General features: G+C 39.5%; 1 protein-coding gene, 1 long non-coding RNA gene and 2 pseudogenes across 6 annotated transcripts, besides 5 other annotated features; 2 read left to right on the forward strand and 2 right to left on the reverse strand.

The window, feature by feature from the left end:
* Window positions 1-7,113: 7,113 nt before the first annotated feature.
* On the forward strand, window positions 7,114-229,463 carry CDH20 (cadherin 20). Of its 4 annotated transcripts, none has more exons than XR_001753187.2 (12): window positions 7,114-7,511; window positions 164,086-164,483; window positions 172,870-173,164; window positions 174,067-174,186; window positions 176,637-176,804; window positions 181,057-181,244; window positions 201,651-201,904; window positions 210,177-210,313; window positions 212,708-212,829; window positions 217,652-217,722; window positions 218,504-218,609; window positions 218,711-218,788. XR_001753187.2 is itself a non-coding variant. In NM_031891.4 (12 exons), exons 2-12 carry the CDS (start codon window positions 164,238-164,240, stop codon window positions 228,377-228,379), a joined length of 2,406 nt encoding a protein of 801 aa, NP_114097.2. In that variant the 5' UTR covers window positions 7,114-7,511; window positions 164,086-164,237; the 3' UTR covers window positions 228,380-229,463. The 4 variants fall into 4 exon arrangements, 2 of the variants coding, with proteins under 2 accessions (NP_114097.2, XP_024306933.1); NM_031891.4 differs by lacking the exons at window positions 217,652-217,722; window positions 218,504-218,609 and adding exons at window positions 223,662-223,913; window positions 227,874-229,463 and having other exon boundaries at window positions 218,711-218,828; XM_024451165.2 differs by lacking the exons at window positions 7,114-7,511; window positions 217,652-217,722; window positions 218,504-218,609 and adding exons at window positions 145,868-146,242; window positions 223,662-223,913; window positions 227,874-229,463 and having other exon boundaries at window positions 218,711-218,828.
* On the forward strand, window positions 65,279-65,386 carry RNU6-116P (RNA, U6 small nuclear 116, pseudogene; annotated as a pseudogene).
* On the reverse strand, window positions 78,510-78,959 carry RPL30P14 (ribosomal protein L30 pseudogene 14; annotated as a pseudogene).
* Window positions 227,770-228,277: an enhancer, noted in NCBI's record as "H3K27ac-H3K4me1 hESC enhancer chr18:59221319-59221826 (GRCh37/hg19 assembly coordinates)". NCBI's record gives its function as "activates a minimal SCP1, AML or CMV promoter by ChIP-STARR-seq in primed H9 embryonic stem cells {active_cell/tissue: H9 hESC(primed)}" and the evidence as "EXISTENCE:reporter gene assay evidence [ECO:0000049][PMID:30033119]".
* A 19,402-nt stretch (window positions 229,464-248,865) lies between the features above and the next one.
* On the reverse strand, window positions 248,866-280,629 carry LOC124904314 (uncharacterized). 2 transcript variants are annotated; one of them, XR_007066395.1, is made up of 7 exons: window positions 280,535-280,629; window positions 280,150-280,338; window positions 278,620-278,795; window positions 266,178-266,307; window positions 259,430-259,534; window positions 253,091-253,140; window positions 248,866-250,895 (listed from the first exon to the last, which is right to left on the reverse strand). It is a non-coding gene; the product is annotated as an uncharacterized LOC124904314 (long non-coding RNA). The 2 variants fall into 2 exon arrangements; XR_007066394.1 differs by having other exon boundaries at window positions 278,620-280,338.
* Window positions 279,638-280,274: an enhancer, noted in NCBI's record as "H3K27ac-H3K4me1 hESC enhancer chr18:59273187-59273823 (GRCh37/hg19 assembly coordinates)". NCBI's record gives its function as "activates a minimal SCP1, AML or CMV promoter by ChIP-STARR-seq in naive H9 embryonic stem cells {active_cell/tissue: H9 hESC(naive)}" and the evidence as "EXISTENCE:reporter gene assay evidence [ECO:0000049][PMID:30033119]".
* Window positions 279,638-281,162: a biological region, named in NCBI's record as "P300/CBP strongly-dependent group 1 enhancer GRCh37_chr18:59273512-59274711".
* Window positions 279,963-281,162: an enhancer, noted in NCBI's record as "P300/CBP strongly-dependent group 1 enhancer chr18:59273512-59274711 (GRCh37/hg19 assembly coordinates)". NCBI's record gives its function as "activates an origin of replication core promoter dependent on BRD2, BRD4, P300/CBP, MED14 and CDK7 cofactors, with strong dependence on P300/CBP, by STARR-seq in HCT116 cells {active_cell/tissue: HCT116}" and the evidence as "EXISTENCE:reporter gene assay evidence [ECO:0000049][PMID:35650434]".
* Window positions 280,275-280,910: an enhancer, noted in NCBI's record as "NANOG-H3K27ac-H3K4me1 hESC enhancer chr18:59273824-59274459 (GRCh37/hg19 assembly coordinates)". NCBI's record gives its function as "activates a minimal SCP1, AML or CMV promoter by ChIP-STARR-seq in primed H9 embryonic stem cells {active_cell/tissue: H9 hESC(primed)}" and the evidence as "EXISTENCE:reporter gene assay evidence [ECO:0000049][PMID:30033119]".

A 288,358-nucleotide genomic window follows, 5' to 3' on the forward strand; every position in this document is an offset into this window, starting at 1 on the left:
CCTTTCTGTATTAGTTTTCCATTGCTGCTATAAAAAATTACACAACCTTAGTGGCTTAAAATAGCACAAATGTAATATCTTACACTTCTGGAGGTCAGAAGACATTGATCTTAATGTGACTTATTAGAAATAAAATCAAGGTGTTAGCAGAGCTGTGATCCTTTCTGAAAGCTCTTGGAGAGATTGCTTCTGTCTTTCAAACTCCCAGAGGCCACCTCCATTCTTTGGCTCATAGCTCTTTCCTTCATTTTCAAAGCCAGCAATGGCAGCAGGGTCCTCACCTGGTATCAGTCTGACTCAGCATCTTTTGTCTCCTTTTTCCACTTTGCAGGACCTTTGGGATTACAATGGACCTACTCACATGCTCCATGATAATTCCCCTATTTGAATGTCAGCTGATTAACAACCTTAATTCCCTTTTGCCATGTAACATAAAGATACAGGTTCTGGGAATTAGGACATAGACATCTTTATAAAACCATCATTCTGCCTACCATATCTTTTAAATGATTAAAAGAAAACCCTGATAAAATGTTTGCCAGATCACAGGAGAAGTTTTTTTCAGACGTCAGAGAGGAACTATGTTCTAGCCACGTGGTTTTCCAGCTATGCTCACCATCAGATCTGCCAGATGTTTTCATCTTCTCCGACATTTCCATAATCAAAAGTCATCTTCAACCCCAGGCCTGCTCTTTTTTCCAACACCAATTAATAAAGGACATAGGAGAATATTTGTAGCTGGCCTACCAAAATCCATCACTAGCCAGGATTGATATTTTACAATTTCTCATTTTTCTTGATGCCCCACATCAGTCGCTTTTAATTCCATTCAGCCAGCAATTATCTAGTGCCAACAAAATGCCTGGCACTGCACTTGGTGCTGAGGCACAAAGAGAAACACTCAAGCCATACTCTTGAAGAGCTTGCTATGTGTGTGCGTATTGCATGCATGCCTGTGTGTGCAAGTGTGAGATACACGGGTCTACGTATATATGCATGCATGTACGTATGAGTGTGTGCCAGAGCGTTGTTGAGAGTGGGGCATCCAGGACAGGTAGGTAGAAATGTTATTTCAGTGTAGTGTTCACACACACATACTGTGATTCTTTTCTATCTCCACTCCCCTTTCTCGTCCTGCTTCCAAGTCCCTGGTTCAGGCCATTATCACATCTTGCTTCAGTGACTACAAGTCTCCCACCTGCACCCCATCCCTTCAGTCTCCCACCTGTGAAATGTCCCACTCTCGAATATAAAAACAGCTGTAGTCGTGTCACTCACCAGCTCAAAAGCAGCACCATCTTCATTGCCTTTAGAATAACATATCCATTTCTCCACAAAGTGTCTAAGGCCCTCTGGGCTCCACCTACCTTTCAAGTCTTATCTCCTTTTAATGTCATGTGTTCCAGGACTCAATGCAATCATAGCCATCCCTGAAATCCCTGCTGTGTTTTCCCAGCTCCGTACCTCTACCACTGACAGTCACTCCACCCTTTTCCCCTTATCCAAATGATGTCCATTCTTCAGAAACCAGACCAACAATCACTCCTTCCATGGAACATTCTTCTGTCCCTCCCCTACTGAAAAGAATCTTTCTCTACTTACGGGGCCCCCACGACCCTTCATTTTAGATCCTTTACTAGGAAATCTCCATTTCTGCCTTAGATCTTTTGTTTTGCTAAATATCAAGGCCCCTCTCCCAGATTATAAGCTCCTTGAGAGCAGTCATTGGTTTTATTCCTCTTTGAAACATTTACAATCACTTGCACAGCACCTTGCCCATGGCAAGGACATCGTGTTCGTTTGTCAGATTCAACTGAATGGATCAGTAGTGTCAACTTAAGAAGGTTGTCACAAACACTGTTTCTACAGCTAGTTCTTCTTGGAGGTGATGGTGGTGAGATACATTTTTTCTCTATTTTATTCACGAACACAGTGAGACATAGACAGGAATCGACAGACATCTACAGTGAGGGAACCAATTTCTTCTTCTGAAAATGACTGAAAGTCACTGATTAACCCATAAATTTAAAGGACAAAATAAGTATATGTTACACAAAAACAAAAGTAAGATAACACAAAACTGCAAATGTCCTTAATAAAATCAGTCCAGAAACATCATCTGAATTACATACAACTGCTACAGAAAATAAAGAACCTGTAGATTAGTAGGAATTCCTAACTTTGTGAATGTTGTCTGTGTGTATTTTTTTAATCAACTGTTCATTAATGAATATGTATGGAAAAGACAGGCTATGAAGGCATAAAAGTGTTTTTGGTGTGTCATTGTCATCAGTTCTACTAAATAATTATCATTACACATCCAAAAATATCTTGAATGGATAATACTGAATAATCTAGATTGCCAAATTGCATTAGAAGGGTATTAGCTGACTCAGGAGACTAATTATAATGAGATATTGAACTGCTTATCTCTCATCTCAATCTTAAAACCATAAACCACACTGTATGGGCAATGGCTGCCAATCAAGGCCAGTGTGGGGTAGTGAAAATAGCCTTGAACGAGGGGTCAGGAGCCTCAGCTCTGTCATTAACTCTGTAACCTTGGGAGCGCTTCATAAAGATCATCCTATATGAGAAAAGCAGGGCCCTTCTTTAGAGAAATACAGCTGTACTAGTGGCTGAGACTGCTTATTCACGAAAAAATACTCTTAAAATGCAGAAAGACTGCACACACACACACATGCACACACACATACACACACACACACACACACACACACACACACTGACTCACCTCTCCCAGACGAATACCTTCTTGCCTAATGGGCCAGTTTAGTGCTACTATTAACCAGATGATTATAATTTGAGCAAGTGTTATCCATCCATGTCCCCAAAACAGAAGCTGACATAAAAGTTATCAAATGCTTTTCTCACCCATAGAATTTATCAGCCAGAGGTCAAGGCTGAAATTATTATATTTGTTTCGGAATCTACTTTTGAATAACAATAATATCGTTATATGGTGTTTTTAAATTTCCAGACACCTACCAACTATTTCATTTATTCCTGATAGCCCAGTAGAGTCAATGGAACACATTTTCAGAAGTGTGCTAGGACTGGTGTTGGTGCTGAGTGCTTCCCATTCAGCTAAATTTGGGGACACAAAAATTATTAAGACAAAGTTACTGACTTCAGTTTGCTTTTGATTACTGGTAGAAACAACACATTGCGTTGTAACAATTTATTTACACATCTTGGATGTCCTAAGGGAGCACGAAGGAGGGAATTGTTATTTCCACTGGAAAAAGAAGTGTGTGTGTGCATGGCAGGGCTGAGGGAGGGAAGGCAGAGGGAGATGTCAAACACAGTTTCACTGAGAAGGTGACTTTGTTCCTGGATTAAAGTCCCTGTTCTATCCCTTCCTAGGAGAAGCTCTGAATGCTACCGAATCTCTGTGAGCTTGAGATTCCTCATCAATTAAATATAGATAATAATACTGAATTCATAGGGTTGTCAGAAGGATGGAATGAGAAAGCATATGGGAGAGCAATTTGCAAGTAGCAAAGCACTCAATAAAGAGTGTATTATTCTTTCCACTTTGCACACTCACTAACTTGGTTCACTCCAAAGGAGAATGGCTTATCCAAGAGGGCCCACACCTGCAACAAGGAGCCAGTGTCCCCGCTCAGACTCCAGTGGTCTTCCCCTGACTCTGCCCACTGAGACTCTTGAGGAAATATAGAAAGCACTCATCCTGATAACATTTTATGAGCTCTAAAATCATGTTAACATATTCATATAAATACATATTCTAACATCTAAAGACATTTCTGTGAAATGCTGCTTCTAAATCCTAAGTGGATTCTCTCTGTAAAAGGAAGAACTAACAGAGCATTGTAAGGGAGGAATCATGATTGGGAAAATCATCAGTATTTAATATGAGAATAAAACAGTCATACACTTTTTTAACATAAAAAGTTTTAAACTACCCAAAGTTTCAGAGAATAAAATATGGCAGATCCTCAACGTTTAAAAGGGATTTAACTGTGGATTTGAACAGAAAACATTTGAATAGACATGTGCCTTGCATTTAGTGGGTACTCAACAACTGTTGAATTCAAAGATTTAACCTGATCATTCTTATCCCTAAAATTATAATACTCAAATTTCTCCCTTTATATAATATCTATAAATTTTGCTTTAATCTAATATATTATAGTCCATTTTCAGTACTTGAAAGATAAAATGTTATTTAAATCTGGTAGTCTCACCCATGTTTAAAAAAACAGGAAAAATAAAATTGCTCTTACCTTATTAATAATAGGCCTGGAAAATCTTAAGTAAAAAAACTGCACACTGCGTACCAATGTATTGGGAGATGGAGACATTTGATATCCATGGGAGATTCACAAATAGTTGTGTTTACTGAATATATCAATTTGTATTAGTTGAAGTTCTCCAAAGAAACAGAACCAACTAAAGGTAGGTAGGTAGGCAGGTAGGTAGGTAGATGGGTAGATATAGTATAAGGAATTGACTCATGCAATTAGGGAGGCTGGCAAATCCATAATCTGCAGAGATGATGTCTGAGTTTGAAGGCCATCAGGCCAGAAAATTCTTCCCATCAGGCCAGAAAATTTTACCATCGTAGAAGATAAGACATTTCTCATCCCAAAGGCTTTTCATAAGACCTATAAAAATATGCAAATATCTAGTCCTAAAAACTAGACACAAGCTCTGTGCAGAGAAACAGCACTTTATAATGTGCTGTTTCCTTTCAGTAAATGGAATATAATTTTGGTAAAAAAAAGTTTTCAAACACACGTTTGTAGAAGGTAAAAGAAGACATCTTTCATCCCAAAGACTTCTCATAAGAACCTATAAAAACATGAGAAAAGCCAGCCCTTATCTGAGGGTAGATCAACCTTTTGGTCTATTCAGGCCTTCAACTGATTGGATGAGGCCCACCCACATTACGGAAGGCAATCTCTCTCCCTCATCCAGTCTGCCAATTTAGATGCTAATCTTATCCAAAAAACACTCTCACAAAAACTTCCACGATAATGTTCCACCAGATATCTGAGTACCTTATGGCTCAGTTAAGTTGACCCATAAAATTAACCATCACACTATCCAAAAAAAAAAAAAAAGACTCATGATTTTCTCTAAATTTTGTGTAAGAAATTGATCACCAAAAACAAGTCACTTCAACAAAACACCAAGAAACTGATTTTCTTTTTAGACAAGAAGACAGTTTAAGCTGCTAGAGACCGGAAGGCCCTGGACCACTAATCAGAGTCCTTTGGGTCAAAGTTGATCTCCCCACTTATGAGCTATATGACCTGGACACACTACAGTTGATCCTTGAACAACAAAAGTTTGAACTCTATGAGTCCACTTAGACATGGATTTTCTCCCATCTGTCATCCCTGACAGGGCAAGACCAAGCCTCCCTCTTCCTCCTTCTCCTTCACCTGCTCAACATGAAGCCAACAAGGATGAAGACCTTTATGATGATCCACTTCCACTTAATGAATAGTAAATACATTTCATTTTCCTTATTATTTCCTTAGTATCATTTTCTTTCCTCCAGACTATTGTTAAGAATACAGCATATAAAATGTATAGCATATAAAATATGTGTTAGTCGACTGCTTATGTTATCCATAAAGTTTCCAGACAACAGTAGGCTATTAGTAGTTAAGTTTTTGGAGTGAAAAGTTATATGCGGATTTTTGACTACACGAGGGTCAGTGCTCCTAACCCCCATGTTGTTCAAGGGTCAACTGCCCTTACTTTATTGAGCCACATCTGCATCATCTATTAAAATAGAGAAATAATAGTCTAGACTGAATAGAGTTGTTGGAAAAATGAAATGAAATAACATGTGTAACACATGTCTGTCACATAACAAGTTCTCCATAAACATTAGCTATTCTGCTATTAATAATCATTGTTATAACTATGAGTTCTAATTCTAGGCCTGCTGAAAGCTATTAAAATATGGCATGACTGCCTTAACTGGGATACTATTTCTATTGTCACACACTTGGGAATCTTATTGGATGTTTATATATATCATTTTATCAGTTCTTTACACACATTGATCATTTGGCCACAGAGCAGTTGTACAAATAGATTATTTAGTAACCTATCAATTCAATCAAAATAACTTGCTCTATTACAATCAGTGATGGGGGAGGAAATCCTCCAAGCACCTTGCTTGAAGAGAAATGTAGAAACCACATCGGGCAAAAAGTCCCCCTCCAGCCACTGTGAAACCCAAGTTGTCGTCAGTAACTTGACATTCTAGGGTAGGAATCAGGACAGGAGAGAGGTGATCTCTCCTTTTGACCTTGTGTATTCTGACCTCAGAAATAAGAGCTGGAATTGCCTTCTGGAATGGGCCTGTCACAGTATTGTGTGATTTGGGGGACCCCCTTCATCTGGGAGAGAAGGGTGGTCTCAGCTTCCACCTCAGAAATTTCTGACCCTTAATATACCTCCACCCCATCTCTAGTTAAAGGCTTAAAACTCTAAGATTTTCCTATGAGGACAAAAAGAAAAGGAAATCTGAGCATTTGAAGAAATTCTTAAAAGTCGATGAGTGAGGTTTCCCTCACACATGCCATCTTCCCCTACCTCTCCTCTTGAAAACAATGTCTTTTGCACCCTCAAGGTCAAGGTTAAACCCGAGTTGGTACTCATTTCCTTTCTGATTTTATTTGCCTTATCCTGTTCTACTCCTCAATTGCCTCTTCCAGAATCTGTGCAAAATAATTACCTCAACTTCAGGGGAAAGTTTAGATGTAAATACCCCCGCCCCCCTCCCCACGTCCACACATCCCCTTTCTTCTCTCTCCCTCTTAACATTTCCTTACGCTCTCAGCCAATAGAGGAGTTGAAACATTTAAATGCGGTATCTAAACTGCATTTAAAGAATTAACCCATTTTGCCCCTCACTGGTCTAAACCACAGGGTGCCAACCGGACGTTAATTGCTTTCATCTGGTGGGGTTCCAGACAGCTCCTCAGAAGGAAGGAGCGCACATTCCTGGCACCAATTGGCTAATTCAATTTACTTCAGCGGCATTAGCCTCTGTCAGAATATTCATGAGCAGGGGAATGAGGACCCGCGGTACAGGCAGGCAGCAGCCACTCCTGCTAGGGAAGGCGCGAGGGAGGGGAAGCGGACCGCGCGCCACGCTCGGGGGACGGTGACCGCGACCAGGGGGCTCTTCTCACTGGACAGGCCGAACGCGGTGGCCGCGGGAGGGCAGGGCAGGGCATCGGCGGGGTTGGTGCACTTGGCAGTACCCCCCAACTCCTGGCAACCGCACGGAGACTTTGCGAAACATCCGAAGGCAGAAAAGCTGTGACACTTCTGACAGAGGGGGTAGGGGGGTGGGGGGCGGGGACAGCGCCGCGAGCAGGGGTGAAGAGACCCAGCGGGGCACCAGCCGCCCAGTGGGGGAGGCAGCTACGTGAGCAGAACGCCCGCCCTGGAGCAGTTAGGACCGAAGGTCTCCGGAGAGTCGCCGGCGGTGCCAGGTAACGCAGAGGGCTCGGGTCGGGCCCCGCTTCTGGGGCTTGGGACTCCGGGCGCGCGGAGCCAGCCCTCTGGGGCGAAATCCCCGGGCGGCGTGCGCGGTCCCTCTCCGCGCTGTGCTCTCCCAGCAACTCCCTGCCACCTCGACGAGCCTACCGGCCGCTCCGAGTTCGACTTCCTCGGACTTAGTGGGAGAAGGGGTTGGAAATGGGCTGCCGGGACTGGGGGAGCTGCTCTCTGGAAGCAGGGAAGCTGGGGCGCACCGGGGCAGGTGGAGGACGTGGCGCGCTGGGAGCGGGGACTGCGCGCGCCTGGGGATGGTGACTGGGGATCCAGGAGCGCGGCTTGTGGGGGCGCTTGGCACGGCTTCACCCTCGCTGGCCCCGCAGGCGGTGGCGCCTCCCTCCGCCTGCAGAGGGGACAGGGTGGCCGCGTCCCTCGCACAGAGATGTGCGCCGGGAAGGGGACCAGAGAGCCAGGCTCCGGGGAGGCGCAGGCACCTACGGGGCCGATCCCTGGTCCGTGCCTCGCGCCGCGCCCCCGCCGGAGCTCGGCTGTGGGAGGAGAATGTGGTGGGTACTCGAGTCCCCGCCACCTGCCGGACTTCGCCAACTCCCCGGATTTCCTGTCCTCGGGCCCTGACACTCCCAAGGAAAGCTCTGAATTGCGCTCGCTGTTTGGTTTTTGCTTGTTGTAGTTACTCTGGGGGAAGAGCCGGGGGCAAGGGGGTCAAATGGGGCTAAAGTTTCAGATTTGCAAAGAGAACGTTACCGAGGACTCTCAACGTGTCCTTAGCAATCGGAGAGACTGCAGCAGCCTTTGCCTAGCTATCCGCCTCTGGGGCAGCAGTGGGGGCTGAAATCTGGAAGGCAGCCCGGAGGCAGCGTCAGAGCCTTGTTTTGTTTTGTTTGTTTCTGCCGAGACCAGGCTGGAAGTGAGAGGGGATAGTACCAGACAATCGGGGAGTTGGTCGCCTGGTAGATTCAGAGTTTACTATGTTGTTGCTATTATTATTAATGCTCTTGTTATTGGCACGAGCACCAGGAACAATTTTTTTTCTGATTGTTATAAATCGCCTGCAAATTGAACCTGCAGCCGCCTCCCCTCAAATGAAATGTCCCCGGACCTCCTCCAGTCTCTGATGTGTGTCTTTCCACCAAAGGAAATTACCCACTCAGAGCTGTGGTGCTGTCAGGGACTCAGCTAAGGAATTGGATCTACCTAAGAACAACAAAAAGTTGAAACTAGGATGAGTTTGAACCCACGCTTATAGATGAGTATTATGTTCCTATCTGCTCACCTTCCTCAGCCGCCTCTGGCTGGGGAACCCTGAAGGCATAGCCATCTTGAGAGTTGACCCAGCGTTTCCCTTTCATTTATTTATATAACCTGGGAAAATCTTTTCCCTTTAGTGTCACCCTTGCAGTCTCGTTGGACATGCTGAAAGGATTCAGGTCCTGACACTGGAGGAATCCGTAAGGGCACCTGTGGTTGCCAACTCTTGGCTTGACCCTGTTCAGATGTTGCCCAGGGTGCAGGCTTGGGCAGCTGATGCAGCAGAAAGCTGGGCGAGGGTGTGGGAGAACAGTATGGCAGAGTTAAGCTGAGTGCAGGAGATGAGGTCAAGCCTCCACGCTGGCCACATCCCTTCCTGCCAGAGAAAAAAGAGACAAATGAAGAGCAGGAGGGAAGTGTTATAAATTGGAACCGAGCTCTTAGAGTCTACTTAGGCTGTGAACCAAGCTCTCAGCATCTACTGAGGCTCTGGCCATTGACTTTGGCGTGACCTTTCTTTTCAGTGCTTCTGATTTTCGCTCTCTGCAGATACTCAAGTAACTGTGCCTTTCTAACAGGACAGTTGTCGTGAGATGATCTAATTTTGTATCCAAAAAAATACTTTGAGCATCCTGGGAAAGGACAGTCTATAAAATATGCCATTTTAATGTTTTGTGAAAAGTTTGCTACACTGCAGGTTAAGGAGATACATTTTTAGCATGTGTGCCATGTGGCAGTATAAAATTAAAATGGAAAAGGAAAGTACAAACATAAAAATGACTTAGCATTCTTGACATTCTTGTGCATACTTGTAGAAAAATTATCTTTCGTTTGGGGAGAGTTGCCGGGAAATTTAATCAGTGTTTATACTACTGAAACGCCCCCTTCTACCTTTCTGCCCTGTAAAATTTTATGACCCAGTTCTCACCGGAAAGGCGTTGTGACTGTAGTAAGTGCTGAGGGTTGAGAGGAGAGATTGAGAGTTGTTAGGGGAACTGTTACACAGGGTTCAGAGACTGGAATCGGAAGGAAGACGCCACTATCCTGAAAGAGCAGAGCAATGTTCGTCTGGAGAAAGCAGTTGAGCAGCATAGGATAACAGATCTAGCATTGCTTGTCCTCTGCTCTCAGATTCAGGAAGAGGACTCCCTGAGATAGCCCAGAGGGCTAACCAAGGTATTTTTCCCTCCTCCATTGGGTAAAAGCACTGCCTCCTTCTAGACTTTGGATTGGTATTAACTTCTCTCTTCCTGTCAGTCATAGCGCAGTAGTCTTCTCTTACCATCTCCAAGAGACTCAGATGTACCCTCTACCCTCTCAGACCCTTATACATTTGTAAATATCCCCCAAGTTCTGAAGCTTCTCAAAGACCTGCAGCTGTTGGTGGATTTAAGTAAATAGTTGGAAGTCATCAAGAGAGCCACTGAAAAGTGGACATGTTTTTCCCCTGGTGGAGAAGTTATTGAATGCCTTTTGAGCTAGAAAATTAGCAGTTCAGAAAAGCAGGAGGGAGTCCCTTGACTTCCCTCTACCCATAAACCAGTAGTTGTATTTTTCTTTCCCTCATAGTAGTGAGCACTGTTTGGCCAAGCATTTTTTTTCAATTTTGGACTTAAAATGGGGTTTTGCTGATGGTGTTCTATGGAGAAAGGAAAAACGTAAAGAGACACGGAAGGAAGAGCTGCAGTGGCGAGAACATAAATCAGCCAGAATATATGGGGGGGGGTGATGAGAATAGGTCTTTTCACCCTAAAAAAAAAATGTCCACTTTGGAAGAAAAAGAAGTCTGATTATTGGCATCCAGGGCTGAAACCAAGGCAGCTGATGCCGAGAGGAGCCAAAGGGCAGTTCTTCTTAGTTTAGAAACAGCAAGACAGCCTCTGCCAAAGATTGCTGTAAACACGGAATAAAGATTTCATTGTGGGTTGGTGTGACTCGAATAATTAGACAGTTAATTGTTCATTCTGATCTGGTGGTGCTGCCATCAGTAGTGCAGGGTGGCGAAAATAAGAGCAAGAGAGAAATAGAAAAGTAGCATTTATCACTTTTACATTCATTTGTTTTACTTTGATGGTACTTTGGGAAATCCTCGTTATTTCCCCTTTCCCCCAAAGGCATACCCCCAGAATACCAGAGAGCTAAGACTCAGGGCTGCCACTTTTTATTCCCTCCACATTCTACTTCGGATATGGGGAAAATTTCTTGCCCTCTAAAAACAGCATGTGAAGTTATAATAAAAATAAACGCATTACCTAATTCTAGTATTAAATATATTTTATTTATATGTAAACTCCATGTCAACTCAATCAACATATATGCAAATAGCACCAGATTGTTATGCTTCTCCAATACTTTTTTCTCGGACATATAAGACTTAAAAAGTAAATATTTCATTTTTGACATTTGTTTTCTATTATGAAACAAATTGCTACAGTGATTAATCTTTCACATTTAATTGAAGAAACAACCTCCTCTGTATTTTCATACTAATTTAGTGACCAAGAAAACATATTTTATGTAATAAAGGTGGTTTTAAGCAACTGAGCATCTACAGGTTTTATATTCGGTAGACTGTGACTTATTGTTATTTACTAAAAGAAGGCACTGTCATCAACTCCTTCTGAAATGACTACTGCAAATGAAGACATAAGTAAGGGACTATACACAGCATTAAGCACATGGTATCTGGGGAGGGGTAAATGAAGAACCATGCGTTCATTAGGTTCAGCCCTCCCTGAATCCTGATATTGACACGGAATATAGAGCAAAGTTGTCATTAGTTGAATATAAAAAAGGAACATCTTTAAGTGTCAATGTTAAGTATAATTGTTCTGGGAATAAAAGCATTGTTATAAAAGCATTATACATTAGCATAAATATAACATAACTGTATAACATAAGGTCATACAGTCTCATAAAGAGAAATACTTAGTTTCTCCAAAATATTGTCTGTTTGCTTAAGAGGTGCAACACTATCTTTACTAACCTTTAGTTTATTTTATCCATCACAAATCAAAAGGGATTGCAAAAGCAGAAGACTTACTGAAGTGCTAAATAGCATAAGTAGTACAAAATTATGAAACTAGCTCTCAGAAGACAAAATTTTGCTTTAAAAAATGCACTGTCTACAGCAATTAAAAATAGAAAATCATATTACCACATTAAGTTATTGCAACAACCTATTTTAAAGAGAATTTTATTCTTTTTTTTTTATTTAATTGCTATCCATGGTTTGCTAACTAGTGTTTCAGAATAATCTGCCAATCTCTTGCTAACCAGGACTCTCTAGTTAAGAATGTTCCTAATTACATATGGATTAACTTAATTTTAGAACCCTGAGAAGATTCAACTCAAAACATTACTCAAGTGCAATGCAAAATAGAAATGATCCAATTCACCTCAAGGTATATGTAATTTTTCTTTTGTTTTTAGCTTAAGAGATCATAAAAGAGAGGTTATCTGGCCTACAAATATGTCATTGAATAACCACTATAAAAGAGTAAAGGAAGCTATAAACTATTACCTCCTTAAAACATAAAATTTTAACAATACCACTCATCTCTTCTTCCTAAGCAATAAGGGCCAGCATGTAAAATACCATGCAAAAGTGCACATGTCAGAAACATGCACAGCATAGCCTGAAATGGGGGTATCCTCGCTATTTATAAGAATGTTTAACAATCAAATCACAAGTTTAGAGTGTATTCTGACTAATGCCATTACCTCCAAAGAGTAAAGAGGTATCTTGCATGGGAGCCCTTTCTTCTTCTTTATAGTTCTACAACTCCTGACTAGAATCTTGCTCATAATAGATTCTTTAAAAATATGTGTTGATTTGGTTTTTAATAAGGAATATAAAATTGAATCAATTGAATTTTCAAGTTAAATAAATTTGTAATATTTAATCAAATATTTAGTTAAATATTTGAATGGTTCTTGTTACTTTGAATTATTTCTTTCAATTGACAAGACTTGCCTGTGACCGTTAGTAATAATTATTGGTGATATTCTGGTGTGGACGTGAGGGGGGTGAGAAAGTAGGAAATCTTTAAGTTAATGGGTTTTTTTCTTAAGTTTTACCTAACTCTTAAATGTGCGTATGCATATATGTTGTTAAAATGTACAATATCTCTTTATAAAAAAAGTGGTATTATCTCTGAATTACTATTTACCAGTAGTAACATAATCAGATTCTACTCTTTAAGTACTGAGTCTTTTTTATTTTATTTTAGATTCAAGGGGTACATGTGCAAGTTTATTACACACACACACACACACACACACACACACATATATATTGCATAAGGAGAGATTGGACTTCTAGTGTATGCATCACCCAAATAATGACCATTGTACCCCATAGATAATAATTTTTCAACCACCAACTTCCTTCCAGCCTTCCCACTTTTGAAGCCCCCAGTGTCTACTCTTTCCATCTTTACGTTCATGTATTAAGTGCTGAGTCTTAGACCAATCATGACTAAATAACTGCATGTCCTCTGTTATATCAACTAATTAAAGGGTAACTAATAAAGTGATAATTTGATTCCATGCAATGGATACATCTGATGGTCATAGAAATTTTTTTTTTTTTTTTTTTTTTTTGAGATGGAGTCTCGCTCTGTCGCCTAGGCTGGAGTGCAGTGGCATGATCTTGGCTCACTGCAAGCTCCGCCTCCTGGGTTCATGCCATTCTCCTGCCTCAGCCTCCCAAGTAGCTGGGACTACAGGTGCCCGCCACCATGCCCAGCTAATTTTTTTTTGCATTTTTAGTAGAGACAGGGTTTCACCGTGTTAGCCAGGATGGTCTCGATCTGCTGACCTCGTAATCCGCCCGCCTCGGCCTCGCAAAGTGCTGGGATTACAGGCGTGAGCCACTGAGCCCGGCCAGGTCATAGAAATTTCTTTGACATGTAGCCCCCAACACCCCAACACTCCAACCATACAACCACAACTCTGTGTTCAACATCTGGCAGGATAACAAAAACTTAACTCTTAATACACTCCTACTTATCTGTTCCTGCACCTGGTTTATAACTAAAATAAGCAATGTTAACCTTCCACCCAAAATGAAAAACAGATGCTTGTTAGGAACTAAATTGTCTTTAGCTAAATCTTCAGCCTTCTTTTTTTTTTAAAGGTCTGACCTTAGCTGAATGAACAAGGTAGTCTTAGCATTTTCCCAGAGAACAGTACATAGTGTAATATGTTGGCATAATTGGGAGCTAGCAGTCAAAAGAAAGCCAGGATAGAATTAGCATGAAGATTCAATTACCACTTGTTCCCAGAGAGGGTTGTTTACTAGGATTAGAGTTAAGGTTGTGGGCAAAATAGCATGGAAAGAGGTACAGGAAAGTTTTTTTGTTGGTGTTCTTTAGCTGGTATCTTTGGACAGAACCAAATTTTGATTTCCGCTTTCCCCCAGTAATTTAAAAATACAGCTTACTAAATAGCAGCTTATATAAATTGAGCACTAAGTGTACTCATAAGTATTATACATATATTTATACAAATCTTTGGTCAAAGCTATTAATACAAAATATTTTCTGAAGGACTAGCATACACCCTTTATCATATTCACGATTGTTTCACTTGGTAAACTCAGCGTCTTTGAACCCCTCACCAATCCTAATAAGGGATTAAATTGTACATATTATAAATAATTGATGAACTTAACCATAATTTGTTTTTAAGCCAACAGACGTAATTTCCTTTAGCAATTTAATTAAAAATTGGATAAAGAAATTTCATTTAGAAGTAATCTTATCTATATTTGAAAGGGCTACCAAATATATGTTTCTTTTTAATTTGAAAGGTGTTGAGCACTAAAATAAGAGTAACAAAATAGATAGAAATGAACATTTAATCTTTGCATCAAAGGATATCTTTTCCTATGCAAATGGCTTGAATAAACATGTAGAGTAGGCAGTATCACCTACCTACCACTGTTGAAGGTCAGAGAAGGACTGGGAGAAACTAACTGGGTGATACAGCCATCTCCGTACCCACCTCCCACACGGGTGCCAATGTTCTCTTATGTTTTACTCTGTCCAGGCTGAAATGACAAAATCCCATAGACTTGGCAACTAATAACAGAAATTTATTTTTCATGGTCCTGGAGGCTGAAGTCCAAGATCAAGGTGCCAGCATGGTCCGTTTCTGGTGAGGGCCTTCTTCTGAGCTGCAGACTGCTATCATCTCATTGTATTCTCACATGACAGAAAGAGGACAAGAGAGCTGCCTGGGGTCCCCCTTTTTTTAAGGGCAAGAATTTCATTCATAAGGGCTGTATCTACCCTGATTACACAATGACTGCCTTGAGCCCCCCCCCCGCCTAATGCCGTTCCATTGTGGGTTAGGATTTCAGTATATGAAATTGGGGGAGACACAAACACTCACAGGTCATTGCATCTCATCTTCATTTTCTAATGCAAGAAACAATACAGTTTCCAATATTTCTTTTTCAAATCCCTTGATTCCCTGCATCAAAGACTTCACATCAATTTGCAGAGGCACCAACCATCATTACCTCATTGAAAGCAAGCACCACACTTGAGAGCATGTGTCTTGTAGGCTTTTTTGGAATATTAAGTAAGAATCTAAATGTATGCCTATACTTTGCACAAACTGGCAAGATCTCCCAAGGATGTTCGTCTTATAAATAAAGATTAAATAACACTTTTGTGCTACCATTAATATCAAATTGCATTTAAAGCAAATAATAGCTGGCAACCAGGGTACATCTTCATTAACATCACAGTTTTGAAGTGTTATAGTTGCGTCTACCTTTATGCTTAGCTGATACCCTCATCTCCATAATATTGGGAGCATTTATTTCAGTCTAAAAATATGAGGCATACTCATATTTGAAAATAAACTCTTTGAGCAGTCATTAAAATATTAATCCATTTGGCAGTTAGCATCTCAGTGGAATACTTCAGGCAGCTCAGCACAGAGGATATTATTTGACTCATGGAGCTGGCTAACATTTGAAGATCAAATTGTTTCGAGTTGTTTCTTTAAACACAGGAAAACAACAGATTTCTTCATGAAATACCAAGTATTATACATTTCTCTGGCTACATCTATCTATTTCACTCATGTCAAAACATGTAGTATTCAGAGGAAAAATTGACAGAGCAAAAAAATAAATAAATAAATAACCGCCATTTATTTAGCCATACCTCTCTGCCAGACACTGTGAGTGCTTCATGTGCATTACCTCTCTAACCCTCTCTTTGAATTCAGTATTGTTACCATCTTCACTTTGTAGATGCAGAAACTGAGGCAGGATGAAGTGGTCACCACAAGAGGTTTCAAACACAGGACTCTCTGGCTCCCACGCCTGTGGTCTTCACCACTCAGTTCTACTGCTTCCTCTTCCCAAGCAGGGTTTCTCACCCTGGCTATCACTACTGACATTTTGCCTGGCAAATTCTTTGGAACAGGAAGTCCCCTATGCATTGTAGGATACTTAACAGCATCTCTGTCTTCTACTCACTAGATACCAATAATATCTTCCCACTTGGGACAACACAAAATGTCTCCAGACATTGCCAAATGTCAAATCCAGAAGCAAAAGTACCCCTAGTTGAGAACCACTGCCATAGTAAAGTTCAATTTTCATGTATTCCTTATTATAGTATACATTTTCAATTTAAGAGTAGGGCATCTATTTTCCAGATCATAATGTAGATAGTTCCCATGGTTACATCAGCCACATTATATATGATTTGTAAAAAAGATATATATCAGACAAAACTTTAGGAGAAAAAAATCATTAAGTCAACATGCCTTCATTAAGATCAGGTTTTTCCCTACTAAACTGGTTTCCTTTGGGACCATACTGGGTGATCAGGGGATTGCCATGTTTATATCTTTGTACCAACAAAAGCTGGAACAATGGTTGTAAGGGCATTGTCCACAGTGCCCCCAAAAGCCCATTAATAGATGGTCTATTAGACTCCAAGCTCCTTGAGGGTAAGGACAGGAACTCTCTTGTTCATCTTTATATGCCCTGAACCCAGTATCTTACCTGGCACATAATCAGTGCACAACAACTACTTCTTTAATAAACCACTGAAGCCCTGGTTACCCTACTGCAGGTTCCCAATGCTCTGCTCTGGGCTTCTAGCTGGATTTGCAATGTATTACATTTTGCTTTAATTTGTGGCATGGACATGCACATTATGGTATGCCAGTCATACAAATTTAATGAAACCTGAATGAATAGTTTATATTAGATGAAGAAATGGGGTCAAAAAGGCTGATATGATCCACTATATATGACTAGATAAAATTTAACACCAACATGTGCCAGTGAGAAAAGCAAACAATGTAGAGGTTGAGTGCCTCTACCCAAGACCGCTCTGCTGGAGAAAGGCAGACCCAGGATGCAAATTCAGGCCTTTAGATACCCAGTGTTTCCAGGGATGGCTCCAACCTGCTTTACTTTCTCTTGGTCAGGGTGCACTGTGATGTCCTGTTCTGTTCCACTCATCACACTGTACCTGAGCTGTGTAGAAAGTAGCCACTGGCCAGGAAAGGGCTCAACAACATGCCTTCCACATGAGAAATGTTTGAAAGTCTTCAAAATAGCCGACCTGACACAGAAAAGACTTAGAGGGAGCACAATAATCCTCTTCAAGTATCTGAAATATCTTCATGTGAAATAGAAAATATATTTATTCTGCATTGCTGTGGAGGCCTGGACCAGGGTCAATGAGTGGGAAGCATATTTTATCCCAAGGAAGCATATTTTATCCCAGCAAAATGATGAGCTTCCTAATGATGAACTGCCCTACAGTGAAGTGAGCTTTCCTGGAGAGCAGTGAGTTCCCAGCAGCCAGAGGGGAACGTGCAGATGACTGGCCTGTAGGAGTCTGAGCACAGACATCAGATCAGGGAAGGTATCAGAGGTCCTCCAAGGTGCTTCCTAGCCTGTGGTGCATGTGAACTCTTTCTTAGAGGCTATTGGTTGACCTTGTAAACTACTCTGTGTAATTTTGTTAAGAAAAGCAAGATGTACTATTTTCTCTAACCCGCAAAGTCACTCAGAGGGGTAAATTAGAGAGAATACACAGGAAAGAGGATCCTACCACATGCCATATAAAATAAGAATCACTTGCCATAGGCCAAGCCCTGTCAAAAGCACTTCATCAGTATTATCCCATCTATTCCTGATAATGCCATGAGGTACAAATATCATCACCATTTAGTAGCTGAAGAAATGAAGTCACAGAGAAGATAAATATGTTGCCCAAGATCACATAACTAGTTATTCTAGCCTTACTGCTTGAACCTGAGTCTGTCCAAAATTATGAAGCCTGTTTTGTAACTATAATACTACAGTATACCACCTCATCCTTTCAGCAGGGATGCACTATTTAATTTGAAATGTTGCCAGTTTCTAGAGTTTGAGACATATGGCTATTTAAATGCAGATACCTAAAATATCTTCCGAAGAATAAAATACGTCATTTTAAAAATTATTTGCTGCTTTCTGTTAACCATGATATCACTTCCTTCAAATAGTGCAAATTACCATGAGTTAACTTTAAGTAAATGAGCAAAATAAGGTTTTTAGGGCTTAAAAAAATGTCTATGGAAGAAAGATTGGTAATGGCATTTCAGATGCTGTTCTATAAATTAGGGAATTAGAACCTAGGTCTCCAGACTGGAAGGTACTAGTGCAAAACAAGATCATGACTTTCATTTCCACAAGTTCAGAAAATTCCAATGGTCAAGGGTTTTTTTTAAAGATAATTTTATCATTGGAGATCATGCTCTCTTCTGATTATGATTATCTCCTTTGGTTATCTTCTGTCTTATGATTATTTTGGTGAACATTTCATAAAACCAAACTGACTTTGAAAACTACTTTCTCTGCCTTTATCATTTCAATGCCAGAAAGACACTGAAAACCTCTAAACCATTCTGCCAGTGAACTCTGATTTAGTTGAGGTTAACGTTAACTTTGCAAATTAAATCGGGTGACTTCCTGTTCTTAGGAAGGACTGCTTCATGCCCACCAATCCGGACAATATTGAGCAAAAGATTTAAAACACTGTTCAGCATTTGCTTTCTAAAGTTATTGCTGCCCTGGCGCTCACATGCACTTAAACGTTTATGGAAGTCCCTAAGTCTATGTTTACCATTCTTGCAAAGTATCAAGATGGTTGTAGGAGGGAGCCCAAGCACTTGTCATAGGACTTAAAAAGCATCTTATGCAGCTCTTGGTGGGATGGTTATTTTGCCAAGAGGCAGGAGGCTTTGCTGGGCCTTGTGGCTTGCAGAGTTGAGGAAAGGCCTGTTTCTTCACCTGTCAGTGACCAGGGTCATCTGCTGTTAATGAAACAGTTTTAGACTGAAGGTTCACAACCCGCCCAGGTACATGTCTAAAATAACTGCCTCGATGAACCCCTTACCATAACATTTGCTCATTAGGGTACCATTCCTTCATGTCAAATTGGGGCTTGAAGAACATTTATATGAATTTGTGAAGTGGAATGGAGATTAGCACATCGATGTTTCTCCCCCTAGGTTTTTACATTATTTCTTAGGGGAAAACCTATATAAAAGAATGCTCTCAGGATACTTCATGATGGGAAATGTTCTGAATCAAGAACCCAGATGTCTTAATGAATCATGGGAAACATCTCTGAGAAGTATGCAGGATAGAGTGCGAACTAGGAGAGCAGCACTTCCATCCTCCACGAGCCACCCAGAATGTAAGATCTGAGAGGTTGTTTGGGAATTTGGACAAAACAGACTAGGATTGACATGGGAAGGAAACAGGGGTGCCACCCTTTCTGGATTCACCAAACTTAAGACCAGACGGATCCTATGAGCACTGAAGAATATTCCAGGCAAGTGCTGCCAGTACCTGGGCCCTGGGCTTTCCAAGTTCCTTGAGCCAATGTGTGACAGAAGTCATTATGGCATCCATCTCTACCCTTATGTCTAATTCTGGAAAGCGTAGCTGACCTCAGGTGGTGGCACCTTTAGAAGTCATTGGCTAGGTATTTGAATAACTAGGACAGGAGTAAGTGAGAAATAGAAAAGAAAAAGAATGACCACTAAGCCATGGTCTTGTTTATCAGAAGGGAAGAGAGGAATTGCATCGTTATGAGTTATTTCTATTACAATATGCAGTCATTAAGTTAGAGGGATCCGCTAACTTCCTTCCGCACCTTGACCCCACCATTATTAATTTCCCATAGAAGATAACAAAATAACTTGCATCCTTGAGATGAAAGGAAACCTTTTATGCATTTGATTCTGGGCAAAAGAAATATTTATACCAAATTGAAGGCATGAAAAATAAGTAACTGCATTGAAAAGTCACAGCCACATTGAACAATAAACAATTTATGGAAGGAGCTTAGAAAAAAAATTGTTTTTTAAAAAATTGAAAAGCATAGCTCTGACAAGTATTCTTTATTTATGAGAGTAAGTAGAATTTTCAAGGAACACGAAAATATTAAAATAAAATACAAGTTTGACACACGTTTCTCTTTGAGGTTTTGCAAAAAAAGAAAAATCTAGGTAGATATGAGGTTAATTACATAGTTTAGTTCAATTATCATTATCTACACTAATTGAGAGAACAGAAGAGGTCGGGATTGTGTGAAATTGTAAATGATCTGAAATAATTTACAGTTGAGTAGGTGAGTGATTTTTTATATTTCAGCTGAACACAGGTAAGCCCTGGATCTAGCAATTTAATTTTTCAAAAGAAAAGTCAAATAAGTGAAGTCCAGGCGCCCAAGCTTGGAAGTTGCTCTTATTCCCCTTCCTATCTCATTTCAGCTCCTCCCAGCATGTCCGTCTGGGGTGCTGGCATGCTGTACCCACCTGGCCAGTGCTGGGCTTATCTTCTGCTGGGTGTACCAGATAACCCAATGGTCCATCGGTTCTATTTTTGCTCTTGCTTTCTGTTCCTTTATAGTTGCTGTGATTTTATAAATTTGATAGTCTGAGAGCAAGGAATGGGAGAATATGTGGAAAGGGTTAACCGAGGAAGTTTTTTGCCAACAAATGTTAACTATCAAACACACAAAAACAGGCCAGGCTCAGTGGTTCATGCCTGTGATCCTAGCACTTAGGGAGGGCAGGGTGGGTAGATCACTTGAGACCAGGAGTTTGAGACCAGCCTGGCCAACATGGTGAAACCTTGTCTCTGCTAATATATATATATATATATATATATATATATATACACACACACACACACACACACACACACACACATATATATATACACAAAAATTAGCCGGGTGTGGTAGCACACACCTGTCATCACAGCTACATGGGAGGCTGAGGCATGAGAATCACTTGAACTTGGGAGGTGGAGGTTGCAGTGAGCCAAGATCGTGCCACTGTACTCCAGCCGGGTTGATGGAGTGACACCCTGCCTCAGGGAAAAAAACAAACAAACAAAAAAAAAACCACACACACACACAAAAACACAAAAACACAAAAACACATGCTTTGTTAAACGTTTCTCTGGTTCCAAGGCAAATTGGAATATGCATTGTTTCAAATTCTATGCACACAAAGTGACTAGCTGTCAACAAAGATATAATTAAGGATGTGTTGTCAATAAATTTGAAATAATAATTTACCTTGGAACAGCCTCTCCTCAGAGGGCCTCCTCTAGGATAATCTAGAGTTTCCTCAATAAAACTAGGAGGGGAAATGCCATATGTAAGTTTTTAGAGACTTTGAGAAATTCATAAACAATACTTTTTTTTCAGATGGACATGTGGCTAACATTTTCTTAAAACTCACGATGTATTTTTGGCCAAATATTATCAACTGACCCCTCCCACACACATAAAGAACTCAAACATAGTTTTATTAGTTGATAATTATAGCAATAAAGATAATTCCTGAGCCTATAGAACCTTACCTTTGCAAAGTTTGGCTTCACGTGTATTATTTCATGTTTTCAGAGCTACCTGCCATCAACCTTTCTCCTGGTTATAATTGATTTCATTTTTTTGGGGGGGTGGTCCACTGGAACATTTTAGGTCTCAATTAATGTTTTTAAGTCAAAGTGTGTTTGTGCCAAATGTGTTACTTTCCTTATTCTTAGGAACTGTTTCTGCCACAGGCTTGCTCCTATCATTCCCACACCTTGAGGAAACTGTATTTCTTTTGAACTATCTCTGATCCTTTTCCCAAAAGATGGTTCAAAATCACTCTGTCTGAATGAGACCTTAATTAGTCATAGATTACTCTGCCCCACCCCAAGACTCTGATGTTCTCCCCTATATTAAATTACACTTGTGCACCATGTTTTATGGTATCCTCACCAGTTGTTATCTTGGGTGTTGAATTTCTCTCCCACCAGCTGAGTCATAACCTGCTTCAAAGCAGACTGGGTTTCTGATTTCTGATGGCAGAGTTCTCCATTCTGAATGGTGGGGCACATGGATACCAATGGCCCAGGGCTTTACAACACCCCTGAAACATACCACTGTGTCAGTTCAGTGCTGGGAAGGTTCTAAGTCCACATTCCTGTCAGTCAGCCGATTATCCAATCCACATAGCCGTAAAAACATGAGAAATCTAGATTGTCACCCCATCTAAAGAAAGGAGGGATTGCAAAGGTAGAAAGTGGGGGTAAGAGAGCACAACTAGCATGGAGAGAAGAAAAGGAACATTCGGAGGGGAATTGGGAGGGAGCAGTAAGGCAAGATTGTGTGAAAAAGGAACAAACTTCAGCTTGGTAAAACTATGAATAACTACATTTTATTTTTATTCCTTGGAATCTAGGTGTAGCTTTGTGGGGCAGTAAAGCAGGATTGTGTGGAAAGGGGGAAATTTTTCAGCACGAATAGCTAGATTTTGTTTTTACTTAGAATCTAGGCGTTGCTTTGTAATGTGTTGGAGGAAGTATATTTATTTTTAAACTGCATGTAGGCTGTGCTTTTAAGACTGTGGGGGTTGAAATGTGTATTCTTTTTAAATGATCACTTTAGAGTGGCTGTTAGAAACATTGGAATTACCAGAACAACTAACCATGGTCTCCATCTCTGAATTCTAGACAATAAATGGCATTTTGGCAAAACTGTTCTGTGTGCCCTAACAGCTAAAAAATCTCCTGTTTGATTTTCACCATCTGCTTCCTCCTAGCAGATCCAACCCAAATCCAAAAATGAACAGGTGAATTTAAGCCCTAGAGATTGGTGCTTTCCCAGGGAAAACAGAAGACTTTCATGAACTGTTAGCAGTTTGAAATTCTAATTTACAGGCTGAACCCAGAGGACTCCTTCTCTGAATATGTCTTCCCAGGTTGAGATGTATGAATATGAGACATCCAGGAAATAGGCTAATTTAGAAGGAATTTAAGTTCTTAATGAATGTTTCCTACAGATTCTATAATGACTCCATTCTGTTTTTGCCATGCAAAGAAGTATGCCCTTTTCACTGTTGTTGGCATGAACTTTTTAAAGATTCACTCCTACACAGCACAGTGACAATTATTTTTCCATGGATATCTACGGATTCAGCACCTAGGAGTTCTGCAATGAGTATTAGAACTGCTTCATTCAAGCCATATCTCTCCTAAGACTAAAAATCCAAATGCAGCAACATCCTAAATTAGGCCAGAGAGTATATAAACTTCTAAATTGTCACATGCAAGTGACAGATGAAAAAAAAAAAAAGAGAGAAGGGCAAACAATATCAAAATTAGGTGTTTTAATCTATCTCACGCTGCAGGTTGTCACATGTAATTCGGCTTATATTTCCACAAACTACATGAGCTGAAGATTTAAATGGATGACTAAAAAATCAAGGCAAAGGTGCCATTTCCACCAACAAAGCTTATTAGCTAATGTATTTGTTACATTTACATTGACTCAAGCACGAAGAAATCACTGCATGTTGTTTGGAATCCACTGAGTTTAAGTGACTTTCCTAGCAGTCACACAGTAGTTGACTAATCTGAAACTAGATTCCAGGAACTCCATGCCGTTGCTCCTGCTTGTACAGTATATTATCCTCCCACTAGGTCCCCTCTCTCCCTGCTAAACTGCCTGTATACTACTTTGGTGGACACTGCATTTCACATTGCTTAGCAGTGTTTATTGCTGTCTTCTTCAGACATACCCAAAGAATCTATGTTATTCTCTCTATTCTACCACTTTATGTTCTGGCCCTCATCATTTTTATTTAAATTTCTATAAAAAATTATTGCTGATCTCCAAGCCTTCATTCTCTTCCTTTTTTCAGGACATTTAACTTCCTAATGGGACTGCACTCCCTTTAATAATCACCTTGGTTGTAGGACAGGACTTCCAGCGGTCTTGAGTTAATATATCATGGTAATTATGTAGATGGAGGGCGATTCCATGCACGATTCCACCCTTAATCCAAAGGAACCATAAGTGAATCACTAGAACTTATTATTATCTTCTTGGGAAGAGGAAAGTGTGCTATCTGAGGGTTCAAACCATTACTGCAAACAGAGTTGAAGTGTGAACTGCCCGCTAAATAGGGTAATATATGCTAGTTACTCTAAGAAAAACACCAAGTCTCAGTGGCTTCACACCATAGTCGTCTATTTCTTGCTCACCTCATAGTTCAGCTTTATGTCAGGTGATCCTTCTGAGTACTTTTCCTCTAAGCAATGACTCAGAAATTTGGGCTGCTTCCATCTGGTGGCTCTGCCTCCTCTAGGTAGAAGGCAGAAATCTTTCCTCAAAGTCACCAGGGGAGCAAAGACAGAAAGTGCAGAGGATCTTTCAGTGTTTCACAGTTAGTAATAAAGATGCCTTTCATTGGCCAGAACCCTGCCTCAACCTAACAGCAAGGGAGGCAGGCAAATGTTCTCTTCCTGTGTGCCCAGGAAGAGGAAATGTGACACATTAGCGTCTTCCAGTCTCTGATACAGCTCACAACCTTTTCTTCATCAGCAAGCAGCATCTTGGTGCCTAAGTGAATTCTTGTAGTTTGATGGCACTGATGGTGGGTGAAGGAAGTATACCAACTAATTGTCAATAAGTCCACATTAGCTATAACATGAGATGCAAACTCCCTAACAAATCTTGGAAGACACAATGTAGCAGTACTGTGTAATGGTTAAGTGCACTGTCTACCGAGTAAGACCATCTGGATATAGATGCTGCTGGTCCCAGGGTTACTTATTGAGAGCCACTGCCATAAGCCTTCCCATTTCACTCCCCCCATCCTCTGGTAAGCTCCTGTAGTCTCAGGTGGGGGTTCAGCCATGGATGTTGCAGTCTGGTTGACTTTAAATCATGCTCTTGCCTCTCCCTGAGCAAGTTACTTAAATTTCCAGACAAGTTACTTAATCTCTTTGATCAGGTTCACTCATTTGAAAAGTGGGAGTAATAATGCTGATCTCAAAAGAATTACATTTGATTATCAATATAAAACATTTTGTACCTTGCCTAGTGCATAGGAAACACACAATAAATGGTAGCTGCAAATATTATCAGGAGAGAAGAACTTGTTTAGTTTGCCTCTATGTTACTTTTGGACAGCAAAAATAACTGCAAAGTCTAATTAAAAAAAAAAAACAATTTTCAGGTGATATGGGGATAGTTTTAAAAAGCAGCACCTTTGGGATGCCTAAATCTGTGTACAAGCTCTGTGATATTAGCCAGGTAACTTGATGTCTTTCTTTAAAATATATTCCTACTACCTGTGTCATGAGATTGATGTCATGAATACCTGTGTCATAAGAAAACTTGTAGATACATCTAGTATATTCCTGTCACATGGTAGATTCTCAATACATGTTGAGTTACAATTATCAACCTCCCCTCAAAATGCTTCTGCAATGAAAAATGATTTTCAAACTATGAGAGCGAGATAAAGCCATGCATAAAGACTTATTTTGAGAAAATAAATGATTATCATTTAAAAGTGCTTATTAAGATGTTTTTGATCTTTGACCTTCATCACTGCCCACTCCCTCCTTGGAGAACAGCTTCTCGATGCCTCTATTTAAATGATAATCACTGTGCAAAACTCAAAGTCTCTTCATTCAGGAACTTACAGTACACATCTTAATAAACCATAATGAACTGGAAACATGAAGAATAACTGGATAAACAGGCCTCTGTCTCCAGCTGTCATGTCTGTTTGTGACAGCAACTGGTATTTCATTGTAAAAGATGCTAATTTCAATCTGAGCTGTAGCAGCATTGAGAGGAGCATAAAAGGAATTCTTGATTATCTATATCAGTAACTGTGGTCCCTGGGGATGCACTCAGAACTTCAGATCACATATGGCAAGAGTGCTGTGATAAAATATGCATCAATGGAGCTTTGTGATTTATGATAATAAAGAAATGGAAAGTTTTGCCCTCTATGATAACTATTTGTGGCTGGTATTTCTCTTTTTACTATTTCTGGAGTTGTAAATGACATTTGTTGTACTAATTATTACAGCATTCAGTACCTGGATCACCGTATCATGTCTATAACTTCTGTCAAGTTCCTGAGGGCCTGCCATGATACTGTTTTACTGATGATGATTCTCCCAATCTAAATGTAATAAATAATAATTACCTTAGTTGCTGGACCACATTGGCAAATAAGACCACAATATTCTTACTTGACAAAATTAAATGTTAGTAACTCTGACTCCTCCCTTTGGCTGTTTTGACCAATTCTTGAAATTTCAAAATCTAGAAACTACTTGGACTCTTTCCTGTAACTGCCCAACACAAAATCCTTGGGTGGCCAAGGGCTTACTCACTATTTCACAAGGTATCTGTTTCATTCATAGAAGTTCTCATTGTTAGGGACTTACTTGTTTTATTGATCAAAATTGGCCTGCATAAAAACACTACCTTGGCCCCTTATAGTGCTGCATAGAATAATTCTCATTCCTTTTGATATAATAGCTCTTCAAACATATAAACAAAGCCAACATGGTCTCCCAGTCAGCCTCTTCTCTAGCAACCTTCACATGCTGTCCATAGCTTCTATTTTATGGCTACCCTGGTCACCTCCCCTGCAATCACCTCCATGATGTGTGCCCCAACAAAGGCGCGGGTCTGATACATCAGTTTCTAACTTAGAAACATTCATTTAATTGTCTACATAACAAAGCTCAGAGTTTTTAGCGTGGCATTAGTTTCTCCACCATCTACATCCAGATAACTCTCTTGCATGATACACACCAATACACATTCTTTCCTTTGTTCTTATACTTCTCTGGCCCTGGGCTTTTCTCATCTACATGCTGTTCTCAATCTCTCTACATCTGACTACTCATCAAGGCTCACCTCTCCACAAAAGCCTTCTCAATTTTATGGGTCAATAGTTACTTCTTCTTCCCCTAGATTCTCATAAAATGGACTTCATATTGCAATACCAGTACTAATCATTTGTCTACTTGTGGTCCTCTTGTTTTTTCTAGAAGATGATCTGTAATTGTATAGACACAGCTTTACTTGCTTTTGAATATCCGACAGTGTGTATCACAGTGCTTTGCACATATTTTAGTGTTTGTTAAGATTTTGTTCAGTTAAATTTAATGGACCCTCAAATGTAACGGACCACCACCTATCAAATGCCCTTCGACCAACTCCAAACCCACTGAGATCACTCTTGATCTTGGCCTGCACTAGCCAATACAGCAGCTACTAACTACACAAGGACGTTCAGCTTTAAACTTATGTTAATAAAAGTTAAAAAAAATCTTTCAGTTCCAGCCAGTCATGGTGGCTCATGCCTGTAATCCCAGCATTTTAGGAGGCCGGGGCGGTTGGATTGCCTGAACTCTGTAGTTCATAACCAGCCTGGGCAACATAGCAAAACCCCATCTCTACCAAAAATACAAAATATTAGTTGGGCATGGTGGCGTGCACCTGTGGTCCCAGCTACTTGGGAGGTTGCAAGTGAGCCAAGATTGGGCCACACACTCAGCCTGGGTGACAGACAGAGACCCTGTCAAAAAAAAAAAAAGAAAAAGAAAAAGAAAAGAAAAAGAAGGCTTTCAGTTTCTCCATCTCATGAGCCACATTTCCAGGGCACAGCAGCCATTCAGGGCTGTTAACTCCCACACTGGATGACACTGATCTGGAACATTTCCACCTGTGCAGATGGTTCTCTTAGTGAGTGCTGGTCTCGACACCATTCTACTTTTCCAACAGTGAAAACACTGCCTTCTTTCCTGTGGAATTATACACTATTGGCAAAAGTCACGCAAGCCTCTGGCAAATTAAAACCCCTAGGTCTCCCGGTGTGGTGGCTCACGCCTGTGGTCCCAGAACTTTGGGAGGCCAAGGAGGGCAGATCACCTGAGGTCGGACATTTGAGACCAGCCTGGCCAACAGAGTGAAACCCCATCTCTACAAGAAATACAAAAAATTAGCCGGGCGTGGTAATAGGCACCTGCAAGCCCAACTACTTGGGAGGTTGAGGCAGGAGAATTGCTTGAACCTGGGAGGCAGAGGTTGTAGTGAGCCGAAATAGCACCACTGCACTCCAGACTGGGCGACAGAGTGAAACTTCATCTCAAAATAAATAAATAAATAAAACCCCTAGGTTTTTTTTCAAATGAGTAGCTAAACTTCCCTCATGCTGTACTGAGACAATTACTTTTGGGGATCTAAAAGTAACCCCCTGTGCATGAAACCCTAACATATATTGATATTATTTTTTCTATTTTATTTCATCCGCTCAGCTTATCCAGATCTTTATTTTTAATTCTGTCATATTTTGGGCTATTCTATTCTAGGTTTGAGCTACCTACACATTTGTAAGTACTTCTGACATCATATCAGTTGTTAATAAACATGTTGTCCATAAATAGGGTGACTATATAATTTGTCATTCAAATGGGTACACTTCTCAGAGTGAAAGGCAATGCCGTAAAAAACTGTGCTTAGGCGCTGGCCTTAACTGGTACTGTCCGAGGCTGACCAGGAGAGATTGCACTCCACCCTTAGAAGGCCACATCTAGAACCACTGCTGCATCACTGGAGCCCTTCCTCCAGATGAGGACTAATGTAACATTCAATAATCTGTTAATATGTTGATGAAAGTTTACCTTATTTCAGATCATACTGCTGTTTGTATTTATATGATTATCATGAGAAATAAAATATTTTGCTTAAGTTCAAATTATTCTACTGTTTTTAGCATTCAATAGAAGAACCAATGTAGCTTTTTTTTCTTTTTTCAGAAGAAGAAAACACACTAGGAAATAAAATTATTTATACATTAGGACAATTTGAGCAGAATAAATGAATTTGTAAAGTTTGATATAGTATCATTCTTACTGGGACTAAAGGACTCCAAAGGTTTGCAGAATATCTGCCTGTACATGAGAGGCTAACAATGACCAGTAGCTACGTTTTAGTATTTACACACAAGGAAAGAACACATGTAGCCAAGTATACTTGAGAAAGTTGTTCAACATGTATCACTTTATTTGTGAAAGTGTCTATATGGAGGCAAACCACAGCTGATAGTGGTCATTAACTATTACTTGCCATTCATCTATGGCTAGTGGACCAAAAAAGTCCTTGTAAAACTCTAAACCATAAAACACGGGCTCTGATTAAAATAAACAAGTAAATATAAACAAAAACAAGTACAGATGCTGAAAGAATGAAGAAAATGGAGTAGCACTGTCAAGCCCTCAATAAAATAAAATTAAAAGATTTATGTGGAATTCTGTTTTCATGGATTTTATACACAGAAACATTAATAAATTTGGGCAAAAATTGGGCAAAAAATCCATAGACTAATGTAGTAAAAAGTCAGATAAAAGTCTTAGCATAAGATTGAAGGAAAGAGATAAAAGTATACTATTAAACTGAAACCAGAGGAGAGGGACCAACTTTGAGCTCCACTTCTAATTTGCTCTGTAAACTTAGTCAAGTCTCTCTTAATCTCTGCACTTCATTCTTCATCATTCAAGAAACAATTCTTGGCCCTCAGGGTGGGCTGGGGAAGAGTAAAGAGTGATTCCACCCCTCAAAATCTACACTCATGGACTTGAACCCAAGGGTTCTCCAGCTTTAAAATTCTGTAATGCTAGACATGAGTTTAGAAGGAAATACTTAAGCTTCTCATATCCATTGAAAATACAGTTCTAAATTATAACTGCAATAAACTCTTTTCAGAGTTGTGATTTATTTCATGGATCTTTGCAATGTGCAGCAAATGTATGCATTCTACCTTTTGTACTTTTAAGACATTTTTAAAGCACTATACAGTATGACTCCACTTATTTCTTCTGCTTTTTAAAATATATTTTTCTCACACAGTATTTTTCTTAATTTTTAAATCAGGCATTTGTAATTAAGTACTTATAAGTGAAATATTATTTCAACAAAATCTTACACCTTTAATAATACTAAAATGAAGGTTATATTATCTCTTAAGAAAATACTTATTTTCCTCTACCGCCTAGATATACAAAGGAAAACAATTTACCAACCCATAATTTGTGGAATGAGTATAAGTTATTATTTTACTTTGGTTCTTATTTTAATTCCCAAGCTAATAGCAATTCACAGGCAGTTAAGTAACTCAATTTGGTCAGTTTTCTAACTTCCTTGTTTTTCATTAGGATGATCCTTAAGGCAGGTGGCTTTCAATTAGTTTGGCTGACAGCTCTGGCTAATGTTTTAATGATCCCTAGCAAAGGAAACAAAAAAGAGGGGAAAAAATAAGGTAGAGGGAGATTTACAATGATGAGGATAATCTAGATCAGGCAGGGAGACAGAGTACATAAACCACTAATTAACGTTCATCATCGTCATTTAAACATCTGCAAGCTAAAAGGAGATACCCAAGTATCCCTATACTGCTGACAAAGTTCTTGAAGTATTTAAAGAGTGTCTCCTAATTCCATATTCTCAGACATGTAGAAACTAGTTCAATAGCCTGCCTGATAGTACTATTACAACATCTAATTCTTGAAGGCTTAACTATACCAAGATACTTTTAGTAAAACAAATGGAAGGGACAACAACTGTCTCTTGCCTTCTAATTGTTCTCTCTGCTTCCAACTTGCCTCCCTGCTGTCTCATTTACACCAAGCAGCCAGAATACTCTCCAAGAAAAAACTAGATTTTACCCGTCTTTTGCTTAAACTCCTCTGAAGGCTTCCTGTTGCAATTAGAATAAAGTGCAAAAATCTTTACCATGGCAAATATAAACCCTACAGAATCTGGCCCTAACCATTTGTACTTTTAGCTGCATGAATCAGAAACCCATCTATAATGGCTTAAATATTCTAACCCCTAAACAAGCAAGAGATTTAAACTCATCACCATTAAACAACTAAGAGGGTTTTTTCCCCCCTCCTATAACAAGTCTAGAGGTTGACAGTACAGGGCAGATACAGCTGCTCAACAAAATCATTAAGGGGCCAAATTCTATCTGGATTTTTGCTCTGCTCTACTTAGCATGTGGTTTTTGTCCTCGTGGTTGCAAAATGGCTGCGTTGTCTCCAGGACTGTGTCTATATTCCAGGCAGGAAGAGAGAAACAGCAAAAGGTGAAAGTATTGCATGCCAGCCAAGTGTGTCTTTTAATCAGGAAAACAATTGTTTTCCTAGAATAACCAATAGTCTTCATCTCATCAGCCAGAACAATGTTGCAAGGCTGTTGAAACCCAACAAAATCAACTGTTTGTTTTTTTTTAAGTGGGTACATGACCCCCAAACACAAATTTTGGGTAAGGAGAGGAGACTGAAGAGGGTAAGCAACTGGCACAGCTGCCGCCCAATCTTTCTGACTTCATCTCGTGATCTCTTCACTCCCTTTTCAAGTGTAGCCTCTCTGGCCCTCAGATACCCCTTCTTCATTCCTGCCTCTTGATTCTAGCAGTTGCTGTTCCCTCTGCCTAGACTTCTCTTCCCCGAACTGCTGCATGGTTCATGTCTATGCACCATTCAGATTTCTGCACAAATCGTCAATTCCTACAGGAGGCCTTATCCAATCCCTTCAGTGAACATAGTCTCATCCCACCTCCAATCACTTTCTTTTATTTTGCTTCTGTTATTGTTCCTTTTTTTTTTTTTTTCGAGATGGAGTCTTGCTGTGACGCCCAGGCTGGAGTGCAGTGGCATGATGTCTGCTCACTGCAAGCTCTGCCTCCTGGGTTCACGCCATTCTCCTGCCTCAGCCTCCCGAGTAGCTGGGACTACAGGCGCCCGCCACCACACCCAGCTAATTTTTGTATTTTTTTTTTTTAGTAGAGACGGTGTTTCACCGTGTTAGCCAGGATGGTCTCGATCTCCTGACCTCGTGATCCTCCCACCTCGGCCTCCCAGAGTGCTGGGATTACAGGCGTGAGCCACAGCACCCAGGCTGTTCCTTTATTTTCTTTATAGCATTTCTTGATATTTGAAATATTTTATTGTTTTTCTTTATGTGCTTCTCTTCTACCCCTTGTATTTATATACGTAATGGTGTGGGCTCCCTGTATTTTGTCTGCTACATACAGTGCCTGGAAGAGAGCCAAGCATAGGGTAGGTGCTGAGTTAATAGTTTGATTCTGACTTAATGAATGGATCAGTGGTTTTCCTGACCTGTCCTGAACTGTTGACCCTTCTCTTCACTACACTCTTACCCATTTTTGACTCTGAAATGAATAATACCATAATGCTGCTTAATTCTATTTGAATTTTTAATTATATTTCATGTTTTCTTGAATTTCCATATTGCTTAGTTGGCTTATATAAGCATGATTTTTTTGGTCATAAAATATATTTGAGGAAATGATTTCAAGTTGTTTGATATATTCACTGGACTTTTGGTTTCCCTGTTTTATAAGCCTCTGATTTTAATTATTCTATAATAAATACTGGTGCAATGGACTTTTTTTTCTGAGTGACTATATTCTGGGGTTTATTATTCACAATTGGTCTCACAACCTTCTGTTTTTAAAATCTAAGTGCACACATTAAGTAGTTCCTCACAAACATCTCTAGAAACCTTTCTGAAATAAATAATTAAGACATTCAATTTTCACATTCTACTATCAGACAAATCTCTAAATCTTTGAATACTAATATTTTTAGCTATCTGAGTTTTGTTTCTGATTCCAACTTGGTAAATATAATAAGTGACCATAATGTGATGTTCCTTATTCCATCTACATTTTGCATTCCCTATAATACATTTTGCAGAGCATTTTATAGGGACTCAATTTTCCTTATCCCAAAGATTTAACATTTATTATGCTTAAATCTTCTAAAGATTTTTTTGGCATAGACTTTTCCTTTATATTCATTTGTTCTGCTGCAGGGACAAAAAGCTAGGTGAGCAGCAGAAAAAAAAAATAAAATAAAAAAGAAAGAAAGAAAAAAAAAGAAACCCGCAAAGCTTAGAAATCTTTTTCCCTTTCCCTCATGGGTATAAATGAGAACCTTTTCATGACCAATCTTCTAAGAATTCACTTTTCTTTTCACTCTCACTTCACTGAACAAGGGTGGGGAGCATGGATTATGTGGTAAAGTAGAAATAAAAATAGTGCTAAACTAAGATATGTGCTTCTTGAGAAGCTTGAGGCACGGTTTATTTAAAAAAAGAAAGTTATCAAGTTGTCTCCCATCCCTGGGGATAATTTCTAAAGAGTCAAGAGCATTTGGATATACTGACGTGAGTTTAACATGTTTGGAAACAATAGATGTTCCTTATAGGTGACCCAAAATTGATCTTTCTGGCCTTAGGTTCTAGTCACTGGTGATCATGAGTCATCCATAATTACAGCTATTTCTTCTGCAGCCTATACTGTGTGGTAGGTGCTGGGCTGGCGTTCTGATTTCCAAACTCCATCTATGTGCACCAAGTGACAAGAGATACAGGCAGCCATTCCTTGAGCAAAGTCAACTCTTCCAGTCAATTACAGAAAATTGTTAGCAACATCCTAAAGGAAAAGTTGCCGTCAAATTTAAGTGTGTATGAGAATCACCAGAGGGCTTGTCAAAAATGCACCCATTTCCCTTTTCACTTTAATTTCAGTGAATAAGAGTGGGGAGCATGGAGTGTCTGAGCAAACAGGCAGGAAAAATAGTGCTGAACTAAGATCTGATATTCAATGGGTTACTGTGGAGCCTGGAAACCCACATTTAACAAGCTCTTCAGACAATTTTGCTGCTAGATGATCTGTAGGTTACCCTTTGAGAAAAAGTCCCCAAAACTACTTAAGTGGGCATAAGGGAATAGCATGGCTCATGCCTCGACAAGTCAGCTTGTTCTCAAAAGTTGGCAATAGTAGATATTAGATTGATGAATGGATGGGGGAAAAATGCATTAATGAACAAATGAATGGTTTTCTTCATTAACACTTAATGGAGGGAATACAAAATGAAAGACCCAATTCCTGCCCTAGAAGTGCTCAGGGTCTCTTGAATGAGGCATTTGCAACCACCACACCCCATGTTAAGTGTGTAAAGGAAGAGCCCAGGCAGGAGGCGAGGGGAGGGGAGGGTAGGGGAGAGCTGAGATTTATGGAGCAGTTAGACTGTGCAAAGCACTGAGGAGGCAGAAACTGTGAAGGCTCTGCCTTGTGGCACTGAGTCAGACCTCACAGGGGAGATGACATTTGAAGAATAGACAATAATTTACCTGGTAACTAAGGTAGGAATAGTCCAGGGAGAAGGAACAGTGCATGACAGGTTAAGTGAATACCAAAGCCCAGCCAGGCAAAAGGACCCAACACATTTCTAACACCACTTGCCCCAAGGCTGGCCGCAGACAAAGAAGTGGGGAACAGCATTTGCTAAAGTGGCCATCAAAACCGTAAATGTCTTCCCACATTCAATACTTCCTCTTTCTGTTTTAGTTTCAGTTCGCAGACATCATGTTATATTTCTCATACTGATGTTAGCAATAAGCAAATGACTGTGATTTATGCCTCAGTATTTTGAAGCAAGTGTGCATGTTAAATCTCAGTCGGGGTTCTTGGTACTATATCATTAAGGTGGACAATTAATTTGATTATCATTCAGACAGATTATTTTTCTGAACATATGTAACAAACCCTGTATGGTGACTACAAGTATTTCAATTAGTTTGCAGAAGCAAATACCACTCCCTTCTCCCCTTTGCTTTGTGGGTACCTTCCTCTTCTGCTGTAGGTTCGCTGCGTGGTGGTAACAGAGCTAGGGGGAAGGAGGTAAACAGATGAACTCAAGGACATCCATTATACCCATACTTAACAGATACCTTTGCTGTATGTGCTGTACACCTGAAAGAAACTTTAACATGAGGTGACAAATTATCTTTCTAGAAAATGTACAGCACTGTACCTTGTTTTCAATTATTAGTTGTTCAATTTGCTAGATTTTGTTTATAAATTTTATCATCTGGGCAAACTGGCAGTAAAAATAGTGCTGAACTAAGATCATCTAAGTCAATCAGCCTTTTGAAATACATGTATAAGGGAAAATTACAACTGTTGAGCTAAGAACAGATGAATATTTTTTAAAAATGCATCTCTTTGCTCAGTCACTCACTGGATAGTAATAGGACCAGAAGAATCATAAGAGGTCACCTAAGTGCCAACCAGTGCCTGCCCATGACCAGTTAAGTATAGAAATTGAGAGTAAGCTTAGCAATATTTATAGCAATTTGACAGAAATACTTTGTCTGTTAAGTCTAAAAATAAATTTAAAACTGTGGCTTATTTAAAATTTTTTTTCATTTTGTTTTTCTAGCAAGTCATTTTATTGTATTTTATAAAAGCATGAGAACATAATAGATTAGAAAATAAAACCAGCCGTTCCATAAGAACCAATGATACAAGATGCCCTCATCTAAGATGATCTCTGGCATTCTACAGACCTATAATGATTATAATTACAGTATTAGTTACAGTTGTGCAGTGCTTTATGTTTTTCAAGCATTCTCTTGGTCTTATAGCAGCTCTGTTAGTTATTAATCTCCATTTTACAGGAGAAGAAATTCATCTCCAGGGAGGGTGAGTGAATCACCCAGGGTCACACAGCAAGTCTGAGGCAGATGGAGGATCAGAGCCCATAAACCCACTTACTCCAAGAAACGATTTTCCTATCTTCCCATAACCCAAAACCATCACTTAAAAAGCGAAATTACAGAAAATTTAAGAAAATCTAACAACATAGGAACACATGATTTTACATTTTTTTAGGGTAGGGTTCAATGTAGTGTTTAAAAATTCTTTTTTCTTTATATGTGAGTAACCCACATACCCCCTTTTCTGCATTATACATATGGAAACATAGAGACCTAAAAACAGAAATGCTGTTTAGCAGCAGAGTCAATGCTGTACAGATGCTAAGTCTCCTGGCCCAATGTCCTTTCCACTTGTCAGCACTTTCATGAATTTATTCAACACATATTTATTGAAGATCCGTGATGCACCAAGGGCTCTCCTCAGAATTGAGGATACAAACAAACAAAAATCCCAGCCCTCCTGCAGCTTGCATTTTAGTGGGGACAGATAATAAATATAAAAAATAACTAAATTAGACATTATGTTAGACAGTAATAAGTACTACGGAGATGAAAGTATGAGGAAGAGGAGCATGAGAGCAAGAAAGCAACAATTCTAAGTAATCACAGTAGACTTAGTATGACTAAGTACTATGTAGTATGTACTTAGTACTATGACTACATAGACTTACTACTATGACTAAGTACTACATAGTAGACTTAGTATGACTAACTACTATGACATAGTAGACTTAGTATGACATAGTAGACTTAGTATACAAAATTACCCATATGCTTGAATATACATATTTATATTACATATATACATGTTTAATTTACTTATCCAAAATTTCTCAAAAATGTCATCACTTTTGGCCAATGATGAAATGCATTAGGAGCAAAATCATAGTTAACTAACCTCCACAGAAGATAAAGCCTGTGAGTCAAGAGACTGAATATTTAAATGTCCTGGAGAAGTTGTCTTCTTGCCATCATCGTGACTTAAGGGGCAGAAATTAAGGAGAGCAGATGCACCTTTTATGATTAATTAATGAGTGTTTATCTTGGGCCCTTAATATGCCCAGATCTGTGCTTGATTTGTGAGGAAAAGAAAAAGAAGATATTTGATCTTCTCTTTGGAAAGTTTACCGTCTAGCTTGGATGATAAAAAATAACATACTTAAAGCATCTCAGGAGCCACTTGGGATTCAGGTAAGCAGTATTGGCAGCTACACAGCATGGTATATTGTGCAGGTTGTTTACAGAAGCCCTCGGTGCAGATCTCTTTATTGAGCTGTGTACTTTTTATGGTACCCAAGAATTTTCCTGCTTAGGAATTCTACTCTCCATCAAGTAATAATGTAACATGGCATAATATCATCCTTTCTATTATAGCTAACTTATAGTGGGGGAAAAAGTATCTCTCATGGATAAGAACTAAGACTAAACATAGATGAATAAGAGACGTCAAGAAAATTAAAATATAGCATTCCTTTAATGTATTTGGTATTATTTCAATTAACAAATAAAAAGGTGTGTTTTTAGTAAATTTGAAGCATTTTTTGTTCTTCTGGCTGAGAGAGTGTCAACCTTGAATATTCGTGTTGTTTAAAGTGATGCTTGTGTTCTGGACTTGTGCTACATGCCAAAAGAGAATAGTGACTTACTTATTGCAGATTTATGAAGAAGGTCTATAAAATTTTATTTCGTCTTACTTAAAACAAGAGTCAGGGAATTCATCCCACCGGATGGTAGTAACAGCCTTTTATTACATCAAAGTTGGTGGTAGCTTACAGAGGAAAAATTGGCCTTCCATGGTGTGTAACTTTATGACCTAAATGAAATGAGATAGATGATCCTCCCCCGGGTGAATTTTTATATTGTTTTACAAAAGAATAGAGAGAATGAAAAGAAGAAAGAAAGGGAAGCACTAGTCAAGCTCATCTGACTGCACAGGTGCATCTGTGCTGCTGAGTGAGGTGGTACCAGATACACTTGGAACTGCACCTTGAGTCCAGCTCACAAAATGGCCATCTCTATCTTGACGTTAAATTTATTATAACTCCCTGGATTATATGTGTAAAAAGTCAACTGCTGGTGGGGGGGAACATGATGAAGCTATGGTGCTATAGTTTGGATGTCTGTTCCCTCAAACCTCACATTTAAGTTTGGTTCTCAGCATTGGGGGTGGGGCCTAATGGGAGGTGTTTGGGTCACCAGGGCAGATACTCCCTGAATAGATTAGCGTCCTCCATAGGTGGAGAAGTGAATGAGGTGTGTTTGTTTGTTTGTTTGTTTGTTTTAGACCGAGTTTCGTTCTTGTTGCCCAGGCTGGAGTGCAATGGCGTGATCTTGGCTCACCACAACCTCCACCTCCCCCATTCAAGCGATTCTCCTGCCTTAGCCTCCCTAGTAGCTGGAATTACAGGCATGCGCCACCACACCCAGCTAACTTTGTATTTTTAGTAGAGATGTGGTTTCTCCATGTTGGTCAGGCTGGTCTCGAACTCCCAACCTCAGGTGATCTGCCTGCCTCAGCCTCCCAAAGTGCTGGGATTACAGGCGTGAGCCACTGTGCCCAGCTGTGAGTTCTTACTCTATTTCCTGAGAGAGGTGGTTATTACCAAGTGCCTGGCACCCCTTCCCCACCACCTGCTCTCCTGCCATGTGATCTCTGCGCATGTCAGCTCTCCTTCCCCTTCCACAATGAATGGAAGCAGCCTGAGGCTTGGCCCAGATGCCAGTCTTCCAGCCAGCAGCACTGTGAGCCAAATAACCCTTTTTCTTTCAAAATTACCCAGTCTCAGGTGTTCCCTCAGAGCAACACCAGTGGACTAAGACACGGCTACAGCTAATGTTTGAGAAATGAGTCATTCTAAATAGCTACACTAAAGTTGAGGTATAAAACCTCAATTTTAAGCATCTAAAACTATTTTTATTATTTTAATGTTGACAGAATCTCATTTCCTTAATCAGGGAAAGCCTGTGCTTTCCTACTATTATGTCTCTACTTCCAAGGCATTTAACTCACTATCTAGAAATTACTTATTTTCACATCTGTCTGCCACCCCAATAGATCTTACATACACTGTCTAGGAGCAGACACTGTCCTTCATTCTACTTTGCTTCACACAGAGGAGGTGATCAATACCCTTCATAGAATAAATCAACAGTGGCTTTGCCATTACTACTGCAGCATCTTGGAAAGGATTCCCTCCATGAGGAATGAAAGACATCATTATGAACATTCATTATTGGGTTAGACTACAACACAGTAATTCCATCTTCTGTCGGGTCCCACTGAGGATTCTGAAAACTGTCTGCCTCTATATTAAATGGTCCCAGATGCTATGGGTTTCTAAATTCCTATTCTAAATTTTGGAGTTTTAGCTATTTCTAATCTGCTGGGTAAAGCAGATAATCACACTTTTTTTTTCCAGATGCCTTGGCATAGAAATGGGTTTCCAGTGAGAGTACCAGGAATAAAAAAGGTCCACTGAGTAAAAATAGGAGTTTTAATCAAAGGTTTTTTAAACTCACTTCTGGCAACTCAAAACAACCCCCTTCCGCTTTTTTTTAACCTTATATTTTAGTTGTCAGTTATGTATCAGAAAGATAAGGTTGCTGACTGTATAGCTGAAATGTTATATTTTCCAATCCTAAAAACTCCTGTAGTTCTAGTAGGTTTACAGGTTCCTGGTAATTGAATCCCTAAGCAGGCAAATGTTTTCTGGAATTCATGGATTCTACAAACTTGTAAGCTACTGAAGTACTAAAAGTTCTTTGCAGTGTGATACAACATTTGGCCATACCCTAGCTATCACAAGTCTTAAGTCTCTTCACAAAATAAAAATTGACCTTTGAGGGTGTAGGTGTTTAATATTTCTAAAATATTTAAAACTCCTTAGGTAAAACTTTTTTGGTTGAAATATTGGGGGGTTTTGTTACATTTATCACATTAAAAAAGAACACGACTTGCAACATTGCACGTTTTAAGCCTCTTACAGTTTTCATATGCATTATCTAATTTGATTTTCATAATAATTCATAAATATAGGCTTTTGTGAGATCTTTATCAATTAATCTGTAATGCTGAACTCTCAAATTTCATTTGGTTCTAAAACTGACCTCCTAAATTCTCTTATCCTACATATTATTCATTTCTTGTGTAAATGTCAGGGGCCAGAGAAAAATAAACTCACATTCTGCCGCTTGGTATAAAGTAAGGAATCTAAACCAACATCATTAGTGTGGACAGTATTTGTGGTAAGCACTGCAAATACTGAGAATGTTTTTTAAAGTTAGAAGGAAAGGGCTTTTACTTCCCTTATGGCCTTCCTCTGACCATTTTAAATTTCCTTAGACTTTATTAAAGTACATCAGTTACATAGTTAAGAAAATTTAAATTAATGTTTGTAATATGAATATGGTATTATATCTCCAAGATATACACTAAAGAACTGGACATTACATAAATCCTTATTCTTTTTTATAACAAGTGTTTGATTTTTTAAAAGATTAGCAGGTGGTATGAGTTAAAGTAGGATTTGTATTTCTTAATTTTTGATGTGAAATTAATCTGAGTAGCTAGCATATCTGATTTTAGACATGCCTTAATTATAATTTAAAATAATTTGTTATACAAATTAGTCTAGAAAAATTTGAATGCTACTTGAAGATTTATAATGTTGCCCCTTCCCTCTTCCCTCACACACATCAATTTTTCATAATTCCCTTTTCCAATTTCATTTCCAACAGTGAAACAAAGCAGAGACGTTGTAAAAAAATCTCTTCCTGCATAGTTATATTTTTACCTAAAGATTATCTATTAATTTTTCCTTTATACAATGCTAAATTACCTTGAAAAACTGTGGGATTATAGATGAGGCTTATGAGAATATACGATGAATATATTAGGGCGCAAACAGGTAAAATCAATTCCTAATTCTTATGTCCATCTGTGGTATGACTTAGAGGTGCATCTGGGATTATAAAGTAATTTCAGACAGGAAGAGAGAAATAAGAAAATGAGTCTATTGTATGCCTTAGTATAAAGGGCTTCTCTAGCCTTTTTACAAAAGGTGCACACTTTTAAAACATTTCCTCTCATGTAAAGGGAACATCCTAAAAGAGTTTGCCAATTCTTAAGAAAGTAAGAAGAGAAGCACGGCAAGTTCCTTTAAAAATGTTTTACGTGTTCTCTACAATAGCTGACACGGGAAAATGAGTAAGAGCCCAAATGCTTTGAACCCAAAAGAGATGAAACCAGCACGAAAGGAAGTCAAGTAAGATCCTAAGGAAGTCAGATTTCATACTAAGAGAAATTAAACTCACTCACTGTATATGTTTTCTATGGTGGCTGTAACAAATTATTATTTCGTGGCTTGAGATAACACAGATTTATTATCTCACAGACCTGTACTTCACAAGTCTAAAATGGTTCTCACTGGTCTAAAATCAAGGGGTCAGCAGAGCTTCGTTTATTTCTGGAGGTCCTGTGGGAGAATCTGTTTCCTTGACTTTCCCAATCTCTAGATGCTGCTGGTATTCCTTGGCTCATGGTCCCTTCTGCCTTCAAAGTCTACAATGGCCAGTCAAGTCTTTCTCACCTTGAATCATTCTATGACTCTTCTGCCCTCCTCTTCTACATTTAAAGAACCTGCATTAGTTTCCTGGGGCTGCCTAACAAAGTACCACAAACTGGGTGGCTTAAACAACAGAAATATATTGTCTTACAATTTTGGAGGTTAGAAGTCCAACCTCCAGACTTCTGGGTGTAGGCAGAGCTGGTTCTTCCTGAGGGCTGTGAGAGAAGGATCTGTTCCAGGTCTCTCTCTTTGGCTTGTAGATGGCCGTCTTCTCTTTGTGTTTTGTATCATTTCCCCTCTTGTCTTGTACTTGTCTGTGTCCAAATGTCCTCTTCTTATAAGGACACCAGTCATATTTGATTAGGACTTACTCTGATGACCTCATTTTAACCTGATCACCTGTGCCAAGAACCTATCTTCAAATAAGGTCACACTCTGAAGTACTGGGGGTTGGGACTTCAACATATGAATTTTTTGGAAGACACAATCTAACCCATAACAGGACCCTTGTGATTACATTGGGCCTGCTTGGATAATCCAGGATAATCTTATTTTAAGGTCGGCTGATTAACAACCTTGACTCCATCTGCTGCTTTAATCGCCCCTTTGCCATATGACATAACATATTCACAGGTTCTGGGAATAAGGATGTGGACACCTAGGGGGAGGGGGAATTATTTTACTGATCATACTCACTGTCTCCTTTTCTTTTCTTCTTTTTATTTAATTTCAAGTGTTTATTAGGAAATCTACAGTATGATGGTGCCTTAGATATTTTAGATAATTGATAAAAGGAGACTGTTGGAAGGACTGCTGGGTCGGGGGTGGGGGGCAACAACTACTAAATGTAACAGACTGACAACATATGTTTGGGGGTAAATAGATATTTTTACAAATCACAAAAACAGATGTAATATACATAATATTTTAAGAGATTAAAAACAAAAATTTTTGGACATTAGAAGACTGTTTTACACTGATACTATTATGTCTAAATATCATATAATGTTGAAAAAAACTGTATGGTGCTAACATTACATACCTTATCTCCCATTAAACACAATTAGTAACCAATTGCATCAAAGTAAAAGTACACTATTTAATAAAAAATCACTTTCAAAGACATGCTTGTGAAGAAGAAGACAGACATTTTCTCAAATGTCAAAAACAAAACAAAATCTATAAGCTGTAGAGGTCATATAAAGCCAGGCTGGAATAAAGTAAAATAGAAACTAGTTCTTTTTCAAAAAAAAAAAAAAAAAGTTCCAAATAAGTTGGGGAGTTCTATAAATCATGCTTTCCCATTCTACTAGTCACATGAAAAAGCTGTGCCTTGCATGTAGTAATTTAAAAACCTAGTTTCTGATAAATGATATTTTACCGAAAATAAGTCATAAGATACAGATAACTTGTAGGACCTGGAAATGTTCTATAGAAACTGGGATTTGGGATTTGGGTTCAAACAAACCACCAAGAGGAAAAAGAGAAGCAGCACCACTTATTATGTAGGTCTACTCTGCATCCGGTGGATATGTATATTTCAAATAAGGCTACAAAGTAGAGAAGGAAGACTTACAAATGTGAAACTGAGGTTCAGAAAACTTGCGTGATTTATCCGAGGTCAAATACTTGTAGGGGTGGAATTGGAATATAAAGTCAGGTTTGTCTGACTGCAAGGCCCATATTCACTCCATGCAGCTTCCCTGGATCAGAACAAAATATCCAGGATAGGTTTTTAATCCCTTTAATTGTATGACAGACTTTTAATGGGAGTCTATAACTCGAAGCATAATATATATTCAAACTAAATAATCTAAAAATACCCAGCTTGAATGTTGATTACTATATACTGAGCATCATAGTTTTAGGCAATGTATTTTAAAAGAGGTGTATATTCCATGTTTATATTGTCATTTCCTATCATTTGACCCAGGAGTCTTGTTACTGGGTATATATCCAAAGGAATATAAATCATTCTGTGGTAAAAACACATGCACACGTATGTTCATTGGAGCACTATTCACAATAGGAAAGACATGGAATCAACCTAAATGTTCATCAGTCATAGACTGGATATGGAAGATGTGGAACATATACACCATGAAATACTATGCCATAAAAAAGAATGAGATCATTGTCCTTTGTAGGAACATGGATGGAGCTGGAGGCCATTATCCTTAGCAAACGAATGCAGGAACAGAAAACCAAATACCACATGTCCTCACTTGTAAGTGGGAGCTAACTGACAAGAACACATGGACACACAGACGGGAACAACACACACTGGGGTCTAACGGAGGGTGGAAGGTGGGAGGAGGGAGAGGATCACGAAAAATAACTAATGGGTACCAGGCTTAATACTTGGATGATGAAACAATCTGTACAACAAAGCCCCATGACACAAGTTTACCTATGTAACAAACCTGCACATGTGCCTCTCAACTTAAAAATAAAAGTTAGATAAAAATAAAGTAAAATAAATTTCCAAGAGTTGTCCTTTAATTGTGACTAAAAATTGCTGCTCTCACGAAGAGAGTTAAAACTTCATGGGGTGCTTTTTCTGTTGTTTTGTCCATGTGATTTTCTTAGTAAGTCCTTTGTGCTAAGGAAATGAAACAATATCAAGTTTCCCATCTTGGGGCATAGGGTATGGTGCTTACAAAGACACTATCCTAAGTTCATAGGATGCTTGCTGCCTGACATGTCCTTTTCCAAAAGGCATTTCAGGTGTAATTTAATAACTTAGATAGCTTAAAAGTGAATATATCTATGCTTTAGGTCCAGGTAAGTCTAAAAGCTACTGGATATAGAATAGTTTTCATAATTGATATTTTAAATGATCACCATATTACTTCTCCTATATTAACATTTTTTTCTTTTCAACAAATAAAAATTGTATGTATTTAAGGTGTACAATGTGATGTTTGGTAAACACATACATTGTGAATAATCACCACAAACTGATTAAAACAACTCATCACCTCACAAAGTTATTATTTTCATGTTTTTTTCTCTTTTGTTTTGTGGTGATAGCACTTAAAATGTACCCTCCGCAAATTTCAAGTATACAACACAGGATTATTAACTGTAGTCTGATTGCTGTAAACTGGATCTCCAGAATTTATTCATTTTGCATAACTGAGACTTGGTGAAAGAGTACAAAGTCTCAGTATTAATATTTTCTTTGCAATATTGGCTCTTTCAATAATAGATCAACATCAAAACTATCTTTTTTGAAAAGTATTCAGTGACAAATCAATTTTTAAGTCAAAAACCACAATCAGGACATTCTTTTTAAATAGTGATGGCATTTTCTCCAACTATAAAAAAGTTAGACTAGGCATGTAGCCCCTGAAATAGTTATTGATGGTAATAAAATCTATGTTACTGAACAACAAAGGAACATTTTTAATACAACTCTTTGTTGATGGGGCCATGATCTCAGATCAGAGCTTCTGGATTAAGAATGAATTTTACCAACAAGAAATATTCTTTTAAAAGAGAGATTATCTTCCCTTGCATTTGTGTTTTCTAGGTTTTAAAAGGGGCAGAGAGGATTAGTAACCTGTAATTAACCTGCTGTATTTTCAAACTTCTCATTCATCAGAGCGCTTTCACTTGTACCTGATGAGACAGAGCAGCAGGGTAATATTTTTTCATTAGTGCTGGTTGACTTGTTTTTGGTTTCTGTTTCCTACTGAACAAAAAATTAACTGGTGATGATGAAATGGTATCTGTCTTGAATTGTCCCTTGTTATAGGTGCTGTATAGTGAATCACTACAATCTTCTTTGAGGTTGTTATCCATGTATTGAAACATGATATTGAGTGAATTAAAGAGGCCGGACTCCAGAAAATGAGGTCACACATATTTTGGAATCCATCTATATGCATGGATATAAAATATGCATTGTCTTAGATATAAGGAGAAAAATCTTTTAAATAAAACTAAAGAGAAAAATGAGGTATTTTCTTTCCAAAAATATTCATGCCCTCTGTGTCACTACACAATAATGACTGACAGCTGCCCAGAGGGTTTGGTCTCAAGAAAGGCTAATAAATGGCCAAAAGAAAAGTAGCTCATTAGGAGTTAGAGAACAATGATTTTTCATATCCTACAGCTAAATTTGTGACAAATATGATTATTGGCCTTATATTTTCCAAATGGTCTTCCTTCTTTCATTCATTACGGTATAGGAAAATACATGCCGCACTGCAAGTCAGCATCTCTTATAGATGACTCCAGTAGAGGACTGCTAGGTAGCAGGTAAATACCTTGATTACTCAGAAATGTACTAACTTCGAAAACAATATTTTAAATGCAGTCATTTCTCCCTCATACTTTAAGGTTATGTTCTTAAATATCCCTGTGAGAGTTAAATTGCAAGTTGAAGAAACTATCACTGTAGTAAAAACATGAGATTGGAGTTTATAGTCAGGAAAGAACCTATAGGAACCCTTCTACTTTTCACTCACACAATATGTGTGTATGTAAATAGTGCACACTAAATAAAAGTTATTTTTAAAGTTTTATGCATTTTCAAATTTGAAATAATGGGTACTATACTATTAATTTATATTTGTCTTTCCTAGCTCTCTAGAAGTTTTTCAGGATTTCTTCTCCCCACAATTTTACTAAATTCATTTCATTTTGTCCTAAATTTCATTTTGTTCTGTTGCACAGAATACCCATGCTAAAATATCTTCTGTGTCTATTGATCCTTTCAAATGCTCAACTCATTTTTAAGTTTGATAATGCCTTATCAATAAAAGAAAAATATTTATTATAAAGTAACGGGTATTTCAGCATGTAAATACTCAGGAAATACTTTATCAGAAGACAAAAAATATTCCTAGAAATTATTTAAATTCTCCCTAGGGAGCAATATCTACCCCAGTAAGAACCTCTAATTCTGACCAGAGGTCAGTCAACTGTGGCCCACTGGTGGTTTAACTAGAACCCACAAGCTTAAGAATGGATTTTCATCTTTAAATGGTTGGGAAAAAAATCAAAAGAAGAGTATTCTGTGACATTAAAAATTCTATAAAATTCAATTTCAGGTTCTGTAAATAAAGCTTTATTGGAAAACAGCTACGCTTGTTGATTTATGGATTGTCTATGTCTGCTTTTGTTCTGTAACTGCAGAGTTGAGTAGGTGTGACAGAGACTGAATGGTGCACAAAGCCTAAGGTATTTCCTCTCTGGCCCCTTATAGAAAATGTTTGCAGACCCCTAATTTAGACTAAAACTTCCCCCAGTATATCATCAAGTTGTATATTCTCTGTCCATGATAATCGTATGACAAAGCCTATGCTATGAACGACCTCTCACTGATAGAACGTAATTCTTCCAGTACACTCTAGGGACCAAAAGGAGGCTGAATGGACAAGTACAAGAATGTTTGGACCATCTCTAGACTCTGTGGGCTCATGGTTAACTGATGGTGAGATTATTTCCTTGCTAGTAATGCTGGCCTCAGTTTTGCCTTTCGTTTTTCTTATGCAAAGTTGTCTTACACAGATGGCATGTGAATGCATGATTTAGAATAAATGACAGATGAAAAAAAAAAAGAATGTAATTCTAAGGCAGGATTTTACTTTGTCTTCTTATATTTTCCCCCTACCCCACCCCCATCTCAATGTATCTAACTTTTCTACTTTGGGGTTTTGTTTTGTTGTCTTGTTTTAATTCTCTCCAATAAGAGTGACTTTTATTGTGCATAAAACCCACAGATTGCTGACCCTATTCAATAATAGATTATATGTATTTTATATCCCCTAATGACTATTACCCGAGACTACTTCACCTAACTGCCAGAAATGCATCTTCAGCAGATTTCAAACTATTGTTCAGGCCACTGCCCTCCATCTTCCCTCATGGCACTGCCCCAACACCCACTCTGATTTTGAGTTGTTGACTATCTTCTCCAGCGCTCCTTCCAAAGCATGGGACACACCTTAATTCCCCACCATATGTGTGTATGGGACCAAGTCTTTAATGAAGGCTCAGGGATGACAGAAGAAAGTATAACACAAAACATAACTAACAACTACTGCTAGAATGGCTACTTTAAAACCTGCCCAAAACCACTCATTTCCAGGAAATCACCACCTGCCTCCTTCTTGCCTTGGCATCTGGGACCAACTGAGACCCCACCAGATGTGGAGGAAGTTGTCCTTTCCAATACAGCACCCACTTCACATTTTATGTCATGTCTGGGAAGATCAACTTTCTCCCCAGATATTTATCTTCTCAAGGGAAACAAGTTCCTCAAAGACAAGGGACTGAGTTGGCACCATGGCTCAGATAACAAAAGCCCAAGTCTTTCAATACAGTTTTCCCAAAGTCTGAATTGTCTTCGACGCTTTGTCAGTCTTTTCTGTAAGATTGAGTGACAAGGAAATCAGGTATGCTCTTCTCTCTGAGTCTCTCATGATCGTATCTAAATCAATTCACAATTTTCAGGCATACAACAGTCTGTATTCAAATTCAGAGTGTGTGTATATTGGGGCAGGAAGGGAAGGGGAAAGATTTTTCACCCTTGGTAGCCATATACCCAGTCTCCATCATTAAACATAACTCTTAACACCTCCGTATGAAACGCCTTAATTGAGTTGTCTTGTCAACACTTTCTGAGAGTAGTGAGTAGGTGCATAACTAACTACACCTACCATCATAGGGGCTTCTCCAAAATTTAAAGAAACAATCTTCCCCAAATGAGGGGAAATTTCTGTAACTCTTTAAAAGGTCATTTTTCCATCTAAAAACAAAAAACAAAGTACAACTCCAGGTCCAGTCTTTTGAATGGAAACTGTAACCAAAATTATTACCATTTACAAAAGAGTATATAGAAACAAATTTGTGCACATTACTTTCCCCAAAAATGAAAATTATTCTATTAGAGAGAAATATTTTTGTATTCTGCCCATGTTTGTTTTTCAAAACATTAGGATGAGATCGACTAGCATTTTGCACAGAATTATCTACTCATCTTTTTCAAAACTTATATGAAATTTTTATGTTTAAAATGCTTAAACCATTTTTAAACACTTTCAGAGTTTTTAGATTCTTATGGACTTGAATACCTTGGCTTCCAGTTGTGTGTTAAAGAGCTAATTTTGTCCTTGCAGTTTCAGATACAGGTCACTAGATGCACCTGTCTACACAAAGCAAGCACAACCAGAAGACACAGTCTTAGAGCATTTTGTAAAGGGTGTTTCTTTCCTGGCTATCTACCCTGGGCACAACCTCTTATTTTATCATTTGTCAGTTTCCTCACCCAATTTACATGTCTTTAGCAATCTCTAAAGAGGTTATTTTATTGTGGGTGTTTATAAGGACAGCAAAAAGATTAGATTAGTTGAAAGTTACTGAACTCATAGTGCAGGGTAAATCTTACAGAATTTACTAAAAAGTATTTAGAAATGTACATCAATCAAGTAATATATAATGTGAATCTGGTTTTAATTCCCATCCCTATTCATCAGAGAGGCTAAGGGACATGTCTCATTGAGCGCCGCTCTTCATCTGGGGTTCCGTCCAGGCCAGTCCACACTGGACCAGTCACTTCCTAGCATTAGAACTGATATAGCGGTAGCAGATAATCTCCAGGATTTATCTATGGTTACTGATAGTTCATAATTGAAGTATTCACAGAAGTGTTTAAAAGCTCTAACTTTGTTCTTACAACTACTGAAGCATTTCATGCAGCGCTGAATTCTGCAGGGTTCATCCTTCCACAGACCCTACAAATTTCTGCTCTAGTTGGAAATGCCTGGGAGTGGCTTTTTTCTCTCTCTTGGCTTATACAGACGATCTTAGATTTTAGTGAAAAGAAAGTTGCCATGCTGAATGCAGTGAAAAACAATCCTTCGTGCTACTTCGTGCTACTTCCACCCTCCCTTCGTCCATCTCACAGACTTCCTGTAGGTCACTGAACAAGGAAGCCGTTTCATTCTTCAGTATTTTGTATGTGCTATTCTCCACCTGGAATGCTTCCTTATCTTCCCCTTCCATCCATCTAGTCAACTCCTTCTTCATCCTTTAAAGACCAACTCAAGTGTCACCCATTACCCCGTTCCCTCCCTAGGAGGTACTATTCATTCATTTAATAACAAACTTTAATTAACAGGATACCATATGCCAGACACTGCCCTTAAATTTTTTTTCTCACTTTTAATAATATCAGGAACCAGAACAACCATTTCACTACTACTGTCTTTAATCTCTTACATTTTCCAGGGCTTATCTTGTGTAAAAGAAAAAAGTTAAGTATCCAACTGCATTATCCTTCCACCACCATCTTTCTTTGTATAGACTTAATTATTTAAGTTTTATTTAAGATTCAATGATTAAAATTTAATTATCAACATTTAAAATAACACCTAATAGTAACCTAATAGTACATTGACTGCTTAAAATATATGAATTATTGCATTTATTAACAAAATAACTTCATCTATAATTCTCAGAAAGGTTATTTATTCATTTTTGCAGAGAATATTATAGAATTTGAGCCCCCTAGTAGTCTAGTGACTAGGATTTTGTTCCTTATCCTGATTTTCATATCAAATGTATGAAAGATACAAAGCAGCACTACTAAAATCACTTAAGGCAGCATTTCTACAAACCAACAAATCCCTTAATTTAAAAAAAGGAATTAGGGTTATATATTTTTGTTGAATTTTTACATGTACATTTTTAGGAATTTTGGTTCACATTTTGATACAAAATTTACCTATCTTGCTATTTTTTAGAGAGTTACTTTTCTCCAAACTACTAGTAGTACTGTTCACATTATCTAAGAGAGATTTCTAGCATTAAATATGGAACATAAATGGAGAGCTTCTTAGATGCTGATTCTTTTGAAAACTGAAGTTTTCCAATTTGATATTTCCTTCAAAAAAGTTGCCTTTTATTGGACTTATCATTAGTTATTCTAAATTATTATTAAAAACACATACAATGTATATGTGAGACACACAAAGAGAAAATAAAAAGAGAAAATAAAAATAAACATATTAAAAACCTTAAGCCCTAAACTTTGATGGGATTATTGATGAGAAAAGGTACTCTGAAGACAGTTTCTTTATGAGTAAAATAAGTTTAGCATGTGTGTGTATTTGGAGGTATAACTTTAAGTTATTCACAAGATTCTTCTTATAACTTGTGAGCTATCTGAGGGTGTAACAGCTTTCACAAGGTCAGGAATCAGGGAGATAATGGCTAGGAATAGGTGCGTATGCAGGCAGAGTTGGTTATGTGTGGAGGGGAGGTATCAGAGGAGACAATGAGGTAAACTGAAGGATTCTTCTGCTGTTTCATTAAGAAGGATAAGTAGCTGTATTAGCTAGGCTCAATAAAGGCTTAGCTGATACGACCAGAAAAGTAGAGAATAATTTATTCTTCTTTCATGACAGAAAGTGAGGCAGCTCTGCTCCATGAGGTCATTCAGGGACATGAGTCCCACCCAGCTTGGAGCCCTTAGAATTTACACGGTCAAAACTGATTCATCCCCATTGCCTTTTCCTCACCAGAAAAGTGAGAAAAGTAAGTCTGAACCAGGTAATTTCCTTCTGGGCAATTTGTTGTAGAGGTTGTACTTAGTACACCCATTCACATTTCACTGGAGAAACAGAATTTCATGACCATATTTAGCCACAAAGGAGTCTGGGAATTTGGCCTCTAGCTGGGCAGTCAAACCCCCAGATAAACCCTATTACAATGGAACAGGGGAGAACAACAGGGAGAAAACCAGGAGGCAGCCTCAGTAGAACTGAAACATTAGACCTGGCCACATAAGTTTCCATTACTTGTATCTTGTTCAGGTTTCATCAGACACGCGAAGCCTCATAAGTGGCCAGCCTCTTAGCCTTCCTTCAGATTGTCCACCGAGAGCCCAATCCACTTTGAGTTTTTACTTGGCCGCATTGTTAAGTCTTTGGTGACCACTTCAGAAATATATTTTATTTCTTAAATTAAAATGAACTAAAATTAATATTTTTAAATATTTTACAACCAGCGCACACATCCCTTTTTTTAGTAAATGGAGTTTATTTGGCTGTCACCAAATCAAGATTAGGGATTCCTACCTCAGCAGCTCATTTGCACATTCTATCATGGGTTTCTTAATATTACGATATATCTGTTTTTTACATTGTGGGCCTACATCTTGAGGGAAGAAATTATGTATTGGATCTATGTTACGGTTCACTCCACAGACCTGCACATATTGGGCCACTTACTAACTCTTATACTAATTAGACTGGTTCACATTCTGACAACTAATGACTTATTTACTTCACATTTTTGAAATGTCAGGACTTTAAGGAAGGGTCCACCCAAGCAGGAGAAATCTATACCTTTCTTAAGCTGAGAAAGTCTGTGGGGGACCCAGGAGTTCCTTTGATGTCCCCGTTTTCCTAGTAGATTCCCAAGGGTCAACAGGGCTCTGTTCACATCAGAAATGGCTAAAATACTGAAGAACAGATTGCTCACTATTGGCTCATTCTACCCCAGGAGCAGATTAAATACTTGTATGGGCATTCTAAATTAAATTTTAATATAATAGGTGTATGAAACACCTTCATTTTCAAAATTCTGTGGACTTTCATCAGCTGATGTATTTGCCATGGTACTCTAGTGAAACAGAACCAATGGTAGACGTGTATCTGAGCCTGAGAAGTCTCAAGATCTGCAGGTAGCAAACTAGAGACCCAGAAGACTAATGGTGAAAGTTCCAGTCCAAGTTCAGGTCCAAAGGTGGGAGAAGACTGATGTCCCAGCTCAAAGACAGGCAGAATGAGCAAACTTCCCCCTTACACAGCCTTTTTATTCTATTCAGGCATCCAACGGATTAGATGATGCCTGCTCGCGTTGGACAGAGCAAGCTGCTGTACTCAGTCTACGGGCTCAGATTTTAATCTCATCCAGAAACATCCTCTTTACTCAGTCTACTGGCTCATATTTTAATCTCATCCAGAAACACCCTCATGAAGACATCCAGAATAATGTTTGGCCAAATGTTTGGCATGCCACAGCCCAGTCAAGTTGACGTAAAATTAACCATTACGACTGGTGACTATTCTTTTTGTCTTAGTAAAAGCTCTGATTTAGATCAAATGTAACAAAACTTTCAGGTAGATAATAAGGGAAATAGTTCTGCTTTTTTCAAAATTAATTTCTAAAGAACTGGCATTTGGTGCTTCAGCTTAGATGTGACTTGGGGTGTATTTTAAGGAAACAACCACACTCTAAGCACAATTAATATGAGACACTCAGGGTTGTTTGCCAGGAATAGAATATATACTGCAAGTGATTTAAGAAAATATTATAATAAATTAAATGGTGGCCTTTTTCTCCCCTCTCGGTAGTTTTCGTATAGTATTAAAGACTTCCTGAGATTACTTAGATAAATATGATATAAAAATAAAATTTAAGAAGAAAATCTACAATTAGGTTTTTCCCCTTATAATTTTCAGGCTTTTAGGCTGTATCTCTTGAAATGATATATAAAAATGATAATGACTCAGATATGGTTAACACAGATAATCAGCTTAGATAATTACCGCAGAAGAGTGGCTCTCTTTATTTCAACTGGCTATTTTAATAGATCAGCTAAGCCTAATAATAATCAAGCAATTTCTCCTTAATTTGTGCTGGGCACATAAAATTTCAACAGCTGTGAAGCATTATTATGCTCCCTTCAAATTTTTCTTAGGGCTCTTTGAGAAACTTGTAATGTTGAAATATTAATCGCTTTATTGAGGATGCCAAACCTTAGAACATTAATAGAAAAGTCCCTTCCCAGGATTGCATTGACTTCTCTGGCTTTAAGATACAGAATATACAAACTTAGAGTCTTTTCTCTTTCTAGGCTCCACAATATAAAGCTTACTAGAGAAAAGGAAAGTCTATGGAATATTCTTTAGGGCCACATAGACAGAGTATCTATTATTAACTGATAATTTTTGGTATCGTGAGATAGTTCCCAGTATGAATCCCAAAGATAAAGTTTTAGTGGGCATTATGTAGCTAAGAAAACATCAGAAAGGGGCCTTGCCTGCAAAACTATGGGCTTGATATTTACATTTATTTCCTCATCTAGTGTCTTTGTATACAAAATAGTATTGTTGGAGTGTCCTGATGTAATTTGCTGACTGATCCAAGAGTTTCACATACATGAGATAACTATTACAATTGAGAAACCTGTCAAGAGGAGGAAAAGCAGAGAGGTAGGTCTTTGATGGTTTCATTTGGATTTTAACATCCTTAACCATTCAAAATTAGACTTCAGGCCTTATAGCTACTCTCCCTCAGCCACTGAACCAAGGCAATAAGCAAAGTGTTTCTAAGGACTGTCAGCTTGTAGTTGATACAGGCAAAGCATCCTTGTCAGGATTCTTAATGCAGGCAGACACGCGGATGTTTATTTTAGATCATTTGCTCTGACAAGACTGTCGATTTAGAGTTGCTGCGACTGTGGGTTAGGGAAGTACTGAAAGTGGCTGCAGGCAGATAAAACCCCCTGAAGGGGGCTTCAGGGGAGGAAGGCCAATATCCTGATGAAAAGTCTTCTTGAATTTATCCACAGTTAGCTTTGAGCTTGCAAAAACTAAAGTGAAATCAGTGTATTTTCAGGAGTTAATGCAACAAAGAAATAACCATGGCAATTTCCTGCATTTCATGAGACCGTGGAAAGAAAAGGGGAGGAGGTGAATTCAAACCGCACATATATATTATAAATACCATAGTAAAATTAAGTAAGAAACACTGGAAAGAGTGAAGTATATGAAAAACAGAGGACAAAGTATGGGTTGCTTTTGTGTTGTTGTTCACCCAAGTAGAAATTAAAGCCAGTCCATATTTTCATGTTTTAATTTCTGCAACTTTTGTTGTAAAAATTATCAAGACAACCGGGCACAGTGGCTCATGCCAGTAATCCCAGTAGTTTGGGAGGCTGAGGTGGGTGGATCACCTGAGGTTAGGAGTTCTATACCAGCCTGACCAACATGTTGAAATCCCGTCTCTACTAAAACTACAAAATTAGCCCAGCGTGGTGGCACATGCCTGTAATCCCAGCTACTTGGGAGGCTGAGGCAGGAGAATCGCTTGAACCCAGGAGGCAGAGATTGCAGTGAGCCGAGATCGTGCCACTGCACTCCAGCCTGGACAACAAGAGCGACACTCCATCTCAAAACAAAACAAAAAAAAGACTCAAGATTTAGAAAAAAGTCAGCACAGAAATACTTCTTGGTCAGTTGGTAGCATATATTGCTGAAGTAATATAAACGGCTTCTGATTTTGAAAAGCAGTTATTTTGCAGAAAGCATATAGCCATACTTTTAGTGTGATGAACAATGTGTTTACTATAAAATGCTAATTAGCCCTTCAAATTATTAATGTAATTATTGTTCATCTAACGACATAAATCTGCCAGCCCCTAAGGACAGGGGTGTTTCTCATATTAAAGAAGCATGCTAAAGCACTTTTGTGCTTACCTATGTGCTTATTTTAAACTAAATCACACTTAAAGAAGAAATTTAAATATCACCAAGTTGTCAGTCATTTGAAGAGGACAAAGATGCTTGGAGCTAAGAAAAAAGATTCTGAAACACACTGAAACTTGTAATTATAAGTAAGACATTATTTTTAGGCCTAACAAGCAGATTTAAAGGTATGTACTGTGAATTTCTCATTTAATCTCTGATCAGGCATTTTACTTGGGTACTCACTGAAAGAATCATTTGGGCAAGGAATAATACAAAAAGTAATGTTAGTCTGTTCCCTAAATATAGAAAATTTTGGAGTGGGTCTATTTATTTGTAGTTCTTACAAAATTCCAAAGTTATGCGACCTCAGGGTTATCTTGCTCTCCTATCCTACCTGCCTTCTTTGAATAGAGAGGTACCACTCTAGTTGTCTGCAATAAATAAAATTATCTTGCTGCAAAGATGCAAAGCACATTAGAAATTCACCAATCATGTTCTATGGGAAAGTAATTTCAAGAGAGACAAAAGGGAGATGGATGTTAGAGAGGCAATCCAAAAATGTCTGATATACAAGACAATACACCTTCATCAAAAACACCATTCAAGTTGCTCATTAGGAACCTGTAGAATCTCTAAGAGCTGCAAATATTGTCAGAAGACAGACCCTCATTTTCAGATGTCTGAGATTTCTTCTTGAACATCCCACAAGTTTAGCACATTCAAATGTTTAAAATAAAACTGACCTTCCCTCTCAAAAGTTGTTTCATCTTTTATATTCCGCATCTCAACACATGAGATCTCTTCTACCAATTCAAATAAACTGGAAATTTCAAAGCTGTCCTTGACCCTTCTGTCACTACTACCCCCCCCAGTATGGTCACAACTTCTGCTACTTCCATATCCAAAACGTCTCTTGGCTCTATCTCTTGCTCATCAATCCCATTTTCTTCCCCTAATCCATGCCACATGCTCTACTGAAACGATGCCTTGCTGACTTCTAAACTTCAGACACATCTAACTCCAATCCATCATTTCATTGCTATTAAAATTACAAACATCATGGACTGTTTTAAATCACCCTTCAAAAAGTTTCTTATAGTATTATTGATATAAAGCCTCGGATCACTTTCCTCCTTAAGTCTACACTTCAAAACATTCTTCTAAATGCATCATAGTGATTAGGCTAACAATAAGAAAGATTACTTAAATTGAAAAGTGTTTGCTAAAGAAACTAGAGTAAAACGTAATGGCCAAAAAGTAGAACGAGAAAAGGGCTTTGGAGTCAAGAAGTCCTAGGCTATTTCAGCTTACTAGCTGAGGGTAGATTCATCAAATCCCTTAACCTTCCAGTGGTAGTTTCCCACTCTTAACATGGGGAATATAGTCCCCACTTTGGGAGCTGTCCAGGGCTTTAAATGTGGTAACAGGGTTAAGTATCTAATGTAGAATGTCAGATCTCAACACATAATTGCTATTATTATTCTTTGTACTAGGTACTTCCAAAATTCTGGTTTTTCTTCCTTATCCAAAACTAAACCTATTGCAGAATTCATACTTGGTGATGGTACACAATTCTAATAAGTTTTATTCTGATTTTCCAGCCCAAATCCTGTGAATGGCAGCAAATTGAAAAGCAGGAAGAGTAAAAATGTTGAGAAATAGTAGATGATAGCAGGGAAGCTTAAGGAGACATGTTAACATACAGATGTAAGAACTCACAATGAACAGTAATAAGGCAAACAGCCCTTGCCAGCCCAGAGGCATCCACCGTGTAAGGCAGGAGGAAAGAATATAATATGGTGGTGAAGGCACAGATTGTGAACTCTGGCAGCATGGGTTTGAATCTCAGCTTCTCTGCTGACTAGATTACGGTCTTGGACAAGCTTCTCAATCTCTCTGGGCCTCAGTTTCCTCCCTGTAAAATGAAGGCAATCATGGTACCTATGACATAGAGTTATATTTAAGTAAACATAGAAGTAAATAACTTATTTGTTGAAAGGCCCTTAGAACAGTGCTGGACCCATAACGAATGACCACAAAAGCACTTACTTATATTATTATAGCACAGTATCATCAATAATGCTTATCTGAAAGACTGAACCATCAAAAGTTCAATTATGTTCTGTATCTTCTATTTTTAAAGAGAAGTGGCAATACCTTTGGGAATTAGTTCAATAAAAAATGTTACATTCTGGCCAGGCGTGGTGGCTCATGCCTGTAATCTCAGCACTTTGGGAGGCCAAGGCAGGTGGATCACCTGAGGTCAGGAGTACAAGACCAGCCTGGCCAACATGGTAAAAACCCGTCTTTACTAAAAATACAAAAATTAGCCAGGCATGGTGGCATGGGCCTGTAATCCCAGCTACTTGGTAGACCAAGGCAGGAGAATCGCTTGAACCCGGGAGGCGGAGGTTGCAGTGAACCTAGATTGTGCCACTGCACTCCAGCCTGGGAGACAGAGCTAGGCTCTGTCTAAAAAAAAATAAAAAATAAAAAATACATTCTAATGAAGGTCTGGTGCTGAAGACAGAAAATTTCAGTTACCTGAAATATTTACATATCTGAAATTCTACTGAGAGTAACAGAAAAATGAGATACATTTAGAATCTGAATTTTTAAGTTGATATTATTTTCAGTACATTAAAAAGAGTCATTTTGTTTTTCCATGCCTCCAGAATTGAAAGGAGAGACAGACTCTTTTGAAAAGAGTTCCTGAGCACAGCCATGGTGAGGCTCAGCCTCAGTGGAAGTTTCTAGGATGGGGAGAGGGAGAAGCTGAAGTAGTAGGGGAAGAACGGGACATGATTCAAATGTTCCTAAGTGACCTGAAGATCCCATATATGAGATTGCCAGATCTCAGAAGAAGCCTCCCCTACCATGCACACAAGTGTGTCACAGACACCTTTCTTCTCTTTTCTGAAAAGAAACCATAAAACAAATCTGCTTATTCCTGTTCCCTTAATTGAGAGAAACAGGGGGTGGTGGTTCTCGAATTTTTACAGATGGGTGAAAATGGCTTACAAAACTCTTGTGAATAGACTGTCTCAGGCTACCAGGTATCTTCACATTAGAGACCTTTAAAAATAGTAAATCATTCCAAAAATGCTGCACTGAATGTTCAATCCAAAAGAAGATTAAAATCGTTTATCATCATCATTCATAACTTTTTCATTGTATCTCATCAGGAGAACGAAAATAAGAATTGTATTGATAAATGGCCCCAGTTCAGGCTAATTCTGACAATAAGTTAACACAGGCTTCAATATTTCAATCTCAATTTTTGGAATAAATCTTCTGAAGGTAGAAAGAAATGCCTGCCCTATGCCGAGAAAACTTAAAACCAGTGTGCTGTCTTACAATGTAGCATCTTTTCTCAAGTAATCCCTACCAATAATATTAGAAAACCTAAACAAAAAGGTTGCTAGGCCTTTGTAGCCAAAAAGATTGGCTGTCATTGTCTTTCGACTATAGTTGTGAGCACTAAATAAGTATCTGATAGGTAATTCAAGGAGATACTGATTTTATTTCCTTACAGAATCTACAGGATTCTCTTAGCATTCATGGCTTAGCCCCAAATAATAACCAATTTTTTTCATGGATAACATCCAGCTTAAGGATTATTAAAAGCCCAACATTAATATTTACCTTTAAAAAAACTAAAAAGCAAATTTGAGAGCATATAAAAATAAAAATCCACTGAAGCCAAGTACTTTATCCCATCAATACAAGAATATCTATTAGTATTAAGCGTGATATGATTAGCTCAATAAATACAGGGAATTTCACAAAATTCCCACCTTTTTCTAAGAATAGCAAAAATAATGGCTGACATTTATTAAACACCTCCTAGTTTCCAGGCCCTAAGCTAAGGGGTTTAGATGCATTATCTCCTTTTACCGTCTCATTAACCCTATCAAGAAGATAACATCACAGACTCCATTTAATAATTAACGTTTAGAAACGCTAAAGAACATGCCCAACATCTTACCTCCAAACCTGCCTTTAATTCATCATAATATACAAATTTTATTTGTAGTAGAAAAAGGAATATAAGTCAACAACTTTAACATAATAAACTATATTTACCTTAAGCTGACAGCCAATATCTACTAATGGCAAACAAAATAAATCTATGCTTACTATCACCATGATTATGTGAGACTGTCAGTAAGCTCTTGTTAACGCAATAAGACAGAACAAAAAATAAAACAGATTTAAACATAGAAAAGAAACAAGAATATAGATTAAAATACAAATAAATATCCATACTTAGGTTAGGAAGATTCTTTAATTGAAGGAGATACATTTTATAAGCATAAATATATGAAAGGAAATATATACCAGTGATATATTTCACTACACTCAAAACATCAAAATCAAAAGGCAAAAATGGACAGTAAAAATATGTAATATCAACGAACATAATGGACCATACCTCAAGGAAAAAAAATGAAATGAAAAGGCAAAAAAAAATTTGGGGAAAAAAAACCTTACCATAGTTATGAAGAACACAAAGACCCTGTATAAAAGATATTAACAGTTTACAGCTGGGCGCAGTGGCTCATGCCTGTAATCCTAGCACTTTGGGAGGTCAAGGTGGGCAGATCACAAGGTCAGGAGTTTGAGACCAGCTGGCCAACATGGTGAAACCCCATCTCTACTAAAAATACAAAAATTAGCCAGGTGTGGTGGCACGTGCTTGTAGTCCCAGCTACTCAGGAGGCTGAGGCAGGAGAATCACTTGAACCTGGGAGGTGGAGTTTGCAGTAAGCCAAGATTGCACCACTGCACTCCAGCCTGGGCAACAAAGTGAGACTTTGTCTCAAAAAAAAAAAAAAAAGATATTAACAGTTTACATAGAAAATGCAAGTGGATTAACATGTAAAAAAAAATTAACTTCACTAGTAATTGAGTGTAATCTTAAAAAATAAGGTATGCTTTATACCTACCAAAATAGCAAACATTTCAAATATTTTTTGAGGATATACTGCAACAATTACTTGTAAAAGGGTAAATGTTTCTAACTTCTCTGGTCAGAAATTTATCAATAAATACAGACTCTTAGACACTTCCTATCCTTTGCTATGGTCTGAATGTTTGTGTTTCCTCAAAATTCATATGTGAAAACCTAATCACCAAGGTAAGGATATTTGGAGGTGTGGCCTTTGGCAGTTGACTTAGCCATTGATTAGGCCCTTTTATAAGGTCTCACAGGGATTAGTGCCCTTTTTAAAAAAGGCCTGAGAGAGACACTCTCACCCTTCCTTTCTTTTGAGGTCTCATGGAGAAGGCACTATCTATGAACAATGAACTGAATCTGCCTATGATGTGATTTTGGACTTCCCAGCCTCCAGAACTATGAGAAATAAATTTCTGTTGTTGATAAGCCACCCATTTGTGATACTTTGTTGTAGAAGCCCAAACGAATTAAGACACCCTTTGGTGTAATAATTCCTGTAATACATAATTCCCCTAAGGAAATAATTAAAATTTGGATGATAATTTACATAGAAATATGTTCTTTGAAATTTTATATCTAGCATTGAAAACAGTGAAACCAGCCTAGCTATTGAACAATAGAAGAATGGTTCAATTAATTTTATTTCATCCTTTTGACAGAATGTTAAGCTTTTAAAATGTTTGAATATTTACTTACTTAAAAGTGATCTATCTCAAAACGTAAATATCAAAAAAGCTAAATTAAAAAAGGATAGAATATTTATATACAATATGATCTCATGTATCTGTATATTAAGAGAAAAAGATTGAAAGTAAAATATATGAAATGTTGTGAGTCAATATTTCTGTGTGGCAGGTATATAGTTGATTTTGATTTATGTTTTTATCCATTTCTACATTTTACAAAGTTTTCTACAAGGAACTGTTATAACTCTTATACTTAAAAAAAGTTATAAATATGAAAGTGCCTAAATTAATAGTATCCTGTGGGTGAATAATTTGGTACTATCTCAATTTTTGTCAGCCAGGAACTCTGGTATCATTGATCTATTTTCATCCATACATCTATTCAACCTTCACAAATAAAACAGCTTCCATGTCATTGTTGATGTTTATTAGAGTGAACTAATGCCAATGACCAACAATGTGGTCCTGATGGCAAGCACGCCTCTCAGACTGCAGCTCTGGAGCCCAGCTTTCTTACCACAGCAAAGACTGTCAGTCCTACCAAAAGAAGTGGAGAATGGAAGAGTGGGAAGCCAGAGGTAGACAATTACCAGGGTCTGAACTCAAAGTTGCAGCAACATGTTCTTCAGTGCAATGATGAATCTGTCAAGGCAACATGGTACTCGTTCCTGATTACCCTCAGGAACTGTGAGAACCTACAGGAGCATGTATTCACCATTTGGGATATGTGTCAGTTTGCTCAATTCAATAAATAACCTGTTCTCACTTGACAAAACAGTTGGAATTCATTAAAGTCGGCTAAATTTTGTGATAAGGACGCATGTGATTTACAGAGTCAAGTGCCTTCATGAAATACTTTCCAAACAGGCTTGTCCATACTTTGAGCAAACCCCTTCTTTATTCTAAATATCTACAGAATTGTGTGTGTATACATAGACATCATTATATGTCTGCCAGCCAACTGCACTGTACATCAAGAGTTATACAGAGACAGAGAGATTTACAGTCTTCTAGTGCTTTGAAATCAACAATGTCTACCCAATTAAACTCAATGCTTGTCCACGGTGGAGGAAACATTAGATGAATTATTTCAAATTCTAAGCCCTGATTGTATAGGGGCAATGGATAAGTGAAATGATTCTTTTTCATTTTAAATTCTGTTGCATTTTCCCAAATTTTGTCTCATTGAGTGAATGTTACTTTTATAGTGGGGAAAAAAAAAAACCCTTACAATATTTAATGTTCTCTGCCCTTGCAGAAATTAAAACCTGGCAAGGAAGACAGATTTTATAGCTAGCTATACGGTAGTGTAAAGAGTGCTATACCTACAGTGCAAAGTTCCAGGGGAGTTCACAGGGGAAGGAGAAGATTAATTCTGTCCAGGAAGGAGGAGGCGCCATGAGGATGAGTGAGCTAAACAGAGGAAGCAGTTTATGAAATGAGCCTTGATGGATGAGTAATATTTTTATCTGGCCAAGAAGAGTGTTCCAAGAGAAAGATCAGCATGTAGAAACTCAAAGATGAGAGTACAGAACATACTAGGGGAAGGACAGTTAATCTGGAGTGACAGCCCTTATCTGATGTGGCAACCCCAATTGTCAACCCCTTCCAACTCAATGTTTAGTCTTGATTAACTTTTAATTTCTCAGTATGCATTTGGGTTAAAACTGATTTCTTATTTTACTATGGTTGACAATAAGTAGGACTGCATGCCTCATCTGTCTCAATCTGAAGATTATTTCAAAAATTGAACTAATTTCAAAATTAAACGGATTTAAGTGCTCAGCCAATTCATTTGATTTGCATTTTGGAGATTTCTGTTGAGAAATTATAATGATTCCTCACAGCTCATTATTTTTCACAATTTGATTAAAGGTTCTGTAACTTAGCTAACTCAGGTGTGGAAAAACATTTAGGCAAACACTTTTAAGTGGTTTTATGACATGCGTGTGGATGCGAACAGTAATACAAGTTAGAAATTCTTTCAGGTATTTTAGTCAGAGTCTTCCCTGAACCAACAGAAAGCCAGTGAGGGAAATCATTTGACGGCAACAAAAGGACTGGGGCTTTCATCTCTGCTCCTCCATCTACTAGGCAAGAAATTACAGAAAATGATAAACTCTGAACCTTGTTTTCCCATCCGTGAAACAGACATAATAGTACCATGCACTCTTTACTTCACAGGACGATTAAAATCACATCAGGTAGCACATGCCATCGTTTATGCAATTCTTAAAGACCTTAGAGATCATCTTATGAGGTCTGTAAATTTTGCTCCGAGAAGTTCCATTCAGGGTCCCCTCACAGCAAAATGAAGGCAGGGTTGAGACAGGCTCAAGGACACTGCTGCAGGATGGGTGGGGCTCCCCCTCTCACATCTCTACTTTCGTCTGAGGAGTCCTCGATTACCTGCTTTACATAGTAGGCTCCAGAAAACCTTTCATACGAAGAAAATATCCAATGGTTTAAAAGGATTGAAAACCACTGATTTATCCCAATTGGCTCATTTTACAACGAGAAAAGTAAAACCCAGAGAAGCTAAATAACTTCCCCAGCTTTAAGTAACTACAAACTGGCAAGGCAGATGATTGAATCCAAGCCTTCTGTTTCCAAGTTCAATGCCTTTTCTACTACACCATATGGTGAAGTTACAAATATTACATACTGACATGGAAGTACTAAGAATCAGGACAGTTTTGTATAGGAGATATGACATCACCTAGACAGTATGAAAATTCCATTCAGCAATATAAAATGAATTTGTATACTTATTCAATAAATATTAAGTGTCATATATGTCCCAGACATTGTTCTAAGCACTGCTTTCAGCCCCATAAAATTCAGTTTCCAACAAAGAAGTTATGACATCTAAGCTTAACACTGGAATAAAACATCCCCATTCTTGCTGAAATGGATGAATAATTAGTATAGTAGTATAAATGTGGTTATTGCCCATGCAAAAACACCTCTTTAGTTTCCACAGTGAAATAAACACTAATCTGCTTGTACCTGGGCCCACTCTTTCTAAAATTTCTATTATTAATTTGCTCCTTCTATCAAAAGCTAACATGCCACTTGTGGAGTACAGTCCACCTACTTTCACCTTGAAGGAGCTGGATCCTGCAAGCATCTCCTTTCTCTTCTGTATATTTATTTTCTCTCTTTCTGGTGATCATTTTGCAGCACATAAATATGCTCCAGTAACAGTCATCTTAAAAATAAAACAAAAACCTTCCTTGCCCCCATGACCAACTGCCACTCAATTTCCTTTCTTCCTTTCCAAGCAAGTATTTTTGGAAAGACTCGTCTGCAGTCACTGAGGCCTTCCCACCCTTACCCCCACCCCATCTATTGTCAAAGGCAAGCTCCACTGCTTCTGCCCTCTGGAATATGAGAACAGGGATCCTGCCCATTCACCATGTATCCCAGTACTCGAAACAGCACCCAGCATATGCTTAGCTCAGTAAATATGTGTGGAATGAATAAATCATCTAGAACCATATAGTGATTTAGTGAAATACATAATATACAGCTTGCCTGTTTCTCATATATTTCAGAAAGATAGGTCACAATATATGCCAAATTTTACTTGATTGCAAATTAAATTACTTCAGCCACTATTTGAAAAAATTTGTAATGGCCCAGAATGCTAGAGTAAAGCAAACGTAAAAATGTAATTTAAGTCCTACCAAACTTGCGACAGGATATTTTTGTATAAGTTGGGAAAATAATTCTAAAATCCATTTTGAAGAATAAATATTTAAAAATAACCAGGAAGACTTGACAAAGAAGAATAATGTGGATAAAACTGCACTGCCAGATATAAAAACTGTGTTACAAAATAACAGTAATTAAAACAGCGTGAATCTGGCACAGGGGATGAGAGATCAAAAACAGAATACAGAGTTCAGAATTGAGCTCAAATGTATTTGGGGATTTGGTAAATAAAAAAGATAGCATTTCTAATCAGGGAAGGAAATAGTGGTTGTTCAAGACAGTTGCCTAGGTTAGGGAAGGAAATAGTGGTTATTCAAGACAATTGCCTAGGTGCTTGCTAAATAAATAAGTATCCCTCCCTTACTCCTCACACTGAATTCCAAATACATTCATAATAGAAAATATAGCATTGGAAAACCTTTTTCTAGGCTTGGAGTGAGGAAGGCCTTTTGAATATATCAACAAAACTACAACCATAAAGAAAACCACTGACAGATGACAGACTCTACTTAGAAGTGAAAAAAATATACATATGGTAAAAGCAGAACAAAGTAGAATAGGAAACCCTGTCAACAAGATTAAAAGGCGAACAAAAATCTAGCAAACACTTTTGCTATGTACATATGACAAAGGGTTACAAAAAAGTTATGTTTCATCAACAGGGAAAAGAATATCCTGAGATATAAATAGGCAAAAGAAATAGATAATCTACAAAATAATAAATATAAATGGTCAGTAAACACATGAAAAGATGGCCAGTCTCATGAGTAATCAGAAGAATGCAAGTTAAAATACTGAATTTTGTTTACCTATTAGCCAGCTAAAATTAAAAAGATTGACAATACACTAGGGTTTGAAAGGGGATAGACAATGGAAGTCTTATGCACTATTAGTGAGAGAATAAACTAGTATGTTTCCGAGAGTTGGTTTGGCAACTAATATAAAATATCCATTAAGAGAACAATCAGACAATTAATACATAATACAATTTGCAGAGTCATTTGTAATTGAAAAAAAGTCCATCGGTAGGAGATTATTGAATATGTAATAATTGATCCATACAAGGAACTATCATAGAGACCTGATTATGGAGATCAACATTTTTGAAATGTAGAGACAGACCACAGTGCTCGCTTCAGCAGCACATATATACTAAAATTGGAATGATACAGAGAAGATTAGCATGGCCCCTGCGCAAAGATGACACGCAAATTCGTGAAGCATTCCATATTTTTACAAACCTGCACATCCTGTACATGTATCCTGGAACTTAAAATGAAAAAAAAATACAAATGAAAAAGAAAACATAATAATCCAATAAAAAATGAAATCAGGCAAAAATTTTAAAAAAAATAAAAAGACAGAGATTCACAATATGTCAAGTGGAAAAAGCAGATTCTAAAACTATTCTACCTCAATATTTCTTGACCCAATCCCCTTCCTCCATCTCCTTCATTACTCTGCAACATCCTCTCTCTCCTGGTCCTCCAGCCTCCTCTCATGCCTTCCTCCTGTTGATCTTCCACACTGCAGCTGTGGGGAAAGTCCTACAATGCTAGCCGAATCTTTTGCCCCTCACTTAAAAATTGTAATAGCTTACCATTGCTCAGAAAGATTACTGCCCTTGCCTGATCTGCTCACACCTCCAGCCCCCTCTCTTGCCTCTCTCTCCCACTTGCTCTAGTGACCTTTTCAGTTCTGCTCCCACCCCACCCCACCCCCTACTCCAGCCTTGCTCCTTTGCACTTGTTCTCTGTGTGGAACCTTCTTGCTCACACTCTACCTCCCATCTCCACATTGTGCCCATTAATGCCTCTAGACCTTTATGCACTCAGCACAGATGTCATGTCCTCAGGGAAGTCTTCCCTGTTTACCCACTCTAAATCAGCTCCCTTTTATATACAATCAGTATCTGCAGATGCAGAAGCTGTGGATACAGGCTGGCTGTAAAGGACTTGAGGGGTTGAAGTATCCACAGGGAGTCCTGGAACCAATCCCCATGGATACAGAGGACAGGCTGTAGTCTCACAGCTCTCTTCCTTCTTCCTCAGTCACCTTGTTACAGCTTGGAATTATGTATTTCTAGATTATATCATGACTATCCATCTCCCTCTCCATGCTGAGCACAAGGACCATGTCTCTTTTCCCCATCATTATATCTCTGCTACATATTAAACACATTTTAGAGACTGACGTGATCAGACACTGAAGCATCTTGAGTGAACGAAGGAAAGGCTAGAATAAGGATTTGCTGCTCTATTACTTGACAGTTGGTAAGAAATAGATGAAGAGCTATAAGAACTTTTTAATTACTATGGTAAAAAAAAAAAAAAAAAGGTGGATAATTCATCACAAATTTTGAACCATGAAAGCAGCAAGGTATTTTTTTCCTAGTATATTTGTCCTTCCCAAATCAGAGACTCAGTGGTGCACTGTCTGGCTGTTGCACCTCACTTCCAGAAACAAGAGGGCAGTCTCATCCCCAGTGGCAGGATCACTGCCCAAGTCAAATTTACAGCAAACTCTGGAATTCTGATGCTGAGAACCAGACCCTCTTGAACCTAGTGGCCTTATTTCCTAAATGTTGCCCATAATAAAGCCAGTTTTATTTTCCATTTGTAAACTGTAAATCAGAAATTCAATGTTGAATTGATTCCAGATTTCTTCTTCTTACTCTCTGTTGCCATGTTCCTAAGATAGTCTCACTTTCCTGAAAAATTTCACTAGAAACCAGAAAAGGGGAAGATCAACTACCCCTTCATCTTCTTTCTCTTTTCCTAGGCTTTCCACACCACACTTCACAGTGCCTGCCAAATCCAGCCATACCCACCTAGGAAACTCAGAACAGACATTTTGCTTCCCACAGTTATCAAGTGGCTCCTAACTCAACACTGTATTTTTAAAATTTGGAATTGTCAATGTTTATCTGTCAATGCAGTGAAGAATCCAGGCCTTTGCATAGAGCCCAGCCGTTTCTCCCAGGTAGGCTACTCTTACCTCACTTAAGAAGGTGAAGGATATTTGAAAAAGAAGACTGCAGTGGTTCAAGGTGGCTAATGGTTTTATTTTTTAAGGATGCAAGAAACTTACAGTGTATTTTGGCATCAAATACAAATTATATAAATTGTGTATAGCTGTAGGCAGATTGGCACCTGTGGATAGTGGGTGGTTGAAGATTTATACTCAATATTTAGTCAACAGCTCAGTCACTGTCATAGAAATGTCTCTGACTTCTTTTAAACATTATTTGCTACTTCACGTTCATAAGTTTAGGTAATCATTTTCCTGACCAGTTATATAAAAATAATTTTTAAAATAATACATCTCAAAGATGTTTGACATAATAGAAAATGGGGCTGGATGTGTGTTTATATACATAGTGTAACTGAAAGAGCTTATTTCCAGTTGGCAGACCTGCAGCAGGCCACTTAACATTTCTAGAACTAAGATTCCTTACCTGCAAAATTTAAAAATAAACCAAATTAGGTCCAAAGCCCCACTCTCCTTCTCATTAATTTTTTAATTTATGTAATAATCTGATGGCGTCTCACTTACAGCATTAATCAGATCTGACTTGTGTTTTAGGCATCTGAGTTTGTCATACTTTACCCACTCTCTCTACCTCCCCCAAGTTCAGGCCCTGGAAGCCAGGGATTTTGTTTCATTCATTTGTATGTTCCCTGCTATACCCAGAAAGTGCCTTGAATGCTCAGGTGCTCAGAACAGATTCCCAATCAAATGCGAGTGGCCAGGAGTGAGCAGAGCCCCTAACACCACGGTTATATAGTCTGGAATGTCTCCCCAAAATTCCATTGTTGAGGTTCTACCCCGCAAGACCTCAGAACACAACTTTATTTGGAAATAGGGTTCTTACAGATGTAATTAGTTGTTAAGATGAGGTCATTAGGGTGGGCCCTAATCCAGTATGACTGGGGTCCATATAAAAATGGGAAACTTGTGCACAGACACACACACAGGAAGAATGTCATGCGAGGATGAAGGCAATGATTGGGGTGAGGCTTCTACACCCCAAGGCATGCCAGTGATCACCAGCAAATGTCCAGAAGCCAAAGGAGAGGCCTGGAACATCCCTCAGAAGGAACCAACCCTGCAAACACCTTGATCTTGGAATTCCAACCTCCAGAACTGTGAGACAATAGATTACTGTTGTTTAAGCCACTCCATCTGTGGTACTTTGTTACTGCAGCTCTAGGAAGGAATATGCTCACTGCTTTACCACTTGCTGCCTCAATAGAGGTACAGCAACGAACTCCTCATGGCCTCCATGGTGTTTACCAATGTCGCTGCCAGAGGGCCGAGCCCACCTGGCAGTTGTCACCAGTATCTTCATCCTCATGTAATCTCTGCATCTGGCTACCTCCCTCACCCTGTCTCTCTCCATCCACCCTCCTGCTTGGCCTTGGGGTATTTCAATATTCTCCACCTTTTCTTAGAATGGTTCTTCCTCCTCCTTGCCCGAAGAGGAACCTGTGTTCCCCTAGAAGAAACCACTGTCTAGAATCTGCAGCTACCTTCAGTGGAGACTGTTGGTCATTCACACTCCTCATGCCTCAAGGCCAAGACTTTGAGTTGTTCAAGACTACTTCTTCCTCTTCCCCTTGCAAAACCTCCCACTTCTTTAAGTTTCACACTGTACCCTCTGCTCTCTGTCCCCTGGCCATAGTTACATCATTCACAGATACTGAGAGAAAAGTGGTAAAGAATGCAGGCTCTGGAGCCAGGCTGTCTGGGTCTGAGAACTAACAGACTTGACACTCACTAGCAGTGGTGCTTGGCAAAGTTTACAAGCCTTTGTAACCCTCACTGTTCTCATCTATAAAATGAATGTAACAATAATATATAAAATTCATAGTGCAGTGCCTGGTACTTGATAAGCACTGAATAAATATTAGCTATTATTATGTGAGTTTTTAGGACTGAGTCATCTTCATCTGCACCTTAATGACCGTCTTCTTGGTCGATGCCTTCCATACATGTGTGGATGACCCATCCCAAACCTGGATTACTGGTTCTTTGATCTCCTTACCTCCAAAGACCTTCTCCCTCACATCATCTGAACCACTGATGCCCCTGGTCACATTCCAGCCTTATCAACTCCAAAATCTGTATTACCTCCAACTTCTGAAATTAAAAAGATCCCATACTCCAATCACAGATGTTAATGTTTTGTCATATGTGCTTTGTATTTTTTTGAAATAAATTTTTCTACTAGTAAAAACATATATATTTTCAAATACTCTCAATATAAAAATTATATGACCTTGGCCAGGCGCGGTGGCTTATGCCTATAATCCCAGCACTTTCGGAGGCCAAGGCGGGCAGATCATGAGGTCAGGAGATCGCGACCATCCTGGCCAACATGGTGAAACCCTGTCTCTACTGAAAATACAAAAATTAGTTGGGCGTGGTGGCACATGCCTGTAATCCCAGCTACTTTTTCGATAGTGTTAGAAACCATCTCCCTCTGAGACTGTGCACCAGCCTTGCAGTGAAGTGAAGATTGTTCCCCAATCTCTCTCCAGGCATAGTATCTCTCCTGTGCACTCACAGAGTGTGTGTGTGTTTGTGTGTGTGTGTGTGTGTTCATGCACGCACACCATGTGGAGAGGTACATCTTGGTAAATTAGGAACAAGCACCATTGAGGGGATTCAATTCACTTTAACCTTAATAGCTATTTCTTAGAGAGACTACAGAAGAGTGCTCTCTCTCTAGCAGCTGCTGCTATTAATAGTATTGCCCTTTCCTCTCCTGAAAGAGTATTAGTTCATTCAGAAAAATCACCATCCAAGTTAGAAGCCATAAAAATCATTTTCCAAACTCTTCCTTTCTAGGTATTCTTTTGGAAATCAATAATTTAATTTACTAAAAATTAACAATTTTTTAAAACCTCTGTGGGTACCTTCACCTGTTCATCCTTTTTTTTTAAGACCAGTTTTTATCTGCTCAGAGGGCTTAAAACATTCTCTTATACTTTTTCAAACTCAACCTCATCACAGCCCACTGATATTTCCAGAATCAACAGTGACTTCTAGGAATGGAGCTCCTTTCTGTTAGACAGCTCTCCCACAGGGTTACACATGTTGCCTCCAGATGACTTGGCTTTCATCTTAGAGTTTGTAATCAACCCAGGATGTGGATACACGCTGCAGGTGAATTTTTAGCAAACCTGGAAGATATCTCCACATGAAGCAGGTAGGAACTTCAGTCCATAAATGCACATGTGCAAGAGACCAACTTTAGTTTTTCATTATTCCCTTTCCATTCTGAGCCTCTATCCTGCAGAGGTAGCAGGCAGTTAATCCCCAGCAAACAGCAACTCTGCTTTTCCTGGGGTTGACCTAACATCCTGGGGCCAGGGGAAGCCTTCATAGTAGTAAGACATTGCTGAGGGCATTTGCAATTTGTCCACACACAGTCTCCTCTGAGACATCTCTCATTGCTGTCTGTTTATCCCTTCAAGCCTGGCTGTTCTTGCTACTACGTATGTTCCCGGGGACCATGAACTATTTGGTTTCTATGCTGTACTGGGGCACCAGAGTCTCTGTGAAACTATCCAAGACCCAAATATAACGTGCTGCCAGTTACTCTAGTGGGAGAGGTAGGTGTTGCTTCCATGGGCATCTAACCTAGGATATAAGAAACAGATTGCCCAACCTCAGTATCTTCTGGATTCTTGGGGGTTGACTCCTTCCCTAAGACTTTCTCTGGAACCCACCCACATCTCTGCCCTCCTTACTCCCCTTCCATCTATTTCCCATCGTCACCCAACCTCCCCATACTGAAGGAATATTTTATCTCATCCAGGAGAATAATTTTCTCTGCCTCATAAAATTTCTTCCAGGCATTTTTCCTGGAGTCCTCCTGGCCTGGCCTACCCACTCCTGAAGCAACAAAGCACATGACTGCCTGCTGCAGCCCCGCAGCCCTGTGGAGTTTCTTGAGCATCCAAGGCCTTCCCAGGGTCTGGATACTCTCAGGGCTCCCGGGCTGGCTCCTTTTAACCAACCCTGCCTCCATGTAAATGTCACTTCCCTGACCACCCTATGCAGCCACCCATCACCCTCCACTACCCTGCTTGTTACAGCTCATCATTTTTTGTTTCTTTCTTGCTCACCTGTTTATTGTCTGTATTCCCTCTGGACTGTAAATTCCAGGAGAACAGAGACTACCTCTGTCTTGTGGTTAAGAACACTAACTTTGAAGCCAGCCTGCCTGGGTTCTAATCTCAGCTCTGCCACTTACTAGCCGTGTAACCTTAGGCAAGTTACTCAACCTCTGTGACTTAGTTTCCTCATCTGTAAAATGAGGGAAACACACCTCATAGAGTAATTATGAGAATTAAATGAGTCAATGCCTGGCACATAGTAAGTACTATAAAGTGTTTATTAAAAGAAGTATTTAGCACTTAGTATGATGCCTTAATCGTAAGAGATGCAGAAAACGTTTTTGTTGAATGTAGGAATTCATAAAAGAATGAATGAACGCTACAACTCCAAACAAATGTAGTCTCCCAACTGTGATTCACTTGCTCTGCTAGCTAAGTCAGAGTGCAACAAGATCAAGGCTATTTGCTTGAATCCTAACAAGGGCAGCATAACTTATGGCTTTGTACCAACTAACTACATCCCTAGCCTGTGTAGCCATCTAGCAATTGCATTGTGCTGTTTACAGGTTGCAATGAATGAGAGTCTGAACGGGTCACTATTTGTCTGTCACAACTAGTATACGAATCATACATAGTACATGTCTTATTTACTCTAATTTTATAGTTTTATCTGCTTTGTAATTGATAGTTCTTGTTTCTAATCATCCTATAAAAACTATGTAATTTGCCAACAATTCCAGAACCTGAAAAGAGTAGTATCAATTTAATTATGGTCTTCTTAATTTATATACATATATCTATATGTACATATTTACTCAAGTAGCTGGTTATGATTAGGAGATCATAATTAGAAGATTAAATGATAAGCCAAGTATTTAAGGGATAATCTATGGAAGTGTCTGAAAAACCTTTCTGCTGATCAGCATATTGACATCTTATTTTCAATGTGTAAAAACAACAACAAAAAAGGAAAATGTAAGATATTTAAGAAGATATAAAAATGGTTCTTACAGATGAGTTATTATGAATTTAAGATGGTCTCCCCTATCTACAGAGCACAGGCCTTCTTGTGTTATCATTTGTGGGCATTGAGACTCCTGAGTATATACTTTTCTGTTAGGTTTGCTTTTCCTCTGTCCACTCCAGGTCACTCTACAGGAATCAATGGCATTGTCAGCATGGCCCAGTCACAAAGAAGCATGGCCCAGTAAGAAAGAAGATTACGCTAATATTAACAAATAGAAATGAGTTAGAAGGATATATTTACTGTGGGAAGATCTGGCCTATATCAGTATGTTCTGAGTGGCCAGCACAAGTCTGCCAGGGAGGACAGGGTAGGCCCTTTGATCCCACGATGAAGGGAAAATTACTATTTCCCTGGCCCAAACTTATCAGCTTTTGAGGAGCACAGGGTTGTCATGGGTAAATGAGAGTCCCTTCATTTACCTGTTCATACAGTACATTTGAAGTTTAGTCAAGGCATGGAAAATATGAAACTTTTATCAACATGACTAATGGAATGAAGACATAAGTCAGACACATTTTGCAGTGACCAACCTCTCCGATCCTGACTGCATAGTCATTCATTGCTAATTCACATTGGGTTTTCAGTGGGGTTCATAGAACACCAGCAGTTGTCTGTACCTCACAGAGCAGGACGTCTGAGAAGTTTAGTGAATGTTCCTCACAGCAACATGTTCTATATTCCACTATTAATTCCAGAAAGTACTCGAGTAGCCTAACTTCTAATTTAACCTCTTCTTTCTGCTTTCCTTGGGTCTCATTTTCCAATTTTAAAATCCACATAGCTAGAAGGCCACATATGGAAATGATATCTCCCTGTTACACTTGGCTTTGTGTCAATATTATGATTCATTTTATACATTTCTTCTCCAGCCCGAAATCCCATCATGTTTTGTTCAGCTCACTGGATCAAAAATACATCACCCTATCATTTCCCCACTGGAAAACATACTACTGCCATTTTTTTCATGGAAATCAGTCTTTAATATTTGTTCACTGATCTTCACCTCCCCCACCAATGCCTCTCTCCACCCCTGCCTAAAATTACTCATCATTCTAATAAGTTAATATATTGGAATGGAAAAAATTTGCTTTCAGTCTCAGGGATCAACTTATGATCATCTTAAATCAGCCTCTTTTTAATTGATGAGTCTATAACAAATTGCATACTTTGGTTTACTCTGTAAAAAATACAATTACACTAAGGCAAAGCTGGTTATGACTCATGTATAATGAAATGAAAACAGTATCATCATTAAGCACCAAATAAAGCCATTGATTCCGTGTATTATTCTGTCAGTTTTAATTGAATTGTATTTCCCCCTTTCAGTTCTTAATTATGCAGTTCATGCTGAATCTTTATTTTTATGCACAGAATAGGATAATGTTCTTTTCCTCCTTACCTTAGTGTCTAAAAATATAAGCCTATTGAGAACAGAAAAGTCTTTGTTGGTCTTAATTAAAGCAAAACACCTACTTTTATCCTAGGAGCTGAATGTGTTGCTGTACTGTGAGACTGTTACCAAGTGAGGGGACAATAGGGCTGCTTCCTGTTGCATGTCCACCTCCCTGACCTGTAGTCGCAGCCTCTTTCCAAATTCTATCAGAAGAAGAAAACATCACACTATCTGGCAAAGGAGGTCCATGGGGCCTCTCCAGCCTGCTAATGAGCATTAACTCTTGTCTAGACTGTCAGGTCTAGACAGAGCAAGGCAAAGTAGATACTGCTTAACTTGGGGGCAGATGTGATTAGTGAGATAACAGTCAATCTGAAAATTCATTCTTTTCTTCAGTTAACTTGCGAAAGACCTAAAGGCAAAAGCAGGACTCTCTTCTCTGGTAATATGTCACATAACTGAGATTATGTGCAAGTGAAAATGAGCAAAGGGAGATGGAATGTCTATCAAACCTAGATTTAAAGGAAATCCTGCTACCACAGTGTAATTTCTGTAGTTGAAAAAGAGACAAAGGGAACACAACCTCTACCCTCCTCTCGTTCCATAATTGTGTTAGCTGTGTCGAAAGTGCTTCTGCCAGATTCAGGTAAATGCATCACCCTAATACCTGCACAATTTTATTTCTAGGATTCAATTCACAGGAGGCAAATGTTCTTGTGTAAAGATATCAAGTGATAGTGTTAGGAAGTTATTCATCTTGGACCATATAATAAAGGCTATCTTGGAATTCAGAACCAAAGAATGAGCTCTGGTCAGTCTTTGGTGTCCCAATAGTATTCGATATAAACTGAAAGATTATTATCATTGGCTTGAAACCCCAAATGACAAGGGCCTGACTCATAATAAGTATTTAGTGGGAAAGAGGAAGTGGCTGCTATTTAGACTTAACCTTAGAGTTGAGGGATTGTCCTCCTCGGGCTGAGAACATTTGATCTAATGCGTTGAAGGGCTGGCCCTCCCTGGAATATCTCCTACCTCTGGCATATCAAACTATGCTCTCCGTGCAGCTGCATCTCCAGCATCCATGCTAATAGAGGACACTATCTTGGAATGAGAAGAGGCACTAATCATTCTCGTACTTATTTTACCCATGTTCAAACTCATCTGCCAATATTTCCTTGTGCAATGTGCTGCAAAGCATTCTAATAAGCTTATTCCAGTTCCATCTTTTTTAAATTCCCAACCTATCCTTTGAAAAAAGTGAGGAGAGAAAGGAAAATGCCCAAGAAATAAGAAAAGGGATTTAGGATGGGAAGAGGGAACTCATATTTATTGCGTTATGTTACAGGCACTATTGGGTTCTATACATTAGTGACCCGTTTTTGTTGTTGTTGCTGTTGTTTTTATATCAATGATCAGGTGTGTGTGTGTGTGTGTTTACACACATATATTTATGTATAGGATAACAGGGAAACAAGATAAAGTGACTTAGATACTAGACAACCAAGGGTTAAATGTAAATTCTAGGACATGACTCTACATATTTATAATATCCCTGACTTCAGATTCTACAGTAACAGGTAGCTGGTAAGTCTATAAGTAATGTTGATTTTCCATGTTCATTGTTCCTAATGTTGCAGACTAATGCATATGCCATGGTAACATCTATTTCAAATCAATTTCCTACAAATGCCTTTCACAACTATTTTGTTTTTATTAATAAATTAAAACACAGCATACTTGAGCAATGTATTTTTGTTCCGTGCAAATTCACAGAGATCCAAAAAGATTATGAAGGAGATAAAATTTGCATTTACAAGAGACTCTCCTTCAGAAGAGTGAAAGAAATTATTCTTTCACTATTCAAAATAGGAAACCATAAAACAAGGAGATTATAATAAATCCTTGGCAAAAATTCACATGAATACTTCCTGCCAACATTTTAATTAAGGATAATAGGTTGGTTTATCAAATATAATTGAGGGAATATTGACCAAAGGTTGGTTTGTCTAAGGGGCAGGCAAGGGAACATGAGGTTCTAGTCACAGCCTCTCTCACATTTCCCCTTGACTCCCTTTGCAAAGAGACATTTTCCCTCACCTTGACTTCTCAGACCTAGAAACAGATAAATCAGAAGGCGCAGCTGGATCTGACCCCCAGGTTCTGTGGAACTGGAAAGCATTCTGGTGCTGATGGAACTTTTGAAAGTTAGACACTAAAGGTATCCCCATGCCTTTGGGGATCCAGTAGGATTCTCATGCCAGAGGAAGGCTCATTCTTCACCCTGCTGTAACTTGGGCCTCAGCAAATTCTCTGATAAGATTTACTGAAAAACTTCCAAATATAGGACAACATAGATTTCCCCTGCCAGCACAAAGGAATAACTTTCCTGAGATTTAAAAACCATCATATATTCAAGGGGAAAAAAAAAGGAAATTGACTAGCAAAACTACTTCATGAAATACATCCCTTGATTCCCTAATGTCATCCTCTTTATGAACCAGATTTTCTCATGGCCTAAACTACTCCCTGATTGTAAATTAAGCACCATATGAATAACCTGCCTGATGGTATTACAGTGATCTAAGGTTAATGTTTAACTATTAACTGAAAATAGGATTCCAGGTACTATAACCTGAGAAGAGTACCATTAGGGTACCATTTAGAAAATTCTGTTTAAGTCTTATAATAAAGGAGCAACTTAACAGCTAGAGAAATTTGAGCCAATGAAAAAATTGATGTGAAATGAATCTATCCCCTGGGCTGGGGTATTTTATGTTTCAATATTGAAACTTGAACATTTTTTTACACCAGAAAAGTTATTCTTAGTAGTTGGCAGAGTAAATCCATGTTATCGTGCATTCTGAAGCAGTTCAGCTGAATCTAATTAGAACATCTGCAGATTTATGCAGCTTTCTGTATATTAAAGTCCTAACCCTTGTGAAATAAATATTTCTCCTCAATCCTTTATTTTTACCCTTCTCAGGGTTAATCAGACTAATATGGTATAAATTTTAACAACCATTTTTATGATCCCAGGATGAATGGTGCAATACAAGTCTAAAATATCAAGATCTTATAAATAGTGTCAGTATGTACTGGCTTTCAATGCCTTCCTCCTGGCCATCAATTTTGGCTTAGAGAAAGGGAAACAATTATGAACTCAGTCACTTGCTTCTTTGTATTAGTTTTTCAGAGATTTTCAAGGTGATCCATGCATTTCTGGGATGTTGAGGAGAACGTGTTTGGTCTTAACTGTCTCTCGATAGAGAATTCATTGAATCATGTAGGCAATTAAGCTAAAAAGGTCAGTTTGGTTTTACCACTTAGACAAATTACTCAAACTCATGTAGAAAATGAGTGTTTTGCTAGAGTTATCTTTAAAATACTTCTTGGGAAACAAGACTACCATGTTTCTTTGGTAACAAAACACCTAGATGTAGCACTTCATATTAGGACTTTTGTCTTAACCAGCCTTCTATGTTAGATCAGGCTGATAAGTAATTTCTACTTCAGTCATATAATACCTCAAGGTGTTACCAAGTAGTCTTAAAATTAGTTTTATCTCAGGCTGAGAAGCACTGTAGCAAAAAGAGGCCTAATCCTGGAGTCAGAGAGCCCTGTGGAAGCACCAGCTATATCACTGGTTAGAAGTGAACCACTGGGCAATAATCACACTACCTGGAAAATTAGATAACTCATGGGTAAAGAAATACCATTTGAACCAACAATCCCATTACTGGGCATATATCCAAAGGAATATAAATCATTCTATTACAAAGATACAAGCGCACGTATATTCACCGCAGCACTATTCACCATAGCACATTAATGACAGACTGGATAAAGAAAATGTACATATACACCATGGAATACTATGCAGCCATAAAAAGGGATGAGATCATGTCCTTTGCAGGGACATGGATGGAGGTGGAAGTCATTATCCTCTGCAGACTAACGTGGGAACAGAAAACCAAACAACACATGTTCTCACTTATAAGTAGAAGCTGAAGAATGAGAACACATGGACACAGGGAGGGGAAGAACACACTGTCAGAGTGGTAGGGGGCAAGGAGAGCATCAGGATAAATAGCCAATGTATGTGAGGCTTAATACCTATGATGGATTGATAGCAAACCACCATGGCACACCTTTACCTATGTAACAAACCTGCACGTCCTGCACATGTATCCTAGAACTTAAAATAAAATTCAATTGAAAAAATAAAGAAACTACTAACAGAAAATTCTATGATTCCAGAGTGAGGAGTAATGCATGTAATCAGAGAAAAACATGGTTTATTACTTAAAAACAGATAGGCGTATTTTGTCTTTGAATCTTGAATTTTAAATATTTGTTTTGAGAATAAAGGCCACTAACCCACCAAAATATAACAAGGTCTGGTTAAGGAGGAAAACCCCTAGGGAAAGTTTTCAGCCGATTTCTTCAATATCATATTAAAGACTCCCACATATAGAAATCCAGAGTAGATCTGTAGGGAGCAATGAAATTCTACATCGTGATATGAGGCACGATATTGAAAATGCTGCATGAAATCTTGGTTCTGTCGCCCAAGATACAATAATAATCCACGGGTAAAATAAGGATTTACCCAGCAATTTTAAAGATTAATAAAATCATATGTATAACTAGTACATGCTCAATAAATGAGAGCTGAGATACAGAGATGGGACCTTTAAAAATGGAGCATGAAAAAAGAGACCCTTTTCCTTGGCAGTTAAAAAAATGGAACATTTGTTTAATTAAAAAAAAATTGTCAACTTTTTTTTTTTTTTTTTAACAAGCACTGGCAAATTTTATTAAAGGGAAATTTTGCATGGTTTATTTTTCACCAGTCTGTTCTGGCATGCTTCTAATGGTGTCAGAATCACCTGGATCAATGATAGCCAGTGTGCATACTCTGTAGTATTTTCCTCATGCTGCGCCCAGTTCAATATTATTGCCACTGTAGTGATGGACACCAGTTTTGACCAACATTGCATAGTACTCCATTTCTGATTTCTTCAAAGTTGGACAGTTGTTACAGAGAATGACCAATTTTGCTTTGCCTTGTCTGATCATCTTCAGAGTCTGCTTGTACCCCAGCACATGCTTCTCACTTTTTATAACAAGTTAGAGCCTAGAATTGATCAACTCCAGCGACTTTTTTGTCTTCTTTGCAGCCACCATCTTTCTGCCTTAGGTGTGGGATGGCCCCCAACCAGGAGCTGCTGCTAAGATGGCCCGGGAGCGAGAAAGGCCATTGTCAACTCTTAAAAGACTGATATAGGGTTGGGTTTGGTGGCTCATGCCTTTGATCCCAGCACTTTGCAAAGCCAAGTGAAAGATGGCTTGAGGCCAGGAGTCTGAGACCAGCCTGGGCAATATACCAAGACCCCCATCTTTAAAAAATAAAAATAAAAATAAAACCCTAAAAATTAGCTGGGGTAGGCCAAGCTACTCCAGGGGGCTGAGGCAGGAGGATTGCTTCAGCCCAGGAGTTCGAGACTGCAGTGAGTTATGATCACACCACTGCACTCCAGGCTGGGTGACAGAGCAAGACCCCATCTCTAAATAATTAAATAAAATAAATTTTAAAAAACTATTATAAACAAATTCCATCAGGTTCTTCTAGTCAATCAGTGCTTTAAAGCAGTGGTTCTCAAAGTGTGGAGCCTGGATCGATGTCAGCAGTATCATTTGGGAACTTGTTAAAATGCAAATTCTTGGGTCCCAAGGCCTACAGAATCTGAAACTTCTAGGATGAGGCCCAGCAGCCTGTGTTAACAAGCCTTCCAGAGGACTGTGCCACATGCTTAAGGTTGAGAAACACTGCGTTAAGCCTTCCTTCAAATATCAGCATAACTTCAAGGCTTCCACTGTCTCAACGGTCTTGCAGAAGGTCCCTTCTTTGTCTGTTAGGATGTGCAGATTCCTAGTAGATTTGCTGAACAATCTGAGTCTCCACTTCCTCCTTCTTGGCATTCATCTCCTGCTCTTTATTCAGGACTAATTGATGTTCACACTGGCCAATTAGTCAATGCTACAATTCAAATGGCCCCAGCTGTATCCAGAATTAACATGAAAGCTTTCCTAAAATATTTGAGTGGGTTTAAAAAAAAAATCACAGATTTTCCTTTTCAAAACAAGCATTTGGGCCCATTTTTGTTCAAGTATGAAGGTGAATTTTTCATGTATTATTTCCTCAATATAATTATTTTATGTGTTCGTTAAATACAGAGACTGCTAAAAACTTGTTTGTTGAGACTTCCACAAGTTGATAAGTAATAGGATAAAATGTGCATCTCCATTATTTAACTACCCTAACCTGCTTATCAGTCTCATCTCACTCATTTGTTCATTCTACAAATATGCATCAAGCACCTATTATGTGCCAGGCACTGTTCTAGGTATGAAGGCTTCAGCCATAAACAAGACAGATGGGGTGAGACTGGACAGATTGGAGGGGAGTCTCTTCCTGCTACAGCTTGCATTGTAGTGGAGGACAGAACACTATAAATAAATCAACAAATTAATAAGTACAATAATTACAGGTTGTATGAAACACTCTGCAAGATAGAAACAGGATAATGTGATAGAATCCCTGGAAGGGGTGGCTTCCTTAGACAGGGTGGTTGAGAAAGGTGTCTTTAGGGAGATTATATCTGAACTTAGTCCTGGAGATTGAAAGGAGCTACTTAAACGAAGAGGTGGAGGAAAGCGGAGGAATTCAGGCAGAGGATTATACAGCAAGCAACAGTTTTGCACTTTATGAAACATGAAATAAAGCCATAGTAAGTCAGCGGGAAAGAGTGTTGGGGAAACATCATTAAAAACAAAATCTCCTCCCAACACAGAAAACCTCTCTACAGACTAGAAGAGAAAGAAAGTAATCTTATTATTGAAAAAGCATTGAATAAGAATATGATAACTATCACAGGTAATCCATTAAGAGATTCCAAAATTCAAAAGACATCTCATCCTTTTACCATGTGGTACATACTTGCCATCAAGATAAAGAATAACTGCTCCTCAAGTAAGAGGACTTGGCAACACCATTTGTCACACACAGCTCTTCCTAAATTTCCTTGGTAGTTGAGGTGACCATCTGTGTTAACTATTGGCTTTATTCAACAGAAAAATAAAGTTCTCTTTATGATAAGAGACAGTTTTGCAACTTGGAGCGAGGCACCTGCCCTCCCACAGAAATGGGGAAATAGGGGCACTATCTTCCTTGATTCCATTTGAAAAAGATGGCTCCCAGGGCCTTGAGAAAGACATTCCTGGGTCTAAAACTGGCCAGAAGCTTATTTAGCTTTCAAAAAGATTTACATATATTTCCCAGAGACAGAGAAAGAAGTTAACAATTACAAGTTTTCCAAGTAAATGCTCTAAGAATAAGAGGTTGGGGTGGGGGAAGTCCTTCCTTCTATTTTCAACAACAAGAATTAAGCCTCTTAATTTTAAATTGTATTGGCCCTTACAAAAGGCATGAATTAAAGTAACAGGGACCAAATTACGCAGGATCTTAGAAGAGTTTGCCATTTACCCTCAGAGAAATGGAAACCCGCTGAAGGTTTGTAACATGATCAAATTTATATCTTTACAAGGCATTTAGCCCCCGATAGAATGTACTGAGAAGGACACAACGTCACTTTTGTGATAATTCTTGTTAAAAATGCATAACCCAATGCAGTCATAGAAAACAGCAGATGAACCTAAATTGGGGAACATTCTATCAATGAACTGACCAGTACTTTTAACAAATGTCAATGTTATAAAAGGAAGGCTAAAGATCTGTCACAAATTGAAGGACACTAAAGAGACATGACAAGCAAATGTAATGTGGGTCATTGGATTGTATCCTGGACCAGAAACTTTAGTGGAAAAACTGGTGAAAATTGAATAAGGCCTGTAGCTTAGTTAATAGTATTACATCAATGTTAATTTCCTGCTTTCCAAAATTGGTTATATATGTAAGATGTTAAAATTAGGAGAAGCTGGATGAAGAATATATGAGAACTCTCTGCACTATTTTTGTAACTTTTTTATAAAATCAAAATCATTTCAAAATAAAAAATTTAAAAGCGAAAGAGCTTTAAAAGCATTTTAAAATATCATTTATGATACTGAGTTAATAAATTATTAAGGGGGAAAATAGAAGTGGGGAGGGAAGATAGGAGGCTAATGAAAAAAAATGCAGGAAATAAGAGTTTGAAGATGGTGGCAGCAATTATAGAGAAAATTAAGAATCAAGATTCATTTTGGGTTCAGAACTGACAGTACTGGTGTATCTACTGAGTGTGAGAATTGAAGGACAAAGGTAGTTTCTAGAACTTTGCATAAGTAACTGTTGGGATGTGCCATTTTTTCAAAGAGAAGGCACTAAGAAAGACATAAGGTTTTAGGCTGGATGATCTCTGGTTTCAACCTCTCCTCTACAATGTTATATCACAAATCCAGCTCCCTCTGAGAAAGCAGTGAGCGTTGATCAATGTTATAATGAACGATATATGATTTTGACATTATTCTTCATAGAGGTGGCCACAGACACTTCAAATCCCAGTTTAGACCTATGTACAAGGTACAACCATCAAGTAAACTAGTCTAAGACTTGTTTCTTACCAGCATTTAGTTTTTAGATTGATTTTTCTTTTCCTCCTCTCACCCCATTACTTTAGACAGCAAACTAGTCAGCAACAAGTTGTTAATCAGAACCCTGGCTAAACCATTTGGTCCTCTTAATTTAGCCAACTGTGGAAGCCAAAAAACAAAACAAACAAACAAAAAAACCCACCACCTTTTTACTCAAAAAGTCAAATTGCACTATGTGGACTTACAGATTGTCTAATTTTAACTAAACTAAACTTCACAAGTATGGATAAAAGATAATACTAATACAAAAAAAAATGACAGACCAGACCTTTTTAATTCTAGCATCAGCTCCTCATCTGCCACACTACAACTTAAAAGTAAGCACAAATTTAATCAGAAAAAGCAGTAGCATCTGACTCTGTATTTTTAAAAGAATAAATAATTACAACTTACCCCTTCCAGGGAAGGATGACTTTTTACAGAAACTGAAAATGTCTTTACTTTTGAAAAGAAGTCTATGCTATGCCTCCAACCCATTCTGAGCATTTTTGAACTGGTTGCTTAGAAATGTTTTCATTAATACATGATTTTGCCACCATAAACCACGTAAGTCTTCCAGACGGTTCTCACTGTGGAGAAGGGAGGTCCCCACAGTGCTTCTGTGCCCCCACCCCGCATCCTCATCTCCAGTTTTCCAGAGATTTTAAGACCCTGACTTTTAAGGGGACAGGCACCTGTTTCTGTCTTTGCTAGCCTGAGCCTGGGACAGGCTCCTTCAACACGGTCCTGTGGCAGTCCTGGGGAAGGGATGGCACATCTCAGCAGACCCTTCGATGGGGACATTTGGACTCAGAAGTCACACCACTTGGATTCACAAAGTGGCCCAGCCACTTGCCAGCTCTGTGACCTTAGGCAAGTTGTGTATGTCCTTGAGCCCCAGTTTTTCATTAGAAAGTGAGGATGGACATAATGCCTCCACACAGTAGTGAGAGGATCTCATAAGCCAGAGAATATAAAGCTTTTAATACAAAGCTTAATAAAGGTTGGCAACTGTTAAACTAAATTAAAATTGCGCGTGAGGATGCCCCTGTCCTGAGTCCTTAAGTAATGAACTGCAACATAACGTAGTACATTAACTAAACCCTAACTTAGGAGTTGAAGTAACGAATATTAATAGCTGGTCTCAGTCAATCACAGATCACAGTAGCTGAGCTCCAGCCAATCACAGTCAGCCAGTTGATTTGAATTAGGCAAAACACCAACCTGTTGCCTATGACAGTGACAGGGAAGTCACTGTCCCTGTGACTTCCGTTTTCTGACCATAGATGTCTGACCACATTGCAGCCAGGGAATTCTTTGAACCTTTTCTGGTTCTGAGAACCAGGTGCTAGAATCTTCTTTATGATTTTTAAATTGTAAATAAAAGCCAATTCAGATAATGAAAGTAAATGTGTTGTAATTTTGCCTTTTGACACTACTATTGTCCTACTATGTTTCCTAGAGGCAGGGAGCTCCTTAGTTTTTGGTTTCAGAATTGTCCTGTCCTGGGTCAACCACTGTGTTCTCCTTAGTTCAAGCATGAGCCATTTCTAAAACACACAGGTCTCCTAACATGAGCACATTAAACTGAATAGAAAATATTAAAAAATAACAGCAAAACTTAATGACAGTATCAAGAAGAGCTCATCTATCCTAGTAATCAACGTACAATAAAGCTTATGACATACCATTTTTATCTATGAAATTTGAAATTTTAAAAAATACATGAAAAACATATTAAATACATATGTACAAGTATTAGTAAGGTGAAGCGAAATAAGTATTTGCATATGCTTCTAGTGAAACTGTAAATTAGGGCAGCCTTCCCAGAACCCCAAATCAATTTGACCCAACAATTTTGCTTGAGGAAGTAACGCCATTTTCTTCCTTCCAGATAGCAGAACACGTTATAAGGCTATAATAATTAAAAGAGTATATGATTTAAACACAGAACAGAGATATGACCTTTTGATATATTAAGTTGATATTTAAAATCAGTGACAAATGATGGAATGGAAAATAAATGGTTTAAAAACAACTAAATATTATTTGGAAAAAGCATGAAGCTGGATCCCCTCCTTTTACCATCAAGCAAAAACAAATTTCAAATAGATTAAATATCATAACATAATAGCCCTAGAAGGAAACATATGTAAGTATTTTTATAATCTTTGAAAGGAGATGGCCTTTCTCAGCATAGGCATAAGACCTAGAACTCATGAAGAAAATGACTGAATTTGTACTGCAATTAAAAATATGTATAAGGCGGGGCTGAGCGCGGTGGCTCACGCCTGTAATCCCAGCACTTTGGGAGGCTGAGGCGGGCGGATCACAAGGTCAGGAGATCAAGACCATCCTGGTTAACACGGTGAAACCCCATCTCTACTAAAAATACAAAAAATTAGCAGGGCGTGGTGGCGGGAGCCTGTAGTCCCAGCTACTCGGGGGGCTGAGGCAGGAGAATGGCGTGAACCGGAAGGCAGAGCTTGCAGTGAGCCGAGATACGCCACTGCACTCCCGCCTGGGTGACAGAGCAAGACTCTGTCTGAAAAAAAAAAAAAATGTATATGGCAAGAATGGCCATAATAAAAAAATGAAAAAATAATAGATGTTGGCATGGATGTGGTGAAAAGGGAACACTTCTACAATGCTGGTGGGAATGTAAACTAGTACAGCCACTATGGAAAACAGTGTGGAGATTTCTTAAAGAACTAAAAGCAGAACTACCATTTGATCCAGCAATCCCACTACTGGGTATCTACCCAGAAGAAATGAAGTGGTTATATGAAAAAGATACTTGCGCATGCATATTTATAACAGCACAATTCGCAATTGCAAAAACGTGGAACCAACCCAAATGCCCATCAATCAATGAGTGGATAAAGAAACTGCGATGTGATATGTATGTGTATATATGTGTGTGTGTGTGTGTATATATATATATATATATATATATATATATATATATATGTGAGATATGTATCCACACACACACACACACACACACGCTATGGAACACAACTCAGCCATTAAAAAGGAATGAGTTAATGGCATCTGCAGCAACCTGGATGGGATTGGAGACTATTATTCTAAGGGAAGTAATTCAGGAATGGAAAACCAAATATCATATGTGGGAACTACGCTATGACACTGCAAAAGCATAAGAATGATACAATGGACTTTGGGACTTGGGTGGAGAGGGAAGTTGTGGGAAGGGGTAAGGCAAAAAAGACTACAAACTGGGGTCAGTGTATACTGCTCGGGTGATGGGTGCACCAAAATCTCACGAATCACCACTAAAGAACTTACTCATGTAACCAAATACCACTGGTTCCCCCAAAAACCTATGGAAATAAAAAATTTTAAAAATAATTTTAAAAAGTGAAAAAATGAAGAAAACACATTTATGGCAAAAAAAAAGCACTATAAGTAAAATTAAAAGATACATGATGGATTGAAAGAACACATTTGCCAGGCATAGAAAACAAAGAGTTAAAAGTTTCCATAAATCAGTTAAAAAGATATAATTTAATAGAAAAATATATACATAATTCAAAGAGAAAATTCACTGAAATGGAAATACAAATGGACATAAACATTGAAAAGATTACCAGTTTTAAAAAGTATTATGGCAATATAAATTAAGCAACATATTCTGCTTATAAGGTTGGCAAAATTTTGTTATGTTACAGAAAGTGCAGAAAAATGGAAATTCACACTGCTGTTGAGGGTGTAAATTGGTACAACCTTTTAACAACAATTTGGAAATATTCATCAAAATTAAAGGGCCACATATCTTGTTACTCTTCTAGGAAGCTGTATTATATAAATACTCAACATGTACACAGATACATGTCCAAAAAAGATTATAACAGGTTTGTTTATAATAAATAGAAAAACAAACAAAAAAGAATAGTCCAACAACCCATCTGCTGGAGAAGTATGGGTGGAGCAAAAGACACAGTGATTCAGCTGAAAGGGGATGTGGAATCAAAAAAGATTTTAAATAGCAATTAAAAAATAAAAATAGCTCAAGTGTTATAATCAAGCTATTGCTTTAAATAGTTCATCTATAATAAAATACAGCCATTAAAAATGATGCTTTTGAATATTTACTTAAATAGGAAAAGATTCATGGTATACCAATTAGAATGAGGCTATCATAGCATATGTTAGGTATGACCCATATTTGCAACATACATACTCCAAGGAAGGATACACACAAGTATGTGAACAATGGATCTCTCTGGGTCGGGTAGGAAAGAGGTTACAAGGTAGTTTAATTTATACTTTATGTTTGTATTTTCCAATTTCTTCAATAGTCACAATTAACTTTTGTAATTAAGAAAGTGAAAGCTTAACAACAACAAAAAATGAAGTCAGGAGACGGAGACGAATCCCTGAACTAAAGCAGAGTACTTATTTTATCTTTCTCTGCAAACCCCAACTACCTAAAATGAACTGCTTTATGTTTATCTTACACATGCAAATACAAAATGTTTTAATTTTATCTTCAAAGCATCCACTGTACCATCCACATCCACATCTGTTAATCTCTTATTTTGGGGTTTCGGAATTCATATGGTGGGATTTATGAAATCCACATTCTGCTGTCAGTCTTCACACTAGGGGTTTTAGAAAATAGCATGAATGAAATGTGCTAAACCTGGCCTTGGAATGCAATCATTCTACAAAGTATATTTATTTTTTATTTTTTAACCAAAGGATCAATAGACGTTTCAGCTGCTATATAGAAAAATACTCGCTTTCAATATGAAAGCTCAGCAGCAATGGGAAGAAAATATAATGCACTGCAAGAAAAGTTTAAAGTTATAAACTTGTGTGGCCATGCATAAAAACTCCTAAAAACTGTGACCATCCAAGGGTTTCTTTCTGAATGGGTCTTTTATTCCAGTGAGTTGGCACAGTGAAGGATGTGCTGCATTGTTCTGACATCACACCAGGGTGAAAACACATAGTTCTGTTGACATCAATACAATGAACTACAATATATTTTTTATATCCTCTGTAGGTGTTCTGAAAGGAACCTATTGGTGGAAATGTTAAAAAAAAAAAAATTGCAGGGAAATCCCTGCAATGAATGGAGTACTAAAGCATTTCAATTTCCTAGGAAAAACTGGGGCCTACTTAAAAATGTGATGGTAACATGAAGCATACAAATGGAGAAGAATTTTCAAAGGGAACATACAGAACACTTTTCCTGTGTCACAGTTTATTGTGCAAATTCCATATAACTTAATATAATGCAGTATGCATTAAAAAATTAGGTTGTCAAGAAACCTGTTCATAATACACCTCAGTAGGTCAAGAGAAATGTAATTTTGATGTAGACATAATTTGATTTCTCACTCTGCTCTGTTGTTTTCACGCTTTCTGGTCTTAATCAAAATTGTCTTTTATTTGAATTCTTATGAATGAGTCTTCTTGTAGACTGCATGGTCCCTCCATCGTATTTTAGAAACTAAAAAATAATTACCAAATGTCGATGTGGTTGGTACTATAGATAGCAAGAGATGAAATAAAACCAGTGGGAAGCCAGACAAGTAAGGAACAGATGCAAAGTGTGGACTCTAAGGGGTCTTGGATACTGAATATTCAATTATAAGATCTCAGAGTCTTGTTACATGCAGCTTGATTCAGAAACAAGAGAAGCACAAGGGAAGCTACTCAGCAAAACTAATTCATCTCAGCCATGTGAATGTATTCGTCTCCTATGACCCTCACATTGTGCAAGACAGTAGCTCCAAAAGAACTAAAGGAATTAGGGCACGTCATCATTTTCTAGTTTAATTAGATTTTTTATAGATATTAATTGAAAACAGTATAATATAGTGTGCTCAAATTAATATAGCCTGCATTGTATACAAGTGTCAAAATGAGTGATTTGGGATTCTCTATGCAAGCATTTGCTTTCTTACATGAGCCTATCTGTATAGTATAATATCCATATAGTATAGTAATTCTGTCTAAAAATGTGGAGAACACCTAAAATAAAGGCATGAATGGGACAAATCTTCAATGAAAACATTTTATAGAAACCAATTTAAGTTTTAATTTGATTAATGTACATGATTGTCAGAGAAGAGGCGAGAATTTTTTTATGTTTATTAAAATAATTATTAAGAATTTTAAATATTTATAATTGGATAGAATATAAATAACATAGAATTTACTATTTTAATTATTTTCAAGTGTTCAATTTTGTGGCATTAAGTACATTTTTATTGTTGGGCAAACATCACCACCATCCATCTCCAGAACTTCGTATTTCCAAACTGAAATTCCATATCCGTTAAACAATAACTCCCTACAGTAAGAAATTCTAAATGCAGGAAAAATATCAACATGTATACAATGACATCATTTGCAAGTCAAAGTTAAAATAATGAGAAGAGGTTTTGATGTGATGTGTTTCCCCAACTATATATGTAACCTCTTTTGTGGCTTTTTGCTATATTCTAGCATTTTTATTCACTAGTACTATCATTAACTGTATATTTATCATCTAATTAGCTCCCTATTTTCAATTAACCCCCAACATACCAGAAAAAATCATCGTCATTTATCATCTGAGTCCAATGGGTCCTTTTTAAAATATATATTTTAAGTCATTTTACAAATAATTTATGGAACAATAAAGAGATAATGAAAAACTTATTTAACATTTCATAAGAAGTTAAACACAGCACACCTCACTGGGTCAAGTAAATGCTGGAGCACAGGCATTGTAAAGGATGAAACAGCACTGTCACACACTTTGTGTGAGTCCCATCACAAAATATTGGTGGACTAGACTGAATCCTTCCTGATTGAATGACAAACTGAATGAAAATACCATATTTTCTTTTGTGCCCCTAGAAATGTATTGTTCACTCATCTTTTCTTGAGTTGGAGAAAATTCAGGCAGAATATCACCCTCCGAAAACTCATAATCTCAAATTTTGTGTGTATGATTAATTTCAACATCATCACTCAAAAGTAGAATGCTGCTCTCCACCTCTTTGCATGTATGCATTGATTCATCTTAAATTTTTGAACCAGATTTATCTATCTCTTTCCTTTATCATTTTGGGCAGAAAATATAAACTTTGAAATTCTTCACTCTTTTTAATGGAAGCTAAAAGCAGCGGACCACAAAGATGGTGTCTTCCATCTCCTCTTATACTATTCTTAAAAAAAATGATATAATACTTTGGGCAATGTAATTAGAAAGCTGAAGAATTACTAATATATTATTCTTCAGCCTCAAATTTAGGGAATTCCATGATTCTTATGTCTTATTATTTTAGTCTGCTTAGCCTAATTGTTAATAATTGATGAGTAATGATGAAATAATTCCTAAGATGATGTACTAACACAATGTTCCAAGATGTAAAAAAAAAAAATATTAAGATCACTATAAGAACTCATTATGTATCTTGGATTTTCAAAAGAGTTTAATGGGCCTCTATAGTAACTGCAAGATTTAATTTTTTTCTGTTTAAAGTAATAGTAAATTTTCTCTTTGTTCTTTGGAAGGCTTTGAATAAATAATAACTATCAGTCCTTACAAATAGTTAAAACCATTTTTAAAAATTTCAAATGCAAATCAGATCCAATGGGCCTTAATGGCATACCAATGACATGGATTTATTTTAGTGCTAAATTTTATATCACTAACATGGGAAAACCAATAACATTTGCCATTTTGGTTATGATTGTGTCCCTTTATATACTCCACCTAAAGTGACAATGGCTTTAACAGATATATTTCTCACAGAAATGTAGTCCAGAGAGAGACAGTCCAACCTTAGAAATGGCAGCATCATGGCCATTAGGGACAAGTATCCTTCTACTTTTCTGCTCTGTCATTCTCAGGATTGCCTCACTATCCAATTTAGCTGTTGTTGCTCCAGCCATCTCATCTATATGACAGGCAAGAAGGAAAAATGGGCCTAGGGAAGAAAGTGTGCGTGCCCTAGATTAGTCAGTGTCCTGTGAGCATTTTTACCAGGTGTCACCAATGGCATTTCTGCTTATCTCACTGGCCAGGACAAAGACACATGACCACACCTAGGTGCAAGGAAGGCTAGGCCTTACAGCCTTTTAGCTGGTACACTGCCACTACCAATAATGGGATTCGTTAGGAAAGAAGAAGCAAATAATGGATACTGGATGGCAAACAATAGTTTATGCCACAACTACCAAAAACAGAAGATGACTACAAACACATACATGAAAAACAAACTATGATTAAACTATAGATATATACCGTTTATAACTAAAGTTCAAAGTCCAAAATCTTCTCACATTTGGTTTAAAAGGGAAAATATAAAGCACCAGAAAAATATTAAAAATCTTCTCTTTGACCCCAATCAAAAGCACTGAAAGAGAAAATAACTATTTTCCTTTAGTGATTTGATAATTTAGTGATTTAGTATTATTTAATGTCATATTTGTGTAACATGTAAAAATCACTTTCTAAATGACCAGTGGTATGGAGCTTGCATTTGGGGAAAGTCTGGCTTTCACAAAGAAATCATGAAAGGAGATAAGATTATAGAGGTAAAATGAGGATAAAGAGTAATAAAAGACTTTGGTGCTAAATCAAAAAATTCTAAATTAGAATTTTGGAATTTATACCTGTAAGGGTATTTAGACATTATCCAACCATAGAATCATAATATCACTGTTTATTGCAGCACTGTTCACAATAGCCAAGATAAGGAATCAACCTAAGTGTCCATCAATGAATGAATGGGTAATGAAATTACATACATATATACAACAGAATAGTATTCAGTCATTAAAAAGAGTGAAATCTTGTAATTTGCAACAACATGGATGGAATTGGAGGACATTGTGTTAAATGAAATAAGCCAGGCACAAAAAGAAAAATACTGTATGTTCTTACTCAGATGTGGGAGCTAAAAAAAAAAAAAAAAAAAAAAAAAAATTGAATTCATGGAGATAGGGAGTAGAATAATGGTTACCAGAGGCTGGGAAGGGTAGTGTGGAGGGGGCAGATAGAAACAGATTGGCTAATGGGTACAAAATATAGTTAGATAGGAGGAGTAAGATCTACTGTTTGGTAGCAAAATAGTGTGACTATAGTCAACAATAATTTTATTGTATTTTTCCAAATAACTAAGAGTAGAATTGCAGTGTTCCTAACACAAGTAAATGATAAATACTTGAGGTGATGGCTACCTCAGTTACACACATAGGCAGTCACACAGCATACGCTTGCATCAAAATATCACATGTACCTCATGAATATGTATAACTGTTAAGTATCCATAATAACTAAAAATTAAAAATCTAAAACAGTTGTCCTGATTTTCTTAAAAATATGTCAAATTGACTTGAAATAATCATAATAAAAATGACAAAAATTAAGACAATAAAGAATATCATAAGTTAAAAAGCAACAACAAAAAGTATCATAACCTTATAAAGTTGAAATTTATTTTAGAAGTAATCTTGCCCGTTGAATAGAACAATTCTTTTTAAAACATCTTTGGAACCTAGTTATTTAAGCTGTTTCAACCTTTTCAATGAGAATAAAATCAATAATAGGCAACCAATTCCATTTTAAAACATTTCTAATCCTAAAACATCCTGGCCGGGCGTGGTGGCTCACGCCTGTAATCCCAGCACTTTGGGAGGCTGAGGTGGGTGGATCACAAGGTCAGGAGATCGAGACCATACTGGCTAAGATGGTGAAACCCCGTCTCTACTAAAAATACAAAAAATTAGCCGGGCGAGGTCGTGGGCGCCTGTAGTCCCAGCTACTTGGGAGGCTGAGGCAGGAGAATGGCATGAACCCGGGAGGCGGAGTTTGCAGTGAGCCAAGATCGCGCCACTGCACTCCAGCCTGGGCGACAGAGCGAGACTCTGTCTCAAAAAAAAAAAAAAAAAAAAAAAGCTTCCTTATATGCATGTAAATAAATTTTTTCTAATACAATTTACCATTTCTCCCCTGGACCAATAATAAAGCAATTTAACAAGTTTTCCAGGTATAAAGGCTATATAAATTCTATTCACTCAGTTTTATTTATTTATAACTTCCACTTATTGGTTCTTATAGAGACCTGAATACATTTTTATGCAAAAAATACAATTTATACAAATAAGGAGCCCTTTGACTCACCCTTAGTCCTACTTAGCCATTATTGTCAGCTTGTTATGAATTATTCCAGATATTTATCTCTTTATGCACATAGGGAAATATTTTGTTTTATGGATTTTTTCCATAAACCATAATACATATATATTATCTGCAACATGCTTTTATTTGAATTTGATAAATCTTGCTGATCTCTATACATCAGAACTCATATATCTTCTTTCATTTTAACTGCTGCATGGTATTCCATAGCTATGATGTATATAACATAATTATGATACGCCCTTAGGGTATCTTCTTTTTAAGACAGGATCTTGCTCTGTCACCCAGATTGGAGTACAGTGGTGCAATCATAGCTCACTGTACTCTGGAACACCTGAGCTCAAGTGATCCTCCTACCTCAGCCGCCCGAGAAGCTGAGACTTACAGGTATGCACTCCCATGGCCTGGCTAATTATTACATTTTTTTGTAGAGACAGGGTCTTGCTGTATTGCCCAGGCTGGTCTTAAACTCTTGGCCTCAAGCAATCCTACTGCCTCAGCCTCTCAAAGTGCTAGGATTACAGGTGGATATTTTCAGTTTAGGGCAATTAATAAAATTGCTAAACATCCTTGTAAATGTTTTTGTGTATGTACCTTTGTGTATATTCATTTGTGTACAAAAGTTTTCAAAATTACATATAAACAAATGTGCATTTTTAAAGTACTGATCATAACAAATTACTCTGCAATACAACCATGCAATTTTATACCCACTAGCAGATTACAAGAATCTCCATTTCCTCACATTCTCACTAATACTTTATATATCAGTATTTGTATCTTTTCCCAATCTGAAACTTTTTTGAAGTCATATGCAATATTTCTGTAAAATCTCTTTTTTTTTCAATACTCTCTGGTTCTTTTAATCCCATCTTTATAGGTCATGATTTTCACACCTTCCACTATCCCAACTTGCCTCCCAGAGATACTTCAATTTATCAATGTTTCTCTTACAATGTATTTCCAATAACTGATTATAATGGTACAAGTGTACTTTGACCTGACCTGCGTACAAAATAGAACTATTACCTACCTTGTTCTGAGCTAATAGATCTTAATATTTTGTGAGTCACTGTTCTCATTGAGAATCTAACAAAAGAAATGAGCTTTTCTGCCCTCCCCCACCCCACCAAAATACACAGGCATGCAATATGTACACAAGGTCAAAGATTTTGTGAAGCACAGACCCAACATTAATCATTTATTAATGCAGCCCCATATCACATTTATATTTTGGTAGTGACCTCACAATATTGTTGATTTGTATTGAGTTTGCAATCAACTACATCTCAAGTCTTGTTTACATTAACTACTGAAACATTACATCTTTCTCAGCCTATATTTTTTAATACTTTTTAAAGCTGGCTACTGAGCGTTTGCATTATTCCTTTTAATTTTGCCTGTTCCATCAGCCCATTGAGCTGTTTGTTAACTGTAAGTCTGCTGCTAACCTAATTTATGAATGTCTTCATTCATGTCAATGAAAATGATTTCAGTAGGAGCACAACAACATGTCATTCAGCCTGTCTTCACAGGCTTTTTTTTTTTTTTTTCAACAAATATTTTTTGAGTGACCTCCGTGGGCCGGGCTATGGAGTAACTATACTGTGACCTAACACACTTTGCTTCCCTGCAAATTGTTCAATATACTTGCTGAAATTCAGCTCTACTTCATGCGTGGTACCCACAGTCTACCAAATTAGTAACCTAAACACTAGAATAGGAATTGATATTAGTTTTCATTTCCTGATTTGTTTATTCTTTCAAAAAAATTTTTGAGTGGTTTCCAGGGGAGAGGTGCTGTGCCTGGGGCTGGAACTGCAGTGGTACACAGGACAGAATGAGGCCTCCTTTTCAGCTTGAACTCTTGCAAGGAATTGCAATGCTCAGGCTGACTCCTACTCATCACCACATTCCTTGCTGATCCTGCAAAAACTCCTATTAAACAATCTGGCTGGGCGCGGTGGCTCACTCCTGTAATCCCAGCACTTTGGAGGCTGAGGTGGGTGGATCGCCTGAGATCAGGAGTTCGAGGCTAGCCTGGCCAACATGGCAAAACCCTGTCTCTACTAAAAATACAAAAACTAGCTGGGCGTGTGGCGTGCCTGTAATCCCAGCTACTTGGGAGGCTGAGGCAGGAGAACTGCTTGAACCTGGGAGGCAGAGGTTGCAGGGAGCTGAGATTGCACCACTGCACTCCAGTCTGGGTGACAGAGCGATACTGTCTCCAAAAAAATAATAATAATACATACTAAAATTTGCCAGCTATAAAGAACAAAGGGAGAGGGTCATGACCTTGCTCTTTCCAAACTTAAATAGCTAACGATTAAACTTGACATTATTTGATCAACAGAGTGGTAAAATTAATGAAATGGTGTCTAAAATAATGTTCGAGAAATTTTTTGTAAATAAATGAAGCAGAGAAGTAAAACAAAGGGATAGCAAAAATATTGCAGCTAATACAGAACATTAAAAACTAGTGTAATCTAATCCATGGGCCATGAAGATAAATTTCACTTAATGAAATTCATAATATTCTCTCTTATTATCTTTTCAAATTTACTGTTATCACCAGAGGCATAACTCCTACTTTATATTCCAAAAAAGAAGTCCCAGATCTAAATCTCTGAGTCTCTGGCAATCGGGCTTAAATGTTTCACTATCTAATCATGTCATTTATAATTATAAAGTGTACAGCTCTATTCCTGGATTTGTGGGTCTCTTACAAATATAAACTATCACCTGGTGTTCAATTGATCAGTAGAGTTACTATAGTTAACACGAATCAATTATACATCTCAAAGTAGCCAGAAGATAATATTTTGAATGTCTATAGCATAAAAAAGAATATTTGGGGTGGTAGATATATATACCAATTAACCTGACCTGATTATATGAATGTATCAAATTATCACATGTACCTCAAAAATATGTATACCTAATATGTATCAATAATAAACCAGATGGATAGATAGATAGATAATCATGAGTCTTGCTTTTCCAGAGGGGCACATAACATAGAATTAATTCCAATTCCACTGGAAAAATTTTATTTGGTCTGATTAGTGTCAATGAGGGGGGAAAATTCAGTAGTTTTCATCTAAATAGTCACAAATTCCATTTTCAATAACGCTCATATCATACAATGAACTAATTTTTCAAGCAACTTTTCAAAAATCTATACATTACCATGCTTACTGTACTTACTATCTAAAATAACAAAAGAAGCATACTGATTTGGGATTAATATGGCTTCTAGTCCATGCATTCAGGGACCTTAATGAGGATGGTAATATTTTAAAAAATACATGAAATTCACGGTTCTTTAGCTCCATGGGACAGAAAAGTGATTTCCTACACAAGCTTAAAGACATAATTAAACATATATTTCATTTCTCTTTCAAGAATATTCTTCTGAGCTTATCGAATACAGCTGCAGGGAAAGCAACTGGCAGTTTCCAGGCAAAAGGAAAACTATCAGTTCTTTATAAGCTGCTTTATGGGTTGTCAATTTCTCTATCTTTCCACATTGGCATCTTCTGTCTTGATATCATTTAAATTAAATTAGAAATTAGTGTTTTACTGGGAAAAAATAATGTTGCTACAGGGCAAAAAATAAATAAATAAATAGCCACATTAATGAGAATTTTTCTAATTACTTTCTAGTTAGCCAGGCAGTTCTGTTGACCTTTGCTGTGTTTTTAGGAGAAGCTGTTATCAGAAGAAAACTCCACAGTTATAACTGCACATTACATTTTTTAAAAAACCTCAAACTTTCTATGTTCAGGGAAGTATTTTTACTCAGCATGGGAGCCAAGATTCTGAAAAAGATTATCATACTGTGAGCTTTTGATTACATGACATTTAATAAAAAATTACTCACAGTATACAATATAAAGAGAACAAAAAATACTTTTGTTAAATGTTTTAAATATATAAAATATATTTATAAATATATACTTATATAAATGGTCACATTTTATACAATAGCTACCAAGTGTGAACGAGCCCATAATTCATAAATAAAACTGTCCATGACTCATCTAACATAAATTTTATGAAAGAGTAGGAGAAAGTAGTTCCAATGATTATATTTTGCTTTTGACTATGTTTATAACGGAATTCTCTTTTACACAGAGAGCGCAATTGTTATTTTTGTAATTTAGGATAAGTCTTGTGGGTAGATGAATGATTTAGCTACTAAATAAAAATACAACTTTATCATTGTCAGTTGGTTTTTATTTCTTTCTGTTCTTTTTATCAAGAATATTCAATGGCTGGTCCAATGCGAGAAGAAGAAACAGGGCAAATCCTGGGGAGGTCCCAAATCACGTCAAGTGTGGACCAGTAAGAATGTGGTCAGTAGCGTCAGATCAGCATCAAAGATGCAGAAGGATGAGGTATACAGAGCACAGGGATAAGGATTTGGGGAGGGCCCCCTGCCCTCTCAGGGTCTCTCTTTTCAGCTAGGGCAGCCCCCATCAGAGCACTCAGTGTTATAGAGACACAGCCTGGACCCTCTTCCTGCTTGAGCTCCTCTAAGTGTGTCTGAGGACTCATGCCTTCTTGTAAAGAACTCACTTATCTGAGAGTCATAGTTTCATAGTACAATCCCATTCACTTGTTTGTGAATAATCTCTGCATCATCCATCAGGGCCAAGGCCCTATCTTACCTTTACCCTGACTCCCCTGAATATGCTACACTACAAGATTAAGCATCTATTAAGTCCAGGCTGACTCTCTCTGGAAATTTCTTTTTTTTTTCTTTTTAATTTAATAGATCTATGCTACATTTTATAACATCTAGCAGTAAAAGCCACTGTTTAATCATGATGTATATCAGACTCCCCATTCCTGCTTCTCTCCAGCCTTCACCCCATAAAAAAATTGCTAAATTCAAAGCTTTTTGAACTCATTCTATAAATCTGAAGTTCTGGAAAATTATTTTATTCAATATAAGCTGTCCATATTTCACTTCCAAATGCTAGATTAAATTCTTTCAACGTGACAGTGTTTTATAGTTTTCTAAAATACAAAAATTAATTAAAGAGTATAGCATATGCACAGAGACAATGATATCATTTTCAAAGATTTTAATCCTTTCTAAATGTTTATATTTTTTCTAATTTTATCTTCCCTCATTCTCTGGCAAGTATACCCTTCTTCGCTTCCTACGCTCATCAAAAAAATGGCAGCAAGACAACCTCCAGCACTGCATTCTATGCAGACTTGAGTATATGCAACAGTGTCTTCAACTCATGTTTGTTTTACTAATACATAATTGTACATACTTACGGGGTACATGTGATATTTTGATACATGCATATGATGTGTAATGATTGAACCAGAGCAATTATGATATCCATCACCTCAAACATTTATGACTTTTTTGTGTTGGAAACATTTCAAGTCCTCTCTTCTAGTTCGTCTATTTTGAAATATACAATAGATTATTGTTAGCTACAGTGAGCATTTCACCAGCAGACTTAATCAACTTGTGTTTACAAGCAGTGTGCTACAAGCACTGAAGACTTGCCTGCCATCTTGTGCAATGTTTACTAAATGGGAGGCCTACAGAAACCAAAATGTGTCTCTCTGAGCATTGGAAAGTATGGCAGTGTTAGCACTGATTATTATTTGTGCCTAAATTAGACTTAATTTGCTCTAGGTTAGATACTATACCCTTCTCAATCAATACAATATTTGTCATGCTATGGAAAATTGTAAAATATACAGTGATTGCTGAGATCTCATCCATCTAGAATTTGTATGTACTAATTTTATTTAATGTCAAATAGCATTGATTTAGAATTAGCCAATGTAGTATGGGAAAAAACATTTCTCAGAATGCATATTCTTTTTCATATTTACTTTGAGGTAGACTTCTTAGTATCATTGGGATAATATTGGAATCCAACCTGATATAAGAACCTACCCTCTGCTAATAAAATTTTAACTCATGTATTTCTTCTTCTTCCTTCATATTTTTGTTTTCTAACAATAAAAAATATGAAATAAGAACCTAGCCCTGGGCCACAAACCATTTGGGGAAATTCCTCAGTATTAGCATCTCAATTTTTTAACTAGAGAGAAAACAAATCAATAATTGGATTAATAATTAGGTTCTTGAGCTTCTAAAATGTCTCTCATTACTTGATGGGTTCTTTATTTTTTTCTCCTTCTTCCAGTTCCTCTCCCTCTCTCTCCCACTTCCCCGCTCCTCTCTCTCTCTCTCTCTCTCTCTCTCTCTCTCTCTCACTCACTCCGGCTCTAGGTATAGGTCTATCTCAACTCCTTCCCTCCCTGCCCACTTCCTGAAAACAACTTACTGAAGATGCAAGACAAACCTGAGGTATGTTGAGGGGAACTAAAGTCCTAGAGAGGCTTATGTCAGACCATAGGGTCTGTATTTACAGTTCAGTTTCCCCAACCCTCGTGTTTAGGTTTGTTCTCCAGCACAGGAAGATGGACCGGGAAGTGATGGGAACTTCCAGTAATGACCATCACTGACCCATAGAAAAGAAAGTATCCTATACCCTCAGAGAAGCTCTGAAGGAGACAGAGATAGAGAAGAAGGGATGTGAGGAACGGCTGAGGGGGCAGAGGCATGAGTAGGGCCCAGTGCCTCTCTCACTGCCCCTCAGACGGTGGTACCAAGGTAACCATAGCAAAGGCCTGCCCAGAGCACGTTTGTCCCAACTCACTGCAGCATTAAGTGCCCCAAAATTTTTCAGCAACTTGGATGGAGTTGGAGGCCATTATTCTAAGTGAAGTAACTCAGGAATGGAAAACCAAATATTGTATGTTCTCACTTATAAGTGGGAGCTAAGCTATGAGGATGAAAAGCATAAGAATTATATAATGGACTTAGGGGACTTGGGGAAAGGAGAAGGGGGTGAGTGATAAAACATTACACATTGGGTACAGCATATACTGCTCAGATGACGGATACACGAAAAACCTCAGAAATAACCACTAAAGAACTTATCCATGTAAACAAAAACCACCTGTTCCCCAAAAACTATTGAAATACATTTTTTAAAAAATAAATAATTAAAGATCTAAATAAATGAAAACATGTTCCATGTTCGTGGATTGGAAGACTTAATATTGTTAAGACGGCAACACTCCCAGTACTTCACTCTTTTTGATGCTATTACAAATGGAATTTAATTTGCAAATCGTTCATTGCTAGTGTACAGAAACACAACTGATTTTCATTTGTTGATCTTGTATCCTGCAACTTTGTTGAACTCATTCATTACCTCTCATAGTTTTGGGGTTTTTTAATGTTAATTCTTTGGGATTTTCTATATATACTATTGTGTCATCTGGAAATAAAGTCATTTTACTTCTTCCTTTCCAAAAAATAAAATAAAATAAAATAAAATAAAATGGGAAAAAGAGAGCCCCTTTTCTAGGTTGTTGTGAGGATTAAATGAGTTAACAAACTTAAAGCTCTAAAACAGGGCCCAGTATACAACCAACTCTCCCTCAATCATTTTATAAGAAATATAATACGGTGTACAAGAGGGCAAAGGACATAAAATTTAGAAAGGGTTTGAAAATGACCTTCAAAGCCTTAGGGGAGAAGGATTATAGGAGGAAAATGGCATTTTTAATCTTCTCGAAATATAGAATTTTTAATAGACCTAGCAAACTGGCAAGGGAGCCATTTTTCAGTTTATTTGCTTGTTTTGCTTTCCAACAAAACCTAAGTAAGGCTCCCTAACTGCAGCCTTACAGTTAAATCGGTTCCTTTGCATGGGTTCAGACTGAGTAGAATTAATATATCTGCCCATTGACTCCCAGTGTTCTCTCCATGACAGGTCAGTATTGCTTGTCCCACAAGGACTGACTTAATGGCCTGCATCAGCAGCATATTGTGTGATTCATTTTCTTTGCAGGGAAGTCAGTCATAATTTTAATAAACATTTGCAGTCACTGCTCATCTTTGCTGCAGTGCTCCTGGGACACGTCCTCGTGGTTTTGTTAAGCAGCAGAGCCTGTGTGCTCTGTCAGGACATCAAGTATCCCTGGTAATCTCTGTGATGACTCCAGCAGAGAAATTAGAGCCCTGAACGAGGGAGCGTAGTCATTGGGTCTGTGGTCAGTTAAGTGGGGACCTGACTGAGACTGCAATGACCGAAGCATGTTTTAAGAAGCAACAGTATGAAGGGGATGCAGAGCAAATCAGGGGTCAGAACAGAGTGAGGGGCAAGAACAGAAGAATTAAGAAAATATTATTATTGTTGGTAGGGGGAGATTTAGGATAAAGAGAGGAAATAGGATCAAGAAAGAAGAGTCCTCTGAGAAGTATGGGAATGTAGATTTCCGTTCACTTCCCTAAGTCTGTTTTTCACCTGTATAATTAATAACATTACATACAATAACATTACATACAATAATTGTGAGGCATTTGCTATGTGGCAGGCCCCATTCTGTTTTAAATGTTTCAACCCATTTTATCCTCATGACAACCCAGTGAAGTACGTACTAACATGTTTGTCTTTATCATAACCCATTTTATAGCAAAGTGAGGAACAGAGATTTAAATCATTTGCCCAAGGTCACCCACCTAGAAAGCGGAGGAATCATGATTCCCACCTTGATAGCCTGGTTTCAGGGCCTATGTGCTTAACCATTATGCTGTACTGAAAAGGTAGAGAACTAACTACAAACGTGGTCTCAAACTTTTGTCTGAGACTACCAAAAAGTCAGAGCCTTTGTTCTTTTCATTTCCTATCCTTCATAAAGCAAGATGACTTTAATAACACTGCAAAGATGAAATACTAAAATAAGATTGCATGATTGGATGTTGCAGCAGTGTCAAATTACAATAAAATTTCTAAATGTTTTCTATTTCTGTGCTTCTCTTATCACAAACTGATAAACAGTTCACAGCACTAGCTGGTTGATCACACTGTATGTAGCGCTAAACTGCATGATCTCTAGAATCCCCTCCAGCTCTGTGGTTCTGAAGAACAAATTTTGAAAAGCTGGCCAGGTTTCCCTCTTCTCTACAAAAACTAAATTCCAAAGGAGGTTAAAATTAAGCCTAAATAAAGCTTCTAAAACAATGCCAGGTTTATGTTAGACATCTTCCATTCACCTACAAGCATTTGCTGAGCACATACTTCGTTTCTGGTGTTGTCATGAGTGTTAAAGATAGAAGGATAAAGATATAGCCCCCTCCACAAACTTACACTCTAGATGGGAGGATAAAAATACATCAAATGCTGTAAGATTGGCACAAGCTGATGACATTTAAAGCTAAAAAAGCAAAAAGAAGAGACACTCTTTTCTCCCTCCCTTGAGTCCCTTTCAAGGAATAAAAGGAATGAATCCTGTGTTTCCCAAGTAATCCTTTTTACCTGCTGAGTATAGGGTGGGGAGGTGTCAGGGTGGTATAAAAATGGAATCTGCAATCAAGTAAGAGATCCCTCGGGCTCTGTTTTTACCCATGCTACAGCACCTCTGACCTACTGTCACCTTAATATTACTACCAAAGAAGTGTAGGCGGCCCCAGATGTCTCATGTGTGCTCCATAATGAATGTTTTTTGACATCCCTGGAACATCATGGGCCATTTTTCTTCTCCTTTGATCTGGTTCATTGTGTTGACGGCTCCTGCAGTGCAAAAGCGGTAGCACAGCCACAGATGGCTGCTGGGGTCTCCTGTGTGTGATAATGAGGGTCTTGCTGTTGGGTCAAGAGCTCCATTTCCCATCACTGTAGAAGATCCCCATCAACACTGACACCTTGCATCTCAATATCTCAGCTCTCTTAGCTTCCACTGGTTCTTCCATTGTGCCTGCCTCATTTCCTTTGTATAAAACTCAAGTTTCAGTTTACAGTGGTTGGGAAGACACAGATGGACTCTGCATAGAATCACCACATCTCTCAGACACTAGCCCATGGTTCCTGAAACAGACTTTTCCCTCTGAAATGTGCATTTCACCTCTTTGTCTGAGATAAAATTATCCAAATTCCCTTAGTTCCTTCCAATAAAACAGGCCTATAAGGGGCCCACCCACCAGCCCTCCAGCCATTCCTGATACAGGTTTACGCTAGAACACCTATTCAAGAATATGCCAAGGCTCAACCATATGCCTCCTCTTCTTTTCTTTATTTTTAATGAGTACCACTTGTCTATGCCACAGTAGTCCCCAGCTTCAGTTAGCCTCCACAGCACCACACCCTGTGACATATCTTAGGGAACACACCAGTGGAGAGCGTTATGTAGGAATTTCTAGGTGGTGAGGGGGGTTTTATCGAATTTCTGAGAGGTGTGGGAGTATGCAAAAAATCACAAGTTTTTGACTCCCTTGCTACAGTCATGGTTCTTTCTTTTTCATTTCAAACAAGGAGAAATTTTAGGAAAATCATAATGTGCTGGATTTTTAAAGTGCTAATTCACATGTCTTTAGACTTTTGTTTCTTAATTGTCCTCATCCCAGACACAGACCATTGTACTGAGTGTTGATTCTGTGACTACATTTGGGAATTTTGCAAGATACCTCCTACTTCTTAGAGTTGCATTTCCTCTCACAGTTGTTCCAACTTGACTAAAAGTTGGCTTTAGAATGAGATTGTTTGTGTGTGTTTTCTGACCTTTCAGCTGTTTATAACCCCCAAAATAATCACAATTATTATGTATGTTGTTCAAGTACAGAGCAAGCCAACTCAACTTCTCCCATGACTTCAGCTCCGAAGAGAAATCGTGTTTTTCTACTGTAGCCACAACTTAATTTTCTTTTAGCTTTTGTCAAATTTGGCTTATCTTCTCCAAACCACCTGGAGGAAGTCCAGAACACTCTACCCACCTCTTCTCCCCAGCACACCTGGACAGCCTCGTCTCCCCTGATTCTAACATGAAAGAGTCAAATCACCTCGGCAATTCTCTCTAATTCCCAGTAAGATGCCTGTCAAATCAAGAGCATAGAGATGCTTTGAGGAGTTCACTTGAGAAATCATCCCTTCCCAGATAAACAGTGATGGTTTACGATTATTATTTCTTCACTGGAATAATACTTTTCCCACTCAGATTTCAACAAACTATGTTCCTTTGTAGTGGGTACTCTGAAAAGAGGACTGTAAGCATCCTGACACTTTGGCTCCTATATATTGTGTCACATATACATGTAACTTCAAGGGAGCTATAACATCAGAGGCAACCCACAGGGGTCATCCTGACAGCACAGGCTCTATGGAGTGGCTCAGCAACCAGAGTAGAATATCCACTCCTGGCTTTTTTTTTTTTCATTGTCCCCTTACTCCTAGGCATCTTTTTTATTTTATTGTTTTTAGAAAAACAAAATGCCTGACTTTTGCAGTTTGGTCTTGGTCATGCTTGCAAGCGTAAATCTCACAGTATCTGGATTACACAGTATCTAGATTATAAACTCTCTGAGAATAAGAATATATCCCTCTGCTTTTTTTGGTCAAACAGTGATGGGTCTACATAGGGTCCTCAGTAACTACTAGTCAGTTGATTTCAGAGGTAAGCCATGAAAGGAGAAGACCACAGAGGTAAAGTACTATTCTCATCACATCATATCAGGATACATGTTGATAGTACCAACATGGCATCACTGTTGATGTTAACCTTGCTCACCTTTCTGATACAGTGTTGTCCGGTTTCTCCACTATAAAATTATTCTTTTTCCATACTGTACTCTTTGGAAGGAAGTTACTCTGAAGCCCACATTTAAGGACTTGGAAGCTATGCTCCACATCTCTGAAAGCAAAGTATCTACACACATTATTTGGAATTATTCTGCAATGAGATTTATCCCTTCTCTGCCATTTAATTAATAATTTTTTTCAGTATGAACTAATGGATATTCATTGTATACTTTGGGTTATAATCCAATACTATATCATTTATTTTATTGTTCAAATTGTTCCAGCTTTGGCCCTTGGGAGCTCTTCCAGATTGGCTCTTTTGACCCTTTGACATGCCATCATTTGTTTTTCAAGCTCTTTCTTACTTTCTGGCAGTATAAGACCCTCTGGGTCCATCTTGGGTGTTTCCTGCCCCAATCCTAGAATCAGCCATTTCTTCAAGGAGCCCTGGTTCCTTTTCCTGGAGAATGGTATTGGAAACCAAGATCTGGGCCCTAGGTGTGCTTGTATTTACAAGGGTTTTGTTACTTCTAAGATCTCTCAAGCGACAGAGATAGGAAATATATGTATATATGTGAACTTGTAGACCTATGTATCTGTAATTCTCTGTTTCTATCCATCTGTATCTGTGTTAAGCTAAATATGAGTTCATACTTATATCTTGGACTCATCCAGCACCACATAGTTCTTTCTAGCATCCCATGTTGCCTTCCTGCAACCTCCCCTTCCACAGTGAGAAATCTCTCTGTAACTCCTATGTAACCATAAGAAAAACATCAGACAAACCCAAATTGAAGGACATCCTACAAAATATCATAATTGCCAAGGTCATCAAAGACAATGAAAGTCTGAGAAACGAAAGAAATATCATGACTAAATGTAGCCTGGATGAGATCCTGGGACAGACAAAGGATGTTAGGGAAACTCTAAGGAAACCCAAATAAAGTATGGACGTTAGTTAATAATGATATATCAATACTGATTCATTAACTAATTTAATTAAGTCCATTAAAGTATGGACTAGTTAATAATAACATATTGATATTTGTTCATTGGTTCTAATGTACCATAGAAATGTAAGAGGAAACTAATAGGGTATATGAGAACTCTGTAACATCCTTGCAACTTTTCTGTAAATCTAAAATGAAAAGTGCATATCTTAAAGAAAAAAAGACCTAGAAAGTGCCTACCATATATAGTTCAATAAATGATAGCCCTATTATTTTTTACAATAATTTTTGCCATCTTGAAAAGTGAAAAGAAACATTTTGTTGCTTTAATTTGAATTTCTTTGATGATTAGCGAGGCTGAGCTTCTATAAAAGTTTGGTGTTGCTTTTTGTATCTACATCCTTTATCTGGTTTTTGTAGCTTGTTGATTCTTCTGAATTATCTGGCCACGTGGGTAATCAAACACTTCCCAGTTTCTCAGGGACAGTCCTGATTCCTGTCTGCTGTACCAACTGATGATTAACATGAACGCTTTGTATTTAGAAAGATAAATTATAGGCAGGACATGGTGACTCACACCTGTAATCCCAGCACTTTGGGATGTCGAGGCGGGCAGATCACCTGAAGTAATGAGGTCCAGAGTTTGAGACCAGCCTGGCCAACATGGTGAAACCCCATCTCTACTAAAAATACAAAAAAAATTAGCTGGGCATGGTGGCGGGCGCCTGTAATCCCAGCTACTCGAGAGACTGAGGCAGGAGAATCACTTCTGGGAAACGGAGGTTGCAGTGAGCTGAGACCATGCCATTGCACTCCAGCCTGGGTGACAAGAACAAAACTCTATCTCAAAAAAAAAAAAAAAAAAAACACAAAGATTAATTATATGGTCACCCTACTGTGCCACGGCACTGCCCTGACCAGCATGCTTTTCGTCTGTTCTCCCACACATATTTCCCAGCACCCCAGCTGCTGCTTCTTACTCCGTCCCCATCCACAACTGGTGCCCAGACCTTGGCAGTTAAACAGGGTACTTTTTTTGGTAGATAATAGTCTTCTGCCAAAAAACTCAAAACATGTTGCTAAATAACCACTCTTTGGAGGAGATACGACCTTCTATATAAATTACTATCCAGTTCAGTACTGCAATACTAAACCTTCCACAGTTGAAAGTACTCTAAACGTATAGAGGTCCCTTTCCCAAACCCTTGTGTTTTGAAGGGCATTTTCCTCTGCTCCTGTCCACCTTGTTGAACTGCATTCAATGCCACCCCTAGGGGAAGGGGTGATGGCACAGAGCTGTGCACACACAGTCTTACAGCCATCTGAGGAAGACAGCCCTCCTCTCGCCTTCCTCCTGTTCTTCCTCTCCCTTCCCTTTTCCTTCCTTCCTTTCTTACTTTCTTTTTACTTTCCCTTCTTCCTTTCTTCCCTCACCTCCTCCTACTGCTTTGGCAAGGGAAAGTTGTTTGTAGTTCAATTTATTTTTCCCCTTTATTTATTATGCAAATAATACATGTTAATTGAAGAAAATTAGAAAACACAGATAAGCAAAAAGAAAAAACATACACCACATACAGATAGCAATTAACATTTTAATGTATCTTTCCCTGTCCTATTAGGAGCAGTGTAACTACATGGAGAGCACTGTTAGACTTAAGATCTTCTCAACTTGGCTATGTGACCTTGAATGAGTTACCTCTCTAGGCCTCAGTTTTCACATCTGTAAAATGGGGATAAATGGTGTGTTATTTATTATTATAATAAAATATCACATTATTATATCAAGATTAAACAAGGTAATGTATATATATCACCAATCACCATGCCAAACACAGAATAGGTACAGAATAAATGGCAAGTGTTACTAATATGTGTTTAGTCAAACATCTCAGTAGGGGCACCTTGTGTTTTGTTCAACAAAATATAGAACTGTTTGTGATTAAATCTAGATCTGTACTATCATTTTTGGTGTTTATTTCTTTGTATTGCCTTTTTTATTTGGAAATATAATGAAGACAAATATATGTTAAAACATAATTAATAAACATCATGTATTGCCACTACTTTAGACACACTGGGAATTATCATTTCACCAGGAGTTTTAAATTTCAGTCTCACACGTGAAAATGTGTGGGGCCACTTCAAAGTAGAAACATGAGGCCAATGATATCCTTGGATACCCTTGCTTTCATAAACACCAGCTCTTCACCCATATGTACATTCTGGGTCACGGTTTGATCTTGAGGACTAATGAGCTCCAAGGAACAATCTAAGCTGAATATAGTATTGATCACCAAAATATGAATAGAAGGTGTTTTCTGAATTTTACTTGGGCACTTGCCTCTCCTGGTGCTTGCTGTTATATTTGGGAAAATATTGTTTGCTGTTGTCACTGTTTGTGTTGTTCAAGAGCAGGATTTTGGCTTGCATTGGCTTTCCTAATTGAGAAATACGAACCCAAGAAACAGTATAGAAAATGTCACTTCTGTTTACTCTCAGAAAACAGAACCTTAGAAACAAATTCAGCAGTAGAATCAATACAACACAGAGAAGGTATTGAGTTCATGGGTGTTTGACCAGATTTTCCCTGAAGAAAGGTCTGGGATGGCTGGTATTTGGGGACTACATATGTATATGTACTCTTTTAGGCCCCCAAATCTGAGCAGTAACAGCCCTTTATACTGTGACATATGATACAGGACATAAGCAGCCTGTGTGTTTCTAGATGTATTTTCACATAGCATTCTATATGAAAAGAAAATCAGGATGTGTGTAAAATCAGTGAAAGGAGGCCTCATGACATAAATCTTGTCAGTTAATTGGCCCATTTCATCTATTAGAAGAAGTCCACGATGGGGCCAACTAGCATAGCCCCTGGCATTACAGGCAATGATAGATACCCATTGAACTGATTTGAAGGTAAACTGTTAGAAAACATGGTACAGAATTCTGTATTTAGTGTACAGGTTATGTGGTGACAAACCACATTTTATGTCTTCAAAGTATCCTTCAGAATTCAGCACAATTATTAAATGCTAACTAAGTGCCAGACACCGTAATAAGTATTTTGCATGGTAACCTCACTTTATCACCTCAGGCCCTGTAAGGGAGCTATTATAATTACCAGATTCTTACAGATAGGGAAACTGAGGCCTCAAGAGGCCTCACAGCTGACAGGAGGCAGAGTGAAGTAGACACTTACCCACTTCTCCCTGCTGCAAAATTTGTCCTGGGAGGTCTGGTGGTCCATGAGGTCTGTGGGCTGCTCACTGTGCCTGCACCCCAAGCTCCCTGAGCCAGAACTTTCTTCCTAAGTCTTAATTTGTCATGAAGTTCTCCTCCTACAGCTTATTAATTATTGAGGTAAGGCTGATGATTAGTATTAATATAACACAAATTAAAATCATGATGCAGGAGGACATTTTGACCCATAAAGTGAATGTTAATTGAATTATTTCTAATTTTTATACATCTTCACAGTTCCTTTAGAATATTTTCTCTTACATGTCTAAGATAAGGACTGAGACAGAAAACACATAGTTCCTAGAGTTCCTGTGTTTACCCTTTTATTATGACAGTGTCTGGGGACAGAACTAAAACTCAAAGTAATAATATAAAGACAACAATGACAAAGTATTTTCCCCCATATTACAGACAACTTTATGCGCATTCTCACTAAATCTTCACAATTCCTATACATTAGACTTACTGTCCTTTTTCTACAGATCAGGAAATTGATCTGTAGAAAATTTCAGGGGAAAAAGAGTTATTCAGGTCACCCATCTGGGTTCACACCCTGGCTCCATCATTTACTATCTCCGTGATCTTGAGCAAGGCTGACATTCTGCCCATTACAAAATACTGCCTCTAGTGGTACCACTATATACTACACACAGGACCAATCCCAGGCAAAATCGTGATGTAGGCAGGATGCTGTCAATACCTAGCATATCCCATACTCTGCCCTTTTTCCTCCTTTCAATGTGCCCTCCTCTCCTAGGTTCTCAGGACTCTCAGACCATCCAGGATCTCCACGTCACAGAGAAAAATGCTTCTGTCCTTCCCAGGACAGTTTGCATCATAAAGAGAACCTAATACAGGCCAGGCATAATGCTAGATGCAGGTAGATAAATGGAAATAAGAAGTTGACCTTTATAAAGAACACACAATATAGCCAGGAAATGCAGGAGGGATGCCATTATCCCAGAAAGAGGAAATATCAGAAGAAGCAGATTCATAGGCAGACATAGGACAAGTAAATTCAAAGTTTTTAAAAATATATATATAACAGCTTTAAATTATATATTAATGTATTATATTAAATTATAACATAAATATAAAAAATATATTTATGTATACAAAAGCTTTGTTGAGATAGATTTCAAACACTATATAATTCCCCCATTTAAAGTGCAAATTCAATGTTTTTTAATATATTCACATAGTTGTGTAACAATCACCACAATTAATTTTCGGACATTTTCAATACCCCAAAAAGAAACCCAGCACACATTGACCATCGCTCCCCCATTTCTGCACACTCGCCACCACAGCCCTAAGAAACCACTAATCTACTTTCTGCATCTGTCAATTTGCCTATTCTGGGCATTTCATATAAATGAAATCACATATAGTATGTGGTCACTGTAATTCTTAACGTAATGTTTTCAAGGTTCATCTGTGTCGTAGCACATTTTAGGACTTCATTTATTTTCATTTCTGAATAATATTCAATTATGTGGCTATAGCACATTTTATGTATCCAATCATCAGTTGACAAATATTTGGGTTGTTTCCACATTTTGGCTATTATGAATAGCACTGCCATAAACATTCACATACAAGATTTTGTATAGACATATGTTTTCAGTTCTCTTACATAAATACCTAGGAGTGAAATTGCTGGGTAACTGTATGTGTAACCTTCTGAGAAACCACCATACTGTTTTCAAAGCAGCATTTTACATTCCCATCAGCAGTGCATGAGGGTTCCAACTTCTCCACATCCTCACCAACACTTGTTATTATCAGTCTTTTTATTCTAGCTATCCTAGTGGATGTAAAGTGCTGTCTCATTGTGGTGTTCATTTCCTGATGACTAATGAAGTTCAGTTTTAGATACCTGGATTTGACATGCCTGTGAAACATCTAGGAAGCTTCTGGAAATTCAGCTTTAAGTATACAGCAAGTCTAAACTAGGGATAGAGCCTGTGTTTACATTTGAGAGTCATCAGCGTAATAATATCAAATAAAGTATTTCTATTTGTGGGATTTTTAGGCACTGTGGCATTAGGTAGAAACTATTTGGGACATGAGATTGTCCCAAGAACCTCAGATTGTACCATGTGGGTACCTACCAGCTCCATTCACATTCAAGACCAGCCTTGGCTAAGCAAATCAGGCTTTTCCTGTTCTGCATTGAGTCTGGAGACTTTCTGAAGACTGGAGAGGCTATATAATTAGTAGTTAAAAGTACAGCCTGGGACAATAAATAGCTGTGTGAATTAGGGACACAGAATTTCACTTAACCTCTCTAGTCTCAGTTTCCTTTGCGTGTAAATGAAGAATAAAAAATGTGTTCCTATATCATAAAGTTAACATGAGGAATATAAAAGAAGTAGAACTATTCCTGGAACATAGTAGGCACTCAATGAATAATGGTTGAATGAATGTACTTAGCACAGTGTCCTGCACTTGGTAATTGTTCAACAGTCACAGTTAATATTCAATACACTCAAGCAGTAAAGAATAATGTGCGGCAAGGGCAAACATTCCATTGCCACCATCAGCCTTTGACCAGAACAAAACATAAATGGCAGATGTCTTTATAGGTTCTTCCCACTTGCCAGGTAGTTCCCTGGGGGCCTGTCAGACAAGAAGGGTTCATGTCCACAGTCTCTCAGCTCTTTGAGCCAAGCAAATGTAATTTGTGAGCTGCCATGTTCATCATCCTCTTCCATCAGGCCATTTATGGCCCTTACAACTTCACTCTTGATGAGAATGCATAAAATATTATTGGCCCTGTGTGCTTACTGTATAATATATGGAACTTAAATAGACATTATTAAATATTGTTAAATGAAGGGCTGAATAGGCACCCTAAAACACTTTCATGTTGAAAGGATTTGTTAACCCCACTGGTGCCATAAGAAATAACTTCAACATTTCCCTGATTCCTCCTTGCACAAAAGTCACTGGCAAATGGTTCAAAGAGGTTATGCAGAAATGAAGTTCTGGGTTAAGAATAGTATCCTGGAGATAGGAGCCTCAGTTCAAATATTGGCTCTGGCATTCACATTACCTTAAGCAAGTTACTTTACTTCTCTGGACATCAGTTCGTGTATAAAATGAGAGGTTGACCATTACAGTGACTAGGTTCATTTCTAGCCCTCAAATTCTATGATTCCATAAAACTATTCAGTGTAGATTTTATTTCTTCTACTCTTTCCCCCATGTGAATTTTCTATTCATTCTGTCCATACTATGTTTTCACGTTGGGTTAAATGATTAATACAGGGAATCTCGAAGTGGAATTGCCTAAATTACTTTCATTTAACAATTTATTAAATTGCTCCAACCAAAAAGAGAGGATTTGAGCAGTACAGCAAAATCCTGTGGATGATCAAGAATAAATATTTTGAGGCTAGAAAGTGAGATCAATGGTATCTAAACAGGTGCATTTCAGCTTGGCTGGCTGGTTTCCAACTCTCCTACATTCAAACTTACTATGTCTCAGTTTCCACCTATGGCTAGTCCACCTACTTCCTACTCTACATTAGCTCTCTATTCTTTGTTGCTTTTCTGCCCATTTCTTTTGTTTTCTTTCCCCTTGACTCCTCTGACAATGAGTGTTTCTAAGGAACATAACAAATTTCTTCTCTGGCATCATGTGTGCTTGGGTATGTGGGTGGTGACAGGAAAAAGAGAGGAGTTAATTCAGAGATGTAGAGGAGGTGGAGAAGGGTTCCTGGAGAGGGTATAACTCTCCCAAACACCTGTGCTCCTGCCAGAGGTGCTCTGACACTTTTGATACAGGAAGACAGACAGGCAGAGGTTACCTTTAAAGAATAAATCCACAGGATACACTGATCCAAAATATTTACAGTACTTACATTTTTTTCAAAGTGTTATTAATGATGAAAATCAAAACCACAATGAGATATCTCATGCCAGTCAGAATGGCTACTATTAAAAAGTCAAAAAAGAACAGATGCTGGTGAGGCTATGGAGAAAAGGGAACGCTTATATATTGTTAGTGGGAATGTTAATTAATTCAGTCACTGTGGAAAGGAGTTTGGAGATTTCTCAAAGAACTTAAAACAGAACTACCATTCAACCCAGCAATCCCATTACTGGATATATATTCAAAAGAAAATAAATCATTCTACCAAAAAGACACATGCACTTCTATGTTCATCACAGCACCATTCGCAATACCAAAGACATGGAATCAACCCAGGTACCCATCAATGGTGGATTGGATAAAGAAAATGTGGTACATATGCCATGGAATACTACCCAGCCATAAATATGAATGAAAGCATGTCATTTGCAGCAATATGGATGCAGCTGGAGGCCATTTTCCTAAGTGAATTAATGCAGGCACAGAAAATCAAATACTGCATGTTCTCACAAGTGGGGGCAAAACATTGGGTAACCATGAACATAAAGATGAGAACAATAGAAACTGGGGACTACTAAATGGGGGAATCAAGGGAGGGGAGCAAGGGTTGAAAATCTAACTATTGAGTACTAGGCTTAGTACCTGGATGACGAGATCAATTGTACCCCAAGCCTCAGCATAACGCAATATATCCCTGTAAGAAACCCATGCATGTATACCCTAATCTAAAATAAAAGTTGAAATTATTTTAAATGTTATTTCAAATCAGTTTTTTTAATAAATGGTTGACACTGAGACACTAGTATATATTCATTTTTAACAAAGAAAAATGGTTTTCTGTCACCTTTCCAAATAATAAATGGACACTGTTCAAGGAAAGACCTGTCAATGAAAGAAGCAATATTGAGAATCAACCATAACAAGCAATGTCTAGATTCTGAAACTCTCAGATAAAGAAGATTCCAATATACCATAAATAATAGGTGTTAGAGCACTTTTCTGTGTAACATGTTGTGTACAAGGTAAAGTCCTACATTTCTATAATAATATTAATTTAGTCTCTGATTTACCTGTTTCAATTCCATTTTCAATTCAGACTAAAAATCATTTTATAATTAGAGTGCATATTAGCCTACAGTAGCACATATGACTTTTTCTGGCTCTACAATTTTTTAGAGTAGAAGAAATATATTCCTATTTTTATTATACTGCAAACCCAAGGAAACCTCACTAAATATGGGGTAGATAAAATTATAAAACCAAGAGAAAAAACATCACATAACCCCCATATGTGGAGAACATCAAGAAAAACTGGAGTCAGGTGAGTTGGCTAAGGAAAATGAAAACATTTTTGGCATATTCCTATTTCAAAGAATTTATGTTTCAGGAAAACAATATACTACATTCATACTAGCATATTAATTGTTACAGGTCTTTGATGGGTTATTTTGGCTTTTTCTATGGCAAACTCTTACTGCATTAATGAGTTCCATCAAGTATTTCAGAAAGCAGTTTCCCCATTTTGCCTTCTGAAGAGTTCTTCCTGTAGCCAATGATGGTTACTAATTCCTTGTATCTTTCCTTAATACAGTTACACCTCACTCCTTTGCCTATGACTTTGCAGAGCCTCGAGTAGTGTAGATAAAGTATGCATAGTCACACTGGCTTTTGGCTTAGCCATGTGACTTTCCTTTCCCAATAGGATGTAAGTAGGCATGATACAAGAAAAGACTTTATATTTGCTTGCATAATTTAACTTGACTCTGGTGTTTCTGCTATCATGAGAGACATGGGCAACAGTCCTGGACCCTACCCACAGCCTGAAGTAGAGGTATCACAGCTAACCTCAACGCTATCAGAGAAATAAAAAAGGAAAAGAAATAGTAAAAACTACTACTTAGGAGTTGTTTGTTTCACAGCTTTATTGCAGACATAGCCGACTAATACACTCCTTCTGTGTCAGTTATCTATTGCCACAATAATAGTATGTAACAAAGCAACAGACTTATGGCTTAAAACAACACCCACTGATAATCACAAGACTAAAATCAACTTGACAGTTCTGGCCTCAGCTGGGTTCAGTGAAACTCACTCATGAACCTGTAGTCAGCTTCAAGCCAGCCAGGAACAGTTTCTGGTCTTGGCTAGGCGTCTCAACGTCTGGGAGCTTGCCTGGGGCAAATGGGCTTATTTCACTCTGCCCCACATGGTCTCTCCCCTTCAACAGGCCAGGCTTGTTCTCATGGTGTGAGTCTGAGATGGGGAAGAGGGAACATGGGATGGGGGAAGGGCACAGGTCTCTTGAGGTCTAAGCTTGGAACTTCTGCAGGCCAAATCAGGTCACAAGGCCAACCCAAATTCAAAGAGTCAAGGGAGCAGACTCTCTACCTCTTGATGGATGGAGCTGCAGTCACATTGCAGAGTATGTGGATACAGGAAAGGGTAAGAAATTGCAGCTACTTTTGCAATCAATCTAACAAGTCTCAAAGCACATGGAGAAATAGCAAACTAAGAAGCCCAAACAGAATATAGTGAACATTTACAGTAAATGACTGTTATTAATTGTTCTTGATCTAAGATCTTCCTACCTTCAAAAACTGATTGATCATGGGATCAGGTATAAGCTCCCTATGATATAATAGCCCTCTAATAATCCTCTCACCTTTGTATAACTCACTTTTCTTAAAATTCACCACCTCAATTTCCCAGGTGGGAAAATGCATGATGATTTTGTATACAGTTGTGTTTGGGTTTACAACTCCAATCTACTCAGTGGTGGTATTCTAATTATTATAAATTTCTAAATCCTTTTCATAATTTTACTTTTTAAATTCCCTCCCTATATTCATCTTGTAAAGTACTAAGTGAAACATATTTATGTCTCATGTGTGTAAAACATTCTGATGAATCAATTTTACTGAACTTCAGAAAGCACCAAATTAAGGGACTGGAGCTTATCCAGATACTGTCCTTTTTATTAGGTGAACCAAATAAGCAATAAATATAGACTTTACACACAGAAAGTTTCCAATAAATTATATTGAAGATAGTAAGACAAAGAAAAAAATGAATAGTTTTGTGCCTGTAAAATAGTTGTGTGGATAGGGGCCCCATACCTTTGCAAAGGCAACTTAAGTATTTGATAGTACTCAGCTTTGGTCATTCCTTTATTGTGGGTCCCTTTCAACATTTTTATATTGTTTATCCTACAGAATATTTTCTATTTAGTAAAGGTTCTTTTTCATTTGTACAATGTGTGTCTAGAAGTATATGATCTAGTTTAATTATAATGTAGTTTTTAAGACTTTCCTGTACACAACTCCACATTCTCTGCCAAGCCACCTCCCTGTGTTATGAAACTTACAAACTATATCCTTTTTGTGTTCTCTACCCGCATGTCTTGCTAAAAATCCTGAATCAGTTGGCTTTAGATTGAGGAAAAGACGACCCCAGTACCTGATTCTCCTCCTGTCTCTCTCAGTTCAGGACCCACAAAATCTTTTAGTATTTTATAGCAAGTAAATAAGTGAAAACAAGGAAAATGCAAAACAAAACCCAAATGGACATGGTGGCTCATGCCTTTAATCCTAGCACTTTGGGAGGAAGACTGCAGGAGGCCAGGAATTCGAGACCAGCCTGGGCAACATGGCAAGACTCTCTCCCTACGTAAAAAACTGAAAATTGGCCAGGCATGGTGGCATGTGCCTGTAGTCCCAGCTACTTGGGAGACTGAGGCAGGAGGATCTCTTGAACCTAGGAGCTCAAGGCTGCACTGAACTAAGATCGCACCACTGTACTCCAGCCTGCACAACAGAGTGAGACCCTGTCTTAAAAAAAAGAAAAAGAAAAGAAAAAAAAAAAAAACAGAAGCAAATGCTGGTCATGAGGACTTCCAGGCAGGGCATCTGTCTTAGAACATCACAGTGGTTTTCCAGAACTTTACCTAAGTCTGGCCAAATGAGGGCTGCCCAAAATCAAGTCTGCTGCATCATAACAAGTACTCACTTATAATTTTCAGTTTCAATTAGTATACTTCATATGGCACAGAAGAATACAATTAAGGCTTCAAACCAATGGGAAAATGGCATCAAAAAGACTCTAACTAAAACTGCAGACTATTATGTGCTTTCACAGAAGTCAGATCAAACACCATTTTGTAAAATTTGTAAGGATTAGAGGGAGCAGTGAAAGGAGAATCTTTGTTACAAGAAGATCATTGAACCATTAGAAACCAAAAGGCACTTTCTAAAGCAATACTTTGATTTGACCTGCTCTCTTGGGAAGGTTAGCAGTAATTCATCTCTGAGCAGTTAGCAATGGCACACAGATCTGGCCTTCTGAGGCCCTCACTGATTTGCCCTCAGATTTAAAGATCTAATTCCCCGGGATCCTGAAAAAAAAAAACAGTGCTTCCCAGATTGGAACTACTTACTAGTGATTTTGCTGTGAGTGAAAGAGCGTACGCATATTCATCTTTCCCAGTCTCATCACTGAGCAGCTTCCACACGATAAGTTGTAAGTACTTTTATGATGGAAAGGGTGGGAGAGAAGACCTCATGAATGGGTGAAAGAATAAAGGAAGGAAGAAAAGGGACATTCTTAATCACACTCCTACTAGGTTTTTCCTCCCAGGGCTGAGCAACAATTGTGCTTGTTCAGTGAGCCCACTGATCCTTAGGGGTTTTGAAATCAAATGCCTCTAAGGGCCAGCAAACAGCATAAATGAAAAAACTGGGCCAAACATGTCCCTTGGGTTCTTTAAAGGTACAGGCCCCATATAAAAGGGATAATCACTTCTCAGTTCCATCTTTCTTTTGCTATGTAGGAATATGGAATCTCTACATATCAACTGTTGGAGGGACACAAAGACATGATGAAGAGCTATTGAAAATGTGGAATTTTATTTAAAATATTTATATTTTCAAGTGTTGACAACGGTATGCAGGCCAAAGAAAACATGACTGCAGGCTGGATGCAGCCACATGGATCCCAGATGTACAGTCTATGCTCCAGAGCCGTGCTACTCAGAGTGTGGCCCTCGGACCAGCACCTGTCCACAAACTATTTGTTCCTAGTCTGCAACAAGACAGGGAGCCCACAAAAGAATGCAAATCAGCTGCATGACTAAGCACACCCTGTCGTTCAGATGACATTTTTTTCCATAGCGAGATTTTCTTTTATAGAGGATGCAGGGCACTGATTTACATTCTGGCATAAGCTCGTTATCCCACTGTTGGTTGCGATTTGGACAGCCTTGGTCTCTAGAGAAGCTTTCAGGACCCCTCTCCCCATGGTGCTCTATTAGGAATTTGAATGGCCCAACAGACCATGTTGGGGACAGAAAGGGAAAAGGAGAGAGTACAACACTGGTAGGGATCTGGGAAATTGCAGATGGCCCTAGATAGCCAGGGTATGGGTAGTCCACCACTGGGAATCTCCAGTGACTCCCAGTGCACAGTGTCGGCAGGAAGTCAGTTGTCTGGACCCGTTACTCTTTCCCCTGAATATACCCAATACCTGGACTCTCTCAGACCCTTTAGAGTTTGGGGCTTATAGCTAGTCAAGGTATATTGCATGTCTTGTACATTCTTAAGTAAATACTTGTGTATTTATTTATTTATGGTCCATCTCTCTGTCACCACTGCCTCCCTCCCCATTCTGCACCATAGATTTCAACCTCCAAAAGGGTAGGGTATCTAGACTAGTATCTAATACATAGTAGATACTCAGTAAATGTCAGATGAATGGGTGATGTTATATCAAAGGTATGGGTATATAAGACAGGTGTATACATTATTAGACAGATAAAACAATTTTTTAAAAATGTTTCCAGATGCTGACATATATCTTTCTTGGGAACTGTTGAGTATATTTTGTTTTTATGTCCAGACCAAAAGGGATGTTCAATGGCTATTAAATATGGTATGGGATATGCTTGAAGGCTAATACCCTTGTAAAAACAGACTGAAGTTGGCAGCTATGGGAAAAGTTGGTAAATGGAGGTTCTCAGGCATTGAGATAGTCAATTACTTGCTGGTAGTCTTTTAAAGGAAAATAGATTAATCTGTCTGAGGAAGGTCAAGAGAGATTCAACCCAAAGGGGGAGGGCTGCCGGAGAGGTGCAAGTCCTGTGCAAGTCTACATGGGTGGCTGATGTTAGAGGACACAGCAAACTACAGCCGTGAACTGTCTGTTGAATGAGGCAGAGCTTTAAACCTTCCTCTTCTTTACTAAAATTCCTCAAAATAATCCTGCTTATCAATCATATTACTTTCCTGCCAGTCTCTTGACCTCCCTTGTTCTCCATAATTTCAAATTCATTATGTTGGAGTTTTGTGGCCTTTTCTAATATTTAGAAACTCATTACTTTTTAAATCTCCTTAGCCTATTTCCTCTGATTCCCAGTACTAGTGGAAGAAAGGGGTTGCTCTAAATGCTATTCTAAGTCTTTATTCTGCTCTCATCATTCAAAAGTTTCTTCTTTGAAAATTTATATCATTTATTAATATCATCCATTCTGAAACTTCATTACTATCTTCTACTAATGCCTACCACCTTCTTATAATTCCTTCAAAGGTTTTAAAGCTTGGCTATGAATTTTCTAGTCTGCCCTACTCCTGCCAGCAGCCATAATAAGTTTAGAGTTAAAATAGTAATTATTATATTTATAATTATATCTACTATTTATTTAGTGCCTACCATGTGCTGGTCACTATGTGGTGTCTTACAGGCACTGTTTCTAATCTATAACAACCCTGCAAGGTAGGTTTTATCCTCCATTTACACAAAAAAAATCCACAAATCAGAGAAGTTCTATAACCTGCCCTAAGCCACAGAGTTGTTAGCAATGGAACCAGAAAGAAAACACAAATCTAATTGATGCCAAAGCCTAACCTCTAAGTTTTCCTAATAATAAAAAGAATAGCCACAATTTTTTAAACTGGCAGCCATTAGCTTTATATTAATTACTTCCAAATGTCACAACAATCCCACAAGGTCCCATTATTCTCATTTTAAAGATAGGAAAAATGAAGCTCAGAAATGTTAAGTAACCTATTCCAAGTCACATAAGTGGTCAAAGATTTGAACTCAGATTATTCAAAGTCCAACACTCTTGCTCTTTGGACAACCACACTGACAGATACAGATATGTCTGTTTAGTACATTGCTAAAACCCTATTCCAATTTTCTATTGCTACAAACAAACCACTCAGACTTAATGGCTTAAGACAACTATAATCATTTATCTTTCTCACAAATCTCCACTGTGGGCAGGGCTTGGGAGGGAGGGCTCCTCTGTGCTCTGCATGGCCTCAGCTGGGGCTGGTCAACCCAAGATTTGAGGGTCTGCTTTCCAGATGGTTCACCTCCAGGACTGCTAAGCTAGTGCTGGATTTGTCCAGGAGCTCAGCCTAGGCTGAGGGTCCCAGGCTTAAGTGTCCCTGTATATAGATCTCTCCATGTACCCTGGGCTTCCTCAAAGCATAGCAGCTGGGTTCCAATGACAAGCATCCCAAGAGAGAGACAGACAGAAGCCATATCACCTCTTAGGGCCTAGCCTCAGAACCCACACAGCATCATATGCATTGCATTTTATTTGTTAGAAACATATGACTAAGGCTAGCCATACCTAAGGAGAAGGAAATTACACTATACTTCACGAGGGAAAAATATCAAAGGATTTACAGACACGTTGTAAAACTACATACACACAGTTTCACACTTTCTCACCCACTTCACCTCCATTCTGCTCAACTATTCATAAAAATAACACACCTCAACCGCATCAGCATCACTGAAGGGACCATCAAACACAAGATTTTCACTCTGGAGCTCTCCTTCTTTAACTGTTTCCTGTTCTCACCGCTCTCACTACCTTACTTGCTTCTGAACATGACCTTCTCCGCCAAGAACTTGAATCTTTTTCTCCATATCCTTCAAGTCTGTCATCTCTCAGTTTGGGTTCCATGGTCAGGAATTTCATGGCTGCCCTTTCCAGTACCTTATAAGTTTTTACACCCTCTTCATTATCTACTCTCTTTTTCATCACCTTGTAATCTTTCTTTTCCACAATTTCCCTCAGTTTATTCAAATTACTCAGATTAGGAGGTTCTTCTAATCCCCCTAATTATCAAGTACCTTCTAATCCCCCTAATTACCTTTTCTCATTTCTCATTCTTTTTGTTTCTGGATCATTTGTTATAGCTGCTTCTCTGTCCTTCTTTAAAGTTTTCTCTTTTTGATATCCTTGGATAGGTTTGTCCTTGTCTCAATTCATTTCCATTTAACAGAGTAGTCCAAACCAAACTGTCGGGAAGGCTCATCCTAAAGACAGAACTAGGTGTAAACACACGAGGATTGGTAGCACAGCAAACCAAGTTGCCACATGTGGAAACCAAGTAATTGTGTTACATCCACGAGAGCCATGAGATTTAGATGAGAAATCTTGCAATATCCAACGTTTTTCAATCTGCACAGGAGTATCTGCCCCAACCACTGGGATTGTGATTCAAGGGGAAGAGTTTTCTCTTAGGAAGAATGCAAAGTAGTTCTATATTTTTCTGGGGCCACAGAACTTTTAAAGTAGCTAATGAAAGTTCTAGACCTTCCCCTTGAGGGAAAAATTTACACTGAGAGAGAAACACGAACGTTTGAATATGGGGACCTAGTGAGTTCAGTTGGGACATATTAGATTTATTGATGATGAGATGCCTGTGGGAATCCAAAGTAGAGTTTACCAGGAGATAGTTGGACATACAGCTATGTTGCTCAGGAGAGAAATTTAAACTGAATTCACAATACTGGAGGCATTAGACAGGATAGCTAAAGCCACTGGTTGGAGTTTATAATCCCCCTAAAACGTTAAGTATGGTTATGCGGGGAAGATATGGACACTTAACATGTGTGGTAAGGGTGGACTCTTGAAACATCAAGAGATCTAAGAGAAAATACAATACACAAAGAGATTGGCGACGAGCAGCCAGGCAGTTGGGAGGACAATCTGGATTGTGTGGTTTCCTAGATGTTAGAGAATTTCAGGAGAAAAGGGAATTGTAACATTCAATAAACATTTATTAATTGCCTTTGAATTAAAGCTTAAGGATGCAGCAATGAAAAGGGTGAGTAAAGTCTATGATTTATGCGGTAAGCAGACATTTATTCATTGTAAGCTTGAAGAGCTAAGCCAACAATTCTCCTTGGGGAGAGTTTAAATTTAATTTCACATCATGACTTTAGTCACTGTCCTCTGCTCCCCTGGATGGCCAGTCTGAATCCGTGTTGCCGACTCTCACATATACATGAGGTTACTCCTTCTCTCCTAGCCTCCTCTTTTCAGTAACATTCTACCACCCCAACTAACGCTTGCTCCTGCCACTGCAACAGATGTCCTGGGCAGCCGATTTCTACCCACACAAGAGCTGCTCTCAGCAGTCCTCTGGTACTCTTAACCAAACAAGGACTCAATGCTGGTTTTGAACTCAGGCTCCACCACTTAACTAGCTATATAAACCTGAGCAACCCTCACTATGAACTTCAGTTTTCTCATCGGTAAAATGAAGGTAAAGCTACCAAATACTGACATTGCAGGGCACTGAATCAGATAACATGTCTAAGACAGAGAACACAATGCTTGGCCTAGTGCTCATTAAATATCAAAAAGGAAAAGAATAGACATGTTCAGGACAGTTCAACTCCTCTCAATTTTGAGGGGGAGCTATAGAAAGCCTAGCCCTCACCCAATTACAGCATGTATGGGAATAATGGGATTCCTTGTATTTCAGAATACTTGTAAGTGCTTTCCCCATCTATTAGATACATTAGAGAGGTCAAGTAATTTAAGTCTGAACAGAGTCTGGGGACTGGGCACAAACATCTTGAGTTTCAAAGCCATTTCAATTGATGAGAAAAGGCAAAAGCCAGATCTCACCAGGTGATATAGAAAGTGATGAATAAGAGGTGAGGAAGTGAAAATTATGTAAACTGCCCTTTCAGGAAGTGCGACTGTGGCAGGAGGAAGTTAAACTAGTTGTTATTTATTTAATAATTAGCTCATGCTCTTCTACAGTCAGTCACCTGAGCCTTCCCTGAATCGAGCTGAATTGGTGTTATTGGCCTTATTTGAACAAAACTCCTTTGTTTTCATGAAGACATGAGACATATTAAGGTTGTTTTAAATATTCTGTCCTAATCATCACCTCCCTATCCTGCCAATTTGGTGACATTTCCATATTAAGACAAGTGACTAAATCTCTCTCTGGAGGCATTTAAGAAGTGGATAGACTGTTGAAAGGATTAAACTTTGGTTTAAACAAGATGACCTCTGAAGTTCCTTTCTCAACAGCAGAATTCAACACTCTTCAGGTTCCTCTACGTAAAATCAATTCTAAGTGGCCATAGCAATCTCTTGACTGAGAAATGAAAGCATATATTCCTATGCTACCTTCCCTTGCTGATGATATCAGATGAACACCCGACTCCAGGTACTTACAGAAGCTACTGATGGCTTTCAACATCATTGCCCCATTTATATTTTGCTTTCAGTGCCAAAAAAGTTAAGAAGACCATATTCACATAGGACTTTTCTCATTAAAGTCAAACGTGAGCCCAAACCCTCCACCTTTACCACTCAAACCTATAACGACCTCATTTAATTCCAGCACAGAACAATGTCTTTCGCTTAAAATTAATGTCTTGTCCACATAAAATTGAAATACAGAATGCAGCCTTCCTGATAAGTAGAAAGCATAAAGGTGACTTTTAAGGAGATAAATTTATTCTGTCAGGGAAGGAATAAAAACCTTTTGCTATTCACCTGTAACTTGAACACTCTAAGCAATGAGTTCTTCCCTTATTTGTAGCTAAATATGATCTGTCACTCAGCCTTACCTTGCTGTCATGTGTTAAATTAAATCATTTATATATATATTGTCTCTGATTCTCACATGGTTAATGGCTCCTCATTAATAGACCAGGCAGCATGTTGGCATCCGATAGCCATGTACACAGAATAATATATTGTCCAAGCGAATAGGTGGTAGGGAACATGGCACTTTAAATTATTTAAAATAGCATAGTTGTATGGCTTCCACTTACAGAGAATATCAAGTAAGGCAGTACAAATTGTTTTAAGTTAATGGAATCATAAAGAATTAGGATGATCCAACAGAGATTTCTGGAAATAAAATTATACAATATTATTTGTGTTGCTTAATAAGACAGCCCAGATTTTAAAATAGAAAAAAATATATATATATATACACACACACATACATATGCACACTGGATAACTGAACAGGGAGGGGGTATTTTCTTTAATAAATGAAAATCAAGAGTCTTGCATTCAATCTTTTATTATTTAGATTCTGGATATGACATGGGATAAATTATATTGGCTATTCTCTAGAAATAAAGAAAACTTAGGCTATGTTTTTATTCTATTACTTTCAGTGTAGATGCAACTTGTATTTGTTGAATACTTACTAGGTATCAATATTTTAGTAAACGCAATCCCCGCAACAAATCTTTGAGGCATATTTTAGTAGCAGCAGCAGCAGCAGCATCCTATTCTGTATGTAGTAAGAATAACCAAAACCTATTCAATACCAGGCACATTATTTTACTCCATTTAATACAATAACCCTATTAAATAGGTACCACTATTACCATTATCCCCATCTCCCATAGGGAAACTAAACAGCAGAACATTTAAATAACTGGTTCAAAGTCATCAGTGAGAGAGTAAATAGCATGGAAGAGAACACAGTCTACCTCCCTCTCAGATAAGGAAAATAAGTCTCAGAGTAGGTAATTATCCCAATCAAGGTCACACAGCCAGAGGAAAATGAAGATGAAAGGCAAACCCCTTTAAAAAAAAAAAAAAAAAACTTTTTACTTTTTACCATGAGAACTTTCAAAGAGATACCCAACTAAAGGGAATGATAATATTAAAACCCCAAAGACTTAGTTTCAAGTCTAAAGCTCCTTTTCTAGAACATTCTTCAACTATGAAATAGAAGTATTTATCACAGCAATTTTTACTAAAAAGAACTTTTTTTATTATAGAGGTAATGCATGTTCACTATAAGCCATTCATTCAAAATAGAAAGGTTTGCCTCTTTAACGATTTGTACATATCCTTCCAGATTTTCTGTACACATATATGTACATGTATAGAGATATAATTTTTTACAAAATGAGATCATACTATACGTACTCTTAAAGCCTAATGGTTTTGCTTTTAAGTGTACCACGGCCATATTTCCATTACTATAAACATTGATCTCCAGCTTTATTTTTAATGTTCACTTTGTATTCCATTATATCAATGAACCATCATTTACTTAGCCAATCCTGTGTTGGTGAACACTTACATTTTTTTGACTTTTTTGTTATAATAAAAACATTGTGGTAAGCCTCCTCCTTATACATCTTTATACGTTTGTGAAATTAATTCTTAGAACTTGCTGGCCCATAATACACTCTCATTAATGTGTTGAATTAATGGATAAAATATGGCTTGGTCAAAGAATTGGTAAAGTTTATATTTTGATATATATTGCTAAATTGCCTTTCAGAAAGGCAACTAATCAATTTTCTGTTATTTATAACTTTTTTTTTTTACTTTATGATTTAAATATTTCAGGAAGTTTAAAATCTTTTACTTTGTGGTTCTGCCCCAGGGACAGTGGTATGTTGGAGTAAAAGCACAACAGCTTATGAAAGCCTACTGTCAAATTTTCAGAAATTTTCAACTACTTGTAAAATGTAGCCATTATTTTAAAATTATGGAAAATTATTAAATTATATAAAAAAACAAAGGTAATAAATACTCAAAGTATAGTAGTTCCTAATTATTTGCTATTATCTATGCTCTTGAAGTCAGTTATGACTATCACATCTGGATAGTGGGAATACCTGGCAGTGGTGTACTGCCCTGCATCTCTTCCCAATTCCACACTCAGTGACTATGTCGATAGCTTAATATTGGTCATGGTGGAAGTATTTATACTATGGAAATCAGCAAGTGCTAGAAATCAGGGCCTGATTTAGTGCTGAAGCTGAAAGAGTTTTTAATTTAATTAATAATTTATACAAGGGTGAGAAATAGTTTAACAATAAGCCACATATCAGATTTAATGGCAATAAATTTATTGGGAAAAGAGTTAGCAGACTGGAATAAGCTCCATTTGTCAAATCATGGCTGAATGTTGACTACAGAGTCAAAGAAAAAAAAAAATCAAGAGAAGCATTCTTGGAGAATCAGTTGACTGAAAAGTTTACATACTTTTTCAGAGAGCTGACAGTTAAATGTCTAATAGCACACTACTGCTTAGGGATGCTTTGAGAAGCTTTCCCTTTATAAGAACTGACATACCACATGCACTGAATTCTAAGTTCCTATTTGTGGTCACCTATTTCTGAAATTTGTGTTCTGTTCCATTGACCTTTCTGTCTGTTGTGGTCTTAGTACCACAATGATTCAATCATTATAGCTTTAAAATACATTTAGTATCTGGAAGGACAAATACTACTATTTTCCACAGTGCTGGTTATTCCAGATGAATTAAAAAACAAAAAACAAAAAACACCCCCTCCCAACAGTCCTCCAGTGATATCTCCTCCTTCCATTCAGTTCTTATATTGTTAAACTCTTATCATTGTCTTCATCTATGTCCGATTCATTTCCAGTCTTCATAACTCTAGGTATTTGATATTTTTGTTTTTTATGTACTGTATGTGTGAAATTTTATGTTTTTAAAAATTATTTATCACAGATGTTTTATCACCACTTAGAATTATCACAAAACTCTTGCACCAAAAACTAAGTTAAAAAGAGCGGTTACAAACCAATTCCAACAAGAATAATGGCTGGATCGTTCTACGTTTGTTATCATCCTTCCAACAATTCTCAGTTTTTTCCACCTAGAAATTGATTGTGTTTATTTTCTTTAAATTTTCTGTTTTATAAGAAGAAAAGTATGGGTCATTGTATTGAAAAGTGAGTTCTTGAATCCCAAAGTTTTATAATACCAGTAAAAGCATGAATGTATTTGTCTACCACGAATCGCCATATACAAACAGGTATAAATAAGGCATTTCTAATATGTTTTTTATACCGTATAATATGAAAATAATCTTGGCCCCAAATATGCACCAGTCTTTGAATTACTTGTATTTTTCCATCTACATGACAGCTATGTAACACTTGTATGTTTCCCTCTTGGCTGTGACTGAAGAAGCAATGAGCCAAGTTCTGTGTCTTCACAGTTCCTTAATTAAGACCCACAACTGTTTTACATTCTCCTTCCCTCTCCTATTTGATATTTTTATTGCACTAATAATTCGTGAATATCTGATCATTTTAAAAAATTCAAACAAAAGTATTTTCAATAAAAAGTAGGCCCCCTTTCTTTCTAAACTCTTTGTTTTGAGGAAATTATAAGTTCACATAAGGTTATGAAGAAATAATACAGTGAGATCCTGACTACCCTTTACCCCGTGCACCCCACTGCTAACTTCTTGGTAACTATAGTCCAACATCCCAGCCAGGATATTGAGATTGATATAGTCCAGATACAAAACATTTCCATCACCACAGGGCCCTTTATGTTACCCTTTTATAGCCACATCCACTTCCCTCCCACCTCCACTCACTCCTTAATCCTTGGCAACTATTAATCTGACCTCCATTTCTATAATTTTGTCATTCCAAAAATGTTATACAAAAGGAACCACATGAGGCCTAATCTTTTCTGTTTTTTTGTTTGTTTTTTTGAGACGGAGTCCTGCTCTGTCACCCAGGCTAGAGTGCAGTGGCACAATCTCGGCTCACTGCAACCTCCATCTCCCGGGTTCAAGTGATTCCCCTGCCTCAGCCTCCCAAATAGTTGGGATTATAGGCGTGTGCCACCGTGCCCAGCTAATCTTTTGTGTGTTTTTAGTAGAGATGGGGTTTCACCATGTTGACCAGGCTGGTCTCAAACTCCTGACCTCGTGATCCGCCTGCCTCAGCCTCCCAAAGTGCTGAGATTACAGGCGTGAGCCACCACGCCCAGCCGATCTAACCTTTTCATATTTGCTTTTTCACTCAGCAATTTATCCAAGGCATTGCGTGTATCAATGACTTCCTTTATTGCTGAGTATTTTCTACTTTGTGGAGGTGCCCCAATGTGTTTATCCTTTCACTCACTGAAGGACAACTGGGTTGTTTCTAGTTTGGGGGCATTATTAGTAAAGCTGATATAAACATTCGTGTACATATTTTTGGGTAAACATGTCTTCATTTCTCTGGGATAAATGCCCGAGTGCAACTGTTGGATGGTATGGCAGTTGCATGTTTAATTTTTTTTAAGAAACTGCCAAAGTATTTTCCAGAGTGTTTGTACCATTTTACATTCTCCTCAGCAATGTATGAGTAACATAGCTCCTCCACTTCCTCACCAGCATTTGGTGTTGGCACTGTTTTACGTCAGCCATTCTGATTGGTGTATGGCACTATGTCATAGTGGCTTTAATTTGCATTTCTCTAATGACTAATGATGTTTAACATCTTTTCAAGTGCTTATTGGCCATCTGGATATCTTCTTTGGTGATACGTTTCTTCATGTCTTTTACCCACCTCCTAATTAGATTGTTTGCTTTTTCCACTGTTGAGTTTTGAGAGTTATGTGTTCTAAATACTAGTTTTTTGTTAGATATGTGGTTTCCAAATCTTTTATCCCGCTCTGTTAGCTTATGTATCTTATTTTGGTAACTATAGCAAAACTCCACCTTAACACAGACAGTAGAGATACAGGAAGTTCTATTACATAAAATATGGAGTTATGAATTACAAGATTAATGAAAGCAGTGTTTGAGTTTTCGTTTTGGTTTGGATTTGGTCAGCCTTCCAGGACCTGTCTGGAATGAAAAGGGAGGAATAAAAACTTATTTTCGTTTATTTGACATGTAAGGAAAAGAATGATTATTGCAAAGAAAACACACAATGCACACTGAAATAAGAAAGTCTCAACTGAAAGGAGGAGTCACTTCCTACCTCAGTCCCTTGCCAAAAAAGATAAAAATTTCTGCCTTTCAGCCACCCTCTTCTAAAAATAAGGTCTGGGTAGAAGACTAGGACCACTTGCTAATCACATCATATCCAAATAACCTGCAGGATCTTGCTATATGTTTGTTTCACTCTCTTTTATTATAAGCCACCTCCAATCATCTTATATATAGTTCAAGTAGACACAGTACCACCTGACTTTGTAACTGCATTCACAAGACATTCTATGTGAACAATGCCCCTGCAGCATAAAACAGCATCCTCGGGGTTTGTAGGTCCCCATTGTGGTAAGGTGTTTATTGGGTAGAGACAGATGCATTATTTGCATGGTGCCTTGGAAAAGCATCATGCGTGAGGCAAAAGAACTGAGTACTGATCCTGGCCCTGCTTCAGCAGGCATCTGACTACAGGGAAGCCATTTAAGCCATAGAGGCCTTGCTTTCCAAGGCAGTAAAACCAGGAATTTGGACTCATCGATACAATGATTTCTGAAGTCACTTCCAGCTCATAAATTCTATGATTTCTATTTTTAAGGTATGAACATTTTACTAAATGGTATGACAGGCATTCTATAAAATACCTACCCAGTACTCTTCAAAAGTGTCAATATCATGAAAGACAAGGAAAATTGAAGAAATTGTCACAGATTAGAGGAGACTAAAGAGCTGGGACAACTAAATACAATGTAGGATCCTGGATTGAATCTTGGAATAGTAAACAGATATTAGTGAGAAAATTGGGGAAATCCAAATAAAGTCTGTAGTTTAGTTAATTAAAACATACAATTGATGGGTAAAATTTTTAATAGACCAGTTTGTAAGACAAAAGATTCCGGAGCCATTAATGAAATTATTTTTTGGAAAAGAGGGCAGCTCTTCTTTTTTAATATGAATATGCAAATTTAAATAACCTTAAGGAGGCACAAATTTTGAGTCATTTATTCTATGTTTTGGGTTTCTTCAATATGGCTATTTATAAAACCACTGGAAGGTCATATTCTCCTAACAATATTTTTGACTACTAACCTTAAGGAGGCACAAATTTTGAGTCATTTATTCTATGTTTTGGGTTTCTTCAATATGGCTATTTATAAAACCACTGGAAGGTCATATTCTCCTAACAATATTTTTGACTACATAATCATCTTCTAAGAGATTCTACAAGTTTAAAATTATTTGCCAGATGTGGGAATATAAAGATATGAGAACTCAAGTTGGAGAAGCAAGCAAAAGAACATGATTTATCATAAAGAGTGAACCTTATAATTCTGTCCTAAATGACATCAAAATGATGAACTTTCAATTTTATGTCAAATTAATATTTGTTATCTAAATTGTATAGGTAACAGCATCTTCACGTTGAGCATTGCTTTTGTAAAGAACTTTTCATAAATTACTGGAAAACGTTTAAATAGAGACATTTAAGTTTAAATCCTGGACCCCCTTCACTGTAGAATTTACCCTACAGAGTTCTAAAAAATGAACTCTCATAACCCTATCATTTAACAAGCTTCACCGTTTGGGGTGGCCCCATTCCACAGTCTATTGCTAACCTCAATCCTCTAGCCTATGGTTTGGGTGCCCCCATTCCTTTCTTTGCTCCTAGGTGGGTATAGAAACCAAGTGGCTGCTACATAATAAACTTCAATGTATTTGAAGTAGTAGGCTTGAATTTTTTCTTTCCTTCTTTCAGTTATCAAATGCAAAGCGTGACCTGGCCTGGATATTCTATGTTCTCTACATGATTTGGGAGTTACCCCTCTGAGGTTTTCCCATACCTAGGATTGTCTCTTTTTTTGTCATTGTTCCTGGGTAAGACCACAAGATGATGTACTTTTTATATTTGGCAGTTAAAACCTACAAACCAAATCTCCCTCCAATGCTTAAAGGACTTCTAATCTTAATAGAGCTGCTTTTATGTTTAAAAATTAAAACTATGCATGGTTAAACAGATAATATAATTACATAACTTTGTAAAAACAAACAAAAAGTTTGGAGAAAGATGTATTGGGAGCAAAACATTTTTAGCCACAAAAACCTAGTTTTGGATGGGAGACATTTTGCAATGAAACACTTTATCTTAAAAAAAAAACAAAAAACACAAAAAAAGACTTCTTGATTAATGAGTCTGTCTCAGGCAGTTCAGGCTTCTAACAGAATACCATAGATTAAGTGGCTGAAACAACAAACATTTATTTCTCACAGTTCTGAAAACTGGGAAATCCAAGATCAAGGTGCTGGCAGATCTGGTGTCTGGTGAGGGTTCTCTTCCTGGTGTGCAGGTGGTTGTCTCTTGGTTGTATCCTCAAATGGTTGAGACAGAAATCATCTCCCTTGTATCTCCTTTCATTAGGCCACTAATCTCATTTCTTAAGGCTCCACCTTTATGACCTAAGTACCTCCCAAAGGCCCCACCTTCTAGGGAGTTAGAATTGCATATGAATTTTAGGGCAGAGACAAACATTCAGTGCATGAATGCATTTCTGGTAGAACTTTTTCCAGTCAGAAACCTTCTAAATAGACCTTGTGTTCTGCTTGAAACCTCTGTTTTTTCTTCCATTGTAGAGCATCATGTGTGTTTGATGCATTCCCTGATTCTGAAAAGAGGTAGTAATCTCTGATTTCTCACTCATTCCTCAGTGGTTGTCTAATTATAGTTTAATAAAATGAGCTCTGGGATGTGAATCTAGAACACCTGGTCTGAATAGCTTAATCTCTCTTAATAATTACAGTCATACCCAGCATTTATTTAGCACTTAAGAGTTTTGCCAAATGCTGTTCAAAGTGCTTGTTGTACTATCTCATTTAATGCTAACAACCACCCTAAAAGTCAGGTATTCTTATTATCATTCTCATTTTCCTCATAGATGAGGAAACTGAGGCATAGAAAAGTTAAATTACTTGCCCAGAATATCCTGGTGGCAGAGGCACTCCCTACTTAACCACCATGAATATGACTACTTCTTCCTAGCTGGGTAATTTTCTCCAAGAAATTCAATGCCAGGTCTGTTTCCTCATTTGCCTTTTGACTGGATGACACTGGTATGAATGCCTGTTCCTTCTACTTCTCAGACTTGTTGGAAGGATCAAATATGATGGAAGGATAAAATAATATGTTTGGAGGTTTTCCCTATCATTGGTGTTATTTTTTTTAAATATAAAATACGTAAAATACGTGGCAAGATCTTAGCTCTTTGGGAATTGAGGAAAACCAAAACTTAAAACAGAGAAAGCTGAGAATTCTCCAGCCTCTACCCCACCCCGTTTTCCATCCAGGCAATCCATAGCTGGCTGTGTCCCAGTTGACCTCACACAGCTGCTACCCTCTTATGTCCTAATTTTAAAATGTAGATTATCAGTGAATAATCTGGGTTATCAATCAACTCCTTTTATGAGTAAAGGAGCTAGTCTTCCTTCAAACACTCTTAAATAAGACCCATCTACAGCATAATGTGTGTGTTTAAACAAACATGACTGTCTTTCTGATCATGGCATTTCCTCTTCATCCTGCCCCTTCTCTCCAGCTCTGCTTCTCTTTTGTTGTCTGCCTGAGTCTTGCTATGAGACCTTCTCCATCTGGTTGCCTTCTCATTCCCTACAACCTCCTTCCTGTGTCCCTCCATCCTCTTATTTTACTGTAAGTGATAATATTGAAACATTCTGTAGTATTTATTCTATTTCAGAATAGGGTCTTCCTTACTGAAGAGGAATAGTGGAACATTCTAAAAATCCTGTTCTAAAAAGAACTCCAAAACACCAAAAGTTGTTAATGATGTATTTGGCCCTCAATCATAATTTATTAGGCCCATTCTTTGCCATATTTGGGGGAAAGCAGGGTCAGGAAAGTTGCCCATCAAAAAGGCATCTTGGAAAATATCTCTTCCCACACGAGACCACCACAGCCCTCTCCCTTCCAGAGCCAAGCAGCTGGGTCTGAGTTCTGCCAGACAATTGGCAAGCAATTGTTCTCCACAAACCCCTTTGATTCTGTAGGCAGCAATAGAGCCTCCCTCAGGGTTGGGGAATCAGGCTTAAGGCTTATGATGTGTATAACCTGTGACTCCTTCAGGATCTGAACAGACGCTAAAGGGCCCTATAGGCAGCAATTTAACTTGAAGCTAGATTGCACATAAGCATCTGAAAGCAGAAATCAGCCCTGCAATTGCATGTGAATTAATGAAGGCAAATTAGCCCAGGATTTGTGTTTGTTGTGTGGGAAGGTGATGGCAGAGTAAATCTTCCAAATTTAAGTATATTTTATGTTAATTGCATAAAGTAGCATAGATTTGTTGCTTTAAATCTCATCCATGGGGAGCTGGAGTTGGCTTGTTGATTTCTTTTATTATCCACTAAAATGACTGCAGTCCTTGTTTGTATTTACTTGAGAAGCACAGATCTATTTCTGAACAGCTTTACAACTTTAAGTGTGTTAAGAAACTTCTTTTTAATACCATCTAGTTAATCGTACAGTAATAGCTCCTAAGTGGAACATTATATCTATCAGTCTTAAGTGCTGCTGTGGATATAATAGCTTTGGTCGTATTATTATCATCTTTTTTATTTAAAGCTTTTGAAAAGCTGAAAATTAAATATGTCTCAATTTGCTATCATTGTGGCTATTACTTACCTTAGTGCTAAGTACATAGTAAGGACACTCTATCACCTCTGGTAAAATTATATTCTGAATTTTTTGATGATGGGATATAGGTTCAATGTAGATAAGCCTCTTCCCTTGTTTTCTCACACTCACCTCAATTAAAAATGTTTGTTCTGCAATGGCAAGTTTCTATAAACACTGATTTTTAAAATACCAGTTAGTGCATCTCGTGGGGAGAGATTTGGGATGAAGGGGGAAGAGGAAGTGGTGGAATGACATCCATGTGTGGTAGATACTAATGCTAAGTCCTATATGCACACCACCATACTAAGCCCAGAAATGGCCAGGTGTTGGGAGAAAGTCTGGACCCAAAAAGTTGACCTAAACTAGATGTTCTCAAAGTGTGCCACTCCTTGCTACTCAAGATGTGGTCCACCAACTAGCAGTTGTTGGTACCACCTAGGAGCTTTTCAGAAATGCAAAAGCTCAGGCCCCACCCCGGGGTGACCTCAGAAAAATCTGCAGGCTGACACGACCCTCAGAGGATTCCTATGCACTTTCAAGTCCGAGAAACCCTGTCTACACCACTCCAGGAGCCTTCCCTGGGAAGATGGAAAAGTGTTGTTCCCCTCTGCCTAACCTCAGGTTATTAACTAGGAATACTCTAATCATTCCTCTTAGGAGAGAATGGTGCTATACTGACAACTGAGAGTGAAAGGCTGTAACTCTTCAAAAATTTAAATCAGGCATCGAGATTTGGTGTCTGGGGAAGGAGAGACAGGGAAGAGGGAAAGTGTCCCATACTCAATTCCAACCAACTGTTGAAAAGAAAAGCTCTTGTTGGAACAATTTGACCTTCTTCTCTGTGTGATGTTATTGGATTTGAGTTCCTTTCTTCTAGAGGAGGACACACTGGTTTTAAAAACAAACAAAAAAAAATGACCTAAATTCAGTATTCCATCCAGATGCTTTCAATTTGGCAGGCGGGAAGCAAGTTTTGCATAGAGACTGAGCTCACTGAAAGGGATTAGAATTTTCAGTTTAAAATTCCAAAGGCATTTTAAAGTCAAGAAACTGTTTAGGGGGGAAAAAATAAATACAAGTGACCTTGATATGATTCTGCAATGATATTCACATCTCAGAGCCATCTTGGAATGAACTCCTTTGGGTACATTTGCATTTAGTCTTCCTGGCATTGAATTCAAAACAACAGACTTTATGATAAATTTCACTTAGGCAAATGACAAAAAAGTAAGAAGCTGAGTAAGATCCAAAACACATCTAATTTAACAGGAGGAGCAGCTCACAGAAGCCTTATGCAGGGCAGGGAGGCAATAGCATAAACAGGCAACCACCACTACAAAGGCTGTACTTACTCAGCTAATCACATCTCAGAATTGTGTGTCGTCTTTGCTGTTTAAAACAGTCCTGGAAGTCATACGCATGACAGACACCCATGGGAGTTACTAGGGTAGCACCACCATCTTTCCCTGAAGGTAATTTGCAGGATCAGATGGACTCTGGTCTCAAAATAAATTTGAGACTTTTGATATCCCTTGACCATATGGTTTATTTATTGCATAAGCTGTTTTGCAGAGGCTTTTTACTTAGCCATTTGTGATTTTCTCTTCTTTTTGCCATTGTTTTCAATAATTAGATGTCCTAGACACAAATAGTGACTGTCAGGCAATATTTAAAAACTTTCTTAAAAGTATTTATTTTGAAGTAATTTTTTGATTTAGGAGTAAATATATCTTTTGGTATTTTTAAGTCAGAATCTTATTTAGAATATCTCAGGTAATAAGTACTAAAGAATTATATGACATTGTTATTTATATTTTCTGTTCACTAACGGTAATACATTAATTTTTTAGTTTTAAAAGGAAAATAGCAATTTTGCATTTTGTGAAAAGGTAAATTTGAGTCATCACATATATAAATGTTACATACGTGGCCTATACAAGTAGGGTATTTGAATTTAATATTAATTGGGAAAATATTTTGGATTTTTATTACTCACGAGTATTCTATCTCAAACAGTATATAAAACTACAGAACTCATTCAAAATCGGATCAAAATGATTACTAACTATAGAAAAATAATTATTCATGGTGTATTAGTTCCCTAAGTTGACGTAACAAAGTACCACAAGCTGGGTGACTTAAAAAAAAAAAAAAAAAAAACCAGAAATTTATTTTCTCAGTTCTGGAAGGTAGAAGTTTAAAATTAAGATGTTGGGAGGACCATGCTCCCTCCACAGCCACTAGGGGAGGAGCTGCCTTGGCTCCTCCGGCTTCTCATGGCCCCAGGCATCCCTTGGTGTGTAGCATCATGAGCCCAAACCCTGTCTCTCCCATCTTCTCATGACCTCCTTCCCTGTGTGTCTGTCTGCTCCTATTCTTAGAAGGACATCAGTCATATTGTTACCAGTGGAGGGTGTCCAGGTTCTTGGCATTTTGAACAAATAATTGGACAAAATGCACAAACAAAGCGAGGAAAGAATGAAGCAACAAAGCAGAGGTTTATTGAAAATGAAAGTACACTCCACAGGGTGGGAGCAGGCCAAGTAGAGGGGCTCAAGAGCCCTGTTACAGAATTTTCTGGGGTCCAAATATCCTCTAGAGGTTTCCCATTGGCCATTTGGTATACACCCCTTGCAAATGAAGTAGTGGCCCTCAATCAGACGCTGAAGTGAAGTTATAAAGGTTACACTCCTATGCGAACGTCTGATTGGTTGCTTTCCACAACCAATCAGAGGCTAAATAGTTACGAAGTTGCACTCCTATGCAAACGAAGACTTGGCCCGCATTCAGAGGCTGCAGTGAAGTTACAAAGTTACACTCCTATGCAATTGGTTTGCATAGGAGTACCAATCAGAGGTACTCTCAATCTTCCATCTGCTAGGCAAAAAGGGGAGGGGAGTGCAAAGGAAGCAGCCTCTGGTCCTTTTGTTACTTAGGCGTGAAAAGTTGGGGTTTTCCTTTTCCTTCTGATTGCTAAGACAGTAAATTTCAAATGTTCTCACCATTAAAAAGAAGAAGACTGTGAGGTGATGGATATATTAATTAGCTTGCTTTAGTCATTTCACAATGTATACATATATCAAAACATCACCTTGTACCCCATAAATATATTACAATTATAATTTGTCAGTTAAAAATAAGGAAGTCAGCATGAATCGGCCTTAGGTTCTCTGCCTTCAGACCCTATTCTCCTGCCTCAATATTGGGTTAAGGACCCATTCTAACAGCCTCATCTTAACATGATTATATCTGCAAAGACCCTATTTCCAAATAAGGCCACAGTCATAGGTACTAGAGGTAAGGACTTCAACATATCTTCTAGGAGGGACACAATTCAACCAATCACATATGGCTAGCATTTTCTCAGTGATGGAATATAGCCAGTAACTTTACCAAAATGACATATTATCCTCTCTGCTCCAAAAATTGAAATAATTTTTTTTCACTTCACCAAAAGGAAACAGAAATCAAACAATAGTTGTTAATGTAAGATGCCTGACTAGTATCCAATAATGAATATCTTACAAAAAAAAAAAGGGGGGGGGGGCATCTAGGGCATGTCAATGGTGGCAGCACCAATAATAAGGGCTAATAACTCAAGATCCTTGAAGTTTTCTGGTAACACACCTGCCTGGATGGCATAGAGTTCAAGAAAACAAAGTTCAAAAGGTTCCTCAGGGGAAGAGATAAAAGCCTTAGTGCCTAAAGTCATTTGCTCCACAAATATAAATAATTTAGCATGGCAATTATTCTTTGATAGCAGTTGAATGTCTAGAAAGCGTAATTCACACTAAGTTATATACCATTCAGGATTCAACATATTGTAGTAAACAACTTCTTGTTATTGCAATTGTGTGTTTTTATCTAAATACCTCACTTTCTTACCCGACTTAATTGTCTTCCTGGACTTAGAATTTCCCATCTCTCCCTTGGAGTACCATTTCAAGGGCCCTTTCTGTTGTCTCTTTTCCCTTTTCCCCTCTGGGATCCTTCTCGCTTCCTTGTAGGCACCTTCATGAGTGCTCTCAGCACTGTTCTCCTATCCTTGCTTCTTCTAATCTCAGCCCCAGCTCCTCACCCCATCCCGGTATCATCCTCAAGAGAATCAATGGCTGATAGACTCTCAACTACCTCCCTCATCCTCCCAGAGCTTTTCCTTGGTGGTCTGTGTGAATCTCTAAATCAAGGAATGTTAACCTGAAGTGTAAATATTGGTACATTTTTCTGAAGAGTGTAGTCAAGATTGTTGTCAGACTTTCAAAGAATTCCCTAATCCCAAAAGATGAAAGAGCCAGACTCTAAATAGTGAAATGCTATTGTCAATGAACATGTTTGGAAGGGCATAAGAGGGGTGAAGGTGGTGGGGCCTTCTCTGAAACACACCCTTTGGCTTCCTTCTCTTCTCTTTGGGAGGCTGTGCGTTGGGGGAGAAAGAGGAGAGTAGTGCTGGGGGCTGCAGTGAGTCTCCTGTTCACATTCTCCTCAAAAACCATTGACTTACTCTGAGTTCTGCTTCCTGGTTTTCAAGCAGAAATCCCATCTGAAGGTAGGTTCGGTCAACTCCCAACTCTGGGCACTGTGTCCTCACTCTGTCCAGGGGTGACGAAGATTCCAGGGCTCAGGAAGCACACATTCCTAAACCAAGGAGATGTGACAGATGCCTGGACCAATGGGAAAATATGTGCCCCTGACAAGGAAAAGAGAATTCTGCATCTTTAGAAGGGCCCAGAAGTATCATTTCTCCCTCCTCTGCCCACACCGAGCCTGGAAACACCTTGTTAGCTATCCATTAAATGAGATAACATATGTAAAGCACCCAGCATGGAGCCCGGCAGATATTAGGGATTCAATAAATATTAGTTACCTTCCCTATTAAAAGTAACACCAGCTACAGTGTTTATGTGATTCGCTTGCTATTATTACTATATAGCACAGTAAGAAGTGTGTGCATAATTAAATATGTACCACTATGGTAATTCTGTTTTAAAATTTTATTGATAACATCATTATATGCTTTATGTAAGCTCAGAGTTTTTGTGCTTATCTGGCATGTTTATGCTTCTAACTTTCAAAAAAAATCAAGGTCACAGCTGAGGGAAAAAGAGTTTGGTGGTTTAGCAAGGTGTTAAAAAAAAAAAAGTTAACATATTGCACAATTCTTATTATTTTTCCTGTCCAAACCTAGTCTCACCCCTTCCCACTGATTTCTCCACCAACCCACTGTCCTCTCGGCCCATCACACAACACTCCCTCCCTTTGTCTCCATTAAAAAAATTGGTAGATAAGCTAAAAAACTTCACATGTCACTGCTAGCAAAGACCAGGCTATGTCCAGGAATATCCCCTCCCATCTGTTTTCTGGATGCTTTGATTCACTGCACTGGTCAACTTAGAGTATGGGAACCCCAGCAGGGTAGAGCTTGCTGCAGGAGCTGACAGTTCCCTGCCAAAACTATCCTCACTACAGAATCACTGATCAAAACACTGGCTAGAAGTGAATGTGGGCTGTGACTCAAAGCCACAGGGGACTGAAAGCAACCACACCCATTTATCAATATCTAGGACTAGGAGGAAACATTAGCATCACAGTGAATAATAGCCAGACCTCTCAGACTTGAAAGCAGACATTAATGAACCAAGCCCAGAGCTGACGTTGAAGTCAAGGTTGTGGCAAAACCAGTTAGAATCCTCCATCATGGTCTAGATGTGAATGATTAGTACTAAAATAAAATGTAGGAAGCCACTGGACATATTTAGAAAATCCTCAACAGGGTCTGTCAATGTTTAACAATAATCTTGACTCATAACTTCAGGAAATGACACTATCCACAAATGGAATCAATCATTTCAAAATAAGCCTTGTAATATCAAACAACTTCAGCTCCCAAGTAAACCCTCAGGAGTATTTTAAACATGCTCTTCACAGAGCTCACTAGAAATAAACCAGTTGGCCTGGCTGCCCAAGAATATGCCCTAGATATTGTTTTCAATTGAAATTGAAAATAGGGTCACTGTCTGCAGGAACTGGAACACCTTACTTTCTACACATATACCCCTACAGCTGCTAAAAAGAAAACCAAAAAAAAGCAAAGAACAGCACCAAATCTATTAACTCTAGTCATTCTCCAGCCCCCTAGCCTCTCTCAATCATAACTTTGGATCTGATAGTTACAATTGTCATTTTTTACAAAGAATGGCATGTTGGCTCATCTTCTAACTGCATGGACCTTTTGCTAGTAGCACACATACTTCCCATTGTACTAAATAAAATAAAATAGAAGTAGCAATAAGAATCTCAGAGTTTTTAGAGTTACCAGATTTGCAAAACTGAATTGACACTTTGATCTCCAAAACATTTTTAAATTTTGATAGCTTGGAAATAAATTAACTCTCAGAAAGAATTACATGGGGAAAAAAAAAAAAAGAACTACGTGGGTTGGAATTTTGTTTTCAAATCAAGTGAATTGTAATGGTCCATTTTGAAAATTAACATTGAAATGAAGCAAGAAGGTCAACAGCATAGAGGATCAAAGCATCCAGAAAACACAGGGAAAGGAATATTTATGCATTTCTAATTCTATTTCTAATTCTACAGAGAAACTTAGTGACCCACCAAGATATGGAATCTGCTCTGGGAAGGAGGTATACTAGTCACATAAACAATATAAGGCTCCGACCTGGGCAACCTGGAGGAACCATGTCTCTAAAAAAAAAATTTACAAATTAGCCAGGCATGGTGATATAGGCCCGTAGTCTCAGCTACTCAAGAGGCTGAGGTGGGAGGATGACTTGAGCCCAGGTGGTTGAGGCTGCAGTGAGCCATGATTGTGCCACTGCACTCCAGCCTAGGCAATAAGGCAAGACCTTGTCACTTAAATATATATATTTTCTCATTAAGCTATATATATATATATATAGCTATTTATATATATAGCTTAATGAAGACATATTTCTCAAGAGAAGCAAATAGCTTCTTTTTACTGTGTGAATAGTAACATTACTTTTTTTGAAATAAATGGTAATTTACAAAAGGTAAATAATTCCAATAGTGATTCTCTATTCACCGTTTTACAAACAATTCCTGTTAGTATAGTTGTACTTACAACATTTACAATAGAAACTTACTATTTTACAAACATTTACAATAACTTACAACATTTACAATAGAAACTTACTATTTTACTTAAATGCTATATCATACTGCATTTCTTTAAAAATGAGTATTCAAAAATCCTTTCATGACATGATGTTCTAGTCACGCAGAGTTACGGGACATGCAGCTCATGATGTCACCACCATTTCTTCAAGGGCCGTCTTGTTACGACTTTACCTTCCACAGTTCACCTAATTAATAAAGGTGTTCGAAACAATCTAGGGGACAGAGAAGAGGATTAAGTCCATGGAAATCTCTCAATGGTTTTTCCTTGGATCCACAACTTGAGGCCAGCTTCCCATGAGGTATCTATCTAGGGACTAACCTAGTAAAGTTTTGGGAACTCCTCCTAGTAAAGTTTAGGTCTGAGGGAAACAACATTCCCTCAAGATGGCTTTAAGGCAAAGAAAGAAATTAGCGCACAACTACAGAGGTAACTCAGAATCCACACACAGGAGTTTGGGCTCAGCCTCCAGAGGGACTGAAACAAGGAGCAAGAGCCTGCCCTCTTCCCATGCCCTCCCCGCCTCCCTCTTCTCTGTCCCACTTCCTCTGCTCTGCTTCTGCAGGGCACAGCGCCCCAGCCATCCTTGCAGGTTCCCTTCCATACTCCCAGCAAACAATGTGCTTGGCCTGGCTTGGCTCAGTGTCCATCCTGTTCCAGTTTCAGCCTGGGGGATGGGCAAGTTCTTTGTTACAAACAAGGCTGCAGGGGCCAGTCCTTTAAGGATGGAAGGTCAGTTCTAAGACAGAAATATGCTAGACAGACACTCCTAAAGGTGTCTGGTACCATCTCTAATGACAGTATATATATATATAATGATCAGCTGCCACTGGGGAGACATATTGCCATGATATCCCCTCAGATTTTCTCATTAGAATCATGTGCAAATTGTAGTATTGGAAAATCAGTTTCCTATTCTCTCTGTATTTGGAGAGGCTTGTGAGGCCTAATTTGCCTTCTTCTCCGCTTGAGAATCTGACAATTTCCACATCATCACAATGAAGAAACATATTTATGGTGTTTGGGGTTTTTTTCCCCAAAAGTCAGGTATAGAGTGTCTTTTTGACAAGCCAGTTACAATTTTATGTCTCATTACTAACAAGCTTCCATTTCTCACTATCCATCAAATACAGAGTTTGCAACTTCAATCACTTTGAGGAACCACCACTCCTGGCCAATAACTACCATGAAATCCCAAGTTAGAAAAATTCACTCCCTCCCTCCAAAAATAATGAAGGAAAAGATCCAAACAATTATGAGGAAAGATGAACATGATAGTTTATGCCATAGGGATATTTTCTTCTCTACTTTTGGAAAGACAAACTTTTACTGAGCATCTCTTATGTTCTACACACGGGGCCTTCCTGTGGCACACAAGAGGATTTCATGCTTATAGCAACCCTGCAATTCTATGCATTGGAAACCGTCTGGGCCTCAGAAATATTAAATCATTTGCCAAAAAACACAGAAGTAGAATCTAAAGCTGATTCTGCCTGACCCCAAGGCTTACGTTCGCTTACTAGTACTAATAACTAGTATCTATTGAGCATTTGCTGTGTGCGAAGGCTCTGCCCCATTACCTCACATATAGTGACTTATGTAGTAGACATAGGAACTACTATTAGCTTCGTTTTACAGGTGTGGACTCGGATGCACAAAGAGGTTAAGTACTTGCCCAAGTTTACACATCCTGTACACAGTGGAGCAGAGGTTAGAACCCAGGCAATGCAGCCATACTTCCCATCAAGTTGTCTCCCCTGGAGAATGTGATTCTGTACATATCACGGGTCCCTTTGTGATTACTCTCAAGTTAATAGGCCTCAACTGTATCTGCAAGAGCAGCCGTGATCCAATCACCAGCGTCAAAATGAAATTAAGTCAAAATTGCATGGTTTGCCTTTCACTGCATGTGTGGAGAACAGAAATGACAATCTTGATAGCCAAGATTCTCAAATCCTTATTTCTCCCTAAAACAAGTATTTTTCTTTATGGCCCCAAAAGATTCAAGACATCAAGATACGCTAAGGATGTTCTGAGTGAAGGAAATCCCTTTTCATTTCTGTCTGTAGGGATGTGTAGGTGTGTGAGTGTGTGTGTTTGGGGAGGGGAAGGACATACTGCTAAAGAATAATGGTAAATCTTTTCTAAGAATATTCTTTTTCTTATCTCTCCTAAGCATATTTAATGCTGAGAGACTTTTAATGCACTGTGTTTCTCTAGTATCCCTTTTTCCCCCCTACTTGCTCCACTAAGTGTCTTCCAATTTCAAGTCACTACAGTGCAACTGGCTTAGATAATGTACTGTCATCCATACCTCATATATCGTGTCCAGGGAACTCGCCTTACTGTAAGCATCGCTTCCATTGCAGCAAGCTGGCTATGGGCCATGACCTGTGGGGGCCCCAGTGCCCATTTATTGTAAACTATGGATTGTGGGTGATGCTAATGAAGTTCCTCAAAAAGCCACATTTGTATGACTTTACATTTTGCTGTGTTTCCTTAAAAATTGCCAGTAAAAGACTGGCAAAGGTGTTCTTTATTATGAATTTGTTTCCCCATTTCTTGATCTCTCCTGTATAGGGGAAACTAGTTCCATTCATCCCACAAATCTCAACAAATCCCTTCATAACCACTAAAAATCAAACCCCTCCCCTCAAAAATCCTAAAACACAAATGTGGTCATTACCTCCACATTTGGAGCTTTATATGCAAATTGTTTATGACATTCACAAAGCTAGGAAGGAACTGCAATAGCACTGTGATTCTGGAAAGATGAAGCCAACTTCAGAATTCAATTTTCAAAAGGAAATGCTATGTTTGTTTCATGTCAGCCTCTGCTTCAGATCAGAACAACAACAACAAATGAATAAAGCTAAAACCATTGCTCTGGCTGGTTATTTCCAAGCAAAGCAGAGGCAGATGGAAAGCCACTCAGTTGGCTGTAGCTCCTCATGTCGTCTACTTCCAGTCACTTTGAAAGCAGCTGAGCAAAGCTTAACCCCAGTTGGATGAGAATGAATACACACACACACACACACACACACACACACACACACACACCCCTATATAAATAACATTATTTTAGAAATACAGACTGGGTTGTCACACACACAGGTGATCTGGCTGCTTCAGCAGTTTCGAAACAACAGTCTGGCTGCCCAGTTAGGGTAAGGCCTTGTCTCCTCTCCCCTCTCAACCATCCTATAGTGGGCAACACAGGATACAACCTTGGTTGTGTATGTGACCCTCAAGCAAATCCAACACAATATCTCATTAAGGAAAGATTTCTAGCAGGGAGCTTGTGGCATTTTGTAGATTTAGAATCAACCTTTGGAGTATAAACATACGTATGTATGTAAAGAGAAAATCACCCATGCCATTGCATGTTTGCATTTACATTTATGTATATACATTATCATTTCCAGTTACCTATATACACATGAAATTAACAAAAAATGTTAGTTACACATACACATACATACACACATGCTTACTACACCGAACACGGGGAGAGGGATGTAGGTACATGAACTATATCAATGATTCATAGAGATTCTGATAAAGACTTGTACAGGGAAAAAAAGAAAGTGTAACATGATTTTTAAATGAGTTTCTTTCCCCTATATGTTCAGATTTCTTACCAAAGACCATTTTTCTCATTGCAATCTGGTGAAAACAGTTTGAGAGTTGCCTCTGCTGGTCTTCACCAGATGCAAAAAGAACACAAGCACCAACCCATCACATCTTTTGTTCTCACCTCTGCCGGCGGTCTGTGTGTCAGTTCCAACAATTCCCCTGCCAACGGCTATAAATGCGTATCATACACACCAGAGCACCCTGGGGGGTGTGGAGAAATCAGGGCTCGGTTAGCTGTGTGATTACAGGGTCGCATCTTATCATCCCTGTACACAACCTATCCCGTGACTGTTTGCAACAAGACTGGGCACTGGCTGTATCCAATCTATTTCTACGCCGTATTGTTAATGGTCAAAACTGGCCTTGTTCCCCTATTCCCTCCATTTTCCAACGGAAAAAGGAAAGGAACCGATAAGCCTGAGCTCAATTTGTTCTGGCAATTATTGCAAAGTTCCTACTGTGAGGGAGGCCCTGCCCGTTGGTGCGGAATGACACGCAGCCATCCAGGGTCCAGACAAAAGGAGACCCTGCTTTTCACCAAGTGTATTCAGCCATGTATAGACATATTGGCTGAGATGCCTGCTCATTCACGCCTTAACGGGAAAAAGAGACAAGAACCTGGAAAGAAAAAAAAAAGAGAATGAAAGATTATCAAGTGACACCAGATAGAGAAAGGACAAAAACAAGAGGTGAACTTGGTGAAGAGGAAGAAAGGAAAGAATTTTGACCACAGAACAGTAGATCACTGATATAATATGGGTATATACGTTTTAGTACTATTGACCTAAATTATGCTTTTATTACAGATAGAGGTTTCTATAATGATACTGAAACGTGAAATTGAGGAAAGTTATGCTTGGAGGTTGGATTATATGAGCCTTCTTCTATCTTCTCCTCTTTCTCTCCCTCCCTCCCTCTCTCTCCCTCCACTAAGCCACAGCTGCACATTAATTCAACCAAATGAAACTGTTGGAATGAAATACCACCAAGACGCATTCTAAAGTGTAATTTTTCTGAAACATGTAACTTGATTAAGAAACCAAAGTACCAGTCAAAAGGTGAAAGAAATATATTATATTATGATGAAAAAGAGGTCATTTAAGAAAAGGCTGAAATAGTACTTCTTTTTGAAATGGCATATGGAGACTTTTATAACTCTGAAAAAAATGTGACTTTTTCTTAATACTTGTCCTTATTCTCTGCTCATGAACAGAAGGAAAATGTTTGTAGATAAGGTCACTTTAAATTCTAGGCCATAGCACATGTTGCTCTCTGCAGCCAAATGCCCTCATCTGTCTCCCTTTCAACTCCATCCAGTGATAATTGTTCCACCTACCTAACTCTCCTGTCTACTAGGAAAACAGTTGACAAGAGATAATGTCAGAGTTAGGTCCGTGACATACCAGAAATTATATCTCCCAGCAAAAGTCATTTATTTCAAAGGATAAGTAATATAATGAACTGGAGGAAATTAAGTTAATTTTAAAATCTGTTATCAATTGCTTCTCTTTAGTCATAATGGAACTGGGGGGAAATTACAGATTCAATAGCAACATGCATTTTTTCCATTATGAAGAATGGCTTATTCAATGGATGAATCATTAGAGAATGATCCCTGTGGCCCTGTGGAACTCCACACGTAGAAGCAAAATGCAAAAGTTTAAGATGTAAAACATACTATAAAATTGTTGGAAAAAGTGAACTACAATCCCCAATGATATTACCTCTTATGGCAATTAAGATCCCGTTTGTCGGAGCATTTATAGCCTCAGGCAAACTCAACAAACCCATTCCTGGCTGTCGGTAATGACAGGTTTCTTAGGGAGTATTATTTAATTAACAATAATTTGAAAGAGAAGCTCAGCTGAGATACTGCATTTACTTACTGGAAACACTAAGTAATGGTAAGTGAAAAAGACATGTGATTTGTTAGCCTTCCCATTATCTTTTGTTTCTGAAATGCATCAGTAGCTGATAGGTATTTGCCACTAGATATTTTCAGCTGTCTGTGAGGACAACATGTCCAAAGAACTTTAGCTCTTACTGTACAAGGCTGCACATAGTCCTGTGCTGTTTGATTCCGTTAAGAAATCCCCCAGGGCCTCAAATGTTCAGGGCCAGCATTCTTTGTCCTTCCCCCTCCAGACAAGGGCAACTGCCAGCTCCCCTTCCTTGTATACCAGGCTCCCTCCCACCCCCATACATCATTTGCTGCTAATCACCTAACTTAAGAGATGCCTTTTGTTCCCACTCCCTTCCTAAGTCGCTTTAGGCTGCATCAGCAACTTGGGGGCTGGCTGGGTCTTACTTCCCCCCGAGAGACGTGCTCAAACCCCACGGCATAGGCAGCAGGGGAAGGAAAACCTTCTTCCCTCAAAGTTACTGGGCTGATGTCCTCGCATCCGATGGCCTCTTTCATCCCTGATTCTAATTTAAAGACTAATCTGGAACTGGCAAAAGGAGGGCCACTTTAAGTTGTCCTGACATACAGTGGGAGCTGGCAGCAGGAAGGGAACTCCACCACTCAGGGGCAAGCTCGGGAAAATGCAAAAATAGCGCACTCCGTGAAAGGAGAAAAGTAAGTTATAAAACTTTTCATCTTGTCTGTTATTTCTTTGCCATATCTTTACGAAATGTTCAAGATTGGTCAATGAAATAGAAAGATTGTCTTGGGAAATGAATGTGTCAATGTAATTCCTGTGGGAGCCAAACAAAGTGATCTGAGATAATCATTTTAAATTATTATTGGGTGGCTGTTAATTGTAGTCACTAGTGCCCGTTAAAATTCCTGCCAACAGAAAATCTTTATCTCGACTTGATTTGTGATAAACTTAGAAATGAGCAGTTGGTGTGGAACATGGTTATTAAGCAAAGCAAATTTCTTTCATGGCTTCTGAAAAAGACAAATCTGAAATCCCAGCCAGTTAGGTCGTGCTTATGTCTGTGAGTAGATTAGGACGGGTTGTGTACACAGCACTAGTTTCCACCGTGGGTTAAGACTGATTGCAGGAGCAAAAGATTTTTCTCTTTGATTCTTTTGAGTCTAAAGTAGTTTTTGCTCAAATAATATCAAAGGCATCTGATTAAACACATCTCCCAGCAGGATTCTATCATAGGGCATACTTTATTATGAACAGTATAATCAGATTGATGTAATATGGCATCAGCCAGTGAATGTCTTGTTTTGAAACAACTTGGGGAAATAGATTTTTATCTCTCTCTTTAATCCTAATTTGATGCTATTAACCAATTCTATTATTTAAATTGACTATTAAGATTGGAATCCGTCTGATGTATCAGAATGTATCAGAATGTATTTCCCATTAATAAGGCTTTCTTTTTAGCCTCCTTCTTTAACCTTCATTTACTTTTAATACCGTGAAGAGAAACGTTTGCAAAATCTTTTTTCCTTATTATGGATTAAAGCATGTGGCTTGGTTCCTGTTAGACTGTTCTTAGCCTCATAAGAACAAAAACTGGTAAAGTTTACACGGGTTTCTTTTAGTAATTAGTTACTATATGGAAAAGATAAAAGGGATTATAGGGGAAAAAATAATAAATTTTGCAATAACAGCATTTTCCATTCCAAGGAAACCTAAATTCTTTTACCAACATAGAAAAGAAACATACAGCAATTTTAACTGGTAATGCAGTTTCCACTAGAAACATTTGAACATCTTTGTGGCTTCATTACATGGTATTTACATATCAGAAAGGGGAAAAAATATCAGCATAAAAGCAGTGGAAGCTGACTTGTAATTCCCAAATAACAATGATTTTTCCAGGCAGCAGAGCTAACAATTTTGCCTTGCTCCAAGTGCTACCTGGGATCAATCAGCAGGTCATAAAAAATATCTTTTTAACTGATACTTTATAGCCAGTAAGAGTAGGAATATCTAGAATCAAGCATCATCATCAATTGATTGCACTTGGAAAAGGTAGCTCGTTCTTTTCACTGTATGCTTGTAAATTCAACATTTCTCCTAGGCAAAAATGAGTGAAATGTTATAAATGCTTACTACTATGTAAAATCAGCATTTTAAAACACCATTGATTTCTAGTGTTTGTAAAAGACCCTAAAATCCTTTGCTTCCATCTCCCACCCCTGGCAGGTCTTCCTGCCAAAGTCAGTGTTACACTTCCTCCCCTGCAGTCTCTTGTCCCTATCATCACTCTCTACCGAAAGAAGGGCAGGAGATTTCTAAATCTCCCTAAGCAACCTGTCCCAGTTTATGAGCTTCAAGAAACCTGATGTTGTTTAAATTTCTTCTGCCACTGATTAACACTGTCTTCCCTGTTCCTGGTTCCTAAAGAGATGCTCATCTTCTGTGAAGATGAATTTTTAAAATGTGGATATCATTATTAAGCTGCACTTTGACCTTTTCTCCTCTTGCCTTAAAGATTTCCTTTTTTCAGACACTTAGATTTCATCTTTAGGGCTCCATGGATTTCTTTGAACCTGCTCCAAGTTTCAAGCCGTCCTCATTCTCCAAACCTCTTTTCGTTGTGTAGCTCTCAGAAACTGACAACTTCTGGAGAGGATCCCAGTCCCACCTGCTGGTTCCTCGGGATTCTACTCTTTTAATATTGCGGTACAAGTGCCAAGATTCTCTTCAAGATGAGAATGTTATATTGCTGAATCGTTGTTCACTTTTTATTTAAATAATTCAACTCCAAGTTTTATTATATTCCTGTTGGTGCCGACACCATGCTAATGCTGAGAATACAGAGGTGACAGCCACTGTCCTCAGAGAATTTGCAGGCTAGCATGAAAAGCAACCATGTGGGCTGTGCTGGCATCATGACCAGAGTGGCAGGGGGCACAGAAGACAGGCCCGGGGATCAATAGATGTTCCCTGGAAGAGAGATTGCTTAGCAAGGAAGGGCCGGGGAAAGGCATCTGTCTTCGAGCAAAAACATGAAGAAGGTATTAAAATACAGCATTTATAGTTTATCAGAGGGACCCCAAAAGGTTGAGGAACAGGGAAAGATGAGACAGAATGGTAGAGGGGGAGCCAGATTGTGTAGGTCCTTAAGGTCCTGTCAAGTATAGATTTTATCAGTTAAAAAATGAGGATCCATTAGAGACGTTTAGCAGGTGAGTGGTCCGATAAGATCACTCTGGCAGATAACAGGATAGATGAGAACAGGAATACCAGCCAGAGGGCTGCTGAAGGGATGGAAGTTACAACACCAGAACTATGGCAATGGCAGAAGGAATGGAGAGGAAAGACAGATCTGAGAAAGACTTACAAGGTAGAAATGGTAGAATTTGACAGGTCTAAGTAGCCAGATATAGGGGTGTGAAGGTGGGGATGGAAGAAATCTTACCCTGACTTCTGGATTTTGACTTGGATGGCTAGAAGTGCCAATCTTTGGGCTAGAATAAGCAGAGCAAAGGAAGCTCTAAATAAAATCAGGAGTCAAACTGGAAATAAATGATATCCACTGTGACTCACTAATCTTACATTGTTCAATGAGTATCTCACTTCCAGAAGTTACTAGGTTTTATTTTATTCATCATCACTCTGTTTATCTCCTAGTACTTCTCCAGTGATCCATGTGTCTAAAGCCAAGCCACAGATTTTACCATCGCTTTTACTTGTTGCATATTTGGAAAAATCTCAATGCTTAGTGACCATGACTTTAGACATCCTTAAAAGTATGAATAGATATCATTGATATAGAACCTACTGTATAATAGCATGTGTTATTGCACTAAAGTGGAAAATGATCAATTGATAATAATTCTCCACTAAGTACTGAACCATCAGGATGTTTTCTCTTTTGTTATGCCTGAACAGACATAATCCGAAGTTTTGTACATATAGCCTGCATAGAATTCTCTTCTTTAGAGACACCTGTCACATCATAAATGAAAATTAGACCAGTCTGACTAAACTTGTTCTGTTTTTTAAATAGAAAATAACTTTTTCTTACCCCCTTCTAAATGCAAGAACTTGCCTTTTCATCCTTGAGGGGGATTGGCTCCTTGTATTCTGAGATTGCTAAAGTTCTTCAACATTGAACTCAGTGGTCCTGGATGCCTGTCTGGAATTCCAGGTGTGGCAGAGTGCATTTTCTAAAGAGAGCCACAATATTATCTCCCACCCCGCAGGCTCTTCTGGAGTCTCGCCACATCCCCGTTAAGATGCGTGTGGACTTTCAGTGACTCATAACCAAGAGAATGCCGCAGAAGACATGGCTTCTGCTTCAAGAACAGCAGCATTCACACCAGAGCCTTGATTGCAACTGCCATCCCCAAAGTCATCACTCTGTGACAAAGCCCAAATTAGTGCATGTGGAAATCACATGTAAAGGTGCTAAATGAGACCATCTGGAGAGACAAAGATGCCCGGCAGCCCCCAGTGGCACCAGACCCCCACTGTCCAAGTTCTAGCCACTATCTGATTGCAAACACATGAAAAACCCCACACCAGAATCACGTAGCCAAGATATATCCAAATTCCTGATCCATAGAAAACTGTGAAAATTAATAAAATGACTGCTGTATTAACTACATTTTGAGGTGATTTATTTTATAACAAGAGCTAGCTAGAAAATATGATTTAGTGCCAAAATGATCCAGTAGAAGGTCGATGATAAAGGACCACTGGATGAAATCTCCCTTCCCTCATTACAGGAGAATACAACTGTGGCCCTTAATTCAGGCCTTGGTCTAGTTGGTTACCTTGATACCAAAACTAGGCTGGTTTCTGATGCACTTGAAATGGCTGAGAAGATTCTGACTTAAACAGTTCTCATTCCTGATGGTGCCAGTCACTTCTGGGATTCACGATGGCTTCACTTTGCATTAATGTATACCTAGTTGCAGATCAATTTGTCTTGGGCCATTTGGGAATCTCTCTTTTTTGATAAGTCCTTTGTTAACATAGAACTTCCCAAGAAAAATTAAAATGTAAGTATATATTCAATGATCTTATCAGAGGCTAACTGGACTGAACTTTGTGGGGGCACAAGCACTCGGAATGTACTGAGAGTCCTCATTGAGAACACCTCGCACACTTGCTTGAAAGGTGGTTCCAGTTACTAAACTAGAGAACACTACTGAAGAACCATCGGGGAATTAAAAAAAAACAGCCTCGGAAAATGAGGACATTGAGCCGATCCTTGCCCCATGATTTTATTACTATGATATAATTAGAGGCAGGTTGCTGCTGCAGTCTCTAGGTCAAATAACAACTCTTATCATATACATGTGGCTGGGCATGGTCTGTTGGAGAGATCCAAGACCCAGTGGTACTAAGGAGAAGACAATGTTGCATCTCAGGCTGATAAACAACACCTTCTACAATTATCTTCCATAAAGGTAACTGGGATCTGTAGATAATGGATACTGTCACACTACCAGTCTAGGGTCAGCTAATTCCAACATAACTTGACTTACTGTACTAGTTTATTCTGAAGTATTTCTATAGAATAGATTTTGTACTTATAAAACTGCAAAGTGGCTAAATTCTGTTTTCTGCAATTAAAAGGTGTGTGGCAACAATGTTAGAAATTGATAATAAACAGCGTTCTTGAGAACAGGTTTAAAACCAATTCTCTATCTTCCTTCCAAGACAGTTGCATAGTATTCCGATGCATGAGTATGTCATAATGTTTAGAATCATCTATTGTTGCAAATATGGCTTACACTGATTTTTTGCTCTAATAATGCTAATAAAAATTAAAATATATATTATAATTAGCTCCTTAAGATCCATCAGTAATTTTAAAGACGTGGCACATCATGCAAAATTGTCTTCCAGAAAGCTTTTATCAACCCACACTCCCATCCATATGGTATATGAACAACATATGCTCAGAAACATTGGTTAGCTTAGTTCTTTTTTAATGTTTGCTAATTTAATAGGTTGAAATGATATTTTATTATTTGTATTCTTAAGCTAATTGTGAAAGTAAAATGTTTTTTGAGGCCAGGCACGGTGGCTCACTCCTGTAATCCCAGCACTTTGGGAGGTCGAGATGAGCAGATCACTTGAGGTCAGGAGTTCAAGACCAGCCTGGCCAACATGGTGAAACTGTGTCTACTAAAAATTAAAAAGTTAGTCAGACGTGGTGGCACATGCCTGTAGTCCCAGCTACTTGGGAGGCTGAGAAAGAAGAATCACTTGAACCCAAAAGGTGGAGGTTACAGTGAGCTGAGATTGTGCCACTGCACTCCAGCCTGGGCAACAGAGCGAGACTCTGTCTCAAAAAAAAAAAAAAAGTAAAATGTTTTTCATATATTTATTGATCATTTTATTTCTGCCTTTCTGAATTTTTCTTATTGTCATTTGATCACTCTTTTTTGGAATAATATTTTAAATGTTGAGCATAAAGATTTCTAAATATGTTAAGGACAATAAGCCCTCGTTTTCTCTTGCATGTTGCCTGTTTTTAGTATATAAAATATAACAATTTCTAATAACTGTTTAATTCAATATCTCAACATTTTTCTTTTCTACCTTTGATAAAGGTAGGGATAAAGGTTCTCTGGGAATCTTTCCCTACCTTTCTTATAATACTGGGAACGCAGTATTATAAAAATAGTATTCACCTGCATGTTTTCTCAGTAGCTTGTTTTTGTTTTTCCGTGTATTCTACTAACCCACATGTTGTAATTGTTCCCATTTAACTATTCAGTGCATGAGGAGTAAACAGTGGATGGTGAAGAATAGAGATGTAGCCTCTTCTTTAACCCCAGTTAACCAACTTAGTGAAGAAGTCTTTTTTCCCAAATATGTAACACAGATGAAGGTGGAGCTTAGTAAACGGGAAAGTGGCAATAAAGAACGGGGGAAGTAAGAAGACAGCTGAGCCTAGAAGTTTCATAATAGATCTTGAAAAAGCTTTAGAATTTCTAATGTCTAGAAGAGCATAGTTCTGAAAATCTCTGTACTAAAGTATTTCCACTTCCTTGATCCTGTGAAACTGCAATTGAAAGACACCATAAATATAAATTTATATTATATAAATATAATAGTCTCAAGTTTTGGAGGAATAAACACACTAACATGTAAGTGTGTACACTGATATATCCATTCTGCTCTCAGAAACACTTAAAGTGTGGAAAAAATAGTTCTGAAGTATATAAAATATCTTCACTACATCTATTTCAAACCTTTCTTTTCTATTTAATTCCTTTATATTTATTTTGCTTATTTGAATATGTTCTTTTAAATTTTTGAGTCAGTTTTTATTTTATTGCAAGTAGAATATTTGCATGGGCCAAAAAAAAACCCAAGATGGCTCTGAAAGACTTATAATAAAAGGAAAAACCATCCCCTGCTCCAACCTCAAAACCCAATCTCAAAAGGTAAACCCCAAAGTTATTTATTCGAGTATTTGCCAATACATTTCTAAGTCATATGCTTATATATATTTATTGAAATACCTATTCTAGATATTAGCAGTTGGTGTTCCAGTGGGGTAATTGAGCTCTTAGTTCTTTTTACACATATTCCCATCCACTCTCCCCTCCTTCGCCCTTCAACAGTTATATTTCAGTACTAACTAAAAGAATAGCCAATGTTTATTTATTATGGATAAATGTTGTTTTCTACTGAGCAAAGTTATACCTGAAGATTTAATGCCCTTCTTATAGAACTTTGTGTTTTTCTTGGTTAACAATTGCCTAGGGTTTTCTTTTCTTGTCTTCTCTATGTGTGTGTCACTATTTTTCCCCCCTAATGCTCAAAAAATCTGTCCTGTGCCTATCAATAATTTATCCAAATCCTGGAAGCTTCTCAGTCACTCCAACACTTCATTTCTTTCCTGGAGCCCTCCCTCCCCTCACCTGGCTGCTGTACTCACAGCCTGGTAAGCAACTGCTATTCTGGGCCTTCTCCCTGCCAGTCTCCTTTGTTGGATCCCCTTTCTCTTGGGTCCTATATCTTTGTAAGTTTACCATTTTGCTAAAATACACTGAATTTCTCATTAGTAATACTAGGTGCTAGAAGACAGTGGAGCAATTTTCATCATAGACTTCCATGGTGAAAGTCTATCTTGAAAAAGCTGTCACTGAAATGAAAGGGTAGAATAAAAACATTCTAAAAGGAAATGTGAATATAGTCTTATAGTGAGGATTGGACTAATGAAGAGATTACAGGTTCAAGGAAAAGGGAATTACCAAAGAATAGGTGGAGGCTGACCTTGAAAAGAATTAGAGGAAAAAAGATCTTCTCATATCACCTTCCCTCCCCCAAATTAAGAAAGTTAAAATCTAAGCCATCAGAGGTAACTCTGACGGTCATATCCCTTTAACTTAACAATATTACATATTATTAGGTGTGAACCTCGAATATCTGAGACAGGTCTTAGTTAATTTAGAAAGTTTATTTTGCCAAGGTTGAGGACTCATGCCTGTGACACAGCCTCAGGAGGTCCTGACGACATGTGCCCGGGATGGTCAGGGCACAGCTTGATTTTATACATTTTAGGGAGACATGAGACATCAATCAATTTATGTAAGATGTACATTGGTTCTGTCCAGAAAGGTGGGACAACTCGAAGCAGGGACAGGACTTCCAGGTCACAGGTAGGTGAGAGACAAATGGTTGCACTGAGTTTCTCATTAGCTTTTTCAAAGGAGGGACTCATATATGCATTTATCTCAGTGACCAGAGGGATGACTTCGAATAGGATGGGAGGCAGGGTTGCCCTACGCAATTCTCAGATTGACTTCCCTTTAACTTAGAGATCTTGGATCCGAAGATTTATTTTCCTTTCACATAGGTCACTGTAATTTCTCAAATCCCAATTTCCTCATAAGATTTCCAAGTATTTCTGCAAATGATGCTTTAACTTTACATTACAAGTGATCTCACAGTTCTAGTAGACTTCTGACACATAAGGATTATGTTGTCTGCTCAAGAACAAAAAAAGCATTTGTGAAAACTCACTGCTTTCTTGACTTTTGTTGACTTTGTATTGTCTTTATCTCTGCCTCTTAATATGTTCACTAATTGTTGCAGGTGTGAACAGACATTAAAATCAGTATGGGAATACACTGATTAAATCAAAGTAAAAGCTTGAAGGTAGAAAGAATAACATTAAACTGTTAAATACTTTTCTACCGTTTAAAAATACATTGACAGTTAATATTTACTGAGCACCTAGTATGTGCCAAGTACTGCCCATAGATACATGGATAAAAGATATTACCCATGTCTTCAAAGAGCTTACAATATGGAGAAAAAACAGACAAGTAAATAATTACAATACAGAATAATGAAGTGCCAGGAAAGAAAATGCACAAACTGCTTTGAATAGATAGATAAAAAGGGAAACATGTAGGAAGTTAAAAATACATATATATTTTCAACTTAATCTATAGTATTAGGTCGTGATAATCTGTAATACTCCTTTAAAGAAGATTATTATTCTCATATTTGAGGCTCAAAAGGATTAAGCAATATATTGGATGTCACACATCGAGTGGCAGAGCTGGAATTGGTCTTAAACCGCGATGTCCTGATTCCAAATGATACACTATGTTCTAAAAGAGATTTCTTTTCCTGAAAGCATGTATTAGAAGACAAGGTTTTACTTTCCTTCAACAAGATACATAATAAACATCAGTGAGATTTTTGGTTTGTTTTGTTAGGGCATTAAAAGGCAAATTTTTCTTTTTCTTGAACAGATTGCCCCTTTCTTTTGTTTTCTTTACATTTATATGGCATCAGATGCCATTGCCCATACACATTAGTATCATATTAATTTTTTTACATATATATTTTTTAAATAGAGACGAGGTTTTGCCCTGTTGCCCAGGCTGGTCTTGAATTCCTAGCCTCAAGCAATTCTCCCCATACCCAGCCTTCCAAAGTGCTAGGATTACAAGTATGAACCCACCATGCCTGGCCCAACATTACTTTGGCATGCTCAAAAACCTTCAGTTGCTCACTATGAACTATCAAGCATATTTCAAATGTTTCAAACCAATATCCCCAGCTCCTAGCTAGACCACATTATTCTAGCGTGAGAGGGGATTGTGTAAAGTAAATAAGAACTGAGAAATAGACAAATAAAAAAAAAAAAACCCTAGCTAAGTTGAAGTTAAAGATAAATTTTACCAGGTTAGCCACAGAGAAGCCACGTCCAGGTACAGCACCAGGACAGGGAAGCTGGATTCAGAGCTGTATCTCAGGGAGGGGTGAGGTGTGCTCTAAGAAAAAGCAGCTCACATTCGTTATGCCCAAAGCCCCTTTGAAGTGTGGACGAAAAAGAGAAAGTTCCTGCCTCTTTAAATAATCAGAGTAGAATGATGAATTTTTTATTCCTGCGTATAAAACCAAATTTATCACGTTGGCTCTAACTAGCACCTCCTCCCAACTTCCTGCCCTAACCCAGGCACAGAAGTTTAAGTCATGATTGTTTCATCTTTTCCAGTTCCAACTTTTCTTCATATCCAGTTAGTCTGCAAGTGTTAGAGACTCTGCCTCCTTGATGTTTCAGACGTCTGGCCAATCCTTCCCTCCCCTGGATCCTTGGTTGAAGTTCTCCTTACCAATTTTCCCTGGACTCTTAACTGATTTTCCCACCTTCTCTCCAGAAACACTACTAAACAGAGATTTATCAACATTACTTTGTTCTCCTTTTTCTTTACACATATATGGCCTCAGATGCCATTGCCCACATATATTAGTATCATATTAACTTTACTTTTTTTTTACATATATATATTTTAAATAGAGACGGGGTCTTGCCCTGTTGCCCAGGCTGGTCTTCAACTCCTAACCATAAGCAATCCTCCCCCAACCCAGCCTTCCAAAGTGCTAAGATTACAAGTGTGAACCACCACAACTGGCCCAACATTACTTTGGCATGTTCAAAAACCTTCAGTTGCTCACTATGAACTATGGAGTATATTCCAAATACTTCAATCCAATATCCCCAGCTCCTAGCTAGTGGTTTTTATCTGGATTTCCTGCCTCCCTCATCCCTCCTCAGTCTCCTAAAGTGACCCTATTCTCTAAGCAAATTAAATTATTATTAATCTCCCAGACAGGCCCTTTGCATCCTGCATCTGCACCATGGTATCTGCGTTTTCTTTAACTGGGAATGCCCTTTTATTTTTCAGGGTCTAGTTCATATGTTCCCTTAAGCCTTTCTCCTCCTGATGGAAATCATTTCTCCCTTTTCTGATCTGGCCTAGCATTTTGTTTTTTAAGGGGTCCTGTAACCCTCATCACCAATAGATCTGTGCCAGTCAGTCACGTGCTAAGCACCTCTTGTACAGTCACTCCTGACGAAGAATTCCAGTTCATCCTCTTCCTAACTATGTAGCATTTGCCAATACCCATGGTATAAATACACCATGGCCAATTTCAAGGCATTGAGAGGCCTTGAAAGTGAGAGGCTTTGAGGCATTGAGAGGCTCCGGTGAAAGGTGATAGGAGTTGACCCCACCACCTCACTGTTTGTTTCTTTGTAAACTGAGGAAACAAAACATTTTTGTGGAATCCTTGTAAGGATTAAATGACAAAGTAAATGTAAATTACTTGACACAGCCTGGCGTAAACACTCCATGTCATTACCTCTGCTGTTATTGCTTCTGTTGCTGCTGCTGCTACACTATTATTGTTAATAATGGTATGTATACCTATGCCTATTCCTATTATTATTTCTATCACTAGTATTAATGGTAATACCTCCCTCCTAAACTGTAAACTCCTTGAAGGAGGAAAAGGAAACCAATATTTATTGAGCATCTACTATTTTACAGGCACAAGACTTTAACCATCTCTCAAATGTCTAAGAGTTTCATATATACTTTTTTCTCACTTAATTACAATCACCCTGTGAGATAGAGTCTATAATTACCTCCAGTTTGTAAATGACAAACAGAGACATAAAGAGATGAAGTCACTTCTTCAAGATTGCATAGATAGTAAGTGGTAGGGCTGAAACTCACTGAAGTTTGGCTGGCTTTCCAATCCATTTTTTGATTAAACATATTGATACTCAAGATTTAAGTCTTACGTTTAGGTAGCAAACTTACCTTTGCCAAAAAATCTTCTTCCTGTGAATTATTTTTTATGGGTCAAGGAAAACTGCAGGATTTTCCTAACTTCCTAAAATGCTGTACAAAGGCAAAGTCATAAGAGAAAACACTGAGTAGCAATTACTTGCAACTTCTTAACAAAGAAGAATGTTAGCCACATAATTTCATTTTAAATACATGCTTTTTATAAAGAATGAGCACAGATTTAATGCAATTATAAATGTCACATAAAACAGGAAATTAGTAGGCATGTGGAACAAGTCTCAGAAATCAAAATTGATCATTCTTGTCTAACTGTAGTCAGAGAAATTGCCCATAGACTGGGCTGTAGTTTCATTAGCTTGATTAAAAGTGAAAACTGGAGGAAGGGTAAAGTAGGTCAAAAACTTCCTGACTCCTTGAGGATTAAAACATTTACTAGATACTAAGTATGGGTGAAAGGATCAGTAACAATCTATTCGCCAGCCTTGGCGGATACGGAAAGAAAGACAGGGCACCCTGGACTGCAAAAATTGATTATAGCAAGAATGAAAAGCACAGAGGAATTGGGCATGAACTCTAGAGCAAGGATTTCTAAAGTGAAAATGCCTTTATTTATGACCCAAGCTAGGGAATTCATAGCTAGAGGGTCAGCATGTATACAGGTAACATATGGCAAGTTTTATTATGGGACTGACCAAGTTTTTCAAAGCCAGGGCTCTTAATTATATAATTCAAGCTTTCTACCAATTTTTTTTGCTCTACTCCACACACACACACACACACACACACACACACACACACACACACACACACATCCCTACCATTATACAAAACTAGATATTGCTCCTAAACTGCAATTAAGCTACTGTTTACCTTCCCCTTACCCACATCCACCCCATAGTTCCATTTATGAGCTCCCAGTCTCATTTACAAAACAGCACTCTCGCATAAACTGGTTGGGTGGTGGGAAGGAGAGGGAAAATAAGTAGGAGTGGTGGGAAAGAGAAGATTTCAGAGAACTGACAATGGCCTGAGTGAACATGATAACAGCTGAACTTTTAGCCTCAGGAGTGCCACCATTTTTGAGGAACTTGATGGAGAAGGAATTCATAGAAAGATAAATAATGAGAATTAGAATAAGCAAGAGTGGTGACCACCTTTTCCAAGAAATCTCCAAGGAAATTAAGCATTCCTTTTCTTCTTCTGTTCAATTTCTTAAAAAGGTAATACTGTAATTCTTCGATTCTCCATACACCATCAATGTATTAACAGCTTCTCTGAGGAGTGAGGAAAGCCTACTATGAGAACATTAAATATGTAAACATTGATTTTTAAGATATATCTCATTTCAGAAATGTTAAGTTGGGAGGAGGGGTGTGGTGAAGCAGGTGAGAGTTAGGTAGGGGAGTGGAAGTGAGAGTACAACTCAAAATTCAGCAAATCTAGTGCCTGGACTACCTCTTCTGACCCTGTTGGGAGTTGGTTGCCTCCACAGATGGGTGGCTTTGGGTAGGCTGGTGAGTTGATGACCACAAAAGAGCCATGGAGCTTCCACTCACCTAATGACTGTCCCAGAAGAAACTGGGATGGATAGAACCTCTGTAGTAAATGAAAATTAAGCTATCACTTTTACTTATAGAAAGAGCCTCAAAAATGCACTTAGAAGAGAGCCTTTATGGAGATCTTAGATATTACAAGAAAACATGACAGTATATCATAAGGTGCATCAACATTAAATCAGAATACAGCTCAATGTCATAGTGCTATTCCACCTCCCAGTCAAGGTTCTCTCTCGAGAAATAGAAAAAAACCCATTTTGGCCAGGTGCGGTGGCTCACGCCTGTAATCCCAGCACTTTGGGAGGCCGAGGTGGGCGGATCACGAGGTCAGGAGATCGAGACCATCCTGGCTAACATGGTGAAACCCGGTCTCTACTAAAAATACAAAAAATTAGCCGGGTGTGGTGGCGGGCACCTGCAGTCCCAGCTACTCGGGAGGCTGAGGCAGGAGAATGGCGTGAACCCGGGAGGCGGAGCTTGTAGTGAGCTGAGACTGCGCCACTGCAGTCCAGCCTGGGCGACAGAGCGAGACTCCATCTCAAAAAAAAAATAAAATAAATAAACAAACCCATTTTACTTAGGAGTTAAAATCCTTCTGTATAGAGTACAGAAGAAATAAGAACTTAGTAAATGAAAACAACTTCTGGTCAGAGAACTGTGTCCCCTTTCAGCATATAAAACCATACTATCCACCCTGTCCAAGACAGATCCCTAGTGATGGACTTTGGTCAGTAGCAGAAACATACACAAACAAATCCAGAAATGTTGAAAGTTTATTTAGAGGAGCACTCGAACTATTTTCTTTATGGGATTCTACAATGGGAATATTATTGTTTGTGAACCATACATACTGAAATACACGAACAACTTTTTACTCCAATTTATACTGGTGACCACCTGTGTCATTCTCTGGGGTTTTGTACTCTATACAAAAGGATTTTAACTCCTAAGTAAAATGGGTTTGTTGCTATTTCTCAAGAGAGAAACTTGATTGGGAGGTGGAATAGCATTATGACATTAAGTTGCATTCTGATTTAATGTTGATGCACCTTATGGTACACTGTCATGTTTCATTGTACTATCTAAGATCTCCATAAAGTCTCTCTTTTAAGTGCATTTTTGAGACTCTTTCTATAAGCAAAAATGATAGCTTAAGAAGTTTGGCTCTTAAAACCATGACACCACTGTCTGCATTTACCTCTCTTAAAGGCATTAGGCCACATCAGAACCTTAAAACACCCCATCTTCTTAAACAAAGTCACGGAGTCGACTGACTGCTTCTATAGAGATGTCATTTGAGCTTTGCTAAGCAGTAGTTCCATTAACCATGAAAAGCTCAGGAAAACTGGAATAATGAGGAAAGAAATCAGAGCAAGACCATAAAAGCCCAGTTCATTTCAAGGAGAAAGCAGTAACCATCCCTCCCCACTACATTTTAAATATCACAACGAATTTACGTAACAAACTAAACAATTCACTGAAAGCACACTTTATGTACAACTTTAATTTCTTCCTACTGTGTTCATTACCAAGCTGTTTTCTTTCTTTAGGGAGGATGAAGGGGAAACTTTTAAAAGACTCATTTAACACAGAAGTCAATTTCCACTAATGTATTCTTCATGTGGCATATGTAGTCTTCCAAAGCAGATCTATATATACAAATACACATGTATCAGTATCTTCTTTTATAAGAACAACAGCAATTAGCCCACCCCAAACACATTATTGCTATTCATATCCTCTAGGGAAAAACATGAATATGAGAACCACCTCATTTATAATAAATGCAAACTGATTAGTATTTCTGATAGAACTGTTTTGTAAAAAACACCTCTAATTGTGAAAAGAATAATGCGACTATTGTATAACCCAGCTTTTACCTTCTAGAAAGTTAGGCAGGGAGTCTTTTTCATGCATTCATCCCTAAGGAAGTAGAAATAAAGTGCTTTGCACCAACTGTTGCTATCAAGTTATATAAGACAGAAAGAGTTGGTACGACATTGCGGTCTTTGTGATTTGGGGTGTGTAAAGGTACCATCAGCTTTCACAGAATCACCAAGGGCTCCCCCGGTCAAGATCCCAAAGTCACCTTTGTACGTGTTCAGTGGAGGGGAGGAAAATAAGAATTTGCACTAGTGTGTAGGAGGCCAAAGTAGAAAAGAGGGAGAGATGAAAACAGGCAACCTGACCGCCTACAAAATATTCATCACAGATTTCAAAGAAGGCTTTTCTCCTTGAGCTCTTCAGATCATGCCTCAGGTAGGGGGATAGGGGGTTTTAATTGGGAGGAACACATGCCTAGTTAGAAATGGGGAATATAAAAAACACTACTTACAATTCCTCAAATCTCATTCTGTACATAAAATGTAGCCAGTGGAAGCAGAAGAGGAGACATCTGCACATAGCACACATGCATGCACAGGCACTCTTAGATTCAAAGCAAGTTGCTACAACCAGCCAGAGAAAATAACAGACATGTGTGCTTAGGCAAAATATAGGTAAGAAACAAAGACATTAAGGGGAATACACTAAATAGAATACGTACATACATATATATATATATGTACGTATATATGTATGTATAGTGAGTTCTAGCTTTAATCAACGCAATCCGCAAAATAATTTTCTTTACTATTGAAGAGTTTTCTAATAGCTAGCCCTTGATTAAATCTCCTCAAATGGAACGCAAGTGTTTGGTTATTACAGAATTAGACTGAGCCAGAATCTGCTACCAGACGGGACTTATCACAGATGTAGAGATCTGAAAAATAACAGATATATATTATAAGCCCTTTCAGAATTCTGGCCCCAAAGGTATCCATAAAATATATATTTCTGGCTTAGCTCCATGATTTTTACATATGACCCAGGTACTTTATCTGACTGTTCAAATGTCGGTTGGCACCTTAGTCATTTACAGGGCACTTTTTTGCCTGCATGATCCCATCAGACTCTTGTGATGGTCCAGTGAGGTAGGTGGGAGAATTATTGGCCCTGCTTAATAGATGAGGAAACTGAAATTCATACAACTAAATAAGTCAGAGGTAATGAAGATAGAACCAGTAACCAAACTGTCTCTTAGTCTAATGCACTTTGAGGAATTATAGATACATTGTGTCTTACAATATACAGAATATTGCTTTTATGGTTTACTAATCACAGCATTCTGGCAGTGGCTTTTTTTTTGTTTGTTTGTTTGTTTGTTTTGGCAATGCCCTTTAGTCTGCCTTCTAGGCCCCTAAAACAGCACAGCTATTTCTCACTAATCTTTGTCATCAATTCGTTTCCTGGGTTAAATTCCTTCTTCCCAAACACCTCCCTGTAGACAGGGATCAGAGAAACATGAACTGGGCTTCTCTGTTCCCTAAGGGAAGATGTCCACCAGTCCAAAGAGAGAGAGAACAGCTAATATTTGGTAACCCACCTGCTAGCAGCACCATTGTTCTTTATTAGCAAACCCATTGCCCTCAATGAGGTGCACCTGGCTTGCTTTTTCTTAACACTCAATCTGCCTTCAGAGCTGGAGCTCATAAGAGGCACAGCCTCCCATTCTGCTACAAAAATTCTATAGTCTCCTCAGCTACTTTCTCTATCATTTCTCATTAAAATGATTTATTATACAGAAATGAAATGGCATATTGTATTAAATAATTATAAAGTAGTTTAAAATTTCTTTTGTACATTTCAATCATGAGTATTTGAGAGGAAGCTGAAACCAGTTCTGATGACAGGTGGAAGGTAGTAACTAAGTTAGCATCAATGCATTCACTTCAAACCACTTGAAGAAATGAAGTGTTATTTAGTTTCACAGAGCTGCAATCTCCAAATACACACATTTGTTCTCAGATGACAGCAGTTCTTCGAATTAACAGTGAAAATATTAAGCCGAAGGAAGACATTTTGGTTGTCTTGACAGGTTGACTTGAGTGTTATGCCATCTCATTAAACCAAGCCAAGTAAGGGAAGAAAAGATTGATGAGGCCATAGCCCAGAAGTGAGGTCACCAGCTAAATGTGACCACATAGCAACAAAAGAAGTTTGACTGATAAAGATGTGTCCCCACGGTAGAAGTCCTTTTCCCTAAATGAGTCCTTCAGGTCAAGAAAGGAGATTTGTTGACTAGATTCTCTTAGCTTGCTCCCATAGGCATGTGACTAATAGCACTTTAAAGTCTGTTGTGAAGGATATAATGATCAACTGACCATTTAAATCCTGGAAAGGTCACATTAGCAGCCCCTATCAGTGCTTCGGAGCCAAAACAGTAGAGTGTGAAACTTGAAATCCACTGTGAGCTCAGAAAATGATTAAAGTCAGAAGTGAGCCCTGGCTGCTTATAAATGAAGTCCAAGATTTCTAGCATTATCAATAACAGCAGTAGGCACAAGATCATTGTGGGTGACCAAAAAAAAACAAGGTAGTTGGATTTTACTATTTTTTTAATAAGCAAAGAAAAGCAGTTGGGCTAATGGAAATATTAGTTATTAGCTGTAAATTTTGTAAATGAATGCTGCTTTTAAGAGTTTAAGAGCCTGTCTGATCATAAATATTTCAAAGAGCACACTATTAATTCAAACCAATCAATAATACAGTATAACCCTCCAGCTAAGTTACCAATGAGAAGAAATTTATTCATCAGTTTTATTCCCACCGAATCTATATCCAAAGGTTTGGGATTGATTATAGCAAGATGTGTTGTCTTATTATCAAAATAGTATTTATTACTCAAACATTTCTAAAGCAATAACCTGTTATGACTTTTTAACTCATTGAGTAGAAAGTTGAATATTTACTGACATTTCTTGAAAACTTGCAACCCGCCTGCAGGAAAGAATCTGACATCATCACACTGTGTTTTCCTTAACTTGACAGGAAGTCAACTTCAAGCAGATTGACTTGAAACGGGATCTCATTTAGGAAGCATAAGTGTCCAATCAAAAACTGTGTATTTTTTTAAATTTGGAAAATACTCAAGTTCCAGTTGCTTATCATTCTCCTTCATTTTCTGAAAACCTGGCAATCCCATGTGGACTTCTGGTAGAATGAGCAATGCAAAGAACTGGCTTGGACTTGGCATGTCCTTGTACTTCTGGGGGCTGATGGACCTTACGACCACCGTTCTCTCGGACACCCCAACACCACAAGGTGAATTAGAAGCACTCCTGTCAGACAAGCCACAGTCACATCAGCGGACCAAGAGGAGCTGGGTTTGGAACCAGTTTTTCGTTCTGGAAGAGTACACTGGGACCGACCCTTTGTATGTCGGCAAGGTAAGAAATGCCAAGTAGAAATGACCCGGGTATTGGATATTGAAATTGAATATGAATTGAGTATCAAAGTTGACCTAGCCTTTATCTGAGACCTGAGAAAAACTAGAACAAGTGGTACGTTACTTGACACCTAGCTAAAATGTAACTTCTGCTTTGTCAGAGACCAGTCTGAAAGGAAAGATTTATTTCCTTGTCCATGTCTCTGTTATGAATGGGAAAAAGTGGGAATTGGGATTTGGAGGAAAAGGCTCAGACCCTGCAAGAGCTATTCAAGTCCTAAAAGAGGCAGCAGCAGCTGTCTGGGAATGACAGAATGGGTGAGAGGGAAACTTGGAAATACAAGAAGAGTACAGAGTTTTTTGCTTTGTGTTTTTGTGGGGTTTTTTTCAGAGCATTTCCAGAGGTATTGCCTGAGGTGCAAATTTAATGAAAAAAATAAACATTTTTCATTTCAGAAGATCTTAGCATGTGCTTTAGGATAGTTGGAGACAATAAATATATTTATAAATGTTATATTTGAATTCTCTTGATTTAATCTATCATTATTTCATCTTTAATCCTGGATTTTTCCTGTGTTTACTTTATTGGGGTGTTAATTACAGACCATTTTGTGAAAGCAACCAAGTGAGAGAGAATGGGAGACAAGAAACTAATTAGAAAATAACTAATTCATTCAAATGGTAACTTAAACGCTTGTTTAGCACAGAGGCTGGGAGCATGGGTTTCAGATTCAAACACAGGTGGGTTCAAAGCCCAGCCCTGCCAATTATTTCTAGAGGAACTTTGGACAGGTCACCAAGCCCTGCTCATCTCGGCTTCCTCAAATTCGAATGAGATTGAGAGAACTGCTCCTTCTCAAGTGTTGTCTACCCAAGTTCTTTCCCCAGTGTCCACTCACTTCTTAACCCAGGTATCTGGCTTTGGTCCCTACCTCTGACCCAAAGCTGTGTTTTCATTGCTTCTCAAGACCTCTCTACTGCCCAATCACACCTCCCAGTCACAACCTCAGACACTGCTGACCTGTCTCTCCTTGACTCATTGTCCTATCTGTGCCATGACCTTCACAATCCCGTTTTTCCTTCTTTTTTCTCAGCCGCGTTTGTGGGTCCTCTCCTTCCACCTGACCCCATTTGTTGGTGGGCTTGTCAGCTTTGCCCTAGCCTCTTCTCCACACACTCATTCCCTGGGTGGACTCGCCACCTCTGCAGTTTTGAATGCCATGTCTATGCCAATGAATGCAAAACCTCTATCTCTGGCTTAGACCACTTTGGGTTATAAATTCTACTGCACATGTGACATCTCCACATCTACTCATAGGCCTTTCCAATGTAGTGTGTCCAGTAAGAAACTCTTGTTTTTTTTCTCCTAAACGTAGTCTGCCCCAACACCCACCCATTATTTCCTAAAACCAGAGAACTGGGGATCATTCCTCCCTTTCCCCTGCCCACACATTCTCTCCCTCTGCAAATTCTGCTAGTCCTATGCCAGAATCAACCCCAAATCCTGCATTTCTCTTATCCCTGCTTCCACCATCATCTGTCACCTGGGCAAGTACCTAGCCTCCCAACCAGTCTCCTCATGTCCACCTGCACCTCCCTCCCATCTGTTCTCCACCATGGTCTTTTTAAAATTTAAGTCACATCATGTCACTCCTCTACTTACGTCTCTTCAATGTTTTCCCACTGTGCATTGAATCCTCCAGACACCTCCCCACAGCTAACAAGACCATCCCTTTCTGGATCAGCCTGCCTCCTGGCATCCACCCATGGCCCATGCTACTCTCTCCCTCATTCTCGCGTTGCAGCGGTATGACCTTTGACAGTTCCTACAACCTGTCAAGCACTGCCTTTACTGCTCCCCCATAATGAAATGCCCTTCCCCTGGCTTCTCTCATGACTTCCTTGGCCACTCTCTAAGGCAAGCCCCTCTGTTAGACTCTCTTTCACAGCCCTAATCACAACCACCATATTTGTTTCTTATTTACATGTTTATTGTCTGAAGCCTCTGACTAAAACTAGAAGCTCAATGAAAGCAAGAACATTGCTCCCATTTTATCCCCAAGGCCTAACACAGCATTTATCTTATAGAAGGTGCTCAAGATGACATTTAATAAATGAATGTCTCACTGTGGAGTAAGGATTAAATAAGCTAATGCATGTAAAGCACTTTGCACAGTACTTAATCCAGAGTAAAACTTTAATTATCCTTAACCTGTAGTAGTAAATAGTACTATAGTAGCAATAGTATTAATAGTGGTAATAGTAACAGCATTTAAGGAGTTCATTATGGGAACTCAACGCTCAGTAATACCTAATGCAGCTGCAAATCCCTTGGCCTCAAAACCTGTGACTTTTCATTGACTTCTCCTTTCCTTATCTCCTTTTACCTTCACGTGCAATCGGTCCCCATATCTGCCAATATTTCTGTGCCAGTTTCTCTCGGATGCATCTCCTCCTCTCTAGGCTCGGTCATGACCATGATCCTTTGCTCTTCCTGATTAGATTAACTATGCCGGTGCTGCCTGTCTCCCTGTGAAAAGACTCTTCCCATCCCTCCTCCAGGATGCTCAGCGCATTCCTCTCCCTGAAGCACCCTTTCCATCATGTTGCTCCTCTGATTAAGAAAGCACTACAGTGCTTTTGAATGCTATCAGAGCTCCTAGCATGCAGTTCAGGGACTTCCTCCTCCCTCACTCAGCCCTCGTGCACAATTTCTCAAATCAGGTCCTCATCCCAATCAAGCTGGACCTCCTTAACTGGTTCTGCCACACATACCACGTTTGTCCCTGACCCCACATGTGTGCCCACGCTGCTGCCCTGCCCAGGACAGGCCCTGACTTCCGCTCATCAGGCCACATTCAAATTCCTCAAAGTTTTAGCTTAAAATCAGACAATTCTATCATGAACATATCTTGTATCTACTCAGAATTCCAAAGACTTCTAGCTTCTCCATATCTATATAACATTTCTTCCAAATAGACATACATGGCCACTGCCAAGTTCAAGAAAAGAGTATGTTTGTATTCAGCAATTTTCAGTAATTACTTATGTGCACATAAAATTTAGGGCTCTCTTCCCTCCTCCCAAGGGTAGAAATTGAGACGCCACTCACCAACTTTGTCTACACCTCCCTGACGCTGAGTACTTGGCACAGAACTGGCCACACACAAAGAGTGCAGAAGGGTAGCTCACGTTTTATTGGACTACCACAGTACTATGTGTCGGTCACAATCACATCAAAGCAGATCATTTAATCATCATAACAATGCTGTGAGGTGAGTATAACACAGGGAGCTAGACTCAGAGAGGTTATTTATGTTCATTGCCCAAAGTTAGACCGAAGGTAGCAGGGAAGCCCAGACTGAAATACACATCACTCCTACCCCAAAGCCCCAGCTTTCATTTACATTGCCTTGTCTGTGGTCAGTGGCTTTAGACTAAGCCCAGAGGACACACACAGGAGTCAGTGGTGTTTAGGTGGGATCAGGAATCTGAGCCAGGCTGCTTCCTGAACCCTTGATCTCTCATGCTGGGTAGTTCTTAGCTGTGTAGCACCCTTGCATACTCACAATTAGTGCTCGCCCTTTCCAAATAACCCCAACCAAGATACAAGACACCCATGCATCTCAACAGTCATCTGATCCAATCCTCATACCAGCAACCAAGCGAAGATTTTTAGCCTGCATTAGGTGTGTTACCTCTACATGAAGAAGATAATTATATATTCACTTTTCCCTTTTACTTTCTTTTGAAAGGGAATTCATCCACTTTCATTCTCTTTACCCAGGGGCATTCTGCTTGCGACCTTGAGCTCCGGAAGATGTCTGTTTAGAGAGCTTGCCAGAGTATTTGCTTATTTCAGAAAGGAGTATGGCAGCAATTATCAGCTGTAATTGGTATGGCCTTACAAAATCCACACTGGGCTTTCCAGGGACAAGGCAGTGTCAAGTTAAAGCTAGATTATATTGACATATGCAAAGAGAGGGATGCTGAGAGCTTGTGCACGAATCTGTGGGTCCAAATCATGCCGAGGTTAACAACTACATGGAAGCTGCCTAACCACAAACTGTAAGCACTCACTGCATACTCGAAATTACTCAAGGTACTCTGAAAGATGACAAAAGGAGTGAACATCATTCTTGTTTTTGAAATCCTCAATCAGCTAAGATTCTTCAGGACCTGCTTGTACTTCCCATCACTCACTACTCCCTTGGCTGAAGATCTTAAAAACTAAAGAATGATTAGGATAAGTGAGACATTCACTTGTCTTATTCTGCCTAAAATATTTTTTTAGGAAGGAAAAAAAACATTTTCCCAAGATGTACGTAACTGTGCTGCTGACTCTGCTCGGAAGCTTCTTACCTTCCTCCAAATAGCTGGTGCGCAGTCAGTGTTAGTTGAATTAAATATGGGCAAATATAAAACACATTTTTATTACACCGCCAATTTGCTGAGTGACTTGGAGAAAAGCTGTTAATGTCTGTTCTTTGCCATTTTTGAAACCAAATGTGTATTCTACGGCTGGTAAAGCGGAATATTAAATGTGCATTGCTGCACGGGTTATTAAGCTGGTGTCTCTCAGCCCCATGCTCACCTTTCCATACTCTGCTTTGGGTGCTGGGGCTGAAACTCTCCAAGCCGTAATTTCTCCTCTTCCAACCATCTCCTCTCCCAGGTAGGTTCTGCCTGCCGGTAGAAGGTACTAGAGGGAGCCCAGGAGGCAGGAGGAGGGAGGAGTGACTTGCTCCTCATCACACCTACTTCTAAGAGGTCTGAGTCCCAGGGAACAGGGGCACCTCCTCGAAGCTCCTGCGGCCCCAGCCCAAGGAGCAGCACTGCTTCCTCAGGGGTCTCAGGCCCAGCCTCAAGGGGCTCCGCTCCAAACCTGCAGATGCCAGAATCCCCACCTCCCTTGTGTGTTGCCCCAGCCAGAGGGGCACTGGCTGTTTTTCCTGGAGCTGCGCTCTCTCTCTGATGCCTCGGGGCTTCCTTCTGGCCTTTCAGCCCTCCACTCCAAATTCTCCCTGCTGAAACCAGGTGTGAGTTTTGTTCCCTGACTACACCAAGAACTGATAGGCTTATGGGCCTCAGAAACCACCTCTGTGTAAGTAGATCCTGACATGCTTCAAAGCTGAGATGCTTCCTGCTTCCCTGGGGCTGTTCTCTACCCGCTCCCCACTCCTTTTCCCTTTCCCCGCCTTCTTCCCTCTCCCCTCCACCCTTCCTCTCCCACCTCTCTCCTCCCTTCCTCTCCCCCCTCTCTCCTCCCTTCCTCTCCCCCCTCTCTCCTCCCTTCCTCTCTCCTTCTCTCCTCCCTTCCTCTCCCCCTCTCTCCTCCCTTCCTCTCCTCCTCTCTCCTCCCCTCCTCTCCCCCTCCCTCTCCCCCCCTCCTCCCTTCCTCTCCCCCCTCTATCCCTCTCCCTCCCTTTCCCTTTCCCCCCTTTCTCCCCGCCTTCTCCCTTCCTCTCCCTTCCTTTCCCTTCCCTCCTTTCTCTCCCCTCCTCCCTTTCTCTCCCCCTCTTCCCCTGCTCATGTGCACACTTGCACATGCAGACCGGTGCTCCGAACCTCCTGGAAAGCTGCTCCTAGCTCTGTTAACCAGGGCTAGCACCATCCATACGGAACTTTCGCCCTCCCCCAGACCCTTCTTCCAACACAGTTTCATTGCGCACTTACAAGACGTCAGGCCCACATCAAGATGAAGGTCACACGGAAAGCGAAGGCCTCACACTCAAGCGTCAGCCCAGACTCCAGGGCACCAGCCAGCTCCCAGGAGTCAGGGGCGCCCTGTGGTGAGCTCTGCCGCTGTCGCTGTCGTTTCTTAAAGCGCTTAAAGCGCGCTCACCTGCGGCCTGCCGGGATCACAGGTGTGCTGAATATTTCAAGGATCACGGAACAAACAGTTTTATTTGATAAATAGAGCACCTCGGAACAGTCCTGGGGTGGCCTTTCTGTCAGCTTCTGTTTTTCCTTCCCTACATCATCAGCAGTGCCCTAAATTAAACCAATTTCATTAAAAGTCCTATGCCACATGCCATAAAATTACATACATACACTGTTATATATATAAACATACACCTATATGCATACGTATACATGTTTTTAATTTAAAACACCTTCTGAAATCCTTGTTCTCCCCACACTTCTGTTCCTCTGCCTGAGAACACAGGTCCAAATGGAATAGATTTTCATTTGTTTGTGCCCAGGTCCAAATGAAATGCCTTTCTATTCTACACAACAAGAGATGGGCACCTCTACTTTTTTAACTGCATAAATAGAAGATTTGGATTGTAAAAAAAAAAAAGAAAGAAAGAAAGAAAGAAAGAAAAAAGAAAATACTGTATACGAAATGAGGAAATGTGAGAACTTCACATTCTAAATAAAATAAGTAGAAAAAAGCCCACAACTATTTTTTCGGTCAATTTTATTCCCTTATTTCTCTTTCTAGATAAGACGCAGCTGAGTTCCCCTAGGCAGCAAAACCATTGCCTGCATGATTTGGCCTTGAGTCAATCTGAGATCAGCTCAAAGCCAGCCACAACCTCCAAACCCATCCCTGTCGGAGGCTGTTGTGGATGCATTTGCAGGTGTTTTATTGGTGTTCATGCTGTTTAATCCTCAGAGTAACACTGTCTCAGCCATGCTTCAGGCGGCCTTCTGCAGCTTTTACCATGAGACTGTGCATAACAAAAAAGCCAACAGGTTGTTTTTGCCTCTCTGCCACCCTCCTGGAGGTCTGTAGGGAGTAGAGAAGAGCTGAGTGTGCTAATACCCTTTTCTCTATGCACGTGTATCATGGTTGGCCCCATTTATGGCCTTCCTATAATGGGAAAAGCACTGTGCTGGGTGCCTCACGTGCATTAATCTCTAATGATCCCAGTGAACCTTCAGAATAAGTATTAGTGCTGTCCTCACACTTATAAGGAAATTAATGGTTATAAACATAAAATAACTCATCAAGGGCCCTGAATTTATAGCTGGCCTAGACAGTGTTCAGGCCAGATATATTGGCCTCCCTGCCCCAAGCCTAATCCTGGCTGTTTTATCAAATAATCTCATGAACTTCACCCTGGACTATGCAAAGTGCTAACAACCCAGGCAACAATGGAGTGGCTGACTAAATTTAACTAACTGTTTTGTTACCACCTTTAGAAAGAGACCATTACCTATAGGGTTGCTCAAAATTACAGGGTTCTTGCCACCCATACATACTATCTGCAATTAATTAGATATTACAGATGCAGAAATATGTTTATAGGCCTGAGATTTTAAAAATATAGTACTCCTGGACTCCTTTTGAGAGTTATTAAAAGTATTCTGGCTGGGCGTGGTGACTCACACCTATAATCCCAGCACTTTGGGAGGCCGAGGCAGGTAGATCACCTGAGGTCAGGAGTTCAAGACCAGCCTGACCAACGTGGCCAAACCCCCACTCTACTAAAAATATAAAAACTAGCCAGGCATTGTGGTGCATGCCTGTAGTCCCAGCTACTTGGGAGCCTGAGGCAGGAGAATCGCTTCAACCTGGGAGGTGGAGGTTGCAGTGAGCTAAAATCATGCCACTGCACTCCAGCCTGGGTGACAGGGCGAAACTCTGTCTCAAAAAAAAAAAAAAAAAAAAAAAAGGATTCTGAGAGCAAATATAGCTGCATGGTCAGATAAAAGCATGTCCCTAACTCAACCATCCACATATAGATTTAAGTGACTCAGTTATGAACCCAAGAACCAGTCCCATCTAAAGGAGACACACACCGATGTAAAGAATCATAACCAGCAGTTAAATTCCATTTGACACCTGAAACACAAGCCCAGTCCTACCGAATGAAACTACAGAACTAGGATCACAGAATGGGAGGAAGAATCCACGGAGGTCATTCACTTTTCTCACTGCAGTGCCCTTAACCTTTTTATAAACTACTTCCATCAGCTTATCAGCCAACTTGAATTGTCATAAAACTGTTTGATACTCCAAAACTTACGGCAATTTCTTCATTTTAACACGTTTAGGCTTATCCATTTTATTTTTATTTTTCTTAAGTGGAAAGGCAGGAATCCTCCTTATTAAATTTGTTCTTATTCTAACATTGGGGATCTTCACTTTCCAGAGTTCCTGTTTTCCATACTTATCAGGGAGAAGAATTTTGTTTAAATAATGGTAAGTTCAGGATACAGAATGGGACATGGAAAATTTTACTTAATCAACCTACACCCACTCCTTGATACAATCGTGTCCAATGCATACTAGTTCTTTGTCGACAAACTTATTAAACATTTGAAAAATCTCCTTATGTAAAGGGAGGTTATAAGTTTGTAACAAACTGAAAATCAATGTGTTTTCTGACACCTGTTGACATTCATGATGAGAATTAGGTGCTTTCCTCTCCCAGCTTCATTCAGATATGGACAGGGGAGACGGATCCATCAAATACATCCTCTCGGGAGAAGGTGCTGGCATCGTGTTTACCATCGACGACACCACTGGAGACATCCACGCCATTCAGAGGCTCGACCGAGAGGAAAGAGCCCAGTATACTCTAAGGGCTCAAGCCCTAGACAGGCGGACGGGCAGGCCAATGGAGCCCGAGTCAGAGTTCATCATCAAAATTCAAGACATCAATGACAATGAGCCCAAGTTCCTGGACGGACCTTATGTGGCCACTGTGCCAGAAATGTCCCCTGTGGGTAAGGTGGTGACTCGCTGATTTTCACAAATAGCACCTCCTATATATATACACACACACACACATATGCACATGCACACACACATGTAGATACACATATATTCAGAACAGGAGAGCATGAGAGGAGAAGCTCACCAATTATAAAGCAACCAAAAATGACGACCAAGCCCTTTGGCTGGCAGGAAGCTATATAGACATTGGAATCAACCAGAGCAAGTAATAATAATAAGCCTATTAATGTTTTTTAGTTCTGATTCTTTAAAAACAAAATATTAGCTAGACAGATTTGTTTCATAAGGGAGAAATATTTTGTTATTATCAAAAGAGCAATAGGGTTAGGCGCGGTGGCTCACGCCTGTAATCCTAGAACTTTGGGAGGCTGAGGCAGGTGGATCACAAGGTCAGGAGATCCTGGCCAACATGGTGAAACCCCGTCTCTACTAAATACCCTGTCTCTACTAAAACACCAAAAAAATTAGCCTGGTGTGGTGGTGCGCACCTATAGTCCCAGCTACTCAGGAGGCTGAGGCAGGGGAATCACTTGAACCCGGGAGGTGGAGATTTCAGTGAGCTGAGATCACGCCACTGCACTCCAGCCTGGCGACAGAGTGAGACTCCATCTTAAAAAAAAAAAAAAAAAAAAAAAAAAAAAAAAAAAAAAAAAAAAAAAGCAATGAAGAGCCCAAAGGCTGTGTCCTTATCAGTCATTCAGAATTTAAAGCACAAATAACTCTTATCCCTACTAAACAGGTACAAGATAAGAGTTATGGAAGCTTGACCTAGAAAGGGGACTCTCCCAATGAAGCAAACACATTTGCAAATGCTTTAAGATGGACCGCTCAGGATTGCATCCAGCCTTTAGCTATTAGACTTGAACAGGTTTCTACCTCTTCTCTTCCCCAGGTACCTCCGTCATCCAAGTGACAGCCACAGATGCAGATGACCCGACCTACGGCAACAGTGCCAGGGTGGTGTACAGCATTCTTCAGGGCCAGCCATATTTTTCTGTGGACTCTAAAACAGGTATCTGATACAAGGGTCGAGTCAGAGGTGTTTATTCCCTGATAATTTATAACTGCTGCTATGACAGACCCAACTCTCCTTTTTAAGGACTCTCCAGGGAGTGTATTAACCAGAGAAGACTGCTCTTAGCTTTAGGATTAAGAGAGCAAACTAGCACTGCCCTGACAGGTAAGAGCAGCACTATGCATAGACAGTGAGCAGTGTCTGATTGGAGAGGCAAAAAGCCCCTCTGCGCAAACACACACAAAATAACTCCCCAATAGCCTTCAAAAAATCCTATGGTTATATTTATTCCCAGGGACTAAGGTCTTTTATAACCCCATGAAGACCCAACAGGATTGACACATTCACCTGGGTCATTAGAGAACTAGAAGCATTGATTGTGAAACTGGAAAGAGCCTTGGGGGAATCATCCAGTCCATCACCATTTGCTTATCAGATAAAGCAATTGGGAAATTGAGAGCTACTAAAGTTCATCTAGTGTAGAGAGGTCTCTTGACATGTGGTCTGATGTTCTTTCTATTGAACCAACCACTGTGCACTCAGCAGAGAAGTCCAAAATGAATGGTTGCTGGGGCAGACAGGTTTTGATGAGGGAGGAAAGACCAGGTGGGATGTGGCCCCCAAAAGGCAGGTCCTGATTGGGAAGCTCTCACAGGGAGGACATCAGAGAGAACTGAATGGGCGAGGAGCAATGCGGCAGAAAAGACAAACAGGAGTTTGGTGTTTTGTTTGCTTATTTATTTCTGTCTTACCCGAGAGCTTTGACTACAGAATTTACCTTTGGATGTATGAAAGATTTCATTTAATATGTTTGAGCTTGGCAAAGTTATTGTGATATCATTATTATCTTATACTTGTGCCAGGCTTCCCCTCTTATTAATACTTTCATAAACATTGCCATATTTGAGCTTCCCAATAATCTTGTAAACTAGCAAAAGATATAGGAAGTATTATTACTTCCATTTTATATGAGGGTAAACATGGGACCTAGGAGTAATTAACAAGGAACTTGAGTAAAGAAACTTACAGCCACAGAATAAAGTTAATGGTGAACACTCAAAGTCACCTCTTTATTTGAAAAAGAAAAAATACATTTCTATTATTAGCAACCTGATCGAATTTTTTTCCCAGAAGTCCTGAGGGAAACCAGACATTCAGAAAATTGTATCATAAAAGTAGTAAGGGAGTGTAAATTAGGAGGAGGAAAGAAAAAAGATTGCAGTTAGAGACTTCTATAAAACAGTAACTTTAACAATTCTACTAAGGGCAAGGGGGAGAATGAAGAGAGGAAGGGTGCCCACAGGGAGGAAAAATGCAGGGAGGAAGAGGGTAATGTGTCCTTTATATCCTAAGAAGAGTCTTAGATTATTTTGACAGCTCCCGGGGGGCATCTGTAGTGTTAAGGTCAAAAATACATGAACAGAGAGTTATAGCTGTGCCCATGGGGGGCCTTTTAAAAAAGAAAATGCTGCATATATCACTGGAGAATGTTATACTACAATGCAATATATACATTATAGGGGTAAACTGGGGACGGATTATTGTTCCCAGTCCCTTCCATTTTCATGCAAAAGGTCTATCTAGCCAAGAGTCATGTTGTAAAGCTGTAGTAAGTAAGCCTTTAATCTTTGCCTACAGTGTAGAGAAGTCAACTTTTTTAAGTTGCAGGGTTAAAAGGGAGACAAAACATTACTGTACAGGCTTGGCAGGATCACAACACATTTCAACGGATTTGGTGTAGGCCTCTCTTCTTAAATGAAACCGTATCTGCTGCTTGCTCTCTGGGGAAATTCATATCTTATGCATGGTAAAAATAAACAGCTCACAGAGCATCTTTCATGTCCTAGCTCACAAAATTAAAAGCACAGAGGTAAACAGAAGAATGTCACAAAACAGAATGAATATGTAACAACAGGAAAATCCAATTAGAATTCCAACCCTGCTTACAGGTAGTAGGGAAGCAAGAAAAAGCAGGAATGAGTTACCTAAAGAAGAGCCATTCACACTACAAGGGCTCTAGGGGCTGAAGAAACTGAGGGAGAATTATCTAAATTCACAGATTTGTAGACTTATGAGGCTTTGTTTTCTGGACCCAAAGCCCCCAGTTTTCCTTGGTGAGACAGCACTGTCTGAAATCGCCTTGGACCACAATTTCCCAGATCTGTAAGAGAAACATTGCTGCCACCTCCTGTTCACTTTCAGTAATGTTGCCAGAAGAAACCAGCCCTCTGAGCTCTTCCTGCTGGAATAAAAGTTTTCATTCACCACTGGTTTCAGTACAGCCCATTTTTGAAGCTGAGATTTTTTTACCTCAAATTTAAAAGCACAGGTGACTTGCACCTCACTTCTAGGCATTAATGGTGCACCAGGGAGACACCTAGAAACCAATCTTTAAAAACTGGACCTGTGGTTTTATTTTTATAAACAAAGTCATTTCTATCCTCCAGGTGTAATTAGGACAGCGCTCATGAACATGGACAGAGAAGCCAAAGAATACTACGAAGTGATTATCCAAGCCAAGGACATGGGAGGGCAGCTTGGAGGATTAGCTGGGACCACAACAGTCAACATCACCCTCTCAGATGTCAATGATAACCCACCCCGCTTTCCCCAGAGTGAGTACCTAACCCAAGAGAGCACAGACCTCGGGCCCAGAGGGACGCACCCGTTGCAGAGGTGCGGGAGAAAGCCCAGTTTGAGTTTCCTCATTAAATTCAATTATCCATAGATTCCTTTCTTACATTCATCATGCAATTCTCGCATAACTATTTGCCTTCAGTGTTCCAGCTTCCCATAGTACTAAACCAGGATTTCTCAAACATATTTTTCCATTTTCTCCTCCCTGTGGAATCTTTTTAGACTTTCTTTCCTGATTGCCACGCCCACCCACCCCACATAAAATGCAATACTAAGGAATAAGTTTTGTTGGGTAGAACTGACCTTTAGTGGGCCACAAACTAGTAATGCTGAGACTTTTTTCATCACAGCCCTGGAAACCTATTTTTGCCCCCAGGGGGCCATATTGATCCATTGAGAATGCATTCACTGATACCCAAAGCTGTAGATGGACACACCTGCCCATGTGACGATCTTCACCAATCACTCCAGTAGGTACCAAGCACTTGCTTGGTGAGACCCCTGGACATGAAGGGCACAGGAGGCTTGGAATCCTGTCTCTGCCCTTGTGAAGCTTCAAATCCACTTGGGAGGACACATCCTACACACAAGAAAAATTAAACCGTAGTAGCATTTGCTGCCACTTGAACAGTGCAAGATGATGCCTTCACACAAACTGAGATGAATGAAGCCTCCACAGAAGGATGAGATTTCAACAGGGGGCTAAAGAATATAACAGGTTTACATAGGCAGAAAAGAAAACATTCCAGAAGGGGAAGTCATTCATTTACTTATTCATTCAAAAAATATTTATTCCAGGCACTATTCTATGAATGGAACACAAAGCTGTATACAGACAAAACAACGTCTCTACCATCCTGGAGCTCATTTGAGTAAAAACCTGAATGGAAGAAAAAAAAAACTGCTGCCTGGAAATAAGTTTTCACTGTCACTTTACGTTCAAAGACTCCTAAAATTAAAACCTGCTCTTTCAAATGTGCTGTATCTCCAGTGGAAGCCATAGAAACGTTTTTGAGCAAGAGGGAGACATAAAGAAAGGCTAATTTGGTAGCCATGTAGAGGAGGGGTTGGCAAGGGCAGAGACTAGGAGCAGGGGAGTCGGTTAGGAGGCATTTAGAGTGGTCCAGACTTGAACTGCTAAGGACTTAAGGAAATAGCAGGATGAGTGGAATGGGACAAATGAGGAAACATGGACTTCTGCCTCTTGATTTCCTGGCTAAGGGAACCATGGCAGAGGGTGGAGTCAAAGATGACAATGACGTTTTCACTCTGGATGACAGGGAGAAGGATTGTACTACTAATAAAAATAGAGGACGCATAATGGAACGAGTGGCAGTGAAGGAGGGAGACAAATTCAGATTTGAATATGAAGTGACAGCAGGACAATCAGGTTGAATGTCCTTAAGGAAAGTGGAAATATAGAGCTATGAACGTGGAACAGAGCCCAGGAATGAAGACGTAAGTTTGAGAAGCAGATGCCTGAAGGAAGCAGCGGGAGAAATGAGAGCAGGAAGTGCAATTCCAGGTGAAACACTTAGCTAGGGAAACGGGGCTTAAAAAAGAAAAACTAAACTAAAAGGAGGAAGAGTCTAGCCAGACTAGCCAGACTGTCAGATGAATAGTTGCATTTTGAATCAGCCAGACCAAGCTAACCTTCCCTTGTATCTATGTAAACACAGGAGATCTCAAATATTTACATGCAAATGGAATACACAAAGTCCCCATGAGCATTCATGATGGAAAAAGCAGGATACTAGATAAGCATTTCACAAAGGGTGCAAGTAACTAAGTTCCTAAGTTGCTTGGTCCAACAGTGCAGAATTCGTATTCTGCATCACAGAACAGTTTGTGAAATGCCACATGGATGGACTTTGTATTGCTTTGGTGATTCTGTGGGTTCCATCTTCATTACTTCATGAAGGGCTCATATTACTCACACTATAGACTATAAATTCTTGAACACCCTTGAACTACTTGGCTTTTTACATTTGACACTAGACAGGTGTCTCTGATGGAGGCAGAAGGGACAGTAGAACCAGCTAATTACATAGCTCAGGTTATTACATAGCTCAAAGGTAGATGGATTCGGACATATTGCCGGGAGTCATGTTACCCCAAACATGGCAGCTTCACAATAGCAGAACACTATACAAGGATTACTGGGGTTTTAGTCTTGCCTCCGAAACCAATATCTTTTTTTTTTTTTTTTTTTTGAGACAGGGTCTTGCTCTGTCACCCAGGCTGGACTGCAGTGGTGCAATCACAGCTCACTGTAGCCTCAACCCCCAGGCTCAAGCAATCCTCCCACCTCAGCTCCTGAATAGCCAGAACTACAGGTGCACACCACCATGCCCAGCTAATTTTTATATTTTTTATAGAGATGGGATTTTGTCATGTTGCCCAGGCTGGTCTTGAACTCCTGGGCTCAAATCATCTGCCTTCCTCAGGCTCCCAAGGTGCTGATATTACAGGCATGAGCCACCACACCCAGCCTCAAGCCAACATCTTAATACCATTCTAAAGCACACATTTTAAGTTGTCACTTTTTCAAAATATAGTTTTAATGGAGACTCCAGGATAGAGTGGAAGCATGGATTATGTTTCATGGAAGACAAAAGAGAAATATAAAAAAGTTTAAATCTCTGTGTCTCTATGCATTCTACACACGTTATCGCTGCTTCCTCTTTTTTGACCTTTTAAAACTTTGCATTCTCTCTTCATTAAATAGTTCCCCATCTATTTGCTAAAACTAAGTTTAGATGACCTTGATATTCCATAAACCTATCTTGGCTATACTCTTATGCCTAATTAATCTAATGAGTCTTCATTGTAGGAATTCCATTTTGCTTCTTTTTCACAAATATTACTATAACTGATTGTGGAATGTTGACAAAATGATACACCTACTATTTTACATTGAATAAGCTAAGCCACCTTTAATAGAACCAAATATAATGAAACATCAAGATCTCAAGCTATTTATTTATAATATAATGTATCATGTAGAAATTGTATGTAGATGTTTAAACATATAACATAGCTTTATTGGGATGAGGAAAACTGTAGGCAGATGCTTGTTTTTCCCAAAAGTTCTGCAACAGCAAAGTGTAATCCATCAACAACTTTGGAAGTAAATGGAAAGAGATCATGAAATCCAATTCCCTGCCAGCTTAGTACAAACTTTAAAGATTTCCTGGCTCATGTTTGTAAAGAACAAGCATCATTTCTTCTCCTGCGCAAGGCAGGGTGCTGTGAGCTGGCTGGGTGCTGTCAACCTCCCTGATTCTTTGTGAAACTTGAGCCCTCACACCTGAGGCTATAGCTTACAAAGCATATTAGAATAAAAGGGAACACGTACATATTGAAAATGTGATTGTGTGATTTTTCTTTGTTATTTAGTCAGTCACATTATGATTGACAAAATAACAAAAAACGTCAAAAAGTTGAGCCCCAGAAAAAGTAAGTTGGTAAAAATACGAATTCATGGAGATGAAAGTGAACTAAATTTAATTGTGAGCTCAGGATATCATGTCCAAAAGGAGATGTCCAACTCTGAGCTTCTTACATATGTGAGAACCTTTTTAGTATTTTATTCTGGAATAAGAAAACAAGAAGCATGAAGGGTCTGTCCATGGAGAGGCAGGCTGGGGCAGTCTGGGGTGTAAGGACACACTGAGGGGCAGCACATGGAGCTGATGGAGCTTGCTCTCCACGGCTGCCCCCCCTTTATAGATCACTGATCTCCATGACCTCTGAGCAGGTGTTGCTGGAGACAGGCACTCAGCACACAAGCCAGGCCATGAAAAAAAAGATGGACATTTGAAGCGTAAACAGAATAAATACGCACTTTGTGACCACAGTGTTTATCACTCTCAGAAGGAACTGCAATTTAAGGAAATACTTCAGTTCACTAGGAAGCACTAAAAGATTTGAATCCAAGGTACTTCCTACCACTCAAGCTACAGTCACTAGGACTAAGTCGTTTTGCTTTCACCCTGTTCTACTGAAGCCTTTTTGACTCCTCCTTATTGAACATCCAATACAGGCTATGGCCTGTATGACCGTTTGCTCAGCCTTTCTGGACCTTAGTTTTTATCTGTAAAAACTCAAGTTTTACTTTTTGAACCCAGAAAAAAAGATATTTTGCACAGCACTCCTGATATGATAATGATGAGGCATTTTTTATAGTGACGGATTATCAAGAATGCGTGTCCTGGCTTTTCTTCGTAGAACATTACCAGATGAGTGTGTTGGAATCAGCTCCAATTAGCTCCACTGTCGGGAGAGTGTTTGCCAAGGACTTGGATGAAGGCATCAATGCAGAGATGAAATATACTATTGTGGATGGAGATGGTGCAGATGCCTTTGACATTAGCACAGATCCCAATTTCCAAGTTGGTATCATAACTGTGAAGAAGGTAATCCAACTCCTTTTTCTAAACCACTTTCATGGGTGCTTTGAATGTTTATGAAATGCTAGTAAGGACTGTTGTATTATTGATATGCATTGCTTCAAATCATCTGATAAAAGTGCTTTCCTATTATTTAAAAAAAAAAACACACAGAAAACCTCTTAACCCTTATGTTTACATGAAAACACTGGCTGTGCCATCATTTTACTGAAAAGGTACCAGGTCATGATAAAAATATATTATAAATATATTTCTAAATACATTCCTTCTACCCAGCCACTTAAAAACCTGTTGTAGCTTAACTTTCTAATGATGTTAATGACTTGATCAACATTTGCACTTGAATAACATATGCATTGTAGCATACCATACCTAACAATAAAGTAAGCCATAATATTATTTATGAATCAATAAATAACATGCAAGGGTTTTTTAATTGCTTCTCAAAGATCTGTAAATTCTAATTAAACTTGAAAAAGCTTTATCAAACATAGCTGCTGAATGGCTGTTATCACTTGAAATTCCTTTGTTTTATAAGGTACCAAGATAAGCTATCAATTCTTTCTGTGACATAAAGCACATATGGATATACTGAGCTAGAAGATAAAACTTTTTAAAAATTGAATCTTTAACTCCATAGTAAATATATATCTAATGAAATACATTAATTTTAAATGATATTCTCAACAAATTTATTGAGTGCCACCTATGTGCCAGATATTGTTACAGGCATTTAATACAGAGTAAATAAAACAACCAAAAACCTCTGCCCTCATGGAGTTTACATTCTAGCAAGGGAAGAAGACAATCAAAACATCAAGTCACTAAAGTAGTTTATTAGAAGGTAATAACTGATATGGGAGGGGGAGCCAGGAAGCAGAACAGAACACAATAAGTGAGGCCAGGAAAGCTAAGATGATTTCAAACTTAAATTGGATGGTTGGCTAAATGCCCATCAATCAAAGAGTGGATAAAAAAACTGTGGTAAATATATATAATGGAATACTACACAGCCATAAAAAGGAATGGACTAACAGCATTTTCAGTGACCTGGATGAGATTGGAGACTATTATTATTATTATTATTATTTTTCATGTTCGAGACAGAGTCTCACTTTGTCACCCAGGCTGGAGTACAGTGGCGCAATCTCGGCTCACTGCAACCTCCGCCTCCCAGGTTCAAGCAATTCTCCTGCTTCAGCCTCCCGAGTAGCTGGGACTACAGGGGCACACTGCCATGCATGGCTAACTTTTTGTATTTTAGTAGAGACAGGGTTTCACTGTGTTACCCAGGCTGGTTGTGAACTCCTGAGCTCAGGCAATCTGCCCCCCTCAGCCTCCCAAAGTGCTGGGATTACAGGCGTGAGCCACTGCACCCAGCTGATTGGAGACTATTATTCTAAGTGATGTAACTCCAGAATGGAAAACCAAACATATTCTGTTTTCATTGTTATGTAGGAGCTAAGCTTTGAGGGCGTAAAGGCATAAGAATGATACAGTGGACTTTGGGGACTTGGAGGAAAGAGTGGTAGAGGGGCAAGGGATAAAAGACTACAAATATGGTGCAGTATATACTGCTCAGGTGATGGGTGCACCAAAATCTCACAAATCAGCACTAAAGAACTTACTCATGTAACCAAATACTCCCTGTACCCCAATAACTTATAGAAAAACAAAATTAAATAAATAAATTGGGTGATTGGGACTGGTGTCACAGAGAAGTGGCGTTTATGCAAAGACTTACAGTGAGCAGACTCATACCACTGAGTTAAGCAGGTTGACAGTGTGGGAGGTGCCCTACAAATGACTCTTTGTGAAAAGCATACGTGGCAGTCCTAGAGAGAAGAAATGGGCATGAACTATTGAGGAAAGCGTTCCAAGCAAAAGGACAGCCAGTGCAAAGGCTTTGAGGTGGGACCATGCCTGTTGTATTTCAAGAACAGCAACAGTGGGGTCATAAGGCTGAGTGGAGGGGGGAACTCTTAGGAGATGAGGTCTGAAAAGTAACAAAGGAGCCAGATCATTTAGGACCATATAAGCTAACTATAAGGACTTTGGTTTTTACTCTGAGTAAAGTGGGAAATGACTGAAGGATTTTTAACAGATGTATGACATGACTCGGTTTTCATTATAAATACTCAGTAGGCTGTGTTGAGGTCAGGGGAGTTTAAGGAGAAAAGGACAGAAAGAGGGAGACCAGCTGAGAAGCTATTGCAGTAATCCAGGTAAGAGATGATGAGGGTTTCACCTAAGTAGTGGGAATGGAGGTGATAAGAAGTGGTCAGAATCTGTACATATTTTGAAAGCAGAGCCAACAGGATTTCCTAAAAACGTGGATGAGGATATGGAAGAAAGAGAAGAGTCAACCAAGCAACAAGAATGGAATTGCCATTAACTGAGACAGGGAAGTCTGCAAGTAGAGCAGGTGGCAGGGGTGACAAGTATTGGAATTCAGTTCTGGACATACATGTGACATTTCTAGAGTCTATTAGACATCAAGTAGAGACATGTCATGGCTTTGGTTATAAGAGCGAGGAGTTTGTAGAAGGGTCCTGCACTGGAAATATGAATCTGGGAATCATAAGCATATAGATGGTACTTAAAGCAAATAAAACAAATGAGATTCCAAGGGACTGAGCATAGACAGAAAAAGGACAGTGAAACGAGCCCTGAGGCACACCAACATGAAGAGGTCAGGGGAAGTGTAAGGACAGGCAAGGAGACTGAGGGGCGACCAGGGAGGCAGGAGGATAATGGAGGAAGTGCAGTGTCCTGAAGGCATGAAGAACGTGCTCCCAAGGGATGGAGTGATCACCTGTGACAAATGCTGCTACAGGTCAAATAAGAACATCAGGAATTCACCACAGACTTTAGGAACATGGAAGCCACTGACAACCTTGACAAAAACCACAGTTATAACATTAAAATGTAACTCAAGTTAATGGGTGTTTATAACTTTTTTCTATGCTATTTGATAGAACTGAATTAACACTGCTTCAGAAGGGAATAAGGGACCAGTTCATATGTTTGTTCTGTATTTATTTAAGATGCAATCAATCACAGCAAAGGAACAGAATCACAGCAAAGGATCCAGAATTCCACCAACCAGAAATCTTTCTATCCTGTAAACAATGACCTTGACACAATGCAAAAGGCTGAGATTGACTTCTAAATCATCAAATAAATCTAGATGTAATTAAAATACTATAATTTCTTATTCTCATTCTTTGAGAATTAATAACACATGCTAGAATTATAATAGGTGATTAAAATAACAATACTATTTTGGTATATGTCATAGGTTCCCCTACTATGTGGCATGCCTCAAGTAAACAATAATACATTGCTAACCATAACTAGTAACTGTAAATAAGGGAAATGCTCAAATTTTTGAATTATTGGGTTTTTTCTTTCTTTCTTTCTTTCTTTTTTTTTTTTTGTTTATTTGTTTGAACAGAGTCTCACTCTGTCACCCAAGCTGGGGTGTGGTGGCACAATCATGGCTCACTGCAGCCTTGACCTCTTGGGCTCAAGCAATCCTTCCACCTCACCATCCTAACTAGCTGGGACTATAGGCATGTGCCATCACAGCCACCTAATTTTTGTGTTGTTGTTTGTTTGAGACAGGGTCTCTCTCTGTCACCCAAGCTGGAGTGCAATGGCATGCTCATGGCTCACTGCAGCCTGTAGTCCCAGCTACTCAGGAGGATGAGGTGGAAGGATTGCTTGAGCCCAAGAGGTCAAGGCTGCAGTGAGCCATGATCATGCCACAGCCACCTATTTTTGTTGTTGTTGTTTTGTTTTGTTTTTGTAGAGACAAGGTCACCCTATGTTTTCCAGGCTGGTCTCAAACTCCTGAGCTCAAGTGGTACTCCTGCCTCAGCCTCCCAAAGGGCTAGGATTACAGGCATGAGCCACCGCAACCAGCTTTACTGTTTCTTTAGTACGAAAACTCTATTCAAACAATTAAGCAACCAGAAAAAGAACTTTTGGGATTCTCAATATTTAAATGTTATCTTATGTCTTAAAATAATGTCTGAGATAATTCTAAATAATAAAATATTAATTTATGTTAGATTATCACAATATAGTTTAGACTGTATTACAAGCCATTTGTTTTAAAAAGTCTATTACCTGTAACAACTCTGTCTCTGAAAGAAATCTCAAAATGTGTTTTCTTCAGCTCCCTTACCTGCAGAAAAGATGAAGCCTCTTAAGACAGAGTACTGTTTTTCACTGTCATTACTAAAACGATATCCATGTTTAATCAAAATACATATCAATTTTGCCAAGGTCACTTTGATTTCTCTTCTGAACTTATGAGCTGCCAGAAAATGGAATTAAGAAAAAGGTCAATAAGTTGGGTAGATGGACAAATCACATATAATAAATATTTTAGAGGCCACTGACAGCTCAGTCTACGCCTTTGCAACAACATTCACTCAGATGTCTGCTCCACGCCCATCTTCCCACTTTGTCATTAATAATGTCATATAAAATTGAAACAAAAGTTCTGCTTTTGATTTATTTCCCTTAGGCCTATTATTTGTCTAAGAAGCCCATACTTTTTCAAAAAGAGGAATTGATAGAATTGGGTCTTCAGGACCCCACACTGATTACTACCCAGTACCTTGGGTCTTTTTAGCTTTTAAGTAATCAATCAGTCGATTTTCAGTCTCTTAAATGCTTGAAGTATAACTTGAAATATATAATTTTCAGGATGTTCTTTATTCTGAATAAGCATGATGTACCATTTTCTAGTCTTCTGCATATCTTCCATCTTACGACAAGAAGAAGCAATTGTTTAGAGTCCATTCTCTTCTTAGGCAGGTCATAAAGAATAAAAATTCTATATTTCATCAAATCTGAGATGTCATGAATTATAAATCTCATCATTGTCTTATGGGTCATTTAAGAACAGTTCTTGCCAATTTAAATAATACAATACTTTCTTATTTCTTAGTTTAGTGTCTATAAAGTACTCTCGTAGGCACAGTTAGACAAATTTGTTTCACCAATGTTAGATTCACTCCATGCCGCTGTTTCCATGCCATTCTCCCTACACAATAAATCTTGTTTCAATGCCAAATCATAATATAATATATTTAAAGACATTTTAATGTGTCCCAGAGATTCTGGTATGTTGTGTCTTTGTTCTCGTTGGTTTCAAAGAACATCTTTATTTCTGCCTTCATTTCGTTATGTACCCAGTAGTCATTCAGGAGCAGGTTGTTCAGTTTCCATGTAGTTGAGCGGTTTTGAGTGAGATTCTTAATCCTGAGTTCTAGTTTGATTGCACTGTGGTCTGAGAGACAGTTTGTTATAATTTCTGTTCTTTTACATTTGCTGAGGAGAGCTTTACGGCCAACTATGTGGTCAATTTTGGAATAGGTGTGGTGTGGTGCTGAAAAAAATGTATATTCTGTTGATTTGGGGTGGAGAGTTCTGTAGATGTCTATTAGGTCCGCTTGGTGCAGAGTTGAGTTCAATTCCTGGGTATCCTTGATGACTTTCTGTCTCGTTGATCTGTCTAATGTTGACAGTGGGGTGTTAAAGTCTCCCATTATTAATGTGTGGGAGTCTAAGTCTCTTTGTAGGTCACTCAGGACTTGCTTTATGAATCTTGGTGCTCCTGTATTGGGTGCATATATATTTAGGATAGTTAGCTCTTCTTGTTGAATTGATCCCTTTACCATTATGTAATGGCCTTGTCTCTTTTGATCTTTGTTGGTTTAAAGTCTGTTTTATCAGAGACTAGGATTGCAACCCCTGCCTTTTTTTGTTTTCCATTTGCTTGGTAGATCTTCCTCCATCCTTTTATTTTGAGCCTGTGTGTGTCTCTGCACGTGAGATGGGTTTCCTGAATACAGCACACTGATGGGTCTTGACTCTTTATCCAATTTGCCAGTCTGTGTCTTTTAATTGGAGCATTTAGTCCATTTACATTTAAAGTTAATATTGTTATGTGTGAATTTGATCCTGCCATTACGATGTTAGCTGGTTATTTTGCTCGTTAGTTGATGCAGTTTCTTCCTAGTCTCCATGGTCTTTACATTTTGGCATGATTTTGCAGCGGCTGGTACTGGTTGTTCCTCTCCACATTTAGCGCTTCCTTCAGGAGCTCTTTTAGGGCAGGCCTGGTGGTGACCAAACCTCTCAGCATTTGCTTGTCTGTAAAGGATTTTATTTCTCCTTCACTTATGAAGCTTAGTTTGGCTGGATATGAAATTCTGGGTTGAAAATTTTTTTCTTTAAGAATGTTGAATATTGGCCCCCACTCTCTTCTGGCTTGTAGGGTTTCTGCCGAGAGATCCGCTATTAGTCTGATGGGCTTCCCTTTGAGGGTAACCCGACCTTTCTCTCTGGCTGCCCTTAACATTTTTTCCTTCATTTCAACTTTGGTGAATCTGACAATTATGTGTCTTGGAGTTGCTCTTCTCAAGGAGTATCTTTGTGGCGTTCTCTGTATTTCCTGAATCTGAACATTGGCCTGCCTTGCTAGATTGGGGAAGTTCTCCTGGACGATATCCTGCAGCGTGTTTTCCAACTTGGTTCCATTCTCCCCATCACTTTCAGGTACACCAATCAGACGTAGATTTGGTCTTTTCACATAGTCCCATATTTCTTGGAGGCTTTGCTCATTTCTTTTTATTCTTTTTTCTCTAAACTTCCCTTCTCGCTTCATTTCATTCATTTCATCTTCCATTGCTGATACCCTTTCTTCCAGTTGATCGCATCAGCTCCTGAGGCTTCTGCATTCTTCACGTAGTTCACGAGCCTTGGTTTTCAGCTTCATCAGCTCCTTTAAGCACTTCTCTGTATTGGTTATTCTAGTTATACATTCTTCTAAATTTTTTTCAAAGTTTTCTACTTCTTTGCCTTTGGTTTGAATGTCCTCCCTTAGCTCAGAGTAATTTGATCCTCTGAAGCCTTCTTCTCTCAGCTCGTCAAAGTCATTCTCCATCCAGCTTTGTTCCGTTGCTGGTGAGGAACTGCGTTCCTTTGGAGGAGGAGAGGCGCTCTGCTTTTTAGAGTTTCCAGTTTTTCTGTTCTGTTTTTTCCCCATCTTTGTGGTTTTATCTACTTTTGGTCTTTGATGATGGTGATGTACAGATGGGTTTTTGGTGTGGATGTCCTTTCTGTTTGTTAGTTTTCCTTCTAACAGACAGGACCCTCAGCTGCAGGTCTGTTGGAATACCCTGCCGTGTGAGGTGTCAGTGTGCCTCTGCTGGGGGGTGCCTCCCAGTTAGGCTGCTTGGGGGTCAGGGGTCAGGGACCCACTTGAGGAGGCAGTCTGCCCATTCTCAGATCTCCAGCTGCGTGCTGGGAGAACCACTGCTCTCTTCAAAGCTGTCAGACAGGGACATTTAAGTCTGCAGAGGTTACTGCTGTCTTTTTGTTTGTCTGTGCCCTGCCCCCAGAGGTGGAGCCTACAGAGGCAGGCAGGCCTCCTTGAGCTGTGGTGGGCTCCACCCAGTTCGAGCTTCCTGGCTGCTTTGTTTACCTAATCAAGCCTGGGCAATGGCGGGCGCCCCTCCCCCAGACTCGCTGCCACCTTGCAGTTTGATCTCAGACTGTTGTGCTAGCAATCAGCGAGACTCCGTGGGCCTAGGACCCTCGGAGCCAGGTGCGGGATATAATCTCGTGGTGCGCCATTTTTTAAGCCCGTCGGAAAAGCGCAATATTCGGGTAGGAGTGACCCGATTTTCCAGGTGCTGTCCGTCACCCCTTTCTTTGACTCGGAAAGGGAACTCCCTGACCCCTTGTGCTTCCCAAGTGAGGCAATGCCTCGCCCTGCTTCGGCTCGCGCACGGTGCACGCACCCACTGACCTGCGCCCACTGTCTGGCACTCCCTAGCGAGATGAACCCGGTACCTCAGATGGAAATGCAGAAATCACCCGTCTTCTGCGTTGCTCACGCTGGGAGCTGTAGACCGGAGCTGTTCCTATTCGGCCATCTTGGCTCCTCCCCACCAAATGTCCAACAATGATAGACTGGATTAAGAAAATGTGGCACATATACACCATGGAATACTATGCAGCCATAAAAAATGATGAGTTCATGTCCTTTGTAGGGACATGGATGAAATTGGAAATCATCATTCTCAGTAAACTATCGCAAGAACAAAAAACCAAACACTGCATATTCTCACTCATAGGTAGAATTGAACAATGAGATCACATGGACACAGGAAGGGGAATATCACACTCTGGGGACTGTTGTGGGGTCGGGGGAGGGGGGAGGGATAGCATTGGGAGATATACCTAATGCTAGATGATGAGTTAGTGGGTGCAGCGCACCAGCATGGCACATGTATACATATGTAACTAACCTGCACAATGTGCACATGTACCCTAAAACTTAAAGTATAATAATAATTTTAAAAAAAAGACATTTTAGAAGGCAATAAAGCTCAACATGTGCAGTACCAACAATGTGTAGAACTCCCCTAAAGTACAACATGGACAGCTTTGACTAGGTCTGGCTTGCATGGGCAGTAACAACTACTGCTTAGAAAGATCCCTTTGCCTCCCTTTGACACTAGGGCACTTATAAGGTGTTATCAATTGGAGAAGCAACGCTATTTCTAAAATATCAAAATATGAAAAACTGTGCATCTTACTTTACTGAAATACATTAATAAAATCTGCATATACTATCACTCAACCAGTAAATGTTAATACTCACATTGGGAAACTTTTTGCACTGTTCAATGTAACAATTTTTTTAGGTTTTTGCTACGCTTTGAGTTTCTGGTTTTGCTAGGCAGTGGGGAATAAAAATCTGACTAAGTCATAGCTTTTGCCCTTGAGTATGGGGAGTGGGATCAACACAGAAAGAAATATTTGTAATACAAAAGAAAAGCTATAAAGGAAGTATAATAGTGTGCTGTGAGAACAAAGAAGGGAATACTTAATCCTCCTTAATTAGTAATTGAAGTTTCATTACTATTTTGTGCCATAATTTTCATGACTCAATTTTTAAGGATATAATGGCTTTTTGTTTTTGTATCCTCTAACTTGAAGAAGTTTCTTGAATTTGGAAATTGGATTCTCAGATATTATTACTTTTTTATTTTCTATTATGAATACAGAAATAAATAATTATTTGATATTTAAAATAAAAAGGACACAAACTATTCAAGAGGAAAAAGCCAAAACTCATTATCAAGTGTGGGCAATTTAAATGTTAAGAGCTGAGCAGAGTGGTTGCAGCTTCTTAGGATGGAGGTGGGAGGATCTCTTAAGCCTAGGAGTTTGAGACCAGCCTGGGCAACATAAGCAAGAGTTTGTGTCAGTACATAAATAATTAAATAAATAATAAAGTTTAGACAATTGAGGGCAATGTTTTGTTTCCATTTTAAATGTGGAAGTGAGGGAGACAATAATCTTAGATAGTTTTAAAGTCTTAAGTAACTTACTTAAAAAGAATTTCAGTAATAATTAAAAACTCACGCTAGTGCTTTCAACAGATGCTGGAACAATTGGATACCATTTGCAAAAAAAATAAAGAAATAAACCTCAATTATACCCCCACAAAAAAACTCAAAATGAATCATGCACCTAAATGTAAAAACCTAAAGCTATAAAATTTCTAAAAGGAAACTTAGGAGAAAATCCTTGCAATCCTGATTGGACAAAGATGTATTCCATATTACATCAGAATCCCAACCTACCAAAGAAAAAGTAAGACTTCATCAAAGTTAAGAGTTTCTGCTCTTCAAAGGACACTGTTGTGGCAAGATGGCTGAATAGGAAAAGCTCCAGTCTGCAGCTCCCAGTGAGATCAATGCAGAAGGCAGGTGATTTCTGCATTTCCATCTGAGGTACCCGGCTCATCTCAATGGGAGTGGTTAGATAGTGGGTGCAGCCCAGGGAGGGCAAGCTGAAGCAGGGTGGGGCGTTACCTCACCTGGGAAGTGCAAGGGGTCAGGGAACTCCCTCTCCTAGCCAGGGGAAGCCATGGGGGATTGTGCTGTAAGGAACAGTGCATTCTGGCCCAGATATTACGCTTTTCCCATGGTCTTTGCAACCAGCAGACCAGGAGACTCCCTTGGGTGCCTACGCCTCCAGGGACCTGGGTTTCAAGCATAAAACTGGGCAGCTGTTTGAGCAGACACCGAACTAGCTGCAGTTTTTTTTGTTGTTGTTGTTGTTTTGTTTTGTTTTGTTTTGTTTTACCCCCAGTGGCACCTGGAATGCCAGTGAGACAGAACCATTCACTCCCCTGGAAAAGGGGCTGAATCCAGGGAGCCAAGTGGTCTAGCTCAGTGGATCCCACCCCCATGGAGCCCAGCAAGCTAAGATCCACTGGCTTGAAATTCCTGCTGCCAGCCCTGCAGTCTGTAGTCGACCTGGGACACTGGAGCTTGGTGGAGGGAGGGGGGTCCACCATTACTGAAGACTGAGTAGGCAGTTTTCCCCTAACAGTGTAAACAAAGCCACCATGAAGTTCAAACTGGGCAGAGCCCACCGCAGCTCTGCAAAGCCACGGTACCTAGACTGCCTCTCTAGATTCCTCCTCTCTGTGCAGGGCATCTCTGAAAGAAAGGCAGCAGCCCCAGTCAGGGGCTTATAGATAAAACTCCCATCTCCCTGGGAAAAAACACCTGGGGGAAGGGGTGGCTGTGGGCACAGCTTCAGCAGACTTAAATGCTCCTGCCTGCCAGCTCTGAAGACAGCAGTGAATCTCTCAGCACAGCACTCAAGCTCTAAGGGACAGACTGCCTCCTCAATTGGGTCCTTGACCCCCGTGCCTCCTGACTGGGAGACACCTCTGAGCAGGGGTCAACAGACACCTCATAGAGGAGAGCTCCAGCTGGCATCCAGCAGGTGCCCCTCTGTGAAGAAGCTTCAAGAGGAAGGATCAGGCAGCAATCTTTGCTGTTCTGCAGCCTCCGCTGGTGATACCCAGGCAAACAGAGTCTGGAGCGGACCTCCAGCAAACTCCAGCAGACCTGCAGCAGAGGGACCTAACTGTTAGAATGAAAACTAACAAACAGAAAGGAATAACATTAATATCAACAAAAACAACATCCACACAGAAACCCCATCCAAAGTTCACCAACATCAAAGACCAAAGGTAGATAAATCCATGAAGATGAGGAAAAAACAGCACAAAAAGGCTGAAAATTCCAAAAACCAGAATGCCTCTTCTTCTCCAAAGGATCACAACTCCTCACCAGCAATGGAACAAAACTGGATGCAGAATGAGTTTGACAAACTGACAGAAGTGGGCTTCAGAAAGTGGGTAATAACAAACTTTTCCGAGCTAATGGGGCATGTTCTAACACAATGCAAGGAAGCTAAGAACCTTGAAAAAACATTAGAGGAATTGCTAACTAGAATAACCAGTTTAGACAAGAACATAAATAACCTGATAAAGCTGAAAAACACAGCATGAGAACTTCGTTAAGCATACACAAGTATCAACAGTCAAATTGATCAAGTGGAAGAAAGGATATCAGAAATTGAAGATCAACTTAATGAAAAAAGCATAAAGACAAGATTAGAGAAAAAAAGAATGAAAACATATGAACAAAGCCTCCAAGAAATATGGGACTACATGAAAAGACCAAACCTACATTTGTTTGTTGTACCTGAAAGTGACGGGGAGAATGGAACCAAGTTGGAAAACACTTTTCAGGGTATTATCCAGGAGAACTTCCCCAACCTAGCAAGATAGGCCAACATTCAAATTCAGGAAATACAGAGAACACCACAAAGATACTCCTCGAGAAGAGCAACCCCAAGACACATAATCGTCAGATTCACCAAGGTTGAAATGAAGGAAAAAATGTTAAGGGCAGCCAGAGAGAAAGATGAGGTACCCACAAAGGGAAGCCCATCAGACTAACAGTGGATCTCTTTGCAGAAACCCTGCAAGCCAGAAGAAAGTGGGAGCCAACATTCAACATTCTTAAAGAAAAGAATTTTCAACCCAGAATTTCATATCCAGCCAAACTAAGCTTCACAAGTGAAGGAGAAATAAAATCCTTTACAGACAAGCAAATGCTGAGACATTTTGTCACCACCAGGCCTGCCTTAAAAGAACTCCTCAAGGAAGCACTAAATATAGAAAGGAAAAACTGGTACCAGCCACTGCAAAAACATACCAAATTGTAAAGACCATTGACACTATGAAGAAACTGCAACAACTAACGGGCAAAATAACCAGCTGGCATCATAATGACAGGATCAAATTCACACATAACAATATAAACCTTAAATGTAAACAGGCTAAATGCCCCAATTAAAAGACACAGATTGGCAAATTGGATAAAGAGTCAAGATCCATCAGTGTGCTGTATTCAGGAGACACATCTAACATGCAAAGACAAACACAGGCTCAAAATAAAGGGATGGAGGAATATTTACCAAGCAAATGGAAAGCAAAAAAAAAAAAAAAAAAGTAGGGGTTGCAATCCTAGTCTCTGATAAAACAGACTTTAAACCAACAAAGATCAAAAAAGACAAAAAGGCCAGGCGTGGTGGCTCACTCCTGTAATCCCAGCACTTTGGGAGGCCAAGGTGGGTGGATCACGAGGTCAGGAGATCAAGACCATCCTGGCTAACACGATGAAACCCCATCTCTACTAAAAATACAAAAAATTAGCCAGGCGTGGTGGTGGGCACCTGTACTCCCAGCTACTCGGGAGGCTGAGGCAGGAGAATGGCGTGAACCTGGGAGGCGGAGCTTGCAGTGAGCCTAGATCGTGCCACTGCACTCCAGCCTGAGTGGCAGAGCGAGACTCCGTCTCAAAAAAAAAAAAAAAAAAGACAAAGAAGGGCATTACAGAATGGTAAAGGTATCAATGCAACAAGAATAGCTAACTATCCTAAATATATATGCACCCAATACAAGAGCACCCAGATTCATAAAGCAAGTTCTTAGAGACCTACAAAGAGACTTAGACTCCCACACAATAATAGTGGGAGACTTTAACACCCTACTGTCAATATTAGTCAGATCAATGAGATAGAAAATTAACAAGGATATTCAGGACTTGAACTCAGCTCTGGACCAAGCAGACCTAATAGACCTCTACAGAACTCTCCACCCCAAAATCAACAGAATATACATTCTTCTCAGCACGACATCACCAATCTAAAATTGACCACATAATTGGAAGTAAAACACTCCTCAGCAAATGCAAAATAATGGAAATCATAACAAACAGTATCTCAGACCACAATGCAATCAAATTAGAACTCAGGATTTAAAAACTCACTCAAAACACACACAACTACATGGAAACTAAATAACCTGCTCCTGAATGACTACTGGGTAAATAACTAAATTAAGGCAGAAATAAGCTTCTTTGAAACCAGAACAACATACCAGAATCTCTGGGACACCGCTAAAGCAGTGTTTACAGGGAAATTTATAACACTAAATGCCCACAGGAGAAAGTGGGAAAGATCTAAAATCAACACCCTAATATCACAATTAAAAGAACTAGAGAAGCAAGAGCAAATAAATTCAAAAGCTAGCAGAAGACAAGAAGTAACTAAGATCAGAGCAGAACTGAAGGAGATAGAGACACAAAAAAACCTTCAAAAAAATCATTGAATCCAGGAGCTGGTTTTTTGAAAAGATTAACAAAATAGATAGATTGCTAGCCACACTAATAAAAAAGAAAAGAGAGAAGAATCAAATAGACACAATAAAAAATGATAAAGGGGATATCACCACTGATCCCACAGAAATACAAACTACCATCAGGGAATACTATAAACACTTCTATGCAAATAAACTAGAAAATCTAGAAGAAATGGATACATTCCTGGACACATACACCCTCCCAAGACTAAACCAGTAAGAAGTCGAATCCCTGAATAGACCAATAACAAGTTCTGAAATTGAGGCAATAATTGAGGCCTACCAACCAAAAAAGCCCAGGATGATACAGATTCACAGCCGAATTCTACCAGAGGTACAATGAGGAGCTGGTAGCATTCCTTCTGAAACTATTCCAAACAGTACAAAAAGAGGAACTCCACCCTAACTCATTTTATGAGGCCAGGATCATCCTGATACCAAAACCTGGCAGAGACACAACAAAAAAAGAAAATTTCAGGCCAATATCCCTGATGAACATCGATGTGAAAATCCTCAATAACATACTGGCAAACTGAATCCAGCAGCACATCAAAAAGATTATCCACCACGATCAAGTTGGCTTCATCTCTGGGATGCAAGGCTGGTTCAACATATGCAAATCAATAAATGTAATCCATCACATAAACAGAACCAATGACAAAAACCACATGATTATCTCAATAGTGCAGAAAAGCCCTTCAATAAAATTCAATACCCCTTCATGCTAAAAACTCTAAATAAACTAGGTATTGATGGAATGTATCTCTAATAAAAGCTATTTATGACAAACCCACAGCCAATATTATACTGATTGGGCAAAAGCTGGAAGCATTCCCTTTGAAAACTGGCCCACGACAAGGATGCCCTTACTCACCACTCCTATTCAACACAGTATTGGAAGTTTTGGCCAGGGCAATTGGGCAAGATAAAGAAATAAAGGGTATTTGAATTGGAAAAGAGGAAGTCAAATTGTCTTTGTTTGCAGATGACATGATTGTATATTTAGAAAACCCCATCATCTCAGCCCAAAATCTCCTTAAGCTGATAAGCAACTATAGCAAAGTCTCAGGATACAAAATCAATGTGCAAAAATCACAAGAATTCCTATACACCAATAATAGATAGAGAGCCAAATCATGAGTGAACTCTCATTCACAATTGCCACAAAGAGAATAAAATATCTAGGAATCAAACTTACAAGTGATGTGAAGGACCTCTTCAAGGAGAACTGCAAACCACTGCTCAAGGAAATAAGAGAGGACACAAACAAATGAAAAAACATTCCATGCTCATGGATAGGAACACGCAATATCGTGAAAATGGCCATACTGCCCAAAGTAATTTATAGATTCAATGCTATCCTCATTAAGCTACCACTGACTTCTTCACAGAATTAGAAAAAACTTCTTTGAATTTCATATGGATCCAAAAAAGAGTCTGTATAGCCAAGACAATCCTAAGCAAAAATAACAAAGCTGGAGGCATCACAGTACCTGACTTCAAACTATAGTACAAGACTACAGTAACCAAAAAAGCATGGTACTGGTACCAAAACAGATATATAGACCAATGGAACAGAACAGAAGCCTCAGAAGTAATGCCACACACCTACAACCATCTGATCTTTGACAAACCTGACAAAAACAATCAATGGGGAAAGGATTTCCTAGTTAATAAATGATGTTGGGAAAACTGGCTAGCCATATGCAGAAAACTGAAACTGGACCCCTTCCTTATGCCTTATACAAACATTAACTCAAGATGGATTAAAAACTTAAACATAAGACCTAAAACCATAAAAACCCTAGAAGAAAACTTAGGCAATACCATTCAGGACATAGGCATGGGCAAAGGCTTTGACTAAAACACCAAAAGCAATGGCAACAAAAGCCAAAATTGACAAATGGGATTGAATTAAACTAAAGAGCTTCTGCACAGCAAAAGAAACTATCATCAAATTCAACAGGCAACCTACATAATGGGAGAAAATTTTTGCAATCTATCCATCTGACAAAGGTCTAATATCCAGAATCTACAAGGAACTTAAACAAATTTACAAGAAAAAAAAAAACAAACAACCACATCAAAAAGCGGGCAAAGGATATGAACAGACACTTCTCAAAAGAAGACATTTATGCAGCCAACAAACATGAAAAATAGCTCATCATCACTGGTCATTAGAGAAATGCAAATCAGAACTATATTGAGATACCATCTTATGCCAGTTAGAATGGTGATCATTAAAAAAGTCAGGAAACAACAGATGCAGGAGAGGATGTGGAGAAATAGGAATGCTTTTTTACACTGTTGGTGGGAGTGTAAATTAATTCAACCATTGTGGAAGACAATGTGGTGATTCCTCAAGGATCTAGAACCAGAAATACCATATGACCCAGCAATCCCATTACTGGGTATATACCCAAAGGATTATAAAACTTTCTACTATAAAGACACATGCACACGTATGTTTATTACAGCACTGTTCACAATAGCAAAGACTTGGAACCAACCCAAATGCCCATCAATGACAGACTGGATAAAGAAAATGTGGCACATATACAATACGGAATACTATGCAGCCATAAAAAAGGAGGAGTTCATGTCCTTTTCAGGGACATGGATGAAACCACCATTCTCAGCAAGCTAACACATGGACAGAAAACTAAACACTGCATGTTCTCACTCATAAGTGGGAAGTGAACAATGAGAACACATGGACACAGGGAGGGGAATATCACGCACCAGGGCCTGTCAGGGGTCGGGGGCTAGGGGAGGGATAGCATTAGGAGAAATACCTAATGTAGATGACGAGTTGATAGGTGCAGCAAACCACCATGGCACAGGTATACCTATGTAACAAACCTGCACGTTCTGCACATGTATCCCAGGATTTAAAGTATAATAATAATAATAATAATAAAGGACACTGTTAAGAGAATGAAAAGACAAATCACAGACTAGGAGAAAATATTTGCAAATCATACATCTGACAATGGACTTGAATATAAAATATACAAAGACCTCCTCAAGAAGACATAGAAAGATGCATCACGAGGCAGTAAGGAAGTGCCAATCAGAACTACAATGAGATACCACTTAACGCACACTAGGATAGATAAAAATTTTAACACTGGCAAAACCAAGGGCTGACAAAGATGTGGGGTGACTAGAGCTTTCATATACTCCTGGTGGGAATACAAACTGGTACTGCCTTTCTGAAAATTCATTTGGAAGTTTCTTATAAAGTTAAAAATATATTTACTATACAATCCCACAACTCCAGTCCTAGGTATTTACCCCACTGAAATGAAATTTTATGCTCACACAAAAACCTCTATGTAAATATTAATAGGTTTACTCATAACCGTCAGAAATTGGAAAAAAACACAAATGTATCTCTAGTGAAGAATGGATAAATCAACTGTTGTGCATCCATACAACAGAATACTACGTGGAAATAAAAAAAGAACAAACTCACCAGGCATAGTAGCTCACGCCAGTAATCCCAGCACTTTGGGAGGCCAAGGCCGAGGTGGGCCTATCACCTGAGGTCAAGAGTTCAAGACCAGCCTGGCCCACATGGTGAAACCCCGCCTCTACTGAAAATACAAAAATTAGCCAGGCGTGGTGGCACACACGTGTAGTCCCAGCTACTTGGGAGGCTGAGGCAGAAGAGTCGCCTGAACCCGGGAGGCAGACGTTGCAGTGAGCCCAGATTATGCCGCTGCACTCCAGCCTGGGTAACAGAGTGAGACGCTGTCTAAAAAAAAAAAACTCCTCATTCATGCAACATGGATGAATCTCAAATGCATCATGCTAAGTGAAAGAACCCTAACTCAAAAGATTACATACTGAATGTAGTTTATCTGACATTATATGACATTCTTGCAATAGAGACAGAACATACATGAATCAGTGTTTGCCAGGGGCTGGGTGGGAGGGGAGAGGTTGACTACAAAGGGGCACAGAGAGGGTCACGGGGGTTTTGAAACAGCTCTATAGCTTGATTATCACGGTAGACACATGACTGAATACACTAGTCAAAACCTGCCAACTTTATACTAAAAAAGAAATTTTAATGTATGTAAATATATAAATGTATGTAAATATCTTATTTTTTAAAACATACAAATTTCACACAAAATTAGAAAAACAATTTAAAATTAAAGGGAAAACAAGTTTTGCCTAGCTCAAACCTAACACAAACAACGGTGTCCACAACTGTGTTACAAATACATAAAGAATTTTAAGAGCGTATAAATGTAATTTACCAGGAAAGAAAAATGTTTCGATTTAGGGAGCAAGCATTAAATGAATTGGTAAAATAGTCCTTCAAATATATCATTAATCTGACTGGCAGATTTCCCTGTTTATGAAAACCTTGCCTTTTCAATGACAACTAGGGAGGCAGGCTGGCTGGTGGAGATGGGCGTCTGGGTTTGAATGGGGCTTCTTGGTTTGGATGGAAATGGCTGGCGACTCATGAAACGGGAAGCACTATGTCTGCTACTAAGTAAATGGTAAACAAGCAGTAACCCAACAACAGCAACAAAACAAAAAAAACTTTATTAAAATTTGAAAATAACAATTATATGAATGCATTAAATTATTACATGTACCCTGAAAATATGTACATCTATTATGTATCCATTTTTAATGTAATTTTTTTGAGACAAGGTGTCTCCGTCACTCAGGCTACGGTGCAGTGGTGCCATCATAGCTCACTCTAAACTGAGCTCAAACCATCCTCCTGCCTCTGCCTCCCAAGTAGCTGGGATTACAGGCACATGCCACCACACCCAGCTAATTTTTTTTTTTTTTTTTTTTTTTTTGGTAGCGATGTAGGTCTCATTAGGTTGTCTTGGCTGGTCTTGAAATCTTGGCCTCAAGCGATTCTCCCACCTCAGCTTCCTACATTGTCAGGCTTACAGGCATGAACCACTGCTCCTGGCCAAAAAGTTGACTTTTTTTTTTTTTTTTTTTTTTTTGAGACAGAGTTTCACTCTTATTGCCCAGGCTGGAGTGCAATGGCTTGATCTCGGCTCACCGCAACCTCCACCTCCCGGGTTCAAGTGATTCTCCTGCCTCAGCCTCCCGAGTAGCTGGGATTACAGGCATGTGCCACCACACCCAGCTAATTTTTGTATTTTTAGTAGAGACGATTTTTTTTAAGTAAGAAAATAACAAATCTAGTTAAAGCAGCACCTACCGATATTTTTTTCTGAAAAGCCAAGCAGTTGTTTAAATGGGTACATGCCTCTCTCTAACATGAAATGTGCTGCCATTCAACATATTTTATGAAAAAAGTGATGTTTAGCTAGAAAAATGTAAGTTATTGCTATGTTGACACACAACTTTTAAGTTCTAGTAACTGCTTTGCTATCCACTTTTATTTTGTGGGACTTAACATTCCGAGATGTTCTGAAATACTTGTTGCTTAAAACACACATGTTCATCAGCTTTAAACAACAATAGATTAGTCTTCAGAAATAGCATTTTAAGTTCACGTTCTGCCCTGGAGCACTGTATTTATTTTGAAAAAAAAAATTCTGAAGATAGGAATAAATCAAAATAGAGAACAACCAAAAAAATTGTATTTTACGCGATGGAATTTTATAGACAAAATTAAAGTCCTTGTGGAAGAGCTGTAACCACGTCAGCATACTCCAGGCTTCTGAGCTTCCTGCATCTTGGGTTCTTCAACTCTAAAAGGTCAAATAAGGGTTTTAAAGGGGATTGTCAGCAGGGTGTGGTGGCTTATGCCTGTAATCCCAGCACTTTGGAAGGTTGAGGTGGGTGGATCATCTGAGATCACGAGTTCAAGACCAGCCTGACCAACATGGTGAAACCCTGTCTCTACTAAAAATGCAAAATTAGGCAGGCATGGTGGCACATGCCTGTAATCCCAGCTACTTAGGAGGCTGAGGCAGAAGAATCGCTTTAACTTGGGAGGTGGAGGTTGCAATGAGCTGAGATCACACTGTTGCATTCTAGCCTGGGTGACAGAGCGAGACTCCATCTCAAAAAATAATAGTAACAATAAAAGGGATTGTGCATGATGAACTAAATATACAAACATTGATCTGACACAGCACCTGAGAACCTTGTGTGGCACAGTTTCTTGAAAAGAATCAATATTGCCTTTGTACTCAAGAATAATTTTTTAAGGAAAAAAAAAAAGCCTAGGCCTCAGTTGCATGAATATTCTAATAGATAGATAGATAGATAGATAGATAGATAGATAGATAGATAGATAGAATAGATATATGGAATATATATGGAAGTTTGTGTTTGGAATACAAACTTGCTCTTAATTGTTGTGAAGTCTTTTCAAATGAGCAAGCACCTCTAAAGATAATGTGACCAACCGTCCTGGTTTGCCTGGGACAGAATAGAGTCCTAGGAAATGAAACTTTTGATTTTAGAACTGAGACAGTACCAGGCAAATTGGGCCCAGGAGTGAGGGGATTCCTGGGATCTCTCTAAAGACCAGGCTGATTGAAGGGTAGACAAGTTAAAGCCAAGTTTGCCCAGAATAAACGGGCAAACTATTATCAAACTGGCTTCCTTAACTATCTCTGCAGTGACTGATATCTTATCTTCTTTACCCAAAGTGTTGAAACTGACATTAAGACCAAGAACTACAGAACAAGACAAAGATTTCCCTTCTTTCCCGTTTACCTTTTTCCCACTTAATGAATTGGAGAATCTTCCCACCAGCCATCAATATTGGGCATCCTTTTGAACGTTGACATATTTTGAATCTTGAACCTCAGTGGCGAATCAATTTTCCTGTCATTGCTTTTCAGCCCCTGAGTTTTGAAAGCAAGAAAAGCTACACCTTAAAGGTGGAGGGAGCCAATCCTCACCTAGAGATGCGTTTTCTGAACTTGGGCCCATTTCAGGACACAACAACAGTGCACATCAGTGTGGAAGACGTGGACGAGCCCCCTGTGTTTGAACCTGGCTTTTACTTTGTGGAGGTGCCTGAGGATGTGGCGATTGGAACAACCATACAGATCATTTCTGCCAAGGACCCAGATGTGACCAACAACTCAATCAGGTTTTTCCACAGATTTCACCTTTTCCTTATATGCTGGAATCTTCCCTTCCCTTGTATGTAATTTTCTAGCACTTTTCCCTTTGTTTCTTTCTTCTCTATCCCATTTCTGGAGACTCTCCTCTTTGAGTTTTTTGTGTTGTTTTTTTTTTTTTCCCTTAAATAACATGGCCTTGCCAGGTTGTTTAGAAGTGTCATTATATTTATAACTCACTTTCAATTGGTTGAGACACACACACACACACACACACACACACACACACACCCCTTAGTTCTCAATCATGGTCCTGTTGACATTTGGGGGTGGGTAATTCTGTGTTGTTGTGGAGGGGTTCTCCTGTGCACTGAACCATGTTTAGCAGCATCTCTGGCCTTTACGCACGAAATGCAGTAGCACTCTCTGAGTTGTAACCACCTAAAATGTCCCCAGATATTGCCAAATGTCCAGGGAAGTGGTGTAAAATCACCCCAGGTTGAGAGCTACTGATTCAGATAAAGTATAATCAGACACACAGATGTCAAAATGTTAAAATCCATTGACTCTCAGTGGTAAACATAAAGGAAATCATCATGTATTCTTCCATCTTTTATGAATCTTTGACATGTTTTACTTTTTAAAACTGGGGAAAACAATATATACTACATATATTCCACATACTATAGAAAGAGCAGACATAGAAACTACTTCTGTTGTCAGCAACTTCAATGCCTTGTAGACTGGCCAGACAGATGGGTCTTTGTATGGCAATACCAAGTATCTATCTCTCCAAAGCATGTTTTGGAATTAAAGATTCCAACCAAGATGCTTCCGCTCAAGAAGATGAGAACTGCTCTTACAGTCATGGCCATCTCTCACCAACTGGAACCAAAGTGCAAATAGTTGATGGACAGGTTGACACCACAACCTTCCAGAGCAGCTGCCAAACCTATGAAGCGTGACACAAAAGATCAGAATTCCAAGGATGTCGGAAGCCATCTGTCACATTAATTGTTGAAAGCCACACAGTAAAATGAATCTGGGGCTTTAGTGCAGATAACACATTTTAAACATACCGCACTTTATCAAATGCCTTTTCCGTCAGCTGGCTGCTTCTCTCACCTAGTGCTGTTTTGTATTTAATGAAAACGTGCTTCTGTAGTTTAACAAGAACGGCTTTCTCCAGAGAATAACCATACTAGGGGCAAATTCACTTCCTCTAACCAACCAGTAAACATTTTACATGTTCAGGCATTAAAATGGCAAAAACGATTTTATTTGAATTCTGATATTTGATTTTTTCAAAGGCAACTAATGTATTATATAACAACTTTATAGATGTTGTATTTCAACCTGAAGCTTTTTAAATATAAACTAGGATGGGGAGAGATTAGTCAACCATATTATCCCCAAAGCAATCACAATGAAAACAAAACATTGTGTGTATTTTCAGAAGCCAAGAATATATACCTTCTGATCCTAATTTATTAATTATATATGTATTAATCCACCATAGGCTAATTAATCTATTCCTGTAACAAAAGACCCTATGAGAGAAACTTTAAAGAATAAAACTTTCACCACTGGCATGAAGTAAAATGAGGTAGACAAAATGAAGAAATCTTGTCTGGCTAACAGAAAATGCTGCTTCAGATGATGACCAATTGAAAACTATCAGTTGGCCAGCACATCCGTTAGCATCAGGGAGGTTCATATTGGAGTGTCTGGCTACCCCACTAGAACCCAGGCAGGATGAATGCAAGAGTGAACAGGCCAGAGGCACAGGGCAGGGTCCACTGGGCTGTTCTGGGGCAGGACTGCAGATCCTGAGATGAAAATTGGTGAGAACAAGGCCACAAGGCCAGAGGTAATAAGACACGGCTCAGGCACAGGGGGCAACGTGAAATTCCAATGATCAGATCTGGGGATAATTCTCCCTCTGCATTTTGGTTACAAAGAAAGAGAGGAATTCTTATTGCTAGGTATGAGGTCCCTGACTCTTTGTACTATCCAATAGCAACAAAGAATGGTCCCTGGACCCAAGAAGAACACTGGGGGTCCTAGACTCTCAGAGGGAAAAGCACTTAAAACTCAATGAACTCCCTGGCTCTCATTTCAAAACCCATTTGGGAATTCCTTTCTTCTGTTATCTTTCACCAAACTGCTCTTCTTATCCTTATTTTTCATATTAAAGTTACTTTCTTTTAAAATAATGTGTATAGTTATATGCTGCATGGCTAATTCATCATCTGCATTTTTGTTACAAAGAACAAATGAGATTTATATTCTTAAAGAGAAAATATCTATCAAATAATTCAAAAAATCAACACATCACCGGAAGTTAAAATGTTACAGATAAAAGGCCATTTAACAAATTATTAGGACTTTTATAATCTCCTTTCTAGAAAGTTGATGGTGTGTTCAGGAATATATGCTGGTCCTCACTTATTTATAATCCCCAAAACAAAATCACCAGATTTAGTGATATTTACATGAAAAGACAATGTTTGGATCCCCTGAATTTTTAATACATGCTCAAGGACTTTTTGGCAGGCAGGATACTGAGCCATTTGGCAACTGAAAGAGGCTTCTGCTGATGTGGAAACTGCCTGCCCCCCAGTTCCTTCCCAGAATGTGTGTGGATTTAACCAGCCTGCTCCTGACACCCCACCTCCAAATTGCTCCCAAATTCAGAGGATGTCCTCAGCTAAGTGACAAGCAGGGAGTCCGGAAAGCACCAGCTACTGCTGGCTCTGGGCAGCTTTGTACCTGCATGATGCCGATTCTGCTCATAGGAGGTTAGAATGTAATGGTTAAGAAAAGAAAACCACCTACATAATTCACGAGTGTGTCCCAATTTCCTCGTTTTCCATCTGTATCTACACCTTTAATTTTTCTCCTGCCTCCTGAAAATTAACCCAGCATCCTATTCAGGGAAACAAAGGCTATTATTCCCTCAATTCTGGCCCCATTGGGGAAATCAGAGAGGGATTCCCCTCGATGAGGGAGGCTTCTCTGAGGAAGGCTCCTGGTGTGTCAGCCCGGCAATGCTGTCAGGGGTCCTGTGGGTTAGTTATTTCTATCACTCCCTCTCCCATGCGACATTCACTATATTGCCGTAGGTCTGAGTATAGAAAGCTGCTTTCTCATAGGCTGCCTCTCCCCTTGGCATCATGCCTGCAGCCTGGAGAGCTGCCATCAGGGACATGGCTCCGTGGACCACATGGCTGGCTCTCTGCATGTGTCAGGAGCTGAAAGAGAAGACTGTCATGAGCCAATCGGTGTTTTTTTATTTTATATTAGAGAAAATTCAATTCTGAAAATAGTAAACTTTAAAAGTAAATAACAATTTATGCTTAAAAAGTAATAATCTAGTCCATTTTAAATGAACTCTGAAGCATGTGTTTTTCTTTATTAAAAAGGCAACTATTCGCTGTCACTCTGATGTGATCTGGCTCTGTGTCCCCACCCAAATCTCACCTTGAATTGTAATAATCTCCATGTGTCAAGGGCGGGACCAGGTAGAGATAACTGAATCATGGGGGTGGTTTCCCCCATGCTGTTCTCATGATAGTGAGTGAGTTCTCACGAGATCTGATGGTTTTAAAAGGGGCTTCCCCCTTCCCTTGGCACTTATTCTCTCTCCTACCACCATGTGAAGGACATGTTTGCGTCCCTTTCCACTACGATTGTAAGTGTGCTGAGGCCTTCCCAGCCATGCTGAACTGTGAGTCAAACAAACCTCTTTCCCTATAAATACCCTGTCTTGGGTATGTCTTTATTAGCAGTGTGAGAACGGACTAATACTCGTATCTTTAAAAGATAAAGTCTTGTTTCCTTAGACAATCTCTTATAGACTATGTGTCAATAAGGCAGCATGGCCTGGTGGCTGGGAGCAGAACCTGCAGCCAGACTGCCTGGGCTTGATTCCCAGCAATGTGACCTTGGGCAAGGGACCTAACCTGTCTACTCCTCAGACTTCTTACCTGTAAAATAAGGATCATAATTGTGCCTACCTCATGGTGTTATTGTAAAGATTAAATGAGTCCATATAGGTGATGTGTGCTGAGCAGTGCCTGGCTTACAGTGAATGTTCATTAAATAGGGTCACAGGCAGAGAGAAACATTAATTTTCTTCCTTAAATTTCCTAACTCTTAGGGAGTCATAACTTAAATGATTCTGATTTCTCTAGCTCTTACTCATCAGCTTTCTCTTTAATTCCTAATTCCTAAATAGCCATCCTGAATCTCTGCAGAAAAAAAATATACATTGTATTTGATACAATACATTTTACCAACGATATATATGCACAACTGTATACATGTGTGTATTGTATGTATATATATATATATATATATATACACACACACACACATATATATAAAAAACAAAAGCTTTACATCAATATTTACCCTTACTGCATGTGATAGTTTGGCATGCATATATTCTATTCTATTTCATTTTCTTTCTATGCTAATCATAACCCACCAAATTGATTTCACAATCCACTAAGCTACATCTGAAAAACAATGCACTATAGTAAAGAAAATGTTTATTCCCTCCAAAATTGCTGCTTCTCCGTCTCTACAACGTTAAGATATGGATTACAGTTGCTGGCAACTTTAAATCAAATTTTGAACCCAATATATTTCCCAGTCCCTATTTAAATAATTTTTAAGAACATAGTAGTTATAATTTTGTATATATAGCTTCAAATCAAACACAGTAGTTATAACTCCATAAAGATGGCTTCAAGTCTTACCTCTTAAATTATTACCTGTGTAATTGCATAAAAGTGACTTCAGCTAGTTGCAGTGGCTTATGCCTGTAATCCCCACTACTTGGGAGATTGAGGCAGGAAAATCACTTGAGGGTAGGAGTTTGAGGAGTTTGAGGCCAGCCTGGGCAACACAGGCTGTTTAAAAGACTTTGTCTTTTAAAATAAAAAATAAAAAAAATTTAATTATCCAGGTGGGGTGGTACCTGCCTCTAGTTCCAACTACTCAGGAGGCTGAGGCGGAAGGATCACTGGAGCCGAGGAGTTTGAGGCTGCAGTGAGTTTGGTCATGCCACTGCACCACTCCAGCCTGGATGACAGAAAGAGAACCCATTTCTAAAGAAAGAAAAAAAAGTGACTTATTTAAGCCTCAGTTTCCTTATCTGTTGATTGGGATAATAACTACCTCCCAGAGATGTTGGAAAAATTTTAAAAGAAGCTGTGTATTAAGTACATAGTAAAGTGCCTGATATTCAGCAAATGGCAGCTATTGTAATTACTGGTCTTTTAAAAACAGGATTGTTTTCTTGTTATTGAGTTATTTATATATTTTGGATATTAGCCCCTTATTTTATGAAAAGAATATTTTCTCCCAATCTGTGGGTTGTCTCTTCACTCTGTTGTTTCCTTTGTTGTGCAGAAGTTTTTAGTTTGATACAATCCCATTCATCTATTTTTGCTTTTGCATGTGCTTTTGGGGTCATATCCAAGAAATCATTGCCCAGACCAACATTGTGGAGCTTTTCCCCTAAGGTTTCTTCTAGTAGTTTGATGGTTTCAGGTCTTAACATTTAAGTCTTTAATCCATTTTAAGTTGATTCTTGTATAAGGGGTCAGATAAGGGTCCATTTCCATTCTTCTGCATGTGGGTATCTAGTTTTCTCAACACTATATTGGAGAGACTGTCCTTTCCCCATTATGTGTTCTTGGAATCTTTGTCAAAAATCAGTTAATTCACTGTAGACCCATGAGTTTTTTTCTCAGCTCTCTATCCTATTTAGTTGGTTGATGTGTCTGTTTTAATTCCAGCTGTTATAATTACTATAGCTTTGTAATATTATTTCAAAATTAGGACAAATGACCCTGTTAAAAAAAATGTGCAAAATGCCTAAACAGACATTTCTCAAAAGAAGACATACAAATGACCAACATACATGAAAAAATGCTCAACATCCCTAATCATCAGGAAAATGCTAATTAAAACCACAATGAGATATCACCTCACAACGTTAGAACGTCTGTTGTCAAAAACATGAAACGTAAGTGTTGGCTGGGGTGTGTAGAAAAAGGGAACCCTTGCACACCGTTGATGAGAATGTTAGTACAGCCATTGTAGAAAACAGTATGGAGGTTCCTCAAAAAACTAAAAAGAGAATTACCATATGATCCAACAATCCCATTTCTGGGTATATATCCAAAGGAACTGGAATTAATATGTCAAAGAATGTCTCTACTTTCATATTCACTGCAGCATTATTCACAATAGCCAAGATACAGAAACAACCTTAGTGCCCATCAACAGATGAATGGGTAAAAATAATGTGGCATACATACACAATGGAATATTCGTTTCAGCCTTAAATATTCAATACAGCTTTAGAAAAGAAAGAAATTCTGTCATTTGCAACATGGATGAATCTAGACGACATTATGCTAAATTAGCCAAGCACAGAAAGACAAATACCACATGATCTCAGTTATATGTAGAATGTAAGAAAGTCAAACTCATAGAAGTAGAGAGTACAATAGTGATTGCCAGAGGCTGGTGGGTAAAAAGGAAAAAGAATCAAAAAGTTCAAAGCTTCAGTAAGGGGTAGTAAGTTCCTGTGATCTATTGCACAGCATGGTAACTGTAGTTCATAATAATGTATTGTATATTTCAAAATAGCTAAAAGAATAGATTTTAAATGGTATCATTGCAAAAAACAAATACATATGTGAGGTAATAGACATGTTAATTAGCCTGATTTGATCATTCTATGATGTATACATATATCTAAATACCACATTGTACGCCATAAATATATATAATTATTACTTGTCAATTAAAAAAATAAAAATGGCTGGACACGGTGGCTCACACCTGTAATCCCGGCACTTTGGGAGGCTGAGGCAGGTGGATCACTTGAGGTCAGGAGTTTGAGACCCGACTGGCCAACGTGGCAAAACCTTGTCTCTACTAAAAATATAAAAATCAGCCAGGGATGGTGGCAGGCACCTGTAATCCCAGTTACTTGGGAGGCTGCGGCAGGAGAATCACTTGAACCCAGGAGGCAGAGGCTACAGTGAGCTGACATCATGCCACTGCACTCCAGCCTGGGCAAGACAGCAAGACTCCACCTCAGAAAAAAAAAAGAATTAAAAAATAAAAATGATAAAAATTACTTGGCCTTTACCAAGGACTACATAAGGTTCTCATTGATGGTTCTCAATCATGGCTACATATCAAAATCCCTTATGGAGGGTTTTTAACATCCACATGCCTGAGCCTCCATCCATATTTATTGAGTCTTCCAAGATGGGGACCAGACGAGATAACACAGGTGAGATAACACAACAGAATTGGATTGCCAAATCAGGTTCAACAGGAAATATAGATCCTACCCAGGAGCTAGTTAACTAATGGCTCAAATGATACAGACAACAGCAAAACATGAGTCATTCTCCCCTTGGAGAGCTCTGAAACTGTCAGGCACAGGTGCCTATAAATGTCCTTTTCTTGCATAAAGATGCATGTTGGTCCAGACTGAACATGAAAAGTAGAAGCAATGGACGAAGTGCATTGCTCGAACGCAAAGATCCATTTTTGTGATGGAACATTTGCTTGTTATACATCATTAATTACATAGCTTATATGACATTTTCCAGTAGGCTGTACCCCACAAATTTATAAACTCTAGGTTTATTTACAGTAAACAACCTAGCCAGATCCGGTCCATCCTGCTAAAAGCATACCACAGTTAAGGACTCTCCAGCTAGCAAATACATTACCATTATTGTATTTGCCAGAAGGTGGGTCATTAGCATGTTAAGAAAGGGCCTGGTACAAGGCTTCTTTTCTCAATAGTTGATACAAATTATAAGGACTGGAACCACTAAACTACACCTTTTCTCCTTTTCTAGTTTCAGATTAGCATTTGAGAACTCATTTGAATACAATTCTTTTTAAACAAATATATACAGGACTCGATACTCAGGATGTCCCAAAATTCTTGGGGTAATTCCAAGCATTACGTAGCATAAACCATATTTAAATAGCTTACAACTTCCCCAAGACTGTCGGCACCCTGTTTATTTCATTTTTTGAATGAGAAAATTGAAGCAATATTTGTTTTGTTTATTGGAGGAGGAGGTGACTTTTGTTTCTGAACAAATAAAACCACGAATGCAGTCTTCCAGTAGCCATAACTCAGAAGTGGTGGAACCATGTTTCATATGGTAGGCACTCAGTTGTCTCATGTGGTATGCTGTCATATGCTTACCCAAATGCAAATGATGTACGTAATCCATGTTTCTGCAGATACTCCATTGATAGAAGCAGTGACCCTGGAAGATTTTTCTATGTTGACATTACAACAGGTGCCCTAATGACAGCAAGACCCCTAGACCGGGAAGAATTTTCTTGGCATAATATCACTGTCCTTGCTATGGAAATGAGTAAGTAGCACAGTAAGTTGGTCTCCATGCAGTGACAAAATATAGGTGTTATAGAAAGTGGAAGTTTCTAGAACTTGTTGTAACAAAAATTATATCCTTTAAGGGAAGAAATGGAAATCATGCTTTATGCAAGTAAGTAAATGCGTTCAGTTCAAATACTTTTTTGAGGCTCGCTTGTATACTTAGTCCTGTGCTAGAGATAAAAGCAAACAAAACATGGAAAACAGTGAAAGACAGCATTCTTATCCCAAGGAGCTATGAGGAAAAGGGAAGATTCCTGAGAAATCTAACAGGCTTTCAATCTTTAATATGATTGTGAATGTACAAAGAGTATAAAATATTACTGTATGAAAGGAAGCATTTATAACATATCACTCTTATTATACAAACATATACATATCCATGCCCACAAGAATTTGAGATACCTTACAATAAAAGGCAAATTGATTAACGTAATAAACTTATAAATGGAATGGAAGATTAATAACTACATTAATATATATTATAAACATAATAAAAATTAGATTATGTACTACTACATTCCTTTTTTTTTCCATACTGGTGATAGTAAAGGCTTAGAAAAATGGCAGTCCCTAACCTATTGGCTATATAACTAAACAGCCATTCAGGAGGGCAGTTTGGCAATATGTATTGAGATTCTCCAAAATATTTATACTCTTTCAGGAAATCTACTGCTAGTCATCATATTAAGGAAATAATTACAGATATCAACAAAGATTTAAATGTGAAAATTTCCACTGCCATGTTATTTTAAAATAAGGAGAAAATGGAAATTACTTAAGTGTCTAATAATAGGAGACTAAATAAATTATGGTACAACCTATAGTAAAATGACAATATAATACAGATGCTTTCAAAACATATTCAATGACAAAGGATAACCTTACCCTAAAATATTAATGTTCTGAATTCAATCTTTCTATTTTGCTTAAATGTAACTTCTGTGTCAGGGGGAGGGTGTATAACTCCAATTTTAGACACCCATGTTGTATAATGTCATATATCTAATGGATATCTCTGGTGGTAGGACTGTGGATCATATTCATGGATTCATCTATGCTTTTCTGGAATTTTCATTATTCCTTAGACAAACACCACTGTTATAATGAAGAAATAAATCTTAATTTTGCTAGCATATTATGGTAACCAAGCAATAGAAGTATTTAGGGGGGAAAGAGTAGAGCATAATTTTTTGGGAAAGAAAGGAAGAAAAATATGATTCAGAAGAACAATGCATTTTGGGATTTAGTAAAATTATTAACCAAGAATAATTTCTGTGTCTCGCAATTTCTGTTTTGTCTCCTTGGGGTGGTGACCAAAACAGAAAAAGACAGGAGGAGCACTACCAGAGCTGTGAAACTGTCTCTGCATGGCAGTGCCAAGCAAAAGACACAGATCACAAAGACACAGCTCCCCATGAGTGTCTATGACCCCAGCCAAAGATATGGATTTGGTGTGTGTTTGATCCTGTAATATCCTGTTAGTCCCTAAGCAGAAATAAATGTGCAGTGTTATCTTTATTCCAGTGAATAACTCGAAACCTTTGCAAATGTAATTCAAAGAACTGATGATTCCACAGGAAGAAAGCCAAGCAGTGCCACACAGTATGCATCCGATTGGCAATGGGCTCTTTTAAAGCCCAGAATACAGAACTGACCTGCCTTTAATTCCAAGACTTGAAGTCTGAGCCAAATGGGAGACTGAAAACCTCTTTTTAAGATTCGTTTTTTGACACTTGCTCCCTTTGTCTCACCCTTCCCTTCATACTGCTGATAGCAAAGGTTCACCAACACACACCTTATTCTGTCCAAACTTCTCATGTCCGGCCACACTCTTAGTAGGCAACACATGGATCCTATGCTCTTGCTACCATCTCCATGTACTTCATCCTCTCCTTTCAAATCCAGACTCACCAAGTAAATAACTACTTTTTGTTTGTTTGTTTGTTTTTGTTTTTGTTTTTGTTTTTGTTTTGTTTTTTTTTTTGAGACGGAGTCTTACTCTTTTGCCCAGGCCGGACTGCAGTGGTGCTATCTCTGCTCACTGCAAGCTCCACCTCCCGGGTTCACGCCATTCTCCTGCCTCAGTCTCCCAAGTAGCTGGGACTACAGGCGCCCGCCACCACGCCTGGCTAATTTTTTGTATTTTTAGCAGAGATGGAGTTTCACTCCGTGTTATCCAGGATGTTATCCAGGATGGTCTCGATCTCCTGACATCGTGATCCTCCCGCCTCGGCCTCCCAAAGTGCTGGGATTACAGGCGTGAGCCACTGCGCCCAGTCGTAAATACCGACTTCTAGCAAAAACCATTACTCTTTTTTTTCTTTTGGCATTACTAAACTCTCAGATTTGGTTTTCCTTGTGTTCCCTTTAGACAATCCCTCCCAGGTTGGAAGTGTTCCTGTCACAATCAAAGTCTTAGATGTGAATGACAATGCTCCAGAGTTCCCCAGATTCTATGAAGCTTTTGTCTGTGAGAACGCCAAGGCAGGACAGGTAAGGTGGCCTGTGGGTGGTGCACTCTGCTTAACCCCTAACTTCTGGAAACAATTGTTAGATAACCAAATTCACCATCAAAGCCATTTTGACTCCAGAAACGAACAGTTCACAAAACAGAGTCCCTAATTCCCGTATATCAGGTTTCAACCATTTATTTGTTAAGACAACTATTTGAGGCTAGGTGTGGTGGCTCATGCCTGTAATCCTAGCATTTTTGGAGGCTGAGGCAGGAAGATAGTTTGAGCCCAGGAGTTTGAGACCAGCCTGGGCAACATCGTGAGACCCAATCTCTAAAAAAGTGAAAAAACAAAAAACTATTTGGAACCTACATTACCTTTTATGGCCTAAACAGCACTTTGAGGGTGGCCAGATGCACACAATGGCCGTATAAGGTATGTGTCCACCTGGAAACTGAATTGTGTAGCACCCATGGCAGTAACACCTGCTCTGAGGCCTGGAAGTGAGAGACCAGGAAGACCAGGAAAAGGAGGAAAAAGCTACTCTTTTCCCGAGTGTGGTACCAATTCCTCAAAATATCTTGCAGTAGGACAAGTTTATTTTCTATATCTTTCCACCTCCCTTTCTTAACTTCTGGCAAGAAGTACCTTATTTAGGGACTCCCTGGCCTATCTCAGAATGCTGCCACCTAGAATGACCTACCTTCTCTCCTTCCTCAATTAAAACATCCATTTTCTTAGTGCTGCTCATGTCAGGTAAGTTTTGAGAGGAAAGTAATCCAAAAGGATAAAGGTCTACTTATTTGAAATATACCTCCATAATCTTCAGAGACATATTTGTGTATTTTTTAAGTATGCCCTTAAACCTAACTGAATATTTAGTTGATCAAATTCTAAGTGGTGTAATTAAGAAACATCTGGAACTCCATTTGGAGTGCCCATGTAGCAATGCATGTCAGGCTGTTGCCTGCCCTATAATCTGTCCATCTCCTCCATTCTGCTCCTGCTTTTGTAAGATGCTTTCCTCCCCTGTGTATGACCCAGCAACCCTACAGATCCCCTAATAGTCCTCATCTACTGCCCTTCCCCACCCCAGTATATCCTGTGGTCCTGTGGATGCTGGTGCTGGATCAATGGGCTGGAATGGTTTTAACATGAAAGCTGGGGAAGCGCATATTGATAAGGCAGGGACTCATGCATTGGTAATTCTGGCCCCTGACTGTAATCTAACTTTGCCTTCATGTATTAGTCCATTTTCATGCTGCTGATAAAGACATACCCAAGACTGAGTAATTTATAAAGAAAAAGAAGGTTAATGGACTCACAGTTCCACGTGGCTGGGGAGGCCTCACAATCACGGTGGAAGGCGAAAGGCACATCTTACATGGCAGCAGGCAAGACAGACTAAGAGCCAAGTGAAAAGGGAAACCCCTTATAAAACTATCAGATCTTGTGAGACTTATTCACTACCATGAAAACAGTATGGGGGAAACTGCCCCCGCAATTCAATTATCTCCCATTAGGTCCCTCCCACAACATGTGGGAATTATGGGAGCTATAATTCAAGATGAGATTTGGGTGGGGACACAGCCAAACCATATCACTTCACTTCTCTCACTCCCTGGGAGTAGTACCTCCAGCATCTTGCTGCACAGAGAGACTAGGTCTGCATAACCAAAACTTATGTTAGCTCTCTGAACTCACCAAAGATGGACTCGACGACACATCTTTACCATTTACTCAGCCAAAGCAAAAAGTGATTTATGTCCCTCAGGGGAAGAAAGATGTTCCATCACGATTCTGATCTAAATTTATCTAACAATCCTTGAAATTTGGTGCAATGGTCTATAGCCCTCCTAAAAGATTCTTTTCAACAAGTCTAGGATAATTCTCTTTCCACATCTAGTGAATTTCTAGTCTACTAAGACCTGAAATGTTATGCAGCCAATAAAAGTTATAATGCAGAATTTACAGCCCAAGAAACGATCCATGTTATTATAAGTAAAGAAGGGAGGTATAAAAACTACACCTACATGCTTGCAGTCATGTAAAATTATGACTGCAAGTGAACAATGATCGAGAGGGAAGATGCAAAAATAGTATAATTACTGTGCTAAGGTAGTTGAGTTTAAGTGAGGAGGTTTGGGTCTTTATTTTAATAATTTTTGTTTTATATTATAAAATTTATATATATGTAATATAAACTTGTTATAAAATTATATGAATATTTTGTTATGATAAAATAAGCTAATTTTAATCTATAATACAAAGAGGGTGATAAGTAGCAGAGTAAATTAAACCTCCTTCCCCCCAAAATAAAGGGCTTCAGAGTAGGAGAGGTTGCATTCTAACAAGTGAAGAACATTTCAACTATCTCTCCTGTTTTTGTAATCAAACAAACATAGTCCCCATTTCTAAATGCATCTTTTAATAGTTTGTTATACAGTGATCTGAAGTACAGATCTTTCACTTCAAGTTCAGTCTGTCCCATTTGTCACCTTTAGGCCAAGATACTGAAAATATTAACCTTTGATTTGGGCTCTGGGAAATGTTTTGAAGATTTTTCAAAAGCATACAGCTCAGAGATACATCTGGTTTATAAAGTATCGGGCCTCCTTGTGTTTACTTGTTGGATACTGTCCTCAGCTTCACATCTGACAAGTCCAGACACATGCTTCCCTCTTAGTAAGCAGCCTTGAAGGAAGCCCATAAAGAAATCAGATAACATACTTGGTGATGGACAAGGGCGGAATGAAACCAGCTGAGCAGAATATTGCACGACAAGTGGGGCTGAGGAAGAAATCTGACCTGCTGGGAGAACAGAGAGCAGGAGAGCGGGCCATGCGCTCCCAACCCAGACTTAGCGATTTGTATCTTCACTCACTCATGCTTTAAAGCCCTGTAAGCAACCAGCTCTGTGCCTCAGGCCCCAGTCTCACCAATATATACACAATACGCAGGCCAGATATTCTGAAACGACTTTCCCAACTATGTTTATCAAATTACGTAGAATCACCTATGTGTAACATGCCTCAAGAAATATGTTACCTCTCTATGTGTTTGGCACTACAAGCAAGCTGAAAAGTGCCGGCTCTGTCTCCAGGCAGGATAGGACAGGAGGGTAATCCTGGAGTGTGAGCAGCACTGATACTAGGATTGGCTGTGAGCAAGTTTATCTCCATTAGTCTCCTGGCCCTCACCTTCCTGGGAACTCCATTCCCCCTACTTTCAGGTTCAATAGTTGGGGTCTCCAGGAGGCATACCCTGAGATGGAGTTCCAGTATAAGGTGTTTATTAAGGAGGGCCCTTGGGGCCAGCACCTGTGGGAGGGAAGTGAAGGAAGCAGGACTGGGCAAAAGAAGTCCAGCTGCCATGCAGACTAACTGCCTTAGCTGACTTCTCAGAGAGTTCCAGAACTAGAGTTTCCCCAAGTTGAGATGGGATAGCCAGACCCGTATACTATCACATTAATTAGTCACTGGATGTCGCCCTGGAAGGATGTGGTGACCATGGGTGTCTCAGTCGGTTTGTATTGCTATAAAGGATTACCTGAGGCTGGGTAATTTATAAAGAAAAGAGGTTCATTTGGCTCATGGTTCTACAGGCTGTACAAGAAGCATGGTGCCAGCATCTGCATCTAGGGAGGGCCTCAAGCTGCTTCCATGCATGGAGGAAGGGGGAAGGAAGCCAACATGTGCAGATCACATGGTGAGAGGAAGCAAGGCAGGAGGGGAAGGTGCCAGGCTCTTTTTAACAATCAGCTATCACAGGAACAAAGAGAGTAAGAACTCAACTCATCACCAGGACGACTGCACCAAAACATTCATGAGGGATCCACCTGGATGACCCCAACACCTCCCACCAGGCCCCACCTCCAACAATGGGGATCAGATTTCAACATGAGATTTGGTGGGGTCAAATATGCAAACCATAGGAGTGGGTAGGTGGCTCTCTGCAATTGGCAATCCCTAAAGGGACTGGTAGGTGACGGGGAAAAATCCTTCATTGAAGGGGGATCTGAGCAACACAGTGTCCAAAAGGCCCCGATGGGAGCTCCCCCTACCACCACCCCCAGTTATTTAATCTTCAGCATATTGTGAGAGTTAGCTTTAGCTCCCCTAATTTACAGATGAAGAAATACAAACTAAGCAAGCCCAGCTGGGACCTCAAACTGACCTTTGATGTCCTGGTTCCTATGGTGGTAGAAGCACAGCTGGCTTTTAAACAGCAGGATTGGCAAGTCTACAGGGCTGGGCCCAAGATGGGTAGGAATAGTCTGTGCTGTTGCTTGGTAGAAGAGGAAACACATATGAAGGAGGCTGCCGTTCAATGCCTCTTCTGTAACCCCCTCAGCCTGCCAGCTCCTGTTCCAGTCGTCTGTTTCACACAGATTTCTTTAATAGCTTTTACATCATGGTCTCCACAGACTTCATGCAACTTACTCCTTTGAAAAACATTATGGAAAAGGCAAAACGTGGCCAGTGAGTCCAAGAGGAAGCCACCTGACCTCCTGCTCTCCCCACTCCAGAGTTCTGCTTCTGACTCTTGTCTGTTCTGCATTTCTACTCTGGGGATCCTGTGCTATCTTTGCTAGCTCTCCCTCCTGCCAACAAAATGTGACTCTCTGTGACCCATTCCCTCATGTCTGTTTTCTGTTAACCTGACATGGCCAATGCCAATGGGTCACTCACTTCTCTTCAGGTCATGGTCATTCTTAAATAGGGGCTTCTTAAAGACAGCAATTTAGCCCTGAAATATTGGGCCAGTGATGAGGTTAAGTAGATGAGGTGAGAAGAAAATATGGGGTCAAGCAGGACTTTGTGGCACCCGAGCCCTTTAACTCAAAGTCTCTTATTTTTTAGACTGCCTAGAAACGGCTGGCCGTGGTGGAAGAATATATGTTATTTTGATGTCTAACATCTGAAGTATTTAGGTAACATTTATCCTATGCCTACTAACATACTCAAGCCCAACCCTAAAGCAAAATTAAATCCCAAGGTGTGTGATGGCATGGAGACTGTGCAGGGAAGTTTCACATGGAACGGGAGAGTTCCCTTATCCCCCTTGCAGAACAGGGGTGTGCCCTGCTGCTCAAACCCCTAGGGGAAGCATGCAGACGGGCAGGTGCAGAAGCCATGGGGAGCGCTTTTGGGCTCTGGCCCAAAGGCAGCGTCTAGGACTCCTGAAGCCCAAGTGGGCGTGTGTTACAGTGTGCTCACTCTCAGCTACGCCTTCTGCAGACGGCTTGTATTAGCTCAATAGACCCTCTGCCTTATCACAAGGACACAGGGCCAGTGTGACAGCCTGAGTTCTTGCCCAGTGAACTGGAAAAATCAGATCACACATGGGCTGGAAGGCTGAGTGCAACGTTTATTGAGTGGTGAAGGTGGTTCTTAGTTAAATGGATGGGAAGCCAGAAGCGGGGGATGGAGTGGGAAGGTGATCTTCCCCCGGATTCGGGCTTCCCAGTGGCCAGATTCTTCTCCAACTGTCCCGGGCTGAACTTCCCTTGGCATCCGCATCATTCCACCATCGCTAGTCTGCCAGTGTCTGCTGGTGTGCTCCTCTTCTCCTCTCAACATCCAGCTGCTTGTGTCTGTGCCCGCTAAGGTCTCAAGTTCATATGGGTACAGAATGGGGGGCGTGGTGGGCCAGAGTGGTCTTGGAAAATGCAACATTTGGGCCCAAAAACAGGAGTTCCTATTCTCACTTAGATCCGTGGGCACAGGCCAGAGGATGGAGCCCTCACCAGGAACCCTGCCCTTCTCTACCCAGCATTTCCCTGCCCCTCTCCCATACCAATGATATCCTTCTCATAAGGTAAAACATCCCACCATCGCGTTTCCGGGTTTGGGATTTAACTGGGCCCTGGTGCTTTTTCCTTTGGCTCCAACTCACCTGATTTCATGTCCCTCCCTCAGCTGATCCAGACAGTGAGTGCGGTGGACCAAGATGACCCACGCAATGGTCAGCATTTCTACTACAGCTTGGCTCCTGAGGCTGCTAACAACCCCAACTTTACCATAAGGGACAACCAAGGTAATCAGGTGGATGGTTGGCTATCTGTGCTTTTCTACAGCATAGGCCAGCTACTTTGGGTTACTGTCTTATGCAAACAGTGTCAAAGGCTACCTGTTCCATACCAGCAGGGAGGATGTTAATAATTCAGTGTATTTTTTTTTTTTTTTTTGAGATGGGGTCTATGTTGGCCAGGTTGGTCTTGAACTCTTGGCTTCAAGCAGTCCTCCCATCTCAGCCTCCCAAAGTGCTAGTATTACAGACATGAGCCACCGTGCCCAGCCTCACAGTGTCTTTTAAAGTTTTGTTTCAGAACAACAAACACAGAGAACCCTTTGCCAACTCTAAAACTCATTCAGTCAGTAAGTCGGCAGATGTTTACTGAGTGCCTGTCCCGTGCCAGAAACACTGCAAAGCACAGAGGCAAAATCCTTCATTCCCACTGGTAGCAGCCCTGTTCATATGTTCTGTAACAACGGGAAAAATCTGAGAAAGATAGAAAGTGATCTAGGATAAAAAATAAAATACAATAAAATAAAAAACCCCTGGGGGCACATTTCTAGGCAGAGATCAAAGCAGGAAACAGTAAAAAGCTCTCCAAACAATAAGGAGACAAAGGATAATAGAGATAACAAAGAGCAAATACAGGACCATAAACACAGTTTTGGCACTGAAACAGCTTTATTACTTTAGAATGATTTAGAGAAATACTTTCAGGTAGGGTTCCCTATCCATAAACTGCTCCCCGCTATAGCTTTGATGGAACAGAATTCTAGGCCCCTTTTTTCCAACAAGCATTCAGACCAGCTAAGGGGCTCATAGACCCAGCACACTCTTCTTTGGGCACAGATGGGAAAAGGAAGGACTTTTGTTCTGTAGCCAGATGATTTGCTTCAAAAGAAAAAAAAAGGTCAGGGCAATGGAAAAAATAAGTTAAACTGTCAAATGAACCTCATCTGTTGTTAACTCTGCTGCCAGCTAGCCAGCTGACCCTGGGAAGGTCATCACTTCTTGAGACTGCAGTAGCGTCATTTTCATTCCGATTCTAAAATATTAATTGCCGCTTTGTAAAAATCTAAGCAAAGGGTAACAAAAAGTCATGATTAGGTTAGGCACGCCTGGTTTTAGTTTCAAACATCAATTATTTGAGATTAAAAGTATTACTTCAACCCCACATGACAGTTTTCTGCTGTAAAACTTGAGATTCTCAAACCTGTTTTCTTCTAAATGGCAAAGCATTCTTCTAAGTCATCCCTTCAACCTCCTACATGTCACCATAAAAATACTATAATAATTCTGGAAGGAATGGTAATATGAATTATAAAGGCAGAAATACTTCAATTAAATATCCTGAAGTTTTTATTGGGTCAAAATTTTGAACTATTCATTTATCTGCTTCATAGGGAAACTATTCCCGCAAAAAGTGCTTTCAACCTAGGATTGGCTTTACAAAGGCAACCCTGGGGAGGGAAAATAACACATTGTAACACATTATATTTTTTCTTCAACTGTTCAGCTAAGCTATCATTCTAATGAGTGAAACAAAATGCAGCAAAATGCTGCAAATTTCTTAAAGAGGACTTTGGGCACCAATTTATGGAACCAATTCCTTAAAAAGATGGGCCACCGGCACTGGATGACTATAGTAAGACGTGACTCATCTCTTGGAAGGTTTCCCAAAACAGAAGTCAGCACATCTTCAACAGAAAGCATGAACTCTTAATCTCCAAATGACAATTTATCTCACGAGTATCCTTTACTGGGGCTCATTTTAAAACTGAACAAGTCTAGGCACAGTGGCTCATGCCTGTTACTCCAACACTTTGGGAGGCTGAGGCAGGAGAACTGCTTGATACCAAGAGTTCAAGACCAGCCTGGGCAACACAGCAAGACCCTATCTCTGAAAAACATATTTTAAAAATTAGCCAGGCATGGTGGCACACACCTGTAGTCACAGCTAGTTGGGAGCCTGGGACAGGAGGGTCACCTGAGGCCAGGAGTTTGAGATCAGCCTGAGCAACACACCAAGACCCCATCCCTAACAATTTTTTTTAAGTAGCCAGACATGGTGGCATGCACCTGTAGTCCCAGCTACTTGGGAGGCTAAGGTGGGAGGATCATTTGAGCCCAGGAGTTCAAGGCTGCAGTGAGCTATGATCAGACCACTGTACTCCAGACTGGGTGACAGAGTAAGATCCTGTCTCTAAAAAAAGCCACCACAACAAAAACTGACTAATATAGGGCAGATCTACTGTCAACTACCTCTGTTCCTGTGCCTGAAACATGATGTCCTTTTATGAACACAACAGGGCACTATCTCCAGTAAAGCCTTTTTTTACTTTTCAGCCCCAAAACATTATGAAAAGAATTATGTGTATATAGTACTTTACAGTTTCAAAGTATTTTCCCATACCTTATTTGATATTTACAATAATTCTGTGAGGCTTTAAGGAAGTTATTAATCCCTCTGATTCTTATTGTCCCATCTGATAGATGAGGAAAGTAAGCAAATGGCCCAAGACCAGAGTCAATAAGCTGAATAAGCATTAAAACTGGGATTAGAAATTGAGTCCTGTTTTACCATGCCCCCCCACTACACCCCCGCCCCACACACACAGTGTTCTGTGTCACCTCAGAAAAAAATGCTGTTTCCAAATAAGTTACTAAAGTCCTCATTATCACATTCAACAAAAATTTTCCAAGTGGCTACTATATGCCAGGCCCCTTCCAGCACTGGACTCAGCAATGTGATGCTCTGATATTTTTCTTTAATCTTAAATAATTCTTAGATCAAGAAACATATATATCGTAGGTATAATACTTTTATGAATTTCGGCTCTAGTCAGACTTTCTAAAAGTCTCATGACCTCACCTGGATTAAACCAAAAAAATAAAAAAAAAGTTCTGATTAGAGAAAAACCTGCTTTCTGAAAAAACAAGCAATTAAAACTACAAAGTGGAATTGATAGTATTTAGCTATTAAGTCTGGAACACAGAAAGGTGCACGGGTTGTTTGGTAGGTGGAAATATGAATATAATCCTCAGGTTGGCATCCTTTCTCCATTGGGAAGAAAATAAGAAGTAGCCTGTATCAAAGCAGGAAGAGGTTATGCTTATCTGAATTTTTTTTGACAGTTAATATTACTAAACTAAATAAGCAGTTATGTAGCACAATGGAACATGTACATGTTTTGGAGCCAGAGAGACCAGAGTTCAAATCCCAGCTCTGCTACTAACTAGGTTAGTGGCTTCAAACAAATAATAAAATCACTCTAGGCCTTACTTCTATTTCTGAAAACGAGTAAGATTATTACTATGTCCAAATTGTGAAGATTGAGTGAGATACTGCATGCAAAGTCCAGGTACATGGCACATGAGCCTTTAGTAACAATAGCTGTTAGCATAAAAAGCAGAGTGGAGGAAGAAAAGTTAATTAAGGGGTAATGTGTTACTCAGAATAGCCCAGATTATGCTATGGGAACAACTACCACAAAAATCTCAGTGGCTTAGCACAACTACAGTTAATTTCTTGCTCACATACAGCCTGCTGTGGGTCTGAGCTCAGCGTCCCAGGCCGCCCCGCTCTGCATCTCACACCCTGTGGTTCTTTCTCAGTAACTACAGCAAGGAAAGAGCATGGAGACTTACACACCAGCTCATACAGACTTCTGCCTAGAAGTAACACAAATCACTATTGCTCATCAACTAAAGCAAATCACACAGACATACCCACATTTAAGAGGATAGAAAAGTGTAATCCTTTATTATGTCCAAAATGGGAAGAAGAACCAGAAATATTGATAATCACTAATAATGTTTTCTTAGGTTAGGCTCTCAAAATTTTTTGTGATGTTCTAGACTCTTTCCTATGAAATATGAAACACATCCATGGGACCTCTGTGTTGGTGGTATTAGCTTTGAGAATCACTTCTTGCATGTCCTACTACATCTCTCAAATTTTTCCTCTGCTGAAAATAATCTGAGCTTTGCAAAAGTATATCTACTTTAGAATTCAAACCTACACCAGGAAACTTGAGAATGTAGATTTTAAAAATGAAAACTCCCACAACACAATATGTGAATATAAATGTAAACACACACACATACACATCCCAACTTTGTAGAAAATATCTAATAATTTGACTAATCCCCTTTAAAACTGGAGGAAAGATTTCTAGTATTGATCAGTAACAAAGTTTCACCAAGTTCATTTTAACTGCTTAAAGTGAGACCACCAACCCAGGAGAAATAACAAGGTGTGTCATATGATTAGGGGATTTCAAAGAAGCTTCTACTAAATGAGCAGGTTCTTTAGGAAACACAGGAGTTGGTGACTGCATTTCAGAAGCATAAAAGAAAATAGTAAAAGACGTGAATTCCAGACAAAGCGGCAAAAATAAGTAATCTGCCACAGTCACACAGGCTCCTCAGCATTCTTTTCCTGGAGGCGCAAAGCAGCACTGGGGCCTTGGCAAGCTGCTGAGCAGGAACAAACAGTGACCACAAGTCACCAGTGATTGTTCTTTTCTGTCAAGCTTTCCCAGGGACATTTTTGTTAGATCTGAAGTCTGACAGTTTGCCTTGGGCACTTTATGTCACAAAGGATAAGACAGACTCAAAAAAAAAAGAGGCTTTCTCTTCTTAGGCCTCAGGGTTTTGCCTAAAAGCAAGCAAAAAGCATGGTTTCTGAATCCAAATGCTGATCCAGGCAAACCCGCCATGGTTGACCACTACCAGGGAATATCTGACTATCCTCTTTCCTTCCTACACCCTGCCCCTGCCCCCTTGCTTTCCTCAATCCAAGAAATTAATTCACCTTCCCTTTTCCAATCCTGGAACCCCTCCTTCTTTCAGATAACACAGCACGGATTCTAACCAGGAGGTCTGGTTTCCGGCAGCAGGAGCAGAGTGTCTTTCACCTGCCTATCCTGATAGCAGATAGCGGGCAGCCCGTGCTGAGCAGCACAGGCACACTGACCATCCAAGTGTGCAGCTGTGATGACGACGGCCACGTCATGTCCTGCAGCCCAGAGGCCTACATGCTCCCAGTCAGTTTGAGCCGGGGCGCCCTCATTGCCATCCTCGCCTGCATCTTTGTCCTCTTAGGTGAGTAAGGGGCTGCTTTCCCTTCTGTGGAGTCCTGCCAGTGCGCACTCAGACATTTGTTCATTACCTTCCTGACACAGCTATTCAGAACTGGTCTTCCACACCTTGCTTACTCAAAAGGTGGTAGAGTGAGGCTGCACAAAAAACAGTAAAGAAATTGAGGACAGTCCCTTCTTCGAGGTGTCTGTGGCAAGATCAAAGCACATATACTTATAAAGTATCTACTATGAGCTGGGGCACCACACAAGGTGCTAGGATTAATAAAACAGACAAGTCCTGGCCTTCCTGAGTTTACTTCAGAACAAAGCAGGTTCATTTTGACATCATAGAATCAAAATTACAATTTAGACAGGATTTGATGATCACCTCTTCTAACCCCTTCATTTAAGTAGTAGCTAAGTCACAAACGGGTAAGTGACAGGCTCAAAACCAAAGTCAGAGGCACAGCCAGGGCTGAAATGCAGGCAGGCTATATACACTGGGCACCCCTGTGGCTCAAAGGCACTGCCTTTCTCCTAAATGCTCATCCCGATTCTGGAGGTGGTATTACAGGAAGGGAAGAGGGATAAGGTATCCTGGTTGGAAAAGTGACAGGGATAGACGCCACTTCAAACAGGGTAGTCAGGGAATCCCTTACTGATAAGACCTTTGAGCAGAGAGCTGAAGGAAGTGATGGTGTGAACCACACAGATTTCTGGAGAATAAGCTGTTTGGGGTGATTAGTACACCTCCTAGGCACCATGGCCATCTAACCAGGAACAGTGACTAAACAGGGTCAGTTTGCCTCTGCTGAAGAAATAAGGACATAACAGGCTAGCAGTGGCAGAACACTACTGGGGTAAGGAACCCTTCCTTCTTCCTCTCAAGTCATACTGCAAGGTGGCTCCCCAACTCCCTGGTATGTAAGGCCATCCTTGCAATTCTTTTCTAATTCCACACTCAAAAACAGTGAAATAAAAACACCTAAACCAACTCTTGCAAAAAAGAAAGTATCTGTACATATATCCTTGCTCTTCTTATTGAACTAATCTATAGCATATATATCATGCTTAGAGAAAAACAGATTTAGTAGATACTAGTATTATTCAATACAAAAGAAGTCCGAGTTTTCTGAGGGAAAAAGCCCTGAGGATTGAAATTAGAATAGAGGTACAGATATTCACATACACCCTTGATCCCAAGTTCACCTCTATACCAAGAGACAGACCAAAGAAAGAAGTTCCTGTGTAAAATGTCAACACTTGATTTTCTAGGTAGGTCCGTGCAATGTGCTTCTCAAAATACATTTAAAAATACAACATGTGGTTTAATTTTGTTGTTTTAGTTCAGTCCTACGTAAAGAGAGGAAGAGTATAAATAAGTAACCTTTCTAAGTTCTTGGATCCCTGTGTCAAGAGAAAATTGTTACGGTTTCTGGTCCCTGACTGCATTGACAAGTAAAACCTCCCTGCAATTCCTTGAGTTTCCATAAGGTGGCATTGGGAGTCCTTTAGCACAGAAGTGGATGACCTGTAAGAGGCCTTTGAAGAAACTTGTTCCTGGGAGGAATTTCCAGACTGGCTGTCCTTACTTCTATCTTTGGAAAATGTCGAAGTTAAAAGTTCGCCCTGGCCCACAAAAAGCCATCATTACAGAAATACTGATTTAAAGAGACTGGCTTGGAGAGGCTCTCAAGTTAAAAATGGTGTGCAAGGGACAATTTATCTTATCCCTTCCCACCCACGATGATGTCTTGTCTTTTAAACCGTACAGAAAAAGTAAACAGTTTTCAGGAGCTAAATTGAGCAGAGCTGTCATAAAATCCTCACAGTTTTAAGTACCCTTACTTCTAAGAGTACACATCCCACATTAAAAATAATTCATCAAACTTTAAGATTTGACTTGCATTTGTCAACAAAATACTATATTTTATAGACAACTAAATAAATTAATTCTGACTTCCTGGGTTTTTTTTTTTCATGTCTCATATATGTATCTAGTGCCTAGAAAATCTCATAAGCTCTACGCACCGTGCCTATAGTACACGAAGAATAAACCATCCCTAGAACTAATTCTCTTCTGTCAGAGAAGCCTTTCAGCTGAATAAGACCATTTTCCTCAAAATCTGATTTTCAGGGCATCATGTAATATTTGTTATGTAATATTTGTTATTTACCTAATTAGATTACCTTAAAAAAAAAAAGACATGTAGCTGTCTTTATTTTTCAAAAGACGGACTAGTTCTATATAAACGGCCTAATTCTCCATGACCATCAGAATTCTCTCCAGCAAGGTATTCAAAAGACTTCCAATTTTGCTTCCTAGCGTTATCCAAAATACCGCCCCTACCACTTCAAGGTCACCTCTGTGAAGCCCTACCCAGTCTCCCAGGTAAAATTCACTGGCCCTGCCTCTGTACTCTCCCAGTGACACTTGTGGCTCTAACAGCCCTTATCACTGTCTGACTTGCATTAATTATCAGCATCCATAATCTCCTTAGATTACAAGCTCACAAGAGCAGAATCCATGTCACACTCAATATTGTTTCCCCATTGCTTAGCATAGAGGATTAAAAATACTTGGGTTTAATAACTTTACTGAATCCTGCAAACACAGCATGCTCACTTCGAATCTCACGTCTCCAACCTGCATCAATCCAAATCACACTCCAACCTTTCAGGCTCGATTCAAGCCCACGCTTCCTTAGAGTCCTATTAGTCTCTTTTTCTCTAGGAATCCCACCCTCCTTTCAGTCCACGCCTCGTATTTTTGCACACAGGGAAAATACACATGAGCGTATCATCGTTTCCTGTGTATGTTTTGTCACCAAAGCTATCTGGGAAAATATTACGTATTAATGTCATTAATTGCAATTGATAAAAAAGCACATCTACATTCAAAAAAATTTTTAAATCATTGTTGTGAGTTTTATTAGTCGGTAATCTTTTACTGCATGTATGAATGTACTCCACTTTCTCCCCTTGGATAAACTGGGGTCTTATTTTGCAGTGCTGTCAAACTGTCACTGTTCACCAGCTATAACAAAGCACACCAGAAAAAAAAAAAATCAATAGCAGTTCTACAGCTAAAACCTCAACACTCTTCCTGGAAAACGTTTTCAGAGAGATAAATAGCTCAATGGGATTATCTCTATCTCTCCTTTAAACCCCAGCGAACACATTCTAGGGGGGAAAAATGCATTTGTTGGGATAAAATTTTATCCAAACCTGCAAGGGCACATCTAACAGTGTGGTGTTTCTTTGATAACATGATGAATTATATAAAAGGCCACTGCTCATTCTCTGCCTTCCATAAATACCCTTGGGTCCAGAAAGCCACAACCACCTCTTTAATGAAAGGCTTCTCTGAGGAACCTGAGTTTATTGGACCCCAGGGATCACTTATGTTCTGTTGTTTTTTAGAGGTATAAAAAGACTACAACTTTGGTGCACACTTAGTATGTGTGTCTCTATGCATATTAAGATATGATTATATACAGAGTAGAATCCTATTAAGATGCTAATATACGGAAGCAGAATTCCACCTACATAATAAGACTTTCACATTATAAGAGGATAAATGTATATTTTTCATCATATAAACAGAGCACGTGATCTGGTCCTTAGAGTATGTTGGTCCATAGCAGGCCTTTGTGCTTTGTTAGTGGGATTTTAAATTGGGTGTTAGGTGTAGACACACAATTTCAAAACAGCAAGCTGATGGTAAGCGACTATAGGCAACTTTTTCTAATTAAACCATTTGAAGAAATACAGGGCTTCATTGTCCACAACCTGACTTACAGAAAGAGGACAAAGTGGACTTAAATTAGAACTCCCCGAGGTTTCAGATATCCAAAAGCTATCTCTGAGCCCTCCACTCGGTAGCCCTTCCCCTATCCGTGGTGAATCAAGACTACTTCTAGTCACCGCACACACAGCCACATCTCCTCGGTAAACACACTCTCCTTTTTGTTCCTGGCAGTGCTGGTGTTGCTCATTTTGTCCATGAGGCGGCACCGGAAACAACCATACATCATCGACGACGAGGAAAACATCCACGAGAACATCGTCCGCTACGACGACGAGGGCGGCGGCGAGGAGGACACCGAGGCCTTCGACATCGCGGCCATGTGGAACCCCCGGGAGGCGCAGGCGGGGGCCGCCCCCAAGACGCGGCAGGACATGCTGCCCGAGATCGAGAGCCTCTCCCGCTACGTGCCTCAGACGTGCGCAGTGAACAGCACTGTCCACAGCTACGTGCTGGCCAAGCTCTACGAGGCCGACATGGACCTGTGGGCACCGCCCTTCGACTCCCTCCAGACGTATATGTTCGAGGGGGACGGCTCTGTGGCGGGGTCGCTGAGCTCCCTGCAGTCGGCCACGTCGGACTCGGAACAGAGCTTCGACTTCCTGACGGACTGGGGGCCCCGCTTCCGGAAGCTGGCCGAGCTCTACGGGGCGTCGGAGGGACCCGCGCCGCTGTGGTGACGGAAGCCAGGAGGCAGGCGCGCGTCCAAATCCAGACGTTCTCCGCGGGTGCTTCGCGGACAAGGTGCAGCCAACCACACGAGCAATACTGTGCTGGAGAGTGAGAATGGGGGTGAGCAGGCGAACAGAGCTCTCTCTGGATCAGCTTTACTTGGGTAGATTAAGTTAAATAAGCAAAAGGAAACCCAGAAGGAAGAGGGCAGAATCTTTAATTACCTTTTTTTCTTTTCTTTTTGATTTTTCTGACACTGTGTGCGAAGGCTTGGAGTCCAAGGTGTTCTGACAAGGGTGGCTTTTCTCTGCCATTCGCTAAGGCCTTTGTCACTTTTCCACCACAGAAAGGCTCTGGCCTTGGATACAGAGATGCCAATTGAAAGCAGAAAGTTCTACTCTCGTATCTGTTTTTTATCTTATCTTATTCTCCATTTAAGAGTTTTGCTGGCTCAAACCACAGAAACCAACCCACAAGAAAGAACAAAAAACTTGTTACTCAGTGAAATTAACCTACTTGTTCTGGGATGGATGGAATTTCCCGTAACCCTTTTGAGACAAGGTTAAGACTGAATCAGCCTTGCATGGGGGTGGATGGGTGGGAGGGTGGGTGAAGGAAGAGACATTGACTTTATGCTCAAGTTTAGTGGCTGAACCAAGAGATGTTGGCATTACAGCTCATCCAACGCCATCAAGTTAGAGTGCTCGTGTCTCCTCTCAGCTATTTAACTGTGCCCCTGCAAAATTGTTCAGAATGAAACCAGAAAAATCTGCCTCTTTTGCACTGTAGATGTCTCTTCCATGTGCCAAATGTGGAGATTAGATGCTACAAATGAAAGCCAAATAAAAAAGAAGTATCTGACAAAAGCATGGGTTAGAGGGCTTTCCTAATCTGTGTGAGGTCAATCCAAGGGATGTTTACATACTGTAGATAACCTACTTGAACAAAAATCAGTATTATAGAGAATAAATGGATGTAAGAAAATTACATGTACAAGTTTTGTATATTTGTTAATAATTTTGGTAATAAATATGATGTACTGCATCTCAGTACCTTAGCACTTCTTTTAATAAAAGTTAAATAGAAGGAAAAGTCTATTGTGAATTTGTTTAATTGCTGAACAGGTAGAAGATGACTTTGTAATCCTGATCTAGCCTCAGGCTCCCGGGGTTGGGGCTAATTTGTAAGGCAAAAGCAATGGAAAAGAAGTGTGAGGCTGCATTCTGTTTCAGTAGCTAACCATATGAACATTATGGTTCAAACTGTTAAGCTTTTAATGAACACCCTCCATTTCTTCATCCCTGAAAAGAGCAAAGGGTGGTTTGGTAATATCAACTATACAATGGTGAATTTAGCCCATATTTTTCATTTTGCAAAAGGTTATTACACATAGCCCCCAATGAGGCAGGCTACTGTGCTACTTACATCTCTATTTCATTGGCAAATTGAGCTCACAGATGGTTGAAACCATATTTTATTCATCTTTCCTTTTGCTACAATAGCTAGCATACTCTTCTGCATACAGTAGGTGCTTAACACTTCTTGGCTACATGATGGGAGGGATCTCTATTTGACATTCTATTACTAAAAAATATTTTACACAACTATCCTCACAACTGAGGACAAATTGTGAACAAAATCATTCCCTGAGAGCCTTGATTATAGCAACAGTTCTCAAATTTTAATGTATCAGAATCACGTGAAGAAATTGTTAAACTACCTCACCCCTAGAATTTATGATTCAGTCGATTTGGGGCAGTTTGTATTTCTAACATGTTCCCAGGAGATGCTGATGCTGCTGGTCCAGGAACCACATTTTGAAAACCTCTGATATGTAGTTACTCACTCTCTAACACATGAAGATTAAACTATGTCCCATCTGTACTGGGTCCCATCTTCCCGCAGAGTGGTGTTGTGAATTGTTTTCTCAGTAAAACATGAACAGTTTACAGAAATGTAAGGAAAGCTGATGAGGGTCTGGGAGGCAGTAGGATGTGCTTTTTTGCATATTACACATTACATGGTACCATTACATGGTACATTAACAGCCACCAAATTCTCTTCAGCCTTCAGCATACTAACCCTTTCTTCCCATGAAAGGCAGGCAGCTCTCACACATCCTCTTCAAGGATAGAGTGCAATGTAAAAATAAATACATTTAACAAAGCAAAAGAAAAAGCATGGACTTGAGTCCAAACTAGGCTTTACAATATACCAATTATATGGATGTAGGCAAATCAACCTCTATAACATTCTTCCTTCCTACCACAGCCCTGAGGATAATTTTGTGAGTATTTCACTTTGTACTGCTTATGTTACAACTGAGAACAGCTGTTATCCTAACCACAGGGCGTTATCATGCCCCACATCCTGCAAATGTGGTCCCCATGATATTGGGCATGAAGTAATTAAACAAAATCTCCTGAATCTTCTGGTCCCTGGGAGGATAGTTAATGGTGTAATACAGGAAGCGTGATTGAAGCACAAAATAGATCTATTTCAGCTTCATACTCTAAGCTAAGAGATTCCCACTCCAAATGAGTTTTAAAATTCCCTTTCTACTGCCACAATGTAATACAAATGCTGATCCCTCTGGGAATAAAGAAAAAGAAAACCATCATCATCTCTATACAGACAATGTGATCAGGTTAGGCCAGAGAGCTGTAAAATTATTCAGCCATTTGTTTGTCAACAGGTATGACAGCTAGCCTATAATTTACATGTTGGAGGGAAACAGGAGAATCTGTAGAAACCAATTGATGAGACTCAATCTGAAAATGTATTCTGAATAAGAACACAAGCAAAGATAAAAATTAGCAATGAAAAATTTAAAAAAGAGAATATTCAAGCATGGCATATAGCAAAGACAAACATGGGGTTGTTCACACAAGAAAGAATCTATGAATCCTGAAAATGGTATTCAACAAGTTAAAAATCAGTGCAGGCACATTGATTAAAAGTTGTCATTAATTCACTAATATTGCAGAACTAGGCCTTGATGACAGAATTCACAGTATTTCCATATAGTGCTGGGACTATATGAATGTAGGACAGACACACTTTACAAGCAGTTCTCATTGCAGATTGACTCACTGTCATATCCATTTGTCATTTTTACAATAAAGAACCTTCAACAGATTATTATATATAAATATCTGGATTGGGGAAGCTTCTGCTTTATTCTTAAAGATCAAGTTTCTGATAGAAGAAGTCGATAAAATTAGGCCAAGTGGTCCTCTTTTATTTGTTATTTTTTTAAGTTATACTTTAAGTTCTAGGGTACGTGTGCACAACGTGCAGGTTTGTTACATATGTGTATATGTGCCATGTTGGTGTGCTGCACCCATTAACTCTTCATTTTCATTAGGTATTTCTCCTAATGCTATCCCTCCCCCCTCCCCCCACCCCACGACAGGCCCTGGTGTGTGATGATCCCCACCCTGTGTCCAAGTGTTCTCATTGTTCAATTCCCACCTATGAGTGAGAACATGCGGTGTTTGGTTTTCTGTCCTCGCGAAACTTTGCTCAGAATGATGGTTTCCAGCTTCATCCATGTCCCTACAAAGGACATGAACTCATCAGTTTTCGTGGCTGCATGGTATTCCATGGTGTATATGTGCCACATTTTCTTAATCCAGTCTATCATTGATGGACATTTGGGTTGGTTCCAAGTCTTTGCTATTGTGAATAGTGTCACAATAAACATATGTGTGCATGTGTCTTTATAGCAGCATGATTTATAATCCTTTGGGTATATACCCAGTAATGGGATTGCTGGGTCAAATGGTATTTCTGGTTTTAGATCCTTGAGGAATCGCCACACTGTCTTCCACAATGGTTGAACTAGTTTACACTCCCACCAACACTGTAAGAGTGTTACTATTTCTCCATATCCTCACCAGCACCTGTTGTTTCCTGACTTTTTAATGATCGCCATTCTTACTGGTATGAGATGGTATCTCATTGTGGTTTTGATTTGCATTTCTCTGAGGGCCAGTGATGATGAGCATTTTTTCATGTGTCTGTTGGCTGCATAAATGTCTTCTTTTGAGAAATATCTGTTCATATCCTTCGCCCACTTTTTGATGGGGTTGTTTGATTTTTTCTTGTAAATTTGTTTAAGTTCTTTGTAGATTCTGGATATGAGCCCTTTGTCAGATGGGTAGATTGCAAAAATGTTCTCCCATTCTGTAGGTTGCCTGTTCACTCTGATGGTAGTTTCTTTTGCTGTGCAGAAGCTCTTTAGTTTAATTAGATCCCATTTGTCAATTTTGGCTTTTGTTGCCATTGCTTTTGGTGTTTTAGTTATGAAGTCCTTGCCCATGCCTATGTCCTGAATGGTATCGCCTAGGTTTTCTTCTAGGGTTTTTATGGTTTTAGGTCTAATATTTAAGTCTTTAATCCATCTTGAATTAATTTTTGTATAACGTGTAAGGAAGGGATCCAGTTTCAGCTTTCTACATATGGCTAGCCAGTTTTCCCAGCACCGTTTATTAAATAGGTAATCCTTTCCCAATGTCTTGTTTTTGTCCAGTTTGTCAAAGATCAGGTGGTTGTAGATGTGTGGTATTATTTCTGAGGGCTCTGTTCTGTTCCATTGGTCTATATCTCTGTTTTGGTACCAGTGCCATGCTGTTTTGGTTACTGTAGCCTTGTAGTATAGTTTAAAGTCAGGTAGTGTGATGCCTCCAGCTTTGTTCTTTTTGCTTAGGATTGTCTTGGCAATGTGGGCTCTTTTTTGGTTCCATATGAACTTTAAAGTAGTTTTTTCCAATTCTGTGAAGAAAGTCATTGGTAGCTTGATGGGGATGGCATTGAATCTATAAATTACCTTGGGCAGTATGGCCATTTTCATGATATTGACTCTCCCTATCCATAAGCTTGGAATGTTCTTCCATTTGTTTGTGTCCTCTTTTATTTTGTTGAGCACTGGTTTGTAGTTCTCCTTGAAGAGGTCCTTCACATCCCTTGTAAGTTGGATTCCTAGGTATTTTATTCTCTTTGAAGCAATTGTGAATGAGACTGCACTCATGATTTGGCTCTCTGCTTGTCTGTTATTGGTGTATAAGAATGCTTGTGATTTTTGCACATTGATTTTGTATCCTGAGACTTTGCTGAAGTTGCTTATCAGTTTAAGGAGATTTTTGGCTGAGACGATGGGATTTTCTAAATATACAATCATGTCATCTGCAAACAGGGGCAATTTGACTTCCTCTTTTCCTAATCAAATACACTTTATTTCTTTCTCTTGCCTGATTGCCCTGGCCAGAACTTCCAACATTACGTTGAATAGGAGTGGTGAGAGGGGGCATCCCTGTCTTGTGCCAGTTTTCAAAGGGAATGCTTCCAGTTTTTGCCCATTCAGTATGATATTGGCTGTGGGTTTGTCATAAATAGCTCTTATTATTTTGAGACATGTCCCATCAATACCTAGCTTATTGAGAGTTTTTAGCATAAATGGCTGTTGAATTTTGTTGAAGGCCTTTTCTGCATCTATTGAGATACTCCTGTGGTTTTTGTCTTTGGTTCTGTTTATATGCTGGATTACGTTTATTGATTTGCATATGTTGAACCAGCCTTGCATCCCAGGGATGAAGCCAACTTGATTGTGGTGGATAAGCTTTTTGATGTGCTGCTGGATTTGGTTTGCCAGTAATTTATTGAGGATTTTTGCATTGACGTTCATCAGGGATATTGGTCTAAAATTCTCTTTTTTTGTTGTGTCTCTGCCAGGCTTTGGTATCAGGATGATGTTGGCCTCATAAAATAAGTTAGGGAAGATTCCCTCTTTTTCTATTGATTGGAAAAGTTTCAGAAGGAATGGTACCAGCTCTTCTTTGTACCTCTGGTAGAATTCGGCTGTGAATCCGTCTGGTCCTGGACTTTTTTTGGTTGATAGGCTATTAATTATTGCCTCAATTTCGGAGCCTGTTATTGTTCTATTCAGAGATTCAACTTCTTCCTGGTTTAGTCTTGGGAGGGTGTATTTGTCCAGGAATTTATCCATTTCTTCTAGGTTTTCTAGTTTATTTGCATAGAGGTGTTTATAGGATTCTCTGATGGTAGTTTGTATTTCTGTGGGATTGGTGGTGATATCCCCTTTATCATTTTTTATTGCATCTATTTGATTCTTCTCTCCTTCCTTCTTTATTAGTCTTGCTAGTGGTCTATTTTGTTGATCTTTTCAAAAAACCAGCTCCTGGATTCACTAATTTTTTTGAAGGGTTTTTTGTGTCTCTATCTCCTTCAGTTCTGCTCTGATCTTAGTTATTTCTTGCCTTTTGCTAGCTTTTGAATGTGTTTGCTCTTGCTTCTCTAGTTCTTGCTTCTCTAGGGTGTTGATTTTAGATCTTTCCTGCTTTCTCTTGTGGGCATTCAGTGCTATAAATTTCCCTCTACACACTGCTTTAAATGTGTCCCAGAGATTCTGGTATGTTGTGTCTTTGTTCTCATTGGTTTCAAAGAACATCTTTATTTCTGCCTTCATTTAATTATGTACCTAGTAGTCATTCAGGAGCAGGTTGTTTAGTTTCCATATAGTTGTGCAGTTTTGAGTGAGTTTCTTAATACTGAGTTCTAATTTGATTGCACTGTGGTCTGAGAGACAGTTTGTTAAGATTTCTCTTCTTTTTTTTATTATTATTATACTTTAAGTTTTAGGGTACATGTGCACATTGTGCAGGTTAGTTACATATGTATACATGTGCCATGCTGGTGCGCTGCACCCACTAACTCATCATCTAGCATTAGGTATATCTCCCGATGCTATCCCTCCCCCCACCCCACAACAGTCCCCAGAGAGTGATATTCCCCTTCCTGTGTCCATGTGATCTCATTGTTCAATTCCCACCTATGAGTGAGAATATGCAGTGTTTGGTTTTTTGTTCTTGCGATAGTTTACTGAGAATGATGATTTCCAATTTCATCCATGTCCCTACAAAGGACATGAACTCATCATTTTTTATGGCTGCATAGTATTCCATGGTGTATATGTGCCACATTTTCTTAATCCAGTCTATCATTGTTGGACATTTGGGTTGGTTCCAAGTCTTTGCTATTGTGAATAATGCCGCAATAAACATACGTGTGCATGTGTCTTTATAGCAGCATGATTTATAGTCCTTTGGGTATATACCCAGTAATGGGATGGCTGGGTCAAATGGTATTTCCAGTTCTAGATCCCTGAGGAATCGCCACACTGACTTCCACAATGGTTGAACTAGTTTACAGTCCCACCAACAGTGTAAAAGTGTTCCTATTTCTCCACATCCTCTCCAGCACCTGTTGTTTCCTGACTTTTTAATGATTATTCTTTTACATTTGCTGAGGAGTGCTTTACTTCCAACTATGTGGTCAATTTTGGAATAAGTGCAATGTGGTGGTGAGAAGAATGTATATTCTGTTGATTTGGGGTGGAGAGTGCTGTAGATGTCTATTAGGTCTGCTTGGTCCAGAGCTGAGTTCAAGTCCTGAATATCCTTGTTAACTTTCTGTCTCATTGATCTGTCTAATGTTGACAGTGGGGTGTTAAAGTTTCCCATTATTATTGTGTGGGAGTCTAAGTCTCTTTGTAGGTCTCTAAGAACTTGCTTTATGAATCTGGGTGCTCCTGTATTGGGTGCATATATATTTAGGATAGTTAGCTTTTCTTGTTGCATTGATACCTTTACCATTATGTAATGGCCTTCTTTGTCTCTTTTGATCTTTGTTGGTTTAAAGTCTGTTTTATCTGAGACTAGGATTGTAATCCCTGCTTTTTTTGTTGTTGTTGTTTTCCATTTGCTTGGTGGATCTTCCTCCATCCCTTACTTTGAGCCTATGTGTGACTCTGCACATGAGATGGGTCTGCTGCATACAGCATACTGATGGGTCTTGACTCTTTATCCTATTTGCCAGTCTGTGTCTTTTAATTGGAGCATTTAGTCCATTTACATTTAAGGTTAATATTGTTATGTGTGAATTTGATCCTGTCATTATGATGTTAGCTGGTTATTTTACTCGTTAGTTGATGCAGTTTCTTCCTAGCATTGATGGTCTTTAAATTTGGCATGTTTTTGCAGTGGCTGGTACCGGTTGTTCCTTTCCATGTTTAGTGCTTCCTTCAGGAGCTCTTGTAAGGCAGGCCTGGTGGTGACAAAATCTCTCAGCATTTGCTTGTCTGTAAAGGATTTTATTTCTCCTTCACTTATGAAGCTTAGTTTGGCTGGATATGAAATTCTGGGTTGAAAATTCTTTTCTTTAAGAATGTTGAATGTTGGCTCCCACTCTCTTCTGGCTTGTAGAGTTTCTGCAGAGAGATCTGCTGTTAGTCTGATGGGCTTCGCTTTGTGGGTAACCCGACGTTTCTCTCTGGCTGCCCTTAACATTTTTTCCTTCATTTCAACCTTGGTGAATCTGATAATTATGTGTCTTGGGGTTGCTCTTCTCGAGGAGTATCTTTGTGGCATTCTCTGTATTTCCTGAATTTGAATGTTGGCCTGCCTTTCTAGATTGGGGAAGTTCTCCTGGATAATATCCTGAAGAATGTTTTCCAACTTGGTTCCATTCTCCCCATCACTTTCAGGTACACCAATCAAATGTAGATTTCGTCTTTTCACATAGTCCCATATTTGTTGGAGCTTTGTTCATTTCTTTTTACTCTTTTTTCTCTAAACTTCTCTTCTCACTTCATTTAATTTGATCTTCAATCACTGATACCCTTTCCTCCACTTGATCGAATTGGCTACTGAAGCTTGTGCATGCGTCACATAGTTCTCATGCCATGGTTTTCAGCTCCATCAGGTCATTTAAGGTCTTCTCTATGCTGTTTATTCTAGTTAGCCATTCTTCTAATCTTTTTTCAAGGTTTTTAGCTTCCTTGCAATGGGTCCGAACATCCTCCTTTAGTTAGGAGAAGTTTATTATTACTGATCTTCTGAAGCCTACTTCTGTCAACTCATCAAAGTCATTCTCTGTCCTGCTTTGTTCCATTGCTGGTGACATGCTGCGATACTTTGGAGGAGAAGAGGCTCTCTGGTTTTTAGAATTTTCAGCTTTTCTGCTCTGGTTTCTCCCCATCTTTGTGGTTTTATCTACTTTTGGTTTTTGATGATGGTGACCTACAGATGGGGTTTTGGTGTGGATGTCCTTTTTGTTGATGTTGATGCTATTCCTTTCTGTTTGTTAGTTTTCCTTCTAACAGTCAGGACCCTCAGCTGCAGGTCTGTTGGAGTTTTCTGGAGGTCCACTCCAGACCGTTTGCCTGGATATCACCAGCAGAGGCTGCAGAACAGCAAATATTGCAGAACAGCAAATGTTGCTGCCTGATCCTTCCTCTGGAAGCTTCGTCTCAGAGGGGCATCCGGCTATATGAGGTGTCAGTCGGCCCCTACTGGGAGGTGTCTCCCATTTAGGCTACTCAGAGGTCAGGGACCCACTTGAGGAGGCAGTCTGTCTATTCTCAGATCTCAAACTCCATGCTGGGAGAACCACTGCTCTCTTCAAATCTCAGTTGGAAATGCAGAAATCAACCATGTTCTGCGTCACTCATGCAGGGAGCTGTAGACTGGAGCTGTTCCTATTTGGCCATCTTGTAGCTCAGCCGTGGCCCTCTTTTAAAATGATCTTCTGGTGAATTTTTGTCTCTTGTGATTCATGTTATGCAAAAATACACATGAATACTAATTTATATACTATGTAATTAACTATAACTCCAACCCAATTTTTCTTACATCTTTCTTCCAGGGACAGGAAGCTAGCAAATCCTACCTCATTTGTTTGGCCACACTGTTGGTTTTATAAGGATGATCAGATGACTGATGATGAGAGAGTTTCTTCCACTCTATTGCTTTAGCTACTGTGGTCACCTTCCTGGTGCCTGTGATGCCAAGCTCTCTATCTCCTATCCCAGAAAGCCTTACATCACTTATCTGAGAGTAGCCACTCTCAAAAACTGGTACAACTACCCATAGAATCTTCTCTAATTTTTCGGGAGGGCTGGATCCTTGGTCTTTTTTACTGTTATTTCCATTTCTTCCCCTTCTTTCCTATCACCCGTTTCAGTTACCATTGCTGCTGCATAAAAAATTTTTTAATTTAAAAAACTGGTGAAAATGATAACCATTTTATTATACTCATACATTCTGTGGGTCAGGAATTCAGAAAGGGTGCATCTGACACTTTGTGACACTCTGTCTCTGCTCCACAGTGTCTGGGGTCTCAGCCGGGAAGGGTCAAAGGCTGAGAGTGATTCATGGGATAGGACTTGACACATCCATTGGTTTGTTCACCCATGTCTTGGTGGTTGACACTGATTATCAACAAGGATATCTAATGGAGCAACTGTCAGCCAAACCTTGGTATGTAGCTGCTTGGGCATCCTCCCAGCATGGAGGCTGAGTTACAAGAGTATAAACATCACAAGAAAACCAAGCAGAAGCTAAATCACCTTTAATGACTTAAGAAGTCATGTAGCATTACCTCTATGGCAGTCACAAGCTTCCCCAGGTTGAAGAAGAGGGAATGTGGGCTCCACCTCTCAGTGAGAAGAGTGTCAGAGCTAGATCTATATTATAAGAAATAACGTTGCCCATTGTTGGAAAATACAATCTGCCATATTGTCTTTTCCTTTTTTAATACCCTGCCTCTTTTTCTGACTCCAGGAAATCACTTTTGGTTCCATTCATCATTTCCTTTCTTCCACTCCATTTCTTCGTTGTAGAATATATTCTTATTTCCATAGATATATTATTATTCTTTGAAATTCAGCACTCTCCCTACCACAAAGTACTTTCAGAAGTAAATGAATATTTCATGAAAACACCTAGCAAAATATCTGATGTATAAGAAGGATTCAATATATATATTTTATTGAGGTATAATTGACCTCAATAAAAGGTCAATTGTATTGAATTTTTACTGAGGTATAATAAACTGCACATATCTAAAGCATAGAATTTGTTAAGTTTTGACATATGTGTACACCCATGAAACCACCGCCACAGTCACAATGGTGAGTATACCTGTCACCCCCAAAAGTTCTCTCCTGCTCCTCTGTAACACCTCCCTCCCATCCTGACCTACTCCTCTCCAACCCCAAGCAACTGCTGCTATGCTTTCTACCACTATTGATTGGTTTGCATTTTCTAGACTTTTATATAAATGGAATCATGCAATAGATACTTTTTTCTTTGATCTCGACTCTTTCACTCATCATAATTATTTTGGTATTCATCAGTGTCATTGTGTGTATCAATAGTTTATTGGGTTTTGTTGCTGAGTAACATTTCATTGTATAGCTATAGGACAATTTGTTTATTGATTTGCATATGGATGGATAATTGGGTTGTTTGCAGTTTTTGGCTATTGTAAGCAAAACTGCTATGAACATTTATGTATGAGTCTTCAAATGGACATATATTTCCTCTTCTTGGTAAATGCCTAGGTGTGGAATGGATGGAATATACAGTAGGTATATGCTTTAAGAAAAAAAAAAACCCTGCAAAACTGCTTTCCAAAGTGTTTTTACCATTTTCTATTCCCACTAGCAATAAATGAAAGTTTCATTTTTTTCACATCCACACCAACACTTGGTGTGGCTGGACTTTTTATAATAGGAGAGTTGCGGCATCTCACTGTGGCTTTAGCTTACAATATCCTAATGACTAATAATGTCGAGCATCTTCTCGTGCTTTTTTGCCATCCATATATCTGCTTTGATGCTGTTTCCAGATGTTTTGTCCATTTTTAATTGGGTTGTTTCTTATTATTGAGTTCTGAGATTTATTTATATTTTCTGCATACACATTCCTTAAAAACTTTATATGCTTTTTTATGTTTTAGATGCTTTTTAAAAATTACTTATGTGCTTTGCAAAGATATAGTCCCAGTCTGTAGTTTGCATTTTTATTCTCTTAACAATATCTTTGAAAAGTCAGAAGTTTTTGAGTTTGATAACATCCATTTTATCATTTTTTTTTTCATTTATGGATTGTACCCTTGGCGTCATTTCTAACAAACCTTTATCAAACTCAAGGTCACAAAGTTGTTTTTCTATGTTCTCTCCTGAAAGTTTTGTGTTTTTAGGCTTTACATTTAGGTCTATATTCATTTCTGAGTTTATTTTTGTAGATTGTTAGATATGATCAATGTCCTTTTGTTTTTTATTTTTTATTTTGTTTTGTTTTGCATATGGGTATCCAACTGCTCTGGCACCATTTATTGAAAAGGGCTATCTTTTCTTCACTGCATTGTCTTTGAGCCTTGTTGTGGGTTGAACTGTGTCCTCTAAAAAGATACGTTTAAGTCCTAACACCCAGTATCTGGGAATGTGACCCTATTTGGAAATTGGGTCTTTGTTTATTGACATAAAATAAGATGAGTTCAGGCTGGATTACAGTGGGTCCTAATCCAATGACCAGTATCCTTATAAAAAGAGGGAGATTTGTACACTGAGACAGAGACACAGAGAAGATACCATGTTGACGATGGAGACAGAAATTGGAGTGATGCTGCTACACACCAAGGAAGGCCAAGGACTGTTGGTAATACCAAAAGCTGGGAGGGAGGCCTGGTACAGATTCTCCCCCAACACCTCCAAGAGGAACCATGCCTGTCAACACCTTGACTTCCTACTTCTGGCCTCCAGAACCATGAGATTTTTTAGTCTTCAACTCCTAAGTTCACGGGTACATGTGCGGGATGTACAGTTTTGTTACATAGGTAAATGTGTACCATGCTAGTTTGCTGCACAAATCAACCCATCACCTATGTATTAAGCCCAGCATTCATTTGCTATTCTTCCTAATGTGCTCCCTCCTCCCACCCTCCCCAACAGGCCCTAGTGTGTGTTGTTCTTCACCATGTGTCCATATGTTCTCATCATTCCGCTCCCACTTATAAGTGAGAACATGCAGTGTTTGGTTATCTGTTCCTGCATTAGTTTGCTGAGGATAATGGCTTCCAGCTCCATCTATGTCCCTGCAAATGACATGATCTAATTCCTTTTTATGACTGCATAGTATTCCATAGAATATATGTACCACATTTTCTTTATCTAGTCTATCATTGATGAGCAGTTGGGTCGATTCCATGTCTTTGCTATTGTGAATAGTGCTGCAATGAACATACATGTGCATGTATCTTTATAAAAGAATGATTTATATTCCTCTGGGTATATACTCAGTAATAGGATTGCTGGGTCAAGTGGTATTTCTACCTTTAGGTCTTTAAGAAATTGCCACACTGCTTGCCACAATGGTTGAACTAATTTATACTCCCACCAACAGTGTAAATGCATTCCTTTCTCTGCAAATTCAGCAGCATCTGTTGTTTTTTGACTTTTTAATTATCACCATTCTGACTGGTGTGAGATGGTATCTCATTGTGGTTTTCATTTGCATTTCTCTAATGATCAGTGATTTTTTTTTCATATGTTTATTGGCCATATGCATGTCTTCTTTTGAGAAGTGCCTGTTCATGTCCTTTGTCCACTTTTTAATGGGGTCTTTTTTTTCTTGTAAATTGGTTTATTAGACCTTCGTTAGATGGATAGATTGCAAAAATGTTCTCCCATTTTGTAGGTTGTCTGTTCACCCTGATGATAGTTTATTTTGTTGTGCAAAAGCTCTTTAGTTTAATTAGATCACATTTGTCAATTTTTGCTTTTGTTGCAATTGCTTTTTGTCACGAAATCTTTTCCCATGTCTATGTCCTGATTCATATTGCCTAGATTTTCTTCTGCAAAAATGTTCTCCCATTCTGTAGGTTGTCTGTTCACCCTGATGATAGTTTATTTTGTTGCAAAAAAGCTCTTTAATTAGACTGCATTTGTCAATTTTTGCTTTTGTTGCAATTGCTTTTGGCATTTTCGTCATGAAATCTTTGCCCATGCCTATGTCCTGATTGATATTGCCTAGATTTTCTTCTAGGATTTTTATAGTTTTGGGTTTTAAGTCTTTAATCCATCTCAAGTTAATTTTTGCATAAGGTGTAAGTAAGGGGTCCAGTTTCAATTTTCTACATATGTCTAGCCAGTTCTCCCAGAACAATTTATGAAATAGGGAATCTTTTCCCCATTGCTTGTTTTTGTCAGGTTTGTTGAAGATCAGATGGTTGTAGGTGTGTGGCTTTATTTCTGAGTTCTCTATTCTGTTCCATTGGTCTACGTGTCTGTTTTTTGTACCAGTACCATGCTGTTTTGGTTACTGCAGCCTTGTAGTATAGTTTGAAGTCAGGTAGTGTGATGCTTCCAGCTTTGTTCTTTTTGCTTAGGACTGTCTTGGCTATTTGGGCTCTTTTCTGGAAGAACCATGAGATTTTTAAGCCACCCAGTTTATGGCGGTTTGTTACAGCCACCCTAAGATATATACATACATAATGTACACATAAATGTATGTAACATATTTTAATCTATTTAAACATTAAAAATACTGAATCACAAGGCTTTTATGTGCCCTTGCCACTTTGACTGTACCTACAACACATGCATCACACACACACACACACACACACGCACCAGTTTACCTATTAACTAGTGCATTCATTTTGTGAGATTTTCTTTTTAACTTTAACTTTGCCATCACACACAGTTTGAGTGCATAGAGAGGACCTCTGAATGTGCCACTGAAGTCTGGCAGGCCACAGTGGCAGCATTCCTCTCTAGCTGACTTGGCAATGTGTGAGCAGCTCTCTCACGATGCCAGACAGGGGGTAGGGAAGAATGAATCACCAGATGGCTGAAAAGAGACACTTCCATTCGTGTGACCCCGCTGATATGGGCCATGCAGAGAGATTGCTGAGAATGGAGACAGGCCCACGCTTGCTGGAAACAGTATTCAGTGCCCCTGGGTCCTCAGGTACAACAGCAAAGAAACGGTGTTCAGAAAGGTGCCCCACACCCTGCTTGACTGCAGAGCATATGGACCAGGCTGGTGAATTCCCCCTTGCCATGACTCTGTAAGTGAAGAGCTGCCCTACAAAGTGAAAGAATTAACCTTCAAAGAGCAGGCTGTGTGGTTTCCTTCTGTTTCTCATGCTTGACATTCTCTGGCTGCCCCAGGAACCTGATGCAATCCCTTGCATTTCCCTGCCAGGCCCATATGCAATGATGTTCACTCATCCTGATTTCTTTTCTTCGCTAGCCTACCGAGGGGCACTCGCAGTCTGGCCTGGTGTCTACCCCCAGGATTAGCTTCATCAACCTCAAATTTTTACATCTGCCAGTGACTTTTTGGGACTTTGGCTAATGGACTGTATGACGGTCAGTACAAGACAAGATTCTCAAATGAGAGTCATTACCTGAGGATATATATTAACTACACCCAAGAGGCACACCGGGCCTCATCAGCATTCTCCAGGCTGACATCCTCACTGCTGAGATGCAAGGTTTAGAAAAAGGAGTGGAGAAGGAAGATGTCAACTATTGAGCACCTACTGTATGGAAGCACCGTGCTAGGTATTTGCACATACATTGCCATATTAAAAAATAAACTTAGCAAAAACCTGAAACCAGAAAAGGAAACAGAGGCTGTGTGTGAAACACTCGCCTTGGATATGGATATCATTGACTCCTCCAAGAATAGTAACGCATAGAATGTTCTCTGAAAACATTACTGACCTTTGATTGTTGATACTCCCTCTAAACCTTAAGCTCTGGAGAACTGAAGATTGGCCCTAACAGTGAGCAGTAAAACCAGGGAAGGACACTGGTATGAATCCTCTGAGAATCAGTGAGTGATCATTATTTCAAAATTCCACTCTTCAGTTCTTTCCTGAAAGCATGATTTCACTATAATATGTAAAGATTTTAAAAAAAATAGATGTCAGCCAGCCACAGTGGCTCATGCCTGTAATCCCAGCACTTTGGGAGCCAAGGTGGGTGGATCACTTGAAGTCAGGAGTTCGAGAATAGCCTGGCTAACATGGCAAAACCCTGTCTCTACTAAAAATACAAAAATTAGCTGGGCATGTTGACAGGCGCCTGTAATACCAGCTACTCGGGAGGCTGCGATAGGAGAATCGCTTGAACCCAGGAGGCGGAGGTTGCAGTGAGCCGAGATCGTGCAACTGCACTCCAGCCTGGGAGACAGAGCGAGACTTTATCTCTTTAAAAAAAATAATAATAATAGATGTCATCATGTAGGATTTTGTTATCAGGGACCTTGTATACCCAGGTTAATTGTCTCTCAAAAGAGCAGGGGTCTCTTTCTGGAGGGCATGGGCACACGGCCATATTTGCAGTATGTCCCTTCCCTACAAACAGGTACAAATACTCTGTAAACTCAAGGCCACGAGCCACATCCAGACTCCGACATGGATCTAAGCATATGCCATGTACATCTCAGGCACATTTGGCAAACAGATTATTTATGGGACTTGGCAGAAAAGTCTTTAGGGTTTTCAGTCACAGTCTTCCTGACGGCACCCACTGTGACATTGAGCAGGTAAAGCGAATAATATATGCAACTTGGAAGGTCAATTCTTGCTCATATTTCTAATTATTAAATACACCATAATTGAGGGCCTCCCTGTAGAACAGTGTCCTGCTGTGAAGCTAGACTGTTCATTATTCAAAGTTGTTCTTTTGTTGCAGGCAACAATAACAGCACAGCACATGTGGAAACCCTATTGCTATTATTAGCTAGAGCATCCTTTTTTCAAAGAAAATAAGACAAGGTTTTTTGGCTTCTAGTACATGTTTCTTCTCTTTTTATTCCAGTGCCATCCTCACTGTTAGAGTTCACTGGCGAATCTCAACGCTCCACCAAAATACAACTGTATCAAGGATCATCCTTTGGTATCACCTTAATTGGTTTGTTTCCCTTCTGACCAAACATGTTTCCATGAGGAAAAAGAAAATCATGGGAACCTCCATTTGATCTAAAAGAGAAGAAACAAAATTTGAGGTTGCACAAATAGAAACTCACAGCATAGAAGTTTCTATAGGCTCTCCCTAGCCAAAGTTAGACTGTTGACGGCTGCTGTGAGACCTCAGTTCTTGTCTTCTTAGCTTAAAATAATTTAAACAAGAGACACACAGCAAAGGAGATAGAGTGTGGAACAATTTGCTGCAAAGGAAAAAAAATATTTTGAAATTTAGGCGCAGGGCTGGGAGCAGTGGCTCACGCCTGTAATCCCAGCACTTTGGGAGGCCAAGGCGGGCAGATCACCCGAGGTCAGGAGTTTGAGACCAGCCTGGCCAACATGGTGAAACCCCTTCTCTACTGAAAATACAAAAAATTAGCCAGGTGTGGTGGTGCACGTCTGTAGTCCCAGCTACTTGGGAGGCTGAGGCAGGAGAATCACTTGAACCTGGGAGGCAGAGGTTGCAGTGAGCCGAGATCATGCCACTGCACTTTAGCCTGGGCAACAGAGCCTGACTCCATCTCAAAATAAATAAATAATTAAAAAATTAGAGTTAGGTGCAGAATGGACAGTACACCCTGAGAGAGAGAGAACAGAGGGCGGGCTGCTCATAAGGATGAGTTTCTCCAGCATTGATTCTTGCTGGAGAAACTCCCTTTATGGGAATTGACATGATTATTCATAAGGAAGTAGGAAGAGGTGTTACTAGTAAGCATGTTCTGGGTGGTCCTCTGGGTACACATGCACAGTAGCTGTCCGTGTCTGTTCATACATTACGTGTCTCATTAGCATCTTAAATCTCCCCCAAGGGCTGTGTTTTTTACTATCATAATGAGCAAAGGGTCACTGTGAGGACAGGTAAAATCAAAATGCACATGCTCTCTATGGGGAAAATTCCCTATTGAAAATAGCTTTGCTTGAATGAGCTCAGTTACGATGTAAATGCTGAGATTTGTGTTGTTGATTGTATGATCACCAAGGTTGCTGCATCCCAAGAACATGGTTACTTCCTTGGATACCTCTCCTGCCTCAAAAGCAGATGTAAAAATGTCAATACAGGAGAAATGTGGCCATCTAACTGAGGGGCACATTAATTGTATTACACAACTGTCCTTGGCCAAGTTTTCTAATAAGGTATAAATGGATAAACTACATGAATAGCAAACTAAAGTAGATATATTATTTTTATAGCCTGTATGGTAACTAGCACACTTGAGAGCCTAAATTATTGAATACTAATCCTAAAACTCTTCAAGGGATGGCCATAGATCCTTTGTCCTTCTATTTTAAGTCTTTGATTACAAATAGCACTATTACCCATGGCCATGTTCTAAGAGGTTTCTCAGCATTGTATTCAGTTGTTTGGTCAAAGTTCCACACTGCAGGAGAGAGTTCTCGCTCTCCTGAACTGAAAAGAATGATGGTGCCAATGTGTAGGAACTCTAAAGCACAAGAAATCTACATCTTGATGTGGTAGTCATTAGGGCTGTTCCCAGACATTCCAGTAACTCCTCTGTTATAAACTGCATTCTTGTGTTTATAAATTCATATGTTGAAATCCTAACTTCCAATGCAATAGTATTAGGAGGTGGGGCCATCTGGAAGGTAATTAGGTTTAAATGAGTTCATGAGGGTGGAACCCCCATCATGGGATTATTGACCTTATAAAAAGAAAAAGAGACTAGAGCTTACTCTCTTGGCCACATGAGGACACAGCAAGGCAGCAGCTAAGTACAAGCCAGGAAGAGAGACCACATCAAAAACCAAATCTGCTGGTGCCTTGATCTTAGACTTCCCTGCCTCCAGGACTGTAAGAAATAAACATTGTTTAAGCCAGCCAGTCTATGATGTCCTGTTATAACCGCCCAAACTGACTAAGACATCCTCCTTCCAGGTACACAGTGGGACTGCATTTTGTCACTTCTTTATAGTTAAATATGGCTGCGTGACTCCATTTAGCTAATGAAATATGAACATGATCCCTAAGAGCTAGTACATGATTTGCTATGTGCTCTTCTCCCTGCTATGGTGAGCTTTATAGCCTATGCCGGGATGGCGCCTCTGCTGCTTGGGGTCTCTGAGCGACTGTATTGAGTAGACATAACAGCTGTCACATGACAGAGACACCAACTTTTATAGTGTTAAGCTACTAAGATTTTGGAGTTATTTGTTACTTCAGCATAACTTAGCCTATCCTGACTGATACAACAACAATTGTTAACTTCTCTTAAGAAGAGAAACTAACCGTATTAATCTATTCTCACACTGCTAATAAAGACATACCTGAAACTGAGTAATTTATAAAGGAAAGAGGTTTAATTGACTTGCAGTTCTGCAGGACTGAGGAGGCCTCAGGAAACTTACAATCATGAAGGAAGGGAAACAAACACATCCTTCTTCACATGGTGGCAGTGAGGAAAACTGCAGAGTGAAGGCAGAGGGAAAGCACCTTATAAAACCATCAGATCTTGTGAGAACTCACTCACTATCATAAGAACAGCATGGAGGTAACTGCCCCCATGATAGAGTTACCTCCCACCAGGTCCCTCCCACAATGTGTGGGAATTATGGGAACTACAATTCAAGATGAGATTTGGGTGGGGACACAGCCAAATCATATCAATAATCAATGGTATGACTATGACCAATATGAATAGGATAATGACTACTGATGCCTCATCAAAAAACATGTACCCCAGTTTTGGGTTTTTTTTTCCATGAATAAGAATGGATTTCCTTGACCAATTAACTTTCTTCTGTTTCTTTTCAAAATTAGCAGCACACATTTTTGAGATTGGAGATATCAAATAGCACTGTAGTCTGTGGCTCTTCCCCATCTCCAACTATCAAAAACATACTTCAGCCTTCCAGCTCCATCTCGTGAAGCCTTCTGATCCAGAGACAGTTACCACTTCAGAGTTCTTATGTACAGAGTTAATACCTCTCCCGGAATTCAGCACATTCACTGGTATTGTAACTATTTTGTGCCTGGCTATTTAGCATTCTTCACCCTCTGGACACAACATTTTCAGGAGTCGTAGAGATTGAGGGGAAACACAATTAAATGCACACTATTATTCCAGGAGAAAAGTCTGTCTTAAATTTCTGACTTCCCTTGTCTCCAAGTGAGCTATTCTGGAGATGTTAGAATGAACCCCAAAAGGTCCTATTTCTGTGTATTCCCAAGCCTAGAGCAAACCTAAATCACCTATTCCAGGCTTGCTTTCTCATCCTGTTCCACAATTTCTCCAGAGTTAAAGTAAAGCCAAAGCCAGTTTATCTTCCAACACCACAAAAAGTCAGGAAAGAGTAAACTGCATCTACTTCATAATATAAAATATCCCAGGGCTGAGGGCAGTGACTCATTCCTGCAATCCTAGCACTTTGTGAGGCTGAGGCAGGAGGATTTCTTGAGCCCAGGAGTTGGAGACCAGCCTAGTCAATATAGTGAGACCTCATATCTGTAAAAAATTTTCAAATATTAGCCAGGCATGGTGGCACATGCCTGTTATTCCAGCTACTCAGGAAGCTGAGGTGGGAGGATCACTTGAGCCCTGGAGGTCAAGGCTGCAGTGAGCCAAGATTGTACCACTGCACTCCTGGGCAACAGGGCAAGACCCTGTCAAAAAAAAAAAAAAAAAAAAAAGCCCCTACATTTTCCTCTGAAAGTAATTATCATATTAGTTCTGCTACAGTCCTACTTCAAGTTTCGGTGCCTGTATTAAACTAAGGGGAGAGGAATAGAAGAACAATACCTTTCTTCTCTTTGCTTCTTTCTTGGAAGTATATTGTTTCACTTCTTTACTCTCCTGCCCTGCTGATTTTGTCAACATTTGTAGGTATGTCAGTTGGTGAAAAGTTTGGTTGAATAGTGTCCCCACACATACCCCCAAATTCCCAGAACTTCAGAATGTGACCTTATTTGGAAATAGGGTCATTACAGATGTCATTTGTTAAACTGAGGTCATACTCGAGTAGTTTTAATCCAGTATTTCTTGGTGTCCTTATAAGAAGTGAAGAAAGCCAGAGATGGAAAGGCATAGAGGGATGATGGCCATGTGACAACCGATGTAAAGGTTGAAGCTATGCAGTTGCAAGCCAAGGAATGCCAAGAATTTCCAGCAACCACCAGAAGCCAAAAGAGAGGCATCTTCAGACTCTTTCTCTAAACCTCCAGGAAGGAATCAACTCTACCGACACCTTGATTTTGGATTCTGGCATCTAGAACTGTGATAAAGTAAATTCTTGATATTTTAAGCCACCAATTTGTGTTCCCTTGTTACAGCAGCCCTAGAAAACTAAAACAGTGTCTTTTAATTATGTTCTCTCTACTGCTTCTCAGACTGCTTGGCATTTTTATAATGAGTCTTTATGCAATGATCTCACACGTTCCTGCATTTTAAATCTTAATGCTTCTCGGGTCTCTGCCCTGAGTTGAGCAAAATAGGATATGAGGCCCGAAGTCTTCTTTCTCCAGATAAAAACACATCAAGATCAGAAGCAATATCTTGTTCACCTTTTAATCTCTCCTCCAACACCCTGTCAGAACCTAGAACAGCACTCAGCCCACAGCAGGGCCTCAAAAATACTTAACAAAATTACAGAACTAACACTAGATATTATTCCCATTCTTCTCTCATCTCATACCAAACAGTGATTTAGAATAACTGAATCACCAAATACGTTAGTGTTGGTTCACTTCATGGCCAATTATCAAACAATAAACTGGGTCACTTTAACATTCAGTCTAAGTCAGTCCATCCACATAAGTCAGTCCATCCACATATGGAGGCCAACTATTCCACGGTCCATTAACGCCATTCCCTTCAATGATTACATCAGGGCAACCAAATGAACATCCAATTGCCAGAGCCAGGTTTTGGGCATCTGAAGTAACAGAACATCATTAATCACTGAGGACAGAATGAGAAACCTCAGATCTAAGGGGCAAAAGTAAAAGCTAAAATTATCCTACTGATCTGACAGAGCAAGTCTCCGTGTGCACATAGCCATGTCACCAATGACTGGGTACACATGCCACATCCCTCAACAGAATTTCTGTTTATTCATTTGCTATTAACCTTAATGAGTTGAGTGGCAGGTGAAATATCTACTGGCTTCCATTTACGTTCCACTTTCTTTCCAAGCATAAGGCAAAGCCAATTTTCTCGATTGGGCTGGGAAGGAGTCCTAATTACCTAAGAACCAGCACATTTCAATCTTATAGGGACTAAGTCTCTCTGTATTGGAATGCAACCCAAACACAGTTTTCTGTTTCATGAACAAAGAGAAAGCCAAAGAAAGTCTTCTTGAAAACCACTTAATGCCTAGGAGGTTCTCCAGTCAACTTTGCCATTTGAAATCATACTCCTTACAGGCAACCAATGGTGCTCAAAGCATCTCTTTCAGCATCAATCTTCCTACTTTGTGATATTTGGGGGATGTCTTAATTAGATCAGTTACTTTGCCATTCCTTTAAGTATTATATCTCAAGTTACCTGTTGGCTTCTTACAGGTCTCATGAAGACAGCTCCATTTTTTAGAGGTAGCTAGGAAATATATAGCTGCTTTCAAAGTTCTATCGCTTTCTGGGACAAGCAGTTCATCTTATTTCTTCTCCATGGCTAGTCATTAAATGTTGAAGGTCTTGGCTAATTCTGGGTACTCTAATCTGCAGTGAATCTGAAAGAAGAGAAAATCAACTAAAAGCCAGACTGTGGATGTTCATGTACTCATTTTAGGAATGGGCTGGTCACAAGGGTAGAATAACTGACTGCATTGGGCTTCAGAAAAGGTCTTGAACTTTTCAACATTTTCCCCCACATGTTATCTCTGAAAATGCAAACACCCTGGGGGAGATAAACCTCTTTTATCAAGACTTTTTAAAAAATCCATCACAGCATTGATCAGGGTACTGAAGTGGTAATAATTTTCATAGAGCCAAGACAAACAGGGCCCTAACAGTGCCCTGTTAGGTACGCACTGTGGAGTCAGAAAGAATCCAAAGAGCTTAGAGGACGGGATCCTCAGTCTCTGAGCAGACAAAATACTGTTATCTCCATTTCAGAGATAAGACAACTGAGTCCCCTGGGATTAAAAATGGTACCCTATTGAACACCAAGAAGGCACTAGATGCTTGAAAACTTTTTTATGAGCAGAGGATAGACTAGATAGAACAGAAAAGGGCGAGAGAAGGGTGCCTAGCTTCATGATTGGCCAAGTCATCTCCACTATGTGAAAATGCCATACTACCTGGGAAGGTGACCCCTTAGGCCAGCAACAGTTGGGGCTGTGAAGACCAAAGAGGTCAGAGAGAGAGGTTTGGATGGAGATGAGAAACAAGGTACAGAGTCAGGGACATTGAGGGCTCTGAATATCTGGATGCGAATGCTGAGAAATGATACAAGTCAGAAACAGAGAATCAAATACCTCAGGTTCTCACTTATAAGTGGGAGCTAAATAATGTGTATGCATAGACAAAGAGTGTGGGCTGATGGAGAGTGGACACTCAGAAGGGTGGAGGGACAAGAGAGGGGAGAGTGATGAGAAATTACTTAATGGGTACTATGTACATTATTGGGGTGATGGCTACACTGAAAAACAAGATTTTGCCACTACATGTTGTACACATGTAACAAAATTGCTTCTGTACACCCTAAATTTATATAAATTCTAAAAAGAAATGGGAAAGAGAAAAGTCAAAGCTTACCTCCCTATTACTTGGAAACTGGCTCTAGTATTGATTTTATTCCTGCACTCAGGATAGATCATTTGATGAGTAGCTAGGTGAAAGAGTAGCCCAAAGGAAAACAAAGCAGGGTAGAAAATGAGCAAAGCCAAAGATTTTCTGTGTAAAATTCAGCGTTCCAAAACCTCTACAGTAACACTCCAGGTCAGATAATCTGCAACGCCCCCTGGACCTGAGCAACCACACCATGATTGACACAGCCATCAGTTCAGCTACTGGTATCTGTCTATAAGGAACAGAAGCAGCATGCGGATGATGGTTTAAGCAAAGATTTGTTTTTGTCACAAATAAGAAATGCCATGCTGTTTAAGGGACTCAATGGCGTTGGGCCAATGTTGCTGAATTCTCTTGGCTTCCCCATTGGTTTGTAAGATGGCATCAGCAGCTTCAAGGTTCAGATCTCAAACTGTGTTCAAGGGCAGGAAGCTGAGCATAGGGCTAGAAGATTTTCTGTGACTTCCTCTTATTAGGGAGGAAAAATTTTTCCTAGAAGGTCCAAGCAGACTTCTTATATTCTCCCTAATCTATGTCACATTCCCATCCTTAGACCAGGGACTATATCTACATTCCCTAAGAATAACTGAACCCCATCTGATGCCTGTCCAAAGTGGGTTACCCTTGCTCCATCCAAAAGGCATGGAAGATCAGGGGCTGGCACTTTTGGGGACTGTACCTTCTACTGTTAATGGGATCCAGGTAGACTGAGTGCCACTGGATCAGAGCAGAACCATCAAGGCCAGCATAAGCAGGAGGCTGCTGGGGCTGCCAGTTGAGAGAAAACAATCTGTCCCAGGCAGGCATCCTCTCCAAATTTAGAAGCAAGAGCTAGCCTTTCCAGAGGGCTCTTTGAAAATGTTAGAAAATTATAATTAGACTTTGTGCTTCTACCAAGCCTTTTGTCCCAGAAGCTCAGGGCACTTCTCTGCATCATCTCATTAATCTTCACCACGCCATTCGAGGCAGCCTGCAACTATTGTCATCTTTATTTTCAGGATGAAAGATCTGAGATGTGGAAACAGGTCAATGGCTTGCCTAGTGTCATATACTCAGTGAGGCACCAGCAGCTGAGGACAGGACCAAAACTTATCACTGAAGACCCGGGACAAGTACATGGATGGCATTTACTTACCCAGAAAGCATGAGACTTGCAAGGTGACTTGACAGAAGAATGTCAAAGCTCTGTGCAAAGAGGTGAGAGGAACAGAACACAAGCTGTGATTTACTATCCAAGGAACCTTGGGCAAGTCACTTACACTTTCTGAACAGTTCCTCATCTAAAAAATGAAAGTAACATCTACCACATCGAACTTCACTTGGCTGTTTCAAAGACAAAAGAAGTGTTTTAAACAAAACCATGTGACCTAGGACATTTTATAAAATCTAAGTCAACATAAGGCATTGTTATTTGAGAGGATTTGTAGAATCAACATTTAAAATGAGCCTGCAGCTGTTGGCACACAATGATAATCCTGAATTGCAACCAGACAATTATAGAAAATGCTTCCTAAGAGATGACTAAGAAGTTCCTTTTTGCCATTCAATGTGCTATGATCATTTTCACCACTTACTCTATGGAAAGTGCTACAAAGCATGCAAGGACAACTGGACTGTGACCCACATCCTCTAGGAAATACGGTCTGGTAGAGGAGACAGATAAACCACTCATTTCACTGTGAGGAAAAATGAAAGAAAACATGTAATAGCCAAGGAGACCAAATGTGGGGGGTCCAGAGGAGGCTTGGGTCGGTTCCCATTCAGCAGCTCAGAGGAAGCTTTTGGGAAGTTGCAGGGTGATAGGAAAAGAGACCCCAGATGGCAGGAATATTGCAGTGGGGAGAAATGGAAGCCAAGAACATACAATATTATATGACTAAAGAAAAAGGTACATGGAAGATTGTAGACATTCCAATAAAAAGTTTGTGCAACATGGTATTTAGTGGGATGTTTTTTCCTGTTGTCTTGGAAACGTGGTAGCTCCTCAGTGAAGCTGAAACTGAACACAGCTCCTAAACAACCACAAACACCAGCTATGACAGCAACACCACTACAGTGGAGCCCATCACCGCAGAAGGACCAGAAGTGGCCAGGGTAAGGCTGGGGCAGACATACTTCACTAATCTGCAGCAGAGGGTCCCTCAAGATTCCTCTTTCTGCTCCCTTCTCCTTTCCCCTTCCCCTGCACCCCACCTTCCTTTGCTCAAACAAGAAGCCACATCTACAACAGTGACTTTCTTTCTTTTTTTTTCTTTTAAAGACAAGGTCTCGCTCTGTCACCCAGGCTGGAGTGCAATGATACAATCACAGCTCACTGCAGCCTCCATCTCCAGAGCTCAAGAGATCCTCCTGCCTCAGCCTCCTGAGTAGCAGGGACCACAAGTGCATGTCCACCACCCCTGGCTAAAACAATGACTTTCAAACTTCTCTAAGCATGACCCACAGTAAATGTTTTACATTATGACACGATTCACACAATTCCAGGCAGCTGACATCTATTATCACATTTATTTTCACACACACACACACACACATACACACACACCTGAAACAGCTTTTTGAGGAAATCATACTCTATTACTTGGAATGTACTTTGTAATTTGTATTCCATTCTACTCCTTTAAAGAAAAATAAAGATTGTGACTTTCTAAATTGATATTATGAGCCAGCAATGGCTTGTGACTTGCATTTTGGAGAAACCAGCCTAGGACAATATGGGAAGGGCATGGGTCTCACACACACACACACACACACACACACACACACACAGAGCCAGGTCCATGGCTCCAGCCTCACCTGAGGAAAAAAGCTGTGCAAGGAGTTTAAACAAAATTTTAAATAATGGGGCTGGGCGTGGTGACTCACGCCTGTAATCCCAGCACTTTTGGAGGCCGAGGCAGGTGGGTCACCTGAGGTCAGGAGTTCAAGAGTAGCCTGGCCAACATAATGAAATCCCGTTCTCTACTAAAAATACAAAAATTACCCAGGCGTGGTGGTGCACACCTGTAGTCTCAGTTACTTGGGAAGCTGAGGCAGGAGAATTGTTTGAACCCGGGAAGCGGAGGCTGCAGTGAGCAGAGATCCTGCCACTGAACTTCAGCCTGGGCGACAGTGAGTTTCTGCCTCAAAAAAATAAAAGCAAAGAGTGTAATAAATGATATTTAAAAAAAAATTTTCTGAATAATGAACAGGACTGAAATGAAATTGCTCTAATACCCCAAACAAAAGGCTGGCTGTTTTCAAGGGACTTGCTCCCCCACTGGGAAGTCGTCACAGTGGGAGGGGGTGGTAGAGTCCAGTTCGAGCCTGTTCTAAAACACACACACACACAAACACACACACATTTTATGTCCCTACTCCCAATTTTGAGGCCCCGAATTAAAGTTGGATGGGGCAACACCATGAAGGCCACTGCAGGATCATGCAAAAAAAAAAGACACACTGGGGAAAGGAAAGTGCGCCCCTCAAACACTAGGCAAACACTGGAGAAGGAAGGACCTTTGGGTCAGCAATAAGAAAGCCGTCCCCCTCAGTCAGCACAAAAGCTCGCCCCCAGGGAGAAACAGGAAGATCCTTAGCTCTTCTTTTCCTTCCCCAGCGCCCATCATCCTCCCTCCTGAGAAAACGGAAGAAAGGGTAGCACAGCAGCCGAAAGGAGTTTGGGTTTGCTTTGCTTCCATCTGCGGACAAGGCTCTTTGCAGAGAAAACCCAGCCTCCCGGTGCCCGGGCCCCGCAGGCAGTCTCTCTTTCGGCCACCAGAGGGCGCTCTCCTCCTCCCCAGCCTCCAGCCACACCTGGCCGAGGGGCGTCCTTGCCCCACTCCTGCAGCCCAGAAGCGCACTCACTGCACAGCCGCGGAACCTGCAAGACGGGCCACAGGCACGCCCCGCTGCCAGCCGCTTAGCTTTTTAAAACAAGCCAGCATAGATGTTCACAATTATTCTCCCCTCAACGGTGGACACTGTCAGGTCAGCAATCCCTAGGAAGCTCCCGGGAGCGCTGTCGGAAGACTTTGCCAGAGCTCAGACTCATCGGGAGGGGGAAATCGGTTCTCTGGCTGCCCCTGGCAGCGGGGCTCCCCCACCCCAGGCTTAAAATAGGGATGAAACTCTTTGACATCGAAGGACACAGGGTCCCTTCCCACTGACGTCCGTTGTGGCGCTGAGGGACCCAGGAGAGCAACAGGGCTTCCAGATCGGAGACATCACCAAAGAGGGAACGCAGCCACTTTTATTTTTGCCTTGACAATTATTAAAATACGCAGAGGAAGGAAACTATTCAGGCTGGCTCTGTACAAGGCAATCATTCCCAAATTGCACCAAATTGGCTGCTCCCCAAAGTCCGTGTGTTCTCCCCACACCCTCATATAAACACACACACCCACCAACACCCTGTGTTATTTGTCTTCAATGAGTTAGAAAGAAGACTTTAAGATAAGGCAGGGTGAAACTCTGACAGCTAGTACCCAAAACTCCCCCTCAACATTAATGGGAGACTTGCTTGTATGTTTTTGCCCCCTAAGGGTAACTGATTCCCATGACTTTGCTTTAGCCAAGGGAATGAAGTGGCTTTTGGGGTAGAAACAGCCTAACCTTACACAAACTTTGAGATAAACAAGCACTATCACAGCACATAAAAACGAAAACTACCAGCAGGTTAAAATTATCCCTATGAAGAAAAAGGAATTTCACGTTATGAAAGTTTTTTTTTTTTAATAATCTGCTAAGTACACACTAATACCCAAAACAGGCCTTAAACAGTCTGAAGGATGCTTGAGCTAAAATCTTATAAATTGCCCTGGAATATTTGTCAAACCACCTGCCCAGAACATACTGTATGTATTCATAGTGCTGTCAAACAAGTGGACTACCATCATTGGATGAGTGGTTTGTCAGCCAGAGGCTGGCTCAGACAGACCATACGTAAAGGTTTCTAACCCTAATTTTTCCCTTTAGTGATTGAGCCTGGACCCATTGTTTGGGATACTTGTGGGGACATGGACTGCATTCTGTCTTATATTGCAGATGCTAAAGAAAACATCTTTCCAGTCCCCCCTTCCCACAGCAGAACACCATGGATTAAATCTGAAACAGTATAAGTGTTCACATCTGGAAAATTGAGCTGAATCTGTCTGGAGACATCTGTATGGATCCTTTGGACTAGTATGAAAAACGATGATTTCTGTGTTTTCTATAGTGGTTTCCACCCTCATGCTAAGGTTTACATTTCTGAAATCACACCACAGCCACCCATTTTAAGGAAGTAGGAGGTTAGAAACATTAAGGAAATTAAGATTGGAGGACAAAGATTATGTGATAGTTAATCTTATATGTCAACTTGGCTAGGCTATAATGCCTTGTTGTTTGGCCACACACTAGACTAGATGTTGCTGTGAAAGTATTTTGTAGATGTGATTAACATTTACAGTTGATTTTGAGTAAAGGAGATTACCCTCAATCATATGGGTGGGCCTTTTCCAATCAGGTGAAGGCCTTAACAGCGAAGACTGAGGCTTATCAAAGAAGGAGGAATTCTGCCTCAAGACTTGCAACATCAGCTCTTCCCTGAGTTTGAGTGCTGGTCTGCTGTAAGATTTCAGATTTTAGCTTGGCATGGTGGCACACTGCTGTAATCCCAGCTACTCAGGAGGCTGAGGCAGGAGAATCACTTGAACCCAGGAGGCGGAGGTTGCAGTGAGCCGAGATGGCGCCACTGCACTCCAGCCTGGGAGACAGAGCGAGACTTGGTAAGAAGGAAGGAAGAAAGGAAGGAAGGGAGGAAGGGAGGGAGGGAGGGGAGGAAGGGGGGGGAGAGAGAGAGAGAGAGAGAGAGAGAGAGAGAGAGAGAGAGAGAAAGGGAGAGATTTCAGGTTTGCCAGCTCCCACAATGGTGTGAGCCAATTCTTTAAAATAATTCTCTCTCTCTCTCTCTCTCTCTCTCTCTCTCTCTGTGTGTGTGTGTGTGTGTGTGTGTGTGTGTGTGTCCTATTGGTTTGGTTTCTATGGAGAATATTGATTGATACAGATTTCAAGTGGGAATCTATTTTATTTTGTACATGTTATAAGTCAAAATAACGATGTGAGGTTAAGTGCTGCCATTCTACATGATATTCACATATCCCAGATTTCTGATTTTGTTTAGGTGCCTAGACCCTCCTTAATACCCCATGTGACACACTGGAAGCTGGCCTGACCCCCAGCCATAGGTGTGATCCTGATTGGTCTAAGGGTGAGCCATCCCCTTCCCAATGATTGGCTCAGGGGAGGGGTCATGTGATTTAGTAAAGACCAATGACTTTACTAAATGACTTTTAGTAAATGACTAAATGACTTTTAGTAAAGACTAAGGTTTGTAGTCATTCTTCCAAGAGGCTTTACAGAAGCAGCATTCTCTCTCCCCTGTTGGAGGAGAATAAAGAAGCAGTAGCTACTGCCATGATGCCCCCATTGTTACTGACAACCCCTGGCACCTGCCCTTTGGTAGAAAATAACATGAGCTTCTGAAAATGTTGTTGAGCTGATTGAATCTCCCAGCCCCAAAGCCTGCACTGACTCTGGGCTTCCTTTTAGGTGAACCAATCCATTTTCTTATTCTGGAAGCCAGTTTGAGCCTGGCTTTTTGATAGTTGCAGCCAAATGACCAAGTCTCCTTGCCCTTAATTTCTTCTCTACAAACTGGGAGAGTAGAATTAGATAATCTAAGTTTTCCTCAAACTCTCAATGTCTGTGAACTGCATATTCAGGTACTAGCACTAACAACATTAACACTATTTGTCAATTACTAAAGAAGATAAATGTTATTATAGGTATGTTTCTAAATAACTTTCATTTTTAGAAACAGTAAAATGACATGTTAAAGTTCATAAAGTATAATTTAATGCCATTTTTTCCAGTGGTCTTAACCCTAGTGAACCACTGTCAGCAACAATAACTTTCGCTAAATTTTTTAACACAGAAAAAGCTCTAACAAATACAGTAAAAAGAAAAACCTAATAGAAAAATGAGGAAAGGATAAGAACAAACTTCCCAGCAAAGAAAATACAAATGAGTCTTAAAATCCATTTATCTCTAGTTTTCCATTATTGGAACGCTAAGCATGTGGGAGTTATTTATATCCTACTGCTCAAGGTCATTGCTAAGGTCTGATTGCAAAAATTCAAAAAATTGCAACCTCAGGCATAAATGGGTTAAACCAATGAAGAGATGTTCAACCTCACTCATAGGGAAGAGGGAAATTAAAGAGAAATGCTAATTAAAACGATGGCAAGGTTTTTTCAACCTACAAGATTGGCAAGTTACCAAAAAGTTTAATAACATGCTGTTGGTGAAGATCTTTTAAAATCAACTTTTATATCAATAATGAGAATTATCACTGAGGACCAGCAATTGAAGGTTTCTTAGAGCATTTTTTGTTGCTGCAACAGAATACCACAGATTGTGTAATTTATGAAGAAAAGATATTTATTTGGCTCACAGTTCTGGAGGCTGAGAAGTCCAGGACTGAGGGACTACCACTGATTAGGGCCTTCTTGCTGCATCATAACATGACAGAAGGTAACACATGGCAAGGAGGTGTACCCTAGAGACAGAGATACAGACATTTTCAAAAAATTGAGTCTGAAAAATGGAGTAACTAACTCACTCACGCAACAACTAACCCACTCCCATGGTTATGGCGTTAACTCATGAGGGCTTTGCCCTCATAACTTAGTCACATCTTAATACTGCCTCAATGGCAATTAAATGTCAACATAAGTTCTGGAGGGGACATTCAAATCATAACAAGGGGTAAGAGTTAAATAGTGCAACTTTCATGGAAAGCAATTTGACATCATCTGTAAAAATTACAAATTACCCTTTGGCCCAACAGTTCTCCTTCTGGAGGCTGTGAAATCCAAGATTAAGGGACTAGAAGATTTAGTGTCAGGTGAGGGCTCCCTCTCTGGTTCATAGATGGCAGCTTCTTGCTGTGTACTCACGTGGTGGAAGGAAATAGCTGGCTCTTTTATAAGGGCACTAATCCCAGTCATAAGAGTTCTGCCCTCAGTTTACCTCCCAAGGCCCCACACCCTGAACCATCACCTTAGGGGTTAAGATTTCAACATATGAATTTTGAGAGTAAATAAACAATCAGATCATAACAATCTCCACATTCAATGTGAAATAAAAAGAGCAAGTTGGACTGGGCATGGTTGCTCATGCCTGTAATCCAAGCACTTTGGGAGGCCAAGGCAGGAGGATTGCTTGAGTGCAGGAGTTCAAGACTAGCCTAGACAACACAGGGAAACCCAGTCTCTATTAAAAAAAATTAAAAAGAGCAAGATAAAGAACAATGAGTGCATGCTGCCATTTATATTTTCAAAAAAGAACAACTAAATATATACATAGAGATAAACTAGGAAGCTATAGAAGAAACTGGGAATTGTTATTAACCTAGAGATTAATGACAGAAACTAGAAGACAGGAGTGAGACAGTGGCTTAACTTTTCACTAGATATCTTCAAAAACATTTTTTTAACACCTAAGTCTATATCGTTTATTTTTTAAGTTAATAAACGGGGAAAAGTCAAGTTATTATAAATACATTTCCTGATTTGCTGTAATGACAGTAATTCTGAAGCTAAATTACAGAGCTTATATTTTGGATAAATAATTCATGATCAGATATAAACAATGATTTGGCACATTTGTTTAATTCCCCTTTGTGTCTAAGTAAGGGCAACAGAAAAAAGATCTTCAATTAAGGGAACAAAATGAATCTTACAACATTTGAAAAACTACTTTTGGGGGCATTTGGCTTTTCCGTGCATTCTACCCTGATGTGCAGATGTCTTCTAACTCAGTGTCTTATCATTCATTTAAATCCACTTGTTCTACAAATATTCACAAAATGCTTTTCCTGCACCAGGCACTGGAGCCCCACTAGAAAATAAGCTCAGCACAACTGCTATTTTCATGAGTTCAGTTTTTTCACGATTGTCATCCTTCAAGCCATGTGTAACGGATGATGATGTAATCAATAAACTGAGAACTGCAGGTCCTAAAATATGGAGAACCCACAAGCAGAAAAGCTTACCATCTGGGAAAAGAAGACAGCAAGCACTCATGATCCATGGAAAACCATTCTAGAATTAACCTTTTTCAGTCTGGGATTGAAATGCCTTGATAAATATTTATTTTAGGAAGACAAATAAGAAGGGAGGGAGGGAGGGAGGGAAAAACAAAGAAAAGAAAGGGCCCAGCTGCAAAATAGTCCAGAAGAAATAACCTCTGAACTTGAGATGAGTACATTTTAACACATTCATTAATTCATTTGCTTGTTTGACAAACATTTACTGAGAGCATACTATGTGCAAGGCACTCATCTAACAAGCAGAGATGAACCAAAAGCCTCTGCCTTCATGAAGCTAATATGAAAGACAGATAGATAATAAGTAACTTGATGCATAACCTATTGGCAGGCGGTAATAAGTGCTATGAATAACGTAGAGTAGGGTATGAAGGTAGACGAAGGGATGGGGCTACCGTTCTAGGCAGGCACAGCGGAAGTTCTCTCTAAAAGATGCTATTTGAGCAGAGATTCTGAGGAAGTGCAGGAGCCATGTAGCTACCTGGGAGAGCATTTTCTAGGCAGAGGAAAGAACAGAACAGCAGCAAAAACCTTCACATAGATGTGTACTTAGGAGGTTGAAAACTCAAGAGGCAAAGATGAGTGGATGACTTTATGGAGTTTAGCAAAACATAGCTGAGAAACAATGTCAGTGTTTCTTCCAGAAAACACACCCAACTGTTACGTAATTTCACACAATGACCCTGGATCTTTAAAGCAGAAAAGAATCTTCTTATTTACAGACAAGGTAGGAGCCTACCCACGTGGGCCAGTGTCAGTAACACTGACCAATTGCCCTGTGACCAAGAAATATAATATTTCCCCAGCACTCACTGATCTATGGATTTCCTTCTATAAGAACAATGCTTTGAGACCCATATTTTGAAGTGAGCTTCAAAATATAAAATGCCTTAGAAAGATAATGCATAGATTTGAATTCATACCAAGGTAAAAATAACTATTATTTGATACTGCTGTGAGCAGTATAGGTTTTCTGAATTCAGGGGAGGACAGGGCATTGAAAAAATTAAACACATACAATATAAAAGCTAGAAGTCCTCAAACCAAGCCTCAGCTGCTGTGCTATTTTCTCTCAGATAATGGCTGAATAGAAATATTCTTTCTCCCCAGAGAGAAGAAAGGTATTTCTGTGAAGCTACCATGGCTTGTTAGAAGTACCCCTTGGGGACATATGACTCCCTTTGGAGTCTAATTATATATTCACCCAGCGGTATTCTGATCTAAATTTAGTTATCTGAGAAATATCCAGAAAGGGAATACCATTTGCAGACAGCTGCACTAGGTGATTACACATTGTAAATTAATAAATTGACCTTGTTTTATATAACTCCAATGTGATGAATTCTGCAAGTGTAATAGAGCCAAAGACACAAATCTGAAATAACCTAATGAATAGATGGAAGTGTCCCTGGACTTTAAATCTGTGAACTCCTTGGTTAGACCTCACTATTCTAAAACTTTTCCAGATTCAGTATTTAAGGAAAATCATTTCCTGAATGCAGACTGTGGAAGAATTCATTCATTCTACAAAAGATATGGATACCCTGGGCTAGGCATAGGATTTCTAAGGAAAAAAATAGGACCTGCCCTGCCCTCTCCACATGAGGCCACCATGTCTAGCAATTAAGCAGAGGAACCAAGACCCTCAAAGCCAAGTTAATATTCACATTCAAGATCCTTAACTACCATTGTTTTATTGTCTCAAAGAAACTGCAACACAGGAGTTACCAGTAGATCTTAGATTCTTCAGTTTGGAGCAGACCTCTTTGTTCTAAACAAGTCACTGGAGTGACCCTTTGGTGACTTAAACGTAAATCTGGTAACTTCCTCTTCTGTTGGGGCGAGGGTGGAGAGGTTTGCGCAAGAAGCACAGGCCCTCACTGAGAACTCCACCCCTTCTTGTTAAGATCCAAACTGGTGATTTGCACTCCAAGTTTCCTAGCTGATGACAGATACCAGAGGGAAAAGTTGGGGTTCAGGATGGGAAGCTTAGCAAAAGAAGGAAAGGGGAGCTCTAGACCTGTGACCTGGATCCAAACATCCAGGAGCAGACATTCATATCAGAAGGCAGGATCTAAACATGATGTCTAGTTGATGCTGATACCCACGCTGACCCAGCTGATCTAAGAAGATAGTCATTACTTGGTAAACACTGAGTGAGTGCATGTGGGAGAGAGAGAGAGGGATAAATGAAAGAGCTCATCACAGAGAACCTTGGGACCGCAGGTCTGATGAAATGCAACATGAGGATATTCCCATAAAAATGTCTGAAGTTACTATTTTGGTAAAAACGTCTGCAATGTGTAAAATGCAAAAGCCTGAGAATGACAGTTCAGCATCGCAGCATCATTCTGCTCCACTCCCCAGGCAAATGTATGCCATGCCCATACAGGCTTCATTCTCTGATACTCCCTGCACATCGGATAGCTGAAAGCCTCAGAAACTTAAGCAAAAGGAAAGTTGTTGGAAGGCTGCCAAATAGCACACAGAATCCACAGGATGACTAAAGAAGTAAGCTTGGAAAATGGTCAGGAACAAGGCTGGACAGCAGGAAGTATGGTTCCAGGACAGAGCCGCTGGCTCTGCTTCCATTGGACACTCAAGGCCAAGACCGACATGGACTCTGAACACCAGAAGGCATCCTCTCTTAGCTGTTCCTACATCTTTGTATCACTCCCTGGACATGTAAAGTCCAGGCTGGAGGGTCCTGTGCCTCACTCTGGCTGTCAACGGCCAAGGATGGGGAGGCTCTCTCAGTCTCGGGCTCTGTACTGTGAGGACGACCCTGCCTCCCTCCCCTTCTTCATCCCCGCTCTCCCCAACCCTACAAGATTCATACTGTTGGGGGAGGCTCTGAAACTAGAAAGTAGCTGTGGTTTGGGGCAGTCAAAAAATGACATTTGGATGACAGTTGGTGTGGGAAGTTGGAGATGGAGGCGACAAAGATAAAGGAGGAATAAACTCAGCAGACAGCAAATCTAAAACTCCGTGTAATTTAGACAGGACCTGTCTTTAAATGTGTAAAGATGCTGAAATGGAAAGAATGAATCCAACTGTGAGAGTAATCCTGAGAAGAACTCCTTGATTAACTACAAAAGATATCTCTACAAAAAAAAAAAAAAGACAGTCCTACCTTCCTTGAACAGTATTATGAAAGATTTTGAGAAACAGGCTATTGAAAGCTCACCTCAACCACACCTTGGAATTAAAAGTCAAAGAAATTTAATGTTGATCGTATGTTTGTCTACCTGCTAGATATGAATCAAATTTATGATATAGTAAAGTTGTATTTTTAACATGACCCAGGTGTATTTTATAATACATTAGTGCCTATTTTATATTTCAGGTATATTTTAGTCTATAATACATTAGTGCCTATTTTATAATCCATGTACTTAGTACATTTATGCCTATTTTATGACCTCAAACATAATTTTACTACTTGTATGATTATAAAGGTTTATAGATGTTGTGGTTTTACATATATTTTATATTCTCAGTCTGGTTTGTAATTTCTTTCAAACAAGAGTGTAACCTCCAAAGCATTCAAGACTGATCCTGCATTCTATAAGAATCTACATGACGGCATGGTCTCTGGAGACACAGAGCAAAAATTAAGGCCTGGCCACATGCCATAGATACTTTTATATAAAATTTGATTTATTATCATAATAAAATGGTCAGGAATTTTTGGCTGGTTTTTCCTTGAACCTATAATTTTACAAAATTACAAACACCTATGAGGGTTTTCCATAGTTTGTATTTTCCAAAATAACATGTTCTAGTAATGTGCTGGGGCTATGATGGACATTTCTGTTGACCAATATAGGAGGAGGCTATAAGGAATGTGTACAGGATGAAAAGCTGAGTGGAGAGCAAGCATGGGCTCCACTACTTACTGGGTTAATGGTTTATACCAAAGCTGATTGCAAGGAGGTATTTCAAATTGGTCTTTCCCCAGCATTGCTTTTCTATTACACTGGCCCCAAATGCCTGCCTCCTGAGAGTTCTCCAGGAGCTCAATGTTCTGCTCTGGCTATGCTGTGCTTTTGATGTGAGTTGATGACAGAAACAATTCTGGAATATACCTCAAACTCATGGAACAAAAACATGACTTGCATTTTCATAATTGCAACAGTCTAAAAGTCTACAGTCTTGGTATGATGGACTGATTTGTGTCACACCAAAATTCATATGTTGAAGTCCTAACCCCCTCTCAGAATGTGGCCATGTTTGAAGGTAGGACCTTTGAAGAAGTAATTTAGTTAAATGAGGTCAATTTCTAGAGGCTGCCCACAATCCCTGGCTCGTGACCCCTCCTACCCTCATCAAAGCCAACAATGTCACATGTGTCTGATGCTGCTTTCTTTATCACATCTTTCTCTGACCACAACTGGGAAAGGTTCTCTGCTTTTAAGGACTCCAGTGATTAGGACCAGCAGGGTAATCTGGGAGACTTTTAAGGTCAGTTGATTTGCAACCTTGATATGGTTTGGACCTGTGTGTCTGCACAAATCTCATGTTCAACTATAATCCCCATAGTTAGAGGTAGGGCCTTGTGGGAGGTGACTGGATCATGGGGATGGATCCTTCATAAATGGTTTAGCTCCATCCACTTGATGCTGTTCTCTTGATGGTGAATGGGTTCTTACACGATCTGCTTGTTTAAAAGTATATAGCACCTCCCCCACTTCTCTCTCTCTCTCTCCCTTCTGCTCCAGTCATGTGAAGTACCTCGCTCCTTTGCCTTTCACCATGATTGGAAGCTTCCTGAGGCCTCCCCAGAAGGAGAAGCCACTATGCTTCCTGTACAGCCTGCAAAACCATGAGCCAAGTAATCCTCTTTTCTTTATAAATTACCCAGGCTCAGGTATTTCTTTATAACAGTGTAAGAACAGACTAATACAAACCTTAATTCAATCTGCTATGTGACTGCTACTGTCATGTAACAACATATTCACAGGTTCCAGAAATGAGGATTTGGACATCTTTAATGGATATCAGGGGAGAGTGGGTCATTTTTCTGCCTTCCACACTGTATTACCTTGAAATGACAGAAGCTTAACATACTTAAGGTTTATTTCTCTCTCACCCCAAACTTATTAAGGTTCACGTGTTTTCTCCTTGGTGCCTCATGTCCACGTCGTGACTCAGGAACCTGGGTTCTTTTCATCATGGGGCCATCATGTCAGGACTCTCCATTTCCAGGAATATTTTAGATTCTGTGGAGCAGGAAAAATACCAAGAATGAGGATATCATGGGATCTTTTAGGGCCCAAGACTGCAATTGGGGAACACTGTTTCTACCCTTGACTTCATTTGCCAATTCTGAGAGCAGATTTATTATTCCCAAACTCAGTTATGTTGATAGGAGCCTTCTCTGCCTAACAAGATTGTTTATGCCTGGAACCCTACAATTGTCTTGCCACTTCCTCCCAAGAATTAAAACCTGCATCTGAACTCCAGCCTGATGACTAGGATTCAGCATGGGCCTGATGGTCGTACATCTCCTTCGGGCCCAAGATCTCTATATCCACTTCTGTAAATAGCATCCGCACCTCAAACTGTCCAGAACTGAACTCATGGATCCACACAAACTTAGTGCTCCTCCAAGGGACTATTTATCCATTTGCTCCAGCCTAAAAATCCTTGCCACTGCTTGTCCCTTCTGCCCCTATTCAGTCACTGTGGCCTGGTGACTTTTAAAATTTGTGGTAAAATACGTGTAACACAAAATTGACCATCTTAAGTAATTTTATCTCTGCAGCCTCTCATGAATCCATCCACTTTCCACACATCAGCAGCAATGACACAACTCCAAGACAGCACCTCTTGACCAGACTCAGTTGTTTTTCTGACATCTCAGCTCTTTTTCCCTTCTAACCCATAACTTATCAGCCAGAATGACTTTTCAAAACACACACAATGCTCCCTGTCACACACATGCACACACATGCACACACACACACACACACACACACACACCCTCCAATCCACTATCTTTAATGTGGCCTTAGAAGCACTCTGCATGATCTGGCACCTTCCCCAGGCCACCCACTCCTGGCACTTTGTTCTGCAGCCAGGTCTTTATTTACTTATTTTTGTTTATTTATTTATTTATTCATTCATTCATTCATTCTATTTACTTATTTATTTTGAGATGGAGTCTTGCTCTGTCACCCAGGCTGGAGTACAGTGGCATGATCTCGGCTCACTGCAACCTTTATCTCCCAGGTTCAAGCAATTCTCCTGCCTCAGCCTCCCAAGTAACTGGGATTACAGGCACGCACCACCTTGCCCAGTTAATTTTTGTATTTTTAGTAAAGACAGGGCTTCACCATGTTAGCCAGGCTGGGTCTTGAACTCCTGACCTCAAGTGATCCTCCCACCTTGGTCCCCCAAAGTGCTGGGATTATAGGTGTGAGCCACCAAGCCCAACAAGCAGCCAGGTCTTTAAAGGCCTCAGACTTCTTTTTCCCCGGACTTCTTTTTGCCTTGCGGTTTTCCTCTTGCTCTCCCTTCAACCTGGAACACCATCGATTCTCCTCTTTACCTAGATCATCTTCTCCTTCTCTCTTCCTCCTGTTCCAGCCATGTGAAGTGCCTCGCTCCCTCTTTGCCTTCCATCGTGATTGGAAGCTTCCTGAGGCCTCCTCAGAAGCAGAAGCCACTGTGCTTCCTGTACAGCCTGTGGAATCCTGAGCCAATTAATCTTCAGAGCTTTGTTCAAACATCACTACCTCAAGGACATCTTCCCCATGCCCTGCAGACCACATCAGCCCCTACTCCTACTCTCATACCGCTGTGTCATACGACTGTCATACTGCTGCCCTGGGTTGGTTTCCCAGGAACAAACTTTAAAAGGAAGGAAGTTCTGAAACATGCTACAACATCGATGAACCCTGAAAATACTATGCTATGTGAAATAAGTCAGTTACAAAAGAGCCAATACTGTATGATTCCACTCATATGAGGTATCTGTAGTAGGAAAACTCATAGAAACAGAAAATAGATTAGAAATTACCAGGAGTGGGCTGGGTGTGGCGTCTCATGCCTGCAATCCCAGCACCTTGGGAGGCTGAGGTGGGTGGATCACTTGAGGTCAGGAGTTCAAGACCAGCCTGGTCAACATGGCAAAACCCTGTCTCTACAAAAAATACAAAAATTAGCCAGGTGTGGTGGTGGGCGCCTGTAGTCCCAGCTACTCAGGAGGCCGAGGCAGGAGAATCGCTTGAACTCAGAAAGCGGAGGTTGCAGTCAGCCGAGATCATGCCACTGCACTCCAGCCTGGGTGACAGAGCAAGACTCTGTATCAAAAAAAAAAAAAAAAAAATTACCTGGGGTGGCCAAGCCCAGTGGCTGACTCCTATAATCCCAGCACTTTGAGAGGCCGAGGCCAGTGGATTGCTTGAGCCCAGGAGTTTGACACCAGCCTGGGCAACATGGCAAGACTCTGTCTCTACAAAAGAAATGCAAACAATTAGCTGAGCATGGTGGTGAGCGCCTGTAGTCCCAGCTACCCAGGAGGCTGAAGTGGGAAGATCACCTGAGCCCAGGAAGTCAAGGCTGCAATGAGCTGTGTGCCACTGCACTCCAGCATGGGCAGCAGAGTGGAACCCTGTCTCAAAAAAAGAAGAAGAAGAATAGGAAGAGGAGAAAGAAGGAGGAGGAGGAGGAAGAGGAGGAGAAGGAGGAGAAGGAGAAGAAGGAGAAGTTGTTATCAGGGGCTGAGGAAGGAGAAAATGAGGGGTTGTTGCTTAAAGAATATAAGTTGGGGGTGATAAAAACATTTTGGAACTAGATGGTGGTGATAGTGGCACAACTCTGTGAATATAATTAATGCCACTAAATTGCATGCTTCAAAATGGCTAAAATGACAAAAATAAATATTTACCACAAAAAAAAAAAGAATGTGAAAGAGTAGAGGGAAAGCGAGGCCATTTCTAGATGATCCCTGTTTTTCGACACTAAAAACCTAATTAGAGATCCACTGGTTCCTGCCTACATAGCCTGCAGCATCTTTTTCTTACATTAAAAGGTAAGACTCAGGTCCTACGTTCTCATTCTGAGCAAGAATATCAGAAGGGAAGCCACTCTCAGAAATCCATCAGCAGGGAGGGCGTGCCAGCAGCTCCACTGAGCTGCCACCTTCTCTTTAGTGTATTTGCTACTTGTAGGAAAAGAAAAGCCCTGTGCGTTTCAACTATGACTTTAAGTGTTCTTTTTACTAGGCAGTAGTCCATTAAATTAGATTCAATTAAAGTTGATTTGATTGATGAACTAAGGTCTCATAGTCTCTCCAAAGATAACATAGGTTTGTGTCATCGATCCAAAAACCTCTCACATTTTGGCAACCGTGCAGCAAAATGATTTATTTCCTCAGTAAAACCAGGCAATACTATTGATCTACAGAAACATCACTTTAGTCATTCCTACGTAGTAGAGGTTCTTAACTGTTATTAAATCAGCTGTTCACTGGCTGACACATCACAAATTGAAACTACGCACACAAATCACACGATTGAACTTGAAAAGCCAAATCTGTTTTTATTACACCGTGGAAAGTAGAAATGGGATTTCACTCTGCCGAGGTTATCACATGGAAATAGAAATGCAAAACACTCCTCCTTTTAAAAATAATAAATAGCATAAATCATGTGGACAGCTGACTGCTACATGGTAACATTCCTGTGAGTTTTGCACTAATAAGAAGCTGAATTAGATTAATACCTGTGCATTCTCCTAAACAGTTCAAGGAAATTAATTTAGCTCTCCACCTGTCTGAACAAAATGCTTTTGAAATATTAACTATCCGATTCTTATCACTAAAAAACATTTCCTTTACACCTATATGCACATATGACTTTGCTAAGCACTTCCTAAGCAATTCAGACTGATGGATTATATAATCTAAAAATGCAGTTTTCCTATTAAAAAGACAACCTGGAACTTGTTTATTTAAGTGCGAAACAGCACTGACTTTTTTTTAAGTTGGATTATTTCTGGTTATAAAAATGTGGGGAGGTCTTATTTCATACAAAAGATGTGTCTTGCCAGACCTTGTGTAATTCGAACTTGCATAATTCAAGAATGATTTTCTCAAGGGAATAAATATAAAATAAGACAGATGTATTCTCAGAGCACATTTACAAGTTATAACATATTTTTTGCTTTTAAAGCTGTTTTTCCTGTTCCCAGCATTACATCTAATATTTCATGGAGTGCTGTCTCCCATATTAACTGCACCATGTTTCACAGTAGTCGTTTTCCCTCCTTCTTGGCATCTTATCACATATAACTTCCCTTCAAATGCTATTGATTTGGGGGAACATTTTTCAATGTAAATGCTTGCATCCCTATTTTGTGAACATTTGAATGACATTGTTCCGAGTTGTAAAAATATGTTACATAATAATAACCGTGAATGCTAAAACAAAAACATAATAGTAACTAAAATCACTTGCAGGAGTCCCAAAATGCAAACAATAGCATGGTTTATTGAATCTTGCAAAACTGGATTGGTTTATGTGTTTACCAGCTAAAATGATCATGTTGTAAAAGTGTAAACAAAGATTACAATATTCACTCTGCCTATCAGCTTTAAAATTACATGACTCTTGATAATTTGTTTTAACTTGGTGGATTAACATCTCTTTTTTTTTTTTGAGATGAAGTCTGGTTCTATTGCCCAGACTGGAGTACAGCGGTGTGATCTCCGCTCACTGCAATCTCCACCTCTTGGGTTTAAGTGATTCTCATGCCTCAGCCTCCCAAGTAGCCAGGACTACAGGCACGTGCTAACACGCCCAGCTAATTTTTTGTATTTTTAGTAGAGACAGTGTTTCACCATGTTGGCCAGGTTGGTCTCGAACTCCTGACCTCAAGTCATCAGCTCACCTCGTCCTCCCAAAGTGCTGGGACTACAGGTGTGAGCCACCACACCCAGCCCAGATTAACATCATTTTAATCTTTATGCAAAGTAAGCTTTTACTGGTACTTTTACATGGATGTTTTTGAGTTTACATATTCCAAACTTGCAGAAACAGATTATTTTCACTTCTAACCTAGTGTGTCCTCCTCTTGATGGATTAAAGCCAACCATCAACTGACCTCCAGATGGATCCACTTTCACTTTTACTTTCCATTTATGTAGAATATGTGGTAGGATCTGGATGGGCGTCTGTAGCAGGTACAGTTAGTTGTATCTGCTTCTACTCTAACCTCCATCTTCTTCCTTCTGAACAAAACCTTAACTTTTGTTCAGTTATGCACCCCTCTGCATGGCTTAGAGGAAGATGACCCCAATGTGAGCTCCAGGGTGAGACCCTGAGAAGTCTAAGGTGATCATGGGGGTCCCAGGCCCTCGCCAGCTTAAGACTGGGTAGGCATATGGTGCACTTCTGTCTGTTGATATAAAATGTGAAATCTGCTTGGGGACAGGGGTGGGGAAGGCGTGTGGGAAATGCTTCTTCACTTCTTAGAAAGAGACAGTGGAAGTTTGGAAGAGAATGGTCCTTCTTCCTCTGGATGCGGTTATGTCCAAATATGATGCCTAGAATTATAACCCATCTTGACGCCAACCTGAGAATGAGACCAACACTCAGAAGAGAGCAGAGGCAAAAGCATCACAGAGATGTGGATCCTGAGGCCCACCCTACCTCTAGACTCCTCTTAGTGTGAGATCATTGGTTCATTATTAAGTCAATTTAAGTTTTCTCTTCTTTCATCCTCCAATCTAGCAGACACAGTGCCTCTTTCTGTCTTCATTAGCTGACACTCCTGGAAATCAATGTGTGTCCCCTCAGTTTCCCACTGGGGAGCTACGTAGTGTTGGGGTACAAAAAATGAAAGTATGGCTCTTGGGTATGCTGAGTGCTTTTGAAAATTGAAAGGCCTCAGAACCAAGGCCCTTTTAACCTTGCCTTGTTCCTTTCTCTGCCAAGCACAGGGAGCAACTCTCTACAGAATTTCTTTATCTGACCAAGAAAGCTTCTTACCAAAGGCACAAATGCCTTCTATCCTGCCTGATATGGTTTGGATGTCTGTCCCCTCCAAATCTCATTTTGAAACTTGATCACTAATGTTGGAGGTGGGGCCTAGTGGGAAGTGTTTGGATCTGGGGGTGGATCCTTCATGAATGGCTTGGTGCCATCCTCACAATAAGTGAATTCTTACTCTTAGTTCCCATGAGAATTCTGTGACACCTCCTGCCTCTCTTTCTCTTGCTTCCTTCTTCCCACCATGTGATGCCGGCTCCCCTTCCCCTCTGCCATGAGAGGAAGCTTCCTGAGGCCCTCGCCAGGAGCAGACCCTGGCACCATGCTTTTTCTACAGCCTGCAAAACGATGAGCTAAATATACCTGTTTTCTTTATAAATTACCCAGCCTCAAGTATTTCTTTATAGCAACACAGACTAAGATATATCCCCTCCCTGAAATCTCATTTAAAAAGAAGACTGAAAAATGCAACCACACCTGAATAGACTTTTTCACAAGATAATGCCTGCCTCTCAACTTCATTCAAATTCCAAAAAGAATCATTTACAAGTTCATTTCTGTGATCCTGGTCCAGTCATTCTCCTGAACAATGAGGTACTGGCCCTCGAAAGAATTGTCTTCATCTCACATCTCTTCCCTCCCCTAAGGAAAAGGGTATATAAGCTTCTGTGTACCCCACTAGGGAGATTTCCTCCCCATGCCTCCCACATTAATAAGTGTGTATGGATTTTTTTCCCTACCAATCTACCTTTTGTCAGTTGATTTTCAATGACTCTTCAGAGAGCAAGGGGGAAGTTTTCCCTTTGCCCCCCACAGTAGACACAAAGCTTAGAGTATGGACCATCTCAGGACCTCAGTGATAAACTGCAGCATATCACCTCTTGGAAACAAAACCAAGACATGATATATTAAAAACATCTGTTAGGATAAGAGCACTTAAAAAAAGAAAAACAAACTCTGAACTAAAATACGCATATGAGGAAGGAAACAGCAGATTCACTCAAGCACAAAATAAAAACTATCCAGAGCAAACATGAGAAATTCAGAAAATCCAGCAGAAGAGAAATCTGACAAAGCTGTTCATCTTCCGTTCTTTTCTCCAGTCCACTTTATTGTGAGTAAACTTTCAGAAAAAGTGATTCCAACTCACTGTACCAGCCTACTGTAATCTTGACCCTTGTCCTCAACCTTGGAAAATTCCTTGACCCTTATGGCAAGAGGAGTCTTTCAGTTGATTAATTAATTGGAATGGAAACCATGAATATAGGCAACTTTTGAGAAGTTTAGGTGTAAACAATCGCAGAAAAATAGGGTAAGTGTTGGTTAGAGGTTAAGTGGACTATTTAAGATCATCAACGTTTTATTTATTTATAATATTTTTAAATAGGGATGGCGCGGGGTGGGGGTGGTTCTCACTATGTTGCTCAGGCTGGTCTTGAACTCCTGGCCTCAAGGGATCCTCTGCCACAGCCACTAAAAGTGCTGGGAATACAGATGTAAGCCACTGTGCCCAGCTGAGAACATCAACATTTTAAACATATTCTCTACTTGTAGAGAATATTCAGACTTTTTCTTTTTATCAAAAATTATAAATTTGATTTTAAACTTTAAGTTATTTATTATATACAGGTTAATACTCTAACACTGTACTCTCGAAAAGCTTATAATTTTCAAGCCCAGAGGATCCACCGGTAACAAAATAACATCCCTCCCTGGTGAGACTTACATTCTAAAGATTTGGCAGGATACAAAGAAAAGAGGTGAAGAGAAACAAATATGAAACAAATGTATAAAAATCAGGTGGTGGGAAAAAATAAGAATAAAGCATGTAATGTCAGATGTCAAAGTGGCGAGTAGAGACCTTAGGAAAATGAAGGAATTTGCGGACACAACTATATGGGAGGAAGCTATTACAGATACAGGAGCATCAGACGCAAAGGCCTTGAGAAGATGTTTGCTTAGAATATTGAAGGGACAGCAAGAAGTCCAGGAGGGCATGAGCAGTGTGTGACAGCTGAAGAGAGTGGTCATAAGTGATATGAGAGAGAGTGGAGGCGGGGAAAGATTGTGCATGGTGTTGTGAGTTATTACAAGGATTTTGAGTTTTAACCTGAATAAAGAAAACCCTGGAAGATTTTGAGCAGATGAGAGTCATAATTAGACCTAAAATGTTAGAAGCATCATTCTCGTTTCTGTGTTGAAAATAGATCATGATGCAATAAGTCAAAAAGAGGGATGTCAGTTCAGACATGATTACAAAAACTCAAGGCAGAGACCATGGCAGCTTGGACCAGGGTGATAGTGGTGGAGATGGTGACGGATGGTCAAGTTATGGAGTTATGGGTATACTTTGCAGGAAATTCCAACAGGCTTTGCTGATGATTACACGTAGAGTGGGGCAGGAAGAAGAGAATAAAGTTTTTTGCCTGATAACTGAAAGAATGGTTTACGCTTTTGGAGATGAGGACACCTGTTGGACAAGCAGGTTAGAGAGGGGGTGGAAGGGTGATTATCAGAAGTCCAGTTTTGGAAACATTGGTTTTGAAATATCTATTAGATTTCTGTCTTAGCTAGCGAATGCTGAGTCACAAACCACCTCAAAACTCACATATAAGACACAAAAAGCACAATGCATAAAAGAAAAAACAAGTGTTTTTAAGAAATCAAAATGGTAAGCCACAGAATAGAGGAAAAAATTCGTAACACGTGTATCTAACAACTTGTATCTAGAATCTATAAAGAGCTCTAATAATTGAAGAATATGAAGATAATTTTAAACGGAGCAAAAGATTTCAACAGTCACAAAAAGAGGATAAACAAATGGCCAATAGGCACATGAAAAGGTATTCAACATTACTAGTCCTCAGGAAAATGAATTAAAACTACAATGAAGGCTACGTGCAGCAGCTCACACCTATAATCCCAGCACTTTGCGGGGCCTAAGTGGGCGGATTGCTTGAGCCCAGGAGTTTGAGACCAGCCTGGGCAACATGGCAAAACCCCATCTCTATCAGAAAAATTAGCTGGGCATGGTGGCAAGCACCTGTAGTCCCAGTTACTTGGGAGGCTGAGGTGGGAGGATGGCTTGAGCCCAGGAGGCAAAAGTTGCAGTGAGCTGAAATCTCGCCACTGCACTCCAGCCTGGGTGACAGAGCAAGACCCTGTCTCAAACAAACAAACAAACAAAGCAAAAAAACTACAATGAGATACCCCTACCTACCCATGAGAATGGTTAAAATTTAAAAGACTGACAATGCCAAGTATTTGAGATCACCAATGTATATCCTGTCAAAACTCACTGAACCTTTTAAACGTATGCAATTTATACTACGCAAATTAAATCTAAAATTATTTTTTTAAAAAACTCAATGGGTTAAAGCTATAATTTTTATAGCTCATGAGTCTGGGGGTTAAATGAGAGTCAGCTGCTACTCGGGAGGCTGAGACAGGAGAATGGCATGAACCCGGGAGGCGGAGCTTGCAGTGAGCCAAGATCGTGCCACTGCATTCCAGCCTGGGTGACAGAGCGAGACTCTGTCTCAAAAACAAAACAAAACAAAACAAAACAAAACAAAAAAAGAGAGAGAGTCAGCTGCTTAGGGCTTGGCTCAACTAATCTCAGATGGATTTGTGATCCACTCTAATAGGGCTTGACTGAAGTTCCTTAGGAAGCTCTGCTCCAAATTTCTCATCATATATATACATATATATATTTTTTTTTTTTTGGAGACAGAGTTTCGCTCTTGTTGCCCAGGCTGGAGTCCATTGGCGTGATCTCAGCTCATTGCAACCTCCGCCTCCCGGGTTCAAGTGATTCTCCTGTCTCAGCCTCCTGAGTAGCTGAGATTACAGGCATACACCACTGCGTCCCGCCTTCTCATTCTCCTCTCAGGGCCAGAGGGTTAGCTGAGCCTTGTGCTTCTCATGGTAGTAGCAGAAGCGCAAGAGACAATAAGTGGAAATACACAAGCACTCTTGAGGACTAGGCGTAGTATGTGCACACTGATGGGGTTCAGAACATCTTACCCCAAAATATGGCACATTGGCATTTGAGAAAACAGCAGAAGCAGGAAGGTCACTATCATTCCTCCCTCACCCTTCTCCCTTGAAGCAGGTCATAAAACCTAGGAAGGTCACTCTCTGACCTTCTCCTACCCTTCTCTTCTGAAACAGATCATAAGACCCTCATTCAAGAAGTACCCTTCATATACCCAGAGAAAAGGAAACATCCTTATCTCTGAAGACACAGGGACACAGAGAAAAATCAGAATACACAAGCCTCGCTAAGTTCCTCCCAGTTTAGTACCAGCAGATCACAGCTTTTTGTCCTCCAATCATATTTCTCCATGACTGTCCACTCTTCCTACACCTAAGCATAAAAATACACACGTTTAACTATTTCTTCAGGAGGCTCCCATGCCACACAAAACTTATATTAAATACGTGTTTTTGCTTTTGTCTTTTTAATCTGTCTTTTGTTATAGGGGCCTCACCCATGAATATAGTGATAGGTGAGGAAAAGATATTTCTTTCCCTACAGTACATTGAATTTGGCCTCATCCTGTCAAGCAAGTGACATGACTAAGCCCAGATTCCACAGGGGTGGCAGGAAGAGTAGATCCTGCCTCTCAGTGAGAGGGAATGCAGAGTCACACAGCAAAGGCTGTAGACATCATACAATCAACCTCAACATCCAAATGGGTATATCACACATCCTGGAAATATGTGTCTAGGCTGAAAATATAATGTCATGGTTGTCAGAATGGGAAGGTATCTGAGGCTATAGGGACCAAAGGGAAACCTCTCCTTCACGCTCTGAAGGTTCACTGAAAAATCAACTCACAAAAGACTGGTTAATTGGAGAAAAGGCAAACAAATTTATTTAATGTATATACATGGGGAGAACCACCGAGAGACTGCCCACCCCTCAAGAGCATTCAGAAGCTTACACACCTTCCTGGTGGAGCAGGTTATGGGAGGGGAGGGAAGAGCGATTCTGTTGAGGGGATTACTAGGGAGAATGAGTGGCTCAGGGAACAGAGATGAACTTGTACATTTCCTTGGAAAAGGTTCTGTTCAGGTGTGATTACACTCTTGGACTTACAGAGAGGGGAAGAAGAAACAATTGTTCCTTTTGGCATGTCTAGATCTTAGGCAGATAAAGGTTTGAGGAGAGATGTCAGGAGTAGGGAGATGCCAGAGAGACCTCGAGGCTTCTTCAGTTCAGCGTTTAAAAGCACCACATTTGGGGGTATCTGCTTCTGACTCCTAACAAGGCCATGTGACTAAAACAGTCACCTAGAGAATGAACGATGACAGAGATGAGAAGAGAGTCAAGGTTGGGGAGATGACAGGAGCCAATGGTGGACACTGAAGTGGGGTGCAACTGCTGATAAACTCAAGAGAGAACACAGGTAAGAAACTGTTTTCAAAAAGGAGGAGGCATGATCAACTGTGGTGATTATTACTCCATGAAATAAATAAAACTGCAATCGCTGCCTGATTCTTCTTGAGTAGTCACTTCATTATGGATATATCAGTGTGTTCAACTAGGATGCAGTTCGAATCTAAAAAAGAAACTCTGCCCTGCCATACATGCCCAGCCAGGTAGATGAACCAGGTGAGATTAGCTGAGCCCAGCCAGAACTATATCTTTTGCTATATTTATTCCTTTATAGATGCTGGGGTCATTTCCAACATTAGTGAGATCTATAGTCTAATTATTTATGTAACAATATTTATTGGGGGCCTACTTTTGTCATACACTGTTCTAAGCAATGAGGCTTAGAAAAGAAAATAAGAGCTGTCATAGAGTTTGTTTCAGTGGAGGGAACAAACAAGAAACATAAACAAGTACACATATAAATAAGCAAGTAATTTCAGAGAGTGGTGAGTGCTGGGATGAGGATAAAAGAACACTGATGACTAGAGGGTGACTGGGGGAAGTAATTTTGATCATACGGTCAGGGAAGTCTTCTCCAAGGAGATGATAGTTGGCTCAGATCTAAGTTATTGAATTAGACAAATCCTTAGAGAGTTTTATTACAGTTTTTCGACCCTCCGCCAATGCTAGACTGATACTCAGAAAGAATTCCAGCATCATCTCCTCTTATCTCCCACTCTGCTGAGAGATGTCAATAAAATGGGACAGTAGGCATACCAAGAGAGGTATATGAGATGCCTCCTGGACCATGGGACCTCAAATCTGGGCTTCTCCTGCCAAAGAAGAATCCTTTTCAAGAAATGTACCTAGTCAAAGCTATTCAAAAAACAGAAAGGTCTTCTTTGGCTCAGCAAGTGTGGTTTTTTTCTGTGGCAGGAAGAAAAGAAGGTATTACACTCTGCAGAAGGAAAAATCGTGATTGACTCAGAGGCCCCTTGACTGGTCATGACCTTCCCACTTTCTGCTATCAGAGAAATGAAATGAGGTACCAAGTGATATATGTCTTACCTCTCCCTGAGACCCATTAGCAAACTCAGATGGTAGGAATAGTTATTGGAATGAAGACACTAGCTCAAAGGGACAAAAGAACTTACCCAATGTCACTCGGTTAATAAGTGACAACACGAGAATATGAACCAAGGAGGACTGGTTGTTTCCAGAGCCCCGTGTTCTTTCAACTAAATGTCTCTGCCAGGCTGCCACACTGGACATCAGAAAATAAAAACCATTCAAAGATACAGGGCAGAACCAATTCATCTGTGGAATTCTTCTAAGAGGAAAAAAAAAAGAGAGTGAGAGTAAGATTAATAATGCCATGTTGCATTTTCAACGATGGGCAGTGAGAACAGCACACAACAATTTATAGAAAAAGAAGGTATGTGTATTCCCTGGGGCTGGAAAGTTGTTAGACATTAATAGCAAGAAAATTGTTAAGAAGTTGACAAGAGGCAAAGGAAATGTCCTTCCTTTCTCCCTGCAAAAACCTTGTTGAAGGAGATGTGGGAGAGAACACAGGATGGAAAATCAAAGCAGATTTGGGATAGAAAAAAAAAAAAAGAAAAAAAAAACTCACAGGAGGGAAATATGAGAAAACTTGAAAGAAAGCAATATGAAATAAAACAATTTTGGAGTAAAAAGGAAAATAAGCATAGCTGTTGTAAGAAAAGCAGGATAGTTAATTAACAAGGGGGATAAAAATGTCCTACAGATAATATTTATCATCCTTCCCAGTTTTCCTGTGGCTTTACTTGTGCCCATCTGTCGGCCTGATCTTTTCCAAGTGTCTGTTGCCACATATACAGGCCATTAATTTCTTAAAAATATTACTGAAATTAGATTGCTTCTGGCCTTCTTATTGTTTTAACTTTTTTTAAAAATTGTGTTTGTTTGCCTGTTTGTTTTTGCATTTGGCAAACAGGGAAACATAGCCTTTCCAACCCATAGCATAAGAAAATATGGGAGGGAAACTTCTCTATTGAGAAGCATATTCCTCTACATTTTCAAACCCAGTTTGCCAAATGTACTTGTACACACATTCTTCTTCCCCTGGGGTGAGAAATCTAAACCTGAAACATTCTGACAAGAACAAAGAAAGCAATTGCAAGACTCTATTTATTTGCCTTAGGAAAGAACTTAGCAAAATGGACGATGCTTATTATGAATACGTCCAAGTTAGATTTTAAAAATTATCCATTAGACTCCCTTAGGAAATAAGCAGTTGACACATTCAGATTATACCCATGTTTATTTCAAAAACAGGGACGAAGAGCCTTCTTGTCGTCAGTCACGGGCTGATAGGAGTCTACTTTTAGCTAGGAACGGCCAACGGAAGATAATTGTGCCATTTTAAATGCCACATAATGTTCTTAATCAGCAACCAAGTGTAGAAGGGAGTCTGTAAAGGGCCTGAGGTCCTGATTCAATTTCTTCAGCTTCCCAAGCCCGCTCCCAAAGAGCAGGCAGGCCACCCAAATCCTGCAGCTTGTGAAACCGGCTCTGGCCCCAGAAGGGATTTATGAGCGCTTCACTTCAAGGAATACCACCCAGGTTGGCTGGCTGCAAATGCGGGCTGCCTATTAGTTCTCCTTCATTTCCCAGGAAGTGTGAGTGAGAGAGCTCCCCACCTCCCGATAGGCGACAATCCCAGCCTCTTGACATCTCTCGCGCTGAGCAAACTTTTCACTGGAGGATCCCAGCTGTTCGCCACCTCCCCGCTTGCTTGCCGGCAGTCTGGTGTACAAGGCAGAAGGGGCGAGACACACAGAGAAGAACCAAGGGGCTTTTGGAGGCTTGCTTTTGCCTGAAAACAAATACTTGAGGGAGAAAAATATGTTTTAAAGGCTAAAAGATGGGAAATTAAGCAATTCACTTCCGCAAAACCATTTAGAACGTGGGTGGTGGGGTGGTGGAATAGGGTGGCATTGGGAAGAAACTAGCCTTCTTCTAAGTCAGCCCCTCTGCTGCACCCCCTTGGTGCCAATGTGGCCCTGACGACAGAAGCTCCCTTACCTGGATCCTTTCCATGTTGCTCTAGAGACTGTCTTTTCCTGCTTCAAAGTCTGTGCGCTCTTGGCGGCCACCCACTAAGATCCTATTTCCTGTCTGAAGGACGCCTTGGCTCTCTGCAGGGCAGAGATAACTGATGTGCCAATGAGTGACGAGCTCAGGCATGCAGCCACTTCCCCTCTCTGGAAGGCTCTCTAGTGACTCACTGCTCTGGCATTCCCAAAGGAAGTGGGAAGATTTTCATCAGATTATTAATTTGCATTAATTTTTTTTTTTTTTTTTTTTTTGTAGAGATGGAGGTCTTGCTGTGTGGCTCAGGCTGGTCTCGAACTCCCAGGCTCAAGCAATCCTCCCACCTCAGCCTCCTAAAGTGCTGGGACTACAGATATAAACCACCATGCCTGCCCTAAATTGCACTCTTAAGATTTACACATGAGAACTATATAACTAAGGGTAGATGGTTTTAAATAGTAGGACAATTTAACACCCCCCACAAAAAACCCTTTAAGGGATGCAAGGAGCATGTAAGAGAACAGAATATGCTACCCCATAATATGCCTCTTTGGCATAGGAATTATTTAGAGCTGATTATTTCGAGAAAATGCAGACATAGGAGAAACTCTGAAAACAGAGTAGAAATTACACAAAGAAAATTTACATCTATGAAGGAAATCTCCATTTCGTGTCTCCTTTCTGTACCAGTCTAAATCACTAGAGATGTAACAGCGGAGACAGCACTGACAAATCTCAATAAACCTTACCCTGGTTTGCCGTGCTTTTCCTGGTTACCTCCCCATAACCTGCCTTTCCCACACCCTTCTTTGTTTCAGTTAAAGATGGTATTTATGCCTGAACTCAAAGCCATCTCTTTGGGATTTACTCATTTTTCCCTGGGTGACTCTCATGTATATATGAGGCAGACATGTTAATAAACTTCTATTTTTTTTTCTCTTGTTAAACCATCTTTTGTTACAGTGGGTCCTGGCTAAGAACTCAGACTGGGTAGAAAGAAAATTATCTTTTTCTCCCCTACACTTGCCTGGATGTCTACAGCCAGCCAATGCCTAATGTGGAATTGTAATGCACCCAGACCATTTCATGTTATTAAAGGATCTAAAATTTATATGCAAAAGTGATGGTCTCAGCAGTCAGCTCTTTTGCAGCCTCATTCAGTCTCAGCCTCCTTTTCCTCTGAGGCTGTGATAAAGGCCAGCGTTCCAGCCTGGAAATGTAATGTCAGCTCATGATCTATCCTAGCAAGTATCACTGTGCTTTCAGAGCACACCAATGGGAGCAATTACCTGCATTTTCAAGAAACCGTGTTTGTCTGAAAAATCTCCACATTTATTTTCCCAGCTAAAAACAATGAAAATAAATCCTGAGTGGAGAAGTGACCACTATCTTTCATTCTGCACCTGCCAACTTTGCTTTGCTACATACATCACTCAAGCCTGACCATTACAAGCACTTTCCCAGTTTTGTAGAAAGCACAGTTGTTTACTGGTCATAATTTTAACAGGGGGAAAACTAGACTCTGGGTATGAGACATAGAAACAACCAATCACTGATCTGGTTATTCCTCGACTCCAAGACTAGGCTATATTTAAAACTTACTCCATAAATTGCTCATACACAGTGTTTGTAGTACTCAGCCCTCACTAAAATGTTAGCAATCTACATGGTTACAGCTAGCCCTCCCTCACCCCAGTACTGAAGTTTCCTTCCTGAATAGTTTCATTATTTATTAATAATGAAGTAAGCTGAGTAAGATCTCCCTAGGTCTAATTTAAATAAAGCAGAATGTAAATGAGCTATTTCCTTGGATTTTATGCTATGCTGATTAAGTAACCATGTACAAACCTTCAGGTATACAGTTAAAAATAAGAAGGAATACACATTCCCAGAAAAGACTCAAGCTTGTCCTAGACAATAGCCTCAAAAGATTAAGAGCACACAGCAAATCCCAAGATTCACTTGTCTTCAGTAATTCAGTTCAGTAAACTTTTTTCAATCATCTACCATGTACAGGTGACTGGGCTTGTCATTTCGGAGGCATAAAGATGAATAAGACATGGTACCTGCACCAGAAGAACTTATCTATTTCTCATCCATTAAGGTATGGACACCTTATTAGTACCAAATTTTATTTTTCATCCCCAACAAGACTTGCATTGGACAGGATCAAACCATGTCCTCATTCTGTGGCATGAATTGAATCCCATAATCAAAATGCCAATGCTGAAATAAAGGAGGAGGGAAATATTAACAATTTTTTCCTAAGAAATTAATTTGTGTTGATTGGAATCTATTTTCCCAGGGCACATTTTTTTCCCAAAAAATTCTTGGATGTATTCTCAAATATTTGTCTTCATTGTAACTTTGCTTCTGGTTTGCTGTAAGACCTATTCTTCTCTATGTTTTATTACATGAAAGGAAAGGAATCTAGCTGCCTTCTCCTCTGCAAAACACAAAACTAGTGAGACAAGGCTGTTAAAAGAATGAATTCCATCATGTCTTGTGCAATTTGGAGAATTTCTCTTTAGCTGAAATTTTGAACACAGACAAAATGCTGAATATGTAATGCCCAGAGACAACTAATTCTAATAAGCCCTAAGAAGAGACAGTGTTTAAATGGAAATTAGCAGTATGAGATTAAAAAGGAGCATGAGGTAGGCATGTCAGGAAGGCTGAAGCCATAATGAGCAGTAACCTTTTCTCAAACACTCTTAAATCTGTTGCCCAGCCTAGCCAACTAGTCATCCAAATGCATCATCATTTGAGAAAATGTTCTAACCTGAGTCTAGATTTGCTTGGATATGAAGAGTACTAAATATGTCGCCCCCCCCACCCCAAAAAAAATATGCCACTTTGGCATGAGGATTATTTTGAGCTAAAGGCAATTGAGAACCAGCAGATGGAGGAAGAGCTCAAATTTCCTCTAACTGCCTAAAACTAAAGAATAAATTTTCCCTTTTGTAAAGAAAACTTATATTTAATAAGGAAATTCTCATTTGCAAAAGTGCCTCCATAGCAGGAAGAAAGCTACTCAGGAGACAGCTCTTATCACTGAGACACTCTTATCTGCATAACAAGGCAATCCTTATTTACTATACATTTCCTCCCCTCACCTTCCCCTAACTTGTCTTCCCCATACAGAAGCCCCAAGCCCCTTTTCCTTTGCTTAACCTAAGAGGGTGTATGAATCTCAATCTGGCTGCCTCCTTGAGCCACATTTTTTTTTTCTGTGATTGAGAGCCACATTTCTTTTCTCTGCTGCATACATATATAATTAGAACTGTTTTTTGTTTTTTGTTTGTTTGTTTGTTTGTTTTCTCTCTTGTTAATCTTTCATCAGTTTGATTTATGGGCTTTAGTCATTGAACCTAGAATGAGACAGTAAAATGGATTTTTTTTCCCTCGCCTTCAGAAGCTGCATGCATTCTAGCAAAGATGTTGATGGTTCTTTCTATGTACTCTACAACAGCAGTCCCCAACATTTTTGGCACCAGGGACTGGTTTCGTGGAAGATAACTTTTCCACAGACGCGGAGGGGACAGTTTCAATATGAAACTGTTCCATCTCATAAGGAGTGCACAACCTACATTCCACACTTGCACAGTTCATGCTCCTATCAGAATCTAATGCCGCAGCTGATCTGACAGGAGGCAGAGCTCAGGCAGTAACACTCACCCACTGCTCACCTCCCCTCTGTGGCCTAGTTTCTAACAGGCCACAGACTGGTACTAGTTGGGGACCCCTGCTCTATAACACCTCTGAAAGGAGTTTAATCTAGATTACAGGGAAACTCAAATATGCTAACATAAGCCAAGAGCTCTTCCTTAAATGGGGAAGATTAATGACAAACTTCTGGGCTGTCCAAGTTCTTGGGGCACTTCATGGCTCATACAGCTGGCGAAGCTCTGCACCATCTTTCTCATGTTTGACCTAACATCCTGTGTCTCCATTGTATTTCATACCATGTGTCTCCCCAGCCCAAATTCAAAAGAATATTTAAGACCTTCCAACAGGATCTGAAAGGATGACCCTTTGAAATGGGTCATTACTAGTGCAAAGAACAGTTTCTGCCAATAAGAATTTCCCATTTACCCCTAAAGGGCAAAGATTATATTTCACTGATATTTGTGGGTTATGTTCCCCACACCTCAACCCCAGTACGCAGCACTATGCCTAGTTCAAATTAACACAGCAGGAGTTTGTGAAGGAGGAAAAACTTTTTCTCTGTTCCTTAGGAGGCCTGCAAATTAAACTGAAAAAAAAAAGAAGAAGAAGAAGAAGAGGAAGTTTATTTGCTCATATAATGGGCATATATGCAGGAGTGCTCAGTAAATCAAAGAAGTGGTTAGAATGTGGGGCTTATGTACTTAAGTTATGAGAGAAAAGGAAGATGGAAGAAAAGACATCTATGGGAAAAACAAATAAGTTTCTTTAGGAATGATAGATGGATTTTTAGGAGAACAAATTAAAGATAAGAAAGTTTGTGATAAGTGGTCTATCTTCTTCATGGTCATGAAACTCCCTGGAAGAGCGAATCTGTGGTAGGTTAACTCTTGGTCTGTCTCCCAAAGACCTGCCCTAAAGAGAGAATTTATGGCAATCTCACATACCAGAGGTTCCTGCTTTTAGTCAGATAAGGAATGCTTCAAGAAGGCTCCTTTCTGTACCTGTTGAATCTCAGATGTCTTCAACTTAATCTTTATACCAACTCTTCATTCCAAGTGGGTCCCCATATGTTCAATTAATGAAGATGGAACTGGATGAAACACTATGTGGAGCATGGTTCCTAGGTGAGATAAGCTAAGCAAAATGATTCCCATGCTGATCACTGAAGGACTTCATTCTTTCTACGAGGCACTAAATTAGAATTCTATTAGGTGGAGGCTACAGTAACTGCCCAGTGGGTTCACCTTGCCTGCTGCCTAGACAGAGCCAATTTATCAAGACAGGAGAGCTGCAATAGAGAAAGAGTTATCCACACAGAGTCGGCTGTGCAGGAGACTGAAATATTATTACTCAAATCAGTCTTGCCGAGCATTCAGGGATTGGAGTTTTTAAGGATAATTTGGTGGGTTGGGGGCCAGTGGTCAGGAGTGCTGATTGGTTGTGTTGGAAATGAAATCATACGGAGTCAAAGCTGTGCTCTTCTGTTGAGTCAGTTCCTGGGTTGAGGGGGCACAAGATCAGATGAGCCATTTTGTCAATCTGGGTGGTGCCAGCTGGTCCATCAATTTCAGTGTTGGCAAAATATCTCAAGCACTGATCTAAGATTTTCCAATAGTGATGTTATTCCTAGAAGCAATTTGGGGAGGGTCAGAATCTTGTAGCCTCCAATTGCATGACTCCTAAACCAAAATTTCCAGTCTTTTGGCTAATTTGTTAGTCCTATAAAGGCAGTCTAGTCCAAAGGTAAGAAGGGGGTCTGTTTGGGTAAAGGGCTGTTTTCTTCTTTGTTTCCAATGATAAACTAGTGCCTCTCAATGTAAGTTTGGCCTATACCCTGGAATGAACAAGGACAGCTTGGAGGTTGGAAGCAAGATTGCATTGGTTAAGTTAGATCTCTTTCACTGTCTCGGTTATAAATTTGCAATGCTGGTTTCACTACTGAATGCATCTCTTTGGGATCTCAGCTAGAAGAACCAACTGTTCTGCTTCAACTCCAGGCCTGATTACTTGGACCAAGGTAGTGTTGAAGCTCAGAAAACAATACCACAAAGTATGGTCTTTGGCATGCTAAGCACTTTGAATTAAAGGAAATTAGAAGGCTTTAGAAGCTGCCTCAGAAGCAAGGTCTCTCTGACCTTCCCTTTTTCTTCCTCCAAACACAAGGAGGAGCTCTCTCTAGGGAAGTTAGCTGACTGAGGACAGTACTACCAAAAGAAACACAATTACCTTCAAACATTTGTCTGAAATCTCATTGTCAGGGGATTAGTCACTGAAGAAGAAAATGAAGGCTGTTCCCATGCCCATCTGTACAGACCTTTTATCTATTCTTCTGAGGCCTGTTACCTGAGAGACTTTATCAGCATAACAACTGTTGTTCACAGTACAGTTCTGTCCCTCAGCTTCCTATAACTTGTCACCATCTTCCCCAGAGCCCAGAGAAACTTTGTCCCAGCCTATTGTCTATTCTTTAAGCCCATATATCTCCCCTAAAAACCATTTACTCTTCCTCTAAAATTGTCTACATCCCCCACTTTGCTCTCCCTTACAAACAGGGCATTTCAGTTTCAGCCATCTGGCCCTTCTTCAGGTGTTCAAACTTTGTAAGCCTTTTATGCACTTGCACATTAATACTGTTGTATGCCTTTTCTCCTGTCAATCTGTCTCTTGTGAGTTTATTTCAGCAAACTCAATTACTGAGCCTTCGGAAGGAAAGTTTAGCTTTCCCTACAGTGATGATAAACCCACCTCCCACCCATGTTTCTTCTGCCGAGGCACAGGTTTTCTCTTTGTTTTGTGTTGTTTTGTTTTGAAAATTAACTTGACTGGGAAAATCAAACTATATGGACAGAACTTAGGATGACAGGATGGGTTTTGAGAGCACTAATTTTGTGGCATATTGTTTTATCCAAGTTTACTTTGCAGCTTGGTTGGCATGTATTCAACCATCCTCAGCATTACGTGGAGAGAACCACCTTCTCAAAGACCCTCATTTTAGTCTTGGACCTTTTCCTCTTCTGCTTTCTCTACTGGACACTCTCTCTACCCTACCTCTGCAAATTGGCTGAACAAAGTAGTAAAAAAGCATAAGATTTGGATACAGTTTCTGGCTAAGCACCCTAAAACTCTGTAGGCACATCTCAGCTGGTTGCCCAGTCTGAACCTTGCACCATACTCTTGTTGGAGACCAGAATATGCCACTCCAAAATATGCCTCTTTGGCATAAGGATCATTTTAAGCTAATTATTTTAAGAAACTGCAGACACAGGAGAAGCTCTGACACGTTAAAGTTACCCATTGTAAGGAAATTTACATCTATGAAGGAAATCTCCATTTGTGTTGACTGTTTTGTTGTTGCTGTTGTCGTTTTTAGAAACAAGTTATTACCATGTTGCCCAGGCTGGTCACCACCTGCTGGGATCAAGTCATCCTCTCATCTCCCAAGTAACTAGGACTACAAGCACATACCACCATGCTAGGATGGAAATCTCCATATTTAAGGTTGTCTCCCACTGTATATTAGGAAGAGAAGAATGACTCTAAATCGCTAGAAACTATGAACACAGAAGGCAAATCTGCATAACAAACTTATTGACAAATCTGTACAACAAACTTATTCTTATTTACCATGTGAAATAGTTTGGATCTGTGTCCCCATAAAATCACATGTTAAATTGTAATCTCCAACATTGGAGGTGGGGTCTGGTGGGAGGTGATTGGATTATGGGGGTAGATTTCTCATGAATGGTTTACCACCATTTACATGATACTGCTCCCGTGAGAGTGAGTGAGTTCTTATGAGATCTGGTGGTTGGAAAGTGTGTGGCACTTCCCCACCTCTCTGGCTCCTGCTCAGGCCATGTGAAATGCTTCCTTCGCCTTTGCCTCAACCGTGATTGGAAGTTTCCTAAAGCCTCCTCAGAAGCTGAGCAGATGCCAGCACCATGCTTCCTGTATAGCCTGCAGAACTGTGAGCCAATTAAACCTCTTTTCTTTATAAATTACCCAGTGTCAGGTTTTTTTTAGAGCAATATGAGAATGGCCTAATACACCATGCTTTTCCTGGATACCTCCCCATAACTAGCCTTCCCTACACCCTTCTTTTTTTATTTCAGATAAGGATGGTATTTAAGCCTGAACTCAAAGCAA

Source organism: Homo sapiens, chromosome 18 (genome assembly GCF_000001405.40).
Source record: "Homo sapiens chromosome 18, GRCh38.p14 Primary Assembly".
Classification (NCBI taxonomy): Eukaryota; Metazoa; Chordata; class Mammalia; order Primates; family Hominidae; genus Homo; species Homo sapiens.

Coding starts and splice junctions, on each gene's coding strand:
- CDH20 (NM_031891.4), top strand. CDS start 164,238: ATGTGGACTTCTGGTAGAATGAGCAATGCAAAGAACTGGCTTGGACTT. Junction 176,805..181,056: donor CCCACCCCGCTTTCCCCAGA/GTGAGTACCTAA, acceptor TTTTCTTCGTAG/AACATTACCAGATGAGTGTG. Junction 181,245..201,650: donor GTATCATAACTGTGAAGAAG/GTAATCCAACTC, acceptor ATTGCTTTTCAG/CCCCTGAGTTTTGAAAGCAA.